This window comes from Cervus elaphus, chromosome 31 (assembly GCF_910594005.1).
Source record: "Cervus elaphus chromosome 31, mCerEla1.1, whole genome shotgun sequence".
NCBI classification, from domain to species: Eukaryota; Metazoa; Chordata; class Mammalia; order Artiodactyla; family Cervidae; genus Cervus; species Cervus elaphus.
The window spans coordinates 41,197,244-41,485,601 of record NC_057845.1 but is presented as its reverse complement, the minus strand read 5'-3'; the positions used below and the strand labels follow the sequence as shown (position 1 = coordinate 41,485,601).

General features: G+C 41.2%; 7 protein-coding genes, 1 long non-coding RNA gene and 1 pseudogene across 11 annotated transcripts in view; 2 read left to right on the top strand and 7 right to left on the bottom strand.

Annotated features, from left to right (window-relative positions):
• Window positions 1-6,568, bottom strand: part of LOC122687341 — a 7,020-nt gene extending 452 nt beyond the window's left edge. The window contains exons 1-2 of the long non-coding RNA XR_006339125.1: window positions 6,291-6,568; window positions 1,966-1,968 (exon numbers count right to left, since the gene is read on the bottom strand). This is a non-coding gene — a long non-coding RNA (uncharacterized LOC122687341). The remainder of the gene's footprint in view (window positions 1-1,965; window positions 1,969-6,290) is intronic.
• Window positions 6,569-9,838: 3,270 nt separating this feature from the next.
• Window positions 9,839-10,759, bottom strand: LOC122687518 (olfactory receptor 5AC1-like). Its single transcript, XM_043893048.1, has one exon. It carries the CDS (start codon window positions 10,757-10,759, stop codon window positions 9,839-9,841), a length of 921 nt encoding a protein of 306 aa, XP_043748983.1.
• Window positions 10,760-21,416: 10,657 nt separating this feature from the next.
• LOC122687420 (olfactory receptor 5AC1-like) lies at window positions 21,417-22,337 on the bottom strand. Its single transcript, XM_043892914.1, has one exon. It carries the CDS (start codon window positions 22,335-22,337, stop codon window positions 21,417-21,419), a length of 921 nt encoding a protein of 306 aa, XP_043748849.1.
• A 7,261-nt stretch (window positions 22,338-29,598) lies between these two features.
• Window positions 29,599-30,522, bottom strand: LOC122687308 (olfactory receptor 5AC1-like). Its single transcript, XM_043892660.1, has one exon. It carries the CDS (start codon window positions 30,520-30,522, stop codon window positions 29,599-29,601), a length of 924 nt encoding a protein of 307 aa, XP_043748595.1.
• Window positions 30,523-41,255: 10,733 nt separating this feature from the next.
• LOC122687516 (olfactory receptor 5AC1-like) lies at window positions 41,256-42,171 on the bottom strand. The gene is given in 2 exon segments (XM_043893047.1): window positions 41,256-41,991; window positions 41,993-42,171. Coding segments are annotated over 2 exon segments (915 nt in total).
• An 8,631-nt stretch (window positions 42,172-50,802) lies between these two features.
• On the bottom strand, window positions 50,803-51,718 carry LOC122687517 (annotated as a pseudogene).
• A 17,831-nt stretch (window positions 51,719-69,549) lies between these two features.
• GABRR3 (gamma-aminobutyric acid type A receptor subunit rho3) lies at window positions 69,550-116,196 on the top strand. Its single transcript, XM_043893050.1, has 9 exons — window positions 69,550-69,674; window positions 78,424-78,536; window positions 86,041-86,108; window positions 88,186-88,409; window positions 92,608-92,690; window positions 93,717-93,857; window positions 99,862-100,014; window positions 107,350-107,546; window positions 115,502-116,196. Exons 1-9 carry the CDS (start codon window positions 69,550-69,552, stop codon window positions 115,802-115,804), a joined length of 1,407 nt encoding a protein of 468 aa, XP_043748985.1. The 3' UTR covers window positions 115,805-116,196.
• Window positions 116,197-126,449: 10,253 nt separating this feature from the next.
• On the top strand, window positions 126,450-158,874 carry RIOX2 (ribosomal oxygenase 2). 4 transcript variants are annotated; one of them, XM_043892635.1, is made up of 10 exons: window positions 126,450-126,541; window positions 132,766-133,234; window positions 138,468-138,587; window positions 139,695-139,823; window positions 150,583-150,686; window positions 153,704-153,806; window positions 154,526-154,694; window positions 156,316-156,404; window positions 157,656-157,742; window positions 158,397-158,874. In XM_043892635.1, the coding sequence occupies exons 2-10, from the start codon at window positions 132,803-132,805 to the stop codon at window positions 158,553-158,555; spliced, it is 1,392 nt and encodes a 463-aa protein (XP_043748570.1). In that variant the 5' UTR covers window positions 126,450-126,541; window positions 132,766-132,802; the 3' UTR covers window positions 158,556-158,874. The 4 variants fall into 4 exon arrangements, with proteins under 4 accessions (XP_043748570.1, XP_043748569.1, XP_043748568.1 ...); XM_043892634.1 differs by having other exon boundaries at window positions 154,523-154,694; XM_043892633.1 differs by lacking the exon at window positions 126,450-126,541 and adding an exon at window positions 128,430-128,700.
• On the bottom strand, window positions 158,794-282,150 carry CRYBG3 (crystallin beta-gamma domain containing 3). The gene is made up of 22 exons (XM_043892631.1): window positions 281,798-282,150; window positions 264,315-264,381; window positions 238,107-238,528; window positions 225,093-231,123; window positions 223,702-223,746; window positions 223,343-223,458; window positions 222,303-222,450; window positions 217,406-217,542; window positions 216,038-216,152; window positions 214,854-214,889; window positions 212,356-212,489; window positions 208,778-208,904; window positions 201,333-201,475; window positions 201,106-201,232; window positions 200,141-200,173; window positions 194,454-194,566; window positions 189,611-189,737; window positions 171,563-171,702; window positions 168,554-168,677; window positions 163,275-163,433; window positions 161,266-161,425; window positions 158,794-160,491 (listed from the first exon to the last, which is right to left on the bottom strand). The coding sequence occupies exons 1-22, from the start codon at window positions 281,944-281,946 to the stop codon at window positions 160,403-160,405; spliced, it is 8,742 nt and encodes a 2,913-aa protein (XP_043748566.1). The 5' UTR covers window positions 281,947-282,150; the 3' UTR covers window positions 158,794-160,402.
• Window positions 282,151-288,358: the final 6,208 nt, after the last annotated feature.

The window sequence follows — 288,358 nt, the reverse complement described above, 5'->3', positions numbered from 1 at the left end:
GAAAAGGGAGACTGTGTATCTAGGAAGAGAAGAACATGGATTTGGTTATAGGCTGATTATTTCTTCAACTTTACTTCTTCTGATTATCATTAACCTTTTTTACCCTCCTTCTTGAGGCTCCCTCCATGGTTCAGCAAGTAAAGAATCTGCCTACAATGCAGGAGACGCAGGAAATGCAGGTTGGATCCCTGGCTCTGCAAGATCCCCGGAAGGAGGAAATGGCAACCCACTCCAGTCTTCTTGCCTGAAAAATCCCATGGGCGAAGGAGGCTGGTGGGCCACAGTCCATGGGGTCACAAATGTTGGACACAGCGGAGTGACTAAGACAATCACTGGGCAGCACCACATGGCACTCCTGAAGGGAGGTACCTAGTCCTGCGTATGGACTCCACGAGGTTAGACTAGTCTAGACCCTCCTTCTTATGTATAGAATACTCTTAGCCTTTCTTCAAGGCAGTCAAACCCAATTCTTATTTCGTCCCTAACTCAACAAAAAGCTAGGATTTCAAGGTGATACTTTGTTCTCTCCATCAAACTCAGCTATGGCACTTCCTTGCATTCAGTTCAGTTCAGTTGCTCAGTCCTGTCCAACACTTCACGATCCCATGGACCACAGCACGCCAGGCCTCCCTGTCCATCACCAATCCTATAGCTTACTCAAACTCATCTCCATTGAGTTGGTGATGCCATCCAACCATCTCATCCTCTGTCATCCCCTTCTCCTCCTGTCCTCAATCTTTCCCAGCATCAGGGTCTTTCCAAATGAGTCAACTCTTTGCATCAGGTGGCCAAAGTATTGGAGTTTCAGCTTCAGCATCAATCCTTCCAATGAACAGCCAGGACTGATCTCCTTTAGGATGGACTGGTTGGATCTCCTTGCAGTCCAAGGGACTCTCAAGAGTCTTCTCCAACACCACAGTTAAAAAGCATCAATTCTTCAGCACTCAGCTTTCTTTATAGTCCAACTCTCACATCCACACATGACTACTGGGAAAACAATAGCCTTGACAAGACAGACCTTTGTTGACCAAGTAATGTCTATGCTTTTTAATATGCTGTCTAGGTTGGTCATAACTTTCCTTCCAAGGAGCAAGAGTCTTTTAATTTCATGGCTGCAATCACCATCTGCAGTGATTTTGGAGCCCCCCTCCCAAATAAAGTCAGCCACTGTTTCCACTGTTTCCCCATCTATTTGCCATAAAGTGATGGGACCAGATGCCATGATGTTAGTTTTCTGAATGTTGAGCTTTAAGCCAACTTTTTCACTCTCTTCTTTCATTTTCATCAAGAGGCTCTTTAGTTCTTCTTCACTTTCTACCATAAGGGTGGTGTCGTCTGCATATCTGAGGTTATTGATATTTCTCCTGGCAACCTTGATTCCAGCTTGTGCTTCATCCAGCCCAGCGTTTATCCTGATGTACTCTGCATATAAGTTAAATAATCAGGGTGACAATATACAGCCTTGACGTACTCCTTTTCCTATTTGGAACCAGTCTGTTGTTCCATGTCCAGTTGTAACTGTTGCTTCCTGACCTGCATACAGGTTTCTCAAGAGGCAGATCAGGTGGTTTGGTATTCCCATCTCTTTCAGAATTTTCCACAGTTTATTGTGATCCACACAGTCAAAAGGCTTTGGCATAGTCAATAAAGCAGAAATAGATGTTTTTCTGGAACGCTCTTGCTTTTTTCATGATCCAGCAGATGTTGGCAATTTGATCTCTGGTTCCTCTGCCTTTTCTAAAACCAGCTTGAACATCTGGAAGTTCACAGTTCACATATTGCTGAAGCATGGCTTGGAGAATTTTGAGCATTACTTTACTAGCATGTGAGATGAGTACAATTGTGCAGTAATTTGAACACTCTTTGGCATTGCTTTTCTTAGAGATTGGAATGAAAACTGACCTTTTCTAGTCCTGTGGCCACTGCTGGCCAAATTTGCTGGCCTATTGAGCGCAGCACTTTCACAGCCTCATCTTTTAGGACTTGAAATAGCTCAACTGGAATTCCATTACCTCCACTAGCTTTGTTCATAGAGATGCTTCCTAAGGCCCACTTGACTTCACATTCCAGGATGTCTGGCTCTAGGTGAGTGATCACACCTTTGTGATTATTTGGGTCATGCAGATCTTTTTTGTACAGTTCTTCTGTGTATTATGGCCACCTCTTCTTAATATCTTCTGCTTCTGTTAGGTCTATACCATTTCTGTCCTTTATTGAGTCCATCTTTGCATGAAATTTTCCCTTGGTATCTCTAATTTTCTTGAAGAGATCTCTAGTCTTTCCCATTCTATTGTTTTCCTCTATTTCTTTGCACTGATCACTGAGGAAGGCTTTCTTATCTTCCTTGCTATTCTTTGGAACTCTGAATTCAAATGAGTGTATCTTTCCTTTTCTCCTTTGCCTTTCACTTCTCTTCACAGCTATTTGCTAAGGCCTCCTCCAGCTATTTTGCTTTTTTGCATTTCTTTTTCTTGCGGATGGTATTGATCCCTGTCTCCTGTACAGTAGTTTGTGTCAATTAATCTTATACTCCTACTCCTCCTCTACTTTCCCATATGGTAACCATAAATTTATTTTCTATGAGTCTGTTTCTGTTTTGTATATAGATTCATTTGTATTATGTTTTATATTCCACTTATAAGTGATATATTTGCCTTGTCTGTCCCTCTTTACTTAGTATAATATACTCTAGGTCCATTTGTTGCTGCAAATGGCAAGTTTTATTCTTTTTTATGGTTGAGTTATCTTCCTAAAATATGTTAAGTCAATCATTTATTGATGGGCACTGTGGCAGTTATTTCCATGTCTGGACTATTGTAAAGAGTGCTGCTATGAACACCTGACCTGCCTCCTGAGAAATCTGTATGCAGGTCAAGAAGCAACAGTTAAAATGGGACATGGAACAACAGACTGGTTCCAAATAGGAAAAGGAGTATGTCAAGGCTGTATATTGTCACCTTACTTATTTAAGTTATATTCAGAATACATCATGCAGAATGCCAGGCTGGATGAAGCACAAGCTGGAATCAATATTTGCCGGGAGAAATATCAATAACCTCAGATACACAGATGACACCACCATCATGGCAGAAAGTGAAGAAGAACTAAAGAGCCTCTTGATGAAAGTAAAAGAGGAGAGTGAAAAAGTCGGCTTAAAGCTCAACATTCAGAAAACTAAGATCATGGCATCTAGTCCTATCACTTCATGGAAATAGATGGGGAAACAGTGAAAACAGTGACAGACTGTCTTTTTGGACTCCAAAATCACTGCAGATGGTGACTGCAGCCATGATATTAGAAGACTCTTGCTCCTTGGAAGGAAAGTTATGACCAACCTAGACAGCATATTAAAAAGCAGAGAGATTACCTTGTCAATAAAGGTTCGTCTAGTCAAGGCTATGGTTTTTTCAGTGGTCATGTATGGATGTGAGAGTTGGACTATAAAGAAAGCTGAGTGCTGAAGAATTGATGCTTTTGAACTGTGGTGTTGAAGAAGACTCTTGAGAGTCCCTTAGACTGCAAGGAAATCCAACCAGTCAATCCTAAAGGAAATCAGTTCTGAATAGTCATTGGAAGGCTGATGCTGAAGCTGAAACTCCAATACTTTGGCCACCTGATGCGAAGAACTGACTCATATGTAAAGACCCTGATGCTGAGAAAGATTGTAGGCAGGAGGAGAAGGGGATGACAGAGGATGAGGTGGTTGGATGGCATCACCAACTCAATGGAGATGAGTTTGAGTAAGCTCCGGGAGTTGGTGGTGGACAGGGAGGCCTGGAGTGCTGCAGTCTATGGGGTCACAAAGAGTCAGACACAACCAAGTGACTGAACTGAACTGAACTGATGAACATTGGGATGCACGTATGTTTTTTAATTGGAGTTTTCATCTTAAGCAGATATATCCAGGAGTGGGATTGCTGGATCATATGGTACCTGTAGTTTTAGTTTTTTAAGGAAACTCCATACTCTTTTTCAGAGGTGCTGCACCAGTTTACATTCCCTTCAACAGTGTACACAGGATTCCTTTTCTGTACATCCTCTCCAGCATTTACTGTCTGTACACTTTTTGATGATAACCATTTTGACCAGTGTGAGGTAATATTGCATTATGGTTTTGATTTGCATTTCTCTAATAATTAGTAATATTGTGCATCTTTTTATGTGCCTGTTGACCATTCTCTTTGGAGAAGTGTCTATTCAAGAATTCTGTCCATTTTTTGATTGGGTTTTTTTTTTCAATATTGAATGTTTGAATTATTTGTATATTTTGGATAGTAACCCCTTGTTAGTCACATCATTTGCAAGTATTTTCTCCCATTCTGTAGATTGTCTTTTTATTTTGTTAATGGTTTCCTTGTTATTTAAAAGCTTTGAAGTTGAATTAGGTCCCATTTGCTTATTTTTGCTTTCATTTCTTTTGCCTTGCAGAAATGATCTAAGAAAATATTGCTATGATTTATGTCAGAGAAGGTTTTGCCTATGTTCTCTTCTAGATTTTTTGTGGCTTCATGTCTTTTTTAAAAAATTTTTGATGAAGTCCCATTTGGCTATGTTTTCTTTAATTTATTTATTTTGGCTATTGCATCTCTGTTGCTGTGCTAGCTTTTTCTCTAGTTGCGGGGATCACCGGCAACTCTCTAGTCATGGTGTGCAGGCCTCTCATTATGGTGACTTCTCTTGTTTCAGACCGTGGGCCCTGGAATGAAACTAATGGGCTTCATTAGTTTTGGCACGTGGGCTCCGTGGTTGCAGTTGCTGGGCTCTAGAGCAGAAGCTCAATAGTTGTGGTTCACTGGCTTCATTTCTTTGTGGTTTGTGGGATCCTCCCAGACCAGAGATAGAACCTGTGTCTCCTGCACTGGCAGGGGGATTCTTCACCACTAGGGAAGCTGGTTTCATGTCTCACTGTTAGGTCTTTAAACCATTTTGAGTTTATTTTTGTATATGGTGTGAGAGAGTGTTCTAATTTCATGATTCACATGTAGCTGTCCAACTTAACACTACTTCTTGAAGAGACTATCTTTTCTCTCTTGTATACTTTTGTCTCCTCTATCAAAGATTAATTGACTGTAGGTGAGTGATTCTGTACCATTTATCTTTATGTCTATTTTTGTGCCAATACTATGCTGATTTGTAGTATAGCGTGAAGACTGGAGAGTTATGTCTCTACCTTTTTTCTTTTCTCTCAGAGTTGCTTTGGCAGTTCTGGGTCTTTTGTGGTTCTATATAAACTTTAGGATTATTTGTTCTAATTCTGTGAAAATGTCATGAGTATTTTGATAGGGATCACATTAAATCTGTAGATTGCTTTCGGTGGTATGGTCATTTTGACAATATTCTTCCAACACAAGGGCATGGGATATCTTTCCATTTCTTTGAATATCTTCAATTTCCTTTATCAATGTTTTATGGTTTTCAGCATATGTGTCTTTCACCCCCTTGGTTAAGTTTATTCCTAAGGTGTTTTGCTGATGCTTTTTAATGGGATTTTTTCACTCTCTCTTTCTGATATATATATATATATATATTTTTTTTTTACTCTCTTTCTGATATTTCATTGTTAGTATAAAGAAATGCAAGCATATATGTGTTTTAATCTTGTATCCTGCTTCTTTGCTGAATTCATTATTAGTTCTAATATGTTTGTGTGGAGATGTTAGGGTTCTCTGCATAGCTTATCATCACCAAAAATGGTGACAATTTTGACTTTTCCCTTCCAATTTGGATACCTTTTATTTCTTTTTCTTATTTGATTACTGTAGCTAGGACCTCTAATATTTTGTTGAATAGAAGCAGAAAAGGAAGGATCAGAGCCAGAAATGATTCCTTTTCAGGCCCTAAACTGGAATTTAGGCATAAGTAGCTCTTTTCTAAAACTTTTTGGGATGAACAAAATAATGCCTCCACAAAGATGTGATCCTGCAAAAATGTTATGTTGCATAGCAAAAAGGGAGTTAGTGTTGCAGCAGACCTTAAAATAGGGAGATTATCTTTATTTATCTGGGTGGGTCCAGTGCAATCACAAGGGTGCTTAAAGTGGAAGAGGGAAACAGAAGGATCAGTGTCAAAAGAAAATGTAACTACAAAAGTCAGGCACAGAGAGATGCAACAGTGCTGGCTTTGATGGTAGAGGAAGAGGCCTCTGAGCCAAAGAATGTGGACAGTCTCTAGAAGCTGGAAAAGGAAAGGAAACAATTATTTCCCACAGAATACAGAAAGGGATTCAGCCCTACTGATACCTTGATTTTACTCCAGTGAGATCTATGTCAGATTTCTGCACTACATGCGACACTATTTACGATAGCTAGGTCATGGAAACAACCTAGATACCCATTGACAGATGAATGGGTAAAAAGCTGTGGTACATATATACAATGGAATATTACTCAGCCATATAAAGGGACACATTTGAATCAATTCCAATGAGATGGATGAACACAGAGCCTATTGTACAGAGGGAATTAAGTCAGAAAGAGAAAAATGCTGTATATAAACGCATATATATCGAATCTAGAAAGATAGTACCGATGAACCTGTTCGCAAGGCAGCAGTGGTGATGTGGACATAGAGAACAGACGTGTGGACACAGTGGGGGAAGGAGAGGGTGGGACGAGTTGAGAGAGTAGCATGGAAACACATACATTACCATATGTAAAATGGGTAGCCAGTGGGAATCTGCTGCATAACACAGGGAGCCCAAACCAATGGTCTGTGGCAACCTAGAGGGGTGGGATGGGGTGGGAGGTGAAGGGGCAGTTCAAAGGGAGGGGGCGGATGTGTACTTATGGCTGATTCATGTGGATGTATGGCAGAAACCAACACAATATTGTAAAGCAATTATCCTCCAATTTACAATAAATAAATTTTTTAAAAGACTTCTGCACTACAGAAAGGTAATATAATAAATTAGTATTGTTTTAAATCACTAAGCTTTCTGTGGCTAATTTTTTAAGCCACAGTGCTAATTTGTTAAAATGGCAATAGATAACACACTACTCATACCCATCTAATTTTCCTCTTTACTTTCCAAACCCCCAGCCTCTCCAGATGGGGGATTAAAACCTGCATGTCTGAGTCCTCCCCTACCATTGCATCTTCTGTTTTTCCCTCATCATCTCCTAGGGCCAAATGAGGTAGACTTTCCCCCCTATTATGAAATGTCTTCCTTTTAACAGACTACCAAGGTTAAATCCTCTAGTTATATACAGAAAAAACAAGAAAGGTAAATTCACCAAACCTGGCATATCAACATATACCAAAGAAGGAAATAAATGAATTTAGAAACTCTACCCTTTAGAACTGATGAAAAGCAATTGCTAGCTTTTTCCACCATGAAAAGAAACATGCTGAAAATGAGAAATTAAAATTTTATTGTTTAATTTACAAAAATATCATCCTATTGACTTCCCTGGTGGCTCAGACGAGCCTCTGCCTACAATGCAGGAGACCCAGGTTCGATCCCTGGGTTGGGAAGATCCTCTGGAGAAGGAAATGGCAACCCACTCCAGTACTCTTGCCTGGAAAATCCCATGGATGGAGGAGCGTGGTAGGCTACAGTCCATGGGGTCACAAAGAGTTGGACACGACTGAGCGACTTCACTTTCTTTATCCTGTTGACTTTGGAACTTCTTGTGACTGGTTTTCACCAGAAGGACTGTAAGATGGCAGTCTTGACATGTAGACGGGATGATGGCAGATCCTGACATGTATCATCATGTGCTGACGGAAGGGTTGAAAAGTAATCGTCTGCCTCTAGATTCTACCCCAAATTAGTATCAGTATTTCAGAAGTGATAAAGGTATAAGGTAACAGAGAAAGTGTATATATTAACATATAGCCACTGCATGCATATGGTGGTACTAGTGGTAAAGAACCTGTCTGCCAATGAAGCAGACATAAGAAACGCAGGTTCAATCCCTGGGTCAGGAAGAGCCCCAGGAGAAGGGCATGGCAACCCATTCCATTATTCTTGCCTGCGGAATCCCGTGGACAGAGGAGCCTGGCAGGCTACAGCCCTTAGGGTCGAAAAGAGTCGGACACGACTGAAGTGATTGAGCATGATATAGCTAAGACCAGTGTATAGCACATTAAAAAAAGAGGGAGAAAACTTTGCCACTGGCCTTTGTTGGTCCTTTAATGGACCGGAACCTGGTGGTCTGGAGTCGATGATAAGAAAGTAAGAGAGAGGAAGAGGCTGATGTCCCCTGGTTTAGGCGGAAAGCCAATAGAGTCCTGTTCCTAGGGCTCGCGCTGCTGCACGTGGGCACCAGGCGCCCTCTCGAGGGGGTGAAGGCACAGGGCGCCTTCTCGAGAGGGTCTTAGAAGCCCCGGCAAGAAAGTGAGCTCAGCCGGCCTCTGCGCTCCAAGGAGTTAGCCAGAAATACAGAGATAGAGAGAGAAAGAAAGACACGGGGACCCAAGCTCTGATGAAGCAAAGGTGTTTTAATCAACATGATGTGGACATATATACTGTCTTATAAGGTGGTTATTCTCAGCAAAGATAAAGATTAAAATTCCAGACTTACAAAACATAAGAGGATCCCTATCAAAGAGAGAGTTGCAAACAATCACCTTTTACCGTATGGTCCATAAAAAGAAAGAAGGTACTTATCACCATAATGAGAAATGCCTGGATTCCTCAGCCCCGGGAAAGGCATGCCTCTCCTCTTAATTATTAATAAGGGCCAGAGGGTTCCTGACAGATCCAAAACAGCACGCAGGAAGCCTCTTGTTAAATGCTTCCTGACAGCCTTGACTGCAGAGAGATGGGGATAGGAATTCCTAAGAAAATTAGCAAACAGAGAACAACTTGCTTAAAATGAGCCCGCACAGCAGAAGGCAGAGCTCAGATGCAGGGAGAGGAACCAGGGTCTAGGGAAAATGAAGGTCTGTGGACATCCTAAAGTCAGCCTTACCTACCTTGGGGCTTTTGTGTGGTATGATTCAACAGTTTATTTCTTTAAATAAAAACATAGACTAGGGGTGAGGAAAACGTGTCATATATATAGAAACATCTTTTCCTTTATTGTTCACTAGGATATTGACAAGGTCATATACAATAACGCCAGGGGAAGAAATTATGTAATTGTGAGTTGAACAAGAACTGTGCTATTTCAGGTTGTTGTCAATTCTAGGGTGGGGAACTGTATGCAGCTGGTGTATGTACACCCGGAACAAGGTACTCAATAAGATTACTTAATAAATTAAAAAAAAATTTTTTGAAGACTAAACATTTTATTATCTTGCAGGAAAATTCATTGTTTTAACTATTTGCTAATTTAATATCTTTCATTAAATGCAAGGGAAATCTCAGGTAATTTTCAAAACTTTTAAATCTAGAAATATTCAAGTTCCTCAAGAGGAATATATGTTGCCATATTTAGTCTAACAGTATTTGATGTGCATATAAGTTTTTGAAAAATTACTTGTTCAAGAATTATTTTGGAGAGCATGAGTACATTTTCAAAAGAGCATTTACACAGACCATCTTCCTCTAAAAGAATATAAGTTCGAGAGTTTTAAATATGTGTTTCTGGAAACACATGAGCTTTTTCATGTTACAAAGGCCTAATAATTTGGGGGATTCAGTGTCAGTTTCATCCTTAGAGATGAATTTAAAACAACAAGAAAAAGTCAGTGATGACTGTTCTTATTGTTCATTAATTATTTTTATGATTAACTTATAACTAAGACAAGTATAGCTAGTGTAAATATTATTATTAATGCATTTAACAACTGTTCATTCAATCCTTACTATGTGAAAATCCACAGCCAGTCATTATGCTTTATTTAAAAAGAGGAAAAAGTAAAGGATAATAAAAGATTTCCTAATAAATATTTATTTCTTCATCAGTTTTCTACATGCAAGTAAAACTTCTTTGTTTCTTAGGCTATAAATAAAGGGGTTTAGCAGGGGAATTATAATCGTGTAGAACAGTGAATACATTTTATCCTGATACTGATCAGGGCCAGACCCAGGACGCACATACATGAAGAAGAGAGTACCATAGAACAAGGAAACAGAAAGAAGGTGGGCGCTGCACGTGGAGAAGGCCTTGCTCCTGCCCTTTTCAGACTTCTTTCTCAGGATGGCAAAGAGGACACAGGCATAAGAGACCATGATGGTCATAAAAGTAGAAGCTTGTATAAAAGAGGCAGAAATAAAAAGCACCAAAGCATTAATAGATGGATCAGTGCAAGAAATTGTAAAAAGTGGCAAGATTTCACAGTAGAAATGATGTATTATGTTGGACCTGCAGAAAGTTAATCTAAATAATAATCCTACATGTATCATAGGATGCAGAAAACCAATCACATATGATGCACTTATCAGCCAAGTGCAGAGTCTGTCGGACATCACCACTGGGTAAAGCAAGGGGCTGCATATGGCTGCATAGCGGTCATAGGCCATCACCACCAGGAGGAAACTTTCTGTGGTGGCACTAAAAGCAAAAACATAGAATTGGGTGATGCATTCAATGAGGGATATATGATCCCTGGACAAAAAATTCATAAGCATCTTGGGAGTCACAGAAGATGAAGAGCAAGCATCTGCAAAGGCCAAGCTGCCCAGGAATGAGTACATGGGGGTGTGAAGATGGGGGTCCTTCCAGATGAGAAAAATCAGTCCAAGGTTGCCCGCCATGGTGGTGAGGTAGATGACCAGGAACACCAGGAACAGGGGGACCTGCAGCCCTGGGAGATCTGTGAGTCCTGTGAGAACAAACTCCGTCACCAGAGTCGTATTTTCTTTTTCCATATCTGACCAGCTAATCTCTAAAATGAAAGAATAAGTTAGGGAAAATTCACAGAGTCACAAAAACAGTGAATTTTTACATTACTGACATATGAGACGTGCTTCTCATTTAATTAGTGGCTCTTAATTTGTACCTTCACTTATCTGCTTTTATAAACATTCAAAATCATCTGTGATAAAATGTTTTAAAATTATATTCACCTAAATTGACAAGTAAATTTCATGCAAATCCTTTTCCATCTAACATGGGTAACTTACAGTTTTTAGAATCAAAATTCATATGGTAGAAGTAACTTCTCCTTCTGCCCAAGAAAAATATAAACATGGTCCAGAATACCTTAACAGATGTTGAACAATAATGTAGAGACGTAATAATCAAAACATTAAGATAGTGGCATAAGAAAAAGCCAGAGCATCAGGGCACAGAATACAGAGCTCAAAAGTAGGTTCCAATATACATGGGAATGTGTCATTAAACAAATATGATATTTCAGTTCAGTAGGAAAAGGACAATTGATTTAATGGGTTATGCTGACACTGTCTGCTATCTGTCTGGAAGGATTGGTAAATAAGGTTAGTCTCCTACCCTACACCATAGATATTGTCTAAGTAATTGAGAATGTAACATAGGGAACAGAGAAATTATTGTCCAAGAGAAGAAAGCCAGTAAAATAGATAGCTTGAATGCACAGCAAAACAATATCCAACAGAGTCAAAGCATATAGAATTAGTTTGGAAAGATATCTTGTATGTTTATGAAAGACATAGATTTATGTCCATAATATACAACAACTTAAGTATAGATAAAAACTGGAGAAGGGAATGGCAACCCACTCCAGTGTTCTTGCCTGGAGAATCCCATGGACAGGGGAGCCTGGTGGGCTATAGTCCATGGGGTTGCAAAGAGGTGACTAAGTACATAGCACATAGATTTAAAAAAAGGCAAAAATCTAATAGAAGTATGAATAAAGGTATGATATAAAAAAAGGCAAATAATCTAACAGAAGTATGAATAAAGGTATGATATAAAAAAGGCAAATAATCTAATAGAAGGATGAATAAAAGTATGATAAAAATAAGCAAGTTTACAGATGAATAAATCAAAATAACCAATAAATAAAATGCAAATATGCTCAAATTTCTATGTCACAAATACACACATGTGCACATGAACAGACACATACAAACAGGTGGATACCTCCTTTCTCATGTATCAGAATAGCGGGAATTAAAATGAATGAAAATACTCAATGTTGACTGAAGTGAGAAAAATGGTACTTTCATATGTTACTTGTGCAACTATGAATTATGACAGCCTTTTTGAAAAGCAATTTTATACGATCTCATGTAATTTTAAAATACATATATTCTTTCACCTATTACTCATATATATATATATTCTAGAAATAAAGGCAATGCTATGCAAAGATAAATAGGCAAAAAATAGTCCGTGCATTATTATTCAGAGTAGCAAAGACCATGCTGTTCATGGGGTTCTCAAAATTGGGAAAGGAGTATGTCAAGGCCGTATACTGTCATTCTGCTCATTTAACTTATATGCAAAGTATATCATGCAAAATACTGGGCTGGATGACTCACAGCTGGCATCAAGATTGCCAGAAGAAATATCAACAACTTCAAATATGCAGATGATACCATCCTAATGGCAGAAAATGAGAGGATCTAAAGATCCTCTTGATGAGGGTGAAAGAGGAAAGTGAAAAACAGCTGGCTTAAAACTCAGTGTTCAAAAAAGTAAGATCATGGCATCCGGTCCATCCCTTCATGGCAAATAGATGGGGAAAAGGTAGAAACAGTGACAGATTTTATTTTCCTGGGTTCCAAAATCACTGTAGATGGTGATTGCAGCCATGAGTTAAAAGACTCTTGCTCTTTGGAAGAAAAGCTGTGACAAACCTAGGCAGCGTATTAAAAAGCAAAGACATCACTTTGCCAACAAAGGTCCATCTAGTCAAAGCTATGGTTTTTCCAGTAGTCATGTATGGATGTGAGAGTTGAACCATAAAATAGACTGAACGCCAAAGATCTGATGCTTTCAAATCATGGTGCTGGAGAGGACTCTTGAGAGTCCTTTGGACATCAAGGAGATCAAACCAGTCAATCATAAAGGAAATCAACCCTTATTCATTGGAAGGACAGATACTGAAGCTGAAGCTCCAGTACTTTGGCCACCTGATGTGAAGAGCTGTCTCATTGGGAAAGACCCCGATGCTGGTAAAGATTGAGGGCAGGAGGAGAAGGAGGGCAACAGAGGGCAAGATGGTTGGATGGTATCACCGACTCAATGGACATGAGTTTGAGCAAACTCAGGGAGACAGTGAAGGTCAAGGAAGCCTGGTGTGCTGCAGTTGCCTGGGACTGCAAAGAGTCACACATGACTTAGCAACTGGACAACAACAAAGCCCAGACACATCAATAATGGAATGGTTAAATAGACCGAGTACATTCATATTAAGAAATGTAACTCAGTCATGAGAAAAGAGCTATGCTACATAATTTTAATTTTGGAATTTCCACAATATATAGTTATCTCTGAAGTGCAAGATCCAAAGAAGTATAAAATCTATGGTCTCATCATTGTAAAACAAGCAATGTGTTTTTTAAATCTCTCTTTTACATGGAGAAACATGTGAATAAAAGACACTAAGTTTATAGCAGTGGTTTTCCTGGAGAGAGAGCAGAGATAGTAAATATCGAAATAGAGGAGAGTGAAAGAATAACAGTTCCATGAGAAAAGCAGCATATATATATCAGAAATATTAATTGGAAATTAAGAAGCTTAAGAAAAATTTGCCCTGCATACATTGACCCAACTCCTTTTGGAACCTCAAATAACCAAGTCATTGCTATCTTTGCTTTAGTTCCTATAATGTATTAATATAATTTGGACAAAAAAAGTAACTTTTATGAAATTTTTTTCTCAAGAGTTAGATAGCACAAAGAGTCTTTTGATTTATCTTTAGTGACTTTAGCATACATACTCATGATTCCATGAAAGTAAAGAATTTTTGTTATATATAATAAACCTGAAGCCAGAATTCCCATTCTGAAAAATTACAAATAAGTTAACTTTGGGCTGCATAGCTTATCTCAATTTTTAAAACTTCGTATTATAAAATGCACTCTGATTTTTTCTTATCACTGCTATTTTTTCTATTTGTCATTCTTCTATTAATCAAAGTTTATTATTTAAAAATGCCTCAATGAATGTGTTATCTATATAGCAAAAATTCTAACAAATATTCATGTTTAAACAAACATTTACTTGCTTGCTCAGGTTTTGTTTGCTGACATGAAAAAAAGGAAAAGGCCTGTCTAGGATTTTACTATCTTATTTAGATATTTTTTTAATCATTAAGACAAATTACAAATCTATAATAGGGAAAATTATGAAAATATCTGCATCCTCACCCAGCTCCTGTAAAATATGGGAAACTGAAAATGTGCTGGTTTTCTCAAAGTAGCATAAAAGGTACAGAAATGAAGCACAATTATTTAAGCATTGCTTTTCCTTGGAAACGAAAAACTGGAAGGATATAACATTTCTGTGTCCTATTTGCAAACATATTCTTAAAAAGTTTTTAAATTCCCTTAATGCTTCCAGAATATTCCCAGTAGGTAGGATGAAGTCAAAGTTGTTCTACTGGGCATTGTAAGCTAATTATCAAATCATCATACACTTCTAGTTATAACAATTAAAACTACACATAATGTCCTCAAAGTTCACTACAGGGACATGTTTAAAAAATATCACTGAACAGAATTTAGAATAAGCTATTTTCCTTCCTCTTATTTTTTTCTAATGCTGCTGCTCCCCAGCTACCTACCTGCCTTGCTCACTTGAAACTCCCAAAGGTACCTTAGAATTAACACGTCCACATTGGAAAGTGTGGTCATCCTCTATTTCGCCCTCAAACCTGGTATTTTTCCACTGTTTCCTGTCACAGAAAATAGGATCACAAACCAAGAATTCATCTACCAAAGATGTCTTAAATCCAATATTTTTTTTTATGCAGTCAGTACTAAAATCTAAAATACATTCGTCTCTTGCCTGGCTTATTAAATAACCTCCTAACTATACTATCTACAAATCCTAACACAGTCATCCAGTCTATTTTCCACACTGACACCAGACTGATTTTTATAAAATGTATACTGCATGCTGCTATTCATGGGGTCGCAAAGAGTCGGACACAACTGAGCGACTGAACTGAACTGAACTGAACCACACCGTAACACGTTTGCCCCCATTTAAATGTTATTAATAATTTCTCATTGCACGTAAAATAATAACTGAAATTCTTTTTTAGCTTTTTATTTTATATTGGAGTATTGTTGATTAACAATGTTGTGTTAGTTTCAGGCGTACAGAAAAGTGGCTCAGTTATACATGTGTACACGTATCTATTCTTTTGCAAATTCTTTCCCCATTTAATTTGTTATACAGTACTGAGCAGAGTTTCCTGTGCTATATGGTAGGTCATTGCTGATTATCTGTTTAAAAAGTTTTTTTAAATTTATTTATATGACTGTGTCAGGTCTTAGGGTGGCACGCAGGATCCTCTTTGTGTCATGGGGGATCCTTTGTTGGGACACAAGGACTCTGCCGTTGTGATTCGGGGACTCTGTAGCTGTGATGCAGGGACTCTGTAGTGACGCAGGGACTCTGCAGTTGTGATTCGGGGACTCTGCAGTTGTGATGCGGGGACTCTGCAGTTGTGATGTGGCGACTCTGTAGTTGTGATGCAGGGACTCTGAAGGTTTGATGCACGGACTCTGTAGTGATGCAGGGACTCTGTAGCTGTGATGCATGGACTCTCTGCAGTTGTGATGCAGGGACTCTGTAGTGATGCAGGGACTCTGTAGTTGTGATGCAGGGACTCTGAAGGTGTGATGCGGGGACTCTGCAGTTGTGATGCGGGGACTCTGCGGTTGTGATGCAGGGACTCTGCAGTTGTGATGCAGGGACTCTATAGTTGTGATGCAGGGACTCTGAAGGTGTGATGCAGGGACTCTGCAGTTGTGATGCACAGGCTCAGTTGCTCCCCAGCATGTGGGTCCCCTGTTTCCTGACCTGGGATGAAACCCGTGTCCCCCACACCGCAAGGCGGACTCTCACCCACTGCACCACCAGGGAAGCTCCATCACCCATTTTAAATATAGCAGTGTGTACATATCAATCCCAGACTCCCTAACTATCCCTCCCTTCCGCCCTACCCACTGGTAACCATAAGTTCGCTAAGTCTGTACGTCCGTTTCTGTTAACAACTGAAATCCTTAAGCCTCATATACATGTCCCTGTACTGGGAAATACACCCAATAATTAACTGTATGCAGTTAAGGAATTTTATTGCATTGTATGTGTGTATCATTTACAGTAACATTAATTGAACTTATAGATAATTTTTAATATCTAAGTAACTTGACAAAATAGAAGTTAATTTCCCATTCATGGTGAATATAGCACATGTTCCTAACTGATAGACTCTTCTACCCACTGATGATGCAGAGTCCTAGGCTCCATCTTACCATTCAGGCATTTTCCACACATAGCATTCGGTATTGCTTCTGCTTTAAGCCTTAGCGTTTTGGCCACGAGGAGTGTGGGATACTAGCTCTCCAGCCAGAGATTGAACCTGCACCCCCTGCAGTGGAAGGTGAAGTCTTAACCACTAGACTGCCAGGGAAGTCCCCACACATAACTTTCTTCAGTGATTGTGTTTTCATCTGGATCAAGCTGGAAGGGGGAAATTCATGGGGGTTTCCAACTGTGAGGTGCTTATGAGCTAGTATTTCACTTGCAATCCTAACCTCAATCATAATACTGCAGTCAACTGAAAAGTGAGGCCATGTATCTAGGAGGAGAAGAAAATGGTTATCTGGATTTGGTTATCAGCTAATGATTTCTTCTTCTGTACTTCTGTTTTATGATTTACCTGTTTTATCCTCCTTTCCTCTTGTAGAACACTCTCAGCCTTTCCCAACCAGAGTCAAACTAATTTAAAATTAGTCAAACCCAAATCCCATCTAGTCCCTAGCTCAATAAAAAGCTATGATTTCAAAGTAATACTTTGTTCTTTCCAGCAAACCCAGCTGTGGCTCTTCTTTGTGTTGATACCAACAACTTTTAATACATATTATCTTGCCACAGGTTACAATTACCCACTCCCAAAATACAATTTTTAACTTATTTGTTTTTAATTGAAGGATAATTACAAAATTGTGTTGGTTTCTGCCATACATCAACATGGCTCAGCCATAGATATACATATGTCTTCTTCCGCCTGAGACTCCCTCCTGCCTCCTGCCCCATCCCACCCTGCTCGGTTGTCACAGAGTCCCATTTTGAGGTCCCTGAAACACACGGCAAATTCCCACTGGCTATCGGTTTAACATATGTTAGCGTATATATTTCCATGCTACTCTCTCCATTTGTCCCACCCTCTTCTTCTTACCCCACTGTGTCCATAAGGCTCTTCTCCAGGTCTGCATCTCCACCACCACCCTGCAAATAGATTTATCAGTGCCATCTTTCTAGATTCCATAAATATGCATAAACATATATTTGTTTTTCTGTTTCTGACTTACTTCATTCTGTATAATAGGCTCTAGGTTCATCCATCTCATTACTACTGACTCAAATGTGTTCCTTTTTATGGCTGAGTAATATTCCATTGTGTATAGGTACTGCAGCTTCTTTATCCATTCATCTGTTGATGGACATCTACATTGCTTCCATGTCCTAGCTGTTATAAATAGTGCTGCAGTGAGCATTGGCATACATGTGTCTTTCTTCAGTTATGATTTTCTCAGGATACATGCCCAGCATTGGGATTATTGGGTCATATGGTAGTTTTATTCCTAGTTTTTTAAGGAATCTCCATGCTGTCTTCCATACTGGCTGTATCAATTTATATTCCCACCAACAGTACAAGACAGTTCCCTTTTCTCCACCCAAAATGCAATTCTTATAGGGTTTTTCTGGCATCCTGTGGAAGACATGAACTTTACAAAGGTACCCACAGTACTTATCAGGATCATTATCATATTGTCATCAATATAATGAACCAATCTGCTGTTCAAAAAAAATTTCTGAAAATAAAATTTTCTTCATGTATCTCTGGGGCAAGACCTTCAGTTTATACTGTTACCCTTCCCAGATGAATATAAAATACTTCTAATCCTCATTCACGATTGGTATTGGCAGAATTCATTTTCCACACATCAGTAGCATTTATCTCATACCAGATATTGTATTGAAAGTTTCTACAGGGTTGTTTCTGGTTTCTACCATTATCAGCTATGCCCTATACAGTTTTTGCAAAGATTAGGATAGTAAAACAAATAAGGATTTATTGAGGATCATCACCATTGCTGCCTTTGAGTTTCTGAGAATCACACTAGTTACACCAAAAATGCCTGATACACTGCTCTGAGATGCAAACTTTTCCATTGAATGAAGCTGCAGACCCCACCATTTGCATGGGGAAGCCCCTAAAGGACTAGTTGAACTGCTTGTTCTGAGAAAGTCTGTTCTAAAGAAGGCCACAGGCAATTGCAAACCCTTTAAATGCTAGAGGACACCGTAGTCTAACACTGTGTTTATCTGAGGTGCTTTGAATACCTGCATGAATTGAATTATTTAAAACATGTTAAATCATAGAATCACCAGAAATAAATGTATATATTTATGCAACAACCCTCTCAAGTTGCTAAGATTTCCTCTGACAAACATTTAGGATGTGGAAATCTTGCATGAGGTGGCCTCAGGAAAGGGGAAACTGCCATTCTATCTAAATTATGGTTTATTCACGCCTTTTCACGCCAAAAGATGTTCCTGCCCGTTAGCATAGCAATAATTTGAAAATCACCTCCAAAGATACCACCTATGAGCGTGGAGGAAATTTTCTATAGTGTTAGATTTATTTTGTAATAGTGAAACCCAGGACTAGGATTTTTCTTTTATTGAAGTATATTTGATTTACATTATAGGTGTACAGCAGATTGACTCAATTATTTTTACTGATTATTTTCCATTATAAATTACTAGAAGATATTGAATACAGTTAGTTCCCAGTGCTACACAGTAAATCCTCTGTGTATCTGTGTATCTATTTAATGTGTAGTAGTTTGTATCTAGGCTTCCGTTGTGGTTCAGATGGCAAAGAATCTGCAGGCAATGCAAGAGACCTGGGCTTGATCCCTGGGTCTGGAAGATCCCCTGGAGAAGGGAATTCCATACCTCTAATTTTCCTCTTCCCCCTTTACTTTCTCTATCTGGTAACCATAAATAGATTTTTTATGTCCATGAATCTGTTTCTGTTTTGTACACAGATTCATTTGTACTGGGCTTCCATGGTGGCTCAGATGGTAAAGAATCTGCCTGCAGTACAGGAAACTCAGGTTCGATCCCTGGGTCGAGAAGATCCCCTGTAGGGAATGGCTACCTACTCCACTATTCTTGCCTGGAGGATTCCAAAGACAAAGGAGCCTGGTGGGCTACAGTCTATGTGGCAAAGAGTTGAACATGACTGAGCAAATAGGGCTTCCCTGGTGGCTCAGATGTTAAAGAATCTGCCTGCAATGTGGGAGACCTGGGTTCGATCCCTGGGTCGGAAAGATCCCCTGGAGAAGGGATTGGCAACTCACTCTAGTATTCTTGCCTGGAGAATTCCATGGATAAAGGAGCCTGGTGGGCTACAGTCCATAGAGTCGCAAAGAGTTGGACATAACCGAGCGACTAATGCATGCGTAAATATCATCTGTATTATGTTTTAGATTCCACATATAATTGATATGTAATATTTGTCCCTCTCTGTCTATAGTATAATGTTCTCTAGGTCCACTCATGTTGCTGCAAATGGAAATATTTCATTCTTTTTTATGACTAATTAATATCTACATATAAAGATTTTCTTAAGCCAATCATATACTGAAGGGCACTTGGGTTGTTGTTTCCATGTCTTGGCTATTGCAGATAATGCTGCTATAAACATTGGGATGCATCTGTCTTTTCTAGTTAGTTTTTATCTTTTGGACGTATATACCCAGGAGCAGGGTTGCTGGATGATAAAGTACCTCTACTTTAGTTCTATAAGGAAACCTCATACTGTTTTTCATAATGGTTGCGCAAATTTACATTCCCTAATTTACAGTATTCAAGGGATTTCTTTTCTCTGCATCCTGTCTAATATTTGCTATTTGTAGACTTTTTGATGATAGCTTCTGACCTGTGTGAGGTGATATCCCCTATGGTTTTCATTTACATTTCTCTTATGATTAGTGATATTGTGTATCTGTTCACGTGCCTGTTGGCCTGGGTGTTTTCTTTGGAGAAATGTCTATTCAGGAGTTTTGCCTATTTTTGATTGGATTATTGTTTTAATATTGAATTGCATGAGCTGTTTGTACATTTTTTATTTTAACCCCTTGTGTCATTCACAAATATTTTCTCCCATTCTGTAGATTGTCATTTCATTTTCTTGATGGTTTCTGTTGCAGTGCAAAAGCTTTAAAGTTTAATCAAGTCCTATTTGTGTATTTTTACTTTACTTTCTATTGCATTGGGAGACTGATTTATGTCAGAGAAGGTTTTGCCTATGTTCTCTTCTAGGAATCTTACAGTCTTGTGTCTTATATTTAGGTATTTAAATCATTTTTAGTTAATTTTTGTAAATGGTATGAGAGCCTGTTCTAATTTCATGATTTACATATAACTGTCCTGCTTTCTCAACACTGCTTCTTGAAGGGACTGTCCTTTCTCTGTTGTATACTTTCGCCTCCTTTGTCAAGATTAATTAACATAAAGCATACAAAGCTCTTGTAAGAAAAATTTAATTTAAGTTAAATAATTATGAGTTGAACAAAAGCACCTGCTATATCAGGTTGTTGTCAATTCTGGGGTGAGAAAATGTATTCAATTGTTATTTGCATGCTGGGAACAAGGTACTCAGTAAGACTACTTACTAAACTGAAAAGGAAAACATTTTAAAGACTCAACATTTTATTGTATTGCCAGAAAGTCCATTGTATTAACAACTATTTGCTAAATTAATCTTTCAATGAATGCAACACAGATATGTTGTTTCAAAATACTTTTAAATCTAGAAATATTCATTTCAAAGCCCTAAGAAGGAATGTATGTTGTTATATTTAGTATAACAATATTAATTTGATGGTCATGTTTGGCTCGTTTATAAGTAGCCACTAAAGATAAGGTTTTGAAAAGCTACTTGCCCAAGAATTATTTTGGAGGGCATGAGTACCTTTTCAACAGAGTATTACACAGACTGAATCTTCCTCTAAAAAAATATAAGTTCAGAAGAGCTTTAAATATGTGTATCTGGAAACACAAGAGTTCATATTGCAAAGATTTAGCAATTTGGGGATTCATTTTTCGTCTTCATCCTTGACAATTAAAACAACAAAAAAGTCAGTGATGATTGTTCTTACTCTATTCATTATTTTGATGATCACATTAACTTATAACTAAGACAAGCATATCTAGACTAAATATTATTATTCATTCATTAAACAGCTATTCATGAAGTCCCTACTATATGAAAACCCAGAGACAGTCATTACACTTTATTTAAAAGGAGTAAAATGTAAAGAAAATGAAAGATTTCCTGAAAAATATTTATTTCTTTATCAGTTTTCTACATGCAAGTAAAACTTCTTTGTTTCTTAGGCTATAAATAAAGGGGTTTAGCAGGGGAATTATAATCGTGTAGAACAGTGAATACATTTTATCCTGATACTGATCAGGGCCAGACCCAGGACGCACATACATGAAGAAGAGAGTACCATAGAACAAGGAAACAGAGAGAAGGTGGGCGCTGCACGTGGAGAAGGCTTTGCTCCTGCCCTTTTCAGACTTCTTTTTCAGGATGGCAAAGAGGACACAGGCATAAGAGACCATGATGCTCATAAAAGTAGAAGCTTGTATAAAAGAGGCAGAAATAAAAAGCACCAAAGCATTAATAGATGGATCAGTGCAAGAAATTGTAAAAAGTGGCAAGATTTCACAGTAGAAATGATGTATTATGTTGGACCTGCAGAAAGTTAATCTAAATAATAATCCTACATGTATCATAGGATGCAGAAAACCAATCGCATATGATGCACTTATCAACCAAGTGCAGAGTCTGTTGGACATCACCACTGGGTAAAGCAAGGGGCTGCATATGGCTGCATAGCGGTCATAGGCCATCACCACCAGGAGGAAACATTCTGTGGTGGCACTGAAAGCAAAAGTATAAAATTGGGTGATGCATTCAATGAGGGATATGTGATCCTTAGATAAAAAATTCATAAGCATCTTGGGAGTCACAGAAGATGAAGAGCAAGCATCTGCAAAGGCCAAGCTGCCCAGGAATGAGTACATGGGGGTGTGAAGATGGGGGTCCTTCCAGATGAGAAAAATCAGTCCAAGGTTGCCCACCATGGTGGTGAGGTAGATGATCAGGAACACTAGGAACAGGGGGACCTGCAGCCCTGGGAGATCTGTGAGTCCTGTGAGAACAAACCCCGTCACCAGAGTCTTGTTTGCCCCCATCATATTTACTCAGGCTGATCACTGCAATGGAGAATTGAAATGAAAAATAAGGGTCACGACAACATATTGGATGGTAATATCTTATTTATCTGTGTCAGATACCCTAACTGAAGGTACAGAGTCTCCCTTTTGTAAAGCACACTGAAGAGTATTATAGGTATATTATAAATATTATAAATGATTTTCAGAAGTCAGTGTATATATATGTATATATACATACATATATAATTACTTAAAGGGTTATGGAGGAGGTTCTAGATGTCTGCCAGTTAACTTAGTCCATATCTTGTCACTCATAAATACCTTAAAACTGAATGTATTGTATTAACTCTGAAAGTTTTTACAGAATTGAGTAAAAAATGCATACTGCATTTTATATTAAAATCTCTAAAAGTGAGACTCTGGTTCACTGTTTCATAGAAACTCTTTCATATATTTTCTATTGAACCAAGAAATAGACTATACCTTTATATTACTGATAAATAGTCTCTCTAAGACATGAGTAGAGTAAGAAGACAATAAGTTAAAATCCCGTTTCTGCTGATTTCTATCCGTTATCATTACGTTGTTTGATTATATACAACAACTTACCCCATATTCCTAATAGACTCTTGATTTTACATTCATGAAAAACACTCCAAATTTCAAATAGATTCTTGTTATTTAATAATTTTATCCAACAAACTCTCATTTATGATCATAATCATTCATTTTGTCATCAAACATTTTTTGTTTGATGTCCTATGATAGAACACTGTTAATCCTGGCTCAGTCAAATATAGAACCTCTAACTCAGGTGTTATAATGAGATGCTAAAATAACCCCTCTTTTAAGAAGAAAAATAACTGACACCAACCAGTTCATCTGCAGATTTGGGGAAGATCTAAGAGATGTTGTTAAACATGTCAAGTAACCAATTATCATTCAATTAACCAGGAATGTTTTAGATATATCAAAGGCACATAATACTAAAAAATTGTAGCATCTTTTTCCTACTATGTTTGAAATTAGAACTGGGACTTTCAAAATCAGAGTGGACTAAAATCTTGCAAAAGACACAGCAGTCAAAAAGATTAGCCACTGTTTTGGAGCTGTTTCAATTTAAATAGTAAAAATTAGTAAAAAATAGTTTTTTTAAAAAAATGGTTGTTTATATCCAAATCAAATAATGAAAAAGATGAACTACATTGATAGGAAATAACTAATATAAAGATATCTGTGGTGGGAATTAAATTGATACAGACACCAAGGAGAACAGTGTGGAGATTCCTTAAATATCTAGGAGTAAAACTACCATGTGATCTAGCAATCCCACTACTGGGCATACACCCTGAGAAAACCATAATTTAAAAAGACACATGTACCCCAATGTTCATTACAGCACTATTTACAATAGCCATGACATGGAAGCTATCTAGCTGTCCATTGACAGATGATGGTAAAGAAGATGTGGTACATGTACACAATGGAATATTACTCAGCCATAAAAAGGAACAAATCTGAGACAGTTGAACTGAGGTGGATGAACTTAGAACCTGTTATACAGAGTGTTACATATAGGCTGTTACACAGCCTGTACTTATAGAGTGAAATAAGTCAGAAAGAGGAAAACAAACCTATATTAATGCATATAATGGAATCTAGAAAAATGGTACTGATGAACTTAATGGCAGAGCAGAAAGACAGTCACAGACGTAGTGAGCAGCCTTGCAGACACAGTGGGGGAGAAGAAAGGGGGGGATGAATTGAGAGAGCAGCACTGAAATGTACACATTATCATGTGTAAAATGGATAGGCAGTGAGAAGTTGTTGTATAACATAGGGAGCTCAGCCTGGGGCTCTGAAAATCTAGAGGGATAGGACGGGGACAGGATGAGGGGGAAGCTCACGAGGGAGGTGATATATGTATGCTATAGCTGATTCATGCTGATATATGGCAGAAACCACTATAATATTGTAAAGCAAATATTCTCCAAATAAAAAAAAATTTTAAGATATCTGTGAAGCAAGTGATCCTGGGAAGCATGTAAGAAGGCTAGATCCTGTGGAAACCCAGGGGGTAAACCTAGGTCCACATCATCACAATGCATTTCATCAATGAAAAATTGTGCAGAATTCTAAACATAAAAGTTGTTTTGTATATCCAAGTCCCTGCCTGGTTTATAAAAAGGAGAGTATGGCCATTTAGAAACAGCTGATCTAAGAACATAACCCTGCAAGGGAGTACTCAGAATTGTTGGATTCACAGCTCCCTGCTTTCATGATATGTCCAGCTAAGTGAGAGTCATTCCAAAGCAGATTTTTATTTCTATAACCTAGTCACCAATCCTGTACAACGTTGTTGAAGATTTCACTGTCAAGTCTCTGCTGGCCTGAAATATTTTCTCCGAGTGCCTACTTTATAATTCAAAGAGAGGACACCATGTGGAAAATTTAAGGAATATAGAGTTTGTGAAAAATTCAGTTCTGACAAGATTAACCTCTGAAAAGTAAGTCTATAGAAGAATTGGAATATTTTCTACAAGAGACGCTATGTTGAGAAAAAGTTCTTCTGCATCTTCATATAGAATAGGAAGAGATGATTTGAGATTAATATTAGGCTTTTAAAAGTACAGAGAGTTGGTTAACTTGGCAGTGATTATTAAGTAAGCACACTGCTGTCAAATCCCTGAAAGGAGCACATTATCCTGTTTTACAATCTGCCTAGAATATAAGGTGTGACTCCGGGCAGATGTGGTCAACTCCATCTCTCTGCCTATTTCCAGAGAAGTACAAGGTAAACAAGAACCAGGATGAAGGCAAAGACAAACTGCCCTAACAGCTCCATAACCCTATGATTCTTCACTGTTGGAAAACCTTCCAGATTCTGTGAAAGCACAATAAAGGCCAGAATGAATTCCACTTTTACAGATAAAAATATTAAATAGATTAGCTCTATAACATATGTATTCTAGCAAAGAAAATTTTCACAAAAATGTAACCAATTTTCTGAAGCTAATTTTACCTCTAAATTATTAAGTGATTATACCTAAAACAATATATGGCCTCATTTTAAGATTCTTATCTGTAGTGCCCTGGATTTTCTAAGGAACATCTGCCTCCAGCCTGTGAGACTGAGTCCTCTTTGCTATTTAGTCAGTAGCATAGCATAGTGGTTAAGCACACAAACTCTGAATGTAACAGCATGAATTCAGGTCTTCATTCTCCAAGTATATATCTTTGTATCCATGAGATCAGAGAACACGTGTATGTGTGCTTAGTCGCTCAGTCATGTCTGACTCTTTGAGACCCCATGGATTGTAGCCCACCAGGCTTCTCTGTCCATGGGGATTCTCCAGGCAAGAATACTGGAGTGGTTGCCATGCCCTCCTCCAGGGAATCTTCCCAACCCAGGGTTCAAGCCCAGGTGTCCTGCATTGAAGGCGGATTCTTTACCGTCTGAGCCACCAAGCAAGCTGCACAGAAACCAGTATATATTTAACTATTCAGTTTAGGATTGCTTTCTGTTCTGTTTTGTAGATAAATGATCTGAAAAATAATTCAAATATTTTGACAGCTGATGAGAGATTCTAGGTACTAAAAGTAAATATATTCTGTCACTTTTTATGAAAAGAATAACGACAATAAAATAAATCATTGCATTCTCACCTAATTCCTATAAGCAGATGCAGAGATGCCATAAAATACAGACTTTCATGAAGAGCCCAGGGTATAAGAACAAAAATGTCAACAAAGATTCATCTCGAATTAATTTTCTTGGAAAATACACTCTGAAGAAAAAGGTATTATTTATATCGTCCCATCTTCAAGTCTATTTGTGCAGGTAATATTAAAATTCCCCCAATGCCATCAAAAGATTCCCTATAGAATAAAGTCAACCTTCTGGGCATTATACACTAATCAACAAATCATTTCAAACATATTGTTTTACAACTATTACTTTTATAGCCTGCTTCTTTCTTTTAAAAACAAAAGAATAAAAGTTTAATTGTATAAAAAAATGGAAAATGTAGGAACTACAAAGAAACAAATTCTTCTGATTTCACTAATCACTGATCATTGCAGCTAACTTTTGGGGTTTTATATATAATAATACACAGACATTATATAAGTATTTATATTCATATAATTTATATAAACATTTCTATATATAAATAATATTATGGTAGTGCTATACATAGTTTTTCAAGAATAACCTCAGTTGAATAATATATTACTCACATTTTCTTATGTTATTAGTTTGTAAAACCTTTTGAATTGTTTCCTTGGCTACATCATTATCATTAAAAGCTATAATTATGTATATGCACATAACCACATAATCATATTTATTTATATTAAACTTGAAAAGATATATGCCTGGCCTATATATATTTGGAAAAAATATAAAATTACTGAGAGCTATAAAAATTTGTACTGTAGCTGCATAGTATAAAGTCAGGAAGGTTGATTCCTCCAGCTCTTTTTCTTTCTCAAGACTGTTTTGGCTATTTGGGATCTTCTGTCTCCATACAAATTTTAAGATTTTTTGTTCTAGTTCTGTGAAAAATGCCATTGGTAGTTTGATGGAGATTGCACTGAATCTGTAGATTGCTTTGGGTAGTATATTCATTTTCACAATATTGATTATTCCAGTCCAAGAGCATGGTGTATCTCTCCTTTTATGTCATCTTTGATTACTTTCATCAGTGTCTTATAGTTTTCTGCATAAAGGTCTTCTGTCTCCTTAGGTAAGTTTATTCCTGGTACTTGATTCTTTTTGTTGCATGGTGAATGGCATTCTTTCTTTAATTTCTCTTTCCGAACTTCCATTGTTAGTGTGTAGGAATGCAAGTGAGTTCTGTGTATTGATTTTGTATACTGCAGATTTACTAAATTCATTGATTAGCTCTAGTTATTTTCTGGTTGCATCTTTAGGATTTCCAATGTATAATATCATCATAAGTGCATATTATTATACTCATTGCACACATGAAGAAATTAAGGCACTGTCTACTGAGTTAGCCTCAAACACTCATTCTTTCTTCTCTCTATGCACTAGCAGATTTAATGGAGTTTCTTGTGATCACTTTTAACCTCATCAGAGACCCAGGAAAAAAATAATAGGCCTTCTGATTTGACATCCTTTTTGTGAATTGCTAATCATCTATCTTCATGGAAAACTTGTTAAATTTCACAGTTGTTTCCAGTCATTGTCAACAGTGGCTGTACGTTAGAATCACTTGGAGAGGTTTATAAAACTACCAGTGCCTGATAACGCCTCCTACAGATTCTAATTTGCTTGGTTTGGGTTGATAACCAAGAGTGAGAACCACAATCTGTACTCTCTGGGTGAGGAAGAAGAAAATATTCAAGATCTGGTTGATGACATTTATTCATTTACTGGTTCTGTCACTTGTTATCAACAGGGTCTGACACATCAAAAGTTATTCCTTTTCATGATATGCTGTAAACTGGATTGACCATTACCTGAAAAGCCCCAGTTCTCATGGTACGTAGTTATTATGTGGATTTCAAGCCACCCAATAGATATGTCAGTGACTATCTATTGACACATAGCAATACACAATGGCCACGCCTAAACTATCTGTGTGGCACATAATAAAAAGAAAGCTTTGCCACTGTCTTTAACTGTGAGGATATGGAGACAGGAACTCCTACAGAACTTCTGCATCCACAGGGAGCAACCTGCTTAGAAAGGGTCCTCACAGCAGAGTCAGAGCTCAGATGCATCACAGGATTGAGGGTCTGAGGAAATAAATCCCAAACACACTGTGCTAAAGGCAATCTGCCCATCTGGGGCTTTGGAGTATCTGACCCACATATTGGTTATTTCCTCAAATCAATTAATAGGCTACAGGACAGGAGATGTATCATGTTCATGGGAATATCATTTCCTTTATTTTTCACTAGGGTATTCACAAGGCCAAATGTTATAAAGTCAGGAGGCAAGAGGCAAAAGGGCCAGATGAAAACTATGCATAGCTTTTGTAAGGAAAAAATCCATTTAAGTTATGTAATAATGATTTGATCAAGTACACCCCTCGATTCATGTAGCTGCCTATTCCTGATACACACACACTCACATACACACACACACACACACACATATATATATTCAATCAGTATGTGTGTGTCAGGAAAAGAGACTCAGTAAGATTACTTAATAAATTAAGAAGTTTTTGAAACTCAGAACTTTCAATTATATTACAAGAAAATTATTTTAAGTATTTGTTAATTTTCATACCTTCTTAGGAATGTGATACAAATCTAACTTAATTTGTAAAATTACTATTAAAACTCTTAGAAATTTTCATTTAACTGCCTCAAGTTTCATTATTTTTTAGTAATTTAGTCGCTAAGTCATGTCAGCCTCTTGCGACCCCACGGACTGTAGCCCGCCAGGCTCCTCTGTCCATGGGATTTCCCAGACAAGAATACTGGAGTGGGTTGCCATTTCCTTCTCCAAATATTAACAAAAGAGAGAGTTTTGAAAAATTATGTGCTCAGGAATTATTTTGCAGGGCATGAGTAGTTTTTAATAGAAATTTCACGTGGACTTGAATCTTTCTTAAAAAGAATATAAGTTCATAAAAATTTTAAAACGTGTATCTGGAAATAGAAGAGCTTATACATATTTCAAGCTTAGCAATTTGGGAACTGCAGTTTCATTTACAACAAGTAAGTGATATCTTGGGCTTCCCTGGTGGCTCAGACGGTAAAGCGTCTGCCCGCAGTGCGGGAGACCTGGGTTTGATTCCTGGGTTGGGAAGATCCCCTGGAGAAGGAAATGCCAACCCACTCCAGTACTCTTGCCTGGAAAATTCCATGGACTGAGGAGCCTGGTAGGCTACAGTCCATGGGGTCGCAAAGAGTCGGACACGACTGAGTGACTTCACTTTCACTTTTTTCAAGTGATATCTTACCCTATTCATCAGTTATTTTGAGGACCTAGGTTCACTTATAACTAAGGCAAGCATATCTAGTCTAAATATTATTATTAACTGAATTAAAAACTTCTGAGCTGAGGTGTGTGTGTGTGTGTGGTCGTTGCTCAGTCATGTCCAACTCTTTTCCGACCCCGTGGACTGCAGCCCTCCAGGCCCCTCTGTCCACGGAATTCTCCAGGCAAGATCACTGGAGTGGGTTGCCATTCCCCTCCCCATCTTAGCTGGTCCCTATGTGCAAACCCAGGTCCAGTTACTATACTTTATGTAAATTGAGAGTAAAAAGGAAAGGCTATGAATGCTTTCCTGATAAATATTTATATCTTTACTATTTTTCTAAGTGCACCTAAAACTTCTTTGTTTCTTAGGCTATAAATAAAGGGGTTTAGCAGGGGAATTATAATTGTATAGAACAGTGAATACATTTTATCCTGATATTGATCCTGACCAGACCCAGGACGCACATACATGAAGAAGAGAGTGCCATAGAACAAGGAAACAGAGAGAAGGTGGGCGCTGCACGTGGAGAAGGCTTTGCTCCTGCCCTTTTCAGACTTCTTTTTCAGGATGGCAAAGAGGACACAAGTATAGGAGACTATAATACCCATAAAAGTAAAAGCCTGTATAAAAGAGGCAAAAATGAAAACCACTAATGCATTAATTGATGGATCAGTGCAAGAAATTGTAAAAAGTGGCAAGATTTCACAGTAGAAATGATGTATTATGTTGGACCTACAGAAAGTTAATCTAAACAATAATCCTACATGTATCATAGGATGCAGAAAACCAATCGCATATGATGCACTTATCAGCCAAGTGCAGAGTCTGTCAGACATCACCACTGGGTAAAGTAAGGGGCTGCATATGGCTGCATAGCGGTCATAGGCCATCACCACCAGGAGGAAGCATTCTGTGGTGGCGCTAGAACCAAAAAAATAGTACTGGGCCATGCACTCAAAGAGAGACATCGTTTGACTCTTGTCTAAGGTGTTGACAAGCATCTTGGGAGTCACCGAAGATGAAGAGCAGGCATCTACAAAGGCTAAGCTGCCCAGGAATGAGTACATGGGGGTGTGAAGATGGGGGTCCTTCCAGATGAGAGAAATCAGTCCAAGGTTGCCCGCCATGGTGGTGAGGTAGATGGCCAGGAACACCAGGAACAGGGGGACCCGCAGCCCTGGGAGATCTGTGAGTCCTGTGAGAAGAAACCCCGTCACCAGAGTCATATTTTCTTCTGCCATATCTGACCAGCTAATCTCTAAAATAAAAGAGTAAGAGAGGGAACATTCACAAAAGAGTCATAAAAACAGTGAATTTTTACGTTACAGACTATAAGACATGCTTCTCATTTAGTTAGTAGTTCGTAATTTGTACCTTCACTTCTCTACTTTTATATACATTCAAAATTATCTGTAATAAAATATTTTAAAATTATATTCACCTAAATTGATAGGTAAATTTCATGCAAATCCTTTTCAATCTACCGTGGGTAACAACGTTTTTAGATTTGCATGAACTCATCTTAAAATTGATATGGAAGAAATAACTTCTCGTTCTGCCCAAGAAATATATAAACATTGAGTAATCAAGAATACCTTAACTGATGTTGAACAATAATGTAGAGACATAGTAATCAAAACATTAATATAGTGGCATAAGAAGAAGCCAGAGGATCAGTGCAACAGAATACAGAACTCAGAAGTAAGTTCCAATATACATGGGAATGTGGCATGAAATAAATATGACAGTTCAGTAGGAATATGACAATTGATTTAGTGGGTTATGCTGACAATGTTTGCTATCTGTCTGGAAATATTAGTAAGTACTGTTAATGCTTCTGCCCCACACCATAGATATTGCCTAAGTAACTGAGAAGGCAATAATGTAACATAATGAATAGAAAAATTATTATCCAAGAGAAGAAACCCAGTAAAATAGATAACTTGAATGCATAGCAAAATAATATCCAACAGAGTCAAAGAATATGTAATTAGTTTGGAAAGATATCTTGCATGTATATTAAAGACATAGATCTATGTCTATAATATAAAATAACTAAAGTATAGATTTTTTTAAGAGGCAAGGAATTTAATAGAAGAACATAAAGCATGAAAATAATCAAGTTTACAGATGAAGAAATCAAAATAACCAATAAATAAAATGAAAATATGCCCAAATTTCTATGTCACAAATACACACAGGTACATGAACAGACACACAAAAACAGGTGCATGCCTCCTTTCTCATGTATCAGAATAGCAGAAATAAAATGAATAAAAATACTGCTTGTTGACTGAAGTGAGAACAGCAGTACTTTCATATGTTATTTGTGGAACTATGAATTGCAACAGCCTTTTTGAAAAGCAATTTTATACAATCCCATTTAGCTTAAAATACATCTATCCTTTCATCTGTCATTTTATATATATATATATATACATACACACACACACACACACACACACCCTAGAGATCAAAGCACTGCTATACAAAGATAAATAAACAAAGAATAGTTAATGCATTATTGTTCAGAGTAGCAAAGACCATGGTGTTCATGGGGTTCTCAAAATTAGGAAAGGAGCATGTCAAGGCTGTATACTGTCATTGTGCTTATTTAACTTATATGCAGAGTAACATCATGTGAAATGCTGGACTGGATGACTCACACCTGGAATCAAGTTTGCCAAAGAAATATCAATAACCTCAATATGAAGATGATAACACCCTAATAGCAGAAAATGAAGATGAACTAAAGAGCCTCTTGATGAGGGTGACAAGGGAGAGTGAAAAAGCTGACTTAAAACTCAGCATTCAAAAAAATAAGATCATGGCATCTGGTCCATCACTTAATGGCAAATAGATGGGGAAAAAGAAGAAACGGTGACAGATTTTATTTTCTTAGGCTCCAAAATCACTGTAGACGGTCACTGCAGCCACGAAATTAAAAGACTCTTGCTCCTTGGAAGAAAAGCTGTGACAAACCTAGGCAGCTTATCAAAAAGCAAAGACATCGCTTTGCCAACAGAGGTCCATCTAGTCAAAGCTATGGTTTTTCCAGTAGTCATGTATGGATGTGAGAGTTCAACCATAAAGTAGACTGAACGCCAAACAATTGATGCTTTCAAATTGTGATGCTGGAAAAGATTCCTGAGAGTCCCTTGGACAGCAAGGAGATCAAACCAGTCGATTGTAAAGGAAATCAATCCTAATAGTCATTGGAAGGACAGATACTGAAGCTGAAGCTCCAATACTTTGGCCTCCTGATGTGAAGAGCTGTCTCATTGGAAAAGACCCTGATGCTGGGAAAGATTGAGGGCAAGAGGAGAAGGGGGGCAACAGAGGATGAGATGGTTGGATGACATCACCAACTCAACGGAGATGAGTTTGAGTAAACTCAGGGAGACAGTGAAGGATAAGAAAGCCTGGCATGCTGCAGTCCATGGGATCTCAGAGTCAGACACGACTTAGTAACTGAACAACAAGAACAGACCAGGTGTGTCAACAGTGAAATGGTTAAATAAACCAGAGTACATTTATGTTACAGAATATAATTCAGTCATGAAAAAAGAGCTATTCTACCTAATTTAAATTTGGAATTTCCATAATGTATAGTTATCTCAGAAGAGGAAGATCCAAAGAAGTATAAAATCTATGGTCTCATCATTGTAAAACAAGCAGTGTATTTTTTAAATCTCTCTTTTACATTGAGGACATGTGAATAATAGACACTAAGTTTATAGTACTGGCTTTTCTGGAGTGAGAGTGGAGATAATAACGAATAAAGTAGAGAAGTGAAAGAATAACAGTTCCATGAGTAAAGCAACATATATATATAGGTGTGTGTGTGTATATATATATGCATATATATATATCATATATGTGTATATATATATATCTCTCTCAGAAATATTAATTGGAAATTAAGAACCTTAAGAAATATTTACCCTGCATAAATTGGCCCAACTCCTTTTAGAACCTCAAATAACCAAATCATTGCTAACCTTACTTTTAGCTCCTGTAGAGTATTATTATAATTTTGACAAGAGTAACTTTTATGAATTTTTTTCTCAAGAGTTAGATAACATGAAGAGTCTTTTGAAGTTACCTTTAGTGACTTTAGTGTACATACTCATGATTACATGTAATTAAAGAATTTTAATTATGTATGATAAACCTAAAGCCAGAATTCCCATTCTGAAAACTTACAAATAAGTTAACTTTGGGCTGTAGAACTTATGTCTCAATTTTTAAAACTTCATATTATAAAATACACTCTGATTTTTTCTTATCGTTACTATTTTTTTCTATTTTTCATTCTTCTATTAATAAAAGTTTATTATTTAAAAATACCTCAACAAATGTGCTGTCTACACAGTAAAAATGCTAACTGAAATTAGAATATGCTTGTTCACACAAATATTTACTTGCTTGCTCAGATTTTGTTTGCTGACTTCAAAAAAGAAAAGGCCTGTATACAGTTTTAATATCTTATTTAGATATTTTCTTATAATAGAAATTACAATGCTATAATAAAAATTATGAAAATGTCTGCATCCTTACCCAGCTCCTGTAGAATATGGGAAAATGAAAATGTGCTGCTTTTCTCAAAGGAGCATAAAAGGTACAGAAATGAAGCACAACTATTTAAGCATTGCTTTTCCTTGGAAACGAAAAACTGGAAGGATATAACATTTCTTTCTCCTATTTGCAAACTCATTCTTAAAAAGTTTTTAAATTCCCTTAATGCTTCCAAAGTATTCCCAGTGGGTAGGATGAAGTCAAAGCTGTTCTACTGGGCATTGTAAGCTAATCATCAAATCATCCATACACTTTTAGTTATAACAATTAAAACTAAACATAATGTCCTCAAAGTTCACTGTCAGGGCATGTTTATAAAATGTCACTGAATAGAATTTAGCTATTTTCCTTCCTCTTATTTTTCTTAATGCTGCCACTCCCCAACTACCTACCTGACTTGCTCATTTGAAACTCCCAAAGATACCTTAGAATTAACACGTCCAGATCTGAAATTATGGTCATCATCTATTCCGCCCTCAAACCTGGTATTCTTCCAGGGTTTCCTGTGACAGGAAATAGGGTCACAAACCAAATGTTTATCTATTAAGTATGTCTTAAATCCAACTATTTCTTTTTATGCAGTCAGTACCAAAATATAAAATATATTCATCCCTTGCCTGGCTTATTGAATAACCTCCTAACTATACTATATGCATCTCCTAATACAGTCATCTGATCTATTTTCCACACCGACACCAGACTGATTCTTTTACTGTTTCAATACCACACTGTAGCACATGCCTGCTGCCATTTAAATGTTGTTAATAATTTCTCATTGAAAATAAAATAACAGCTGAAATTCCTTTTTAGTTTTTTATTTTATATTGGACTATACCTGATTAACAATGTTGTGTTAGTTTCAGGCGTACAGAAACGTGATTCAGCTATACATATCCATGTATCTGCTGTTTTTCAAATTCTGTTTCCATTTAGTTTGTTATATAATATTGAGCAGAGTTCCCTGTGCTACATAATAAATAGGTCATCGTTGATTATTTATTTTTTAAAAAAGAAATTATTTATTTATTTGGCTATTTCAGGTCTTAGTGGTGACACACAGGATCCTCCTTGGGTCATGTGGGATCTTTTGTTGTGATGCATGGACTCTATAGTTTTGGCCCACGACCTCCTTAGTTGTGGCGCACAGACTCTAGAGCTTGGGGTGTGGGCTCAATTGCTCCCCAGAATGTGGGACCCCTGTTCCCTGAGCAGAGATCAAACCCATGACCCCCCCACTGCAAGGCAGACTCTCAACCACTGGACCACCAGGGAAGTTCCGTTACCCGTTTTAAATATAGCAGTGTGTACATATCAATCCCAGACTCCCTATCTGTCCCTCTCCTCAACCCTAACCCCCTGGTAACCATAAGCTCGCTCTCTAAGTCTGTAGGTATGTTTCTGCTAACAGCTGAAATCCCTAAGCCTCATATACATGTTGCTATATTGAGAAATAGGCCCAACAATTAACTGTATGCAGTTAAGGAATTTTATTGCATTGTATGTGTGTATCATTTACAGTAACACTAGTTGAACTTATAGATAATTTTCAACATCTAAGTAAATTGAGAAAATAGAACATAACTTCTCATTCATGGTGAGTATAGATCACATGTTTCTAATTGTTAGATTATTCTACCCCACTGATGATGCAGAGTCCTAGGCTCCATCTTATCATTCAGCATTTCCCACACATAACATTCAGTATTGCTTTTCCTTTAAGCCTTGGCCTTTTGGCCACAAGGAGTGTGGGATCCTAGCTCTCCAACCAGGGATTGAACCTGCACCCCCTGCAGGGGAAGGTGAAGTCTTAACCACTAGACTGCCAGGGAAGTCCCCACACATGACTTTCTTCAGTCATTGTGTTCTCATCTGGATCAAGCTGGAAGGGGAAAATTCATGGGGGATTCCAACTGTGAGGTGCTTGTGAGCTAGTATATCACTTGCAATCCTAACCTCAATCATAATACTGCAGTCAATGGAAAAGTGAGGCCATGTATCTAGGAGGAGAAGAAAATGGTTATTTGGATTTGATTATCAGCTAATAATTTCTTCTTCTGTACTTCTTTTGTTTATGATTTACCTGTTTTATCCTCCTCTCCTCTTGTAGAACACTCTCAGCCTCTCCCAACCAGAGTCAAACTAATTGAAAAGTAGTCAAACCCAATTCCCGTCTAGTCCCTGTATCGTCGTCGCTCAGTCGTGTCCGACTCTTCGTGACCCCATGGACTGTAGCCTACAAGGCTCCTCTGTCCATGGGATTTTCCAGGCAAGAGTACTGGAGTGGGTTGCCATTTCCTTCTCCAGGGGATCTTCCTGACCCAGGGATTGAACCTGGGTCTCCTGCATTGCAGGCAGACGTTTTACCCTCTAAGCCGCCGGGGAAGTCCAGCTCAACAAAAAGCTATGCTTTCAAGGTAATACTTTGTTCTCTCCAGCAAACCAGCTATGTCTCTTCTTTGTGTAGATACCAACAATTGTTAATACATATCATCTTGCCACATGTTATAATTACACACTCCCAAAATGCAATTTTTTAACTTGTTATTAATTGCAAGATAGTTACTATATTGTGTTGGTTTCTGCTGAACGTCAGCATGGCTCAGCCATAAGTATACATATGTCTCCTCCCTCTTGAGGCTCCCTCCTAACTCCTGTGCGATCCCACCCTTCTAGGTGGTCACAGAGTACCACTTTGAGTTCCCTGAATCAACAGCAAATTCCCACTGGCTATCGGTTTTACAAATGTTCAGTTCAGTTCAGTTCAGTCGCTCAGTCGTGTCCTACTCTTTGCAACACCATGAATCGCAGCACACCAGGACTCCCTGTCCATCACCAACTCCCGGAGTTTACTCAAACTCATGTCCATCAAGTCAGTGATGCCATCCAGCCATCTCATCCTCTGTCGTCCCCTTCTCCTCCTGCCCCCAATCCTTCCCAGCATCAGGGTCTTTTCCAATGAGTCAACTCTTCACATGAGGTGGCCAAAGTATTGGAGTTTCAGCTTCAACATGTGTTAGTGTATGTATTTCCATGCCACTCTCTCCATTTGTCCCACCCTCTCCTTCTTACTCCCCATTGGGTCCATAAGTCTGTTCTCTATGTCTGCATCTCCATTGCTGCCCCACAAATAGATTTATCAGTACCATCTTTCTAGATTCCATAAATATGCATAAATACATGATATTTGTTTTTCTCTTTCTGACTTACTTCATTCTGTATAATAGGCTCTAGGTTCATCCATCTCATTACTACTGACTCAAATGTGTTCCTTTTTATGGCTGAGTAATATTCCATTGTATCTTGGTACCACAACTTCTTTATGCATTCATCTGTTGATGGACATCTACATTGTTTCCATGTCCTAGCTGTTATAAACAATGCTGCAATGAACACTGGGATACATTGTCTTTTTCAGTTATGATTTTCTCAGGGTATGTGCCCAGCATTGGGATTGTTGGGTCATATGATAGTTTTATTCCTAGTTTTTAAGGCGTCTCCATACTGTCTTCCATACTGGCTGTATCAATTTATATTCCCACCAACAGTACAAGACAGTTCCCTTTTCTCCACCCAAAATGCAATTCTTATAGGTTTTTCTGGCATCCTGTGGAGCACATGAACTTTATAAAGGTACCCATAGTACTCATCAGGTTCAATTAACATATTGTCATCAATATAATGAACCAAACTGCTGTTCAAAAAATTTTCTAAAATAAAGTTTTCTTCATATATCCCTAGGGCAAGACCTTCAGTTTATACTGTTACCCTTCCCAGATGAATATAAAATACTTCTAATCCTCATTCATGATTGGTATTGGCAGAATACATTTTGCATACATCAGTAGCATATATCTCATACCAGATATTGTGTTGAAAGTTTCTACAGGGTTGTTTCTGGTTTCTACCATTATCAGCTATGCCCTATACAGTTTTTGCAAAGATTAGGATAGTAAAACAAATAAGGATTTATTGAGGATCATCACCATTGCAGCCTTTGAGTTTCTGAGAATCACACTAGTTACACCAAAAATGCCTGATACACTGCTCTGAGATGCAAACTTTTCCATTGAATGAAGCTGCAGACCCCACCATTTGCATGGGGAAGCCCCTAAAGGACTAGTTGAACTGCTTGTTCTGAGAAAGTCTGTTCTAAAGAAGGCCACAGGCAATCGCAAAGCCTTTAAATGCTAGAGGAAACCATGGTCTAGCACTGTGTTTATCTGAGGTGTTTTGAATATCTGCAAGAATTGAATTATTTTAGAAATGTTAAATCACAGAATCACCAGAAATAAATTTATGTATTTATGCAACAACCCTCTCAAGTCGCTAAGATTTCCTCTGACAAACATTTAGAATGTGAAAATCTTGTATGAGGTGGCCTCAGGAAAGTGACAACTTTCCTTCTGTCTGAATTATTGTTTGTTCATGCCTTTTCAACCCAAAAGAGGTTCCTGCCCCTTAGCATAGCAATAACTTGAAAATCATCTTCAAAGATACAGTGTTACATTTTGTTTTGCATTATTGAAACCCAGGACTAGGGTTTTTCTTTTATTGAAGTATATTTGCTTTATATTATAGGTGTACAGCAGAGTGACTCAATTATTTTTACTGACTATCTTCCATTATAAGTTATTAGAAGATGTTGTATATAGTTAGTTCCCAGTGCTACACAGTAAATCCTTGTTGCTTATATCTATTTTATGTGTAGTAGTTTGTATCTAGGCTTCCCTGGTGGTTCAGATGGCAAAGAATCTGCAGGCAATGCAGGAGACCTGGGCTCTATCCCTCAGTCTGGAAGATCCCCTGGAGAAGGGAATTCCATACCTCTAATTTTCCTCTTCCCCCTTTACTTTCTCTATCTGGTAACCATAAATAGATTTTTAATGTCCATGAATCTGTTTCTGTTTTGTACACAGATTCATTTGTACTGGGCTTCCATGGTGGCTCAGACGGTAAAGAATCCGCCTGCAATGCAGGAGACTCAGGTTAGATCCCTGGATCGAGAAGATCCCCCCTGGAGAAGGGAATGGCTACCTACTCCAGTATTCTTGCCTGGAGAATTTCATGGATAAAGGAGTTTGGCGGGCTACAGTCCATGTGGCAAAGAGTTCAAAACGTCTGAGCAAATAGGGCTTCCCTGGTGGCTCAGATGTTAAAGAAATCTGCCTGCAATGTGGGAGGTCTGGGTCCAATACCTGGGTTGGGAAGATCTCCTGGAGAAGGGAATGGCAACCTACTCCAGTATTTTTGCCTGGAGAATTCCATGGATAAAGGAGTTTGGTGGGCTATAGTCAATGGGGTTGCAAAGAGTCGGACACGACTGAGCAACTATGCATACATATATTTGTATTATGTTTTAGATTCCACATGTAAGTGATGTGTAGTATTTGTCTCTCTCTGTCTATAGTATAATGTTCTCTAGGTCCACCCATGTTGCTGCAAATGGCAATATTTCATTTTTTATGACTGATTAATATCTACATAGAAAGATTTTGTTAAGCCAGTCACATGTTGAAGAGCACTTGGGTTGTTGTTTCCATGTCTTGGCTATTGCATATAGTGTCGCTATGAACATTGGGATGTATCTATCTTTTTTAGTTAGTTTTCATCTTTTGGAGATATATACCAGGAGCGAGGTTGCTGGATCGTACGGTACCCCATTTTAGTTCTATAAGGAAACCCCATACTGTTTTTCATAATGGCTGCACAAATTTACATTCCCTTCAACAGTACACAAGGGATTTATTTTCTCTGCATCCTCTAACATTTGCTATTTGTAGACTTTTTTTTTTTTTAATTTTTTTATTAGTTGGAGGCTAATTACTTCACAACATTTCAGTGGGTTTTGTCATACATTGATATGAATCAGCCATAGATTTACACTTATTCCCCATCCCGATCCCCCCTCCCATCTCCCTCTCCACCCGATTCCTCTGGGTCTTCCCAGTGCACCATATTTGTAGACTTTTTGATGATAGCCTTCTGACCAGTGTGAGGTGATATCCCATGTGGTTTTCATTTGCATTTCTCTAATAATTAGTGATATTATATATCTTTTCATGTGCCTGTTGGCCTGGGTGTTTTTTCTGGAAAAATGTCTTTTCAAAAGTTTTGCCCATTTCCAATTAGATTATTTTTTTTTTTTTAATATTGAGTTGCATGAGCTGTTTATACATTTTGGATTTTAACCCCTTCTGTCATTCACAAATACTTTCTGTAGATTGTCATTTCATTTTGTTCTGGTTTCCATTGCAGTGCAAAAGCTTTAAACTTTAATCAGGTGCTATTTGTTTGATTTTACTTTAACTTCTTTTGCATTGGGAGACAGATTTATGTCAGAGAAGGTTTTGCCTTTGTTCTCTTCTAGGAATCTTACGGTCTTGTGTCTTATAATTAGGTCTTTAAACCACTTTTAGTTTATTTTTGTGTATGGTATGAGAGACTGTTCTAATTTCATGATTTACATATAAGTGTCCTGCTTTCCCAACACTGCTTCTTGAAGAGACCGTTCTTTCTGTCATATGCTTTTGCCTCCTTTGTCAAAGATTAATTAACACAAAACATACAAAGCTCTTGTAAGAAAAATAAAATTTAAGTTACATAATTATGAGTTGAACAACTGCACCTGCTATATCAAGTTGTTGTCAATTCTGGGGTGGGAAAATGTATTCACTTGGTATGTGAATGCTCTGAACAAGGTACTCAGTAAGATTACTTAATAAACTGAAAAGGAAAACATTTTAAAGACTCAACATTTTATTGTATTGCCAGAAAGTTCATTGTATTAACAGCTATTTGCTAAATTAATATCTTTCAATGAATACAACACAGATATAATTAATTTTCAAAATACTTTTAAATCTAGAAATATTCATTTCAAAGCCCTCAAGAGGAATGTATGTTGTCATATTTAGTATAACAATATTAATTTGATGTTCATATATTTGGGATCATTATAAGTAGCCACTAAAGATAAAGTTTTGAAAAACTACTTGCCCAAGGATTATTTTGGAGAGCATGAGTACCTTTTCAACAGAGTATTTACACAGACTGAATCTTCCTCTAGAAGAATATAAGTTCAGAAGAGCTTTAGATACGTGTATCTGAAAACACAAGAGTTCATATTGCAAAGTTTTAGCAACTTGGGGATTCATTTTTCATTTTCATCCTTGAAAAGTAATTTAAAACAACAAAAAGTCAATGATTGTACTTACTGTATTCATTATTTTGATGATCACATTATCTTATAACTAAGACAAGCATATCTAGACTAAATATTCATTCATTTTACAACTATTCAGGCAGTCCCTACTATGTGAAAACCCAGAGAAAATCATTATACCTTATTTAAAAACAGTAAAAAGTAAAGAAAAATGAAAGATTTCCTGAAAAATATTTATTTCTTTATCAGTTTTCTAAATGCACCTAAAACTTCCTTATTTCTTAGGCTATAAATAAAGGGGTTTAGCATGGGAATTATAATTGTATAGAACAGTGAATACATTTTATCCTGATACTGGTCAGGGCCAGACCCAGGACGCACATACATGAAGAAGAGAGTGCCATAGAACAAGGAAACAGAAAGAAGGTGGGCGCTGCACGTGGAGAAGGCCTTGCTCCTGCCCTTTTCAGACTTCTTTTTCAGGATAGCAAAGAGGACGAAGGTGTAAGAGACCATGATGGTCATAAAAGTAAAAGCTTGTATAAAAGAGGCAAAAATAAAAAGCACTAATGCATTAATAGATGGATCAGTGCAAGAAATTGTAAAAAGTGGCAAGATTTCACAGTAGAAATGATGTATTATGTTGGACCTACAGAAAGATAGTCTAAACAATAATCCTACATGTATCATAGGATGCAGAAAACCAATCGCATATGATGCACTTATCAGCCAAGTGCAGAGTCTGTCGGACATCACCACTGGGTAAAGCAAGGGGCTGCATATGGCTGCATAGCGGTCATAGGCCATCACCACCAGGAGGAAGCATTCTGTGGTGGCGCTAGAACCAAAAAAATAGTACTGGGCCATGCACTCAAAGAGAGACATCGTTTGACTCTTGTCTAAGTTGTTGACAAGCATCTTGGGAGTCACAGAAGATGAAGAGCAGGCATCTGCAAAGGCTGTGGAATGAGTACATGGGGGTGTGAAGATGGGGGTCCTTCCAGATAAGAAGAATCAGTCCAAGGTTGCCCACCATGGTGGTGAGGTAGATAGCCAGGAACACCAGGAACAGGGGGACCTGCAGCCCTGGGAGATCTGTGAGTCCTGTGAGAACAAACTCCGTCACCAGGGTCTTGTTTGCCTCCATCATATCCACTCAGGCTGGTCACTGCAATGGAGAAGTGAAATAAAAAATAAGGGTCATGAAAATGTATATTGGATGGTAATGTCTTAGTTCTCTGTGTCAGATGCCCTATCTGAAGGTACAGTCTCTCCTTTTAAAACACATCAAAGGGTATTGTAGTTATATTATAAATATTATAACTTATTTTCAGAAGTCAATGTGTGTATATGCATATATATATATAATTACATAAAGGGTTATGAAGGATGCTGTAGTCATCTAACAGTTAACTTAGTCCATATCTTGTCATTCATAAATACCTTAAAACTGAATATATTGCATTAACTCTGAAATTTTTTTACAGAATTAAGAGTAAAAAGAAGATAATAAGTTAAAATCCCATTTCTGCTGATTTCTATCCATTGTCATTATGTTCTTTGATTATATATACAACTTACCCCATATCCCTAATAGACTCTTTTGATTATAAATTCATCAAAACCACTGCAAATTTCAAATAGATTCTTATTATTTAATAATTTTATCTAACAAACTCTCATATATGATCATAATGATTCATTCTGTTATCAAACCTTTTTAGTTTGCTGTCCTAAGCTAGAACACCATTGTCCCTGGCTCAGTCAAATACAGAACCTCTAACTCAGGTATTATACTGAGATGCTAAAATAACCCTCCTTTAAGAAGAAAAATAACTGACACTAACCAGTTCATCTACAGATTTGGGAAGGATCTAAGAGATGTTAAACATGCCAAGTAAACAGTTATCATTCAGTTAACCAGAAATGGTTTTTGACATGTCAAAGGCACATAATATTGAAAAATTATAACTTTTTTTTCCTGCTATGTTTGAAATTAGAACTGGGATTTTCAAAATCAGAGGGAATCAAAACATTACAAAAGATACCATGTCAAAAAGCCACTGTTTTGAAACTCTTTCAATTTAAGTAGTAAAAATTATAATTGTTGTTTCTATCCAAATCAGATAAGAATAAAGATGAATTGCATTGATAGAAAGTAACTAATAAAGACATCTGTAGTGGGAATGTAAACTAATAAAGCCATTAAGGAGAACAGTATGGAAATTCCTTAAAAATCTAGGTGTAAAACTGCCATGTGATTGGGCAATCCCACTATTGGGCATATACCCTGAGAAAACCATAATTAAAAAAAAAAAAATGTACCCCCATGTTCATTGCAGCACTATTTATAATAGCCAGGACACAGAAGTAACCTAGATGTCCATTGATAGATGAATGGATATAGTAACTGTGCTACATATACTCAATAGAATATTACTGGGCCATAAAAAAAAGAACAAATCTGAGTCAGTTGAACTGAGTGTATTATACACTCAGTATATATACACTCAGAACTGAACCAAGAGTGTATTATACAGAGTGAAGTAAGTCAGATAGAGGAAAACAAGTATCATATATTAATGCATATAATGGAATCTAGAAAAACGGTACTGATGAACCTAATCATAGGGCAGGATGTCACAGACGTAGGGAACAGACCTGTGGACACAGTGGGGGAAGGAGAGGGTGTGATGAATTGAGAGAGTATCATTGAAACATTTACATTGCCATATGTAAAACAGATAGCTAGTGAAAACTTTCTGCATGACACAGGGAGCGCAGACTGGTGCTCTCTGACAGTCTAGAGGGGTAGGAGGTGATATATGTCTGCTGTGGCTGATTCATGCTGATTTATGGCAGAAACCAATACAATATTGTAAAGCAATTATCCTCCAATTAAAAAAAAAAATTTTTAAGCTATCTGTGAAGCAAGTGATCCTGGGAAGCATGTAAGAAGGATAGATCCTGTAGAAACCCAGGAGGTAAACCTAAGTCCACATCATCACAATGCATCTCATCAGTGAAAAATCATGCAGAATTCTGAACATAAAATGTGCTTTGTGTACCCAAGTCCCTGCCTGGTTTATGTGAAACAGGGTATGGCCATTTAGAAGCAGCTGATCTAAGAACATAACCCTGCAAGGCAGTACTCAAAATTGTTGGATTCACAGCTCCCTGTTTTCATGACATGTCCAGCTGAGCGGGAGTCATTCCAACACAGATCTTTATTTCTTTAACCTAGTCACCAATTCTGTACAACGTTGTTGAAGACTTCACTGTCAAGTCTCTGCTGGCCTAAAACATTTTCTCCAAGTGCCTACTTTATAATTCAAAGAGAGGACACCATGTGGAAAATTTAAGGAATATAGAGTTTGTGAAAAATCCAGTTCTGACTAAGTTAACCTCTGAAGAGTATATATTCTATAAGAGAGGCTATGTTGAGAAAAAGTTCTTTTGCATCTACATAGAGAATAGGAAAAGAGATGTTTTGAGATTAATATTAGACTTTTAAAAGTATAGAGAGTTGGTAGTATTGGCAGTAATTATTAAGTAAGCACACTGCTGACAAATCCCGGAAAGGATCACATTTTCCTGTTTTACAATCTGCCTAGAATATAAGGCGTGACTCCGGGAAGATGTGATCAACTCCATCTTTCTGCCTATTTCCAGAGAAGTACAAAAAAAAAACAAGAACCAGGATAAAGGCAAAGACATAAACTGCCCTAACAGCTCCATAACCCTATGATTCTTCACTGTTGGAAAACCTTCTGGATTTTGTGAAAGTACAATAAAGGCCAGAATGAATTCCACTTTTACAGATAAGAATGTTAAATAGATTCATTCTATAAGTCATTCTTCTGGCAAAGAAAAATGTAACCAAATTTAACAAAAATGTAACCAATTTTCTGAAGCTAATTTTACCTCTAAATTATTAAATGATTATACCTAAAACACTTTATGGCTTCATTTTAAGATTATCTGTATTGCCCTGGATTTTCTAAGGAACATCTGCCTCCAGCCTTTGAAACTATGAGTCCTCTTTGCTATTTAGTAAGTAGCATAGCATAGTGGTTAAGCACACAGACTCTATGTAATAGCATGAATTCAAGTCTTCATTCTCCAAGTGTATAGCTTTATATCCATAACAGTTCAGAGAACATGTATGTGTATGCTTAGTAACTCAGTTGTGTCTGACTCTTTGAGGCCTTGTGGATGTAACCTGCCAGGCTCCTCTATCCAGGGGGCTTCTCCAGGCAAGAATACTGGAGTTGTTGCCACGTCCTCCTCCAGGGAGTCTTCCCAACCTTGGGATTGAAACCAGGTATCCCACATTGTAGGTGGATTCTTTACCAGGGAAGCCCCACAGATTATAACATATATTTAACTACTCAGTTTAGGATTGCTTTCTGTTTTATTTGGTAGACAAATCATCTGAAAAGATGATTTAAATATTTTGGCAGTTGATGAGAGACTCTAGGTACTAAAACTAAATATGTTCTATCACTTTTTATGGAAAGAATAATGACAATAAAATAAAGCATTGTGTTCTCACCTGAAATTCCCATAAGAAGATACAGAGATGCCATAAAATACAGACTTTCATGAAGAGTTCAGTGTAAAAGAACAAAAATGTCCAAACAAATGCTCATTTCTAATTAATATTCTTGGAAAATGCCCTGTGAAGAAAAAGATATTTATATCTTCTGTCTTCAAATCTGTTTGTGAAGATAATAATGAAATTCCCCGAAAGCCATCAAATATTCCCCATAGAATAAAGTCAACCTACTGGGCATTATACACTAATCAACAAATCATTTCAAACATTGTTTTGCAACTATTACTTTTATAGCTTGTTTTGCAACTCTTCTTTTATAAAAACAAAAGAATCACTGTTTATTTGTAGAAAAAAATTGAAAATGTACAAAACACAAGGGAAACAAATTCTTCTAATTTCACTAACCACTGATCATTACTGCTAACATTGGGGTTTTATGCATAATTATATACAGAAGTTATATAGATACTTATACATAATTTATATAAACATTTCTATATACACATAATATTAACATAGTGCTGCACATAATTTTTCAAAAATAAGTTCAGCTAAATAATATATTATTCATATTTTCTTGTTATTAGCTTGAGAAACTTTTGGGTTGTTTCCTTAGCTACATCATTATCATAAAAAGCTATAATTATGAATTCACACATAATCATATTTATTATATTAAGCTTGGCAAGGTACATGCCTGACCTATATGTATTTGGCAAACATGTAAAACTACCAAGAGGCATAAAAATTTGTTTATAGTATAAAGTCAGGAAGGTTGATTCCTCCAGCTCTGTTTTTCTTTCTCAAGATGGCTTTGACTATTTGGGATCTTCTGAGTTTCCATACAAATTTTAAGATTTTTTGTTTTAGTTCTGTGAAAAATGCCATTGGTGTTTTGATAGAGATTGCACTGAATCTGTAGATTGCTTTGGGTGGTATAGCCACTTTCATAATATTGATTCTTCCAATCCAGGAGCTTGTTGTATCTCTCCGTTGTGTCATCTTTGATTGCTTTCATCAGCGTCTTACAGGTTCCTGCATACAGGTCTTCTGTCTCCTCAGGTAGGCTTATTTCTGGTACTTTATTCTTTTTGTTGCAATGGTGAATGGGATTCTTTCATTAATTTCTTTTTCCAATCTTTCATTGTTGGTATATAGGAATCCTAGTGAGTTCTGTGTATTGATTTTGTATCCTGCAGCTTTACTAAATTCATTGATTAACTAGCAGTTTTCTGGTTGCTTCTTTAGGATTTCCTATGTATAGTATCATCACAAGTGTATATTATTATACTCATTGTACACATGAAGAAATTAAGGCACTGTCTACTGAGTTTGCAACAAACACTCATCCTTTCTTCTCTTTATGTGCTAGTAGATTTAACGGAGGTTCTTGTGATCACTTTTAACCTCACTTGAGCTTCAGAAAAAAAATAATAGGTCTTCTGATTTGACATCCTGTGCTTTTCCACTGCTCCAGGATGCCTGATTTGTAAATGGTGGAAATACCACCTCATTATCAATTAAGATGATTCAGATGATAACACTCTGAAAGACTTGAAGCAATAATTAAATATGAGGTAGTGTCTTAGTCCATTTATGTGAAAATAAAGTTGCTCAGTCATGTCCGACTCTTTGTGACCCCACGGACTGTAGCCTACCAGGCTCCTCTGTCCGTGGGATTTTACAGGCAAGAGTACTGGAGTGGGTTGCCATTTCCTTCTCCAGGGAGTCTTCCTGACCCAGGGATCAAACCCAGGTCTCCCACACTGTAGGCAGACGCTTTTACCATCTGCGCCACCAGGGAAGTCCGGGCTGCCATAAAAGCAGACTATCTAGACTGAATAGCTTATGAACAGCAGAAATTTATTTCTCATGTTACTGGAGGTGGGGAAGTCCAAATCAAGGTGCCAGAATGACAGAATTCTGGTGAAAGCCCTTTCCCTGATTATTAGCCTACTCATCCTCACTGTGTCCTCACATGGAGAATAAAGGTAGGGATCTCTCTGAAACCACTTTTATAAGATTCTCATCCCATTCATGTGGCTCCACCGCATGGATTAAGCAACTTCCAAAAACCCTACCGAATATTCATTGGAAGGACTGATGCTGGCGCTGAAACTCCAATACTTTGGCCACCTGATGTGAAGAACTGACTCATTTGAAAAGATCCTGATGCTGGGAAAGATTGAAGACGGAAGGAGAAGGGGATGACAGAGGATGAGATGGTTGGATGGCATCACCAACTCTATGGACTTGAGTTTGAGCAAACTCCAGGAGTTGGTGATGGACAGAGAGCCCTAGCATCCCTGTCCATGGGGTCGCAAAGAGTCAGACATGACTGAGCAACTGAACTGAAAAGCCCTACCTCTTAATACCATCATCTTTGGCAAGTGACTAGTGAAAGTCTCTCAGTTGTCTCTGATTCTTTGCAACCCCATGGCCAATAGCCTACCAGGCTCTTCTGTCCATAGAATTCTCCACTGGAGTGGGTAGTCATACCTTCTCCAGGTGATCTTCCTACCCAGGGATCAAACCCTGGTCTTCTGCACTACAGGCAGATTCTTTGCCATCTGAGCCATCAGGGAAGCCATCATCTTTGGGGCTTCGTATTTCAACATGTGTATGCTGAGGTGATGCACACATTCAGATCATAGGAGGTAGGCTTTCCTATTAGGAAGAAATCAATTCAGACTCCAACTTGGTGGCCATGGATGCTTGAGCAATATTAGTCATTTGACTTTCAAAATGTGGTCCAATGCCTGCAGATTCATCAGAATCACATGAGATGCTTCTGAATATGAAAAACTTCAGGCCCAGCCCAGAATGATCTGCTGAATGTAAAAGCTGTGAGCTCGTGGTCATCTAAGTTTGACAATGACAAACTCAAGTGAAAAAATCTCGATATTATTGTCTCCTCTTCTACTAAAGTGACCAAAGTAAATATTATATAGAGGCTGTACACTCCAACTATATAAATTAAATACCTAGTAGACATTTTATAATAGTTCAGCTGATATTCAGTGGATTGATTTTAGTACCCAATAATATGGACAGAAAATGGAGAACTGTGCAGCTAAAATTAAGTACCTGCCTAACTATGAGACTCTAATAGGCAAGAAAAGAATTTCTTAGGGAATAATTACAGGTAACTTTTTGTGAACTGATAATCATCTGTTTTCATAGAAGGCTTGTTAAATTTCCTAGAAGACTTGTTTCCAGTCATTATTAACACTGGCTGTACATTAGAATCACTTCAAGAGGTTTATAAAACTACCATTGCCTGAGAACCCCTCTACAAATTCTAATTTGTTTGGTTTGGGTTGATAACCAATAGTGAGAACCACAGTCTGTACTCTCTGGGTGAGGAAGAAGGAAATATTCAAGACCTGGTTGATGACATGTATTTATTTCCTGGTTCTGTCACTTATCAACAGGGTCTGATACGTCAAAAATTATTCCTTTTTATGATATGCTGTAAACTGGATTGAGGGCTACCTGAAATGCCCAGTTCTCATGGATTATTGCAGGTATTGTGTGGATTCCAGACCGTCTTTTACATGGAACAGAAAACCATGAAAGATAAGTTTCTGCAAAGAGTGCACAAGATCCTATGGAAAACCTAGCATAGTGACCTAAACTTTCACGAAAAAAGATGAAGTCAGGATGCACATCCTGAGGCTCGCTTCCACTCTCTTAGTCTGAGGACAAGTGTTACATGAAAAACGCAGCTGAGGATTTGGCCAGCCCCATCTCCTTCCCTGTGCCTCCTCAGCCATTAGCATCCTCAGTCTATTTTCCTATTTACTCTTATGCAAACACTTACTTGTCCTTATTCATACTTGGCTATCCTCTCCCATCTGGTATTTTCTTTCCTCTCATATAAGACATTACAGTAATATAAAAGAGTAGTGATTAAAAGCATGTACTCAAGCACCACATTGCCTGAAATTCTAAGGATTTAAAGGAGATGGAGAATGACTGTCTATTGACATACAGCAATTGCATAATGGCTAAACCTAAACCCTCTGTGTGGCCCTTAAGAAAAAAGAAAGCTTTGCCACAGGCTTTGACTGTGAAGAGATGGAAAAGGAACTCCTACAGAGCTTCTATATCCATGGGGAGCAAGCTGCTTAGAATGAGTCCTCACAGCAGAGGCAGAGCTCAGATGCATCACAGTGTCGAGGGTCTGAACAAACAAATCCCAAACACACTATACTGAAGGCCGTCTGCCCACTTGGGGCTTTGGGGTGTCTGACCCACAAATTGCTTGTTTCCTCAGATCAGTTAATAGGCTAGGGGTCAGGAGAATGTGTCATGTTCATGGAGATATATTTTCCTTTATTTCTCACTAAGATATTCACAAGGCAAAATGTTATAAAGTCAAGAGGCAAAGGGCAAAAGGGACAGTTGGAAACTATGCTTAGCTTTTGTAAAGAAAATTCCATTTAAGCTATGTAATTATGATTTGATCAACATACCTATTATTCATGTAGCTGCCAATTCCTGATATATACATATATATATATATATATGTATGTATACACATGTACAAATTCATTCATTCAGTATGTGTGTGTCAGGAAAAGGGACTCAATAAGATCACTTAATAAATTAAGAAGGAGAAGTTTTTTAAAAACTTTTAATTATATTATAGGAAAATTAACTATTTTTATTATCTCTTAATTTTTGTACCTTTTTATGAGTAATTACAAATCTAATTTAATTTGTAAAATTACTATTAAAACTCTTAGAAGTGTTCATTTAATTACCTCAAGTTTCATTATAAATATTAACTGAAGAGAAGGTTTTGAAAAATTATGTGCTCAGGAATTATTTTGGAGGGTGTGAGTACTTTATAAATAGAAATTTCACATGGACTTGAATCTTCCTTTAAAAGCATATAAGTTCGTAAAAATTTTAAAACATGTGTATATGGAAATAGAAGACCTTATACATATTTCAAGCTTAGCAATTTGGGAATTGCAGTTTCACTCATAAGAATTTTAAACCAACAAGTAAGTAATATCTTACCCTGTTCATCAGTTATTTTGAGGACCTAGGTTCACTTATAACTAAGGTGAGTATATCTAGTCTAAACATTATTATTAATTGATTTAACAAATACTTAACTGGTCCCTATGTGCAAAATCCAGGTCCAGTTATTATACTTTACGTAAATGGAGAGTAAAAAGGAAAGACTATGAAAGCTTTTTTGATAAATATTTATTTCTTTATTATTTTTCTAAGCACACCTAAAACTTCCTTGTTTCTTAGGCTATAAATAAAGGGGTTTAGCATGGGAATTATAATTGTGTAGAACAGTGAATACATTTTATCCTGATATTGATCCTGACCAGACCCAGGATGCACATACATGAAGAAGAGAGTACCATAGAACAAGGAAACAGAGAGAAGGTGGGCGCTGCACGTGGAGAAGGCTTTGCTCCTGCCCTTTTCAGACTTCTTTTTCAGGATGGCAAAGAGGACACAAGTATAGGAGACTATAATACCCATAAAAGTAAAAGCCTGTATAAAAGAGGCAAAAATAAAAAGCACTAATGCATTAATAGATGGATCAGTGCAAGAAATTGTAAAAAGTGGCAAGATTTCACAGTAGAAATGATGTATTGTATTAGACCTGCAGAAAGTTAATCTAAACAATAATCCTACATGTATCATAGGATGCAGAAAACCAATCGCATATGATGCACTTATCAATCAAGTGCAGAGTCTGTTGGACATCACCACTGGATAAAGCAAGGGGTTGCATATGGCTGCATAGCGGTCATAGGCCATCACCACCAGGAGGAAGCATTCTGTGGTGGCACTGGAACCAAAAACATAGTATTGGGCCATGCACTCAAAGAGAGACATCGTTTGACTCTTGTCTAAGTTGTTGACAAGCATCTTGGGAGTCACAGAAGATGAAGAGCAGGCATCTGCAAAGGCTGTGGAATGAGTACATGGGGGTGTGAAGATGGGGGTCCTTCCAGATAAGAAGAATCAGTCCAAGGTTGCCCACCATGGTGGTGAGGTAGATAGCCAGGAACACCAGGAACAGGGGGACCTGCAGCCCTGGGAGATCTGTGAGTCCTGTGAGAACAAATTCTATCACCAGGGTCTTGTTTGCCTCCATCATATCCACTCAGGCTGATCACTGCAATGGAGAAGTAAAATGAAAAAAATTAATCAAGGTTCATGAAAACTTACACTGGATTGCAATTTCATATTTCTACATTTCAGATGCCCTTTACTGAACAAATATGAAGGTATAGGGTCTTTCTTTTTAAAAACACCCTTTAGAGTGTTAGCGTTAGTTGCTCAGTCGTGTCCATGGACTGTAGCCCACCAGCTTCTTCTGTCCATGGAATTCTCCAGGCAAGAATACTGGGTTGGTAGCCATTCCCTTCTCCAGGGTACCTTCCTGACCCAGGGGTTGAATGCAGGTGTCCTACACTGCAGGCAGATTCTTTACTATCTGAGCTACCAGGGAAACCCCTAAGAGTATTAAGTATATTATAAAAAATTTTGAGGAGGAAGGAGTTTTTTAAAGGTTTTAAAAATATATACATTTACTTAAAGGTTTATGGAGAAAGTGGTTAACACCAATTGACTTAGTCCATAACTTCCACTCAGTAATACCTTAAAACTGAATGTATTCCCAGTGAAATGTACAAAATTAAGAATAAAAAGTATATAGCATGTTTTAGTTTATAATCTCCAAAAAGTGAGAACTGTTGAAGTTCAAGAGTGTTTTCACTGTTTCTTAAAATCTCAATTGTAACTTTTCTATTGAACCAAAAAATGAGCTATACCTTTGTACTACTGATATGTTTCATTATTTCCTACTAAGACATTAATGGGTGAAGTAGTAATACAGTAAGTTAAAATTTCATTTTTGCTGTGTCCTATCCATTACCATTATGTTGCTTGATTGTGTATTCATAAAAAATTACCCCAAATTCCTAATAGACTCTCTTGGTTATACATGCCTCAAAGTAAAACCAAATTTCAAATAGATTCTTTTTAATTTTACTGAATAAATTCTCATATGTGAGCATAATCATTCATTTAGTCATCAAACATTTATTTAGTTCTTCCTAGGCTAGAACACTGTTATTCCTAGCTTAGTCATTCACAGAAACTTTAACTCAGCATTTTACCAATAAAGCTAAAATAAGCCCTCTTTTAAGAAGAGAGAGGGAGAAAAGAAGAATCTAAGAGTTAGGGCAATACATGTCAATGTAGACAGTTATCATGCAGTTAATCAAGAATGTTTTTTAATATGTCAGAAGCCTATAATTCCAAAATTATAATAATTTTCCTTCCCTTCCTTTTTTGAAATTACAAGTGAAACTATCAAAATCAGGATAGAATGTAACATTAATAAAGACACCACAGTGGAAAGAATAGCCAGTGTTTTGAATATCTGGAGTCAAATAGTAAAAACCTAAATTTTGTTTAAATCCCAATCAAATGAAAAGAGAAAATGAAACACATTAATAGGCAGTGGGTAACATTAGTATAGGTAAGGCAGAAAAGTGCCCCAAATTACACATGTATTAATACCTGTTAACTGTATTGTCCTGGGAAGCAAATGCACAGGCTAGATCCTATGCAAATCCCAGGGTAAACCTAAGTCCGCATCATCACAATACATTTTATCAACGACAAAGAGTATTATACATTTCTGAACATAAAATGTAGTTGGTACACCCACATCCTTGCCTTAGTTAGCTGAAGAAGGGTCTAGCCTTCTAAAAACAGCCGATCTAAGTATATAACCATGCAAGGGAATACATGTAAGACTTGAATGCACAGTTCCCTGACTTTTATTACATATCCAGTCATTCCAGCACAAATTTTTATTTCTATAACCTAGTTTCCGATTCTTCAGAATGTAACTTCAGATTTCACTAGAAGTCTATGCTAGCCTGAAACACTTTCTGAAAGTGCCTACATCGCACTTCAAAAAAAGAAAACAATGTAGAAAATTTGAGGAAGATAGGGTTTGTGAATTCAGTTATAACAAGATAAATATTTGAACAGTAGATTTGGATAGAAGAATTGAGGTATTTTCTACAGGAAGGAACCTAGAGGTTTCTTTTTTCTCTTAAAAGGGGAGGCTGTGCTGAGGAAAACAGTTCTGCAACTTCATAAGGGATGGGGAAAAAAACTTGTTTGAGATTTATATTAGACTTTCAAAAGGGCTGGTAGTGGCAGGAGTCATTTATGAGTAAGCACACTGCTGCATATCACTGAAAAGGGCACATTATCTTCATTTTCCACTCTGCCTAGAATATGATAATGAGATGTGGCTTGGGGTAGATACAGTGAACTCCTTTCTGCCTGTCTCCAGAGAAATACGATCTCAACGAGGACCAGGTTGAAGACAAAGGCAGAGACTCCTCTTAAAAGCTCTCTGTGATTCATCATTGTTGGCAAAACTTCCAAATTTTGTGACTACACAGTAAAGGCTAGAATGAATTCCTTTTTTACAGACATTCATAAATAGATTGGTTTGATAACTCATCTTTTTGGCAAAAAAAAATGTTCACAAAAATGTCACAAAATTTCTGAAGCTTTGAGTCTCAATTCCACCTCTGAATTACTAAACGATTATACCTAAGCCACTTTATGACCTTATTCTAAGATTCTCATCTGTGGTGCACTGGATTCTCTAAGGAACATCTGTCCACAGTTTGAGTCTGTGACTCCTCTTCACTATTTAGTAAGTAGCAGAGAATATAAGTTAAGCACACAGCCTCGATGTGTAATAGCATGAATTCAAATCTTCATTCTACAGGTATATAGCTTGTATCCATAAGGGTTCAGAGGATTGAATATTTTAGTTTTTTAACTGTTTAGGATTTCTCTGTCTTCCATTTGCTAGATAAATGAAAATTTTTTTCAGATATTGTGACAACTCCTGAGAAACTCTTGGTACTAAAATGATATGCTCTATCACTTTTCATGGGAAGAATAATGACAATACAGCATTGCATTCTTACCCAGTCCCAATAAGAGGATGCAGAGATGCCATAAAATGTAGATTTTCATAAAAAACTCAAATTGCAAAAACAAAAAATGTCAAAAACAGTTATCGCATGTTAATCTTCGTTAAGAAATGCAGTTTAGAAGGAAAGGTATTTATATCCTCCCATCTTCAAATCTGTTTGTGAAGTTAATATTGAAACTCCCTCAATGCTCCCAAAAGATTCCCTGTAGAATAGTCAGTCTACTGGGCATTACAGATTAATCAACATATCATTTCGAACATACTCTTTGCAGTTATTATTTTTATATCTTCTTTCATTCTTCTAAAAGCAATTTCAGTTTAATACTAAAAAATGGCAACTTAATTGTTAAATTAACATGAAAATAAAATAGGCAGGAAAGCACAAAGGAAAAAAATTGCTATAATCTCACTAATCACTGAAAAATACAGTTAACTTTTGGGGTATTTTTTCTTCTACCTTTAACCAATCATGTAGCACTATTAGTATATTAACATATACATCTATTATACATACATTTACATATAATTTACTTTAAAAATTATATGATTATGATTCCACTATACATATTTTTAACAAATTATTTTAATTGAATAACACATCATTTCTATTTTCCTGTGCTCTTAGTTTGAAAAATTTGTGGGTTGTCTCTCTGGCTATATCAATTTTATAAAACTCTATAGTTATAAAGTTATAGAGATGAAGCTAATTTGTCCAAATATGTGTGTGATGTTAAGGATTTTCTTTCAACAAGTCTTCAATGGACATCTTGGGAAATTGTACCGATTTACCCTACAAATTTTGAAATTACCAATTTCCCAAGCTTTATATGACCACAGAGAAATTTATTATATAGTTGGCCCTTGAACAACACGGGTTTGAGTGCACTGGTCCACGTATACTCAGGTTTTTTCCAATGTAAATTCTATAGCACTACACAGTCTGCCGTTGGCCAAACCCATGGAGGCAGAATCAGGGTTACAAACGGACCATGTCTTCAGAGGGCCAACTAGATGTTAGACCAGATTTTCAAGAAAGCAGAGGGTCATCACTCCTAACCAGCATTATCCAGGGGTCAAGTGTCTATAAATATATAGTATACACATATTCATATATATGCACAAATACACACATTCACATAATTATGTTTATATAGTAATATATTTATATTATGATTAAACTTGGTAAGAAATATTCCTGACTTTATATATTTGTCAGAAATGTAAAACTCCTGAAAAACATAAACATTTGTTTAATTTATGAAATTTCATCATTTTACCTAAATTGGAAGAATTGAAATCTAGTAAAGGTGTTAACTTTGCCAAATTAATATTTAAGTTATATGCAATCTCAAAAAAAAAATTGGAAGATAGTTTGCTTAGTAAATGCTAATTCATCAGGAATCAAACTGATTTTTTACATGTCAAAAGAATTTTACAAAAAGAATAAAGACCGGAGATGTTCCCTGCTCAGTATTGCAAAAGATCACAAGGTTAACTAACAACTGAAACTATGTTTGATGTTATCAAAGTTCACTATGAGTATAAATTCACTAAAATATAATATTTTGCTTCTGCCATGGAAAGAAAGACTATCAAAGGTGATTGAAACCATAGATTTTGTAAAGACAGACTTGGGATCAAAACTGGCTTTGCCTCTTAACTGTGACTAATAACTTCTGTAAGCCCTGATTTTCTCATTTTGAAAGAAAGTTAATAATGTATAATTACAGGATTGTTGATTTGCACTTACAGTATTGTTCCAAGAATCAGATGAGAGGATAAACAAGTCTTAGTGTTGTACTTGACAGGTAGCAAAGACTCATTAAACATTAACTTTATTTGTGTTGGTTATTCTATTTATTCATAAATAAAACAGCTAAGCTCTTTTGTTACGGAAAGGTATTTTGGGTGAGCAGAATTGAGATACTGCTAACTGCTGACAATGATAGTTTAACTGTGTACATCAAACAACTTTTACATCTAGCTCATGCCATCTGCAACTTGGCACAGAAACCAGAAAAATCAAAACAGTGATTTTTGTGGAGTAAATGAGACATATCACTTGAATGAAAAAAAAAAAACCTATAGGATTTACATATTACACTTATTTATCTTACTGAAGTATAGTTGATTACAGTGTTAAATTAGTTCCAGGTATAAAATGGTGATTCTATATTTTTATAGATTATACTGCATTTAATTTATCATTAAATACTGGCTACATTAGACATAGTCTCTGTGCTGTACGGTGTCTCCTTGTAGCTTATTAATATTATGCATGGTAGTTTATACCTCTTGACCCCCTACCCCTCTATTGATCCACTGCCCTTCCCTCTCCTGCCACCCCCCAGGAACCACTAGTTTCTTCTCTACATCTGTGGGCCTACTTCTGTTTTGTTATAATTGTTAATTTGTCTTATTTATTAGGCTCCACATATAAGTGAAAGTATACAGTATTTGTCTTTCTCTGTCTGACTTATTTCACGAAGCATCATACCATCCAGGTCTATCCATGTTGTTTCAAAAGGCAGATCCTCATTTTTTATGACTGAGTGGTATTTGATAGTATATGTATGCCATATCTTCCTTATCGTCTGTTTATGGGCTCTAAGCTTTCTTCCATATCTCGGCTATTGTAAATAATGCTGCTATGAACATTGTCGTTATTCAGTCGCTCAGTTGTGTCGTACTCTTTGCCACCCAGTGGACTGCAGACACTAGGCTTCCCTGTCCTTCATCTCTCCCCAGCTTTGCTCAAACTCATGTCCATTGAGTTGATGATGCCATATAACCATCTCATCTTCTGTCGTCTCCTTCTCCTCCTGCCCTCAATCTTTCCCAGCATCAGGGTCTTTTCCAGTGAGTCAGCTCTTCACATCAGGTGGTCAAAGTATTGGAGCTTCAACTTCAGCTTCAGTCTTTCCAATGAATATTCAAGGTTTATTTCCTCTAGGATTGACTGGTTTGATCGCCTTTTTGTCCAAGCGACTCTCAAGCGTCATCTCCAGCACCACAGTTTGAAAGCATCAATTCTTTGACGCTCAGCCTTCATTATGGTCCAACTCTCATATCCATGGGCTTCCTTTGCGGCTCAGCTAGTAAAGAATACGCCTACAATGCGGGAGACCTGGGTTCGATCCCTGGGTTGGGAAGATCCCCTGGAGAAGGGAAAGGCTACCCACTCCAGTATTCTGGCCTAGTGAATTCCATGGACTGTATAGTCCATAGGGTCACAAAGAATCAGACACGACTGAGCAACTTTCACTTTCACTCATATCCATACATGACTACTGGAAAAATGATAGCTTTGACTCTATGGACCTCTGTCAGCAAAGTGATCTCTTTGCTTTTTAGAACACTGTCTAGGTTTTTCATAGCTTTTCTTCCAAGGAGCAAGCATCTTTTAATTTCATGGCTGCAGTCATCATCTGCAGTGATTTTGGAGTCCAAGAAAATAAAGTCTGTCACTGTATCTCTTTTTTCCTGATCTGTTTGCTGTGACATGATGAGACCAGATGTCATGATCTTAGTTTTTTTAATGTTAAATTTTAAGCCAGGTTTTTCACTCTTCTCTTTCACCCTAATCAAGAGGCTCTTTAGTTCCTCTTCACTTTCTGCCATTAGAGTGGTATCATCTGCATATCTGAGGCTGTTGATATTTCTCCGGGCAATCTTGACTCCAGCTTGTGCTTCATCCAGCCCAGCATTTTGCATGATATAATCTGCATAAAAGTTAAATAAGCAGTCAGTCAGTCAGTTCAGTCACTCAGTCGTGTCTGATTCTTTGCGACCCCATGGACTGCATCATATCTTTTTGCCTTTTCATGCTGTTCATGGGGTTCTCAAGACAACGATACTGAAGTGGTTTGCCATTCCCTTCTCCAGGGGACGATGTTTTGTCAGAACTCTCCACCATGACCTGTCTGCCTTGGGTGGCTCTACACAGCGTGGCTCACGGTTTCATTGAGTTAGGCAAGGCTGTGGTCCATGTGATCAGCTTGGTTAGTTTTCTGTGACTGTGGTTTTCATTCTATCTGCTCTCTGATGAATAATGATAAGAGGTTTATGGAAGCTTCCTGATAGAAGAGACTGACTAGGGGGGAACTGGGTCTTGCTCTGATGGGTGGGGCCATGCTCAGTAAATCCTTAATCCAATTTTCTGTTGATGGGTGGGACTGTGTTCCCTCCTTGTTGTTTGGCCTGAGGCCAAACTGTTGACACACGCCTCCAGCTGAGACTCCTGGAAATTCACAGGCAAGTCTGACTCAGTCTCTTGTGGGGACACTGCTCCTTGCTCCTGGCTTCTGGTGCATGCAGGTTTTGTTTGTGCCCTCCAAGAGTCTGTTTCCCCGGTCCTGTGGAAGTTCTGTAATCAAATCCCACTGGCCTCCAAAGTCAAATTCCCTGAGGGTTCTCAGTCCCTTTGCAGGACCCCCAGATTGGGAAATGTGTTCTGGGTCTTAGAACTTTCCTATCAGTGCGAGAATTTCTTTGGTAAAATTGTTCTGCAGTTTGTGGGCTGTCTGCTTGGTGACTCTATGGTGGGTAATGCTGCACGACCCAGGTCTCACTGTCCTTATCCAAGAGCCTTGCTTTGGAGACTGGAGTCCGCTGGCAGAGTTCTGGCCAGATGACCCTGGTCTTTCCAGGAGAGAGAAGGGTCCGTGTTCCTTAAATAAGCAGAGTTTACAATATACAGACTTGATGTACTCCTTTCCCAATTTTAAACCAGTCCATTGTTCCATGTCTGGTTCTAACTGTTGCTTCTTGAACTACATACAGGTTTCTTAAGAGACAGGTAAGGTGGTCTAGTATTCCTGTCTCTTTAAGAACTTTCCATTGTTTTTTGTGATCCACACAGTCAAAGGCTTTTGCATAGTCATTGAAGCAGAAGTAGATGTTTTTCTGGAATTCCTTTGCTTTTTCTATGATCCAACATATGCTGGCAATTTGATCTCTGGTTCCTCTGCCTTTTCTAAATCCAACTTGTACATCTGGAATTTCTCAGTTCGCATATTGCTGAAGCCTAGCATGTAGGATTTTGAGCATTACCTTGCTAGCATGTGAAATGAGCTCAATTGTATATTAGCTTGAACATTCTTTGGGATTGCCCTTCTTTGGGATTGGAATGAAAACTGACCTTTTCTAGTCCTGTGGCCACTGCTGAGTTTTCAATTTGGTGGCATATTGAGTGCAGCACTTTCACAGCATCATCTTTTAGGATTTGAAATAGCTCAACTGGAATTCCATCACCTCCATTAGCTTTGTTCGTAGAGATGCTTCCTAAGGCCCACTTGACTTCACATTCCAGGATGTCTGGCTCTAGGTGAGTGATCACACCATCATGATTATCTGGGTCATGAAGATCTTTTTTGTATAGTTCTTCTGTGTATTCTTGCCCCCTCTTCTTAATATCTTCTGCTTCTGTTAGGTCCATACCATTTCTGTCCTTTATTGTGCCTGTCTTTGCATGAAGTGTTCCCTTGGTATCTCTAATTTTCTTGAAGAGATCTCTAGTCTTTCCCATTCTATTATTTTCCTCTATTTCCCTCCATTGATCTCTTAAGAAGGCTTTCTTATCTCTCCTTGCTATTGTCTGAACTCTGCATTCTGTTGGGTATATCTTTCCCTTTCTCCTTTGCCTTTCACTTCTCTTCTTTTCTCAGCTATTTGCAAGGCATCCTCAGAAAACCACTTTGCCTTCTTGAATTTCTTTTTCTTGGGTATGGTTTTGGTCATCACCTCGTATACAATATTACAAATCTCCATCCATAGTTCTTCAGGCATTGTGTCTACCATATCTAATCCCTTGAATTTATTTGTCACCTCCACCATATAAATATAAGGGATTTGATTTAGGTCATACCTGAATAGTCTAATGGTTTCCTTACTTTCTTCAATTTAAGCCTGAATTTTGCAATAAGGAGTTCATGATCTAGCCACAGTCAGCTCCCAGTCTTTTGTTGCTGATTATGTAGAGTTTCTCCATCTTCGGTGGCAAAGAATATAATCAGTCTGATTTTGATTGATTTTAAAATGATGTCTATGCATAGAGTTCTCTCTTGTGTTGTTTACTATGACCAGTGTGTTCTGTTGCCAAAACTCTTAGCCTTTGGCCTGCTTCATTTTGTACGCCAAGGCCAAACTTGTCTGTTACCCCAGGTGTCCGTAACTCTGGTACCTCCAGACAATTGAATATTATTCAGTGCTAAAAGGAAATGAGTTGTCAAGCCATGGAAAGATGTGGAAGAACTTAAATGCACGTTACTAAGCAAAGGAAACCAAGCTGAAAAGGCTATATATACTCTCTGATTACAACTAGATGATGCCATGGAAAAGGCAAAACTATGGAGACAGTAAAAAGCTCAGAAGCTGCTAGTATTTGAGTGAAGAGGGATGACTAGGTGGAACACAGAGGATGTTTAGGGCAGTGAAAATATTCAGTGTGACACCTTAATGATAGATATATGTCATTATACTTTTGTCCAAACCGATAGAGTGTACAGCATAAAAAGTGAAAGCCCATGTAAACTGTGGGCTTTGAGTGGTTATGATGGATCAGTGTAGGTTCATCAGTTGTAACAAATGTACCACTTTGGTGTAGGATGTTGATAATGGTAGAGGGGCTATACATGAGTAGGGAAGAGGGTAAATGGAGGTTCTCTGTATCTTGTTCTCAGTTTTGCTCTGAACAATGACCTTCTCTTTGAAAATTGTCTTACTTAAAAACAAAAGGGGAAAAAGTTCTGTAGATAAATGGTATTGATGGTTGCACAATAATTTGAATATACTTAATACATACCTAACTGTTCCCTGAAAAATTATTGCAATGGTCAGTTTTAGGTTGTATGTTTTCCCACAGTTTGTTAATTGAGGAAAAAATTAATTCTGTCTGTATATACCAGTGATGTATAATTGGAAGGCAAAAATTTAAAAACCAATGCCATTTATAATAACTCCAAAAATATTAAATACTTAAGTATTAAATATAACAAAATATGTACAAAATGTAGATGCTGAAAACTGAACAAAGAAGTCATAAAAGACCTAAATAGAGGCAAACCATAACTGGAAGATTCAACAGAAGATATCTATTCTCACCAAACTGACCTACATACGTATTTAATGCAATGCCAATCAAAATCCTAGCAGAATTTTGTAGATGTAGAAAACTGACCCCAAGGTGTATAAAAAAAGCATGAATGAACTAGAATAACTAAAACAGCTTTGAATAAGAAAAATAAAGTTGGAGGATTTTAAGATTTATTTACTCTAAAGCCACTGATAAGACACCGTTTGCAAAGGTGTAGTAACATAGGCCAATGTAACATAATAGGTTTTCTCCTAGAGGCAATAGGAAGTCATTTTAACTGGAGAAAAGATGCTAGAAAAAGAAATATCACCAACAGAAATTTTGCAACTGCATATAGAAGAGAGGAAAGTAGAAAGGCTTGGGGCAAGGAGACTGATTCAAGTATTTATTTTTGTTAGAGGAAAACAGTCTAAGGGCACTGGAAAGACAAAGGAACTTTTCTTTTAAAGTTCTGAAGAAAAAAAATTCAATCTTGAAAAGATAGGGGTCAAACATGAGTTTAAAATTTCAACACTGGGAGAATGGTGGTAGTTTTGATCAAAGTCATGATGTTGGAAATGCAAAGACTACATTAATAGAGATGAATAAGATTGGCAGTTAACATTAATTATTTTATTGTGTTTTCAATCTGTCAGACCTTGTACTAAACACATGGTATTATCCCATCAGTTTTGACTGTAATCTTAAGAGATAGGTCCTAGTGATGTCATCCCTGATTGACATAGCAGCTGACTGACCAGACAAAAACACCAAACCATTGCCAGTGTTCACACATCTAGTAAGTGGAAGAATTACGATTTGCTTCTCGGAAATCTGTTGCCAAAGTTCACATTCTTAACCACTATATTTGATTGTCTCCTCAGGGATTTTAAAAAATCATCCAAATCCATCTGCATAATGAATATAGAAAAGGAAATAGAAGCCCAGAGAGGTTAAGAAGCTTTCTAAAAGTCACACAATAAGTGCCACATCCCATCCCAGAGCCAAATCTCCTGGTTCGTTATCTCGTGTGCCTTCAATGCATCACTAATGACAGCGCTTTATTTTGATGGAAAGCTTATTTTTTTATTGAAGTATAGTTGATTTTCAATGTTGTGTTATTTTCTGGTATACAGAAAAGTGATTCAGCCTATATATAGGCTCTCTTTTTTTCAGATTCTTTTCCATTATAATTTATTACAAGGTATTGAATATAGTCCCCTTTGCTAAATGGCAGGACCTTGCTGTCTATCTAGTTTATGGATAGTGGTTTATGTCTGCTAATTTCAAGCTCCTAATTTATACAACCCCTCCCCTTGCCATTCCCCTTTGGTGTAAGTTTGTTTTCTATGCCGGTGAGTCTGTTCCTGTTTTGTAAATAAGTTCACTTGTATCATCTTTTCAGGTTTCACATATAAGCGATGTCATATGATATTTTTCTTTCTCTGGAAACTTTCTTTTTCCAGTGTTCAACTCTATAGCCTACTCTTGGCAGAGATAAAAAGAAATGCTGTTTTTATATCTATAAAAAAATGCTCAACGTTCAATCTCCATACAAGGTAAATAATTGCATTTTACTCAATAACAGGAATTTTCTTTTTGTTTGAATCATTTGGCATTATATTATTCATCGTTTCATTTAATTTTATAGTATCTTAATTTCAGGAGGGACTGCTTAAACAATATTGTGTAGTCTATGCTGCCATCTCGTGGTTATATTGTATTATTACACTATGACTAAGGTCATTTTCCTCTCACCCACTTTCCACTAATGCGGAGTCCCCGCTCCCATCCTTCTTGATTCTGTAACTCAGGAATAAAGTGAGAGGGGATGAAAGAGGCAGTTGGACGGAAAGAAGCTCCATCCAGGCTCTGGTCATTTGGGGAAACGCAAGAGACGCCACTATTCCTGAGCGAGCAATTTTTTTTTTTAGGAATAAGTGCCACCTAGTGGCTGCTCTTGGCATAGCCATGTTATATTATAAAACATCAGTATTTCCAATGTTCCGAAGAAAAATAAAGCAAAAGCAAACACATGTAAATCCATGGCTGATTCATGTCGATGCATGGCAAAAACCACTACAATATTGCAAAGTAATTAGCTTCCAACTAATAAAAATAATTGAAAAAAATAAAAATGGCACAAAAACATTAAAAAAAAAAAAAGCAAAATTGTGTACTTAATCTCTGCAGCCTTAGTTTCCTCATATATAAAAAAGGGAAAGATTTGGATAAATGATCTCCAACAGCCTTTCCATATCATACTGTATAACTAGTTTCCTGCTCAAGATACTTTGCCTACCTGGCATCATGCAGACACAGTGGGGAATTTCTGGGGGTCTGGAATTTTTTATTGTTGTTGTCAGATGTTCTTGATTCAATATAAATAAGACTTCCGCTTTCCTTGTGTTTTCTATTTGTAAGCAAAATAGCTGCATACCCCGAGATGAATAACGATGACACAGCCACGCTATCCGAGTGTTCTCTTTGGCATCTTGCCAAAGGAATGGAAACTAGCTGGCATCATCAGAACGGACGCAGAGTGAACAGGAGGCGATACATGTGAGGGGAGCTTAAACCATTACCAACGTCTCTACTGACCTTGTGATTAATTTTGTTCCCTGGTAGTTACCTCTTTCTAATGTTGACAGATGTGGTTTTCTATTTTGTTGTTGTTGTTTTTTTTTTTTTTTCCTTAAGAGGCTTACTGGGTTGGCAAAGAAAGCACTAGAGGGATAAGGAGCAGATTCAACAACAACAGAGACAGATGTTTTGCTGTAATTGAATTGAAACCCTAAGACCTTCTGTAGGCCGACTCTTTGTAGCCTAGGCCATCGCCTCATTTTTATTTTTATGCAAACTCAAATTCAGACTGACAGCATTTGAACTGTTTTTATGTCTCCCTTAATGTTGATGTTGATACGCGGAGTTGTTTTAGCAAGGATGATTTAATAAAGAGGTCAGATGGATTTGCGTCATTTCTGCAGTGTGGAGGAGGGCCCGAGGCGCACCCTGATATGATTAAGTGGTGGTGAGGCGGTATGTGACCTGGCAGATATTTATGACAAACACGTGCCCCCCACAAGCTGCAGTCTGACCTGACAGGTGGGTGAGTTCTGCTTTAGCGCTTCATTTCTTTAAGACGAAGCACTGCTTTAAGAAATCCCGTTAGTGGCTCCCCAACGGCTCAGCAGGTAAAGAATCCACTTGCAGTGCAGGAGACACAGGAGACTGCAGTTCAATTCCTGGGTCGGGAAGATCCCCGGAGAAGGTATTGGCAACCCACTCTAGAATTCTTGCCCGAAAAATCCCACGGACAGAGGATTCTGGCGGGCGATAGTCCAGTGAGTCACGGAGTTGGATATAACTGAATGAGCACAAGCGCAGTGCCTTGCTTGCCCTTCATTGGCTACCAGTGTTTCATTATGAACTTAAAAGTTTAGCAGTCATCAAAAATAGGGACTTCACTGGTGGTGCAGTGGTTAAGAATTCTCCTGCCAGTGAACGGGACACAGGTTCGATCCCTGGTCCAGGAAGATCACACTTGCCAAGGAGCAGCTAAGCCCACGTCTGAGCGTCTACCGAGTTCCCATGCTGCAGCTGCTGAAACCCACTTGCCTCGAGACCCTGCCCCCCAAGAGAAGCCGCCACAAGGAGAAGCCGCGCTCACTGCAGCTAGGGAAAAGCCAGAGCAGCAATGAAGACCATCGCAGCCAAAAATAAACAAAATAAGCAAGCAAGTAAAATTGTACAAAAGGAGTCTCAAGATGCTGGGACCTCGACTTTTGATAAAGAGGGCATGTGAAGCACAGATAAAGCTAAATCAGGATTTCCCAGCTGAGTGCTCTGGAGGAGCACTTTTTTTTTTTTTTTTTTTTTTGAGGAATGTTAGGAGGTCTGGTGGATTTTTTTTTTTTTTTAAAGGAGATTTGAGGTCAACCAAGTTTGGGAAACTCTGAATTCAGCAGAACTAAACAGACTTTTTACTGATGCTTTTAATGCAGCAAATATTTATCAAGCACTGATTATATGCCAAAAATGGTTAGAAGTGCTTAGGATACCCCACAAAACAAAACAGACACGGGATGCTTCCTTGTAGAGCTTACATTCTAGCAGGATTAGACAAATAATGAACAGTAAATATAATAAGTCACTTGTGTAAGACATGTTAAGTGGGGTATATGGTAGACTGGTAACAAGTTTTCGAGAAAAGGGAGCATACTGTGTGTGTGTGTTTTTTTTTAATGGAGGTTAGGGTGTGCTTCATTGGATAAATGACATTTGACATTTGATTTAAATATGTTAAAGGAGTTGTCATATAGATTCTTGTGTGTAGAGTGGGTCAGGCAAGGATGACAACCCGTGCAAAGACCCTGCCGTGTGAGTGTGTCTGGGGTGTTGGAGGAACAGCAAAGAGACCAGAGTGTGTGGAACAGCCCGGGTGGGTGGAGCGGACGGTGGAGAAGCCGGAAGGCGGAAGGAATGGGGAGCTGTAGATTACCTAGCCTTCATAAAGACTTTAAAGCAGAAGAAAAGGCGCCATGGCAGAGTTTTGAAGAGAGGAGTAGCTCGATCTGACTTTTATTTTTAAAAGATCACTGGTTGCTGTGTTGAGAAGTAACTGAACCAAGGCAAGGAGACAGAGCACCACTGCAGACCTTCAGGCAAAGGATGAAGGTGGCTAACAGGCCAGGGCGCAGCTGAGCAGCAAGTGGGAAGTCCTCGGATGCTGGACGTGTTTTTAAGGTGGATTGGACAAGGAATGTCAGGGAGAGGAGTCAAGAAGGGACTGTGTTGTTATCCGCTGAGATAGAGAAGGCTGTAGGTGAGCTGGGGGCGGGGAGGGATATTAACAAGCCTACTTTTGGACGTGTTGAGCTTGAGATACTTATCAGAAGTCCAAGTACAACCATTCAGCAGGCAGTTGGTGGCTCAGATGGTAAAGAATCTGCCTGCTATGCGGGAGACCTGGGTTCGATCCCTGGGTCAGGAAGATCCCCTGGAGAAGGGAATGGCAACCCACTCCAATACTCTTGACTGGCGAAACCCGTGGACAGAGGACCCTGGCAGGCTACAGACCATGGGGTCACAAAGAGTCAGACACGATTGAGCCACACATGCGTACGCATAGTTCTCAAAACCTTGAGACTGGCTGAGATCACAAGAGGATAGGAAGGAGGACTAGAGTACTGAGCATAGGACCGCTCGAGTACTGTGAAATCTGATAGAGGGAGGGGGGTCAAATAATAGAACCGAGAAGGAATAACCGAGATGTAAGAAAAAACAGGCAAGCCCAGGAACCCAGAGGGCAGATGAAGAAAAGATTTCAAGTGGGAGCGAGAAATCGGGTGTGTCGCTGTTTCAAACAGATCTAGTGAGATAAGCAGAGACTAGACCATTGAAATCACATCCTCCTGGTTGCTGTAGGACCCGAGCACTGTGAACTGTGAATCCCCAGCCTAGACTTGGGGCTGGAAAATTACGCCCAGTGGGCTGTATTCATCCCGCCAAATGGTTTTTACAGTGTTTAATTGGGGGGTGGGGGAGGGACAGATTTCATGATAACATGAAAACACTATGAAATACAAATATCAGTGTCAACAAGCAAGTTTGACTGCTACACAGCCACACACACACACACACACACACACACAAATTATAGTGTTTCCCACATTCACTTAGCACAGAATGCTTTTTTCACAAAACATCTCCAGTGTAGCCAAGAACTGCTTTGGGAAATACTTATGTAGATAATGGTTCTTAACAAAGAGGAGAGGCTCAGGTAGTTGTGAGTGCTAGGGTCAAGAGCCAGGGTCCTGGATCTCATGAGATCACAAACTTTGACCATGATGGCATCCTTCAGCAGCCAAAGTGACAGCCGCTTCAGAGCAGGAGCTTCCACATCCTGGCCGTTGTAAATAGTGCTGCAATGAACACTGGGGTGCTTGGGGCTTTTTTAATTATAGTTTACTCAGGGCAATGCCCAGTATTTGTGTTGATGTACTGCAGAGACCACCACAGCACTGGAAAGCGATTATCCTCCAATAAAGAAAAAGAGAGAGAGAGAGAGAAAATACATACACTTTGAGGGAAAAAAACAAAAACAAAAAGACCAGCAACTTTTCTCACGTTTCTTCTATTGACTGGCTCTTTGCAGAAGAAGAAAGCTCACTGGCCCAGAGATACATGAAAAAAAATTGCTCAAACTTCTTTAGCCATTAGGGAAATTAAAATTAAACCTAAAAGATTGATTGGGTAACATTTAGAAACCTGATTACATTAAAGTCAAAAAAGATTTTAAGAAACGAGAGCTCTCATTCACTGTTAGCGAGGCTGTAAATTGGTGCAACCATTGTGAGCATTATGGTAGTCTCCTATAATTTGAAGATGTGAAAATTGTCCATCCTAGAGGTTTTACTCCTAGGTATTTATCCTAAAGAAACTGTTACGTATGAACACAAGAAAATATTGACCAACATTCACTACAGAATTGCTTACAATAGATTATTTATCTTAGGAAAATAAGAAATAATGTTCATCAGCAAAAGAATAAGTAAAATGTTAATTATCCACACATTGAAGTATTGTATGGCACTTAAAAATGAATTAACTAGGACGACATCTATCGACACAGTAAATCTAAGCATAATTTAGAGAAAAAAGTATGTTGCAGAGGTAAAGGTAGAATTTAACACCATTTTTATAAAGTTTTCTGAAATGTGCAAAAAAAAGTAGATTACTTATGAATATATATAAAAGCATAACTGTATACAGTGATAAACACTAAATAGGGGATGAACAGAAAGGTAAAGATTTATTACTTTATTCTATTTATTTGTAATATTTATAATATTTTATATTAAACACATATTTTAAAGAGGAAATACTTGCCCCAAAAAACATAGGAGGTGTTCATACATGGGCTAAGAGAAGAGGAAACACAAGTCAAAATAAACAGAATCAAGCAATAACACAGGCTATGCCAGTGTCAAGGAGACAAATTAATTTAAGGAAATTTAAGAATTTCCTTCACACTATATTCCTGGGAAGGAAATAGCGTTCCTCTTCAATCCTAGTAAACAGTCGGCTGTCACTGACTTGCTCACCTGTTATTTTCCAGGTGACGAAACTGAATTTCACTATCATACCCTTGCATTGGCACTTTGCATTATAGAGGGACTATTTCTTCTCAGTATGTGCAAAGTATCTTTAGCCTCCTATGTGGCCATCATTTAACATAATTCCTTACCCCCTGCCCAAGGCTAATTTCTTCTCTTATTTTAAACCTTAAATTGAGCCACTTGATTGATATCAATGGAATAAACCATCATCTTAAAATACAGTTATTTATTTGACAAATGAATCATTGAATTTTGTTTGTACTCTGACAATCTGTACATGTTTGGAGAGGGAAAGATTCCTTTCTGGATTAAACTAATCATCTTTGTTCTCATTAAGCATATTATTTTGCTGAGTCGCTAAATATATTCAAATGATACTGTGTTGGATTAAGGGGACTTAATGCCTAACCTCACTTCTTTGTCTGCCTACGATTGCCACTGAGAGTTTATTGAGTCCGGGATCAAGCATCCCACTAAGAACCTTCCCTGCAAAGAGGGACTGGAGGATGGAAACTGAAAATGAAAAAATCTGCTTTGTTTTTCTTGAATGGCTGGTGATCCGGACAGATGTTTGCCTCTAAATGATGTCAATCCACTTAACCTACTAAAACAAAGACACAGCCCTGAAAGCAATGTCTGTCTTTCTTCCTTGATACCTTTTTACCTGGCACTCTAATTACTTTTAAAAGGACACGTGAAGAAGCAGTATTGATAACAGCATTGGTTGTATCCGTCCACATTGCTTTCTTTTGGAAGAGATGATCCTGGCTTCCCAGTTGGTTTTCTTCACCTGCATCTGGATCACACTGATGCCAAATGCTTCTGTTGTTGCTGAAATCAAGACGCCCCACCCACGCTGCTCCTCTTCAATGGAACAGACTCGGTAAGACATCCATATTATAGTCCCAATTTCTCTCACCAGCTACCTCAGACCTATGGGAAATATATCTTTAATGGTAGCACACATGTGTGGCCGTGATTGTCTCTAGAGAGACTGCTCACTCATCAAAATATATCACCTCTGGTTATCATAGAAAGAACAGAATCTAGGGCCCATGCTGGCATTTACGTGCTTAATTTTATTCAAAATAGTTAAAGGGCTCTTGTATGAGTCTTCTCTCAGGGATTGTATTTCTCCAATGAGCAATGCATTTATTATTAATAATGACCTGAGTTTAACGTTCCATCAAAAATTTTGGAGTAGAGGTTAGTCTGAGTACCGATTTCTGATGTCAAGTACTTGCAGAGTGTATATGGTTCTGTATATTGATGAGACAGTACTGAAAGGCATCAAAGCTAGTTGTTGTTTTTCAAGTTTCGTTTTCCATTTGGAAAATCGCCTTTGAAATATCATCCTGAGCATCAGTACATTGTCATTATTATCCTATCATCAATAATCAGGGTATGTTTGAATCTGCTAGTGAAGGGGCATAGTGCTCTACTAGAATGACCAGCTCATCTGGTTTGCCTGGGGCTCCGTGGTCTTTCAGAGAAGGCACCCCACTCCAGTACTCTTGCCTGGAGAATCCCATGGACAGAAGAGCCTGGTGGGCTGCAGTCCATGGGGTTGCTCAGAGTCAGACACGACTGAGCGACTTCACTTTCACTTGTCACTTTCATACATTGGAGAAGGAAATGGCAACCCACTCCAGTGTTCTTGCCTGGAGAATCCCAGGGATGGGGGAGCCTGGTGGGCTACCGTCCATGGGGTTGCACAGAGTCGGGCATAACTGAAGCGACTTAGCAGTGGTGTTCTTTAGCGCTAGAAGTCCCAGGAACCCCTCAGTCTCAGACAAACTAGAACAACTAGTCACCGTAGTACACAGGTAATGCTTCCCTGGTGACTCAGGGGTAAAAAATCTGCCTGCACTGCAGGAGACTCGGGAGATAAGAGTTCGATCCATGGGTCTGGAGGATTCCCTGGAGAAGGAAATGGCAACCCACTCCAGTATTCTTGCCTGGGAAATCCCATAGACAGAGGAGCCAGGGGGCTGCAGTCCATGGGGTCGCAAAGAATCAGACACAAGTGAGCAGCTGAGCGTGCATGCAGCCCAGCGCAACGCCTAGTACGACCCAGGTAACTTTATTTATTTTTCATTTATTTTTATTAGTTGGAGGCTAATTACTTCACAACATTGCAGTGGGTTTTGTCATACATTGACATGAATCAGCCATGGAGTTACATGTATTCCCCATCCCGATCCCCCCTCCCACCTCCCTCTCCACCCTATTCCTCTGGGTCTTCCCAGTGCACCAGGCCCGAGCACTTGTCTCATGCATCCCACCTGGGCTGGTGATCTGTTTCACTATCCAGGTAACTTTAATAACCAATGAATGACCTCCTGTCCTAGGGGAAGTCTTTCCTTTTCACCAGGTGCAAGATTCCCAAAAAGACCCGGTAGAAGCCAACCTTGGTGACATATGTTTCAGCCAGACTGCCCTCACATTTTGGATATTTATGAAGCACTCCCTGTAAGATCAGGAAAGAGAACATAAAAATGTAATAAATCCTTCTGAAGCCTCAGGTTTAACGACCAAAAACAAAAGCACTGTGGAGGAGTGGAGAGGAGCGGTCACTAGAGTCCTGAATCCTGCTTTGCTCTGAGAAATCAAAAACCATCTCCCATACTTCCCTTCCAGACTTGGCTCCCACACTCAGATTATGAAGTCTTGTCCTGTTTAAACACTTTCTGTCTTCCCCGAGGCAATTAGGCAAGCAATATTTAGGAAATGTGAGGCTGTGTGTTTTTTCCAGGCTGCTTATAACATCTAGTATGTTTTAGTAGTATATTGTATCTAATTTTGAAACAAAATGGAGATTGCTTAAAATATCATCTGTGACTTAAACCGTAGGGGGTTTGCCCAGTTTGTTTGGCGGATGTGTAGATAAGAAGGGAGATAGTCACAGGGACTCACCAGTCTCACCAGCCCACTATTGGTGGGAGAATTGCTGGAGAAAAATCTGCCATGTGTATTTTTTAGGTGTCATTTAAGGGACAAGAAGAAAGCATCTTTCTCTGTGGTGGTGTGAGAATTTCTCTGTTATGTTAAGTGTCTCATTTTTAGACTCTGGTTAAATGAAGAAGGAACCCTGGGTTTTCTACTCCATGGGGCCAAGAGTGTTTGTTTTCACTTCTCTATATCTTAAGTCATAAGCCACAATAGGATTCATTAAAATTTATACCTACCTCTTTTGTTCTTCAAAGAAAAATCCTCTAGGACTCTAGGGATGGCGTAAAATATACACCCTGGTTCAGAAGCAGCCACTTAAGATGAAAGCCTTGCATTTCCCCAGTGAACAGAGTAACGCAGCCAGCCAGCTTCTGAGCAGTCACTCAGCACCCTCTCAGGCAGATTTTAGGGCTTTTTGACAAAAATACTGAAATTACTGTGTAAGATAGTTTATAGAGTAAGGAACCAGGATAATTTAGACCTTAGTATACCTCATGCGAAGAGTTGACTCATTGGAAAAGACTCTGATGCTGGGAGGGATTGGGGGCAGGAGGAGAAGGGGACGACAGAGGATGAGATGGCGGGATGGCATCACCAACTCGATAGACATGAGTTTGAGTAAACTCCGGGAGTTGGTGATGGACAGGGAGGCCTGGTGTGCTGCAATTCATGGGGTCGCAAAGAGTAGGACACGACTGAGCGACTGAACTGGACTGAATATGAATAAACACTGTAAGGTTCTTTACCCCATGCATGATCTGATAATCAATAATTAAATAAGTAATGAATTAATAATCCACTCTGTCATAAGTTCAGTTCAGTTCATTTCAGTCGATCAGTCATGTCTGACTCTTTGCAACCCCATGGACTGCAGCATGCCAGGCTTCCCTGTCCATCACCAATTCCCGGAGCTTGCTCAAACTCACGTCCATTGAGTCACTAGTGCCAACTCATAATGCAAGAGAACTAATAGAATGAACATGGAAAGAAGACTTGATCTTTCTTTGAAAATTGGGAAGTATACTTGTACACATTAGGTCACATTTACGTGCATTATTTTGAGCCACTTTTCCTACAGTCAGGCCCTTTATCCTTAAATAGGCTATTAACTATTTACATTCAGAATATCATTTTACTTTTTGCCCAAAGACTCCCTTTTTAATCCAAATACTTTAAAAATCTTTCATCCAAAGATTCATCCCTTTATTTCTTAAAAACCAAGTAGGGGAGAGGAGGAGTTGGTGAATAAATTAGATATGGCGCAGGAAAATGTTCCTGTTTGGCCTCGGGGAGAGACCTGGCTCCCCACTGATGCAAAGAGGTTTAGGCACCCAGACTTACTGAATATTTATTCATCCTCTCAGCAATTGTATTGAGTGCCTTCTGTGATGACCAGTTTTGGGCTGGGAGTTAAGAAGAACATATTGTCTCAGCCTTAAGAGTAATCAGCAGAATGCCCAGTTTCTGTACAAATCAGCTTGCAAGAGCCAGTTGTGAAATTTTAAGGCGGCTAAAAATAAACTCATTAAAAATTAACTTGTATAAACGTACAATTAAACAAATTATTTTAATGAAAATAATACATACTTAAAAGTTCACCACTTCCTAACTACTTTACTACATGTTACTATTGTGTTTTGTTCTCCACTATTTATATCTACTTATGTCTGGAAGAAATACTACACTATACTGTAATATATTATGCTATGTTGTCGTTCAGTCCAACTAAATGACAAAGAGTCAAGTCCAGCTCTTTGCAACCCCATGGACTGCAGCACACCGGGCTTCCCTGTCCTTCACTGTCTCCTGGAGTTTGCTCAAATTCATGTCCACTGAGTCGATGATGCCATCTAACCATCTCATCCTCTGTTATCCCCTCCTCCTCTTTCACTCAGGGTAGTATAGTACATGCTACATGGTATAGTGTAACTGTATATGGTATACTAGTACTATATATACTATATACTATACTATATACTAGTTTATAGTATACTGTGGTGCATACTATGTAGTTGTATACTATGTGGTATACAACTATATTTTATAGTATACCACTGTATAAGTAGTATTGTGTATTACACTAATATAGAATACTATATTATCGTATAAACTGTAGTATACTACCATACACAAAACTTATATTATATTGTATTGTACTATACTATGGGCTACACACTTCTCTGTCATATCCATAGCTTGAAATCAGCTAGGATGACAGTATGGAAATCAGCAAACACTACAAACAGGGCTTTTTTTCCTGGGGAGTCTCTTGTCAGACATTTACTAGCACATCGAGACCCTAATGTAGAAGCCAGGAGTGTCCTAGAGATTGCCAATTCAAACTGCTATGCAAGTTAAGACAGAAGTGACTGGCAGAAACTGAGGCAATGATAGGCTCAATGTTCCTCTGGGGGCAGAGGCTGGCCGGGTTAAGACTTTTTTCTTGGAAGAGAACTTCAGCCCGGTGTCGCTAGATTTCCTGAGTTTTCAAAAGAAGAATTCAGATTTTCATGCAAAATTTTCCAGTTGAATACAAAAGTTTTCTTTCAGTAACTACTAAAAGCAGAATCATTTTTTTTAGGAAAGGGAAGAAGGCAAAAGACAAAGGGGCTTCAAATGATTCTTATATGGAATCAGACCAGAAAGTTCTGAGCTAAATCTGGTTCTCTATCATAAATTAACCTCCCTTATTAAGCACATTTGCTTCTCTTGCCTTTGTCTGTTCTATTTGTCTTCATTTTATTAACCTTTCTACTTGTATGCTTTTTTTTTCAAGTCAGGGGTCTTCAAATAGAGCACTTACGCTCCTAGAGTATAATGCTCCCCTAAGGCTGCATGCAAGCTCTCAGAGGCACATGTGAGCATGAAAAGTTTTAAAATAATTGTTTCTGGATCTCTGACTTCCTCTGACCTCTTTCCTAAAATGGATCCTCCTGAAAACTTGCCTGCAGTCTTCTCTGCAGCCTCCCCTTAATGATTGCTCTGTCCCATTTGGCAAAATAAAAAGCACACACACCTCTTCCTTTTTCTGAACTTAACCATGTGTGTTACATGGGTGGACAAAACCCGCCTGAGTACAAAAAAATTCATTACAGATGTTGTTGTTAAGGTAGCTGATGACTTTAGTTTAAATAACACATTCTTTTCCAAACTGAGTGTTTTCCTTTTTTTCTGTTTTTCTTTTTTTTTTTTGCTTTCAACAATATTGAAGAAAGAACCCACTTAACTTGTTAGGTTATAAATCATTAGAAAGAATTCTTGATGATACGCCACAATGTGAATTTTGAAAAATAAGTAAGAAGGAATTGTTTAAGGTATAGTCCTGAAAGAAAATTTCTTCCAATTCCATGTCCATGAACAAAGTTTTTCTATATTTTCATCTATAAAAGTGAAAAATAGAATCAAGGAAATGTAAATTAAAACCTCACATCTATTAGAAGGGCTTTATCAAAAAAGACAAGAAATAACAAGTGCAATGAGTAATATCCATACACAGATACACAAAATAGGGAAAATGTACCATCACTTTATTAAGAAATACTTCTCTGATAAAATTTAATCATAATTTTAATAATTATTTATCAACATTTATATGAGTTATGTTTTGCTCCATTTTTAATAGTCATAGAGGCTACAAAAGAATTTATTTCAATGTGTATATACATGTCTTCTCGGAAAGAAGTATGATAGGTGATAAAATTCAATGAAGAAAATAAAATGGAAAGACAAGTTTCAAGAAAATGAGGAATGAGACAAATTCCTTTGAGAGAAATTTGTCTCAGAGAGACAAATTCTTTCTGGTTTTTAAAGAGGAGCTTATTCATGTATTTTAAAATGCATATTTTGAGTATTCCAGGTTCATTGGATACATTTAAAGGAGGAATATAAATTTTATTTTAAATTATCAATATTTAATTTTAAATTTTATGATGAAAAAATTGAAGATGACTGCTTAAATATGTGTGAGGTTTTCAAAATTATTTCAGAGGGTGTCTAAGCCACATAAACCTTTTTGAGAAATAGATGGTGTATAAAGTCAAAAGTAAGTAAACATAGGACATCTCACTACACATACGTAGAACCCTCAGGTAAGAAGAGGTGAGTGTGCTTTCAGGTACCGCCAGGAGTGCCTTGCATGCCCATTCAGTCATGTCCAACCCTGCGACCCCATGGACTGTAGCCCACCAGGCTCCTCTGTCCGGGGGATTTCCCAGTCAGGAATATTGGAGCGGGTTGCCATTTCCTACTCCAGGGGATCTTCCCCACCCAGGGATCGAACCCTGTCTCCTGCTTGGCAAGCAGATTCATAAGCACTCTGCCACCTGGGAAGCCTCTTGCCTTTCATAGCAGCAGGCTGCATGTTCATTGTTCTGGGGATTCTTTATTTATTTTTTTTTTTGAGGATTACGATTCTGGAAATTTATTAGGATTTTTTTCCTCCATTAGGGAAGCTACATGCAAAAGATACAACATACAGAATATCTTTAAATAACACAACTCCCAGACAAGGACAGGGTGATATTTGGGGGAGGGGCATTCTCTCTTTGCTTTTCTATGTTCTATTTTTTATTTTAAAATTTTTATGTTCCTCTGGATGGAATTTCTGAGATGGGTATTCTGGGGATTCTTAATTAAGATTCATCCCTTCCAATCTCTGGAGGGCTATGCTTTTGAAAAGAGTACTAGAGATTGCCGTTGTGTTATATTACTAAAGAAGTTCACAAATTTCCGTGAATTTCCACCCAAGGTAATATTCCAGTTTTTCTTAAAATAATAACAACCAGCTAGCTTTTATAAAACGTCTATTATTTTCCAGACCGGTAGTTCTCCTGAGAAATTGTTATAAATGCAAATTCTCATACCCTAAAACTATGGAATCAGAAACTCTGGGCATGGAGCCCAGCAAACCTGGTAATTGAGATTCATGCCAAAGAATATAGTACTTACAAAATATGTGGTGGGGGCCTGGAACCCAATAGGCATTTAATAAAACCTAGCTGCTATTACTTTTTCAATCAATGGATCATTCTAGCTCCTTGAAAGAGGTTTTCTAGTTAAGAGATCCTTGGAAGAAATAGTTCTCTGTGTCAATTATTCATAGGATAAAATGACTTGTGTTTAAAATCAAATGCATTTGTCTTCTACACAAAATCAGATTTGTTCCTCCAACTTCCCTATTTCTATCAATGGCAAAAATGCATACATAAATCTCTGAGGGTTTTAGCCAGAAACTTCTGTACTTAAAGATCATACTGGGTCCTCTCCAGTGCCCATAAACCTGGACATATTTCTTAAACCAGCTGCTTCAGGATGTGAAATTCTCACCATCAAAATATTGAGTTAAGAAATTGTGTCCACAAGTATTATATTAAAAATTGATGTGTATTTCCTGAAGGAGACATGACATGTATCAATGCAAAAGCCAATCAAGAAAGAGAACTAGAACTTGCCTAGTAGAGCACTCAGCATCTTGTGTTATTGCTGCTCCTTACGATGACAGTGATGGTGACAGGAATGTTCTTTTTAAAAAAATAATTTTATTTATGTATTTATGGCTGTGTGGGCTCTCTCTAACTGCAGCGAGCTGGGGTTACTCTCCAGCTGCAGGCTTCTCATTGTGGGGGCTCCTCTTGTTGCAGCTGCCACGCTCTAGAGCGCAGGTGCAATAGTTGTGATGCATGGGCTTCGCTGCTCCACGGCATGTGGGGCCGGGGATGGAACCTGTGTCTCCTGCATTGGCAGGTGGACTCTTTACCACTGAGACACCAGGGGACCCCAGAAGCGTCCTTCTGGAAGAGGGACGGAGCAAGGTCTCGGGCACCTGGGACAAGAAGTCAGCTGCATGTCACTTACAGAGGGGCTGTGCTGCCCCCCACACTTAGAACACGTCTGGGAAGTATGTGTCACAGCACAGAAACGAGTCAGGGAGACCCAGCAACTTGCCTGAGTTCAGAGCCCCAGGGAGCCACGGGCTTCGCTCCCAGATCAGGTCTCCACGCACACGGGAAAGGCCACCCACTTTGCCTTTGCCCGAGGAAGTGCGCCTGCTTCACCACTGGATCAATCTTAGGTCCAGTCAACGGTCAGATCATCCATTTTCCCCTGGGATTCCTCTCCAGGCCCATAGCCCTCCCTCAGTTCCAGAATCTACTACAGGGATTCTTCCTCAAATCCCAACCAGCACCTATACTTTTTGCACATGTTGTGAAACACTGTTTTCATCAGTTTACAATTTTCAGGTCTTTTGTTTTGCTTTTTCTTAACATTATCTTAGTGCAAGAGGTAGTTTAACTTCTGTGACTCCAAGAATCACTCAGGTACCACGTTGAATGCAGATTCCTAGGGCCTGTTCCTCTGGTTCTGGTTTGGTTGATCTGGGTCTGAATGTTGATCATCTCCACCCAGGTGCTAGTGGCCAGGTTTTCCTACTAAAAACCACATTGTCAGGACCACATCCACACTCAAGTATGTCATTCAAGGTACTTTACCTTACCTGCCCCACCCTTGTGAAAGCAAAAGTAAATGTTGGTTGATCTTTGTCTTTATGTAATGTGAACTGAGAAAATGAGCTTTATGTGTCTATTTTGGAGCATACCATGTTGAGCACAGAAAGCTAAACTAAATCAAAATATCCAGAAGCACATGTGTCTCAAAAGCATTTTTCTCCCTTGGAGGTACAGCAAACAAGAAACTAGAATGAGGAAAGAAGACAATACCAAGGTGTGGCCCCTGAAATACAAGCAAATCCTCCACATAGAGGACCATGACTTTGCAATGAGACCTGGATTTGGAGGTGAGCACTATCTTTACAAAACTCCTGTGTTATAATCCATTATGTTGTCAAAACTATGTTGAAAATTTGAAGCCATTGAGACCAAAACACAAGACCATCAGTTTAACGAAGAAAAAGAAACAAAAACCTTTTACAATGATCTTCTCTTGAATAAGAGCAATTGATAATTTATGCAGTTTAAATTAACCAAAATGACCCATTGTTTACTATATACATTATCATTAAAAGTGTGTAGATAAATAATATGTGTTCAAAAATAGTGAATGCATATATCTTGCCCATACAGCAGTATATTGTTTTAATTAAAATCCATTGAGTTATATCGGAGAAGGCAATGGCACCCCACTCCAGTACCCTTGCCTGGAAAATCCCATGGACGGAGAAGCCTGGTAGACTGCAGTCCATGGGGTCGCTAAGAGTCAGACACGACTGAGCGACTTCACTTTCACTTTTCACTTTTATGCATTGGAGAAGGAAATGGCAACCCACTCCAGTGTTCTTGCCTGGAGAATCCCAGGGACGGGGGAGCCTGGTGGGCTGCCGTCCACGGGGTCACACAGAGTCAGACACCACGGAAGCGACTTAGCAGCAGCAGCAGCGTTGAGTTATATGATGGTATTCATAAACTCTTGTGAAACATGCTTATGAGCTGGAATGCCTGACTTTTGTTGAAGAACTAGTCTGCCAAATGCCATGGCTCCCTGTGAACCACCTCTGCTGAGGTTTTTTCTTTTACTTGCACCTAGCAATGTAAATTGATTGAAGTGTTGGAGTGCCAGGCACTGTGCTAAGCCCTTTAATGCACTGTCTCATTCCACGCTTGCAGTGACCCTATGAAGTAGGTGTTACGACCCTAATATTACAATGTGGAAATTAGGGCTTAGAGAAATTAAGAAATGTTCTCAAGGCCATGAAAAAAGTAATGTGGTAGAACCAAGATGCAATGACTTGTAAGGAGAACAGGAGCAAACCACAGTAGGAGGATATATTACTTGGAAAAAAGCCTTTCCTCCTGTCAGATTGTTTCATGTGCATATAGTTGCATCCCTGAGGGTACCAAGCTTTTCAGAGATACAGAGGGTGTGGTAAAATCACCCCGGTAAGCTGTACTCTCCACTTTAATGCTAAATCCATCCTGACTCTCCTGCTCTTGACCTAAGGTCTCCCACACCCACAATTTCCTGAACTGATAACTTTTCATGCTAGAGACGTGGAGGTAAGAGAGGTGAGGGTGGGGGTGAGGAACCAGGATCCCCCAGCAGTAGAATAGGTACCACTTTTTGATAATTAACACTTCAAGTACTTGGCGTGGGTGGGAAGACCTCGATACTCATCATATTGTGGTTATGACAAAGGGAAGCACAACACACAGGTTACTAGTAAAATTTAAAAGCACATCAGGTAACTCTTACGTTAAGGATGGTTTGGGTTTTGTTCTTTAATTTTCTGGAGTCCATTGGGTTGCAATTCTAAGGGTCTGGTTTTGATTTTATTAGGTTGTGTGTGTGTGCTTAATTGCTCAGTCGTGTCTGACTCTTTTCGACCCCATGGTGGCCTGCCAGGCACCTCTGTCCATCCAGGGAAGGATACTCAAGTGGGTTGCCATGCCTTCCTCCAGGAGATCTACTCAACCCAGGGATCAAACCCAGGTCTCCCACATTGTAGGCAGATTCTTTACGGTCTAAGCCACCAGGTTGGTGATGCAAGTTTCAGCAGGCATCAGAGTCCCCTGGGGGCTTCTTGGCACCCAGATCACTGGGCCTCACCCACAGAGGTTTTGATTCAGTAGATTTGAGTGGGGTCACCAATTCTCATGTCTTATATATTTCTTGGTGATGTTGATTCTGCTGGTCTGAGAATCACATTTGATACCTACTGAGTTACATTATTAGCATCAGATTAATTCGTGGTGAGTATAATATTTTGTTTTTCAGGAGCATTTCTCAACATTTTTTTTACTACCTATCGATCTATTTTTTCATTTCATTTCTTTTTTTTTACATCACTACTCAGATTTGTAAATACTCTTAACTGCCATTCCCAATAGACCGTTTATTTCCCCCAACAAAATTTGCCCAAAGTTTGGATAATATACTCTGCAACTGATAGGCAGGTATTCTGGACCTTGGTCTCGACGATTCTAAGGAGTCTCTAAAATCTTTCCCCTCCCACAATTTACCTGGGAAAATTATTTTTTTTAATTTAAACTTGACCGGCTGTGGGTACTTGGAACCATTAGGGGGCTCCAGACACACAGGAATAGCTTGGAACTGGCCTCTGGAGTAGTGATTAGCAGTCCAAAATGATGTATTCCCTTCTATACGAATTCAAAAAGCTGCCCTAATTCCTGTTAGGTTAGGTTCGTCAATTAAATGAATTCCTATCCTAGAGGAAAGGGTTTTATGGGTTTATTTTAGACCACTGAAAGCCAGAGAGATTAAGAGAAAAATTGCTGCCCTTGAATGTGGACCTTGAAACAAGCAGTCTACACTTTGTAACTCAAAGTGCTCCAAGGACCAGGGGCAGAGTCACTGGGGAATTAGTTAGACATGCGGACGATCAGGCCCCACCCCAGGCTTTCTGAATAAAAATCTGCATTTTAACAAGATCCCCAGGTGATTCGACCACACTTTACAATTTGAGAAGCACCATCATAAATTACCCAGAGCTGACCCAAAGCTTTTATCTTAAAACATTTATGCCTTCTTTCTCCTTCCTCTGTATCACCCCCACCCCCCAGAAAAACATAATATTGATCTTAAATTTCCACTTCTCTTGATCTGTTAGGGATACGTGTTAAGAATTTTTAAAACAATTTTTTTTCCTGAGGCTACTTTGTGGGGGTCATTAAAAATGCAATAGAAATGTACTACTTAGTGGCAGGTGGCAAATCATCCCACGATTAAGAAATTTTTCTGACAATCATGGACTGGGGCTAAATGGTATCCAAGTGGCTTGTGTATTCAGTCAGTTCGGGCAGAAAAAAATCCATAAATTCAGTCAGAAGTGTCAGTCTGGTAGCTCTGTGAAATATAGTCCTTCACCTTCTCTTGTCTTGGTCAGAACAGCTTTTTATACCAGTGACCCATTCCCTGTTCTCTCAAGCCTGCTTTCCTGGGGAAATCAGGCTGCAGAATACAAAAGACAGGCTTAAATTTATCTTCTCTTTCTTTATACTTGTCCATAACACAACACACACACATTCTTCTTTCCTCTTGAGCTAAATGTAACTTCAGCACTTCTCTTGCCTTAATGTTTTCCTAATTAGCTTTAACATTAAAACCAGCTGCTACCACAGTGCTTTCTTACTTTTATAAAGCATTAGAAGATTAATTGACTCATTATGTGGAAACAGGAGGATATAAATTTAAGGGAGCCTTTTGTTTAACTTGGGTTATAAATTGCAGCTCATTTTCTTTATTTATGCTTTCCCTACCCTTTACATCTCCCATAACTAAGGGCTTTTTGTTGTTGTTGTTTTAGCTTTACGGATGATGATTTCTTTGTTTCTTTAAAGTGAAATCCATCCAGCATCTAGATGCTGGCTACTGAGTTAAAACAAAAGCTGAAGTTGTAAAAGCCACTTGTGTAGTCTTTGCTTGTCAAATAGGAGGGCCAGGTTGCCAGCCAGGGGGATCTGGCTGTATTCCTGCATTAACGAGCTCTAGCTTCCAGGCAAGTTCTTCAACTTTGCTAAGCATCAGTTCCCTCATATGTCAAATGGCGCTAAACTGGTTCTACCTAGCTAACTAACAACGTGGCTGTAATGATAACATGAGATAATATATCAAGTACTTTAAATGTACTACACAAATAAGATGAATAACTTTTATTTAGATCCCCTTATTCCAGCATGCATAAAAGTAAGATTAATGCTTTTTATATGTATAATATGATGTAGTATAATATATATGGCAGTATAAATGTCTGTGGTACTACCTAGTTAGAGATCCTGGGAAATCAACACCTAATTGTAATACCTAACAGTTATTCAATTTTTACTATATTCCAAATGCTTTATATAGAGGATTAATAAGAGCATTTATGAAACTGGTGTTATTCATGTTCTATGTATCAGACATTACTGTATACTGAATAAGTTGGTTAAGACATTTAATGTTAGGTTAGGCTAAGGACTTGATATGCATTTTTTTATTTAGTTTCACAGCAACCCCATTAGGCACAGACCATATATGTATGTCCCCTATTTTACAGATGAGCAAACTGAGGCTTAGAGGAGTTAAGGATTACAGAAGGTTAAACTCAGGTTTATATGGCTACAAATTTCATAGTTTTTAATCTGTTTGCTTTATTACCACCTTCTCTCTGGGACTCAGCGCTTATTTTGCAAAAAAGAATGATCTTTGGAGCTTTTAAGAAGCTCCCAAATTCTATGATTTTGCATCTTGCCTTTACTCGCCCTCACCCTGCACTCTGTCCTCAGGATGTCAGAGCAGAGTTTAAAGTCCTGGACCCAGAAGAAGATGCACTTGGGCATCAAATGCAGAGGAGACAAAAATGAGGTCAGATAGCATCTGAGGACAAACACTTTCCTTTGAGGTGAAAGAGCTCATCCTGACAAAAAATAGAATAAATGGGAGGGAGGAAAGAAGAAATCTAAGATGTATTTAGGAACCCATTCCTAATGGACAAGCCATGTCATTACCCTGCTGTCAGCCCAGCCTTCAAACAACCCTGAGGGCCCAGTGCTTGTCCAGTGGGGGCACGAATGTCCTTGTATGGTGGTGTTAGAAGACGGGCCTGGCTTGCAGAGATACTCATCAGTAACCGGGTCCTACTTACAAGGCATAAACATCCTGAATCCAAGTTGTGCTCACACTTTGTCATAAAATAAACACACTGTATGAGAAGCACTGGATCATTCTTTAGTGAAGAATGCACTGATTGTCTCAATGTTTGAATGTAAGACTGGGAACTGTGGTCTGTAGTCTGAGGAATAAATTCACATTTTTGCTGAATTCAGTTCAGTTCAGTCGCTCAGTCGTGTCCAACTCTTTGCAACCCCATGGACTGCAGCACACCAGGCTTCCCTGTCCATCACCAACTCCCAGAGCTTGCTCAAACTCATGTCCATCGAGTAGTGATGCCATCCAACCATGTCATCCTCTGTAAATCTGCTGAATTACAGTAACAATAACATATATTCTATGCTATTTATTGAGTATCCACTAAGTTTATCAACTGTATTATTTCTAGTCTTTAAATAAGCCTCCTTGGTGAGACTGCTACTGCATCTGATAGTTGAGGGCCCTAAGCTTAGAGATTTTACTGACCCTAGTTCTCATGTGAGTCGTGGAGCTGGATTCAAGCTCTGGTCAGGACTCATGCCAGAATTTTCTCCAGGATGTTCTGTTCCCTTTCCAAGGCCTCTCCCATCCCTTCAGTCCTTTGGAGTATTGGAGTTAGTGGGAGGAGTTACTCGTCCTGAAAGGCCAGACAGGGCCAGGGATGAGATCTTTGCATGAAGTGTATATTTTGATAGCTCTACCAGCTAAACAGGGCTTCCCCCGTGACTCAGCAGTAAAGAATTCATCTGCAACGAGGGAGATGTGGGTTCGATCCCTGGGTTGGGAAGATCCCCTGAAAGACGACATGGCAACCCACTCCAGTATTCCTGCCTGGAGAATTCCATGGACAGAGGAGCCTGGAGGGCTACAGTCCACAAGGATGCAAGGAGTTGGACATGACTGAAGCGACTGACTACGCACAGACTCGTCAATTAAAGAAAAAAGGCAAAACAAAACAAAAGCATCAGAGCTAAACCTGATAAAGGAATAATACTGAGCTGTTCCCAAGTTAATGCTTAATCATAATTATCACTAAACAATATTTTAATAGAATTGTCATTATTAATACTATTGGAAGTAATTGGTCCAATATGGCAGGAAGTAGTTAGCAGTTGAGATGCAAGTAAGGTATTTCTGAAACAGAAATATATTCTAGTGACAGGCCCAGTGCCTGGCTAGTTGAAATCCTTGTAAGTAAGGAATGATATCAAGGGTTTAGATTTATAAAAGAGCAAATCTGTGTAGATAAAGTGAAGCCAATTAATGTAGATAAATATCAGCCAATTAATGGCGGGGGGCAGGGGGCTAGGCATAGATGGTGCGCAGGGACTGGTGAAGCGTGTCTTGTTTTATAATGTATTATATTAGGGTTCCCTGGTGGCTCAGATGGTGAGAGAATCCATCTGCAATGCAGGAGACCCCAGTTCAATCCTTGGGTTGGGAAGATCCCCTGGAGAAGGGAGTGGCTACCCACTCCAGTATTCTTGTCTGGATAATCCCATGGACAGAGGAGCCTGGCAGGCTACAGTCCCATGGGTTCCCAAAGAGTCAGACATGACTGAGTGACTAAGCGTACACACACACAGTACATTTAAAACACAATAATTTGGTGCTTTATTAAATTATATGCACATATATGTCACATGTAGCATATCCAGACAATGAGGAATGAAGTCTTTCTGGCCTGTCCCTTCTAAATACCAAAATCTTGTCTGAAATAACCACTTAGGATCCATCTAGGCAAGATTTCTGGTTTTTTCCAACAATAGTTGAAAGCATTTTTTAATTAAGGGCTATAAAGTTTGAGAATTGGTCACCGTGGAAAGAAAACACATAAAGAGTCTATGTATAAATATACAAATTATTTGAACATCTATATACATCAGGGCTTTCCAGGTTGTGCTAGTGGTAAAGAATTCACTGCCAGTGCAGGAGACACAGGAGACATGAGATCAAACCCAGGGTTTGATCCCTGGGTCAGGAAGATCCACTGGAGGAGGAAATGGCAACCCACTCCAGTATTTCTGGCCTGGAAAATCCTATGGACAGAGGAGCCTGGCAGGCTACAGTCCATGAAGTTGCAAAGAGTTGGACATGACTGAGCACACACACATAAATACTCATACACAGTACTAAATAATGAAGTTATTAGCATCAGCATCCCCTCACACAGGAACAGAGGAAACCCTCTGTAGAGTGTAACAAGGAATCGTCTTGGTCTCAGATTGTTCTCCGGCCATGTGAGCCTGATTCTGTGAGACCCAACTGCACACAAATCTAGAACTTGCCTGTCTGAAGTTGCTCCCGTTCTGATTTCCAGAATACTCTCAGCATTCACATTTCTAAGGATGTTTGCTTCACCCCAAATGCAAGTTACGGCTTCTGTTTATCTGGGAGGGGACATTTCTGAATGTGCAGCCGTCCTGGGCAGCACCATTCTCAGTGTATACCTCTAGCCTGCCCACGTGGAAGAGACTGATTTTTCGGCAAGAGGGGAAAGGCTTCCACATTTGCCAAAATCATGAACTTTGTGCTAGTCTGCTCCCTGAATATGTAATAATATATCAATAGATAATTGAGAAATTTATCATTAAAACTTGGAAAATAATTCATTTGCAGCATTGATCTCTCTCCGCTTTAAATGATTCCAAAAATAAGCCTGATTCCTCACTATATTCTCATTCTTCTTTCTGAAGGGTCTCCAGTGCCAGTGGGTATAGATATCCAGGTTGAAAGTATTGACAGCATTTCAGAGGTTGACATGGTAAGTTTCTCCCTGAGATGCTTTTTTCTGAAAGGATAGATTTTCAGTAGTGTCAAAATCACTGACGTTTTAATAAATCATCTTAATTATGCATGTTATTTATTTCTCCTGCTCTGCTTAATAAAGCTGAAGTTGCTTTATTCTTTTCTAACTGTTGTCTCTGCCCCGGATTATAATTCTCATTCCTTTCTTTCTCGTCTCCTTTTCTTCCATTGGCTTTCCAGTGTCCCGAAGGACAGGATATACTTAGCCATGTGACTTGAACCTTGGTACTCCGTATCAGCAAAAAACTGATCTGCATTCTCCATGCCCAATCTGAAAAAAATGATCAAGTGATCCCCGGTGTTGGCTTCTTTTGTTCTCATTTGTCATTTTCCCACCCTCCCTTATTTCACCCTGAAGTCACTTTCAACCTCTTTCGCTTTGTCCTGCTCTCCCCCCAGCGGCGGTTCAGCCTGCTTCCCGTGATAGCGCCAAGCAGCCGTGATGCTGGTGTCTCACCGACATGTACCGGTGTCTGCCATTTGACTTCACAGGCTCAGCATTTGCCCGGCGCCCTTCAGATCAGACTGAGCATCTAAACACAAACAGATGCCTATTAAAGCAATCCATGCAGTAACCCACAGGATTCCCTGTGGAGCGGTGTTATGGTAATGAATGAACCATTGTATTTATTCACTCTTACCCTAATTCAAAATTACACGTGGCTTATGCTCCCAGATTAACCCAGAGCAATAATAACAATGCACCTCTATTCTGATCCTAAGAAAAACAAATGAGCTCATCATTACTTGATGACTTGTTTGTGGTTTGCTGAGATTTGTCCTTCACTCGCCTAATAAATGTTGAAGTTCTATTATACGTGTTATTTCAAGAAGAATTTGAGTGTTGTTGGCAAATAAATGATAGTAAGAAGTAAGCAGTTGGGAAAAGTGAAACAACACATTGTCATTGCCTACATCCTGTAACTTAGGTGAAGATAGGAGAATTTCTATTCAAACAAAATACTCATACCTGAGAGCCAAACAAGACTCAAATAATTGATTAAGCAAATTTTTTTCTGCTAAAATAATGTTAATCTAGCTTTCCCCCCTCATCCTTGCCTCCTTACAACTGGAATGCATATAAACAATTTAAAATCCTGAGTCATACTGGATCAGAATCTCTGAGAACTAGCTTCTGGGGGATGTGCCGTATTAACAAATGCACAAGTGATTTTTGGCACACTACAATTCCAGTGCCACCATTTCCTGGTATTTGTTCTGTGTCTCGAGCTGAAGATCACCAGCTCTTTCTCAGGACCTCTGTCAACATTGCAGTTGTTTAGTGGCGCAGTTGTGTCTGACTCTTTTGCAACCCCAGGGACTGTAGCCCACCAGGCTCCTCCGTCCATGGGATTCTCCAGGCACGAACACTGGAGTGGGGTACCATTCCCTTCTCCAGGGGATCTTATCAATCCAGGGATTGACCCACGTCTCCTGCATTGCAGGAGGATTTTTTATCACTGAGTCACCTGGGAAGCCCCTCTGACAACATGCTTTCCATTAAAATGCTTAAAAACTCCAATAAATGTTGTGTTCAGGTTCTTATAGGACTGTAGTTTATTCAACTTGGGGAGGACTGCTTTAACAAAAGCAATAGAAATATATGGGTATAAAATCAATCATAAAAGTGAATATTTATTTACAGTGAGAGAAAAAGCAAACTAAAATACCAGAAAAAAATCAAAATAAAATACCAGACCATAAAGTTTCAGGCCCCTCTCTTCTGAGATCATCTTAGGTGATTCACCAGAGTGCTCAGGTAGAAATGTGTCCCACTTATAACCTGTTTCCCCTCAGCAACTTGAATACTTGATGGTTTTCAGAAACGCAGCATTCACCAGAGTCCAGGTGGGGAGAGGCTCTGTGACGGAAGCTCAGTAGCTTCATTCTGAATCTACCTGAAGATATAATATAAGCCATTCAGGCACAGGTCGTTAACACCTACGGAAACCAGTGGAGACTGGTAGTACTGACTGGTCATCCTGAATCATATTTCTGCGGGCCTTGACTTGTCTCTTTTTCTCCCTGCCTAGGACTTTACAATGACTTTTTATCTCAGACATTACTGGAAAGATGAAAGGCTCGCCTTTCCCAGCAAGACCAACAAAAGTATGACTTTTGATCATAGATTAATCGAAAAGATTTGGGTGCCTGATATCTTCTTTGTCCATTCTAAGAGATCCTTCATCCATGACACGACTGTGGAGAACATCATGCTGCGTGTCCACCCCGATGGAAACGTCCTCTTCAGTGTCAGGTGAGGAGGGCTGTCTCCTGCCTAGGGCTCCCTTGCACCACCCCATCTACACCAGCACTCGGGGGACCCACTGCAGGCTGAACTCCCAGTATTGCCGTGTTTAGTGATGCTGGAGCTTCAGACACAAGCAGAAGATGTGACTTTTTCCCTGATTCTAACTCCCAGGTTTTGTTCCTTTAATGACTTTTAGTAATTAGCATTTTGTTTATTCTTTTAAAGATTTATTTATTTACCCGTTGGCTGCGGTGGGTCTTCGATACTGCATGCGGGCTTTCTCTAGTTGTGGAGAGCAGGACTACTTTTCAGCGTGGTATGCAGGCTTCTCATTGCGGCGGCTTCTCTTGCTGCAGAGCGCCGGCTGTGGGCACGTGGGGGTCAGAAGTTCCAGCGCGTGGGCTCAGTAGTTGTGGCACACAGGCTTAGTTGCTCCAAGACATGTGGACTCTTCCTGCACCAGGGATCGGCCAGTGTCCCTTGCATTGCAAGGCGGATGCTTAACCACTGGGGCACCACGGAAGCCCCTAACTTCGGGGTTTTAAAGAATGACTTCCTAATCTAACTGTACCCACTCTGAGCATATATTGAAGAATGATAGGAAATCAGGTTGGACAAAATGGAGCTGAATGATGGATATCCTTAAGAGTCTAACCCACAGTTTTTTATAAGTACCCATAACTGCTTTTCCTCCTCACCAATGCCACCCCACCCTGCACCCCACCAAGCAGCCTTGGAATCTTGGATTAACTAAATAATTTTGTTAAGTATGTCCTTCACTCTTCACATGAGGATATAGTCATCATGCACGTTACACCTAATTTCTTCATTTAAAAATTGTTGAAAATGAAAAACAAAATTTTAATGTAAAATATTTGATCTGTGCTAATGGACCTATCCAAATGATAAATAAGAGTTCTGTATTCTGTTGGATATCAAAAAAATAAATAAAATATTTGTTCAGACACTATGCTATAATCGGAGAAGGCAATGGCACCCCACTCCAGTACTCTTTCCTGGAAAATCCCATGGACAGAGGAGCCTGGTGGGCTGCAGTCCATGAGGTCGGGAAGAGGCAGACACAGGCAGACACGACTCAGCGACTTCACTTTCACTTTTCACTTTCATGCATTGGAGAAGGAAATGGCAACCCACTCCAGTGTTCTTGCCTGGAGAGTCCCAGGGACAGGGGAGCCTGGTGGGCTGCTGTCTATGGGGTCGCACAGAGTCAGACACGACTGAAGCGACTTAGCAGCAGCAGCAGTATGCTATAATATCCCTCTTTACTATAATATTTTTTTTTAGCCTAAGGAGTCCAGTGCTTACTGACTTACCATAGGTAACCTTAAAAATGTTTGGTAAATCCAAGAAATTCATTTTTTAAAATGTCTTAGAAATCCCAGAAAGATTCAGTAGTAAACTGAAAAAGAAGTTAGCTCTCCAGACAATATCCGTGTCCTAATCTCTGGAACCTAGGAAGGTTACTTTATTGGGGGGTGGGGGAAAACTACACAGACGTGATTAAATAAAAGGTCTTGAGACAAGGAAATCATTCTGGGTTATCTGGGTGGGACTAAATGCAATCATCAGTGTCCTTGTAAGAGAAAGGCAGAGGGAGGATTTGACGCATGTGGAAGAGCAGGAAGCAGTGTGATGGTGAAGACGGACTGGAGTGACGCAACCACCAGCCCAGGAATGCTGGCGACTTCCGGGAGCTGTGAGAAGCAAAGAATGAATCTCACCCTAGAAATTCAGGAGGAGGCAGGGTCCTTCTGACACCTTGGTTTCAGTCCAGTGATACTCATTTCAGACTTCAGGCCTCCAGAACTGTGAGCGAATAAATTTCTGTTGTTTCAAACCGCCAAGTTTATGGTAATTGTTTACAATGAAAATATGTTCTTTTTATTCATTAAAAACACCTTCCTCGCTCTAGTACAAAGATTCTGTTACCGGACATTTTATAAAAAGCTATCAGTGTTTTTTAAAAAATGAAATGAGAGGAAAGTACCACTTTTCATAAGAACTTTTACATCAGAGGTAACCTAGGACTCTAACAAGTACTGGAATCAAGCCTTAGTAGGAATCAGCAACTGAACAGCAGCATCTGGCCAAGAAATCAACTGTTTTAAATTAATTTTTTTGATGAGGGGATATCCACTGGAGAAGTGGCTCGGTGAATTGTCCTTACCCTGCACATTCCAAAGAAGGATTTGGCTCTTGCCTGGCTCCTGGGAAATAACCTACAAGCCCTTGTAATATCCTGCCTGATAAGTGTGTCTTTGTTTACCCAGAGACCTTGAGCCACGTGGTATCAACTTGACCTCTGGAGGGGCTACAGACCAAGCTCAGCCATGACTATGTGACCAACCCTCAGTTAATGCTTTGAACCCCTCGGCTCACGTAGCTTCCCTGATTGGCAATACTGCATGCATGTGGTCATATGTCATCGCTAGGAGAAGCAAGCACTGTCCACATAGCCCTGCCCACTAGAACAGGACAACTGGAAACTTGTTCCTGATTTTTCCTGGAACCCGCCCTGTGCATCTTAATTTCATTGCTGACTTTAACTGGTATCCTTTCATTGCAACAAATGATTAGCTGTTAGTATAACAGCTTTGATGAGTTCTATAAGTCCTTCTACGGAAACGTTGAACCTGAGGTTGGTCTGGAGATCTCTGAACACAGGACTCAGAATTGTTGTCTGCATAGCTACTCCAGCTGACAGCAGAGCCAGTCCAAGCCCAGAGCCAGGTCACCTGGTTTCAGGCTTGGTTCTGACACCATCTACCGACAGAGTCTCTCCTTGACCAAATTCTACTGTGTCCTCTGAACTGTCTTCTCACTTTGGCCCTGATTTTGAGCTTCCGTTTCTGTCTCTGCATAGTCAGTTTAGCCAGAGTCCCCCATCCTCAATATCTGATCACCCTCCATATCTGATAAGGTTCCTCATCCACCTCTCCAGCCCCTAGCTGACATCTGACCGCCCTGGCCTCCTTCAGCCAGAATTCTGTTAGGTCCATTTAGCCAGGTTCCCCCAACCCCTTATGCTGCCTCTTAGTAATTTTCCATCCACTGACTTGCACTCCCCTCCTCCTGGCCTCCTTTCTCCTTTGCTATAAATTCCCAGTTGTTGTGTTTGGAGTTGATCCCAATCTCTCCTCCCGATTAAAAAAAAAAATTATAGTAGCTCTCCTAAATAGAGTCTACCTTACCATTTTTTAAGCAAGTGTCATGAATAATTTTTTCCTTAACACTGTCTACCTAGTCTCCTTGGCTGTTAATTTATTTATGTGTACTCTGAAGGAAGGAGACTGAAAGACTTCAGAAGTCCTTTTCTAAAGTACCAGGAAGATGCCAAAATGAGTATGTTTTGTGTCGCAAGTTTATCCATTCCCCTCCCTGGCTTGGCATTTTCCTGCATGACTATTGACAGAAGAATTCAACGCACAGCAGATAAAATGATTTTCCCCCTCTGATTGACTGAGGGGTGCCATGGGTAGGAGCAGCTGTTGCCGTTGTTTTTTGCAGACCTGCTCAGGGGCCTTTTATGAACCTCTGATCTGCTTTTGTGGGTACCACAGTTCAGCAGCCTCTGCCTGAAGCCAGGAAAAGCTAGGAGGATATAAAATGTGAAGAACAGCCCTCATCAGTATGTAAGCCCTTTGACTTAATAGCACCTGAATTATGCATTGTGCACTTAGATCTATAACTGAAAATGCTGCAGGCTTTCCCCTCACTCCTGCAAAGATAATTTTCTCAGGTAAACTTGCTTTGTGAAGGAAACCTTTACTCATAGGTTTTTATTACCACCATTCCAGCTCTTTATTACTGGAAACTATTTAAGTGTGAATCTTCCAAAAAGCAGAAAATATTTAAGTCTATTTAAAGTCTTCTCGCTTTGAAGTGTGTTTTTCTGAAGACATCCAAGCCAGAAAATATAGAGGAAGCTGACCAGGAAATGGTGAGATCAGAAGCAATTCTTACAGCAGGAATTCACTCATTAACTCTGGGTCTTAAGCAATCACCCACCTTCCTGGGTTTGCTTCCTTATGGGTTACTTGGATAGAAGATGGTAACACCTGTTTGGCATTATTCTTCAAAGGTGCACAAAACAGGCAGAGTGTCAGATAGCTTTAAGCTACATTACTTATTTGACCATGTGGTGAAATGACCTGCAGTTTTCTTTTTCTTATTCTTCCTATAGGATAACTGTTTCAGCAATGTGCTTTATGGATTTCAGCAGGTTTCCTCTTGACACTCAAAATTGTTCCCTTGAACTGGAAAGCTGTAAGTGTAAACTCCCAAAGGAGTGAGTACCTGTGGTCTGAACACATCATCACATACTTGCAGTAAATAAACAGACTCTTAACATGTGAACATTTTGATATAAGTTAAATATGTTTATCAAAAATAGCTTATCAGTTGGTTGGTCTTTTTGGTAAGAATAATGATGGCAAATTGTCTCACAGATGAGAAGATAAAAGAGTCAAGAAAAAAAATGCTTTGGTAACTACATATTCTGCAGTTTCCACAATGATTTTAAAGGAACAGCTCCCTAAAAAGGTGTATTCTTGCTAATGTTATTAACATAGAGTGGCAAATTTAGAAAACTCTGCATTTATGCTCTCATATGAATCCCAACCTTCCATTAAACATACCTCTTTTCCCCAGAAAAACCCAGCTCTAGATATAGGTCACCCAGTCAAAGCCCTGTCAAAGGGTATTCAAGCCAGAGCCCTGTCAATTACTTAGATCCACACGCCCCGCCCCCAGCTATTTTTGACATGACTTATTAAAAACTGACTGCAATTTTTCATGATGCAGGTAAAGTGCTGGGAATCTCAGTGGATGTCTCCTACAGAGACAATTCTCCCCAAACCCATTGGAAACTCTCTATCACACTATTTGATCTTACAAGAAAATTTTCTACAAGCCCAGCTCACTTTGCAGTTTCATCCAAGAGGGTCACAAAACCAGTTTAAGGCCGAAAGCCTTGGCATCAGGCCTGTGAGTGAGAGGCGGTGCTGTGACATCACAATGCACACAGATAGGGGAGCAGCTGTTTGGAGAGTTTTTAAAGCATCATGTGGGCACGAGAAAACCCAACCACACTCTGTCAGTAATCAGGGCCTAATTTGGGGAGGTTTTTTTTTTATGATATGGGTATTATCAGTCTTTTGGCAAAGATATATTTCAGAACCATGACATTGGACCAGACCCTGGGGATACAGAACTTTATAAAACACCATCATGGACCTCGTGGAACTTACAGGAGCTCATTCTAATTGCAGGGATGTTATTTTCTTGTCTTAGATGCTTACAATGAGGAGGATCTAATGCTGTATTGGAAACATGGAAACAAGTCCCTAAACACCGATGAGCATATTTCCCTGTCTCAGTTTTTCATTGAGGAATTCAGTGCAACCAGTGGATTTGCTTTCTATAGCAGCACAGGTGCGGTATTCTGTGTAGACAAGTCATGAGCATTTATTGAGCATCTGCTGTCTGCAAAGCACATGAGGCTAGTCCTGAGTCCAAACAAGCCTCCCATTTGACCAATAACATCATCCTTCTTTTCCCAGCAGCCATTTCTATCTTTGCAATACAGGTCTTCTTCAGCTGACAATGGGGTACCTCCCAGTAAACCCATCATGAGTTGAAATACATTTAATTCACCTAACCTCCTGAACATCATAAAGTAGCGTCAGTTCAGTTCCGTTCAGTCGCTCAGTTGGGTCCAACTCTTTGTGACCCCATGAATCGCAGCATGCCAGGCCTCCCTGTCCATCACAAACTCCCGGAGTCTACCCAAACCCATGTCCATTGACTCAGTGATGCCATCCAGCCTTCTCATCCTCTGTCGTCCCCTTCTCCTCCTGCCCCCAATCCCTCCCAGCATCAGGGTCTTTTCCAATGAGTCAACTCTTCGCATGAGGTGGCCAAAGTACTGGAGTTTCAGCTTCAGCATCAGTCCTTCCAATGAACACCCAGGAGACTGATCTCCTTTAGGATAGACTGGCTGGATCTCCTTGCAGTCCAAGGGACTCTCAAGAGTCTTCTCCAACACCACACTTCAAAAGCATCAATTCTTCGGTGCTCAGCTTTCTTCACAGCCCAACTCTCACATCCATACATGACCACTGGAAAAACCATAGCCTTGACCAGACGGACCTTTGTTGGCAAAGTAATGTCTCTGCTTTTTAATATGCTTTCTAGGTTGGTCAAAGCTTTCCTTCCAAGGAGTAAGCATCTTTTAATTTCATGGCTGCAGTCACCATCTGCAGTGATTTTGGAGCCCCAAAAAATAAAGTCTGACACTGTTTCCACTGTCTCCCCATCTATTTCCCATGAGGTGATGGGACCAGATGCCATGACCTTAGTTTTCTGAATGTTAAGCTTTAAGCCAACTTTTTCACTCTCCTCTTTCACGTTCATCAAGAGGCTTTTTAGTTCCTCTTCACTTTCTGCCATAAAGGTGGTGTTATCTACATATCTGAGGTTACTGATATTTCTCCTGGCAATCTTGATTCCAGCTTGTGCTTCTTCCAGCCCAGCGTTTCTCATGATGTACTCTGCATATAAGTTAAATAAGCAGGGTGACAATATACAGCCTTGACGTACTCTTTTTCCTATTTGGAACCAGTCTGTTGTTCCATGTCCAGTTCTAACTGTTGCTTCCTGACCTGCATACAGGTTTCTCAAGAGGCAGGTCAGGTGATCTGGTATTCCCATCTCTTTCAGAATTTCCCACAGTTTATTGTGATCCACTAAAGTAGTGTAGCCAAACTTAAACAGGCTCAGAACACTTACATTAGCCTATGGTTGGGCAAATCATCTAATGCATATCCTATCTTAAAGTGTTGACTGTGTCCTGTAATGCAATTGGACACGGTACTGAAACTGAAGAAACAGAATGGTTGTCTGGGTACCGAATGATTGCTAGTATATTAGCTGTTTGCCCTCAAGATCTGACCTTGGGCTGACCAAGAGCTGGCTTGCTGCTGCTGCCCGGCATCATGGCAGAACATATGGCTAGCATGGGAAAAGATCACAATTCAAAACTGGAAGTACAGTTTCTACTGATTGTGCATCACTTTTGTACCATCATAAAGTCAAAATAAGTCAAAGCAGCCTAGGTCAGATACCATCTGTACACATTTCTGTCTTTATCATGTAAACACCTTTAACTCGATGTCTTACTTCCTCTAGGCCCCTGCAGTCTCCTCTTCATAGAGCAGAGTGTTCTTTTGAAAACGTAAAGAGCACAATTCTTTCCTGTTAAAACCCTGCGGTGTTTTTCCACCAAACTTAAGGCAGAATTTAAGCTTCTCATCATGGCCCACAGGCCCTCCATGATCTCTCTCTGCCTCAGGCTCTGACCTCACCAACCACCGCGACCTGGTCTCCCCACTTCTTGCTTGTCTTCAAACACACCCACCTCATTCCACCTGCAGGAGTTCTGCTTTCAGCTTTCTTTGCCTGGCATGTTCTCCCTGATTTTTTCATGACCAGATTCCTCATTTTGCTCAGAACTTTATTCAAATGTCATCTCCTCAAAGAGTGCTTTCCTAGCCATGCTATGCACAATAACCCGCCCTCCTCACCATTCCCCGTGTGTATTTGTCTTCACAGCACTAACCACCTCCTGAAACACATCTCTGTCTGACTGCTTTCTTGTCTGAATGCCTGACTAGAGAGAGTGCAGGGATCTATCTGTCTGCATTGTTCTCTGTCTGTCACCCAGCACCTCAAGCATGCCTGGGGCGTGATAGATGCTCAATAAATAGCAACTGAATGACTTGATCAGTTTCTTGCACTTTATATGCCTATGAGAAGTAAGTACAGATATTGGGGAATTTTTCAATTTTATTTCAATACTTCTATATTTTTTTGTTGTTACACAGACATCCTTTATAACGAGAAAGATTAAAGTGGGCCCCTGTATGTGTGTGCGCTCAGTCAGTAAGTCATATCTGACTCTTTTGTGACCCCATGGACTGTAGCCCGCCAGGCTCCTCTGTCCATAGGACTTTTCTGGCAAAATACTGGAGAGAGTTACCATTTTCTTCTCCAGGGGATCTTCCCAACTCAGGATCAAACCCAAGTCTCCTGCATTGTAGGCAGATTCTTCACCCCCAGCACCACCTGGGAGCCCAAAATGGGCCTCTAACATTATTTTTTTTTAAAAGAGAAGAAAAAAGCATTTTGAAAGTTGTATTCAAATATCAAGTCATTAATGATATCTGAGTTCATTCAAGCATTTCTTAGGTTTCAAAAAGATCAGCATTTAGAAGTTTATTTTAGTTCACAAGTAGGCAATAGTTCTTCCTCACATTATCCATGAATTACCAAACAAGGTCACCTGAGAGCCAAATTCAAGTGTTTTTCTCAACTTAAACATATTAGTTTCATAAAAAATATTTTATATTTTGTCTTCATTCCTATCATCAAAACAACCACCATAACTGCCACTCTTAAATCACCTATACAGAAAAAGACTACCATTCTGGCTCAGTTACAAGAGTCAGAAGTATAGTTACAATTATGAAACTTTAGCTTCCGTTTGAGAGTTGAGCCACCAGGTCCTCACTTATTCCCCTTGGCATTGCCTTCACCAATGCTTGTCAGTATTAACAAGTTGATGCGGACCTCTGTCCCCTCATGCCTCTCAGTGTCCCTCAGAATCATGCCCTGTTAATTTAGAAGGAAAAAGAAATGACTGCTGCCCTTGGGGGATGCAGTGAAGAGTTCATCTTTATTGCAGCGTAATGTAGGGGCTAGAAGTACATGCTCTAGAGAGAGACTGCATGAGTTCCAATCCTGGCTCTACCACTGATCAGAAATGTAATCTTAGACAAGTTGCTTGATCTCCCTCAGCCTCAGTTTCCTCATCCTTAAGTTGGCTTCATAATACTTTCTACCTTGCAGACTTGTGAGGATACATAACTTAACACTTAATAATTTAACTTAATACATAACACTTAACAATAACTTAGGATTCTGTCTTAAAAAATACTAGCTAGTAGCTATCATTTTCACCATTTTTATCAATGTCATCATCTTTAGCCTTTCAACACAGAATGAAGCCTTCGCATCAACAGGCCATTGAAGGTGGCAGTCTTTGGATATAAAAATCTTCTTGAACATTGTCTTGGACTAACTGCCCAGTTACTGCCTGCCTCTTCCATGTTTCTGCTGCCAGTTCTCCAGCCCTTCTCTCTCTTTCATAAACTTCCTTTTTTTTCTACCATGTGGCAACCAGCTGGAGGGGGGTGGACACTTCCACCCAAAATTTGGTTCAGATGTCAAAACTGGTGATGGCACACAGCTGCTGACAGGGTATAAAGAGATTTATTGCTCACATAATGAGGTTGTCTAGAGAGAGCAGGGAAGGCTTCAAAGCACATCTGAAAATGTCTTGAGAGAACAGGAAGGGGCCTCTGACTTGGGGTTCTTTGGTGCTTAGAAAGTGGGACTCAAGTGAGGGCTCCTTGCATGGGGCCATGTTTTCATGGTTTGATCTTCCCATCAGTACAGAGAGAACATCTGGCTCTCTTCCTAGCCTGCCCAGGTGTGGAGCAGAAGTGAAGCTAGAGAGCTATCAGTAGTCAAATATAAAAATAGAGTCCTACCCTTTTCCACTCCCGAAATGAGAGCTCCACCCCTTCCCAGAGCAGCACTACCTTTCCTGGTGGGTCAAGGGAGCTCTTCCCAGCTACAACTTCAGCAACAGAACTATCCCTCATCTCCCCTTCCCAGAAAAACTGCAGGGCAGAGCAACATGTCTCCTGCTTGGTTGCCAAAAAAAAAATTATTCAGAAAATTATGGGTTAAAAAAAGACCTCGTTACCTAAATACTTTTCAGAACATAAAAGCACATGCGTAAGTGTGTCTTTATGAAGTACTTTCCAGCTTTTCGTTATCCCTTATAATCTCACAATAATTATATGAAGCTATAACATCAGAGGTGCTATTATTCCACTCTATAGCCATAATCAAAGTTCTCAGTTGCAAACTATAATAAAGTGGGCTGTAACATGGGTAATACAAGACAATGAGTAGCTTAAAAAAGAGGCATATTTTGACTTTAGAGTACACTACATCATGTATCTTTTATTACCCTTGGTAATGAAATTGTTTAGTGTTCCTGAAGCATATCATCTGATAGTGAGAGAAACTAAAACAAGTAGGAAAAATACGGGTAACCAGCAACTAATTAAGAATAGAATACTAGGCATACAGTCTGCAAAGTCAGTGCAGATTGACTAGGTGTATGTTTTAGGCTAAGTGCCTAAATGTTTGCCCGATCTGTCTAGTAAGTTTGCCATCTTGGGTTAAGAAATTACTACTGAGGGAGTAGAAGAGTTCTCCAACTTTGCAACTTCTATAATTTAATTTTATTATTTTTAACCTATAGTCTCTATGACCTGAATAATTTGGATCACAGTAAACTGCATTTGTAATGGAAAAATTAATCTTACCACTTATTTATAAAAAGTATATTTTCATTTTTTTCATTATTCATTGCTTACTTTAGAAAAGATTTAATAAGATTGGCATCGGTTGTAAAATAAAGCAAGATGATATGAAAGAGAAATGTGAGAAAGAAAAATGTAAAATAAGCATAAGTTATCATATAGAATCTAACATGTAGCTATCAGGAAATGGCATCAGAGAAGTCCTATAGAGGGTCCAAAAGCATGCTCTTAACTTCTGAACAAGGAACCAAGGCTGGTTCCTTGCAGCCAATGTGAAATGGGAAACTAAACAACTACGCGTATTGACATGACCACAACTGGTGCTTTGATCAGTACAAACTAATACTGACATGAATTTATATAATTCCAACAAGAGGCAAAGAAACACCATTTGGCTACTTTTCAGCAGATTAGTATAGATAAATTAATGGTACCCTTGAAACTTTGAAATAATAAAAACAGTTTATGGATACTCCCTTCCCCCAGCCCCTCTTTGAATCCCTAGTTATCTGGATCCTAACTTGGAATCCAATGACAGAGGAGCTGCTGTGAATCTTTTCCTCCAGATGAAAAGTTTCATTTCATTTGTTATAGCTCATAAATGGTTTATTGGCTCTTGCATCAGTCATTAGTCATATATTGAAGACTTTTTCACCTGCAGAAACACTGCAAACACAATACATTTTGGAGAAAGGTCTTTAAAGGCCATCCCACAAAATATAATAACCATTCATCCCCGAACAGCAGATATGAAATTTAAAGGAGAATCTTTGAGTCAGATAATTAAACCTACTGCAGTTCAGTTAGTTCAACCAACATTGGAGGCCCAGGTCTTATCCCAGTACTGGGTAAACAAGGGTGGGTTAAGTTCCATGTTACCTAAGAGCTTGGAGTCTAAAGAAGCAGGTTGTTATCACTAAGTATGGCATTTCCACACAAAAAAAGCCTGTTCTGACGAAAACTTTGGCTTTTCCTCGTAGGTTGGTATAATAGGCTTTTCATCAACTTTGTGCTAAGGAGGCATATTTTCTTCTTTGTCCTGCAAACCTATTTCCCAGCCATGTTGATGGTAATGCTTTCCTGGGTTTCATTTTGGATCGACCGAAGAGCTGTCCCCGCAAGAGTTTCCTTGGGTGAGTCTTTCTGTACCTTTGTGAAATGTTAATGTGGGATAAACATTAACATTTAACATTAGCATTAACATTAACATTAGCATCCGCGAGGAGGGTGGGTGAGTTGGTGATACGTGGAGAGGCAAAGAGGGTGATGGGTTAGTAGGGATGGTTATGATGTGCACTCAGGATTTGACTTGACAACTATAGGGCAAATTGTAGCTGGACTCTTTCCTCGGAAACCAAGACATTCAGTATAAAGACTGCACCAACTTGACCCAAGGTGGAGGATAGGAAAGACAGAGAGTGAAGTGATGAAGCATAAACAGCCCCACTTCACAAATATCTCTGTTCTGCCTTTCAAGAAAACCGCCCCATCTCTTGCCCAAGTTCACTTCACTTTGCCTGACAAACCCTTACGTTGCAGAAGTTTTCAGTTCAAATGAATTCACACTCTACTATTGGTACCTTAATAAATTACCTCTTGGAGAGCCGAATGCTTGAATTTGGAAACATAAGCCTTAGTTTAAAGAAATTAGGGCATAGCCTGTTAATAAACACTAAAATCAGAATCAATAGCAGCAGGATTTTAGGTGTCGTGGCACTTCAGAGGTTTCAAATGGGGAAACATTGCCACCTCATTAACAGGTGTGATTGTCACTCTATCTAGAGACATCACAAGCCACTGTCACACACACAGATTTATGGAAACCACTTCAGACCCACTTAGTGGTTTTGATTGAGTCCTTACAGAGTGGAGGTCCCAAGCTAAGTACTGAGACAACATCTTACTTAATGAGAACCCAGGAGTCAATCCCACCTGCCTTCTTGGCTGGTTTGGGGGAGAACTCTCTCATTTGGGCTGATTTTGTTCTTTCACCCATAACGCTCTATTTAGGGAGAAGATTGTTATTAGTGGTTCACAGTCATCGTAATTATCACACAATTCATTCCAGAAGGAGTGATTTCTAAGTTAATGCTGACAAATTACATGCATACCTCTAAAGATATTTGAAAGACATAAATTGTCATTAACATTAATGACTTGTTCACCTCTTTCCCCTACTAAAAGTTTTAGTTCACAAGCATTTGAGTCTTGAATGTCTTTAAGGGGAAAAATACCATCTGAATGAGTAACTAAATTATTGTGGCTGTTCCTTCATATCAGACAAGCCTGGTCCTGACAGCAGCGGGGCAGTATAGACCCAAAGAGGAGACTAAAGGCCCATTTCCAGCCCTTGAGACAGAAGGAGAAAGGCATTCAGTCTCTAAAGGTTTATGGACAAGAGTTTCAATGGGATCCTGAAGCTGACTGCTTAGCTCTTATATCATGAAAATGACAGCAATAAAAGCTGGCAGGTTGGACTGAATGTGCAACACTGAAATTCTGTGCTTCTTGTGTCTCCAGAGTTAGGAAATTGCTAGGCAGATTTATATAAAATAATATACAAACCAGAAGTGTCCCTCCTTCATTTTAATAGAACAAACATTTCTAGAACATTACTCTGTTTTCAGGCTTTTGTTTCCTCCCACCCTCAGGTTCTTTGATAGATACTTCGCCCTCTGTTTTTTTTTTTTTTATTTAATTGTTTATTGAAGTATAGTTGATTTACAGTGTTGTGTTAGTTTTGGGGATACAGCAAAGTGATTTAGATTCCTTTCCATGATAGGATATTACAGGATATTAAATACAGTTCCCTGCACTATGCAGGAGGTCCTTGTTGTTATCTCTTTTATATATAGTGGTGTGTATCTGTTACTCCCAAACTCCTAACTTACAGGTGCACCTCGCGGGGTGCAGAGATCCAGCCCAAGCTCCTTGGCACGTCGTTTGGCGTGACATCCTCCAGAGGAAGGGATACCTCTTACTACTTTTTACAAAGATGGAGTTTGGGCTTGCAGAAGCCTTGTTATTGCTTAGCTCACCTCCTTTTTGTCTTGCCCAAGTTCAACCCTACCACCAGAGCGATACTTCTAAGACACAAATGTGATCATCATACTCTCAATCTCAAACGTGATTGGAGTTTAAATACACTCAACTCAGAATTCAAGGTGTCCCTTGAGGCTTGTCAGATAAAATACAGGACACTGGGTTAAATTTGTGTTTTATTTAGGCACCAAATAATGTTTTAGTATAGGAACATCTGAAATATTGCATGGAACACACTGATACTGAAACATTATTCATTGTTTATCTGAAATTCAAAGATAACTGAGTATTCTGTGTTTTCATTTGCCAAATTTTCAGCCACATCCCTGCCCCAAAATACTTGCCCTAATAGTGAAAGTAGCTTAGTTGTGTCTGACTCTTGGCAACCCCATGGACTGTAGCCCACCAGGCTCTTCTGTCCATAGAATTCGCCAGGCAAGAATACTGGAGTGAGTTGCCATTTGCTTCTCCAGGGGATATTCCCAACCTAGGGATCAAACCTGGGTCTCTGGCACTGAAGGCAGATTCTTTACTGCCTGAGCCCCAGACTTACCCTAATAAGCTTCAGTCAATTTGAATATGCAGTGTTCTCAAACAGGCCCTCATGCCTATCTTGCTTATCTCACTTCTGGACATTTGTTCTGACTCCCACTCTACCTGGAATGCCCTCCCTACCTGTCTTTCTCTGGCAAATTTAGCCATTTCTAAACAAGCCAAAAGCCTTTACTGCTGGTTTCAGGCAGTTATGACCTCTCTCATCTTTGAACCACAGAGCACTGTGTATCTATCCTAAGGAACCTGCTTCATCTATTTCACGTTCAGCTGTGGGGTGGCTTGGCAGCTCATCTTGTCTTCTCTATTAGAATATGAGTTCTTCAAGGATGGTGACTAGCACAGTGCCCTGCATGTATTTTGTGCTTAATATATAGTTGTCAGACTGCCACTGTTTCGCCCACCATGTGTTTAATAGCTGTTATTAACTGAAAACAATGATGATTCATTTCTCATTAAGACTCTTCTGCATTTGGGTTAATTTGCTGACTGAGGATGAATCATTTGCTGGTTAAAACCCTTCCACGTCTGTCACGTTTCAGATAAAGAACAACAGAGGCAGAACAGCACAGAGTATCAGTTGTGATTAGGCAAGTCTATTACTAGAGATAAAAGCAATCATAATTCAGAGTACGTATTGGGTTAAAATTCTAGTCTATGATTCCAGTCAATTTTACGTGGAGAAAGAGTGAAGAACTCTTACAGAATTGTTCAAGGATGTTTTTACTGTCATGAAGGGTTCTCTTCTCCCTTCTCTCATCTTCTTCCTTCCTCGCTTGCCTCCATCATTCCTGTTGGGACCCTCTGCATTCCTGTTGGGTATCCCCTTCACATACAATGTATGAAGTAATGGGGTCATTTATCAGGAAATAGATATTTCCTGGCAGAGGAAGGCAACTAAAACTTTCAGACATGTATTCATTCATAAAGAAAAATGCATAATGGAGGATATGCCACATACCTGGAAAATAATACTTAGAAGCTATTCATTTTACCATTATGGAAGTAACTAGAACATCTATGCAGTGGATTCCGGCACCACATCTGTGAGATAATGGTTGGTACTTTCTGTCCAAAGAGCAGTATTGGGGTATCCAGCCTACCTTCCTCTCCCTTACGTCACTTAATATTTTCTTTCTGCCTTGGCCCACAGGCAAAATGTTTTTACTCATTTCAAGATGAATGTAGACATCTTTCCTTTCAAACGAGCTCCCTACAACACAGCTACTGAGGGGGTGAACTGACCTAGTGGTTCTAAGTGTCATCTGTAGGCTTTCATGCCCTCACAAATGCCCGAAGCATTCAACCAAAGCTTCCTTCCTTTCTCTAGTTCCCCCTCTGACTCCTAATCCAATGGCCTTTGCATTGCATCCCATTTAATCCACTCAGAAGCTGAGATCATGCTGAAGTTCTTTCAGAGCTTTCTCTCTCACTGTCCGCCCACCCCCCAGAGGCACTTGAAGTCTGATCTGAGCTGTCTGTCAGTTACCACCTCTTTAGTCTTCTGCCAGTTCAGGAAATGCCATCCTTTCCTGGCATGGTGCCCCACACCCCTGACATGTGTGGCAAGACATAGCCAATGAGAAACAAAAATAGATAAACAATCCTTCCCTCACTGAAGGGCTCCTACGATCTCATATGTGATCTTAAGAATTAATAGAGGGGAGAAACTGCACAGCTCAGGGAAGTTGAGTCCCAGGGGCCAGGCTAACTATTGTCTCAATGCTTTACTCCCTATGCATAGCAATTTCAGTAGGTGGGAAGATAATTCTCTAATTCCAATACAGGCCCTTTCTTTGACTAAATACTCACTTCATATAATTCAAAACTCCTTTATTGCAGTGTTAACTTTAATGGGCTTAGAAGGAATACAATTTGTCAAGATTAATGTATTTCTAAGGGGCGGCTCAAGACATAATAAGTGTGTTTAATGTAGCTGTAATACTCCTCAATCTAAATTCTATTGCTTTAGGAATTTATACATCAGTTTTCTCATCCTTTACTCCCTTCTCCCCACTCCCCGCCTTCCCCATTTGCTTCTTTTAAACAGAAAAATCTAGAATGCTGGTTTAAAAATAAATAAACTTACCATTATTTAGTTGGACTAAGCACCCTTTTAAAGAAAATGACTGCTAGTTTATTGCTATCTGCAAATATAAATGATCCAATCCCCTTTTATTGACTCAACAGTCATCAATTCGAAATACATGACAAGAGCATGTATTTGTGTGTTTTTCTAAACCCTTATTGCATGTGCTAAGCCTCATGTTACTGTCACTGAAAAAAAAATCAAGTTCTATCTTCCATATCTTCAAAACCCAGTAAGAGGAAACATTTTAAAAATTTTGCACAAATAAAGTAAGCGACTAAACAGGAATGTTCATTTAGGATTTTCATAGTTTTACCAGTGAAATCCTGACAGAATAAGACTTCTGGCCTCTTGAAAAGCACAAAATACCTTCATGCTTCCTGACATAATTCTACACTCAGTGTTATAGCATCTTGTCTCAGAGATACTCCATATATAGAGACTGGTCTATAATCTTAAAAACAAAAGGAAGTTTCCTTTACAGGTTCAGAGTGAGAGGCCACAGGTTTGCATGAAAAAAAGCATGGGTTTCTATATTCAGAGAGAAGGTTTCAATTCTGCTCCTGACAAAATTCAGGCTAATCAGCTACTCTGCACTCTTATTTCTTTTCTGCCGTGTGTGGCTAATATTTACCTAGGTGTGTGGTGGGTAAACATTCAATAAAAGCAAACAAGTTGTACTTATTAACCTCAGCTTCAGCTATACGTACACCCGTACCTTAATAAAAATTTCATAGCTCCATGTTTATGTAGCAAGGAATGCTAACGGTATCCACCAACATGCACTGTTGACATGACCACTGCTGGGGAGACCTGAGACTCAGTGGGTCGGCGGCCTGCATGTAATGGTACCTGCTGGGGAAGCATTTAGGTTTCTTATTCTGGAGTTCCAATCCATGTGAAGGTGAGATTTCCGGTCCTCCCAGGGTGACTGTCAGATTGCCAAATTGCTTTGGTCTCCACCATCCACAGGAAAAAAACTTAATTTGAAATTGAATAGCTCTGTAGCACTGTCATTGTCTTTGATATGGGCCTCCCTCAGATGAAAACCTCACAGAAGGATAGAATTTGGTGAAAAGGTAGGAATGTGTGGGTGAGGGCTGTCCACCTGCAGGGTCTGAACCTTTTAGGAGTAAATCACCGTGTTCTTCCTGCTGTTTGGGACTCTGTCTGCTATTAAAATGTCCTCACAACTTACAAAAATCATTAAGGACTCCATTTGCACCTCCCTGGTGGGAAGTTAAGAAAGAAAACCACGCCAGCCAGCATACATTTTGCATACTTACAATACTAGGCTTTCTCTCCAGGCGGCACTCTTGCACCGTCCCTCTGAGAAATTAGTGTAGACACAGAAGATCTCCCCTAAAGTTGTCATTTTTATTAAGGAAATCTCAGTCGCTCCTTTCTCCCTTGTCCCCCAGAATCTTGATCTCATTGCCTCTGATGCCCATTGCAGGGATGAAAGAAGGGAAAGGAAGAGAAGAAAAGGAAATGAAAGGGAAAGTAGTGAGAAGAGAATAGTAGGGAAGAAGTGGGAACAATAGGAGACAGGGGAACGGGAGGGGCGGGGCAAAAAGTAACCGGTGTTTAGCAGCTGCTTAGTAAAGACTTATCGGAACCAAGCCTCCAGCACCACGCTTTCAAACTGAGTCTCAGCTGAGCTGTAGCTTCAGTAACAAGGGACCAGGCGATAGCAATGACCATGGGCTGTGAGTATTCTGTGTGAAAGAAAACCACAGGGACAGCAATCTTTAACGCCGCGGAAGAGCACTCCCTGGCCAACGAAAGATTTAAGATTGACATGAAGATACTTTTTTAACAGTAAAAGTTGTGACATGATGGGGAATAGGGGTGGAAATGGTTTTAGAATTAATTTCTTTTTCAGAAGAATTTTTTTTCTATGGCTGATTCATGTTGATGTTTGGCAGAAACCAACACAATTCTGTAAAGCAATTATCCTTCAATTTAAAACAATTTATTGGCGTATGGTTGCTTTCCAGTGTTCCATTAGTTTCTGCTATATAGCACAGTGAGTCAGTTATACTGACTCTTCTTTGGAATATCCCCTCTTCTTTGGATCTCCTTCGCATTTAGGTCCCCACAGAGCAGTTTCTCGTTAGTTATCTATCTTATTCATAGTATCAACAGTGTATATGTGTCTATCTCAACCTCCCAACTCATATTCCCCTCTTTCCCCCCTTGATATTCATGTTTGTTCTCTATGTCTGTGTCTCTATTTCTGCTTGCAACAATACAATAGAATATTACTCAGCCACATAAAGGAACAAAACTGGCTCATTTGCAGAGACATGGATGCACCTAGAGATGGTCATACAGAGTGAAGGAAGTCAGAAAGAGAAAAACAAATATCGTATATTAATGCATTTGTGCAGGATCTGAAAAAATTGGTATAGACAATCTCAGAAGAATTTTTAAAAATGGAATACTTTTTTACTTTTCTGGGATGGTTAAAAGAGTCCCAGCTAAGGTTGGGAGCCATGAATCCTTAGGGACACGTCTGACTCTGGAAACTTTAGCTGGAGGGAAGGGGAACATTATGGACAGAGGGGCTGAGGGTAAGAAAAAGACACAGGAAGAGAAACCCAAGGAGAGGTTCTGGCTTAGGCTCAAGCTGTACTTGGTTGACCTGCTGAGATTCCACGGCCCTCACACACCTGTGATCAGCAGATAGCGACCTGGAAATTGCCCCCCTGGTGTCCTCTGGCCCTGGACCCTGAAGCTGAATGGGGCTGTCACTGAGCTCATCACTGTTCTTGCATGGCAGGAATCACCACGGTGCTGACCATGTCCACGATCCTCTCTGGGGTGAGTGCCTCCATGCCCCAGGTGTCCTACGTCAAGGCTGTGGACGTGTACCTGTGGGTCAGCTCCCTCTTTGTCTTCCTGTCGGTCATTGAGTACGCAGCCGTGAACTACCTCACCACCGTGGAAGAGCGGAGACGATTCAAGAAGACCGGGAAGGTACTGCCTTGCTTTCACTGCCGGATCCTTTTCGGAATGTGAAGAAGGCTATCCTCATCCACTCCCTCTCCTGGCAGTATTGCAACCCTTGTATGAAGTTCATGTAACTTGGCAGAATGCAAGTTTGTGACGAATGATCTTGAACTTTACTCTTTCTGCTCTGTGCTGGCTGGTTTCCTTGGCATCCCAAAGGAAGGTTTTGCCGGGAGGTTTTCTGTATGAGGAATTTCTCACATTGTGCTCCCCTGCATGACTCTAACCCTCGAAAAGAAGGGGTTGGTGTACAAATCATATCCTTTCATGGAGATGATGATGATGATGGTGTATATGTGTGTGTAAGTCACTCAAACCTGTCCAACTCTCTGTGGCCCCATGAACTGCCAGGCTCCTCTATCCATGGAATTCTCCTGGCAGGAATACTGGAATGGGTAGCCTTTCCTTTCTCCAGGAGATCTTCCTGACCCAGGGATTAAACCAGGTCTCTGCACTGCAGGCAGATTCTTTACCATCTGAGCCACTAGGGAAGCCCAGTGATGATGATCTCTAACGTTTAATGAGTGTTTCTTATCTGTTGGCTTTGTGCTAACCACCCAACATATTTTATTACTTCATTCTCACTGTAACCCAAAGAGGTCAGTACTTTATCGCCTTCATTTCACAGAGGTGAAGTAGGAGCAGTTGGGGAGTAACTTGACCAAGGTCATGCAGCTTCAGAGGACTCAGGATATGCTTCTGGAGCTCTCCGACTCCAAAGGCTGTGCTCTCAACCAGTAAATGATAGATCTCCACCAAGAGCTAGGATTTATCTTTCTTTTCTTGTCACTCAGGTGAGTGGTAGAGCATAAAGGAAGGTTCTCCTCTTCACCATATACAGGGAACAAGGTGCCTTCTGGGTCCTAAGTGTTGGCACATACTTCTTGTGACATTGCTTTATCAATCTGGATTGATTGATCTCTACCTGCTTCCTTCACAAAGGGTTGGGGCACCAATTTCCTGTTGTTATGAGAACTGAAACATGCTATTTTACTTCAGAAACCTAGCGGATCAAATTAATATGTGTGTATTCATACATACATACACACAAATTAATCTGATACACATATATATGTGTGGTTGTTGTTCAGTTGCTAAGTCATATCCAACTCTTTGCAAGCCCATGGACTGCAGCACTCCAGACCTCCCTGTCCTCCATCATCTTCCCGAGTTTGCCGAAGTTCATGTCCATTGAGTCAATGATGCTATACAACCATCTCATCCTCTGTGTCCTCTTCTCCTTTTGCCTTCAATATTTTCCAGCACCAGGGTGTTTTCCAATGAGTTGGTTCTTCGCATTAGGTGGCCAAAGTATTTTATATGGCCAAAGTGTGTGTGTGTGTGTGTGTGTGTGTATAGTGTGTATATATATATATATATATTCATAGGATGTGTATATATAAATATGCAATAATTTTAATGTGATATATTCACACTGGTTTAAGAAGAAATTCTTAAATGAGTATTTATACACAGCAAAACATTATTTAATATTTTTTATACTTCTACTGAGATTATTTCATCCTTTTTAAAAAGAACATTTTTGTATCCTCTTCTTGAACTGAACCCTCATATTGGCTCCATGATGTGGGCCTTAGAGAGGTTATTATCTCTATTTTTAAACTGAAACAGAAGCGTTTTAGTGAAGTGAAGTAATTTGCTGAAAGATCCACAGCCAGCAGACCTGCAATCGCAATTCAGATCGCCTATAATGCTACTTCATTTTTAAAATTTCATATCCTTTGAGTCAAAATTGTAATGGAAGCTGATTTTGCTTCATCAGAGATTCTTTAGTTCCTTTTGTCGACAGCACGGAAGTAGGTGTCTCTGTCACATACACGCCCACAGTGATTGCTATGCAGGTGTGAGAAAATCAGGTTTTAGACAAGCATGCAGTGATCAGAACGCTCACCTCACCTGGGATTTAAGATTCTCGCTCAGTAGGTCTGGGTGGGAGCTAAGAGTCTGCATTTCTAAGATGGCCCAGATTCCATTGATCCACAGCCACGCTGTGAACAGCAATGATTAGGTAAGCTGTGAAGTGAAAGAGAAAACTGTGATGAGAAAAAGAATTTTGTCCTTTTTTTATTTTGTTTTGTTTTTGTGTGGGGAGTAGTTTCTTTCCTGAAGAAAGAGGCACTACAGTGATTTTGGCCACCTGTATCTAGTTCTTTGACTCCCAAATACCTACATCTTTGCCTTCTCACCTGTACCCCCAACCACCCCCACCAGAACATCTGTGCTCACATAACCTGAATTTTTTTCACTTGGTCAAGTTGTACACAAACTTCTGTGTACCACAGAAGAGATTCTTTTGAGTTAATAAGCATCATTCACTTTAAAAGATATTTTTTATTTTTAATTGTAGTAAAATGCACATAACATATAACTTGCCATCTGAATTGTTTGTAAGTGTACAGTTTGGTAGTATTAAGAATATTTACATTGTTGTATACAACCAATCTCCAGAAAGTGCTCACCTTGCAAAACAGAAACTCCGTACCCATTAAACAACTCCCCATTTCCCCTCCCCCCACCCAGCCTCTGGAAACCACCATTCTAAGCCTCCTTCAAAGGTGCAATTATCTCAAAAAAGAGTCCTACTTGCCCTTCACATGTTTGTGCGACAAAGGAAAGAGCACAGATTTGGAGTCAGAAGTGATGCCAAACTTAACAACTTAGCTCAGTATCCCAGACTGTCTCATTCTGTATTTGCAAAACGTGGAATTTCTTCTCTATTACCTTGTTGTAAAGATCAAATGTTATAATAAATGCACCTGAAATTTTTGCAAACTATGTCACACTACACAAATGTTACATTCTTATTGTGACTCATGCCCAGAGCATATGCCCTGAAGGAGTAGCAGTTTTGGGAACAGGTTGTTTGAGATCTTTAAAGGGCTGGGATGCTTTGGTGAGACACAAGGAAGAAAGATCTATCTGAAGGTTTGGGGGCTAATCGATGATACCTCTCCTCTCTGTAGCTCAGTTGGGAAAGCAGTTTGAGGGAGAGAGAGATGTAGCAGCCAGAAAGATGGATGTGATGATCTTACCTTTGTTACTGGTAAAGTAGTTTGGAGAAAGTGCCTTAGATCTGTGAGCCAGGGGGTCCCACTAATATTTCATCCCTGTATTCAATGTACTTACTCTCCCTGGTCATGGGAAAATTTTGATGATTCAGGATTTCTCTGTAGGGACAGTCTCCTTTACCTCATTTCAGAGAATAAACCTGGACAGCAATGCAGATCCAAAAGTAACTCCAAAGGGGCTAAGCCACACATGCTAGTTCCCTCCTCCAAACCCATCAGGTGGAGTGATTGAGGGATGATAAGAAAGACCAGGAATGTTAGGTAATAGAGCTCCTCCCTGTGAAACCATGAAAGAATCTGCCTGCAATGCAGGAGATGTGGGTTCGATCCCTGGTTCAGGAAGATCCCCTGGAGAAGGAAATGGCAACCCACTCCAGTATTCTTGCCTGGGAAATCTCATAGACAGAGGAGCCTGGTGGGCTACAGTCCTGGGGTTACAAGTTCAGACACAACTTAGTGACTAAACCACCCCTAGCACTAAGCAAAGCTCATTTCCTACCAACACCACCCATCACCAGCACCACACACCTGTCCCAACCACCCCCCAACACCACCCCATCACCACCATCACACACCTGTCCCAACCACCCCCCCAACACCACCCCATCACCACCACCACACACCTGTCCCAACCACCCCCCAACACCACCCCATCACTACCACCACACACCTGTCCCTACCAGCCCCCAACACCACCCCATCACCACCATCACACACCTGTCCCTACCAGCCCCCAACACCACCCCATCACCACCACCACACACCTGTCCCACCCCCCCCCCAACACCACCCCATCACCACCACCACACACCTGTCCCTACCAGCCCCCAACACCACCCAATCACCACCACCACACACCTGTCCCTACCAGCCCCCCAACACCACCCCATCACCACCACCACACACCTGTCCCAACCACCCCCCCAACACCACCCCATCACCAGCACCACACACCTGTCCCAACCACCCCCCCAACACCACCCCATCACCAGCACCACACACCTGTCCCAACCACCCCCCCAACACCACCCCATCACCAGCACCACATCCCTGTCCCTACCAGCCCCCAACACCACCCCATCACCACCATCACACACCTGTCCCAACCACCCCCCCAACACCACCCCATCACCAGCACCACACACCTGTCCCAACCACCCCCCCAACACCACCCCATCACCACCACCACACACGTGTCCCTACCAGCCCCCAACACCACCCCATCACCACCATCACACACCTGTCCCAACCACCCCCCCAACACCACCCCATCACTACCACCACACACCTGTCCCAACCACCCCCCAACACCACCCCATCACCACCACCACGCACCTGTCCCAACCACCCCCCAACACCACCCCATCACCAGCACCACACACCTGTCCCAACCAGCCCCCCAACACCACCCCATCACCACCACCACACACCTGTCCCTACCAGCCCCCAACACCACCCCATCACCACCACCACACACCTGTCCCAACCACCCCCCAACACCACCCCATCACCAGCACCACACACCTGTCCCAACCACCCCCCCAACACCACCCCATCACCACCACCACACACCTGTCCCAACCACCCCCCCAACACCACCCCATCACCACCACCACACACCTGTCCCAACCACCCCCCAACACCACCCCATCACCACCACCACACACCTGTCCCAACCACCCCCCAACACCACCCCATCACCAGCACCACACACCTGTCCCAACCACCCCCCCAACACCACCCCATCACCAGCACCACACACCTGTCCCAACCACCCCCCCAACACCACCCCATCACCACCACCACACACCTGTCCCAACCACCCCCCCAACACCACCCCATCACCACCACCACACACCTGTCCCAACCACCCCCCCAACACCACCCCATCACCAGCACCACACACCTGTCCCTACCAGCCCCCCAACACCACCCCATCACCAGCACCACACACCTGTCCCTACCAGCCCCCCAACACCACCCCATCACCACCACCACACACCTGTCCCAACCACCCCCCCAACACCACCCCATCACCACCATCACACACCTGTCCCAACCAGCCCCCAACACCACCCCAGCACCACCATCACACACCTGTCCCTACCACCCCCCCAACACCACCCCATCATCAGCATCACACACCTGTCCCAACCACCCCCCAACACCACCCCATCACCACCACCACACACCTGTCCCTACCAGCCCCCCAACACCACCCCATCACCACCACCACACACCTGTCCCAACCAGCCCCCCAACACCACCCCATCACCACCACCACACACCTGTCCCAACCACCCCCCCAACACCACCCCATCACCACCATCACACACCTGTCCCTACCAGCCCCCAACACCACCCCATCACCAGCACCACACACCTGTCCCAACCACCCCCCCAACACCACCCCATCACCAGCACCACACACCTGTCCCAACCACCCCCCCAACACCACCCCATCACCAGCACCACACACCTGTCCCAACCACCCCCCCCAACACCACCCCATCACCAGCACCACACACCTGTCCCAACCACCCCCCAAGACCACCCCATCACCACCACCACACACCTGTCCCAACCACCCCCCCAACACCAGCCCATCACCACCACCACACACCTGTCCCAACCACCCCCCCATCCCAGCCCCCAGACACCAAGAGCTGGGAGAACAGCCAGGGCCATGGAAAATCTGTCCCTAGTGTTGACCTTTGCCCAGAAAGGAGAAAGGAAGGTATTAATATTTTATTTCTTATTCCTTCACCGAAATGTTTTACTAATTCTAGGACTTAGAATTCAGTCTAAGACACTCAGATCTACACTTTAGCTATATTATGCCTTAGTTATGTGCTAATTTGTAAGCTGGAGAGAAAAAAATAAAGACCAGTTCAAAAGCTCTTTCTGTTGAAACAGCCAACTCACCTACTTGTGGAAATTAGCAGCCTGCTGGTAAATTGTGTACTTAATCAGTTTTAGAGATCTAAATTATCATAATGGAGAAAGAAAATGGTACCCTTGTTTTTCATAGAAGAGTCTATCTTTTCTTAACATGCTAATGACATTTTTGGGACTTTCCTGATGACTCAAACATTAAAGAAACCGTCTGCAATGCAGGAGACCCATGTTTGACCCCTGGGTTGGGAAGATCCCCTGGAGTAGGAAATGATAACCCACTCCAGTATTTTTGCCTGAAGAATTCAATGTACAGAGGAGCCTGGCGGCTACAGTCCACAGGGTCACAAAGAGTTAGACATAACTGTGCATAGCACCGCAGTGACATTTTTCTTAAGATAAAAGTGTGGATGCTCAGTGAGACGACTCAGCAGAGTTCTGGGTGGCTAGCAAAACCACCAAGGGGACTATACATAGTTATTCTATCCTCCGATCCAGAGTTGAATATATTATTAATGTTATTGTTGGCCATTGGTTAGTAATTCAATCCTGATGCTATTTCATGTTTATTTTACCCATTTTCATATTACTATGGAAAGTTTCCGGGACTAAAACAAAAAGGGACAACATAACTCGAATATGGTTCGCTGGTTAGTTTACTAATTTCACAATATCGTCCCTATGTGTCTTGAATTCAGTAAAATATTAGGCTTTTGAGTCAGTACAAATGAAATATACGTTTTGGCAGAATTTACTCTGCAGCCTCCGATTGGAATTCAGAGTACTTTCATCCAGCGGTAGCCTGTCCATATTTGTTCATTTTTAAACCTCCCTATAGATCAAAAAGAGATTTTGTTTTCTCAGAAAGCAATTAGTGATAGCTGCTTCTGGGACACAGCTCTGTACCAGAAAAGAAAAAGTGAAGTCGCTGTCCGACTCTTTGTGACCCCATGAACTGTAGCCTACAGGCTCCTCCATCCATGGGATTTTCCAGGCAAGAGTACTGGAGTGGGTTGCCATTTCCCTCTCCAGGGGATCTTCCTGACCCATGTATCGAACCCGGGTCTCCCGCATTGCAGGCAGACGCTTTACCATCTGAGCCACCAGGGAAGCATCTGTCCCAGGGAGAACCACTATCTCCCTCAGAATAAAACCTTCAAGAAATATAGTACTTACATTCAGTCAGGCAGTGGAGCCAGAAAGCAGTGATAATTCACTCCTTAAAAAAAAAAAAAAGCCAATTTCAACTTGTTTAATTGAGCTGTGTTAATAACATTTAAAGGTACTTTTCAACAAAAGTGGGAAGGCTTGACCAATTTTCATTTTAAAAGAGCAGGCAAAATCATTGGCTACCTCCATCCCACATTCAAGCATAAATGGATCACCAGATGCTATTATTCTGTTTTGGGACGGAAAAAAAAAAAAACAAAACACAGATTAAGCACACTGCTATGTTTTTTCTAAAAAGGAAAACTACATTGAAAAACAAGTCCATTTAGTTGATACATCATATTCCATTTCGATTCACAAACTTAGAGCAAACAATTCACACTACTCAGAAACAAAAAGAAACACCTGAAACAATGTTCCCTCTTGGGGAAACAAACATTGAGTGTTACAGTCTATCAGGCCAGGACTAAATCAGAAAACATTTTCAATTACAGTTGTAGTACATTTATTTGTATAATGCTCAAATATTTGTATAATGCTCGCTGCTTAAATCCATATTAAAAATGGATGTCTAAGATGATGTTTTCCATTTATGATGAAAATGACTTTTAATCAGACACCAGAAGCAAAACTAGAGTTTTACTCTTTAAGCAAAGCATTCTTTGTATTTATTAAAACTGTTTTAAAAATCTGATTGTTTTAGATTTTGACTGTAATTCCTTCTCCTAAAACCATATTCATGACTTACTAATAAAGTCTTTTTGTTAGATTTCTAGAATGTACAGTATTGAGGCAACTCAAGCCATGGCCTTCGATGGTTGTTACCGTGACAGTAAGATTGACATGGACCAGACTTCCTTTTCTCTACACTCAGAAGAGGACGCCTTGCAAGCAAGATGCATAAGCAACCGCAGTGCAGATTCACCTCGGATAAAGAGGAGAAAATCCTTAGGAGGGCAGGTTGGTAGAATCATTCTGGAGAACAACCATGTCATTGACACCTATTCAAGGATTTTATTTCCCACTGTGTACATTACGTTTAATTTGTTCTACTGGAGTATTTATGTTTGAAGAGGAAATCCCAATTGATAAAATGTGTTTGGAGTCAGATTATGTTAAAAACAACAACAACAACAAAAACCACCAACTCTTAACTATAAAGTTGGATGGTGCCAGATTAAACTGGAGTCAGCCAATCACCTGTCCTGTCCTAAAGAAAATGTGAAAGTTGACTGATTTACATCAAGGAAAGAGTTTAAGGTCTTAGGAGAATTTGGCTCTATCAGTAAGGGTCACAGGCATGCATAGGATGGAAAACCAATTTCCATAGGGAAGGGCTTTGTACCTACTTTATCTGGAGTCTCCTTGCTTTCTAAATGTAAATTATCTGCATTTGAGTGAAAAATTAAGCTGGACTATGCCCATGGTGGCTCAGATGGTAAAGCGTCTTCCTACAATGCGGGAGACCCACGTTCAATCCCTGGGTCAGGAAGATCCCCTGGAGAAGGAAATGGCAACTCTTGCTTGGAAAATCCCATGGATGGAGGAGCATGGTAAGCTATAGTCCATGGGGTCGCCAAGAGTCGGACACAACTGAGTTTTCACTTTCAGTAAAAACTTTTCAATGCCAATAATTCAGGGCAACTCTGTTCCTTAGTGCTAGCCAGCTGACAGATTCCCTGGCAGTACTGGATCTTTCTGAGGAAGAATGTTAGTATCAAGGTGGCACCACGGACTGTCACACAGCTGAGATCCTCATGAAGAGATTCCTTCTTCTGTCTCCAATCACGTCTTTTATCCTATTTTACTATTGTTTCATGCATTATTGACGCGAAGCAGGACACAAAATCTAAACGTCAGTCTTCCCATCCTAATATGAAGTTGATATTACACATTAATTTTCAATAATAGCATCTTGTAGTTATAGCTTTCATACCTTTTCGGAGGTATTTAATTAGTTTCCTTTGTTTACCAAATGTTTATTGACCTCCTACATGTGCTGGGTACTTTATTAGGTGTCATATATACTAAAAGAATGAATACAAAATGACATTCCTGCCATCGGTCAATGCACAGCAGAGTAGGAACAGTGAAATGGCAGCTATAGTAAATAATAAATGTAATGGATGTTAAAGTAGAGGTATATGTACTGTGCTACCGAGGTTCTGTGAAAGGGATGCCAAAAGAACATCCACAATGGGATGTGCACTCTTAATTTATAAACTATTAGAGATACTTCCAGACATGGGGTTGAGTGGAAAACACTGAATGAAATTTATGTATCCTGTAGCGATCTTTAGTAACTTTGGTTGAACTAAGTAAATAGGGTCAGGTGGGTATTAAATAAATGTTTGGTAAGTAGAAAAAACCTCCAATGATCAGCATTCACTTTGTAGATTGACAGTGTGCATGTTCTCATGTTGAGTTTTTGTGAAAAAGATTCCATTTAGAGATAAGCTCTTGATAGGAGGTATGAAATATTTCTCATCCTATTTTTATTTCTGGGATTGAATTAAGGGAAATAAACAGTGTATTACTTTCAAGTGTCTTGCCATTTATTTTTTAACCATAAATTGAACTAAAATTATTTGAATTATTTCATGCCAGGTGAAGAGACAAATAACGCCCTACTTGTTTACCAAAAACATTGGTTTTGGTTCTCTATTGTTAATGACATAATGTTCTAAAAACTTATTTTCCTCTTGGGTGCAAATTCTTTTTCTATTATGATTTCCCTCATGGGCAGGCTAATTTGGGGATATTTCATTCTGTTTTCTTAATAAAACTCTCCAATTCTTTCAAAACTTTCTAAGGATTATATTTTTCTAGGAAACTGTCCAGAGTTGTGCTAGGTTAATTTATTTTAAAACTTTCTCTATTTGATTGGAGATAGACAATAAATAAAATTTAAAAACCCGCTATTAAATAGTTTTTAAGCATGACTTAAAAGGGATAATATTTTCTAGGATTATATTTTCAAAATGTAAAGCAGATTAATATCCTAAGTGGATCTTTGAGAATTTGTAGCTATTATTTAAGCAAAATACTATAGTTGGATTAACATTTCTGCTTCTGATATACTCTGTATATAATTGATAACCCCCCGCAAAAAAAAGAGGGAGACAAATCTGCAAATGAACAAAGCAGATCTACACAGTTCCCTTCTGACTCTCTAGTTTTTCAGATATTGCCTCCTTTCTTCTATTTGAACTGTAACATTCAGGACATCTAATGCTTCCCTTGGGCATATTCATTTCACAATTTAAAATCAAATGCATCATTGAATACATTTGGCAATCTAGACTAGAAAAATGAGTCTCTATCACACTGCATTTACACTCGGCATTCCTCTCGAGGACCATTAATGCACAATTGTTGGCCAACCAAACGTAACTTTTGTTAATGTCTAGAAACAGAGACATTTTATTTTTCAGTAATAAATGCCTAAAATATATTTGCTGCTCAAGAGAATCATTGGAGCGTTCAGAGTAAGCTGCTAGGATTTTAGCTCGTTTTCTTTTCAGATCAGTGACTTCTTGATAATAGTGAGGACAGAGCTCTTTCTGTGAGTTTCATTTCTGCTGGGGAGCAACAGGGTTTCTGGGTTTGGTTCTTATTTCATGAAAAATGAAGTCACACTTACCTGGGAAATCTGTGAGTGACAGACAGCATATAATGGTTACCTCATTGTGATTTTCACTTCATTTACTGATTACAGTCTGGAGCAGACTGTGTGTGATTGTTTGCTGAGGGGATAAGCTTGGATAAAATAGGAGGATTTCAGAAAATAAGTTGCTTTCCAAGCTTAAGAAAAAGCCAGCCAGCTCTATAAACTGACTAAATTTAGAAACAGGCTATTTTATAAGGATTGTGCTAAAAAACCTATGAGCAGATATATTTTAACTTTATTGTTTTTTTTTCTGATTACAAAAGAAATACAATTTTATTATAAAAATTAAAAACACCAATCAGCAAACAAAATCCACCTAAAGTTTTCATTTTAATGAATATTCTTAGAGTTTTTCTATGCATAACATTATATATTTCTAACAAAATCATTTTGTATGCATTTTCATTTATTGATGTAAACCCTTATGTCATGGGCTTCCCTTGTGGCTCAGCTGGTAAAGAATACACCTGCAACTCAGGAGACCTGGGTTTGATCCCTGGGCTGGGAAGATCCCCTGGAGAAGAGAAAGGCTACCCACTCCAGTATTCTGGCCTGGAGAATTCCATGGACTGTATAGTCCATGGGGCTGCAAAGAGTTGGACACGACTGAGCGACTTTACTCACTTACCTCATACCAAACACTGTTGGGGATACAGTAACCGAAGAGGGATAACTCCCTGACTTATTCAACATACATTCTGTTTGAAAATGTGTCTAAACTGTGCTGTTTTTAGCCAGGTTTTCTTCCTTGGATTATAAGGAATATTTTTTTCAATTTGTTTGATTTTTTTCATTGACAGCTATGCCATTCTCCCCCCTCCCCCACCCCCCACCCCCGCCTCCAGCCAAACTAATCTTTATCCACACAGAACAACTCACTGAGTATACCACCGTTTACTTCACCCATCTCTTATGGGACATTTGCTTTATTTTCCACTGTATGCTATTATAATGGGTTGCAATTAGTAGCATAAAAAATATTGATAAGTGACATTGTTTTAGAAACAAATGAAGTTTCTAGCCATATCCAAGTTTCAGCATTTATTCTCTTTGTAGAATCCCTGTTTGCTATTAGAATCTGCCATGTCAGACTCACCTATCTATCTGGAAGCCCTTGGGTATAGATTACTGTTACTGAAGGAACTTTTTATTTTAAGTTCATTTTTTTCCCCCAAAGCCGAGCCCTCATGTATGAATATATATCCCCTGACATGCCCTGTGTATAGAAAAAGTTTCAGTATTGTATAAAATACTTACATTAAAGCAGTCCAATTTGTTGGAATCTGGCTTCCTTCCATGATTTTATTGCTGCCATAAACCATCTTTGTAAGTAGGAAAACAATGGAGATTACAAATAGTTGCCTATGAGTTGCTACAAAATCATAGTTTATGGTACATTGTCTTAATCCTTGCAAGCGGGTGAGTTTTCATGAATGAGATTTCTCGTTTTGTTCTGTGCCACTCATAAGCTTGTTCAAATCACACACATAAATGCACATGTACCTTTTTTACATGAATATTAATGAGGAAAATAATTATATCTACTTCTATTTTATGCTGAAGGTCAAAATTTCAATGAGATTAAGTAACATCCTCAAAGAAGCAAGAGAAGGAGGTAGTAAGGAAATTGCCATTTCAACTAAAATTCTATACCTGGTGTTCCTGTTATTTCCTGGCAGGAACTTAGGCAAAACAGTCAGTTACGTTCCCAATGACCTCACTTTGATGGAGCCACCCACTCTCTTCTTGTAAACATTGTTTTAAAACACTAGATCAAACTGTAAAGTCCTGCCTAACTTCCAAGTCCTGTCGTTGTTCACTTGGTAAACTGTGTCTGACTCTTTTGAACTGCAGCATGCCTGGCTTCCCTGTCCCATCTCCCTGAGTTTGCTCAAACTCATGCCCATTGAGTCGGTGATGCCATCCAACCGGCTCATCCTCTGTTGCCCCCTTCTCTCTTCTCTTGCCCTCCATCTTTCCCAGCATCAGGGTCTTTTCCAATGAGATGGCTCTTTGCATCAGGTGGCCAAAGTACTGGAGTTTCAGCTTCAGCATCAGTCCTTCCAATGAATATTTAGAGTTGATTTCCTTTAGAATTGATTGGTTTGATATCTTTGCTGTCCAAGGGATTCTCAAGTCTTCTCCAGCACCATAGTTCAAAAGCATCAATTCTTTGGCGCTTAGCCTTCTTTATGGTCCAACTTTCACATCTATACATGACTACTGGAAAAACCATACCTTTAACCACATGGACCTTTGTTGGCAAAGTGGTCTTTGCTTTTTAAAATGCTGTCTAGGTTTGTCATAGTTTTTCTTCAAAGTATCAAGTGTCTTTTAATTTCATGACTGCAACCACTGTCTGCAGTGATTTTGGAGCCCAAGAAAATGAAATCTGACACTGTTTCCACTTTTCCCCATCTATTTGCCATGAAGTGATGGGACCGGATGCCATGATCTTAGTTTTTTGAATGTTGAGTTTTAAGCCAGCTTTTTCACTTTCCTCTTTCACCTTCATCAAGAGGCTCTTTATTTCCTCTTCACTGAGATCTGCATACATATATATGAGGTTGTAGATATTTCTCCCAGCAATCTTGATTCCCTCTTGTGAGTCATCCAGCCCAGCATTTTGTATGATGTACTCTGCATATAAGTTAAACAAGCAGGGTGACAAGTCTTGTACTCCTTTCCCAGTTTGGAACCAGTCCATTGTTCCATGTCCAGTTCTAACTGTTGCTTCTTGTCCTGCATACAGGTTTCTCAGGAGGCAGGTACTATGGTCTGGTATTCCCGTCTCCTCAAAGTCCTATCACTTTCCAATTGCAGTTTGACTTCCCTGGATTTGATTAAAAAACTTGAATATTTTTTTCCTCTTGTAAAGAAGTTATAAGAGACAAAATGCATGGTATAATTAAGGAGATTTTTTTTTTTTTAAGGCTATTGCAATAGGAAGGATGCTCGTAATTAGGAACATCTCAAAGAAAAGGAAGGGGACTGAGAAATCCAAAGAGAGCTATAAACAAGAGAGAAACAAGAGAGTCATATCCACTGAGGAAAGGCAATGGTGGGGGTTAACTCAGAATGTATGAAAGCAAGGTGGCCAGTTCTCAGAAAATAAAATGGTGAGGGTGGGTTTCAACCTTTGCTATGCTTTGCAAGAACACAGGAGCTGCAGAAAATGTTCAGCATCATCAGGTGTTCTTCAATCCCCTGCTTAATCGTAATGCTTTTGGTCAACAATGGGGCCAAAGGTGATGACAGATTTCACAGTCACTGGGAAAAAATTACCAGTTTTCTTTTCAATATATCGCTACCTAATTTGTTTTAGGGAAAAAACTGGACTGTGTTTTATTATCAGGTCTTTTGAAGGATGAGCTATTACTTTTAAACCTAGGATTAATGTAGAAACTTATTTGTACAAGAGTGCTTCAAAGGCTTTCTACAAATTTGTGCTACTTAGCTGATCACTTTTTGCCTTAGGCAGTCAAAAGTAGATGAAGTTATAATGTCATTACCAACTATTTTTAAACCTAGGGTGAACTAATAAGGCTTTCTGAGGTTGATATGCAAGCCTGTGTCCTTTAAAAGTGACATATACATTCTAATAGCTCCAAGAAAACTAGCTGAACAAGGCATCTGAAGAAAGGAAGTTCTTGCATCCACATTGATTTCTTCTTTTCTTCAGAGAGCATTAATGCAGGTGTTTCAAGCATTTTGCACTTTAATAAAGAAGTGTTATTAACACCACTCATTAAATACATTTTTAGAGCTATCATACCACCCCAAAATAACTTAAAATATGTTTTGTTAATTAGATGTATCTTGAATGAGGTCATATTTAAATTAAATGGTGAATCAAGGTGAAAGGAGGCTCGCTTGGATCATGATAAACACCTTTTAAATAAATATGCAATTCAGGTAGACAGAAAAGAGAAGGCTTTGTGAACGCAAGCTCTAATAATTTAATATGACCGGTAAAGATAATATGAATTTGATGTAGGAGAGAAAAATAAAACAAAGGAAAGGCCAAGGTGGAAGCTGAAAATGTGACTGATCCATAAAACGAAGTCTTAAAAGTCCCATATATCTTGGGAAAAGATTTGGATTTGAATGTAGAGTTAATTATCTTTGATTATTTTGGATAATATCCTGGTCTAGATCGATGCAATCAGATAACTATTGCTCATTTGAACAAAAAATGATGTGTCTTTGGGTAATCAAAGCAATTAAATTACACGACGGTCACTAAGCAATCAATACAATATGCCATCTTGATGCAAATAACCCATTTCAAATTACTTTTATGACTTTATCATTTGCCCCTTTTATACAGTGATTTTACTGGTGGGAAATTTCCAGTGAGTTCCACTTGGTTACCATTTATCACATTGTTGAACCATAGTTTTATGCAAAACAATTGGAACTTGGAGGTACCAGCAGAAAATGGCTGTATTTTTCATCAGTCATTATCAAACACGCTTTATTGGTGATTCCTTCTCTTCCCCTTGCTGACTTCTCAGGTGAATTCCATTGCCTCTTGGATACTTTGAATTGTCAATCAATCCAGTCAGTCAGTCAACAAGCATACAATACACACACCAAACATTCACTTTGATAACAGCGATACTAACTTTAGCTGCTTAGTGATACTAATCAGCATAGACTGATTCAGGTCTGTTTTCCCTCCCGCCAGCTCAGGCCTGCACCCTGAATTGAGGAAACTGTCCAAGGAATAATGTAGAATCCGCTCTTTCATCCCTCCCTGCCTCCCACCCTCCTCCCATTCCACCAGGTTCAGGGGCCAGGAAGGGATGGGGAGGAACAGGGAAAGAACTGGCAAGTCTTTTACTGAAATGATATGTCTTTGAGCTGACTTTGTTGATGTCCTCTGGGTAGCAGGTAGGGCCTGCCTTGGGCAGACAACCAGCGCCCTCACACAGGGCCTCACCCTTGGAGTTTAACTCTGCAGTGGCTATCTTGAAATTGTGAATAACATAATCTCTGACTCTGTTTTTGAAGGGAAGTCTTTTGGAACAACTGGCATGTACCAGGCTTGGCACGTGCCCCTTTGCCTCCCACCTGTGAGATCGGTTCTGGACCTTGCTTTCTCAGACTCCCCACCCAACCCCCATCCCCATGGCAACCAATGTCCCTGGCTTCCCTCTGCCCCGGGAGAGGCAGGTACACAGACCCGGGGTGGGAGGGGGGGTTGGACCGTGTGCACATCCCACACCGTGTAACTGCCCTGGGCTGGCAGGGCCATGGCGTGTTTGGGGGGTGACTGGACTGGGGCAAGCCTCTAACCACCCCGTCCAGGTAAGGAGTGTGCCCCCGGTGGAAGGCTGAAGTCTTCAGCTGGTTTGCTGTGGGTTGGGGCTGTGACCAGTGCCCCAGGAATTGGTTTCCCCACGCCTGGCCAGGGCACAGCAGTATGGCACCAGTGTTTAACAGGTGGGAGAACTCGACAGCCTGTGAGGCGGGTGCTCCTGTGCATACGTGGCTCCAAGAAGCACTGAAGGGCCCTCCTGCGTGTCTGCACTCACCTTTCAGGTTTTCCTATGCTCCCAAGAACATGACATTAAATACCGCAACTTGAAAACAGCACCATTGTAAGAGAGAGAGAGGAGGCCAAAGAAAGGAACCATTTTAATTCTGAGTATCTTTAATGACACTTTACCCCTACCTTGGACTTCCCTGGTGGCTCAGACAATAAAGGATCTGCCTGCAATGCAGGAGACTCAAGTTCGATACCTGGGCCAGGAAGATTCCCTGGAGAAGGGAATGGCTACCCACTCCAGTATCCTTGCCTGGAGATTCCATGGAAAGAGGAGCCTGACAGACTACAGTGTATGGGTCACAAAGAGTCGGACACAACTGAGTGACTAACACTTTCACTTTACCCCTCCCTTTGGAAGAAGCAGCTCCATGCTTTCATTTCACACTGAGCTCCACCAATTATATAGTTGGCCCTGATACAGCTGTTCAGATGTTGAAGTTTTCAAGTGATGCAGACAAAGGTTCTTTTGGCGGTCTGCACATTGGGGTGCGTTGAAATTCACCCTGAGACCGCTGACTGACCTCCTGTGGCCCCATACCTCCTTTCCGGCCCATGCCAGTGGACCCCTCAGCCTCTTAATGCTTGGCCTTCATCACCTGCTACGTCACTCTCTTTGACAGGGTACCATCCAGATGTACCAAACCCAGGTACTTTGCACACCACCCACTCCACCGAGAAGATGCTCAATGGTCCTTGACTTGACAAAGGATGCTAGAGGTGCACTTGGGCCTCAGAGCGCTGCCCCCTCCTTCAGGATCCTCCAGGCAAGAAGCAGCCATCTGGGTTTCCGTTCACAAGGCATTCCCTCAACTCCACAGGCACGACTCAGGGATCCAAGACCTTTGTAAACACACTGGGACTCCTGTGATTGCAGACCAGCACAGCCCACCGCTCAGCAAACAGCCAGCTGCCTGCGGATGCCCCAGGTCTCTCTGTTGGCTCAGGAGTCCCTGCCAGTTGTCTTGGGGGAGGAAGGGAAATGCTACCGCAATCTCTGCTACGCTGATGCACAATCTGCCCTTCAGTTTCCAGTCTTCTCTTTATATACTCTGGCTGTGGGTGCTGCTCATGGAACCTGTTCAGGCCTTCTCAGTGAGTCCTGCAGGGCAGTATTGAGCACCTCCTCCTGAGAAGTGTGGCGTGTAACTGCACGACAGTATGAAGTTAAACGCTGGGTGGGGACTGCTACTAAGGTAGTGGTTCGCCACAGAGAAATTATGTAGGGTCTAGAGACATTTTTGGATGTCACAACTTGGTGTGGGTACCACTAGCATCTAAGGGGTAGAGGCCAGGGATGCTGCTACAATGCAGGTCATCTCCATACAAGAAAGAATTATCAGCCCCAAATGTCAGCAGTGCCCATGGTAAGAAAGCCTGCCTTTGGCTAATAACTTAGTCTCCTGGTACCTCCTTTTCCTCCCATGCAAAATGAGATAACTGTAGCATTCTTCTGGTAGATTTTTGTATGGATTAGTAAGTTTGAGTACACAGTTTTTAAAAGTGCCTGGGAAATGGTATGTGTTCAACAATGGTAGATGTCTCCTGTTTTAGGGCTTTCATTGAAATTTCAAGTAAGAATTTCATTAGGTATATGCCTATACAAGTTATTTCATCAGTTTATGCATTCATTTTTGGAAATATTTGGTATTGTTAGTTTTGGCAAGCATAAGATAAGGGTATACGTTGTTCCCATTGGCTTGTCACTTGACCATCAGAAACAGCTTCTGGTCTCAATCATCTTAACAGAATGAAATAAGGACTTCCTTTGTGTCCCGGCTGTCTGGAGAGCAAAGAATTGCACAGGCCAGAGCACAGGTGAGCAGTCGATCCTCTGCCCACTGGTTCCACGCCTCCCTGCCCAAAAGTCCTGATGAGTCAAAAGGAGTGTGTTAGGCCTTAGTTACTCAAATAATTCCTCTTTGTTCTTTGCTTTTACAGCCGGTCTCAAGAATTTCCAGTATCCTTTTTAAATCAGGATTCTCTCTCCGGGAGCAACATGATAGAAATTACAGTTGACTTAGTACAAAGCAACACAGCGTAGCAGAGCGCCCCAAAGAAAGAGATGGAGAACCTGGACCACTAACTAGCCCCTTAAACCTGGGCAGCTCACTTCCCTCTTCCCGGCCTCAGTTTCTCCATTCATTAAAGGAACAGGATTGTACTAGATCACGTCCCCCCAGATCCTGAGCCTCATCCTTCACCAATCAAGAAAATCCCTCATTTATTTCCTTTAATAGCAAAAAAAGAAATCTACGGGCATGAACTCCGAACACCCCTCCGCACCTAGACACTAGGAGTGGCCCCTATCGCCGTCGGTTGGCCAGCCGGGAGGCCCGCTCAGAGCAGGAGGGGCCTCCCCGAGCATGCGCGCACAGCGCCGCGCCGCCCCGCCCCCGGCCCGCGCCGCCCCGCCCCCGGTCCGCGCCGCCCCGCCCCCCCCCGCGCCGCCCCGCCCCCGCCCCGCCCCGGCCCGCGCCGCCCCGCCCCCGCCCCGCCCCGCCCCCGACCCGAGCCGCCCCGCCCCGCCCCCGGCCCGCGCCGCCGCCTGTTCCGCTGCAGGCCTCGCGCAGCTGGCTTGAATCCGGTGAGTGCATCCGTCCCGGCCTGGCGTCCGCCTCTAGGCTGTCTGGGATGGTGCTCATTCTCCCGACGCCCAAGCGCGAGTGTGGGTGGAGCAAAATCCGGGTTGGGGGAACCACACGACTCGGGCTGGGAGCGTTGGTGCACCCCGGCTCGGACCGGAAAGCGCTGGTGGTCGCCGGTCCCGGGACGCGCGCGCCGGCGCGCTCTCCGATCCCCGGCACGGCGCCGCTCAGATCCGGGGTTAGGGTCTGGAGGGGCCTAGGCACTGAGAGAAGCCACGTGCTCGGCCGGTGGTCACGAGACTGGACGAGCACACGAAAGTTCGCAGGTTTCGCAGCGAGCGTGATGCCCGCTTTCGCCCTCGTGGCCGGCGGTCTGGGAGCGCGGCCACCACGTGGGCTGTGCTCCCAGGCGGGCCTAAGAGCCCCGCGCTTTACCGCAGGGAAACCTGAAGTTCGGGCAGAGACAGCTGCCTTTTTCTCGCCCCACCCTGACTTTAAAATGACAGCTTACGCTCCCAGTCATTCTTTCGTCACTGAATATTTCTAGAACAGGTCCCCGACTGCTGTTGGGTCATCCATCGGGTTAATGAGATCAGGTTGGTGGTTCACTGTGTTTTCAGGAAGTGTTGGCTTGGGGATCACAGACTTCGCTATCTCCAGTGCGTGCCTGCGTGAGTGGTCAGTCATGTCCGACTCTTTGCGACCCCATAGGCTGTATCCGCCAGGCTCCTCTGCCCATGGTTTCTCCAGGCAAGAATACTGGAGTGGGTAGCCATTCCCTTCTCCAAGGGATCTTCCCAACCCAGGGATGGAACCTGGATCTCCTGCATTAGCAGGCAGATTCTTTACCGCTGCACCATCTGGGAAGCCTCCTGACTACTCCAAAAATCAGCTGTCAATTCAGTGCCAGGCCTTTGATTTCACTGGGCTCATCTTTAAGTGGAAAAACCTGATTTATCAAGCGTCCACCATTGCTTGGATAGTTTTGGTCCTCAGCCCCCATCCATTGTAACAAGTCATGATTACTAAAATATATTAATGAGGTTCAATCCATTATTTCTAAGATAGAACTGAAATGATAAGTGCCAATCACTGCTTTAGGTCAATAGGAGAACTGCTTTTTCCTGTCTGTTTTGGTAAACATCCCCCCAGAGAAATCTTTTAGATTGGCCTAGGCAGCCTTGTTACAGGTGATGATTTATCATTTCTGTCAGCTTATTTGAGTGTAATTAACTGAGCTTGAGTTTGCCTAGATCTTCCGCTATGTTCAGTTCAGTTCAGTTGCTCAGTCGTATCCGACTGTTTGCGACCCCATGAATCGCAGCACGCCAGGCCTCTCTGTCCATCACCAACTCCCAGAGCTTACTCAAACTCATGTCCATCGAGTCGGTGATGCCATCCAGCCATCTCATCCTCTGTCGTCCCCTTCTCCTCCTGCCCCCAATCCCTCCCAGCATCAGGGTCTTTTCCGGTGAGTCAACTCTTCGCATGAGGTGGCCAAAGTATTGGAGTTTCAGCTTCAGCATCAGTCCTTCCAATGAACACCCAGGAGACTGATCTCCTTTAGGATGGACTGGTTGGATCTCCTTGCAGTCCAAGGGACTCTCAAGAGTCTTCTCCCACACCACAGTTCAAAAGCATCAAGTTTTCCACGCTCAGTTTTCTTCACAGTCCAACTCTCACATCTATGTTAGTGGATCTAAAATTCCTGTGGATAACTTAAAAAAAAATTTTTTTTGTTTTGTTTTGACTGAATTACTGCAGGTTTCTGGGCCTTGGCTCCCAGAAATGCTAACTAAATAGACTTGATAAGGGGCCCAGAAATTTGCATACTAACAAGCTTTCTTGGTGATTTGACTACAGTCTGTAAGACAGGATGAGATGGCTGGATGGCATCACCGACTTGATGGACATGAGTTTGAGTAAACTCCGGGAGTTGGTGATGGACAAGGAGGCCTGGCGTGCTGCGATTCATGGGGTCGCAAAGAGTTGGACACGACTGAGTGACTGAACTGTAAAACTCAGCTCTGGAGATTAAAAGACACACCTCCGTCTCCTGGTTGGTGCTCTGAGAGGACTGGACTACCCAAGCTTGAGCTGCCATCATAAGAATAATCCCCACTGAACAAACCATCTGTTTTCCCCAACTCTGTTTTATGTAAGGCTTTTGAGATTCTTTCCCTCCAAAATTGTATCCAAAAGGTGAAAAAGGTGAAAAAAATATGCACTCAGCAAGGGTTTGAGGACCCTCCTATGTGCCCTGCTCTGTACTAGCTCTGGGAACGTGCAGATAGATGTCCTGCCTTAAGACTTCTGGTCAGTGACTATTACCATAGAAGAGAACGTTAGGGCACTTAAAAATATAAAGATTTTGTCTGTGTTTGCTGGCTGTAGAATGGGTATCAATATTGATTTTCTTGTGGAGTTTAATCCTTCTAATTGTTTAGATTAGTGGCTGTGTTTCATCTGTGGGCAGTTAGTAAAATACAAACCTTGAATCTTTTCTTTTGATTTAATATTTTTATACTTCAATGCTATGCTGCTGCTAAGTCACTTGAGTTGTATCCGACCCTTTGTGTTCCCATGAAGTGTAGCCCACCATGCTCCTCTGTCCACGGGATTCTCCAGGCGAGAATACTGGAATGGGTTGCCATGTCCCCCTCCAAGGGATCTTCACAAACCCAGGGATCGAACCTGCGTTGGCAGGTGGGTTCTTTACCACTAGCGCCACCTGGGAAGCCTCTAATGCTATAGTCAACTCAAATTGGAAACAGATGCTTTTTAAATGCTGGCTTTTTCTTCTCTTGTAGCTTTATAAAAATATTTACTCTTAACTTCTGTTTGGGTGGTCTGTGAGGTTTAGAGGCAGGCTTGTGTTGGCTGTATTTTTCCAAAGTATTCTCTTGTTTAGTTCCTATATTTCTTTCAAGACACACCTTTTTTTTTTTTTTTTAACTTTTTGTTTCTGAAATTGTGATAGAGCTTACTATTTATGTGTGTTTAATGTGGTGGAGTATGTCATCTGTTCTCCTCTCGACCTCCCACAAGCTGTTAAAAAGAATGGTTGTCTTACAATATGGGTAATGTGAGAATCAGAGAAATAGTAAGTTTCTATTAGTAAGCCTAGTAACCTCTAAGCTAGGTTCCAATTAACTGAGCCTCAAATCATTTCAATAATAACACAGAGAAACAATAAATGATGTAAGTTTTGGCAGTAAAAGTAGTGAAATTCATATTCTAACAAAAGCATTTGTTATGCACTGTTGGGATTTATTTTGTTACTGATTGTGGATGGGAAAAATGCTTCAAGTGATCTTATTTTTTGGCTGAAGTATTCTGCACACTTTGTTTCACCACACTTTCTAGTGAATATGCTTATACTGTGTTCGTATATTGTGCTTAAACAAAACAAACCTTTTGTTTACATCTTCTTGCTGCTTGCATTCCTTAAATAAATTTTAAGGTGACCAGTTGTGAGGGATAAGAAATGTGTGGCTGAATATGACATTGCTTTTTCATTACTGAGTACCTTTAATGACGCAGACCTTCTGAGGCAGCCTAACAGTTTTTAATAATTAAATGTGAACAATATGTCAGGGGTCCCTAAACCATCCCCTGGGCCAGTGGTTTGCTAGGACTCACAGCTAATTTATTACAGCAGGTGGAGACCAAGCGCTTCACGGCTGCAGCAGCTAGTCGTGACAGCACGTGTGAAATGCTGCCAGCCAGGGAGCTCATTAGACGTTCAGTGTCCGGGGCTTTTACTGGGGTCTCATCATGTAGATACCTCTGCCTGCCCTATAACGACATATCATCACACTGTTTGTCCAAAGAGCGTAGTCACAGTGAGTCCTCTTTTCAGTTAGTGGTGTTAGGAACACTTCTGAAATCGAGGTTCCCAGCCCAGACATCTGCACATGCTGACTTTCAGGGGATAGTGCACACGTGTGTTCAGTCGTGTCCAACTCTTCGGAACCCCATGGACTGCGGCCTGCCAGGCTCCTCTGTCCATGGAATTTTCCAAGCAAGAATACTGTAGTGGGTTGCCGTTCCCTCCTCCAGGGATCTTCCCAACCCAGGGATTGAACCTGGGTCTCCCACACTGCAGGCGGATTCTTTACCACCGAGGCACCAGGGAAGTCCTCAAGGGGTGGTAGGTAACTCAGTTTTGCAAAAGCAGTGCTCTTCACCCAGTCTGCTTTCATTTGTCCTTGTATTTCTACCTCACTTTTGGGCTCCAAGTAGTAGCAGTACTTTGTCTTATCAAAGTTTTGATTCTTCAGTTGAGAAAGCAAACTGATCTGTTTAACTTAAAAGGAATAGGAAGTCGCCCCCCCCCCCCCCCCCCCCCCCAGCCCAGGAAAAAAGCTTAAGCCCTTACTCTTCCATGCAAGCTTTTAGTATCAATTTGTATTGTAAACACTTGGTCCTGTGTTTCCTATCAAAACCACTTGATCTTTTGAAGGAACTGTTTGTGGGCACAAAATTTAGAAGCTAAAATGAGGCCACTAATGAGTTTTACACAGTAGTGCCTCCTTATCCATGGCTGATAATGTTTTAAGGTCCCCCAAAGATGCCTGAAACCATGGGTGGTGATGAAGTCTATATGAACTGTGCATTTTCCCTGTTCACAGATAGCTATAATAAACTTTAATTTATGAATTAGGCACGGTAAGGGAATATCCGAATTGCCAGCATCATTACTCGTGCACTTTGGGGCCATTATCAAGTAAAATGAGAGTCATGTGAGCACAAGCTTGATACTGAAGCAGTTGATCTGATCAGCAGGATGGCCACTAAGTGACTAGTGGGCTCATACACTAGACAAAGGGATTAACTCTAAGTTTATTTTCTAGATTTATCCTGAATTTATCAATTATAAATTTGTAGATTATTGTTGCAATGTGTAACGTGTTGTTCGGATATGTACTTCCCAGACCAGACCATTAATTCTTCTCAGTCCACAGTGTAGCTGAAATATGGCTTAGTTATCATGACAGAAGAGCAGAAAATTCTTGATAGCCCAACAACATAGGAAAGCATAACATTTATAAATAAATTACCAGTCTTTGGGAAAAAAAATTTTTTTTTAATAAGCACAATGCTTCTTAATCTTTTTGGGGGATGGGGGCTTTTTTAAGAATCTGGTAAAAACAGTGGACCCTCTCCCCTAGAAATAAATGTACTTAAAATAGAGTTTTGCTGTTTCAGGGAACTCCTATAGTTGAAGTATTATTCTTGAAATCCAGATGAAGGGCCCCTGCATGTAAAGGTGACCACAGCTGTGGCTTGGTCTTGCCGTTCTGAGAGACCTTCGGCAATACTAGGAAGGTCGATCCTCTTGCTACTCAAGTGTGGTCTGTGACCCAGCATCATTACCTGTGGGCTTGCTGAAGATGCAGAATCTCAGTCCCACTGAGACCTGTGCTCCCGGGGATGTGTGCACACCTGGAGGGTGGAGGGCTGCGTTGGACGTTGATGTTGCCATTTCAGTATGCCTCGTTTTAGTTAAAAAGTTACAGCTTTTTAAAAGCCGTGGGGTATGACTGTCTTTACCCTTCAATTTCAGTGTCTAATTTTTTGTTTTATTTTTAATGGGATGTTTCTGATGAAGTGGCAATTTTCAGGAGTAAGCTGAGGTTTGAAGTGAGGCAGTCCAGGTGCTTGAGGACTTGGGAGCGGGCAGTGCCTTGCTTTCGCCAGCAGGTGGCGCCACTGGCCCAGGTGGCCCCCGGGACAGCGGCCAAGGGCGGGGCGGTGGCTAGGAGGCCTGGCTGTGGGCGGCTCTTGATTGAGTCAAGTGTTTATGACTCGGTTGCATCTAATTAGATTTGGGACCTGGTGCTGATTAAAGCCAAGTTTTAAGATTTTGACTTTGCTTTGTCAATGGCCACAGGCCAAAACCGTGACTAGAAACTGCTGAGATAGTTGCATCATTTAACTTGGGCTAATTATGCCTCAATAAGTAATGAATTCCATGACTTAGTGCTTGGGTGCAAGGAAGCAGGCTTCCCTTTCTCTGTGCTCTGCGTGGTGTCTGAGGCCGAATCATACCCTGGAAGAAATGGTCTTGGCTTCACGTTGTATGCCGATCCTGGAGGAAGCGGCCTTGAGTTAGGAAGAGTGCACACGCAGGGCTTACGGTTCATGCTGGGCGCGTGTACGTGGTCCTCTGACACCGGCCCCGGGAAACCTAAACACATGGGTCTTGTTCTTCTGACAGGTTTGCATTTCCTCACTGCCTTGACTTGAAGACAGCGATGCCAAAGAAAGCAAGGCCTGCAGGGGACGGGGAGGAAGAAGGGCCTGTTCCTAAGCAGGCGAAGGTGGAGGCAGCCTGTGGCCCTTCTTCCCCTTTGGACTTCAACAGCCCCAGTGGCCTCTTTGAAAGTTTCATCGCGCCCATCAAGACAGAGACGTTTTTCAAGGAATTCTGGGAGCAGAAACCCCTCCTCATCCAGAGAGACGACCCTGCGTCGGCCACATACTACCAATCCCTGTTCAGGCTCTCTGATCTGAAGAGTCTGTGCCGCCGGGGGATGTACTACGGCAGAGACGTGAACGTCTGCCGCTGTGTCCACGGGAAGAAGAAGGTTTTAAATAAAGATGGCAGAGTGCACTTTCTCCAGCTGAGAAAAGATTTTGATCAGAAAAGGGCCACAATTCAGTTTCACCAACCTCAGAGATTTAAGGTAACAGACTCTCCCAGGGGCAGAGTCCTCGTGTGTATCAAAGTACTAACATTTGGCCACGGATCAGCTCAGGGGCAAATCCGTTTTGGTGATGATTAGTCTCCTGCCAGTTTCACAAGGGCCAACACCTGTTTGTTCTTCAAATGCATTCCAACTGCAGTGATTTTTTTTTTTATGTTCCCTTTTGGTTGAACGGTTAGAATCTGCAACAGCTCAGGGTGGACACGGTTCAGTGTCATTGAGCTACAAAAAGTAAATTACATTGCAGGTTTATAAAGTTTGTTAAAGTGACATCACACCTCCAGGAGTATTCCTATGGGCTGGGTTTTGTTTTGATCCATGGTGGACATTTCTTTTTGGATTGTTTCCTCACCATAACGTGAGGCATGATAGCATCAAGGTGATCATCTTATTCTTAAAGTTGCCTCCCTCTGCTGCCCACATCTCGTTAGCAGAGGCTTCCGAGCAGTGACCAGACCATGTACTAGATGCACATTTATGGAAGAGACTTCACCCCTGTTGACAGCCCCACCAGGCTGGCTCTGAGAGTAGGTCCTGGAACTCCTGAGGTGGGTGGGGGGCAGTCGTAGGTGGAGGGTAGCTTGGATTTCACGACTGACTAACCTTTTATTTATTCTATATCAGTGATTGACATTTGAGAAATAATCTGCTGCTTCTGTGCCCAGTCTCTGCGTTTATAAAACGTAGATTTAGGATGAGCTAATCTCTCGTAGTTGTTGTTCAGTTGCTAAGTTGTGTGTCTGACTCTTTGTCCTTGTGACCCCATGGACTATAGCACTCCAGGCTTCCCTGTCCTTCACTATGTCCTGGAGTTTGCTCAAACTCATGTCTGTTGAGTCGGTGATGCCATCCAATCATCTCATCCTCTGTTGCCCTCTCTCTTCCTCCCTTCAGTCTTTCTCAGCATCAGGGTCGTTTCTAATGAGTCGGCTCTTCCCATCAGGTGGCCCAAAGTATTGGAGCTTCAGCTTCAGCATCAGTCCTTCCAGTGAAGATTCAGGGTTGATTTCCTTTAGGATTGACTGGGTTGATCTCCTTGCAGTCTAAGGGACTCTCAACAGTCTTCTCCAGCACCATAATTTGAAAGCATCTCTTAGATGTTTGAGATTTTTACAGGACAGCTGTCCAACAATTGAAGGCCCTTTCTGAGTTTTAGAAAAAAAGTCTTATCCCCATCCAGAAATCCCCCTCTGTGACCCTTAGCTGAGTCAGATGCCAGCTTTGAGGAGGAGGAGAGCAGCATGTCCGGTCCCACACTGAGGTAGCTTCTGGCTGCGTGGCAGCTCCTCGGACTCTGTCATCAGAGCTCTAGTAATGCTTGTCATTATAGATCTTGAGGTGCCTTATTAGATCCATTAGGCCTCCCTCATCTGTGAATGCCTTTCCCTTGTCTGTAGGATTTTGTACTATTTGTGTTCTGGATAAAGTACAAGTACTCTTAGACTTTTCAGTACACGTCCTCATTCCAGATAGTCCATCTTGGGCAGTCATGAGCAGCTGAAATGTCCCTGGGATGCCACCCTTTTGGGCATCCTACCTGAAGGCAATTTATAAATCACTTGCAGACCAAGTCATGATTTGCATTCAGAAAATCTGTACATTGTGGTACTTCCCTCTGAGCTAGTCCTTGACTCTTTGCTTGGTTAGAAGTAGCACTTAAAGAAAAAAAAAAAGTAGTTTTTAGATACTGAAGAACTATGAATAGAAAAGATCAGTGATGCTGATTACATGTAATTTGTTCGCAGACCAGCAGAAAATTACTGTTTGGCATGTACGTGGCGTCCTCTGTGGCTGTCATTTTCTGCTTAAGTGCTGCACACTTCTCTTCCCCAGTTTCAAGTGGCCAGGACTGTTTCCTTTGCCCTGTTGACTCAGCTCTTTAAGTCATGTTTCTTAAAGCAGGAAGGATGAGCTCTCCCAGTTTCAACTCACACCCCCAGGCTAGGCTAGGAGGCATCCTGATTATTTGTGGGGTGTTTTTTTTTTAATTATTTATTTTACTTTTGGCTCTGCTGGTTCTGTGTGGCGATGCAGGCTTTTTGTCTCGTTGCAGTGAGTGGGCGGCTTCTCTTTCCTGCAGCGCGAGGGCGTCTCATTGTGATGGCTTCTCTTGTTGTAGAACATGGGTTCTAGGACACATAGGCTTCAGTAGCTGTGGCCCCAGGCCCCAGACCACAGGCTCAGTAGTTGTGATGCCCAAACGTAGTCGCTCTGCGGCACATGGGACCTCCCTGGATCAGGGATGGAACCCATGTCTCCTGCATCGGCAGGCAGAGTCTTCACTACTGAGCCACCAGGGAAGCCCCGTTTGTGGTTTTTTTTCCCCTCTGACCTTCCACCACCAGAACTTGAGAAATCTATAAACTGCTGGAGTTCACTCTCTACACAGGAAGCTGGGTTCTGAGTATTATAATGTGAGCAGATTCAGTGTTGCGTGTGTTTACTATTGGACATACTGATATCAGGATAGAGAAGTCTAGAGGCAGTTCCTCATTGTCCGGGTTGAAGGACTCGGAGTCAGCACTTTCTCGGTCACGCCACAGAATGGGCACAGCTTATGGGCCTAGTTCATCTGGAAATGAGTGAGGCGGTAACCAGAGAGGGGTAGGCTGGTCCCCACCTGCTTTGGGTAATCTGTGTATCAGGTGTCCAGATGAGTTAACCAAATATTTACACATATTCAGTTTTGAATCTTCCAACACACATTTGAAATAACTGAGGCCATCACTGTGGTCTCCACTTTACATGAAAGAAATGAGTTCACAGTTGTGACTTACACAACTACAAAGGAAGGATTTCTAACTTCAGAATTAAAACATGTTCCGAACCATGTGTCTAAAGATCCTCCCTGAAATGGAGTTGGGCTTTTGGCATGTTTGTTTTCACTTTTCTTTAGGTGTTAGTGTGGGCTTCTGGGCTTGACCATTGTATCCAGCTGATCCTGCAGGAAGGTCGGTGCAGAGGAGAGGGCCTCCCCCGCTCACCTTTCCGTTGTTCTGGGGTCCTCCTTAGCAGCTCCAGACACAGCTGGGGGACAGGGGTCAAAGGAGACAGGTTTCAGGAGCCTTGTTTGTGCCTAAGTCAGTGCTGCGAAGCTGTGACACTCGTACAGTGTTGTGCAGTTGAAACAGAATTTGAGATAGTTTTACGCTGTTTCTCACAGTCTTAGAGTGGGAGTCCTCCTTTCACAGATGAAGAAGATGAAGTCATCTAGCTTGTAGCTACAACCTGAGCTGAGACGGGTTGACTCCAGATCTCTTTCTAGTGGGCCACACTTGGCAGATTGAGAATCTAAAAGTGAAGTGAAAAACTTGTACAAATGATAGAGTTTTCTGTAACCTTTAAGAAGAAGGAGACATGTGCTTCTTAATTATAGACCCAGAAACTTCAGCTGGGAGCCATAAAGTCACCCATATGGGACTCAGGCCATCAGCGATAGATGCAGAGAGAGACAGTTACGTACAAATGTGATTACACATCCTGCTGGCCGCTCCCAGGTGAACATTAGATTGCTTGGGAGAGCTGTGAGCTCTTTGGAGCTCTTCAGGTGCCATTGAATTATTCTTCTTGTGTTAAACAGAAACCTTGAGCTCTATAGGTAGAGTAGCTCAATGGCTTATATGGAAATGTCTCCCAAAGCTTGTTTAATGCTGACCCAGTTCTTTCCCACTTGGTATTTTTAATTTTTTTTTTTTTCACTCCAGTGGGTAACGTTGACTTCTAAGCCATGGCCATCGTTCACTCAGCAGATCCTTTCAATATCTTCTGTGTGCCGGGCTCTGCATGTGTGGATGCTTAAAAGCTGGGCTTCTGCGGTGTTCTTTGCAGGCAATTTTTCTTTACAGTAGCGTCGTGGTTATGGGGGTGGGCTCCTCAGCCAGGCTGCATGAACGTGAACCCTGGATCCACCGTTGGCAGGCCTCCTTCCTCGTCGGTGTGGATGGGCACCCACAGGGTGGCGGTACCCACCCAGAGGGAGGGTTGCTGGGAGGGCCGTGTCGCTGAAGTAGGTGAAGCCTGGCGCACAGAAAGTGCAGGTCCCCACGCGGCCCGGCTCTGCCTTTCTTCCCCTCCCCTGCCTGGGACAGTCAGGTTTCCTTCCCGCAGGAGTATGTGGCTCCTGGCTGGGCCCCTCAGTCTGACGTGGGTCCTGGAGAGCTAGTTAGTGACCGGAGAGAGGGGAGTGTTCCCCGCCCCCCGCCCGCCGCCTGTCCCCCTTCCCAGTTGGTCATTTCTGCCCCCTTTGCTCTCAGGACCCTTTCGTTGGGCAGTTCCCCGACCCACACCCTTCATCTTGCCTGAACTTCAGACCTAGCCAGCCGGCACACGGGGGTCTTAGCAGCTCATATGTAGCATTTCTAATGTACAGCTTTACTTTTTCCCCCCGAAAACTCCATCTTTAGCAGATCTTTCCCACTTGAGTGGTGCTGGGAGCTAACTAACTGCCTTCGTCAGAACCCCCCGAGTATTTCCCTCTCAGCCTGCCCACTCCCAGGCCGCTGCCATCAGGGCGTGCTGCAGGGCTGCCTGCCAGGCCCATCCTGACTTTCACTCTTCTCCTCGCCGTCTCCCGCACTCCGATCATCCCCGCCTGCGCTGTTGCGTCTGTCGCTTCCCCACCTCTGCCCCTTGCTTTTTCCCACAGTCTGGTCTCCTCCACGCCATAGCCAGGCGCCCTTTCCTAAGTGTGAATGGGGTCGTGTCGTCGTCTGGCTGAAATCCTTTGTGGCTCCCTGTCACCTCCTCCTGTCCATGCTCGGGACAGAAGGTCCCTGAGGGCAGAGGTGCCAGCTCAGTCACCGCTGAAGTCCCAGCATCTGGGCTTCCAGGTGGCGCTAGCGGTAAAGAACCCACCTGCCAATGGCAGCCCACCCGAGTCCTCTTGCCTGGGAAATCCCACGGACGGAGGAGCCTGGGGGCTGCAGTCCATGGGGTCTCTAAGAGTCAGACACAACGGAGCGACTTCACTTTCACTTTTCACTTTCATGCATTGGAGAAGGAAGTGGCAACCCACTCCAGTGTTCTTGCCTGGAGAATCCCATGCACAGAGGAGCCTGGCGGGCTCGTCCATAGGGTTGCAAAGGGTCGGACACAACTGAAGTGACTTAGCACAGAGCATAATAGCTGTGCAATAAAACTAGCTGAGCGGATAAGAACAGATTCCTTACTTCTGATGTATTTTTCTCTCCTCCTCCCTCCTTGGTTTCTCAAGGACGAGCTCTGGAGGATCCAGGAGAAGTTGGAGTGCTTCTTCGGCTCCTTGGTTGGCTCCAACGTGTACATCACCCCAGCGGGAGCCCAGGGCCTGCCGCCCCACTACGATGACGTCGAGGTGAGGGGGGGATCTGCCCGGCCGCGGGACGAGGGAGTGGCCACCAGCCCAGGAAGGTGGGGTTGTCGGGGTTGAGCAGTCCATCAGGTCCGGGCCCACTCTTCCTGTGTGGGCTCCAGAGAGCTTGACCTCCCTCACCGGGATGTTGGACCAAAATTAACCCCACTGAACCGGTTTCCTGCTCCTTTGGAAAGGGGAGAGATGGTTTATTTACAAATATAAAGAGCTGCACATTCCTCCGAAACATGTATTGATTGAATTTTCTACAGAGAAGTGTGATTGAATTTTTTTTCTTTTAATTTCACAGTTTAATAAGGTGAGGTCACAAGTGTTCCATACATCTGCTTTTATTTTGTCCTTTTTCTGTAGCTGCCAAAAATATATGCTTTTTTCCATTTGTGAAAATCTTGGGGCTGCTTAAATGAAGGTCATGGTTTCGCTTAAGCACTGGCGCCTTGACGGATGTTGATTTCACTCTCGTGTTGCTGCCAAAAAAAGTTAACTCTTGGGCTTAGGTATGTCGTAGTTTTATTTTTGTACTGATACATTCTGTGAACACAGAGATAGTAGGAAATGAAAACCTCTTTTCCTCTTGAGAGCAATTTGATATCAATCCATTTTCCAAAAGTTTTTTTTTTTTTCCTTTAATATTTCTAACAGGAGTTTAAAACATCTTTGGTTGAATGAAGAATAAAAACTTGACATTTTCCTATGTGCCAGGGATTATCTTCAGGGTTTTGGACACTCAGTAATATCTGAAGCTTGGCTTTTCCCTCAGAGATTATGGGCTTCCCGCTGTCTGATGGAAGATTTAGAGGAATGAATAGCGGGATAGATCATGGGATATAAAGAACTCAGCGAGGCTTTTAGGGAAGTGAAAGGAAGGACCAGCCTTCCAGTGTCAGAGTTCACGGTCACCTGTTTTTAAAAAGTGAATGCCAGTGGTGGCAGCTTTTAAGAGTGGAGCGAGCTATATCTGTGACCCTTTACTTTTGTTTTTTTATGTCAGAGCTGTGATTTGTTTAAGCCCTGGGAGGGCCAGCGCCCAGGAGCCTCGTGAGCAGTGTGGGGGCTCTCTGACACCCCGGGGTCCTGTGTCCCCTGCAGGTGTTCATTCTGCAGCTGGAGGGAGAGAAGCACTGGCGTCTGTACCAGCCGACGGTGCCTCTGGCGCGGGAATACAGCCTGGAGGCCGAGGACAGGATCGGGAGGCCCACACACGAGTTCACACTCAAGGTACGGGCCTGCCAGTGTGCGCGCCAGGCTGGGTTTGAGGTTTGCGTTTGTGTAACGGTCCCCCAAGAACGTGTCCAGGAGTTTGGGGGCTCCCATTCCAGGTGGCCCCTGGGAGGGGGCTTGGAAGGAGACCTGGTGGTTTATGCTTTTGCAGATGTGAGCTGAGGAAACGTCTCCATATGCTGAGTCCAAAAGGAATGAATTATGAATATGGTAACCACTGAGTTTTCTGGAGTAAAAGTGGAAGGCATGGCCTTGGGCAGCTTCTCCAGGTCTAAGGCAGTGGTCACCGCTGGGTGGTAGGTTGCTTGAGGAGAGCATGGTCAGCGACCCCTCAGTTTTTCTTGCTGGTAAAATTCGGGCGCCCCCTTTTCCTCCTGACTGCAGTAGACCCTTTGCACCCCTTTCCTCCTGCATGTAGGGGTCAGAAGAGTCATCATGAAGGCTCTTTAGGGGACCTTCCCCAGAAAACCAGGCGGCCCGAGCATGTGCTGGTTCGCTGGCATCTTGCTGCTGAGAAAGTGTGTCCTGGAGCAGTTAGCTGGGTGGGATCACAGCCAGTCCCCGGCAGGTCAGGGTGTTGAGAGCAAAGTCTAGGATAAGAATAGCTGTGTAACTCAGTTTTACACCTTTTCCTACAAAACTTAATTTCAACAAAATTTAATTTCCTTCAGTGGTAATATGATAATAGTTAATTAATTTATTTATTTATTTTTGATAATAGTTAATTTAAATCATTCCAAAGATTTTAACCAAACTGATGGGCTTGCATATGGTTGTTTTTGTATTTCTTACATCTTGAAATTACAGTTGGTATCTAATTCGTTTTTTTTTCTTTTTAAATTACTTACTTTCGGCTGCACTGGGTCTTCATCACTTGGTGCTGGCTTTGTCTAGTTCCAGCGAGCAGGGGCTGTGCTCTCGTTGCAGTGCATGGGCTTCTCCTGCGGTGGCTTCTCTTGGTGCGGAGCTTGGGCTCCAGGTGCGTGGGCTTCAGTAGCTGGAGCACATGAGCTCAGTCATTGTGTGGTGCATGGGCTTAGTTGCCTTGCAGAATGTGGGACTGATTCCAGCTTGAGCTTCGTGCAGCCCGGCATTTTGCATGATGTACTCTGCATATGTGTTAAATAAGCAGAGTGACAATATATATAGCCTTGACACGGGGGTTGAAACCGTGTCCCCTGCCTTGGCAGGCAAATTCTTAACCATTTTGCCACCAGGGAAGCCCCTCTGATTCTTGCTCAGTGCCTTGTGGCTTCTTGATTTTAAAATCTCTGCCTGCCTGCCATAACTGGGAAAAACTCCCTGTTTATGATGATGTCGTTCAGTCGGTCAGTCTTGTCTGATTCTTTGTGACTCCATGAACTGCAGCATACCAGGCTTCCCTGACGCTCTCTTGAGTTTGATCAAACTGGGGTTCACTGAGTCGGTGTTTCCATCCAACCATCTCATCTTCTCCTGCTCTGTCATCCCCTTCTCCTCTGTCTTCTATCTTTCCCAGCATTAGGGTCTTTTCCAATGAGTCAGCTGTTCAGCTCAGGTGGCCAAAGTATTGGAGCTTCAGCATCAGTCTTTCTAGTCAATGTTCAGGGTTGATTTCTTTTAGGACTGACTGGTTGGGTCTCCTTGCAGTCCAAGTGACTCTGAAGAGTCTTCTCTAATACCACGGTTCAAAAGCATCAATTCTTTGGCACTCAGCTTTATGATCCAGCTCTCATATCCGTACAAGACTATTGGAAAAACCATAGCTCTGAATATATGAACCTTTGTTGGGAAAGTGATGTCTCTCCTTTTTCATATGCTGTGTAGGTTGGTCATAGCTTTTCTTCCAAGGAGCAGGCGTCTTGTAATTTCATGACTGCAGTCACCATCGCAGTGATTTTGAAACCCAAGAAAATAAACTCTGTCACTGTTTCCATTGTTTCCCCATCTATTTGCCATGAAGTGATAGTACCAGATGCCAAGATCTCACTTTTTTGAATGTTGAGTTTTATGCCAGCTTTTTCACTCTTCTCTTTGACCTTCATCAAGAGGCTGTTTAGTTCCTCTTCACTTTCTGCCATAAGGGCAATAACCTCTGCAGATCTGAGGTTATTGCTATTTCTCCTGGCAATCTTCGATTCCAGCTTGAACCTCATCCAGCCTGACATTTCGCATGATGTATTCTGCGTGTAAGTTAAATAAGCCGAGTGACAATATATAGCCTTGACATATTCCTTTCCCAATTTTGAACCAGTTCATTATTTCATGTCCACTTCTAACTGTGCTTCTTGACCTGCATACAAGTTTCTTAGGAGGCAGGTAATGTCTGGTATTCCCATCTCTAAGAATTTTCCACAGCTTGTTATGATCCACACAGCCAAAGGCTTTACTGTAGTGAATGAAGTAGAAGTAGATGTTTTTATGGAATTCCTTTGCTTTTTCTGTGATCCAGCGGATGTTGGCAACTTGATCTCTGGTTCCTCTGCCTTTTCTAAATCCGCCTTGTACATCTGGAAGTTCTCGGTTCCTGTACTGTTGAAGCCTAGTGTGAATGATTTTGACCATTACCTTGCTAGCTTGTGAGATGAGTACAATTGTGCAGTAGTTTGAATATTCTTTGGCATTGCCTTTCTTTGGGATTGAAATGTTTTCCAGTCCCATGGCCACTGCTGAGTTTTCCAAATTTGCGGGCATATTGAGTGCAGCTCTTTCACAGCATCATCTTTTAGGACTTGAAATAGCTCAACTGGAATTCCATCACCTCCACTAGCTTTGTTCATAGTCATGTTTCCTAAGGCCCACTTCACACTCCAGAATGTCTGGCTCTAGGTGAGTGATTATACCATCGTGGTTATCTGGGTCATTAAGACCTTTTTTGAACAGTTTTTTCATTCTTGCCACCTCTTCTTAATATCTTCTGCTTCTGTTAGGTCCGTACTGTTTCTGTGCTTTATTGTGCCCCTCTTGGCATGAAATGTTCCCTTGGTATCTCTAATTTTCTTGAAGAGATCTCTAATCTTTCCCTTTCTATTGTTTTCCTCTATTTCTGCATTGATCGCTGAGGAAGGCTTTCTTATCTTTCCTTGCTATTCTTTGGAACTCTGCATTCAGATGGGTATATCTTTCCCTTTCTCCTTTGCCTTTCGCTTCTCTTCTTTTCTCAGCTGTTTGTAAGGCCTCCTCAGACAACCATTTTGCCTTTTTGCATTTCTTTTTCTTGGGGATGGTTTTGATCACTGGCTCCTGTACAATATTACAAACTTTTGTCCATAGTTCTTCAGGCACTCTGTCCATTCAGGTATGACCTAAATCTAATCCCTTGAATCTATTTGTCAGTTGCACTGTATAATCGTAAGGAATTTTATTTAGGTCATAACTGAATGACCTAGTGGTTTTCCCTACTTTCTTCAATTTAAGTCTGAAGTTTGCAATAAGGAGTTCATGATCTGAGCCACAGTTAGCTCCAGGTCTTGTTTTTGCTGACTGTATAGAGCTTCTCCATCTTTGGTTGCAAAGAATATAATCAATCTGATATCAGTATTAACTACCTGGTGAAGTCCATGTGTTGACTCATCTCTTGTTTTGCTGGAAGAGGGTGTTTGCTATGACCAGTGCATTCTCTTGGCAAAACTCTGTCAGCCTTCGTCCTGCTTCATTTTGTACTCCAAGACCAAACTTGCCTGTTACTCCAGGTATATCTTGACTTTCTACTTTTGCATTCCAGTCCTCTTGACGAAAAGGACATCTTTTTTTGGTGTTAGTTCTAGGTCTTGTAGGTCTTCATAGAAACATTCAACTTCAGCTTCTTCAGCATTAGTGGTTGGGGCATGGACTTGGATTACTGTAACACTGAATGGTTTGCCTTGCAAACCATTTCTGTCGTTTTTGAGATTACACCAAAATACTGCATTTCAGACTCTTTTGTTGACTGTGACGGCTATTCCATTTCTTCTAAGTCATTCTTGCCCACAGTAGTAGATATAATGGTCATCTGAATTAAATTCACCCATTCCTGTCCATTTTATTTCACGGAGTCCTAAAATACCGATGTTCACTCTTGCTATATCCTGTTTAACCACATCCAATATCCCTTGATTCATGGACCTAACATTCCAGGTTCCTGTGTAATATTGTTCTTTACAGCCTCAGACTTTACTTTCACTGCCAGACACATCCCCTGCTGGGTATCCTTTCTGCTTTGGCTCAGTCTCATCATTCCTTCTGGAGCTATTTCTCCGCTCTTCTCCAGTAGCATATTGGGCACCTACCGACCTGGGGGATTCATCTTTCATTGTTGTATCTTTTTGCCTTTTCACACTGTTCACGGGGGTCTCAAGGCAAAAATACTGAAGTGGTTTGCCATTCCCTTCTCCAGACGATGTTTTGTCAGAACTCTCCACCATGATCTGTCCATCTTGCATGGCCCTACACAGCATGGCTCATAGTTTCATTGAGTTAGACAAGGCTGAGACCCATGTGATCAGTTTGGTTAGTGTTCTGTGACTGTGGTTTTCATTCTGTCTGCCTTCTGATGGATGAAGATTAGAGGCTTGTGGAAGCTTCCTGATGGGAGGGACTGGCTGTGGGAGAATCTGGGTCTTGCTCTGGTAGGTGGGGCCATCCTCAGTGAATCTTTAATCCAATTTTCTGTCAATGGGCAGGGCTGTGTTTCCTCCCTATAGTTTGGCCTGAGGCCAACCTGTGGTAGGGTAATGGCAGTAATGGCAACCTCCTCCAAAAGGATTTCCGTTTAGTTCAGTCACTCAGTTGTGTCCCACTCTCTGTGACCCCATGGACTGCAGCACGCCAGGCTTCCCTGTCCATCACCTTCTCCCGGAGCTTACTCAAACTCATGTCCATTGAGTGATGGACCTGTTGGTGATGCCATCCAATCATCTCATCCTCTTTCATCCCCTTCTCCTCCCGCCTTCAGTCTTTCCCAGAATCAGGATCTTTTCCAATGAGTCACTTCTTGGCATCAGGTGGCCAAAGTATTGTAGCTTCAGCATCAGTCCTTTCAATGAATATTCAGGACTGATTTCCTTTAGGATTGACTGGTTGGATCTCCTTGCAGTGCAAGGGACTCTCAAGAGTCTTCTCCAACACCACAGTTCAAAAGCATCAGTTCTTTGGTGTTCAGCTTTCTTTATAGTCCAACTCTCACCTCCATACATGACTACTGGAAAAACCATAGCCTTGACTAGATGGGCCTTTGTTGACAAAGTAATGTCTCTGCTTTTAAACATACTGTCTAGGTTGGTCATAGCTTTTTTCCCAAGGAGCAAGCATCTTTTAATTTTATGGCTACAGTCAAAATCTGCAGTGATCTTGGAGCCCAAGAAAATAAATTCTGTCACTGTTTCCATTGTTTCCCTATCTATTTGCCATGAAGTGATGGGACTGGATGCCATGATCTTAGTTTTCTGAATGTTGAACCTCAAACCAACTTTTTCACTCTGCTCTTTCACTTTCATCAAGAGAGTCTTAAGTTCTGCTTTGCTTTCTACCTTAAGGGTGGCGTCATCTGCATATCTGAGGTTATTGTATTTCTCCCAGCAATCTTGATTCCAGCTTGTGCTTCATCCAGCCCAGCATTTCTCATGATGTACTCTGCATATAAGTTAAATAAGCCGAGTGACAATATACAGCCTTGACGTACTCCCTTCCCTATTTGGACCCAGTCTGTTGTTCCATGTCCTGTTCTAACTGTTGGTTCTTCTTTGTATTCTTGCCACCTCTTCTTAAAATCTTCTGCTTCTGTTAGGTCCATACCATTTCTGTGCTTTATTGAGCCCATCTTTGCATGAAATGTTCCCTTGGTATCTCTAATTTTCTTGAAGAGATCTCTAGTCTTTCCCATTCTGTTGGTTTCCTGTTTCTCTGTGTTGATCGCTGTGGAAGGCCTTCTTATCTCTCCTTGCTGTTATTTTAGGCCACAGCAAATTTGCGCCTCACTGCTGTCAGCGCCTCAGCCCTCATGCAGGCCACTGTTGACCGGTGCGTCCACAGGAGACCCCCAGACCGTCACAGGCAGGTCTGGTTCCGTCTCTTGTGGGTTCGCTGCTCCTTTCCCTGGGTCCCGGTATGCACAAGGTTCTGTGGTGCCCTCCAAGAGTCTGTTTCCCCAGTCCTGTGGAAGTTCTGTAATCAGATCCTGCTGACCTTCAGAGTCAGATTCCCTGGGAATTCTCAGTCCCTTTGCTGTGTCACATGTTGGGAAATCTTTTGTGGAACCTAGAACTTTCTCAACAGTGTGAGAACTTCTTTGGTATAATTTTTCTCCAGTTTGTGGATTGCCCACCCGGCGGCTCTGTGGTGGGGCTAATGGCAACGTCATCCAAGAGGACTCAGGCCACACGCCGTGCCTCCCAGGTCTGCTGCAGCCAGAACCCCTGTTCCCGCGCAGGCCACCGCTGACCCATGCCTCTGCAGGAGACCCACAAACACTCAAAGGCGGGTCTGGTTCAGTCTCTTAAGGGGTCACTGCTCCTTTACCTGGGTCCTGGTGCACACAAGGTTTTATTTGTGCCCTCCAAGTGTCTCTGGCAGGTATGAAGTTTGATTTTAAACGTGATTACGCCTCTCCTGCCGTCTTACTGCAGCTTCTCCTTTGCCCTGGCACCTGGGACATCTTTTTCTAGTGGCTTCCAGCATCCTCCTGTTGACGCTTGTTCAGCAGCTAGTTGTGAGTTGGGTGTTCTCGCAGCGGAAGAGGAGCACACGTCCTTCTGCTCCGCCCTCTTGTTCCTGCTGTTATGTGATAGGCGACTTGAATAAATACAACAATAAAGGTATCTTTCTTCACTGTTTTGTGCTCTTGGTCAGCAGTTAGCAAAGTGTGGCCCACGGGCCAAAAATCGAGCCTGCTGCCTGCTTCTGTATGCAGAGTGTGTGGGAAGACAGCCACAGCCACGCTGTTAACTTCTGTGGCCGCGTTCCGATTACCCTGGCAGAGTCAGCCAGCTGCCACAGGGACCTGCGGCCCCCGAACCACAGATATTCACTCTCCGACTCTTCACAGAAAGAGTCTGTCAGCCCTGCGCTTGGCCAGTTATTTTTAAGCCAAGACTAAGCCATCCATGGTCTCTGAGGCCAGGGCTGAGTGACTCAGACCGCCGTCTGGCTACTTGCCCTGCTGAGAAGGTCGGGCTCCATGGTGGTCATCGAGGGCGTGGGACTTGAAGGTGGAGCCGTGCCCACTGTTCACACCCATCCGGATCACAGCTCACAGGGAGAAGCCCTGGGCCTTCTGAAAGGAGAAAGATAGCATTGTGTCCTGCAGAGATTCTCAGGTTGTATGTCGGTTGAGTTTTTAATCCATGGAACTAACTCTTCAAGTGGAATCTTGTGTAAATGCCCAGTATGTGAAATTGAAGAGCAGGGTCACCCTGGGAGTGGGTGGGCTTGGGGGGCTACCATGAGAGGCCTGGAGCCCTCCTCACCCCTCTTCCTTCCTACCCGAGTGGCAGTCTGAATGGTACTTCTGCCCAACCTGGGGTGTCTTGGGGTGAAGAACCCCCCATAATGGAAACACATCTCTGTGGCTTGGGGATCTGACAAACCTGGGTTTGAATTCAGCTGCCGTCACTTATGAGCTGCATGTCCTTGGGCAAGATCTTGGTCTCTGTGTCATTTTTTTAATTAAAATGGAGATCATTATGTTTACTTATAGGTTGTGAATATTTAAAAATACTACTTTGATGCTTCTTTTACAGTGAAATTGCTTGAAAGCAATGGCTATATGTCAATATATTGCTGCCTGTCAAATTAGCACAGACTCAGTGACTTGAAAGAACACCACAAACTTTATTATGGTTCTGTGGTTCAGAGGTCCCTGAGGGTTTTCAGTGGCTGAAATCAAGGTGTCAGCAGGACTGTGTTTTGGAGGCTCTAGGGAAGAATTCTGTCCTTGCCTTTCCAGCCTCTGGAGGTAGTTCATATTCCTCGGCTCATGGCCCCTTCCTCGACATGGCCCCTTCCATGCAACATGGAGCTTGGTCTTTCTCATACTGCCCTCTCTTCCAGTTCCCTCTTCCACTTGTGATTACATTGGGCCTGCCTGGCTAATTCAGAATAATTCCCCCCGTCAGCAGCCTTAATTAACCATGGCCATGTAACCTAAATCTTCAGAGATGCCAGAGGTTAGGGTGTATACATTCTTGGAGACCCAGCCACTGTGTCCTGTCTTTATTTCCTCTTCTCTCCCACTCTTGGGAACCCTTTCCAGCAGGCTTTCTTGGCCACTGTTCCCCTGGAACTACTCTAAAGGTCACCTCCGAATTGTCAGCTCCTGGTCCCCCCCCAGCCTGCGTGTCATCAGTACTGGCTCCGTGGTCACCGCCTCCTGCTCCACTGGCTTCCAGGATGTGATTGTCCCTTGGTTCTCTCTCCACCTGACTGTCTCGTTCATTCTCTTCTGCTGTTATGTCCTCAGTCTTCCTGCCTGTGTAAGCTGGGGTGCAGGGCTTGTTTCCTAGACTTCTTTGATCAATGAGCAGTCCCTCCCAAGGTTTCAAATACCTTCCACACTGATGTGTTTTCAATGCTGTATTAGCTCTCTAGCCCACGTCTAAACTCTAGACTCCTAATTCAGCTACCTACTTAATGTCTCCCTCTGGAAAGATAAAAGATACAGCAGATTCAGTTTTCCCGAAACCAAAGTCTCATGTCCTGCCGTGTTCCCAGGCTCCTCCCTCCACATGTGTCCCCATTCTGCTTGTTCGGGGCAAAATCCCTGGACACAGCTTTATACAAAAGCCTTCTATCTAGTGTTCCTTTTGCAGACTTTTCTGACATAACAGCCATGGTGATCCTTCTGGGATCCTGTGAACCCTTTGCCCAGACCTCCAGTGACTTTGTTAAACCCAGAAAAAAAGCCGAAGTCCTTGAACTGGTCCCGAGGGCCCTGTAATCCGACCCCTCTGCTGCCTGCCCGCCTCACCTTCCATCACCCCCACCTTCACGCCCTGCCTTCCTGCCACACCGGCGCCGCTCAGCCTGCCAGGCACATCCCGGCTGCAGGACCTTTGCACCTGCTCTTGCCTTCCCGGGAAGCCTTCCTCCCCCGGACGCCCACGGCTGTGCTGTGCTAGTCAGTCAGCCGTGTCCGACTCTTTGCCTGCCAGGCTCCTGTGTCCACGGGCATTCTTCAGGTGAGGTTTCTGGAGTGGGTTGTCATGCCCACCTCCAGGGGATCTTCCCAACCCAGGGACTGAACCCAGGTCTCTCGCATTGCAGGCGGATTCTTCACCATCTGGCTTGCTCATTTCCTGAAGTCTCTAGAAGCGTGACTTTAGCAGAGTGGCTAAAATAGCACCTCTTACCCCAGACACACCCACCCTGACTTACGTCAGCATCATTCGCCTGTCTTCTTTGCATTCACCACCACTCCGACATTGTCTATTTGCAGCTTTCTTTATTTTACTCCTCTTGCCCCCAATCAAATATCTTCACTGCTGGTGTCTCTTCTGCCTTCTCAAATGCCTGTCGGTTTCTCTGGAGCATGTTCCATCAGGGCAGGGCTTTCTTTGGTTCAGTGCTCTCTCCCTGGCGCCTAGCCTGGTGTCTGGCGTGGGCGGGGTGAGTGGGGAGGGGTTGGTCAGGTGTTCGTGGGATGCATAAACAAACAGATGGATGAGCTATATGTGTGAGGGCCTCCGTCACAGGGCAGGCACTCAGACTCACAGATGAGAGCTGTAATTATGAGCGATGCATTGATTGACTTGAAGGACTAGTTCCCTGTCAGGCTGGTGTTATTCAGGGCAAGATAGCTCCTATGAATACATCATAATTGTATATTGTTTATTGCTTTAAGGCAAACCTTAGTGTTAAAATAAAAAATCTCTCTCATGCTTCTTGAGCTCTTCCTCCAGGGCCCATGGTCATAGCCAGGAAGGCAGGCTACTTCCTGGGTTGCAGAGAGGAGACAGGTGACTCCCAGGACCCCCTCTCTTCTCCTTTCTGCTGTATGGAATGTTCTCTGTCTGGGTGGGATCAGGCAGGAGGTGGTGGCTCCAGCAGGAGTGATTTGGGGGAAATACTTCTCTTGACCGGCTTGAAATCTGACAGGGTAGGGGAGGCTCGCCTGCCCGAGGCAGTGACTGGTCTGTAGTTACGTCTAGTGTTCCTTCTCAGACGCAGGGCCACAGGGTTTTCGTCCCTTCTTCCAAACATCCGTTGAGCCCGTGTGTGCCAGAAGCTTGGGTGGGTTAGGCCCTGGGATACAGGATGGATGTGGGCCCTGCTTGGGAGACCGCACAGACTGTATGGGTCAGCGGGTATCAGCCACGCGCCCAGCCTTGCTCCAAGAGCTGTGGCTGTGTCGTCTCCTTAGTACTCCAGTAGTCCTGTGAGATGTGGGGCACTTGCTTCCCTTTTACACATAAAGGAACTGAGGCCTCGGGGGGTTAAGTAACATGCTGGGGTCCCCAGCCAGCGAGCCCCAGAGCTGTCCCTCCTCACCATGCCCTTTGAAGGGTGTGGAGGGCGGGTACAGGCTCTCACCTTGATCCCGGGCTAGTTTTAGGGGTGTCTGTCCTCAGGTTACAAACAAAGAAAGTGGCTTCAAGCACCGGGAGCCTCTGCAGGATTGGGTTCATGGGGACAGGCTCACAGACGCAGCAGAGCTTGACCAGTGGACCCCACAGAGCCCAGCATGCAGACCACTGCCTGCTCGCCACTCAGAGGTTTCTAGAACACAGAACTGAAACTCACAGCCTCTACAGAGGACGAAGAACACATGCTCCCCACTGACCCCTTCCCCCTTGTCCTCGTGTAGCCAGGAGACTTGCTATACTTTCCCAGAGGGACCATCCATCAGGCGGCCACTCCCGAGGGGCTGGCCCACTCCACGCACGTGACCGTCAGCACCTACCAGAGCAGGTAAGCCCTCGCCTCTGACCTCGCGTCCCCTTCCCCGCTGGCTTCCTAGTCCTGCCGTGTCCTCCTGGGCCCCCTCCCGGGCCGTCGTGACCCCATCTCACCCAGAACACTGGGCCTTGCCCACATCCAGGCTGCCGGGATCGGGAAGACAGGCCCGGCTGGGGTGTGGCGGTGTGTCTGGGACTCCAGGCTCCCACCCCCACCCACTCACTGTCTCCATTAAAAAAGGTTTTTTATTGTGGCAGAAAAATTCACAGACTATTTTAACCATCTTTAAGTGTCCAGCTCAATGACGCTAATTACATTCACACTGTTGTGCAGCCATCCCCACTGTCCGTTTCTGAAACATTGTCATCCCCCTGAACAGAAACTCAGCATCACAGAAACCTCTGGGTCTCCGTAAGGTTTTTACAGTTCATTAAAGTCAGAAAGGATGTCTGGAACAGTGAGTCCTAGGAGCACATGTGCTGAAAACAGTTCCAATTAAAACCACCTTCCAGTTCAGCGAGCGCCTTGTCAGTGCCAGGAGCCGGGCAGCGGCCCTGCCCGGGGTTTCCCGATGGCAGCGGCCTGGCTAGTCCAGGTCCCGTTAAAAGCGCCCATCACTGGTTTATCCATCAGGAGCCCTGGGCTTTTTCGTGGTTGCAGGGATGGTAGGAGCAGGGCCGAATGGGCTTTGGGATACTCCGGTCACGGTGGGAGGAGGAGAGATGGGTGCATTCCCAGGCAGTGTGGCATGTCCCATCAGAGCTTTGCGGAGGAGTCCCTGGGAGCAGAGGGGTGCGGTTAGCTAGGCTGGGGCATCCCGGAGGCTTCAGCAAGGACTTGACCCCCAAACTGAGGGAGCCGAGGGGATGAGTCAGTGGCGGTGGGTCCGAAGGTCAGAGTGGGCCCGGACATTCCAGGCCTGAGGAACGGGGTCCTCCTAGCCTCGGAGCTGTATCTTGCATAGCAAGAGAGCAAGCATTCTTCTGCCTCCTCTTCTGGCTTTGCAGCCAGAAGTGAACCGCAGTGTTTAAGGGACAGGAGGAAATAAGCGGGGGTCTGGCTGGAAGGCAGAGCCTGTTTTACGGTTCTCTTGTGTAAAACACCTTATCACCACGGTTGGGCCCCTTGCAGAGCGAGAAGGTTTCCAAGGGCGACTGGGGGAGCCAGCAGCGGGAGCCGGGCCGCGGGGAGGCTGCAGCAGAAGCCCGTTCCGGACCGCAGCAGCTCTGGGCCCTGGGAGCGTCTGTCCTCTGGTGTCCTGTCGTCGGTCACTCAGCTGCTGCGTCTTTCCCTAGTTCTTCCTCTTTCGTTTTTCTGCAGCCATCAGCTGGTTTTCTGGCTCCCTTGGTTTTCACACCCCCGTCTTCCTTCCTCAGTTCCTGGTTTACTCACAACGCTGGCATGTCACGAGGCGTTGTCAGTTACTTCTCTGACTCCCTCCATCTCCTTGACCCTGTGAGCTTTTGCTACCACCAAGTGACTATCTCCCCGTCCCAGGGGTGAAGAACTGGTAGCTTCCCCTGGTCCCACCCACCCCTCCTGCAGTCGGCAGGGCTGGAAGAGCTGCCTGAGTTAGAGGGGATGCCTGCCGGCGGACGGTGGGCACGGTGATGCCGACTCGTGCCCGTCGGCGGGGCCGCTGCCAGAACAGGACAGTGTGACGCGAGGATGTCCTGTGCTTTGGCCCTGGGGCTCCTTAAGGCGTATGGCAGGGTGAAGATTCGGCCTTTCCCTAAGCCTTCTCAAGGGTGGCATTTAGGGCCTGCTCTCCCAGATAGTGGCATGTCGATCTGACCGATTTGTGAAGGTGAACCCCTCCGGAGGTGTTGTTTCTAAACTGCAGCCCAAGATCCAGTCTCCTAGAAGAGCGCGGAGCTCAATGTCATAGCTGCACTTTAACTCCGGGAGCTACTGCTGTGGGACTTGTACCTGGGACCCCTTGAAGGACGATACTATTTCACGCTGCTGTGAGGTCTGCGTGTGTCCTCCGGGTCTGCGTTCAAAGGTGTGAGGTTGGGTGTAGCATTTTGTCAGAAACCAGTGAGGCCACCAGGTGGGAGTGGATGCCTGGGGGAAGTGTCTGTCACGTGGCTCTTGTCCTCCTCTGCCACTTCCAGGAGGTAAGCACAAAAGTGTTAATTTTGCTTACAGAGTGAGAGGCAAAAGTCATACTGTGAATTTTCATTTTGCATGTAGCCGGCAATTTGAAATCTGCTGGTGACACAGAGGGAAGTTTTGAGCAGCTCAGAAATGTTTATAGAGGGAGCATCCCCACAGCATGTGCGTCTTACACTGACACACATTTAGGAGTGAGCGATTCTGAACACCCCAGAGAAAAAGCAGAGGAAGCTGAACACTGACGCTTGTCCTGAATGGCATTTTTGGCGTCTGGCTTCTCTCTTCTACCCCAATAAAACCATCATTAGAGTTTAACAAGTTGCAGAGTAAATTGTTTTGAAATTGTTGCTGTTGGATACTTTACTGAGAACAGTGCCCCTGTTTTTCTTTTTTAAGAAACAAAGGAAAATGTCATGTTTAACTGTTGAGATAATTGCACAGTCCAGGATCTTGCTGTTTCCCTACATATACTGCTTTTTGGATTTTTTGCACATACACATTTTTTTAGGTCCTCTAATGATTGAGAGTTCCTTTTCTGCAAAACTCTCAAGGCAGTTATGTAGTTGAAAACGTTTAAAAAAAAAAATTGTTCCTTTGAACTTCCTACTTTATGTCAGTCTGTAATTAATTCTGATATCTTTACATTTAAGATAAATCATGAATAGAGCCTAGCTTCCCACCTTTAACTTTGCACGTGAGTGTCTGAGGTGGGGAGAAAGGGAAGCCTGTGATGGATGATGCTCTTAAGTTTTTATGCTGAGTGATGTGAAATTATTGGAACTCAAGATGTCAGGGCAGGGGGATTGGTGTGGTAGTTTGTAGCTTGAGGCTTTTATAATCAGTGTTTCACTCACATTTATGTTTTCATTGTTTTGTTTTTTCTCTTTTTTTTAACTTGGCATGTGTTCCAGTTCGTGGGGAGATTTCCTTTTGGACACCATCTCGGGGCTCGTGTTTGACACTGCCAAGGCAGACGTGGCACTCCGGGCTGGCATCCCCCGGCAGCTGCTCCTGGTAAGGAGCGAGGGCAGGTGGGGAGGGAGGGGCAGCTGTGGCTCCCGCCCAGGACCCCAGAACCCTTCTCCCCACATGAGCCAAGCTTGTCTCCTGCTGGGCTGGTGGTTTGCAGACTAACGGGGTGCTGCACATTACTTGGACCAGCGGGGTATGCAGATGGCCCACTTCCTGTGTTTCAGGGCGGCAGCAGCAGGCCCTGGGAGCGCTGAGTGGATAGGTGGCTGAGTAACTCATGTGGCTCAGAAACTATAGCCTCAGCACATGTGCGGTCCCAGGTTAGGAGAGACCAACGGGAGCCTGGCCTCCGTGTGTTCCCTGGCTTTCCTGTCCATCCTGATTTTACCCTGTTGGCAGGTTTTGAGATGATGGGTGCATTAGGGCTGAGTTGAGCAAAGGTGCCTTCATGGTCTGAAGCGGTCACTTCAGACAGTGATTTTTTTCTTCAAAAGGCAAGGCCAAGACTGCACCATATTCCCAGGGAGCCCTCTTTCTAGGCAAAATGCTAAAAATTGATCTTTTTTTTTTTTTTTGCAAACGGTAGGCAGCTACAGAGGAACAGTGGTTAAGAGGACATAAAGGGATGCTGTCCTTAAGGGAGTGGCGTGGATCCGTGTCTGTCCTGGGTTGGTGGTGCCCACTGCACCCCTCTGGAGACGGGGCCTGGGCAGGAAGGTGGCTGGAGTCTGGGCCAGGACTCACTTTTGTGTTTCCAGCAGGTGGAAACCACAGCTGTTGCAACAAGAAGATTAAGTGGCTTTCTGAGGATGCTTGCAGACCGGCTGGAGGGCACCAAAGAACTGCCTTCAGCAGACATGAAGAAGGATTTTGCCGTGAACAGACTCCCACCTTACTGTACGGGGGACGGAGCAGAGCTTGTGACACCAGGTGGCGCTTGCCGTCTCTTCTAGGGGGTCAGGGGCTAATGTGGGGTATTTTGATGCTTTTCTAGGTGTGCACTTCTTTGAGTTGGCGGGACGTATGAAGCATTTCAGGGTGAACGTGAGCCTGTCCTTAAGTGTGTTAAGGTTGGACAGAACACGCTGCTTGATGGGGAATGAGAACCGTGTGGTTTGGGGTGAGGAGTATGTATTTATGGCCGCTCTGCAATTCATCATCTGCAGGAAGTTTCAAGAACTTGAACACTGCAATAATCTTGTTGGAAATTAGCTCAGGGATGGGTAAAACGTTGCCATCAGCAGGTGAACTATAAGAATTCACAGGCTCATCACAGACCTTCCTCAAGTCCCAGGTGACTACTTGTGACAGGTTTAAGTTACAGATGATGTGGATAGACTTCTGGGCGGATGGTGATACCAGTGTTCTGGGGCACAGACTGCACCATGCTCCTGTAGTCGATCAGAGCTGGGTTTATTGACTTGTAACAGGGGAGAGAGCACGCCGCTGGGGACTGCAGACATCTCAGTAAAAGGAGAGCAGGAAAGGATTTCTAGGATTTGGGTTTGAGTTAGGTGATTTCAGGAGGGTTCAGGAAGTCGGGCTTTGCTCTGGGTTGGATGCTGTTGGGAAACAGAGATTCTCGGATTGGGTCTCCTGTAAATCCTAGTTGTGGTTGGTCGCAGGAGGAGTGAAGTGAGGATGGAGTGACCACTGGTAAAGCAGCAGCAGGCCCTCAGGCCAGCCAGGAGAGGGGCACGTGTGGTCACTCAAGTTTTCTAAAAGCCTTATCCATCGCCAGTGGAGGACCAGCGAGACACACAATCTACAAGGTCCCTTCTAACATTCATTCTATGTACATTTTTATTGTAGTCTGAGGCGGGGAGGAGTTTAGAATGTTTTTGATGCATCTGCTCAAAACAGCAATTTTCCCAGCACATAGTTTAATCTTTAGCAGAACAGTTCAGTTCTGAGTATCAGCTTATGTCCCAGGATATTTCATCTGAAGTTTCCCTTGTCTTAGCCCTTATTGCCAATATTAAGTTCCCTCAACTCTGTCTCCAACCAGATCACCCTGTCAGGCTGGTCTGTCTGTAGTGGCTGCTTTTTCACTAAGTTAAATCCAATCTAGGAAAGAGAGTTGTTTCTGTGCACGTTATTAGGTGGCTTTTTTTTTTTTAATGACACAGCGCTTGACCTCCCTAGACTGAATAATTCGCCGTGGTCACTGGAGGGCTGGTGCACTTGGAGCTCAGGAAGTCCTTTCAGAGTCCACATGTGGAGGCGGCCAGGGATAGAAACTGGAGCCGTGAGAGCGCTCCGTGCAGAAGGCGGGGTGGCCCAGTCTGTGCTGTGATAGTGTGCGCTCCCCAGGTACCGGTGATGGCCCTTTGATGAACTTACAAACGTCTGTTGTTACTTATCTGATTGACATCTGTCTTCAGTGTAAGAATGTGGTCCACTGGGATGTAAGCGGTATTTTTAACATCACTGTGAACGTCTGAGTTGGAGCAGATGCCCCATGTTTGGATTCACCTGCACATTAACTAATTTCCCCAAACAGTTGCTCCTGCAAACAAGTTTGAGCCTGCTTTCTCTCTGGGTTTCCTAGGTGGACAGTTCCCGGGGTTGGACAGCACAGTGAGGCTGCAGTTTAGAGACCACGTGGTCCTCACCGTAGGACCCGATCAGGACCCGTCCGTGAGTATCCAGAAGGGAAGAGGGTTCCACTCAAGGCGTTTCCGTCGCAGGCCTCAGGTTATCAGGCTGACAGGTGGCCCTGCCCGCCTCCTCTGGGAATCTTCCTCCTCACAGTTGGGTCCCATCGCTCTAGATCAGATTATACCCAGATCTCACTGCTCTGGTTCCCAAGTTTCCTGCCTGTTGGGCATTTGAGGGTTTGTCCTTAGCCCCACAGAACTGTGCTTCTTCCCCTAGTGATTAATGTCTGGTCTCTGCCTCCTAATTAGGGCTAGGTTGCCTTTGCCAAATTCTCAGTATAGGTTTCTGGTCTTGCTCTGGGGTGGGACTTCTGCCTTTATGAAAGTGCCCCTCACAGCCCTAAAGCCCTTGGGAGTTCTCCCACGCCTGCTGGCTTCACCCTGGTCCTCCTGCTCAGCTTTCTTGGGAGGGGCCCGTGAATGACTGGTGAGGTTGGGAGTCAGGGGCACCTAGATGTCTCCATAACCAGACTGTTCTAGCCATCAGGGCCAAACCCTGTGAAAACTTAATATATAACATATATGGAAACCTTGAGATTATATATTCCCACAGCCTCATTTAAAAGGAAAAAAAAAAAAAGCTAGTTATTTTGATAATCAGTTAGTTTGAGGCATTTATTCTATATTTTAGGTCAGTGTTTGATCCTCATCTAAGAAGTGATAAGGAATGACCCAAGGTGCTGGAAGAGACAGTAAACTTCTCTGTAGGGCGGATACAGAGGGAGGGGAAGCCTACGATAAGTGGAAGGAAGGTTTTTGTAGATCACATGGCTGATATTTAGAATTAATATTTACTCTGTGGTGTTCATAAATTGAAAATTTATGTATACCTAGGAATATTAAATTTTTTCTGATGCACAAAGAGTGCAGGTATGGTTAAATGAAGAAACTTGAATGTTTCATTGGTAAGTTGAAATAGAAATGGTTTTTTCATTAAAGTTTCTGAAGGAGCTGTTATCTTTTGAAAAAATGACTTACAAGTGCTTATTTGCTACATACAGATAGTAATCTATGAGAACTATAAAAAAAACTCATTATACATTGTATTTATGTATCTACATGTTTACATCTCAACTTTTTGCCAGGAAGATTCTTTAGTATTCAATAAATTTCACTTAAGCACTGAGGCATTGAGATTTTTCTTGGTATTGCCCTATATTACTGGAAAAGCCTCCTAGCATCCCAGTGGGCAGTATTTTGTTGTTGACAGCTTTTTTTTGTTTTCTTGAAGGATGAAACTCGAGAGAAGATGGTTTATGTCTATCATTCCTTAAAGAACAGGAGAGAGACACACATGATGGGAAATGAGGAAACAGAGGTTTGTTCCAGCCCAAAATGCACGTCTTTGCTGTGGTTGGTGCTTGGTGGGAGGACTCTGTTACCTCTGATGTATGGGTAATGGGCTTTTCTGTGACTGCAGTGTGGACTTAACATTTCACAAATTGACAGCCCTTCACAGGGATAGTTAAGGCAGACATTTCTGTAATATATAAACACCTACCCACTTTAAAAGACACTCGCATGGGACCTGTGGCCTTGCAGGGGAGGTGTAAAGTAACAAATAAGCAGCATTTCAAATGACTAATATTTCTTTTAAGACTTTTTATTCTAATGTATTTTGATTTGGCGAGTAGGGGCTGTTTCTCTGCAACTTTGTAAAAAAAATTTGGGCCACACCCGACGGCTTATAGTATCTTAGTTCCCTGACCAAGGATCCAACCTGTGGCCCCTGCATTAGAAGGTGGAGTCTTAACCACTGGGCTGCCAGGGAGGCCCCAAGTGACTAACAGGCCTTTCATGAAGTCTGAGTTTTCACAAGGGAGTCATTGCCTTTTATAAGTTATCTAATTATAGTTTGTAGTTTTTGTAAATAGCTTACCTGTAACAAGTTTCATTCTTATGAAGGGTCTCAGTAATGACGCATTGAGAAGTACGGAAACGGCACTTAAATGACTGGCTCGTCTTTTTTCAGCCTCATGGACTTCGCTTTCCTCTATCACATGTGGATGCACTAAAGCAGCTTTGGAACAGTCCAGCTATTTCTGTCAAGGACCTGAAGCTGACTACAGATGAGGAAAAGCAAAACCTGGTCTTATCCCTCTGGACAGAATGTTTAATCCAAGTAGTCTAGCCTTTGCTGCTTTAATAGTGACATGTGTGTGTAAAACACTAGACACTTGATTCTGCAGAGATTTGTGTGCTGGGACTCCTGTCGCTTTGAGCCAAGGACACGATGACTGTACCTTTCCTTACCTGTGTGGTTAATAAAATGAGATCTACCTCTTACAGGTCATCAGTTGGCCATATGTGCTAACAGATGTACATGGAAGAAGAGAAAACTACTCAATGTCCCAGAAAGTGACAAAAGCCATATTTCGACAAGTTTATTTAATCCAGTGTGGTAGAAAAGGCACAGCTCCAATAAAGGTATCATTTAAATTTAACTGTCATTACCTGGTGTTCTTTGGAAGAAATAACTTCTTTAAAGAGCCTCACTGGCTCTAGAAAAATTTTAAACAATTAACATGAAGAAAATTTTTTAACTTGGTTTTTTACAGTGAAAATATACATACCATACCTCTGTGTATACACAAGCCCCCCCCACCCCCGCCATTAAAATAAAGTTACCCTAAAACAAATTTCATTAAATAATACTGCCACATTTAATAAGAGGCACTCACATCTATGGGCAAGGGAGTTTTACAGGTGTTGTTTGAAAGATTATGAAAGAGCCTGAGATTGAAGGAAGAAAAATCCCCAATAATATTTACATGGAAAGACCAAGTCTCTATATAAAATAGTCAAAATAGTGGGTCTTTGAGTTTAAACAGCTCGCTGTTACTTTACATTCTAAAGTGCATATAGATTGATATTTTTAAAAATATCACTGGAAAATTTAATCTTTCTATAGAAAAATAGAGCAGACATTTTTTTCAGCTTTACTGGCAAAAGTTGGGGATGAAGAAAACAGTTATCTCAGTGTAAATTTAAAACCAACTTAGGAGGGAAAAATGCTTGAGAATTCTATAGTGATGGTGGTAATGCTTACTTGAGACTTAAGTCCAAGACAACATCCTACCTGATTTTGCTTGAATGAAAGCTATTTAAAATGGAAGTAAAAAACTGAATTTCTTGTCACATTTTGTAAAGGAAAATGGTAGTCAAGGCTGAAATACTACTTGGTTTTAACTTAAAATTTCCCTTTACTTTAGGCAAAGGGAAATTTATTATACGTAGGTGAGAGTCCTTCCTTATAAACACTTGAGGGTAGATCAGGTGAGGTCAGCACCAGGATAGGAGTGACCCCTGGTTAGTGTTGTCATCCGAGAGAGAAAGGGCAGCCACAGGCTATTTGTGCATTTTTAGTTTAAAGGATCAGGCAACAGTAAACACTCCGGTACCTGCTGAGGTCCCTTCCTGGGGTGAGTTACAAGTGTGAATACTTATGGTACTTCATATAAAAGCTTCAAGAGAGAACTTTTAATGTGTATCTAATACAGTAGCTTAATAGTAAGGTTTATTAAATATGTTTTCAGATATTGCGAAAAAAGTATTCATCTTCTTACAAGCATGACTTGACCTGTAGGACTTCGCTTCCCTGTGCCTGGCACTCAGCCACACACTTAGCTGTTAATAACTAATACAGGGTGATAGCGTCAGCAGTGTCCTGTGACTATCGGGAATAGGATTTGTGTTTGGTAGAAAGGAGAGAAAACAGACTTCAAAAAACCTGCTCACCGAAGCTGGAGATCAAGCGGGAGTAGAACCTTCCACAGAGATCATAACGCGTTCTTCACAGGAACGCTGAATAGCTGGCAAGATGATTTTGAGCTCTTCATGGTGAAGAGCAACCGTCTTCACGGTTGGGGGAGAAGTCCGCTCCGCCCGGCGGCCCCAGAGCCTGGGACGGGCAGGCCCTCTCCACGGGGCCTGAGGGCCCTCCTGCCTCCATGCGCTCCAGGGACCCTGCGGACTCTCTCACAATATTTCAATGTCCCATTTCTGTGTTTCTTCTCCCTCCAGGGGCTGGTTTACAATTACGTGAGTTTTGTCATAATAATTTCCTCCTAAAATAGCAATTCCAAAAGGAAAGATTAATTTGTTCACACAGGTGCTTAACAATTTCACAACTGTCAGAAGACTTTTGTTCAGCCCACGTGCTGGTGGGGTAAATTCATGTGTCTTTATAAAAGCGATGGTCTGAAGTGGGAAACTGAGGTTAAACAGGTGTAGCCGTTCACCTCAAACCGGACCTCACAGGAGTGACTGAAAAGCTAAGCAGTATAACATAGAGATGTATGAGTGATGTGCCCAGCAATGGGATTCTTAGGCACACAGTGCTCTGAGCACTGTCCTCCTCTGTCACACTGCATGTTCGTTTCTACACCAAGAGTGGCGATGACTAACCAGCGCTGAATAATATTGGCCCTGACCTTGTTGAGTTCAAAAGTGAGTTTAAATGATACCCACTATAAATTTTAAGAACCACACAATTCAGAACAGAAAGTCAGAGATGTTTCTTTAGGGACCGGATGACATGTTACGGTTGGTGATGCTTCAAATTTCGAAATGTTCTCAAAGATCACGTAGCAAATGAAAATTTTGCCACTGTGCTGATAAACACCATCACAGGCTTGGTCCTTAGGCTTTTGATCCACCTATAGCTAATTGTTTTGCTTGTTGTTTGTTAAAATGGCATATCAGCTTTTTCAAGTATAATTAAAAATGACTTAATATTTCCCTTATACATAAGGACTTCTTTCACCCAGGAGGAGGTGGAGGTTTGGAATTCAAAGTGAATATCCAAGGACACAACACACTGGCTTTGGTCATAGGCCTACCTTTAACATCAAGGACCAGCTGATCACTGAGGTAGGAGCTGATGGTCCCGTTTCTGTTCAGTCTCCACTTCTGCCTGAACTGCCCGTGTTCCGTCCAGAGGGCGACTTTAGCTCCAGGTGTGTCTCGACCACCGATGACGTCCAGACACGTGTCACTGGCCTGAAAGGTCAAGAAATACATCGGCAGTACTGCATGTGCTCAAAGCAGCTGGACAGAGTCCTTTTTCTTTCATGTGAGTAAATCAGACAAGCCCGTCTAAAAAGAAAACAAGATCTAAAACCAAATCTAAAATTATAATCTCAGTCCACTTTTTCAGTTGTTATGGCTGAGGGGAGGCAATAGTATGGAAATGAACCTACTGAACTAGAGGTACTTTTTTTTTTTTCCTGGGATCCCTTGAATCTCAAACTGCTGTGGATGAAAGGAATCATAATTTTCCATGGTACAGATGAGTGTCAGAAAAGCACATATCATTTTAGAAATCATGTAAGTCTCGGTATGGTGGTGGTTCAGTCACTAAGTCGTGTCCAACTCTTGTGATCCCACCTGTCTGTAGCCCACTAGGATCCTCTGTCCATGGGATTTCCCAGCCAAGAATACTGGAATGGGTTGCCATTTTCTCCAGGGGATCTTCCTGACCCAGGAATCAAACCAGGGTCTTCTGCATTGCTTCCCTCATAGCTCAGTTGGTAAAGAATCGGCCTGCAATGCAGGAGACCCTGGTTCGATTCCTGGGGTGGGAGATCCCCTGGAGAAGGGATAGGCTACCCACTGCAGCATTCTTGGGCTTTCCTCGTGGCTCAGCTGGTGAAGAATCTACCTGCAATGATGGAGACCCAGGTTTGATTCCTGGGTTGGGAAGATCCCCTGGAGAAGGGAAAGGCTACCCACTCCAGTATTCTGGCCTGGAGAATTCCCTGGCCTCTATATGCATAGTCCATGGGGTTGCAAAGAGTTGGATACGACTGAGCGACTTTCACTTTCACTTTTGCATTGCAGGTGGACTGGATGGAGCCACCAGGGACGCCTGAGGTATTTGTTTTTAAAAGAACATCCAGATCTGACAACAGATGGTTAAATAAAGATTTGCTGAATTAGAATTAAACTCCAGGCAAGAGTCTGTGTTAGCTTAAATATATAAGGTCGAGCTTGTTTTTCTTATAGAAACATTGGGTGATGTGCTGGATACCCAGACAATAATTACATTTAAGTGCTTTTCATCTCTGTTGAAGCATAAGAAAGAAGTCGCTAGCCCACTGGTGATATAATAAAACTGGTGTCTTATTCCCCATACCATTAAACATAATAGAACGGGTACAGAAAAACAAAGAAACCTGAATTCTATTTTCTAAACTTCCTCCAAAAGCAGCAGCTTTCTTCTACCTTCATTGTCTGTTTCGAAGATGTGCTTAATTGCTCAGTCATGTCCAGCTCTTTGTAACCCATGGACTGTAGCCCGCCAGGCTCCTCTGTCCATGGGGATTCTCCAGGCAAGAACACTGGAGTGGGTTGCCATGCCCTCCTCCCGGGGATTTTCCCAACCCAAGGATCGAACCTACGTCTCCTGCACTGCAGGCAGATTCTTTACCAGCTGGGCTACCAGGGGAGCCCGCTTTGAAGATGAGAAAGGTTCAATTCAACGTGTTTGGAATCACAAAGACAGCTCATTTGATCTGGGCCACAGAGCATAAGAAACGTCGCAGAAAAGCACACCATCCATTTGGCTGCGATGACTTTTATCACTAGTTTTAAAAAAACCATTTAGTATGTATTAGTCTTTTTACTTTAAAACAGAATTTTTTGCTAGAGAAAGTTTAGTTTATAAGTCCATTTCACCTCAGTGCTTCAGTAATATATGTCAATGTTTTTATAGTCATGCAGCAAACTATTCATAGGAAGTTGCATTAATTGCATCATGCCATTTGATTTGGGAAGATCCTGTTTTCTAAAAGACCAAAGATCAACAAGCAGGCTATACGATGGATGATGGATCGGTGGGGCTGGTTACCTTGGATTTAAAGAGCCCTCGGCAGTAGTGCCAGATCTGAGTATTCTTCCCGCTGTAGGGAGAGATGCACACAGAGGTCGCCCTGGTGTCGGCCACGTTTCCGGTGACTGTTAGGTACCCATTCTGGGCTCGGTTCCTTATTCTGATGTACACTGCGGGCTGTGGCAGGAGGGGCAGAGCCAGTTAGAAAAATACCTTTTGAATCTGGAAATCAGCCCTTTCCAAGGGAAACTTGAAGGAAACATGTAGAAACAGAATTTAGCTTATTTATATCCGTTTCAAATTTTCCACTAAAAAGTCCTTACACCACTGAGCACATACCTTAAATCGTACAGTCTCTATTGTCTTTTCTGAAATACACTCTTGGGAAGGTGAAAGGTAATAGTTTCATTCACTCACATTCCGCTATGACAAGGGCGGGGTGCAGAATTAGGGACTTAATGAGGTTCATGCAGTAACTACTATGTCCTTGCGGGTCTGGGGAAGGCTGGGGGAGTAAGAATAAGGGCAAGGTACTGCCTCCATGGGTTGAATAACAATCGAGCAGGCAAGGTACAATAATAAGACACATTGGCTTGTGCTATGATTAAGTGCCAAATGACTGCTGTGGGAGGTTGTGAAAAACCCAGGTGGCTGAGGGCCCTCTGGTAATTTTTTTGTTTCTATTTATACTTTGTTGAAATTGACCTTGATATTTCAAGGAAAGAGGCCTTGCATATAGGTGGTCGCTGTGTAGCTACTCAAAAATTGGGTAACAAAGAATTTCATCTCTTGGGCCTGGAATATACAGGAAGTTTTCAAATAAGATACTAAGTCTAGGACTTGCCTCTAAGGATCACAGTTACTGTTTATTGAGACTTAGTCCTAAATGCTTATCAGAATCAATGACCAGAACAACCCTTTAAGAGAATACAAGAGACTTCCCTGGTGGTCCAGTGGTTAAGACTCCACAGTTCCACTGCAGGGGGCACGGGTTTGATCCCTGGTTGGGGAACTAAGATCCTGCATGTTGCAGGGTATGGCCAAAAATTAAAACCACAGGGAAACACCACAGGGAAAACAGAAAAGAAAGTATAATTCTGACCTGCTTTCTTACAAATAAGGGTAACACAGATATGGAAAAACCAGGTTTGCCTGTACCAAAACCCTCCCTATTCACCCTGATGCTCTAAGGCCTGTGCAGAGATACACTCATTACTCTGAGACATGGGGAATAAGAGACCAAGTCCAAAGTTGGCAGGGGAATAGGAGGATAAAAGAATGAAGCACGTGACTGAAGCACCCCAGAAACTATTCTCTCAGCCCCAGGACTTAGGCCTCCAGTCTTAATGTGATACAGGACACTCAATATCCCTGCCTTGGATCAGATGTTGGCATCCCACTTAGAACCTCGTCAGATACCAGTAACACATAATCTGTTACTGAATAAAGAAGTACTTTTCAAGCTGAGAAAGAAAGAAAGAGCTAGGGAAGTGCGACAGGGCATTATGGTAAGCCCACCAATGAATATTCTATTTTGACGTTTAAGATCGATCAATGTGAGGCCAGCTGAGGTTTGGTAAATTGGTGTTATGTTTAGCCTTCCTATGGATATAAACATTCTGGGCACTTCAGTTCAGTTCAATTGCTCAGTCGTGTCCGACTCTTTGCGACCCCATGAATCGCAGCACGCCAGGCCTCCCTGTCCATCACCAACTCCTGGAGTTTACTCAAACTCTTGCCCATTGAGTCAGTGATGCCATCCAGCCATCTCATCCTCTGTCGTCCCCTTCTCCTCCTGCCCCCCAATCCCTCCCAGCATTAGGGTCTTTTCCAATGAGTCAACTCTTCACATGAGGTGGCCAAAGTACTGGAGTTTCAGTTTCAACATCAGTCCTTCCAATGAACACCCAGGAATGATCTCCTTTAGGATGGACTGGTTGGATCTCCTTGCAGTCCAAGGGACTCTCAAGAGTCTTCTCCAACACCACAGTTCAAAAGCATCAATTCTTCGGCACTCAGCTTTCTTCACAGTCCAACTCTCACATCCACACATGACCACTGGAGAAACCATAGCCTTGACAGACCTTTGTTGGCAAAGTAATGTCTCTGCTTTTTAATATGCTGTCTAGATTGGTCATAACTTTCCTTCCAAGGAGTAAGCATCTTTTAATCTCATGGCTGCAATCACCATCTGCAGTGATTTTGAAGCCCCCAAAAATAAAGTCTGACACTGTTTCCACTGTCTCCCCATCTATTTCCCATGAAGTGCTGGGACCAGATGCCATGATCTTAGTTTTCTGGGCACTTAAATAAGCAAATAAAAGGACAGTTTTCTAAATCTGGTAATGTAAAGCAGATGAAAAAGATCTCTTACTTGGTAGACTGTTTTAACTGTTTCAAACCACTCTTTCCATATTCACAGTGCAACAGTAAGGTGTTTAAATTCCTGTAATTCGTAAGTCTATGAATCATAGTTCTATAAGTCTCCCACAGTTATTAATTCTGGAGGCTTCACTACATCTTTACAACAGTTTCCTTACCTTGTACATGTAAGAAAACAGGTATGATCTTCACAAAGGACAGTTCCACTTATGTTAGGACCAAACATCACAGTTTTTAATCAATTAGCTCAAGTAAGGTAATAATCACCCTTATTATGCACTTGTAGTCTGACTTCTCTATGATTATACGTTAAAGCACCGATATGCATTGTAAGTGCCTTACTGAAGTCCTAATTTCCAACCTCAGAGGATCACATTTTGATGATTCCTGAATTTCTAAACAACAATATGAGCCAAAGCAGTGCCAAGAGGCTTACCAAAAAAAGGAACTATGACCCATATACATCCATCTATGGCCAAACCACCCTGAACGCGCCTGATCTTGTCTGACCATGTCAGCTAAGCAGGGTCGGGCTTGGTGAGTGAGTGGACGGAAAACTCATAATACTGTTATAGGTACCTAGAGTTCCTCTGCTGGTTTTCAAAGCTGTGGCCTAAATAAACAAAGGGAAAATATTAAAGTATTATTTTGAAATTAAATGTTTAACTAGGAATAATTTCCTAATGCATAATTCAAGGAGAGTAACAATGTTAATATTAAAAAAAAAAAAACTTCTATGTAGAATCAGAGGCTACTGTTCTAGCTATCTTGAATAACAGCCAGGGATGACCCTTCCTGGCAAGGGACCCCCTTTCAAAAGTGAGGGAAATATTCTCAGCATCCAACTTGGCTTCCAGAGTTGGGATTAAGTGTTACTACAAATATATAAGCTAAACTGAAATCCCACTTCTGCCGTGCTTTTTCCCCACGGCTTTTCAGGGCGGTTCCCCATCATCTTGTGTGACAGGACTGAGGAATAACCAAGATGTGATGCAGGGAGATCCGTACCACACACTGCCAGGGAAGTGCACTGATGCTTAGCAGCCCTCAGCCGGGCATCTCTGGTCCTCTCCAAGGACATGGGGAATGAAAACCTTTCAAAATAAAGGTCTCACCGCAGCAACATGAGCCAGATGTTGCGTCAGTTCTCACGATGATTTAATCCTCACGATGATACTGAGGGGTAAGCAATGGGATCACTGTTTCACCAGTGACAAATCTGAGATGCCAAGAAGTGCAGCGATTCACTCAAAGTCACACTGCTTCTGAGTAGCAGAGCTAGGATTTGAACCAACAGAACTACAGTGGTGGGAATGAGCGTGGCATGCACATATGTGCAAGCTCGTGTGTACACACACACGTGTGTGTCTTTATCCATTCATATGTTCGTCAAAAAAAAAAACATTTCTCTTTTGCATTCTTTTTGATAAACAGCATTCTGACAGGTGGGAGGTGATATCCCATAATGGTTTTAATTTGTATTTCTCTGATGACTAGTGACGCTGAGCACATTTTTATGTGCCTGTTGGCCATCTGCATTTCCTTTTTGGAAAAATGTCTCTTCAGTTCTTCTGCCCAAACGCTATGGGGGATCCTCTTCCCAGTGCAGCGCCCCCAGGCTAGGGTGCCCAATGCGGGGCTCAGACTCTCTCCCCTTTGGGAGAACTATTCTCCAATTGTTGGGTCACCCACCCAGGAGATGTGATCTGATTATATTGCAAATCTGTCCCTCCTCCTCCTAGTGCCTCCTTTTTTTATATCTTTAGTGGTAGAGGATCTTTTCTGGTGGGTCCCTCTTTTTCATTCATGGTTGTTCTGCAGACAGTTGTGACTTAGGTGTGCCTGTGAGAGGAGGTGGGCTCAGGGTCTTTCTAGTCCGCTACCTTGGTCCCTTCTCCATTTTGCATTTTATATGACTGCTTTGAGTTGGGCGTGTTTTACCCAACGAAAATGTAAGCTCCGGTAAGGCCTAAATCATGTCTACCCTTATATATCTTCTGTAATTATTTTTTGCATACTATCAAACATTCAACTTACCCATTTATACATTCATTCCTTCACTGAAAAAATAGTCCCTGAGTGCCTAGAATGCTCCAGACACTGTGCCAGGCAGAAGTGCAGAGTGAGAAGCCCTTCATGGGGCTTGTTGTAGAGCTAGAAAGTGTCCACTCTAACAAACACATCATTATACACCTCAGGCAGCGTCTTGTAGAAACAGAACCAGGTCTTTAAGGATGTAATTTAGATTCAGAGAGACCTCCTGGAGGGCCTGACACTTCAGATGAACTTAAAGGAGGACAAAGAACTAGCCAGGCAAGGAATGAAGGGAGAAACTTCTAGACAGAGGCCGTAAGTGTGGGAAGGCACTCTGTGCTGGTGCGTGGCACGGAGCCTGTGTGTGAGGGGGAGACAGACAAGGCTGGAGAAGCCAGGGGGAGCCGGATCACACAGGCCGTGCTGAAGAGATGAGATTGAACCCAGAGAACACTGGGAAGTTTCTGCATAAAAGGCTGACAAGCAGTAGGTGTACAATAAACACTATGTTCATTAAATCGCCAGGATCCATCCTGAGTATTACATAAGCGGGGCTGGGGGGAGCCAAATACTTAGGAGGTGAAACTAGTGCACATCAGAGTTCATTTTTGTTTTCATTGTTTGCTACGGAGCTTAGGATACTTATGTCCCCATGAAAAGACAACAAGGTCATCAGACTTTAAGACTCAAAGCTAAAACCCAACACTGACCTTAGGTACAATTTTATGATTTAGTTTTATGATCCCCATCCTAATGGGATCCTCTTGTAACATAAATGGCAAACTAAATTAAATGGTCCACCGTTCAGATGCTGTGGTTTATGACATTTCTACTAGGAAATTGAGCTATATTATTAGATCATACAGTTCTTTTCTCTGTACCTGCTTCACAGGACGGAGGGAACCAATGGTTTTCCATCCACTGAATGCTCTCCAATTTGGGATCTCATTAGGCTCGAGTAGGATTTGTCTTCCTAAGAAATTGGGTCCTTCATAAGCTATCCACCTATATGAGAACAGGAAAGAAACAAATGGGATGCTTAAAACAAAGCAATCTCTTATCAAAAATGCCTCTTACTATATACCACATAGGGTTCATTCGTTACAACTTCTAGGTTTGTAGACTATTATTCAGAGAAAAAATGTTGTGTATTTTCATGTTTATTTCCATTTACTGATTTTATTTGGCAGCGCCCGGTCTTAGTTGCGGCATGCGGGATCTTTAGTTGGGGCACGCGACGCTCAGTTGCAGCCGTGGGATGCAGTTCCCTGAGCAGGGACTGGACCCGGACCCCCTGCATTGGGAGTGCGGAGTCCTGGCCACTGGACCGCCAGGGGAGTTCCAGAAATACACATAAAAACACATAAAATGTGTATTTGAGTGGAAAAACCAAGGAGGATGAGGAGAAAGCGCACTGGACTGTGGCTCAGAAGATCAGCAGGAACCTGGTTGTCTTCCTTTCAAACAAAGGTTCCCTCCAGCTCCAGAATTCTGTGTGATTTGGATAATACCAGGTTTTCCCCCCTAACATTCTAAGTTTCAGACATAGACGATAATCCCTCCCTCATTACCCAGTTAAAAAATACCGGCTTCCTCTCCCGCTCTTGGGCTTGCTGTCCCACGTCCTTCAGAGCCTCTCTGCGCGGCTCTAGCAACCTCTGCAGACACACCTCCTCCCGCAACGCCTCCCGTGACTACTTAAAATTGTCCACAGAAATCCCGTCTGAACTCTTCAGAGTGGCTCCTTTTGCAAATACTTCTCAGGACCCCAGGGCCTTCCAACTGGGCAGTGTCCAGGGCTTTGCAGAGTCCGTCTGGAGCCTGGAGACCTACTCCACCGCACACGGTCACGCCCATTCCTTTCCGCACTGGCCTCGGCGGCTTCTGCACCATGGCGTTAGGTGATAGGGGCAGGCCGGCCAACAAACGGAGAAGACCACCTGGCCCCCTACTGTAGAGGTTTGCCGAGCCCGGCCTGAGGTGGTTATCCAGCTGGACACAGTTATGGAAAATAAGCTGGGACCGCCAAGAGAAACTGCAATTCTCAGCAGGACCCCAGGTCAGGGCACACGGTGCTTTCAGAAAGGCCATGTGAAGATGAGGTGGCTTGTTCAGACAAAGCCACAGCTCTCCACAACCGAGATCAGGCTTGGCCAAATTATGCATGGACGAGCGTGACAGACGATCTTCCCTGCACCCCTTCCTGCTAACACAGCCTACACCACCAGACTGGTGCACCGTGAGGACGGTATGGCCATGCGGAGGCTGGGCTGCCTCTCCAGGTCTGCAGACTCTTTAGACAGGCAGGGAAGGCTCAATTATAAAACCGAGATAAGGTTCTAGTCAACTCGACCTCCTTATATATTAATCTAATGAATTTCACGACTGAAAAGCATTGAAGCTTGCCCCCATTACCACCACAGATCAGAGATGTGGGATAATATGAGGATTAAATAGGACAAAACAAAACCTCTCACTGAGGGCAGCTGGTTGTGTATGAAGTAGTATTCTGGGAGCCATTTGTAGCCTAGGAAAACCTTCAGACAGCCTTCCCTCTTCCCATCCCATGTACTGATTCTCTCACAAAGAATCCAGAACCATAAGGGGAAGTACATAATAAACTGAAGAGAAGAAATAAGAATGTTAAAGTAAAATGGCACCAGTTTTCTACAAAAGAGTGAAAAATGTTCATGAGGAATTTCTAGCCGTGAGCAAGTAATGAGAAGTTCCACTTAGAAATGTAAAGAAAAGAAATGTATAAAAATGCGGTGCAAGTCCTACATGACAGGGATGTAGAATTCAGCTCAGAGTTCCAGTCAGTAACGTACTGGAATACAATAGGGATTTTTATGCTTAAAGAGAATAATAAACCAATTTATGTTTAATAAACACCAAACTGTGTGAAATACCTTGCAGAAGAAAATTTAAACTGCTGTACACGTGAATGATACAGAAACTAATTATAACTGTTAAACTTCGTTTTCAAATCAGTTTATAGTCTCGGCTTTCTCTTTCATTATCCTCAGTTTAACAAGGAGAGTTGATTGTCACACAATTTCAAAGTCATAAGACACACAAACGGCATCCTTATATTAATTATGGAGAGCAATGTGTGTTCTGTTGGATGACTTTTGGTACCAAAACACCAAAGATGTGGGGAGGGGCAGGCTAGGCTGACAGCCACTCTCAGAAATGGCCTGAGATGAAGATTTTTTAGGAAGCGTGAGAGCTTCAAGGCCCCTCACTTTCAGGCCACTTACCATTTCTGTCCTGAATAAATATGCAAGCTCATGCCTAATTTATGTACCCATCGTTTTTCATTTCTTTTCTTAGAGTCATCTTGCCAGACTGTATAAGTGCCGGCTCCACATGACCTGCCCCCACCCTGCCCAGCATCCTGCATAAGCAGCGACACTGGTAGGCGGGCTGGGTCAGCCAGGACACCGAGCGTGAAAATAAGTGCCCGAGAACAAAACAGCTCTAGCATAAACAAGACATCAAATCAAAACACTAAAAAGCCCTATTAGTTTTAGTCGGTTGTCTTAAGCAGGTAATGGTCTCTCACCTAGTCAAGGTCACTGATTTAATTAGGTTCCTTCTAAAAGGAAAGAGGGCTCAAATTGTGACAGTCGTCTGGTCCACCCACTCTAGGACCCATGCTCTGAACGCATGGCAGTCCTTCCCCAAGACCACTGCCTGCTACTACATACTGGACACAGTCCACAGTCTTATTTGAGAGAAACTACTGTTATTACATGGAGACAGAAAAGAAGTGAGCGTGCCATCACACCAAGTAAGAGAGGCAGTGGGGAATAGAAAGATAGAAAGCCCCTGAGCAGCGCTGACCTGCCCCATGACTGAAGCGGGCCAGGCCCTAGCCCCATACTCACAGTCCACTTTTCACCCACACGGACTGGGTGTAGAAATGCAGGTCCTTGTTCAGAACAGAGTTCACAGCCTCTTCTAGGTGTAACTCTCTCCCCTCACAGTGTTCCAGAGCAAAAAGGCTAAGGAAGGGTTCTTCAAAAACCTAAAAGCAGAGAAAAGAGAAAGCATCACCAGAGGGTGGCCAGACCTCGGTGACATCCCGGTCACAATGCAGGGTGTCCTGGATGCCCTACTTCTCAAATGCACATAGGTGATGGCTGCACCTGCTAATGATGTCATTGCCAAAGCTGCAGTGGTGAGACTAGATTCCATTAATAATGCTTATTCAATTCTTTTGTAAATTGAAATTTTAGAAAAAGCAGTCAATCTCACAATAAAAAGAGAGACCTTTTCCAGTCACATATTAAGGTCTGATTGTGGTATAAAACAGACCATGTTTTTGGTCCTGCCAGTACTTTTAGCTGATCACAGAATAAACACAGAACGGAACAGCACCCCCACTTCCCAGGAGGTCACAGGAGTAATCACTGAGGATGTACGACTTCATGGCTCCAGGCTCTTAAAAGTATTCCTAGGAGGGAGGAGAAGGTATTTTTAATTTAACAATAATAACACCAAAAAGCCATAGTGCACAGGGGTGGGAGTGATTTCGACATAAAAAGTACTTATTCCCCCAACCCCTCATGTCAGACGAGAACAGAATCAGTTTTTGCTCTTTTTCATTCATTTGTCTATACAAGATAACCATGCTAGGAGACTTTTGTGGGATGAGAAATCAAAACAAGTCAACATCCCTATATCTGAGGCATTACTAACTAGTAGCGACACCAGGAGAACTGCACAGACATCGTAAAGTAATCCAGGGAAGGAAAAGATACGCCCTATGAAAATACCCAGTGGAAGCCCAAATTCTAAAAAGCAGAAGGTTGTAGGAATCAGGGAGGCTTCACAAACATGGTGGTGAGTGAGTTCAGTCTCAAAAGATGCCAGTGACGTGCAGAGACCTAAGGAGAACAGAGGGAAGATGCTCTGTACAAAGGGAACAGAAATGCATGAGCTATGGTAGCGACACAGCAAGGAAACCGATGTAGCCAAAAGACAGAGTCCGGCAGGAAACAGCGCCAAGTGCATCCGCTGTCTGCCACTGTGTATTAGCTGCCTGCTTCTCCTGGACCCTGACGGAGCCGGCTGATTTACCGCCAGCTGGGAGTCCTGGAAGACGTGTGGGCAGAGGAGGAGGAATGGGCTGAGCCAACTGTAAGCTGGTACATGAGAAGTAATACAATAGGCAGGAACGGGCTGTTCGGACAACAGTAAATGAACAGTCCAGCAACAGACTCTCACTGTACCTGCATAAGACCGAAATGGCTTACGAAAGTGTTATTCCTGGCAGCCACGTTAGGAATAGCAAAGATGGAGAATGACTTAAAAGCCCATCATGAGGGCATGGGTTATGTCTGCTGCATTCATGAAGGAATTCTATCCAACTGTACAAAAGAGTGAGGAGATTGTTACTAAAGATCTCTGAGATACGTTCATGAGCAGCAAATACAAAGTGAAGAGTAATGCAGAAGAGCAGACTTTTTATGCTACAGTTTGTGTGCAGAAGGGAAAATTTACGTACACAGATGTATAATACGTGCTTTACAGACATGAAAATTTTTCTTAAAAATATCAAGTATAAAGCACCTCCACGGCTAATGTGTCAAGAAACTAGGGTCTAAGAAGATAAATGGAGGAGTGGGAGTAAAGTTCTTCACTGCAGGCCTTTGGTCCTTTTCGATTTTTGAACTACAGAAATATTTATTTGAAATTTAAATTGGTAATTACTATGCATATGCTTGCACAGAAATGTAGTTTACGTGTATTTTTCTTTAAATTGATTTCAGGAAACTTATCTGGCAACAAAATGAGTGAAGAAAATAGAGTGTAAGTATCAGGACATAGGAAGAATCTTCTAGAACAAAGAAAAAGAGGCTGACCTATAAGCAGGAGGGAGGTGTGGAAGGTCAGGATTGGTGAAGAAGGGGTGGCCAGAAAAACTACCACAGTGATAAAAGGGTAAGAGAAACAGATGAATGAGAGAGAGAGAAACGTGAGAGCGTGGCTGGGGGCATGCTCAACCCTTGAACCACGAGGGTTGGAACTGCATGGGTCCACTTATACGAGAGTTTTTTGCAATAAATATGTACTACACGACCTGAGGTTGTCTGAATCTTTGGATGTGGAAACATAGAGATGGAGGGGCCAACAGTGAAGTCATATGCCACTTTTAACTGTGTGGAGAGTCAGCACCCTTAACCCCTGTATTGTTCAGGAGTCAACTCCTGGACTTCCCCAGTGGCACAGTGGATAAGAACCTGCCTGCCAGTGTAGGGGACACAGGTTCAATCCCTGGTCCAGGAAGATCCCACTTGCTGTGGAGTAACCAAGCCTTTTTGCCACAACAACCGAGTCTGCACTCTAGAATCTGAACTCTGCAACAAGAGAAGCCGCCGCAACGAGAATCCTGGGCACCACCACCAGAGAAAGCCTGTGCGCAGCAGTGAAGCCCCCGGTGCAACCAAAATAAGTAACATTTTTTAAAAGGTCAACTGCAATTTGTCACATATGAGAAACTCTGGAGGGCAAACACGCCCAGCAGCTAAGAAGTCTTCCTGAGAACCAGAGGTTTTACTGTTGAGACAGAGGCAGGGTAAGCCCACAGTGCCCAGTAAACACGTGCCCTCTGACCTGGAGGTCAGGGAGAGCATCGGATGCAGGCATGATCATCTGGGAGCTCCCAGACCTGAGTGATAGCTGGAGTCAGCTACAGGAAAGAGCATGGAGACAGAGGGGAACAGAGCCGCGCTGACACACGACGCCCGCGGAGCTGACGAGAGGCGGGCCTGGGCGGTGGCAGGGTAAAGAACCCGGAGAGGAGCCAGAAGAGCACGTGTCGCAGAAGTCAAGGGGAAGGAAAATCAGAAGGAGGGGCTGGCCTCGGTATCAAACCCTTCCCTGATGCGCAGGAAGAGGGTGACTGTGACGAGGCAGCCTGGGTTCAGCAATCGGGGCAGATGATAACCAACGTGGGAGCTTAGCGAGCCATCCGCCAGAGGTGAGGGGTGGGATCCAGGCTGTCAGGGCCCAGGAATAAGTAGGGGAGACCGGAGATGAGGCATACGGGCTACATTTAGAAAGAGAAGGAGGGACCGGGGCCGTGGCCTCTGTGGCAACTGCAGGTATGGGGGAAGGCGGCAGCATCAACAGGAAGAATCTGGATAAGGCAAGGCTACAGGGGTGGGTTCCAGGGGAGGAGGTGAGGTCCAACCCCCCCGTTCAGAACCTCGGACTGGAATCACCCTATGAGGGAAAGGATCACTTTGAAAAGGATGAACTAGGCTGCCTCTGAAATATAAGGAAAGATGAAGGATGCTGAGAAATTTCCAGCTTTTTAAAATTGGTCAAGACTGAATGACTAAACACAAGCACAAAGATGTAAATAATTTTTTCTGTATGTCACGTGGCAAAGGGTGCCCGAGCATCACGGAAGGTGTGCCGCGTCGTCCAGCAGAGCTTTCTGCAGTGACAGTTACGCGGCATACCGACCTCCTCCGTGTGGCAGCTTCCAGCCACCTGTGGCCACTGCGCATCGGAAACGTGGCTCCTGTGACCAAAGGACTGAATCTGTTTTATTTAACTAAGAAACTACATGTGGTTACTACTATGGTATTGGACAGTACAGGGTTTGAATATGCTTTGAAAAGAAGGCAAGCATCACCGTGTGCAGTGAGACAGTAAGCTAAGTGTGAAAAAGCTGCCCAGGAAGCACTGATTTTTCCCTTCAGTGAACAACATAAACTGGGTCAGGAATGGATATTCATCTCCAGTCACTGAGTTTCTCAGTGACTGCACACGTGATCAGGCTTCTCCTCTGCTATCTGCAAAATAGACATTGGAAGCATCTCAACAATTTATAGAAGAAATGTCCTTACAGGAGAGTCCAGAATAGCAGGTTAGAAATGCAGCCAATAGCGGGCGCTAAGTTAGTCACTAAAACTGGTGACCGAAATCAAATGGACAATCAAAATCCACAGATAAGACCCTGACTTCATTGCTGCTTCATTCCCAACGTCTTCGCCCTCAAGCTCATAAAAAAGCATTTCCACTTCCCTCTACTTGTTGAGTTACTAATCAGTAAGGAAGGGCAGACAGGCAAGGAGCTTGGTGGACTCAACACTCTCCTTAAGTAAAGAGTTTGCTGTGGCGAGAGCAACAGACCCTTACATTAGAAGCATCGCTTATGTGAGGATATAATTTAAATGCTAAAAGTGATATTTTAAGAAAATAGGTCCTGCATATTTACATTTGTTGTCTTCCTTTTAGGGAATGTCCACAAAAACGTTTTTAAAAGGCTGTCATTATCATTCAAACAGCATCAAATTCACTCTCCAGTTCAAAGGCAATCCAGGAATTCTATACCTAGAAATTTGCCTTAAGATAACAGTGCAATGATGCCAAGAGCAGACTTACTGGAAAAGACCCTGATGCTGGGAAAGATTGAAGGCAAAAGGAGAAGGGGGCAACAGAGGATGAGATGGTTAGATAGCATCACTGACTCTGGAGATGAATCTGAGCAAACTCGGGGAGATAGTGAAGGACAGGGGACCCTGGCATGCATGCATCCATGAGGTTGCAGAGAGTCAGACACAACTTAGCAACTGAACAACAACGAACAGTGGAAAATTTGATGGAGGGGATCTCAAAAATTGTTTTAAGAATGATGAAGCAGGGAGATTGGGAAAATAATTGCAGAAAATGACAGAGGAGGGTATATGTATCAGTTTACTTAACTCAGTAAGGATCCTCTAAGAGACCCAATACATAAATGGGTGAAGAACACAAACCAACAGCATGAGCCAAGCATGAAACATGACTAACCAACATGGACAAACGTCCCTCTTTTCCATAACAACAACAGGATATCATCATGTGGTCCTATTTGTCAAACTTTTCCTCTGAGAACATCTATTGTTTCTAAGTTTAAAGTCATGCCCTCTTTAGAGGTCTGATATATATTTACTCTCTCTGTGTTAAGTCACTTCAGTTGTGTCCGACTCTTTGCGACCCTACGGACTGTAACCCACAAGGCTCCTCTGTCCATGGAATTCTCCACACAAGAATACTGGAGTGGGGTTGCCATTTCCTCCTCCAGCGGATCTTCCCAACCCAGGGATCGAACCCGCGTCACTTACGTCTCCTGCATTGCCAGGGGGGTTCTTTTTCACTAGTGCCACCTTGGGAAGCCCAAGTCCAACTCGCCCTTTAAACTATTTTTATTTATACTCGTTTTAATTTATACATGTACACAGTTGATCTTTGAACAATACACATTTGAATCATGCAGATTCACTTGTATGTGGATTTTTTTTTCAGTAACTATTTTCATTTTACAGTTCTTTAAATTACTCAAGTGTGGGGGAAAGTTTGTGTTCATTAGAGGTCACAATGTATGGAATTGGAAGAAGTGGGTTTGAGTCCTGATTCTACCCAAAATTGTTTCATCTTCCTGCCCTTGGATGAAACATTTATCAAGTCCTTTGTTTTGAGGCAGAAATAGTCAAACGCAGATTTTCCACCGCTTACAGGGGGTGGGGTGGGGGAGGTGGGCATCTCTAACCCCCTGGATTGTTCAAGGGTAAACTGTACTTAAATTTATAAATGTACTTAAAGGTTAAGGAGATAAGGAAGGCAATTATTCAGAAGTAGAAAACACTGAAAAGAAACAGAAAGAACTATTTTAAAATCTTATTTTCCTGATACATTTTCCAAACATGAAAATAGGAAGAATATATATATATATACACACACACACACAGACACACTACTAATAGTCTTTAAAACTGATGATGACAGAGCAATCTGACCTTTCCAAGGAAACCACCAGAATTTAACTACAATTTGATCTCTACAAATGTCTTGGCTTCAGTCCATGCTAACTTAGAAGACAGCCAACCACTTGGGGCCAAACACTCTTCTTAGGTGTCAGCAGGAACAGAACAGGCCATTCCTGCCGGGTCAAGTCTAAGTCATGCAATGAGGATACAGTTTCTAAAAGTAGGAATGTGGATAAGAAAGAAAAAGAGTATTTAAACTGCATTAAAAAAAAACAACTCATCAGTCTATCAACCAGATATTTTAAATAACAATAGTAATAACATGTGACAGTATGTGCTGGGCATCATAACACACATATAGACACACACACACACATGAACTACAGGTAAATGTTTGTAAATGATGGATGGAGAGGTGTATATATATATTTTCTAAGTTTTTTTTTTTTAACCTAATTTATTTGGCAACAAAATCTGACCTGAATGAGCAGGAGACTATTTATAATATTTATCCAATTTGTGGAGCTATGATTGTATTTTGCTACAGAAATAGAAATGTGTTTAATTATGGGGTACTGCCCAGAGTATTTGTGGGGATACATGCTGTCTATGAACCAATGAATCATATTATTGTTTAAAATGTGAAAAATTCCAAATCCCAAAATACATTCATGTTAGGAACTGCAAAACCATATTCACTCCTTTAATCCATGCAACTTTCCTTTGACATGGATACCATTATTATCCGTGCTTTGCAGATGAAGAATTAAGGCACAGGTCACACACAGGAAGTAAAAGAACTAGAAACCAGACAGAATGGCTTCAGAGGTTGTGTTCTTAACCCCTTCACTACAGTTCTAAAATGTTCTAAGTAATTTCATCATGTAGATTATTTTTGATTAGCAGGTGTGATACTATCTGAAGCAGATGACTTCATCTTGCTCGGCTGGGCAATGTCTATGACCCCCATTCTTACCTATCTCAGCAATTTAACAGGTGTGTCCTCCACTTGGGACTTCCCTGATGGTCCAGTGGTTAAGAATCTACCTGACAAACCAGGGGATGCGGGTTCAATCCCTGGTCAGGGCATTAAGATCCCACACTCTGGGGAGCAACTAAGCTTGCACACCCCATCTACTGAGCCCTTGAGCTCCAGAGCTCGTGCGCCACCACTAGGGAGCCTGTGTTCCACAACTACTGCGGCCTGTGAGCTCTGGAACCAACGCACCTCGACCACTGAGCCCACGTCACAACTAGAGAGTCCACACGCCACAACGAAGATCCCGCGTGATGCAAGGAAGGGCTCATGTGCCATGACCCATGGCAGCCAAATACATACATAAATAGTAAATAAGTAAATGTGAGGCTTGGAGGCCCTGTGTACAAGTACTCTGCTGGAAGGATTACACTTACATTAGCACAACTTATATATATATTGGATAAAATGTTTAAATCTAACTACTAAGCTTTGATATTTTTCAAAACTACACAGAGTTAAATATGAGGTCAAACAAACAATGGGGATAAATTAATCTCCCTAGTCATCAACTGCACAAGTTTTCAAGATGGCAAAGAAAACATATGTACTTTATTTTTTTTTTCATTCACTTTTTATCCATAAAGAAAGTCTTTGAGGTAGAATGAAGTCTGTCAAATGGTCTTTTCCTAACTTTAAAGACAAAGCAAATTTAAATCGTATTGGTTAGCTCAGTGTCAATATGGAGCCAAGGCTGTAATCTTTCACTCCAGAGAGTATAGAAACTGTAACTTGAAAGCACATAATTAAAAGATTTTTTGAAATAAGCATATGTGGGGGTTAGAAGCGTGGTTTGTGTAATTACACAGAATATCTCTAGTTAGAGCCTGTGTAAGACTATGGGGGGAGCAGAGGGGAGAAGGGGCAGAGAGAGAGAGAGAGAGATCTCTGACAAAAACATAACAAATGGGAATGTCCTGTTCAAAGATCACATTTACTGGACAAAGAGGTCATCCCGGGAATGAGAACGTGGGACTTTGTCTATTTTGTTCACCATTCCCATTTTTTATTAGGGGCTGGTACATGGCAGCTACTCAAAAAATATCTTGTGATAAAGCCTGACTTAGTGTCTTAAAGACGAAATAAAGGTGCCTTATTCCAAGTTAAAAAAAAAAAAAGAAAAGAAAATTAGTTGGACAGTTTATGGACTTGTTAATACTAAAAACAAAGCACCTGATAAAATCTTGTCTTATTTCTCATTGTTTAGAAGGAAGAAAGACATTATTCAATTTAGCAAACATTTCTGAACTCCGGTTGCATGCCAGATAACTTGCCAAGTGCCTGGGATACTTCAACAAGTTCAGTTTCTGAGCTGGAAGGAAGCTCCTGAGCTCTAATCTCCAGCAGGAAGTATCCAGAACTTCCTTTCATGGGCTAAAAAGCCCTTCACATTCTCATCTCCAGAGGTCTCTGCAGCCTCGTCTGCCAGAATCACAGTTAGCATCATCTCTACTGCGTTTTGGCATCTCACATCTTATCTGCCTTCACCAGATCTTCACTCTTACAGGTATCTTCAGTTGCCAAGTCCAGGGAAATCCTTCTGTCCCATCACCTGTCTCTCCCTATCGATTATCTTCCCCTCTCTGACATTTTCGCCTTCCACTTTATCCTGGCTGTTTTCCTTTGGACGATAAACATGCTCACTTATTTACATACCAAAAAAATAACCCCAAAACAAAAATCCCATTCAGACTTGTACACTGGTACTGTAGAGCTGAGTTTCAAATCACTGCCTGTATGGGAGAGATGCTGGTATTACCTCAGGATTATGTTAATTAAATATAACATGCTGTTTTATTTTAAAAATATCTACCCGACAATATCGCTTCACCCTAATCTTTGCCAAATGAACCATGTCTAAAAAACTAAGAACAACGGGACTGAATTCAAGGACAGTGTGCTGTGTGCGCTGTGTATGACCATACATATAATGTACGCCTCAAATATCATTCCAATCCAGAGAAATACCAGTGTGCTGGCAAAAAGGCATTTTTCATCATCTGCAGTGATGAAAATTTAATAGAAGGCTCCTAAGTCTCTAATTAGCCTCTAATCCAAAACCTTCTAAGTTTGGTCTGTGTAAAACAAAATCATATAAATACCTCAGTCTATCAAATTTTGATGCTGCACAACAAATATTAATTCTTGTCTGTGAGCTATTATATTATAGTACTATTGAGTGCTTTCATGTGCTAAAGGCTTCACATGCACTAGCTCCTTTAATCCTCATTTTATCAGACAAGAAAGTTGAGGCTCAGGGTGGTCAGAAACATGCCCAGGGTCACTCAGCTAACAAGCAATGGTCTGTCAGACTCCCAAACCAAACTCTTCTCCAGTGGACCATAATCCACCTCATCAAAGCCTCTTTCATTTGGCTTAGAAAATCAGTTTCATCACAAGCCTACCTTTCTAACTGGTCTTCCCCTTAAAAAAAAAAAATACTACATTTCAAAAAGAATAAATAATATTTAGATGACCATGTATCTAGCACCCAGAAATAATATATTTTATTATATTCATATCAAACTGTATAAACAAGAAAAACACTCCCTAGAGGTAACCACTGTGCTGAAGTTGTCAATCTTTCTAGCTCTTATATATCCTTTGTTTTTCAATTTTATATACATGCATCTTACTGTAACATCCATTGTAACACATGAACCTCACCTACTGTACTAGATTTCCTTATATACTTTTGCCTTAGTTTGTTTCATCCATCAATGCTGCAACACACATCCTTATTTTTCCCTCATCCCAATCGATTCTTCTTCCAGTAGTCTTGTGTACATAATCCCACTTCTCTGCCACTGACTAACCTCTGCTGTTGTCAGATCTTCCAATATTTGTATCTGAAGTAAGGTAATAAGTGCTACCTAATTACTATTTTAATTTGCATTTACTTGCTCACTAGTGAGGTTTAATATGCTTTTTATGTCCTAAGCCATGTTTCTCATATCTATGAACTGCCTACTCATATTCTGTGCTGATTTTTTAAAGTTTACTTTTTTTTCTCATTATTTTGAAAGACTCCTTTTTATATCCTATACATTAAACCTTTGCAGCTTATAATATATTCTCCTAGCCTGTGGCTTGCTGTGGTAGTCTTAAGAATTGTCCTCCACTGCCCGCTAAGTCACTTCAGTCATCTCTGACTGTGCGACCCCATGGACTGTAGCTTGCCAGGCTCCTCTGTCCATGGGGTTCTCCAGGCAAGAGTACTGGAGCGGATTACCATTCCCTTATCCAGGGGATCTTCCTGACCCAGGGATAGAACCGGCATGTCTTACATCTAACCTGCATTGGCAGGTGGGTTCTTTACCATCAGCGCCACCTGGGAAGCCCAAATTGTGCCCCCACCTCCGTGCAAAAAAACGTCTACACCCTAATCCCTGGGACCAATGAATATGTTATCTGATGCAGCAAAAAGGGACTTTGCAGGTGGGATGAAGAGTTATGGATCCAGAGGTGGGGATATGTGTCTGGATTATCCAGATAGGCCTCATATAATCACACCAGTCGTTAGAAGAGGAAGGCAGGAGGGTCAGAGACAGGATAGACAGCAGAGGGTGAAGTAATGCACTCTGAAGATGAAAGAGGGCCAAGGATGAAATAGTATCTACCTTAGAGTCTCCAGAAGGAATGCAATCCTACTGACCCCTAGTTTTACCCCCAGAAAGGCCCATGTTAGATTGCTGACCTCCAAAACTGTTAGGCCATCTCTGCTGCTTTAAGCCACTAAATCTGTGGGAACTTGTTACAAGAGCAACAGGAGACTGATACACTCGCCTTTTACCCCTCCTATTACTGACTTGTACGTTTTGCATTTAAATCTATCTTGCTCCGATACCGTCAGCATCGTCTCCTGTATTTTCTAATTTTTTCTTCTTCCAATGTTATTGAGCTGTAACTGACACATAGCACTGTATTGCTTCCCTGGTGCTCAGACTGTAAAGAGTCCGCCTGCGATGTGGGAGGCCTGGGTTCGTTCCCTGGGGTGGGAAGATCCCTGGAGGAGGGGATGGCAACCAACCCACTCCAGTATTCTGGCCTGGAGAATCCCCATGGACAGAGGAGCCTGGCAGGCTACAGTCCACGGGGTCGCAAAGAGTTGGACATGACTGACCACAGCACGCACTGTAGAGTTTTAGGGTGTGCAGCAAAACGATCCGACCTACATACACTGTGAAACCATTACCACAGTGAGTTTAGAGAATACTCATCATCTCATACAGATACAGAACAGGAAAAAAATGTCCTTCCTCGTGATGAGAACTGTTAGCATTTACTTCCTTAACAACTTTCATGTATAACATAGAGCACTGTTTATTATATTTATCATATTATGCATTACTTTGTTAGTATGTATCTATCTTAGAACTAGAAGCTTGCATCTTTCGGCTCAGTTCGGTTCAGTCGCTCAGTCACGTCCAACTCATTTGAGATGCCATGGACACCAGGCCTCTCTGTCCATCACCAGTTCCCAGAGCCCACCCAAACTCATGTCCATTGAGTTGGTGATGCCATCCAGCCATCTCATCTTCTGTCGTCCCCTTCTCCTCTCGCCTTCGATCTTTCCCAGCATCAGGGTCTTTACAAATTAGTCAGCTCTTCACATCAGGTGGACAAAGTATTGGAGTTTCAGCTTCAACATCAGTCCTTCCAATGAACACCCAGGATTGATTTCCTTTAGGATGGACTGGCTGGATCTCCTTGCAGTCCAAGGGACTCTCAAGAGTCTTCTCCAACACCACAGTTCAAAAGCATCAATTCTTCTGCACTCAGCTTTCTTTATAGTCCAAATCTCACATTCATATATGACTGCTGGAAAAACCATAGCCTTGAGTAGACGGACCTTTGTTGACAAAGTAATGTCTCTGCTTTTGAATATGCTGTCTAGGTTGGTCATAACTTTCCTTCCAAGGAGTGTCTTTTAATTTCATGGTTGCGATCACCACCTGCAGTGATTTTGGAGCCCCCCAAAATAAAGTCAGCCATGGTTTCTACTGTTTCCCCATCTATTTGCCACGAAGTGATGGGACCGGATGCCATGATCTTAGTTTTCTGACTGTTGAGTTTTAAGCCAACTTTTTCACTCTCCTCTTTCACTTTCATCAAGAGGCTCTTTAGCTCTTCTTCACTTTCTGCCATAAGGGTGGTGTCATCTGCATATCTGAGGTTATTGATATTTCTCCCGGCAATCCTGATTCCAGCTTGTGCCTCTTCCCTCCATCCAATTACTCCTCCCCTTTCCCCTGGTAGGGGCTTCTGAAGTGGCTTAGTAGCAAAAAAATCCTCCTGCGAATGCAGGGGACACAGGAGACCTGGGTTCAATCCCTGGATCAGGAAGATCCCTGGAGGAGGAAATGGCAACCCACTCCAGTACTCTTCCCTGGAAAATCCCATGGACGGAGGAGCCTGGCAGGCTGCAGCCCACAGAGTCACAGAGAGCTGGACATGACTGAGCAACTGAGCGCGCACACACAGTCCTCTGGTGACCACAAATCTGATCTCTGTTTCTACGAGCTTGTTTGTTTGTTTTGAAGTGTAATTGATTTACAACACCCTGCTAGTTCCTGGCACACGATACAGTGACTCAATATTTCTATACATTTCAAGACTATCACCATACGGTCAAGTTGTCAACTGTCACCATACAAAGATACTACCTAACTGCTGACTATATTCCCTGCACTGTACATTTCATTCAGGTTTGTATTCACATTTGGGTTGCCATTAATCCATCTGGAACTTATTTTTAGTGTTTGGAATACAGCAAGATTCAAACTGTATTTTTTTCCATATAAAGGGCCAACTGTCTTTCATAATAGCCCCATTGAAATGCATTTCTGTCACCTACCAAATTCCATTATTCATGCAAGTCAGTTTCTATGCTTTCCTATTTCACTTTTTAATTGGCCTCTCCTTGCACCTATGCTATCTTAACTATTACTGATGAACAATGCAATATATATATATATATTTGGTAGGACAAATAAATGATCCTGCCTATTGTTCTTAAAATTAATCTTAGCTATTTTGAACCCCTATCTTTTCCAAATTAATTTTAGAATGAGTCCATCACATTTTACCTTCACCCTTCTCCTTGCAAAAGACCAAAGATTCTATAAGCATTTTGCCCCAAATTTTACTAATTTGGGGAAAACCAAAATATTTACAATATTGAGTATTTTCATCTAAAAAAATCTCTCTCCATCTTTTATGTCCTTCAAGAAAGTTTTTACCATTTTCCTCATAAAGGGTTTACTTGCATTATGTTAGATTTATTCCCAAGTATCCTATATTTTAATTGCTATTTATCTCATATCCAGCTACTTTTAAAGGAATTCATATTAACCCTAATAGCTTATCTGTGGATAGTCTTAACAATTTTGTTTCTTCCTTTATATCTTTTTTGGTTTTAATCTTATTAAAGTGTCTAAGATTGCAAAATGGTATTGAATCAAAGTGGTGATAGCACAGACCATTGTTTTCCTCCTGAATTTAAAAGGAAGTGCTTCAGGTATCTCACGTGGAAGTATAATGTTTACTGTAGGCTTCTGTTGGCCTTCATTTTCAAAATGCACACAGTTGTTACTGCCATTAACTACATATGAGTTCATCTGAAAATTTTACAGTAACCAGACTCTTTTACACTTTACAAAGTCATTGCTTCCTTTAATCTGTGGCTGGATTTACAGTCGTCTTCTATTTATAGCTGTACCCCTTATTCATTACTCTCACACAGCATGAATGACTGCCTTGCCAATTCTGATTCTACCTTTTAAGATCGTTTATGTCATCACAGTCATAAATTTCATTTAAACTTTTTCTACAACCTCATGTTGCAATGTTTCTTTTGCTTTGCCTGCGTATAGCTGCCAGGATTGGATTATACTTCAAAGGAGGCCAACTTCCATGCCAGGCCACCATGGAGACACTAAAGAAGAAGCAGTAATGAGAAGACTGCTGCTTCCATGGAAACAAAACAAGGGTAGGTTACCTCACACCTACTAGACCGATAATTAAAACAGTCTACCTAAGCTCCCCATCCACCTCTTAGCTCCTCGGGACTGTTACATGGCATCATTTTTGCTACTGTATATCCTCAGTCATGTCCGACTCTTTGTGACCCCATGGACTGTAGCCTGCCAGGCTTCCCTGTCCATGCAATTTTCCAGGCAAGAATACTGGAGTGGGTTGCCATTTCACACTGCAGCGCATCTTCCCAACCCAGTTATATGGCATAGCCTTACTGAAAACTAACATCCCATCTTATTCCCTCAGACCATGTGAATCCTAAGGCTGGACACAATGTTTTTTCATGTCCAGTTAGAAATATGCCCTGGATATTTATTCTGTTGAACTGGAGGCTGTCAAAGATTTAAAAAATACCTGTTCTAACAGTTTCTTTACAGGTGAGTTAACTGAGGTCAAAATAAGTGATTTGTACAAGGTCACACTAGTGAAAAGCAGAACTCTGTGCTCGCAGCTTCTTTCACTGTAAAATGACTGAAAATTATGCATTCATGGGCCTCTAGAAGGTAACATATGTCTGCACAGATAGAATTCAGCCTGGAGCAAACTGTCATTTGCAAGACATACTGATCTTATATGAAGTATTAGGATTCTTCAATATCATACTATTATGACACTTGAGCACTAAGCCACAGCATGTCTGGGAATGCCAACTACAAGCAACACCCTCATAAAACTCTGCAGTTTTAAAACTAATAAAAGCAAAATCAAAACATGAGCTCATCTATATGTATTGGACTGCAAGGAGATCAAATCAGTCAATCCGAAAGTCAACTCAACTGGATGTAACATTTCCCCAAATGAATCCAGAGTCACACTGATTGTGGCATAGGCAGCAATACTAACTAATCTATATGAAAAGGCACATCAATACCTAAGTAGGAACATAGCAGGGGGAGAGGGGCTGTGAAAGTAATCAGAAAAGCAGGATAGATAAAGTGCATCTAAAATTTTCCAAGGGAAGGATACACAGAGCCTGGAGAATGCAAACAACTAGGAGAGGAGTCTCTTCTGTGGGTCATGTTAGCTAGCTCAGGTAAACTACTCTCAAAGGCATTTACCTCATTTTACCCAAATCTTAAATCTTCTGCTGATTAATTCCAAAAAAGCAGAAAAATGCTCAGGACAGAATTCCCAAGTATTTCAGTCATTAGAATCTACCTAAAGCTATGACTAACCTAGATAGCATATTAAAAAGCAGAGACATTGCTTTGCTGACAAAGGTCCATCAAGTCAAAGCTATGGTTTTTCCAGTAGTCTATGGATGTTAGAGTTGGACTATAAAGAAAGCTGAGTGCTAAATAATTGATGGTTTGGGGAGGTGGGAGGGGGGATCGGGATGGGGAATACGTGTAAATCTATGGCTGATTCATATCAATGTATGACAAAAATAATAAAAAAAAAATGAATGAAAAAAAAAAATAATTGATGGTTTGAACTGTGGTGCTGGAGATTCTTGGGAGTCCCTTTGACAGCAAGGAGATCAAATCAGTCAATCCTAAAGGAAATCAGTCCTGAATATTCATTGGAAGGACTGATGCTGAAGTTGAAGCTCTAGTACACTTTAGCCACCTGATGCAGAGAGTCAACTCGTTAGAAAAGACCCTAATGCTAGGAAAGACTGAAGGCAGGAGGAGAAGGGGACAACAGAGGATGAGATGATTGGACTGCATCACTGATTCAATGGACATGAGTTTGAGCAAGCTCTGGGGGATGGTGAAAGACAGGGAAGACTGACGTGCTGCAGTCCATGGGGTCGCAAAGAGTTGGACACAACTGAGTGACTGAACAACAGCTGCCAATCACCAGGCCGGCCTTCTGGTTTACCTGTCAGTCTCCTGGGTCTGATCAACTTAGGGTTTCAGGGCTACCAGGGTGAAGCATGGTTGACATCACCAAGGAAATGTTACCTGTTCAGGCTGACTCCTGGTCAATTTGCAGGTCTTTGCTGGAATGCCCAACCTCACTTCATACTCCTTCTATTTCAGCACTAAACCTATTGCCTAAATATGTCTCAAACAAAGCCCTTTCAGAACTTCCCTGGTAGTCCAGTGGTTAGAAACGTGCCCACCAATGCAGGAGACAAGGGTTTGATCCCTGTCTGGGAAGATTCCATAGATCGAGGGGCAGCTAAGCTCATCGACCACAACTATTGAGCCAGCGCTCTAGAGCCCACATGAGCCACAACTACAGAAACCTGCGTGCCCTAGAACCTGTGCTCCACAACAAGAAAGCTGCTGCAATAAGAAGCCTGAGCACCGCAACTAGAGACTAGCCCCTGCTTATCGCAACTAGAGAAAGCTGCACAGCAATGAAGACCCCAAATGCCAAAAACTAATTAGTTAAAAAATATAGTACACACAATGATTCAAAAATGCAGACCAAAAAAAAAAAAGAAAAGACTTTTCAAAGATTCAAAACATATCTGGTAAAGGCATTAAGAAAGCTTAGTGCTCTCTTTACATGAACTGAATATACTCTTTAATCAGTTCTTGGAGTGAAACAGCTATAGCTCACAAGTCCTCTCCAAGGGGCATCTTCAGCAACACTGCCTGTATCCCACAGGACCAAACCAGGGACATGCAACGGCACATTTCAATTTACACAGAGACATTCTCTATGTTTTCGCTCCTAATTTTTTCATTTTTGACTTTATGAATGTGGAAATGAGAAATAAGAAATGTAACCCCTCAAAGAAAAATAGTAATTCCATTCATTTGTAATTCCATTCTAAGCATCTGTCTGCTAGTTTGATAACTAAAACATGCTAATAAAGTTCCTTTCCCAGTAAATGCAGACTACTTTCCAAAGCTTTTTTCAGGCTTATCAATACTTAGACTCACCAAAATATATTCTTTTTTTAAAAAAAAAAAAAAAAAAACAGTTCTCCTGCAATAAACAAGAAGCATCAGTAGCTACTTAGTCTTTCTGAGTTGGTGTCTAAGGGCCACTGAGAGAGATCGGGATTCTATTTTTATTCCTGTACCTCTGCCAAGACTCTATTCTTAGCCTGATACCACAAATATTCTCTCCAGGAATGCCCTGTGAAAGAAGATGATGCTGTTGAGGCTGGGATCAGGATCCTGAGCAGGATCATCATTCCCGGAGTTAGCTCTGATTAAAGGGTCTGAGTCACCGCCATCACCATGGAGGGCTTCTAGTCATCACTGCATGAATCTCAGCTTTGACCAAATGCTCTCAGGGACTCATCCTAGCTGGGCACCTTGAAAACATTCCAGATCCTTACCACTTCCTCTGCAGAGACACCACTAACCAGGAACACAGAAAGAATGTCCCACAGTAGTCATCCTGCTTTTCTCACACTTAAAATCTGAGTAAATATGACAGAAAGGAGAAACCACTTACTCTATAAATGTAGCCCTCCACGGTGGCCCACGTAATTCTGCACACACTAGGCAGGAACGCCCTAGTTCCCCAAAACAAGGTTTGAAATCAATACCAATGGAGGTCCATGCCTTAAAAGCAACACTGTAAACCGAAGTGGCCGACAAGCTGTCATGTGACTTATCTAACAGAATGATGAAATGATCAGGTTATTAGCTTTAAAAGGTATAACCATGATACTAAGAGCTAACACCTATTGAGTGCTTACCAAGTGGTAGGCATTTTACAAGCACCATCACATTTAATATCCCAGCGGCCGTATAAAGTATTGGGTTGGCCAAAAAGTTCCTTAGGGTTTTTCCCATCACATCTTTCAGAAAAACTCAAACAAACATTTTGGCCAACTTCATACTATTATCTTTTATAGATAGGAAATGAAGTAACTTTGTCAATGTCACCCAAAGTGGTTACAGTATTCATTTAAGGTCAAGGCCATATTACTCAGCTTTCCAAGTTTTGCATTCTACTCAAAAAAAAAAAAAAAAAACCAGAAAAACAGGATAAGGAAGAAAAGTATCAAACTTACAGTAGTTGGATTTCATGAGTAAATCTCAATCTTATAATCTCTACAAGCAAGTTACTTAAATTTTTGTATTTTCCTTTGTAGCATGTCTTCCAACGTCACATTCTCATTCATGGTAATTAAACAGGACAAGGAAACATCTTATAAATATGCATTTCAGCAAAGTACTTACGTAGTCAATGGGCTTCAGGGATTTGACTCTAGATGTTGGGCAGCCGCAGGAAGCAAGGTCGGCATAGAGGCCTTCTTCTAACACACACTGGTTAGTGGAGACACCCTCTTGGTAATACAGGAGCCAGCTGAAAAAACAAGCAGGGAAACTTTGAAACTGCATTCGTTGGCTGTTGGACTCATTATCATGCAGGGGGAAACAGGCTAGGAGGAGGATATAAAAGTCCTGGTGCTGATCAGCAGCAAATATTCTGAGTCGATTCAAAAAAAAAAAAAAAGCCACCACTATCACTTATTGGCCGCTTACCATGTGCTACACTGAACATTCCACATGCGTTCTCTTACTGTGCACTCATTAATCTATGAGGGAGAAACATGTCCTTACTCTTATAGACAACACAGCTAAGGATTGAAAAAGTTAGGGGATTTGCCCAAGATTCTCCTAACTATTAAATGACAGCTGAGATTTGAAGGAAGATACGTGCTGTAAGCTAAACACATTAACTTGATTTGCTGCTTTCAAGTATAAAAATCTGGGATCAAATTAGTCATTAAGTGCTTCAACAGATCAGAAGTTCTTTTTGAGAGAATAAAAATTTTTACCCTTATTTAATAATGAGCCCGATTTCAGTCTCGGCTGAGTTAGAAGCTAGACTCCTAAAATCACACACAAATATTTTAAAACCTGTCATCGACACAGCTGATAGCTAGCAGAGATTCTTAAAAGGAAATGAATCCTGTAGAATCTTCCACAGCAAATTCTCTTCAGTAGGGCACTCATCAAAATTTTCGTTCAAACATGCCATTTGGGCAAGAAGGAGCCCAAGGGAGAAATTATATTGGCTGTTACTAATTTACCTTTGGTGAGTTTAACTTCTAGCCCTATATTTAAAGATCACCAGAACTGTACTATAGCTACTAAACAAGGTGAACATCAGGTAACCACAGAGATGCTCTGTAACCCAATTACTGCCATGTCTCCTATGTGATAAGCATTTTATTTTTTAAGATTTTTTTTTATGTGGTCCACTTTTTAAAATTATTGACTTTGGTACAATATTGCTTCTGCTTCACATTTTGGTTTTCTGGCAATGAGACATGTGGGATCTTAGCTTCCTGACCAGGGATCAAACCCACACCCCTCTATTAGAAGGTGAAGACTTAAGCACTGGAATGCAAGGGAGGTCTCTGTAATTAGCATTTTATAGCCAATATAGCCAATAAATATAGCCAATAATATAGCCATATAGCCAATATAGCCATTTTATAGCCAATATAGCCATAAATATAGCCAATATTTATGAAAAAATTTCAGTGTGCTGGGCATGCAGCTAAGCCCTTACATGCTTTATTTAGTTCTTATAAACAGAATCTTTTGAGGTCAGTACTGTTATTATCCCAGTTACAGAGGAGGATTCTATGGACAGAGGAGCTTGGTGGGCTACAATCCATGGGGTAACAAAGAGTTGGACACCACTGAGTAAGTAACACACAGAGGAGGAAACTGAGGTTCAGAGAAATGATCCCATTTGTTTAAGATTACATAGCTAGGAAGTGGTGAAATGGGCTCAAATCCAGATCTCTAAAGCATTTGAAATCATAAGCAATCACCATGGTTCCTGTATCCTCTTATTAAAACTATTGTTTAATAAATCACACATAAATATAAATAAAATATAAGTAAAATGTACATTTTGCATGTAGATAGCCCTCTGTATCTATTGGTTTCCTACCTACAGATACAAAGACCCAACTATATTAAGCTACTTTACATAAGACACTTGAGCATCCATGGATTTTGGTATTTGTGGGGGTTTCTGAAACAAATTCCTCACAGATACCAAGGGACAACTGTATACGTAAATTATATATAGACACACACACTATATATTTGTTTGTAAGTAAATAACATATTTCCAACATGAAGCAATACACATGACCAATCTGTCCTAGACTTCAGTGTCAGGAAAATATATTTGCCTCAAAGGGGGGAAAAAAAATCCAAAACTTCAATGCTTTATCACAAAATTAAAACTTACCTTGCAAAATACTTTCATCTATCTTAGAAACTCAGAATCAAATACTAGGAACAAAATTATTTCAGACTATCGATTTCTCACTAAAGAGCTGCAGCTAATCTATTCAACTGTGTCCTACTTCATGTGTTTTCATATTGTAAAAACTTTTAGATCCTTCTTGGAAGTAAACACGGTAACATCCAAAGAGGTTCAAAGCAGTGAGAATCACTGGAAATCAGAATGGGAAAAGACAGTCTAACTTAGGGTTAGTCGAGATGGTTAACAGAGGGAATGAAGATGGACTGAACCTTAAAAACATATATGCAGATTAATACTAAGCAAGGTTCACGAACTTACACATCTGCAGGAGGCCAGGTAGGTAAATATAAATGAGCAGTGTACCAGGTGAAAAAAAAAACTGGCAATATATCCTATATATTGCCAGGGAGCACACACGCCTCTACTCGATGCCAGCTATTAATAATTATCAACAAAGGTGAATGTTCCCTCATTTTCCAAATCTTCTGATTTTTTAACAGAAGGTGAAAAACAGTTGCTTCTGGAAAATATCCTAAATGTTAGTAATGATGCGAAAAAACTTTTTAAACACAGCATGTAGGCCAACCAAGTAACATCCACTGACAAGATCCACTTGAAACCTATACACTTTTGTTAGGTAGGAAGTTAGGTATGAGCAAAGAGGGGTGGGCCTAGCCAAACCCATCTCTAAACAGCATCCCAGACACATTCAGGAGAGTTCACAGATATGCTACAAAACAACCAGAGGGATTTTTCCAACTCTTGCACTTGTGTCCAGGGCACACAGTGGACACAAACTAACCACAGGGGCTTCCCCAAGTATCCTCAGTGGGGCAGGAGCCCATTAAGGGTTCATAAATATTCTACACATACATACAACTGACTATAACGGACTGAATTATGGGAAGACATACACAACAGAGCCTGCTGTTACATAAGTTGCAACTGTCAACTGGCCTTGAGTGTTTGCTCACTTGCATTCCCTTTCATTGACTGGTGGTGGGTACAAGCCCTCTTTTGCACAGGGCACTTACCAAGAGGAGAAGATGGAAGTATACAAAGGGGGAAGCCAAGAGGAATCAGGAGGACGACTCCTTTGGGGTCGGCCTGCTTACACGTCTTGCGAATGTCTGCCTAATAAAAGATCTGTCTGCTTGAGCTGGACTGAGCTGCAATTTGTCTACTGTTTTAACCCCTTTAGTCCCTTGTTCCAAATTTTTGTTGCAGCCAGACAAGAACCAAGGGAGACAGAGAAACTGACTTGACCCTTTGATGCAGAGCTGTAAACTACAGCATGTGGGCCAGATCCACTCCCACTGCCAGTTTTCCAACAGCTCACAAGCTTAGACTGGTTTTTGCATTTTTAAGTGGTTTTTTTTAAAAAGAAAATTTAAATATCTTGTGACATGTGAATATTACGTACAATTCAAAGCTCAACATCCATGAACAGAGTTTCACTGGAACACAGCCTATTCATGTATTGCAGGTGCCTGCTTCTGTGCCACAGCGCTGGGGAGCTGGGACAGGCCTCTATGGCCCATAAGGCTGAAAATATCTACTGCCTAGTCCTTTGCAGAAGAAGCTTGCTGACCCCTGGTACAGAGGCATGAGGAGGAAATCACATAGCTGAGTAAATGCCCAGAGACGGGAGGAAAGGGGGCTGGTATGTGAATAGAATGGAGCTTGGATATGGAAAGTGACATTTTTTTTTTTTTTTGATAGTAAATCCTGGAAAGGTTCAGATCAATCCTGATCTCAATCTGACTGGTATCAGAGAACGACTGTGGGATTTAAAGAAGAGCAGTAAAAATATTAAGCTGGATTTTGGGACAAATGATTGGGCTTTGATTGGTTTGTGGTAAACACTGGAAATAAGAGGACCCTGGAGTGTGGCTCATTAGGAGACGGAAATTCCCCAAATGGGAACCAGGACTCTTGTCTCTACTGGTTCAAGAGAAAAGGAGGAGGACTGATGAGTCCAAGATATCTTGAAGGAAGAAGAGACTTTGATGAGCTATTAGGTAGATGTCTGATAGAGATGCTACTGTAAAGATATATACACTTCAAAATGGCTAAAATGGTAAATTTCATGTTATATATAGTGTACCACAATAAAAAATGATACATAGAGAATATATGGTTAGAATATAAATTGAGAATCACATATAGTCTCATATACATGTAAGAAAGGCCCTGTATGCTACCACAGTTGGAAGGACATAGAATTAAAACAACAACAAAAACACAGCCAAAGCAATCCTTGACATGTGATGTGTGACCTTGGGAAACTAACTCTGAATCAGGGATTTTCAACTGTGAAATGGGGACAACGGATACTTTAAATACAAAGTTTTTTTTTTTTTTTAATTTAGGAGTAATATGTCTTATCTGGACAAAAATGCTATTTTTTTAATAGCTTTCCATTATACTATTCAGTAAACACACAATATAAACATGCAAAATAGGGAATAATCTAAGATAACAATGAGGAAAAAGAATTAAGCAAAATGGTCTCAGAGTTGGCTGCTTAGCATTCTCTTTCACAATGGCTCATAACACAAGTTGGGCAAAGTTCGCATAGGCTAATTAGCAACTGACTTATAAAAATTCAGCAAAATATTAGATTCATGTTTTATTTATTAACAAGGAATCCATGGGAAGGAAGATTAAAATGATTAAAATTTTTTCTTTCACTGAGTACTCAAAAGAGAAAGTCAAATTTGTATAAATTTAAAGGAAATTCACTTATTTAAACAACCGCAGAGATCAGCTGATAGGCATACTTACCAACCCCGAAGAACTTTAAAAGAACATGGCATGAATGATGAAGTCAAGTCTGAAACTTCTTTTGTGAAATCGATACATTCACCTTGGAACCCTGGTTTACTGAATGCTTTGAGCTACAAGAGCAACACAATAAACAGAGAACAGCTGTTTGATATCATCACAGAAGCAAACGAAAACATTTTAGTCTCATGTACTTATAAAAAGTCAGCAAAATACTAGACTCATGTTTTATTTATTAACAAGGAATCCATGTGAAGGAAGACATTCTCTTTAAACTCATTTTTTTTTTTCCTTATGTGTTTGTCAGAAATGTCACAATTTATTTATCATTTCAAACCACCAGGTTCTGGGCACGGAGGCCCAAAAAACAATTCTACCTGTAGAAGTAAATCAGAATCCCTCCTCTGCTAAATCTGGTCCCTGTCCATTGCATCAAGTGATCATTATCCCCTGTGATGAGAAAACATGTGTAAAAAAAAAAAAAGAAGCAATTTAGTGCTAAACACGAAGGCAGTTTGGGTTGGTATGAGGGGTGGCTACGGCTTGTCTCTCCCTAAGCCTTCTTGATTCACAGTTAATAAAAGGGAGAAGGAGAAAGCATGAGCGCGTGCCCATAAATGAGCATGAGGATGCCTGTGAGGCCACAGGAGCAGATGGCAGAGAAGATGATAATGATGGGATTAGTGCAAGATTTATAGTGAAGAAAGAAAGATGGTTGGGCCATGTATTTCAGCTTACAGGCTTCAGTCTACTGATAGAATACCTTAAATGCACAGCTTACGGCCTTATATAACGATTAACTACATTTCTGCTTTAGTTCTTTATGTCAAGGAAAATTCATGAAATCTCAACTATAATTCCCTTTAGACCAGATATATAATAATCTGCAAAGCCAGTGGCCTTGGATCTCTAATAGGTAAGAAAAAATTAATGAGGCCTATAAATATTTTATAATACACTGGAGCCTTGAAATAACACGGCCCACAGATCCACCCGGCACTGACAGGCCTGCGCTGTAGCTGAGAATGCATCGTAATAAGCAGCTGCAGCACCACCCTCTTTGCTGCCACTGCTTCATCCAGAACGAGGCTTCATTGAGCAGCGGATGTCCGCCTCCTTCATCTTCCCAAGGGTCCTCTTAGAGACGGATGGTCTCTGAACCCTGAGGAACTGTTTCTTGGCTATCTCATTCTGCTCTGACCTTGCTTGGTCTGATATCAAAACCAAGTGCAAGCCAGAAAGCTGAGAACCCACTCCCCCTTACACAGTATGATTTCCTAACGTGAAACGAGGCTGTTATTTGGAGTGTTAAAACACCAAGGGACTCCCAGCCTTAAAGAGGCATGATCTGTCAAGTTCCTACCACGGGCCTTTGGTAGGAAAAGGCAAAAGCAAGTCCAAGACAATACAAATCTCTGGAACGCTTCCCTGTATATGCACAGTTCTACGTGTCCGGGCAAACTGCCTCGGATTCCTTGATAAGGATTTCAGTTGGTGGTTTTTCAGACGATGCTTTTTAACTTAAAGGTTTGTAGAATGTGAAGCTAAAAAGTCAGTCACGTTTAACTCCTCAAAATGTGGAGTGATTTCTCCTACAGGCAAATATTATCTTTATTCACAATAACAATCAGAAAAGGCACATGAGAACAGAGATCACGACTGTCTGATTCACTGCATGTATTCCCAGTTTGTTGAATTAATTATATTCATATTGCTGAGTTTAAGATTTATACTTCAATATTTTACCATGAAGCCATGAAATGTCAAATCCTGGGCAACTGATGCTGCACGTTAATCCTATTTCAGAGAGTATATGTTATAACTGCTTCTGCTTTTTAGTTTTAGTCTTCACACCCAGAAGCATTAAAAGTTTCTCTGTCTCTCTCACACACACAGTCTGTCATAAAGTATTATTTTGATTCAAATAGTTAAAATACTCTTAATGCAAACCAAAAAAAAAAAAAAAAAGGACTTAATACTGATTTGAAATTATTTTTATCCCCTAAATGAGATATGTTTCACTTAAGATGTGTCCAACCCCAGAAAAGTAACAGCTCATTTTAACTACCTTACAAATGCCTCAGAATAGAATAATTCTCATCGTAATAATGTTCTGAGGATGGACGCACAGCAACCAACTCAGTGCCTTCTAGTTAGAATAATTAATCTGTGGTTTTTATACTGGGTTGGAGAAGGAAATGGCAACCCACTCCAGTATTCTTGCCTGGCGAATCCCAGGGACAGAGGAGCCTGGTGGGCTGCTGTTCATGGGCCTGCAGAGAGTCGGACACGACTGAGTGACTGAGCACATACTGGGTGAAATCAAGTGGCCGTGTCCTGGTGAAAAATACGTCCTGTGAAGAGCGAGCTGGATGAGTCACTATTCTGGTTTCCTTTTCAGGTTAATGGAGAATAAATAAACAAAACAACTCGGATACGTGGCATAGAACACAGATGAATGTCAGATGAACAAGAAATGAGTTGCTTCTAACTACACCCATCCTTCCATGCCATGTAAGCATGGTTCCAAGCCCCACATGGAAGTGTATGCGGAAAATAGCAGCAGTGCATCAGTGGTTTCCAAGGCGCCTTTTCACATATACTGTCTTGTGTCTTCTTTAGAACCTCGCTTTGAAGCAGGTATTATCACCCCTTTATGATGAAAATTTTGTAGAAATCCTTTCTCTTTTACTATGTATTTTTCATTAATAATACAAATAAATGTAATCGTTCTTCAATATGACAAACTAAAACCTCAAGAACTTAATTACTGAACAAAGGAAGGTGTGCTTTCTTAATTTATTTCATAATATCAGAGTAATTCTTGAATGTAGTTTTATTTATTCCAATGCTAAAATAATTCAACTGAAAAGTTTGTTTCCACTCTTCCATTACATCACATTGTCTCATATTGCAGTGCTATGTACTTATATCAACTGCATAGTCTATAGTGACTTTACTTCCCGGTTTACTCAGAGAAGCTTTCTTTACTGAGATAAGTACTATTTCCTGAGTATTTCTGGCCTCTGGAGTCTATAGAAAGGATCTGGTCATGTTCTTATTGTTTTTCTTCAGTCACCAGTCATGTCTGACTCTCTGCCACACCATGGACCGCAGAAAGTCTCATTTAGACAAGACAGAGTATTCTCAGAGAAATTATTTTAGCATTGGAATAAATAAAACTATCTGGTCTTAGTACCCCCGCCCCCAAATGTTTTCCTACAGTGCTCTTGAACCTTACTAATCTTTGACTTGACTAGAATTGTTGTTTTCTTATCTTCCATACATGGTAACAGTAAGCACCACTGTTAAAGGTCCTGTGATCTCTTGAGAATTCAATCTGGCTGAATTATCCAATACAAGAAAATACTCAAGTTGCTTTTTCTGAGCTAGAATCACATATAAAATGGAACAGAGGCTCAATATTTAAAGAAATTCAAACTTATAACTCTACTGCAAATGGACTTGAAAAAGATGCCAGGAAAGAAAGGTCCTTAGTTGAGTCATAGGGGAGAAAACAGAATTTCTGGAGAGTGGAGGCCTGGAATACAATCTCACTGGAAACAAAATTCACTTTTATGCGAGTTCTAGTGAGAATGCAGATATTCAGGACTTGTGAAAAGACAGAGACGAGGACATCATGGACATATTCACGTTCTATTTTTGTTTGGTCTGGGAAAAATAAAAATGAAATACCATTTGCTAACTATGAAGAAACTATAATAATCCTGTTCTTGTATCATATATTGTGAGCTGGCAATCAGACCTGGTGAATTGACCTTCAGTCATAGGTAAAAAACAATCTTCTCAATAATAGGAGGTATTCTGTGTCTCAAATAAGATATATATCATCATCATATACTTTCACATCGGCAACAGTATTTTTACTAGAGTAAATCTCTACACATGTACTTTTTGGCTTTTCCCTTCTCAGGTGACTTGAGGTTTACTTTCAAATCACCAGCATGTTAAGAATTCCCTCTGTTACTTGAACTGAAGATGTAACTTCCTTCTTATTCCTCAGACAGAGAAAAATAACTACCCCATATAAACACAGCCTCTACACTGTCAACCTATCACAACTACTTGTGACGGAGAAAATAATTTTATAGTTGCTGAGAGGAACCAGACTATCAGCCAAGATCCGCTTGTTTTCATTTGGGTAACTGAAAACAAGCTAAACGTTCTGAAAATCTGGTCCAACGGAAATAATAAGAGCTTTGATTCTGGGTAAATAAGGCGGCTTTGTCTGCTTGTTACCAAATGTCCAGCTGTCATACACTTGTCAGGACCTTTATTTCACAAGGCAGTGGTTGAACCATATTCAGAAAATAAACGGGGCCAATTTCGCTGGGTGTTTGCGGCTGCTTCCTTTTTCTTCAAGTTGGACTGGAAATACTATAAAGAAAATCCTCTGAGCAATCTGTCCCAAACAAGGAAGTTCATTACAAAAAAAATTAAAAAGGAATGGAGGAAGGGGAGAAACAGAGGTTAAAAGAATGTGATTTTTTTATCTGTACTTAAAACTCAGAGAATGTGCAGCTTGGAATTATCCCAGTTTTATCTCTTTTATCTACTCATGTTACATTGATTCATGTGGGGAAAAAAAGTGCTTTGAAAGTCTATGGTTGGAGTTTTCTAAGATTCAAAATAAAGATCTGGCAGGAAGTGTCTCCAGAAACTGAGTTATATTCAGAGAGGAAATGTTCCCAAGAGGCCTGAGCTAATCAGAAAATAATAAAACCTGAAAACATTGTGGACAGAAACACGGTTTAAACTAAGCTGATTTGAGATATATAAACACTGGCAGAACGTGCAAAATGTACACAGAGAAAAAGATTCAACATGATGTAAAACTAGCAAATGTCAAATACTTAGAACCAATCATTCTTTTTGGCTTTTTGAAGAAAATTTTTCTAAATTTGTTATGTTAAATGAGACAGAGGAAGCTCTGTATTTTACCCCCTTTCTTATATGGTTGTACTGCTTGTACCACGATATGTCTTTCTTTGATGTCAAATCTTGGAATTAGATACAAAAAATGCCTCTTTTGTGACCTTGAGCTGTGTGAAATGATGCTCACTTGAATTCTAAATCTTGGTTTTTCTCATGAATAAATGAGATAAATCCTGACCTCAAAGAGTTATTAGAAGCACTAAGTAAGCACAATTTCTAGCTCTCAATGGATAATAAACAAACATTAGGCTCCAGAGTATTACCCAATCCTTGAAACCATTAACATACTAGAAATAAAGAAGCGGGGTTGCAGTTTTACCAGTGCTTTTAAGAAATTTGTGACTTAGGTTTTAGAAATACATTTACATAATAAGCATGCCATCCCTCCAGGGTAAGTTTGCTCCTCCACAGGACTGTGTAACATACTATGCTGATTAAGAATGTGATGTTGAAGAATGGATGGGCAACAGGAAAGAAAGGGTGGCAGAGGTTTGAGACGAACCCAAAGTGGTCAGTACTGAAGCTCTAGTGGGAGAAAAACAAAGGACCATGACAAACCCAGGCCAATGTGGTCAGTAACAAGGATGAGGCCACAGGTTCCTAGTACAATATAAACTGCCCTGCCATGCAGACACATAAAGGTTATCTGAGGGAAAGAGACAGACTTGAGAGAAAGGGCATAGATATTTAGTAAGCAATTTTTAATAAGTTAAGAATATTTTTAAACATACCAAATGTGGAGGCTCATTTATCCCAAGTGGTTCCTGAAACATATATAAAAATATTTTAAGAATTATAATCATATATTCTTAGTTGACTTTGAAAAGTGCTGAAAATATCCTTTGGAAAACAAAAAAAAGTATATGATCTGACCAATTTACTAGATTCTTTGAACTTGGTAAGGACCCTCAAATAATCTACTAAATTAGTTTATAATAACCTTAATATTTATTACTAATTCATGTTGAGTAATATTCACTTTGAGCTAAAAGAAAAATGTGCCCCAGTGTCCATTAGAAAGACAGACCCTGAACTTCCCACCACTTTTCACCCATCACTATCTCATGGGTACCCTTACTGTTCTGCCGCGCTTGTTACTATCCACACTGGCCACACTTTCATAACTGTGTAACTCTGCACATGTGGAGATGATTCCTTCTTTGTGAACTGCCTTTAATGCCCCACTTCCTTTTCTGGAAAACTTGCTTTTATCCTCTAAGACATCACTCAGTGCGTCTCTTGAAGTCTGGCATGGTCCCCAAAGCCCCAGGCTCTCCGTGCTCCCATCCCCGGGCCCTCAGCACTGCTTACACCTGCCCACACACTTCATTTTCTCACTAGTCATACTGTAAGTAATAGTGCATAATTGTCTGTCTCCTCTAAGAGACACACAGACCCATCGGGGCAGGCTTATTCATCTTTTATCTCCAGGGATCAGTCCTGTCTGATATGTCAAAGGCACTAAATACATGCTACTGGATGAAAGAACTGATCAAATGACAGAGTTCCTAATCATGGGTGCTCATACTACCTACTCGCTTTCTATGGAGTCTATAGAAATTCACAGGCTGTTTCATTTTCTCTATAGATAACATACAACATAATCCAACAGTCCCACTTTTTTAAAGCTTCTTCCAAAAGAAGACTGTACGCCATTACAAGCCAGTGGCACTGGCTATATTCATATTTAACTCACCAGCTGGATGGGTCGTATTGACATGATTGTATTACTTGATCCTCCCCAGTCAAAAAAGCACTTGTATTTCCCTTTCTCTAAAATGTACTGTTCTCCACAGAAGAACTTCTGCTGGTAGGCAACCCATCTAAGTAGGATAAAAAAGGAAAAGAACAGAGGTGACACAGAATTGAGCAACCAACAATTTAAACACCAGAGGAGCTCATGATCCTTACGAGACAACTTACACGCCGCTTTTAACGTGAATGGACCTTGTTTCACTGCCAAAGCCAATTTCTTCTAAGTCAGAAATTTCCTGATTTGTGATGTCAATAAACTTCCCACTTTCTAGATCAGACTCAAACAGTGTGATTGAAGATTCTATGAAATTCTAAAAAGAAGAAGAGGAGAGTTTAGGGAACACAGGCATTTTGTTTTATGGCTTGCTGTATCTTAGCAATTTTCACATGCTTTTGGGGATAATTTTCACACAACTTCAGGAAGAATTTTAAATGGTACTGAAGACAATTTTAATAGGCATTACTCCTAAACAGTTTAAAGAAAACATAAGTCTGAATTTACTTTAGGCAGGGAAATACAATTTTATGAAACTAGAAATTAGTTCACAGTCAGTAAATTGCTGGGACTTACAGACTATCATATATAACAGTTAATTATAAGGAAACTCAAGTCTAACTTGTGTCTAGAGAGCAAAAGCCACATGAAACAGAAAGTAAACATAAAATGTACTGTGGGCATCGTGGGGGAGGATTTTATGAGCTTAAATATAACAGAATAAATGAAATTTGCTTGAAAAAAATTGTTTTATAAAAATTAAAATCAGAGGACAACATCTCCATGTAGTCAGACAGAATACTTAAAAATAACAGGAAAATTATAAGACCCAACTTGACACTTAATTCACAAAATAAACATTATTGACAAAAAAGATTAATGTTAAAAACAAATGTCTAATTTCACTACAAGAATAGAGAAATCCAAATTAAAACAGATACAGTTTCACTTTTTAAGTCAAGAAATACCTAAAAACCCAGTTTTACCAGGGAACATCCCTGGTGGAAATATACGTTCTGCAGCTACTTTAGAAGACAATTTAGACATATATTTATGAAATTGTTTATTCTTTGACTGTGATATTCTTCTTTTCTTAAGTTTCCTAAAACTAAATGACAGTCAATTTATATGCAAAGATGAATTATTTATCATAGTGAAAAGCTATAAATAGTATAAATGTCCAAAAGATTTACAAACACAAACCTCTAAGCATCTACTGCTTGATGGAATAAATACAACTAAGGAGAGTTTTTAACAAGTTAACAGTTAAAAATATATCATATACTCACTTCTGCCAAGAGCTTTACATGCCTTATTTCTGATGTGATTATTTTACTATCACTCCTATTTTACAGCTGAAAAATGAGTCAATCCCCTGATATATCACAGCAATTGAGGGGCAGAGATTGAATTTGAGTGTAAATCTGTTTGTCTACTCTAAACTCTTAATCACTGTCAGATATAAATGTAAGGATAAAAGAGTAGGACAAAAACTAAAACTTAAAAGCTTGGTAAGGTTATAAGTTCTCACAAAATCCTCAACTTTTCATTTAAAAAAGAATAGAAGAAAAAAAATAGAAAAACCAAGAGTGGTTACCTTTGGGCCCAGAAGTTGAAAAATTTTACCCTATATCTTTTCAAATTTTCAAATAGGTGTATGTATTTTTAACTGGAAAATACAGAATGCATTAAAAAAAAATAAAAACTCTTTATTTCTGCCTATTATTTCATTGTTTGTAGCTCAAGTTTTAGACCTACAGAAAAATGTTATCAGCTTCTATACATCTCAAACACTATCAAATTTCTCATTATGATTATTATTACTACAATCTAAGATTTCCAGGACAAACATTCATTTTACATGGACAAGCAAAATAGTATCCAATAAAAACAAAGCATCTATGAGGAGAAAGAAAATACATTTGAAAAAAAAATTCTCTTGCACTTACAACTTACATGTCAACTTTCAAGGATTTTAAAAACTGCTGATATAGCTGGGTCAAATTTCATTTGAAACTTCAGGAAAAAAGATAAAGGCTTTTTACCAGAAATTTTTATTATATTTTCTAAGCTACATTTGGGTTTTCAATTCCTCCTTGAGAGTAAACATGTGGAACCTGAGAACACCTGTCACCTTCATTACTGAGGTGGATTTAGTCTTCATGACCCCCGCTATCTATCCCTCGTCTTATTAATAGAATACTTTTCAAACACGTGCACTTGTTATCTTTTTGAGCTTCCTTAAATCCTGATTTTACATATATATGTGTATATATGTATGCATGTATATACACACATATACACATATTGATATTTCTGTATCTCATTATAGACATAGATCTGGCATTTTCCAAATATAAATCTAGAATATACATATATTAAATCAAGGCTCCAACACCCTATTGGAGATTTCTTGGGTTCCTTGGTGGCTCAGTGGTAGAGAATCCACCTGCCAATGCAGAAGACATGGGCTTGATCCCTGGGTTGGGAAGATCCCCGGGAGAAGGAAACGGCAACCCACTCCAGTATTCTTGCCTGGGAAATCCCATGCGCAGAGGAGCCTGGTGGGCTGCAGTCTATGAGGTCACAAAGATTTGCACACAACTTCGCGACTAAACAACAACAACAGAGATTCGCTTGCCCAGGACAAGCCTCCCCAGTGAAATTTTACAGCCTGGGTGCCATATCAACAAACTTGCTTCTATGGACAAAATAAGCTTCCGTCACCCGAGGGACAGGATTGCCTGTTTCTTACCACCTGAAAGCACGCCCCTGGCTCCAGGGGGCTGTGAGGACACACGCGGTGAGGACAGCTGCAGGCGGCAGTCCGGGCCCTGGGCAGGAAGTGCTGTCAACGGCTGCCAGCCAAGTCGGGCCGACACCACGGGCAGGCCTTCAGGCTCACACACACCTCTCCTCCCCTGCTCTCGTGACTCTGCGGTGACCCACCCCAGCTTTTATCTCGTCTGCCCCTGCCACTGCTCTCGACTCCCTGTGAGGGTTCCAGGGGAGCGGAGACAAGCTGACGGATTCTACGGGCCACTGCATCACGCTGGAATAGAACGGGAACATGTGCTGGGACTGTGCCTTTTCACTGAGAAATCACTTGCGCTATGGGGTGATGTTTACTTGAGCACTGATTTGATGAATCCGACGGCATGCGTTGTGGGAGACTGGAGGCCGGGAGGAGGGTGAGCTGGGAAGCAGGCGGGAGGCACAGGCCGTCGGGCCACGGTGCAGCCTGGGGCTGAGCAGAGAGGGCGGGGTTTACGGTCACAGGACCCGGGGCCAAGTACAAGTGCCGGCAGGCCACGGGTTCACAAACGAATATTCTCACATGGCTGGAGTCTCTGGCCTTCCTGCTCTGGCTCCCATGCCCAGAGATGAGGCCAAGGGCACAGAGGTCTCCTAACAGAGACACTGTTCTCTTATTTAACCTCCTGCTTTTGTTTATTCATAGCTTTTCTTGCCGCGTAGCTTCTGCCTTCCATCTTTTTCTAAAAATGTTCCTGAGTCTGTCTCCTGGCTTTGACCCTCTCTGCTCGTTACACCCAAACCTACCAAATACACAGTATCTGATCCAGTTGACTAGCTGCCATCAATATGGTATTCCTGCTGCGGGGAGCTCTAAGTCTAAGCCAAACCCAATCATCTGGGGCTAAATCTCCAGGGTCACATGTCCAAAGTAAACTAAATAAAACATGCAAGAAAACACAAAAACAGAAAACCAAACCTTCTAACTGCCTTGTTCATGAGGTGACTGTAATAGGACACAAGTCCTGTGAGGTTACCAGGTTACCATCATTCCAACTGTAAGCACAATTAAATAACTTAAACTTATTAAATAACTTCCAAAGTCACATGGATTTAAGTGGAGCTCTTTTGCTCTAGAAAGATGAATGATGAATAATGATGGAACCTCAAATCTGCACTCCATTTTAAAGCACTTAAACAGAATGAAAAATCTGGAGTCTAACACAGTCTCAGGCACAGTATTCCCCACTGTTAGAATGAACTAATGAGCAGTTGCTTCAGGGCCAAAAATAAGTCTTAAGGATCAATAATTTGATTATTTTTAAATTCCATAAAATCCCTCAGCTCATCAGGTTCTGGAACTCCTATACGACAACCCCCCTGGGTGGGCAGCGTCAAACAAGACACCAAGACACCAGGGGAGATCGGATGTGTCCATTAATTGAGGGGACACAACGGTGTCTGCTGCATATCACCTGGTTTTACAGATCTGAAAAGAGGCCCCGAGTCTGAAAATCAGAAAGCAAATCCAAAAGCAAATCCAAAACTTAGGCGAGTATGAAATTTAGGGAAAACAAGCATACCAAGAAACTTATAGAGAGAGCCAAGAATAAAAATTCCTTCTTTAATCCCTGGAGTCTAAATTACTGCTATATTCCTTCCTCCTGGTCCTTTTCTCTCTATAAAATAATCAACTCCAAGTCACTTTATCTGCCTGACTCATCTGGAATTAGAAACACATTTGTGGTCATCCTCTCCAAAGCACTCCGTGACACAGACCACATTATTCCTAAGGGACATGTCCAAGATCTGACCTTTGTAGATCCAGAGTGTTCCATATACTAGAGCCAGGACATTAGAAGACTGCGTTATGTTATGCAACTTTTCTACCTTTCATCTGTTTACTTGATATTATTTCAACTTAGATCTCAAAAGCAGTGCTTTATTCTTTCCCAGGTTAGAGACCTTTGAGAGACTATATGTCTCACATCAGCTCTGCCTGTTAATCCCACTGTCTATGACAACCCCAAGAGCTGTTCACCCTATGTCTAATAAGAGGGTAATCTTACATTGTGTCTTATCACTAAAAAGTCAATAATTATAAAGAGGGCATGAGGAAACTCAGAGGAGACAAGTATGTCCAGGGCCTTGATGGTCTGATGGGTATATACTTATTCCCAAATGCCTCAGTTGTATACAATAAATACGTACAGCTTTCTACATGTCAATCATACTTCAATAAAGTGGTTTTTAAAAAGAGAACCTCTACCCAATTCCATGCTACGGCTGAAGAAAATATTTCATCTGAAAACATTTGTGTGAACACAGTTTTCAGACTGTTTAAATTTATGTAAATAAATCTTTACTATACACGTGTATTAGTCTGCAGAGTAACTATATATTTACGGCTACAAATGAAATGTTAATAAGCTGTTGGCTGAATGAGATTCCAGGTTTCCACTCCTGAAGTGTTTTTTAGTCTAATCATTCTGTGACAAGGAAAATGGGAAACGTGACATGGGGGCCAAAGTAAGACAGAGTCACCCAGCAAATTACAGCTCTGCGCCTGGGCACAGTACCTAAGCTCCAAGATTCTCAGCTTCCGTATCTGTAATGTGGGAGTCATAAAAGTCTCTATCTCATCATTTTTGTGAAGATTAAGTACAAGTATGCATGTAAAGCCATTAGTAAGCCCCTGAAGATGTTAGGAATATCATAATGAGGATGATGATAATACCTTTACAAGCTAGTCTTAATTTTTTTTTAAACCTCATTTAAAGAGAATAGATTTTCTTTGAAGGAAATTATGTGTACTAAAAACTATGTGTTATCATTTTCATAAATACCCAAAACTTCTATTTGCAGCAGTAGTTTAACATGCAAATTTCTGCCAATTTTTCCAATGTATTTTCTCATAGACTGTCTATATCAAGTATCTCCTGACTTTTTAGCTATAGTGTTTTTTTTCTTTCCACATTTTCTACTATTTGAAGAATTCAACTAGTGAAATCTTGGAGTTTTGCCTGTTTTAGTCACAGTCACCTTGGAAGATACCATCACATTCTCTGCTGAACATTTCTAGGAGCAAACTTCGGCTCTACTTTTTTTTTTTTTAAATCAGGAGGGAAATTCTTAAAAATCATTCAATACTAGGTGGGAGATGCTCTGAATCATGATGCTTAACTTCCTCAACGCATGTGGTTACCATGAACTAAAAGATAAAAAGACGCAGGCTTTATCGTGTTTTGTCTGGTGTGCCTTTTAGTGCTCAAGGAAGACGTGGCTAGAGAAAACCCGTGGCCCTTGTACATTAGAATTGTGGACTAAATACCTCAAAAGCTCCCTGTCCACTGCTCAGACAACTCAGTACCCAATCTTCAGTTAGCTCTGCTACACTTCTTTAGGTAGAACTGGTTTTCAACTCACTTTTTTACTAACAAGGATCACTGTGGACAAAAAAAAAAGGCGCTCCTTTATTCCCTGTGATTCTTCTCTCCCATTCTGGCTCCTGCCGCCCGACCAAGCGAGGGGTTGCCACAGTGGTGCTTGTGACCCTGACAGGTGGAAACTTAGGCACCAGAGCACAGAGCCCACCCGGACCCAATAATCACCCTTCACTGCATCATCAATTCTTTCAAAAGGTTGCTTCGGAGGCCATGCCAGATAGTTTAGAGTTTATATGGGTAAAGATTATTTTGGAAATATACTGCAGTGGTATAACTCCTTAATTATGAGAAAACATGGCCCTCTGAACACACTTCAGAAGTCTCCAGAGCTGGTCAGAAAAGTGAGCAACATCTGATAAGCAAGCTCTTATATCCTGCAGAACTCTCTAGCGTCCTTCTATCTCTTCTTCCCTGTGTCTTCCAGTCCTGGAACATTCTAGACCTCCTGCCTCCAGGCTTACCTCCTTCACCCTCATGCTATTTCTTGATACATTCACCAAAAAAATTAAAAACCTTTCTAAAATGCTAATCTAATCATGCTTGCTAGGCCTAAAATTCATTCTTTCTGGTCAAATCAAGAAAAAAAAAGTGTGAACTCCTCAACATGGCATATAAGGCCCTTCATCTTCTGGCCCTGGATTCATCTTACTGAGCTCTAACATCCTGATTGTACTGCATTTCCAAAACATATCAGTTTCACTTATATGAGGGTTTCTCAACTTCAGCACCAGTAACATTTTAGGCTGATGATTCCTTGCACAGCCTCCCTGGCCTCTACCCACTAGACGTCTCTAGCCTGACAACCCCCCACCCTCCCAAAGTCATAACAATCCAAAATGTCTCTAGACACTACCAGACGCCCCCTGCGTGAGCTCATCCCCAACACTGGTTCCCATCCTTGCTTTTTAAAATGTTAACCTCTTGCTAAAACATCCATCTTTCTTCCTCATCCTGTTCCCAAATTTCACTTAGCTAACTCTCGAACTTGAAATTTCGACTCAGCTGCCGCCCTCTTTTCCTGTCTACTTCAAAAGGGAAGTATTGGACTTTTCTCTGGGTATCCTGAATACTTTAGTGTTGAATCCAATCACAGTCAAACAATATCAAACATTTACATAGGTACTATCAACCCTACCACATAGGGAGTGAGTGTCTAGCCATTATATCTCTAGCACCTAACACAATCTACCTAACAGCAGGTGTTCAAAAATGATTATAGAATCAACAGATGAAAAATACACACAAATATTCTGTAATAATCATGGCAGTCAAGAAAGGCAAGCCATATAAGTCACTCAGTTTAATGGTCTCAGGTAGTAGAAACATTTTATCATTTTATATTCTACCAGAGGTCATGTCCAATTTTCATGGAAAGCCAAAAAAAAAAAAGAAAATTAAGAATAAAGAAGTTAACTCACAGCTTGTAAGTACCGGAAAGACAAGATGGAACCACTTAATGCCCCAAAGGCATTACTGTCTTCAAAATCTCCTTCTTCAAGTAAGAACTGCTGGCCTTTAAAATGTTCTTTTTCATAGGCAACCCATCTACAAATAGAGGACATACAACTGAGTTATTAATAAAACTGCAGTCAAGAAAGAGAGAAAATCATGATAAAGCACCCAGGTGCATATCACCATCTCTTAAAAAAGCAATACACTTATTTTGCTAGCATTTACAGAGACAAACAAATGGTGTAAACTTCATGGATCAATAATTTTAATAGTTTGGAGGCTTTTCCCAGCAAAAGGTTAGCTGTCATAGGACTGCAACCCAGGAACACATTAAATGTCTGTGGCCTGACCCTATACCACCATCAGAGCGTGGTCGGAGAATAGCTTGCCAAGGAAAAAATAATGGAAAGCGCAAACAGACACTGAGAAATACTGCAAATCCGCAATGAGATTCAAAGACAATCAGTCTTGTTTTTCTGATTAAGCCCTGCTGGAATCACAGAATGATCACTATATTAAACATGCATTTAGGGTTTAACTTGAAGGAGCCTGTCACCAGCTTTGGATCTGAAACACATTGCAGGAGGGTTTAGCAAGGAGAAACTGGGTAATGCGACTGGGATGGTATTAGCCCTGGTGGTCTAAATACATACAAAGACTTCTGTAAATATTTACAGGTAGGAAATGTCACTCCCACCATTTTATCAGTGGTGAGAATGGAAACAGGAAGCCCCATGGCAGACTTTCCAAGGACAGAGGTTTCTTGACTTCTAATTTAAAATTATCAGTACCGAACACTGATAAACACCGTTACTCATTAGTTCTTTAGGAAACTTACCTTAATCTGCAGTAACCCACAGTAGCTAATGCAGTGTGGGCATAGACAAAACATGCTGCCCTGCTTAAATCTGCCCTTAGCTGGCACTGTGTAACTAGAGTGGGGCCCGCTCCAACGGGGCAGATTCCAAGAGTGACTACTCTGGGCTCCTGGGTTGGGGACTTCTGAATTCTAGAGCTTGTCAAACTGAAGCCGGGTAGGGCTAACCACATTCTTTTGGGAAGATACACAAAGTATTCCTAAGAACTGTTTTCCTAGGGTACAAAGTAACAGTAGCCCCTCAGTACTCCTGAACTCATATCTAATTTCTGTAGGTGTGCATATGGTAGGGAAAGGGGTAAGGGTCCATGTGAGTTAGAATAAACATTTTATATATATGAGCATATTTGTAATATGTAAAGAAACGACTATTATTGTATTCTTAAACTACTATGTGAAAATAAATTTTACAAGAGAACTTTCAAATTCTAAGTTTATATAAATGGGACTATTCAAAACATGCTTTTAATATACCTGAATGGGAAAAATAAGATATAGAAGACCTAGTATCAGGGGAGAAATCAGTAAAGTATGACAGTTCAAAAATCTGCACAGCCTTTCTCAGTAGATTAAGTTTTAATTAAGATTCAACTTACATCTATCTGGGATATTTAAAAATAGATGTTATCTGAGAAAAATGAAGACACATCAACCTCATTTTCTCTAGATTCCTTAAGACAGGACAGAGGTGAGGAAGAGTTCCTATTATTTACAGATAAAGTTCATGAGTTAAAAGTGAAAAATAATGAAATAGTGAAGTAGAAAAAAAAAAAGTAGAATTAGTGAAAAAATAAAAGTCACCTGTTCATCTTTATATTGGACATCACATTTTTCTCCTGCAGGTATCATATAAAAAATGAAAGTGTGCATAACGTTTTACTAGCCACAATATTTTGAGATTTTATAAAATAATCACAAATACACTTAGAAAATAATGCAAACCAAAATCTAGTTCATGATAAAAATCACTCAGATCTTAAAGGAAAGAAAAGAAAAATATTTTATCGCAGGACTAACAAGAAGCACACGTGTCCACGGATCAGAGAACATTACGACTACATAAAAACACAATAAAAATTTATCCAAAACAGATTTGTTTTTCAAGCCTCTGATAAATTTTTTAAATTCAAAGGCGAGGAACTGGATAATAACTAATACGCCCGACTGAGACAGGCTGGGGCCTGGGACCCTTTGCTGCAGTGCTGCAATGCTTATACGAGAATAAACCTCTCCTGGAGGGACAAAGGACAAAGAAACTATGGGACTACAAATCACTGTGTTCACGTATAGTTGGGGCAAATTCTGGACAAAAGACACACCAAAAAAAAACAAAAAAAAGAAAGAAAAAGCAGGGGGTCAGGAGCAAAAGCAGAGAACTGCGCATGCCCTCTGCAGGTGATACCACCTAAGGGGTGGGCAAACCACTAAGCCGTCAATTCCTGGACAACCCCTACCCTCACTCCATGTAAGGAACAAGCTCGCCTCTACCTCAGGGCACAAGCAAGGGAATCCTGTTGTTTGTTCTTGATCCCCTCTGCTGCAACAGGAGCCCTAATAAAGCCTTGCCTGAATTTCCAGTCTGGTCTCTGATCAACTCCTATTGATTAAGGAGGTCAAGAACCTTGTGGTCAGTAACAAGACCAGTTACAGACATGACCTACACATCCAATGCATTGCATAGTATATTTCCATTTTGGTTAGTGTATCCACTACTTGATCTAGTGTCAGAAACTGCAAAGACTAAGTCTCTAAATATAGACCCTTGAGTAATCTTAAGTCATTTAACTTCTTTGGATGAAATATTTGAACAGCATCTTTTGCTAGAATACAATGAACAAGTTATATGATGTACTGCAAATAAGAGACATGGCTGATTCATGTCAATGTATGACAAAACCCACTACAATACTGTAAAGTAATTAGCCTCCAACTAATAAAAATAAATGAAAAAAAAGAGATTGATGCTTAAATTAAAATAAACCAACATTTCAAATATTAATAATTCAACCTATCAACAGAGAGATTAACACGTCTGAAGGAATTCTAGCCCTGAGCTGACCATGGCAATTAAGTTATGAGGAAAGCTTCTTTTCTATGGTTTTACCTGTGAAGATACAAATACAAAGTTTCACCCTAGTCCAGTAACTGCTGAGAGTGGGGTAGAGGTGCTGTTGGTTACACTTGGATTCCTTCTTAGGGAGCTTTCTTAAAAACAGTGCAGGGCCAGAAGGTAACCAATGTCAAGAACCCTTGATTTTGTAAACACACAACCCAGGCTACCTCTTTAATGAGGGAGGACTCACTGCCAAGACCCTTAGCACCAAAAGTCAACAGAGGTAGAACAGAGTGAAAATCGGGACTCTCAGGCATGTGCATAATCTGTCGAGAAATAATCTTGTCTTGCAATTCTTATCTTCTATATCGTGCATACAAATACTAAGTGCTTAAGTTTGAGAAACTGTTCCCTTCATTTAATCTATCTCAAAATCTCTAATACTAACAAGAGTTCACAGAAAGCTGTCAGTAATAGGTTCTATTTGCCACATTTCAGAAGGGATGTATATTTTTAGATTAAGGTAGGTTGTTTTTGCTCTGCTCAGCACATTTTTTGTGCTGATCTTCAAAACTAGACAAGGGAATCACGTATGGGAAATAAATAATACTCACACTCCACCGATGACACGGATTGATCCAATTCCATGAAAGTCTACATCATTTTTTAAAAAATTAGGGACAGAATCTATGTGTTCACTAAACTCTTTGGCCTGTCCATGGAAGTGAGGTTTTTCATAAATAATAACCTGAAAAATATGAAAAAAATCACTTGGCATGCTCTTATTTTAGAATAGATACATTCTGATTTATATGACACTGAAGGCCACAACCTGAATGAAGGACCACTGTTCATTTTCTTCCTTTATACTCAAAATACAGAATACTGTCTGACATTCACAAAGAATATGTGAGTCTTTATCCATGATAAAGATAAAATATCTTGATAATATGTTTCTCTTATATCAACATACTCAAATATAATTACATGTTCTATTTACCCAAATCCTAGGACCATTGCAAAGAGTAAACTGTCTTGAACTATCTATGTTTTTCTCTCTGTTCAATATTTGATACAGATCCGCCTTATATTTACTGAATTTCCTCTATTAAGAAACCAAAACTCTCCTGAGTTTAAGAAAACTTGCCATTTCTTGCGACATTGCTTATATGGTCATTACTAATCACTGAGAATTACACATGCAAATTCTTGAATTTAAATAAAAAAGTTCCTAAAAGTTATAAATGATTGAAAAATGTTTGGTATTCTTATTGGATATTTGGTTCAAATGGAGGAGAGAATGCAGTAGGACACAGATTTCTAGCATTTCGTTTACTTCAGACTTGGATTGGTACAAGTACTTCCCTTCTATTTTTTTAATTTTATTTACCAAGCCTAAGCTGCCCTTGGGGTTCAGGGAAGCAATGACAGTAATAGCACTCATCTACCCACACTTAATCACCTGGTCCTATTTATGGCTGATGGCATAATTTGTATACAATTGGTGAATAAAATCCCATGCTTAGACACACTGAACCAGCAAGTTATAGCTTCTTTATTTAAAAAGAAAAACAACAGCAACACTGAGAATATTACACAGACTGAAAAAAAAAATATTTAGTACTGATCCTGCTGTATTCTACATATTAAATTTTCAGAGTGCTGTATTGGAAGTGATGAAGTATTATTTGGGTTTAATACACGCTACATACGTTGAACACATTCAAACTAAGAAGCAATAATTCTTTGATGAGTAAGTCACAAGCCAACGTCTAACAACTTAAAAACTGTGACTGTCTAGGACAACCATTCCATTCACATGCCTCAGACTGCAACTGTCCCCAGAAGAGTCAGCCCAGAGCTCCGATGCCGCAGACAGAAAGGCTGAGACAACTCACTTCGGGAGCGTCACAGCCAATTCTGCACTCATGAGGTCACTAGTTCAAAACCCTGGCTGCATGTCAGGAGTTACCCAGGGAGCGCTGAAAAATTTAAACCACACCCCAGGCCAAAGAAGTATCTTTTCCAATGGAACCCAGGCAGAAGCATTTTTTTTAGAACTCACATATGAATGACTCCAACATACAGCCAAATTGTATTAGATTCATTCAGATACTAAGTTTAAAAAAAAAACTCCATCTATGTGATTGGGAGAACGGTAGTCAATTCCACAAATTAGGAAGCCCCGAAATGGGAAAACTGGGGGAACTGTGCCTTGGTTTGGAGAGGAGGATGGATGAATCCCTGTGCCCCTGCCCGCCTCTGAAAGTGCTGCAGTCTAATTACACAGAGGTCTGTTTGCATCTTTCATCACTACGCTGGTTTTCTTCCTATCTCCCTGTACAGGCATCCTACGATTCCGTTTCTTCTTCTTTCCCAAAACGGACTTAATTCTGGCATCACTACCACCCATTTCGGCGCCTCTACTGTTCCCTTCAGACACTCCTGCTTTCAAACTGACATCACCTGACAGAAGCCGCTTGCATCTCCTCCTGATCATCCTTCATCTCCATCCCGAGCACCACTCCCAAATGCCTGCCGGGTATTTCCACGTGAATGTCTAGCTATCACCTCAACCCCTTGCCCCCGATAAAACAAATATCAAACCTATCATCTTTCCAGCCCAGTAGGTGCTTACGGGGTCTGACTGGGTTGTCAGAACAGACCTCCACCTTTCTGTACTAAGCCCTCTCGTCATTTGAGCGTGGGCCCTCAGCAACCCGTCTGCAGTCACTGCCCACCAACCCAAGATACATCACCTAGCTATTGCCAGCATACATTCAGGTAATCACATTTTTACTGTAATAGTCCCAAATGGTTAAGGGGCTTCCCAGGTGGTGCTAGTGATAAAGAACCCGCCTGCCAATGCAGGAGATACAAGAGATGTGGGTTCAATCCCTGGGTCAGGCAGATCCCCTGGAGAAGAAAATGGCAACCCACTCCAGTAATCTTGCCTGGGAAATCCTGTGGACAGAGGAGCCTCATGGGCTACAGTCCATGGGGTTGCAAAGAGATGGACATGACTGAAGTGACTTAACACACATACACAAATAGTTAAAAGATTTAATTCTCACACTTTTTAGCCTGCTACCAAAGTCTGTTCAAGACTCACCTTTAAGTTCATAGGCATTTCCACTTTCAGGCCACCCTTAAGATGACAAAAAATTTTAAATATTAGATATATTCTTATTTAAAATGTCTGCAAGTAACTAAGTAATATATGCAGGTTATATAAAAACTTGATTGGTGAAGATTACATACCAAATTTAAGTTGTGGTATTTAAAATTTTTAAGTATAGAACTCTACAGTAGTCAAAATCAAGTCAGACGATTCTATATCAATGTAAATGGGGTAAGAAATCTTGGAAAGATACTTTCCAGAGTACAACCACTACAAGGAAGGAAACCAAGCTTTAGTTCTTGAGTACATGTGACCAATTAAAGATTTAATCCCACAGCAGAGTGTCTCAAAAAGAAGAGTGGAGTTGTTAGTAGACTGAAAACTTTGATTTGGCAGGGTAGATTTCTAAACCACTTAATACTCAGTTTCTTCTATACAAAGGCTTGGGCGTTCTGTGTTAGAGCATTTCATCTTCCAAGTCCTATCACACTTGCTGTCTTTGTGACCACATGGAGATAGAGCATAAAAGGTAACCCATGCCTCACAAAAGCTCTTGTGTATAATTTGTTTCCAGTGCTACTCCACATTGATACTCCTTAAAGTTTCTGTTTTTGCTGGGTTTTAGTATTTTTTTAAGGCACAGCACAAAAACGGTTTGTCACATAGCCACTATTTAATTGAACAGTTTGCCCCTCAAATAAAAATATTTGCAACAAAATTAATCATTAATACACGTATTACTTTTAAGTAACCATTCACAGACCTACCCATTTATTATTAATGTTGAACTGATCATGCATTATTGCAATGGAAGAGTATAATATACAACAAGCAATTTTCTAATAAGCATCAAAAAAACAAATTTAGAATTTTTTAAAGTATGCAAAATGTTCACAGAGTATTACCTTATAAGGAAACATCATGAATTGTGATACATATAGTACAAAGTAAATTCAGACATCTAGAAAAACATTAAAATGGAAATGTTTCTAGAAAACATTAAAATATTTTCACAAATACTGAAAGAAACAAAACAACAATGTATGAATACTTTGCCCATTTTGTAGCAGACATAATACATGTCTCAAGACAGAGATGCATGACCAATCATCAGAGCTATCTTATTTTTGAATTCATGGATATTTGGGAAAATGTTTCATTTTATATTTTCTTACCATTTGAAGTGGATGCAATGATTTCATTTCTGCTGCAGAAATCTCAAAGAGTCCATGGTCCTCCTCCAAAACTATAGCTTGCCCCTTGAAATTAATATCCGGGTAAGCAAGCCAACTAAATAAGAAATGAATGGTTGGTTAAAGTATAACAGGAATACTTTAATCTGGTTCTGTAAGAGTTAAAAGCTAAAAAAAAAAAGCTACAAAAAGAAGAAATCTCTGTCACAGAATTACATTAGTAAAACACATTCAAAGTGACAGCACTAGACAACATATAACAATGAATTAACATGTTATTAATTACTTACATTCAGACACTATTCTAAGTTTATTATGTTTTTCAAGCATTGGCATCACTTTCCTATTATATGTTTTCCAATATTTAAAAGTTATGAAACCTTTAATGCAATTAGGATATAACTGAAAAATAAAAATCATTCCGCTGTATTTCTGTTTTAAACTTGGGCAATCAGAGGTAGGGATTCCACTATGCATTTTACACCTTTGATCCATAGTTTCAGAATCAGTATCAGTTCTTGGTTTCCCTCAGGAAGAGTATTTGAAATAAGATTCCTAAAAGAACCATCCAGAAACCAGCTAAACTGGATAATTACAGACAGTTCTCAGGACTGTGTTAATTACTGGGTCTGCCCAACAGTTCTAACATGTGGGAGAGATGAAGGGAGATGTCCAAAGTGACCCCTAAATTCAACACCAGTCATCATCAGAGCAGATGAAAATGGAGGAAGAGGGAAGAAGGATACACACTGAACCAGAAACCACAAAACTTGTGACTCAAGTCAATCTGGGACTGAATTAACACTGAACTCAGACCCACAGTCCTGAAGATACCTTTGAAATCAGAAAGGCCTAGGACCAAAGCCATGCTTACCAGCTGGCAGCTTAGCACAAGCCACGTAATTGTTTCATTTGTGACGGGAGAGTAGCTCTACCTATCTTCCAGGAACAGAAGAGAAATAAACACTGGTACTGTAAAGGCCCTCAGTTACTACCAGCATGAGACAGACACTCTGCAAGTAGCTCAGGCTCTAGAGTTTTAGGTCAGGGATATGCATTTATTTCTCAGTCCCACAATCTGGTGGGTGAAAAGACAATGGATTGATTCATCTGTCAAAAATGGTGTCTGGGAACCTGTATCTGCTTCTGTGAGTCATCTATCAAAAACTTAACTGGATCTGAAAAGAAGACAGAATCTGTTTTAAAATATGAAAAAGTCTTTCTTAGGTATCCAGAAGTATACACAGCAAAATTAACACTTCAGAAATGTGTAGGTCACCAACTGAAATATGAGACAAAGTTAACTTTGGTGGCCATCAATCACTGTAGTGATGAGAAGCAGATACGTACACGCCTGACTTCACGGTGAAGGACACAGATTTGGGAATATTCAGCTCTTCCAAATTGGGGACCGCTCGCTGGATGTAGATAGGACAACATGCCAGGTCAGACTGTGGGCAAAGCTCTATCTCTGGAATACTGCAGTCCTGGAAAGGAAAAAAAAAAAAGTTGACTTTGAACTATCTAGAGACACACACTGCAGTATCCTAACACCCTGGATATGCAGTTACAATTATTTTCACCGTTCAGCGGAATTTTTAACCAATAACAGCATAAAGGAAAGAGTGTTTCTTCTTACCAGTCTGTTAAAGTAAATTTTTCTAAGAAGTTACATTGACAATGTGAGAATTATATAAATATTATTGATTGAAAAATATTACCCTGATTCTTCCTGCTTTGTTTTCAAAAGTCCTGCTCCATTAAGCAATGTGCAAAGTTACCAACATATGAGTGCCAAGAGTTTGTCAGCCTTCCTTCTCAGAAGCACAACAAAGCCATAGGGAGGAAGGGAGTTAAATAAAAGCTGATCTCATGGGGACCATAAAAAATAAATAACAGAGAGGCACTACTCTCTCAGCGGGTTATCTCAATTACCTTGACAAAAGAAGTAGGAATTAGAGGTGAGGGTAGAGGAAATCTGTTTTCTTACTTGTGGCATTTATTTTCTGTAGTATGAGTTGGCTTGAAGAAGAAAGACATTATGAAATTTGATCCTATCCTTCATCACACATCCACTGTCACCATGTCCTGTCAAACTTTTCTTTAAAATTGCCCCTGTCAAGGTCTTTCGTCAAGGCCAAACTTTGATTACGGGCCTAGACCACCGATCCAGAAAGCTTACTCTTTATATAGCTGGGCATGTGGGAACACCACATCCCTCATCATACTCCTTGACTTGAGACCCAAGCAATTCATATTCATATTTTGATTTTCCTTTTAAAATATGGCAACGACCCACAACTAACTCACTCACAATAACCCACGACGACACTACCTACCTTCAACTCTTCAGTCATACTGGTATCCATGCTATCTCTGCACCTGGCCTCTCTAAGCTTTGCAAACATTTCCCTTATTCTAACTGAAGACATGCTTTTCTGTATTCTTACTTTTGAAAATCTTTTTTAAAAAAATGCTATTGGAATATAACTGATTTACAGTCTTATGTTAGTTTTAGGTACATAGCATACCAATTCAGTTATATGTATATTTATTCTTTTTCAGATTCCTTTCCCATGCAGATCATTACAGAACATTAAGAAGAGTTCCCTGTGCAATCCAGTAGGTCCTTGTTGATTATCTATTTTATATTTAGTAGTGTGTATATGTTAATCCCAAGCTCCAGTTTATCCCTTCCTGACATGTTTCCCCTTTGGTAATCACTAAGTTTGCTTTCAATAATTAGTTCTAACTCAAAAAAGACCATATCTTTTCTTTCTTTTTTTTTAGACCATATCTTTTCTTAAGGAATCAAAACCACAATTATCTTCCCCTTCTCTGAAACTACAGTCAAGCTGTCTAATCTATCTCAGTAATCCTGAGTGTTTCATTATATGACTCATGGTTCAGTAGCATAATTCTCATCTAGGACACTGTGGAATTCAAATGCCTCTGCTTTAATGAAATAGGTAAATGCAATCAACTATTAGAGGTGACATTTATTAGACTGAACAATTATATTTATTATTGTAATGTTTTGCAATTTCAAAATGGTATCTAATTTTTTAATCTTTTTTCCAAACCGAGTTCTATTATTAATCATTATTAATCATTCTGATTAGTATGTAAAAGCAAGCAAACTGATACATCTTGTTTTCAGAAAGTTCTAAAATGCAATACAGTAAGAAGGTATAACCTAAAATATCCTTTAAAGTATAAAAAGTTTATTTCCGTCTAAGTTTCATTTAAAAAAAATGGTCAGAAATGTCCAGAAGAGTCACCTGTCAGTCTTCAAGTCTCTTTGTTTGCTATTAAAAATAGAGTTCTAGTAACATAATTTAAAATGTTCCCCCAGGGATCTGAGGTACAGTAACAGAATACATAACTAAGTGTCTCACACAAATAAGTTTCCTCTGCATTGTGTTATACAAACAATGTTTGGGTGGTGTATTTTAAAAGGGAAAAAGCTAAGAGGCTTTTGAGTCTACATCACACAGAAGGAAACAGCATAATGGAAAAGAGGTAATGATGGCTAAAAAATTGAAAACATAAGCAACATCGCTTACATTCTCAACTGTCGTACTAGAGGACTGATTTTTTTTCTCTAGTTGGCTGAAAAAGATTTTACTAATAAGTTCTATTTTCTCCATGGTGGCTATTCACAGAAGTAATGTCTTTTGCAAGATTTGTGTAATTCTTGATGAACAAAGGGAGTAAACAACTAGCCTTACAGGAACCTAGCAACAATAAACAGTTTGTACTCTTAGTAAAGAAATGTTTATACGGTTTCCTCCCAGACCTTTCTAGTCATGATATACTTTCTAAATACATCTTGGTGAAATCTATAAGCTCAGACTATTAAAGCAACCAGTAAGAATGGAGACAAACCTATGTGAGGGAAACAGGGTAAGAATGAACTATATAAATAGTAAAAAACAAAACAAAACAAACCTCCAAAAACCCAAGGAACTACTTGCCTCTGCCTTACATGAAATACCTTCAGTCCCTGATCTAGCAACGGCTCTCTTGCTCCTCAGCTCACTAATGAGGGCAAACCTAATTAACTCCTGAAAGAAGGCAATGTCACTCCTTTAAAAAAAAAAAAGAAATATATATATATAAAATGCATAGTAAACAGAGAAATGTTCAGGATTCACTTTTTCTATTTGAGGAAAAAAAGCACCTGACTCAAGGCTCACTGCACTGTTACCCCACCTCCAATTACTCCCACGAGGGGCAAAGATGACCCCTGAGCAGAATCTACAGCTGCAGATGACTGGCAGTATTTTCTGTTACTTGCTCCATTTACAGCAAAGTGAAGATATCATGCAAGTATTATCTTCAAAGGACAGTCTTTAAAGCTTTGACTACTTAAGATGAGAGCCACTAGAAGATGGTGAAACATGATAAAGCTGGCATGGGCCTAGGTGAATTTGGAATGGCCACCATGAAAATGAAGCTATCAACAGGCCGAAATGTGACAAGTTTACAAAAAGGAAGCATTTTGATGCCTGATTCTTACTTTGTAAAAATATTTAGAACAATGCTAATGCCTTTTCCATTCAACGCTCAATAGTTTTATTTTCCTTCCTCACTTCAAGTTGCTAGCAAGTCCAAGTCAAGTGGGCACTAACACTGCAATTAAAAAAAAAAGACTCTATGAACAAACAATGGAAGAAGGAAAAAATGTAAGCATGACTTAGTCTCTTTTATAATGCATCTGAAGCAAATGGCGGATGTGCAAACACCCATTTAAATACCCATGCTCAACAGATTGAATTTTTTGTTTGATTTTATTGTTTGATTTGGGATGAGGGTGTGAAGTTTGCTGCTTACAATACCTTATTCATTTTTTTTTTCCTCTTCACTAGGCCTGGCATGGTGCCTGACATTCACAAGGAAGACACAAAACCACATGCTATTAAATTTTAGAAGATTCCAACTACAAAGTGATTACCTGCTTCAAGGAGTTTCTTATGAGTGAGTTAGCTATGAACTGAGCACTCAAATGCTGCTTGATGAGCTGAAATGCTTGTGATTAAATTTTTCGATGAAAACGCACACTGCCCTCTATCCTATGGCCATCAATCTCCCTGCACTACCAGCAAGCCACCAACGTCCACCTCAGGACACCAGCGGCTCTGCTGGGGCCTCCCTCACACTGCCCGTGGGGCCTAACTCCTGTCTGCTCTCTCAAGACGCCATCAGGCGCTGCCTGCTCCAGAGAGGGGCGTCTTCTCCGTGACCATGTGAGGCCCTGCACTGCGCGTCTGACATCATACAGGCATGTGACTCAGCTGTCCCTGTCCTGGACTCTGAGCAGTCTGCAGGAAGACAGCATATGGGACTTGTGTTTCTATTCCCAGTGCTTCCGACAGCATCCGGTCCAAGAGCAGACACAAATATTTGTCAGACACAGGCTTAACAGTTTTGCAGAAAGTATTAATTCATGCAGACACCCCTTTAAGATAATGAGTTTTTCTGTATGCTGTCTGCAATTATCAAAGGTTTTAACAGCAGTGATCCAAATCATCATGATAGGGTCCACTTCAAAGTAGACATTGTTAGTATATAAGTAGAATTTCCGTAATTTGAAAAATATGTATGTCCATGACTGTCGCAGGAGTAACAGCACTAAATCATGTAACTACATTACTGCTGAAGGAACCCTTAAAACACATGGGCCGATTCTGTCCTTATCGCTAACTCACTCCTCTAAACCATCAAGGCACCTCCCACAGTATGTTTTATTATATGAGGAAGGCAAGCTCTTCCTCATCTTAGTATTAATAAACAGAAATTAAAAAGCAACATTTTCCCCTTCCTTTCCCCAACCTAGCTTCTATAAGTTTCTTCTAATGCTCATCTATCTCCCCTTCTCTTATAAACACCACACACACCCACATATAAACATCCACAGACCTCCACTAGAAAAACATATTTGGAAATATCCCAAAGGTGTCTGGATGGTATACTCCAACTACTATTAAAAATACATATATATTACAACATGTAATATTTCATGTGCCACATTACATGTAACATTTAAAATTTTCATTCAACTTAATACTTTACACATATCTAGTCAAAAAATTATCAATATGATCATGAAGATTAATAAAATTACCACAATTATGATTAATAGCAACTATTTCTAAGCAGTGCTGGGCCAAAGAACAGCTTTACTACCTGACAAATGACACAAAATTTAAAAAACAGGGAAAATAAAAATCAGCTGTTTTGTTACCTTTAAGACACGTTTGATAGAGCCCAACACAAAGTTTCTTTGTGGGTGCTTTCTGTTCTGAAGAAGCCAGTCACGGTTTAACACCTTTTCTCCTTCTTCCAGAACACATTTCTGACCTTGGAAATGTGGTTTCTCATATAAAATCCAGCTGAACAAATATAAAAAGCATGATCAGTTGTAATTAACCTTCTAAGAAATGAGGCATAAAACAAATATGAGAGTTATAAGTCACGGACTACACTGTCTATTCAAATTTAAAAATCTGGGCTATTTTCTACTACTGGCGTATAAACCTATTTTGAAACAATGATGTACACTGAACAGAGAGTCTCAGAAAGAATATAAGTGCACACAACTTAGAATGCTTCCTAAACACAGCGCCACAATCTATGCTTATGCCTATATTTACGTATACATACATTTTATAGATGTTATATACACATTTACATTAAAAACAATAGCTTAACAATTCCATATTCCACTTCTACCCTAATTTTCCTCTTGCTGGATAATAAAGAACATGTGTCGTATTTTATTATTTGAAGACACACTACATCACACTGTTTATAACATGAATACTGACCAGTGGGTAACCCAAACACCAGACAAAGAAATTCTGGTCCCCGCATGTCCATGAGGCATGGTCCATAATAACAAATGAGAATTTCCAGTATTTTTATGCCATACAAAGAATCCTTCACTTGTTGCTTATGTCAGTGATACAAATGACTTTAAGCATGTGGCCTTCACATTTCCTTAGCATCCCACAAATTTTGAACTCATTTTCAAAGCTATGGTTCATTCAACTTATCAAATCTATCCTGCTAATCATGCAGTGACGAAATGGCACTATTTTACTGCAGGCTGAAAATACTAAAAACAATCTATATTTTCTAATTAAGTTATGAAACTCTAATGATGTTTCAAAAAATTATTCTGGAGAGAAACAGATGCAACCATAATACAAGAAAAACATACCGCATAAGCAGCAAGAAAACAACTTGGGGGAAAATATTATAAAATTTTAAGAGATCTCTTACCAGCCCCTTACAACTTTTATCAGTACCCCATTTGGATAAGACCAAGATGTAGCATCAGGAATATTACAGTAGATCTCTTGTTTGTATTTTCTTCCATGGAGATCATAGATAACCATCTGCAACATATAGTAAGCAGACATAATAACTAATTTTAAGAATGTATTTAAAATTCTAAAATGTCCTAGAATGCAGAAAATATAATATCCTAAATACATAAAAGTAAATACCACTTTAGATGCTAAATTCCTGAATGAAATAACCATTTACTAAGTCAGTTAAAAGTTTCTACCTTAAACTCCCCAAACCTAAACACAATCTCACTTCTTTTATTCTAGCCTATCTAAGAAACTCATGCTTACCTTCCCAGGCCTTGGGTTCCATTTCAGAGTTTGTCTGTCAACATTCTGAAATAATAAAAGTGGAAGAAGTGAGCCATGAGAAACATAAACAGAAAGATAGCTCACTTTCTTAGCAGTCACAAACCCCGTTTATTGCTTATTTGTTTAGTGACCATCACAAGGTGAACTGCTGGGTATTACAAGGGATAAAAAAGTGAGTACAAAGTGTCTCCGTCCTTAAGAAGCTTACAGTTTGGGAAGGAGAAAAGATGATCACATTTCCGTGACTCTTCTGCGGAGAGATGAGGTTAAACCCTCAGGTACAAAACAATCAGAATGTCAAGTTAAGGAAGTCAAGAGGAAAGGCACCAGCGTGGAGGTGAGGGGATGGCAGACAGAGGTTCCCAGGAGGCTTGTGGGAGGAAGTGGTATGGAGAAGACCTTGAAAAACAGGATTTCAGTAAGTGAAAAAATGTGGCAGGCTGGTGCAGGAGTAGTAAAGAAAGAAAAGAAGAGAACATCTTGAGACAAAGTACAGACATCTTAGAGGGTGTGTAACCCGAGCACAGAGACACCAGGCTGAACAAACAAAACTCGGGGACCTTGCAACACACAGTGAAGAGGTTGCACTTGACTTAACAGGCAGCAAGGAATCATTAAAGAAACATTTCTGCAAAGCCCAGCCTTTCTTTTAAAAGGACCCTGCCTTACAAGCAACTGGCTGGTATTCAAGTATTAGCACTTCCTACTAAGGGTATTCAAAGTAAAGATACAGCCCTTGGGAATCCTAAAGGAAGTTCCATGATCTTGGGACTGTCAGAAAGAAATGTCCCAGGTTCAGTAAACATTCAAATATTTCTAAGTTGAATAAAAGTGTAACTGAATTTCAAGACATTTTCCAGCTATAATGTTTTCATCTCCTTTTTCTCAAATTAGTCTGCTCGTTGCCCTGCTAAGTATGAACAAAAACAAGACCAAGTACAGTGAGACTGTTGTCAGGCAAACACTTAAAATACTTTAAATATTTAAAATATTTTTAAATATTGCAAAACCTTTTCATGAGACACAAGTTCAACGGAAAGTGACAATCTTTCTACATTCAATACCTTGAGAAATTCAAAATGTTTTCACGATTTAGTTTGAAGACTAGAAGTCAGCAAAGAACTGAGATTGTAACTTGCTTCTCTCTTATGCCTTTTAAATTCTGATGAAGCAATTTTGTTTTCTCAAGTGTAGCAGTCCAATTAAAATACATGCAGTATGATACACTTCAACTAAAGAACAAAGTAACCTCTGGTATTTTTTTTAAACAATCTTTACACAATCTCAAAACACTGATTTTCCTAATAAGCTTTTAGGTCATTTCATGACCCAAAGCACTATTTCACTAATTAATAATCATAATAACTTACCTCTGTGAATGGACTTAATCGGCCAGGGGTGTCTTGAGTGTGGAAATACTTTGACACTGGTTCCTGAAAAATTCCACCGAATCTGGCTCCTTTTTCTGAGGAATGGGTTTTAGAGGTCTGCAAATACTGATGATAAGCACTCTTTAGAGAAGAATGTAGTTTGGAAGTAAGGTCAGATTTTTGCAGAAATGAGGCCTTTTCTGGCCACAGACCAATCTGCAGATTAGAGGTAGTAGGCTCATTTGACATCACATAGGAATTCTTAGAGACTCCAGTGCTTTCCTGGTCATCATCAGAGCAAAATGTAAGGGAAGAATCTGGCCGCTTGAAGGTAACAGCTTCCTGCCTTTGAGCTCTCAGACGTCCTTTATGCAGTGGCTCTTCCTCCTCTTCCTCCTCTTCCTCTTCTCCGCCCTCCTGTCTGTCACCTTCATCAAAATTCATCTTTAAACGCTCTGATACTGACTGGAGAAGCGATAATACAGAAGAGGGCTGGTTTGCATTCTCCCTTGATTTCGAGGCACCGTGACGACCAGGGGAGACCTCGCTGGACAGAATGTCCTCCTGAGAGCTGTCGTCCTCATAAATGGGAGACAAAGCCAAGGGATAGATCTTGTACCTTTTGGCCTCTACCGATAAGAAGGTTTCTGAACTGTCACTATCGAATGCCTCACCTAATCTGGCTTCCTTTTCAAAATGATGGACGAGGTCAGTTCTACTCTCAGACCTCTCACAGGTGACGACAGGCATGCTGTCGGGAGCGGTGCGAGGTATCAGGAGGGAATGTGTTCGTCTTACCTCGGCGGTCGTGTACTTGTCCTCATCTTGGAGGGGCTCCTCATACAAGATAGTAAAGGAAGAATTCTCTTGCTCCTCCTGAGAAACGAAGGCTAAGTTAAGTTCTTCCTTTTCGTCTCCATACTCTAGGTCTCTTGCTTTCTTATGAACTGCAGTAACAGATGTTTTCCTGTCCAGCCTTCCCATGGTACCCTCGGGTTGAAAGTCCGGCACTGCTAGGGCTGGGTAGCCTTCATAATCCTTGCTTAAGGTAGGCGATTCATAACCCCTGAAGTACGAGGCGAGTCTAATGTCACGCGCTATCAAGCCTGTCTTCGTTTCAGTAGGCTCTTTCTCCACTTCTCTGCCACTCCTGTCAGCATCCTCTTGGTATGCTTTTTCAGCCTCAGATATGGGAGATGTGGCCTCCACCTGTACAACGGGCATCTCCAGACCTGTTCCGTGTATTTTCTCAGAGCTGACTGCTGTGGGGAACACTCTGTGTTTCCTGATGGTCCCATCAGAATCTTCTGGGAATGTGCTTTCCATTTCTCTCTTAGAGGGTGTGGACAAAGTTTCCCCACTTGTCCCCTTCACATCCCCCTTACATATATCAGAAGAGACAGGTACTGCCTTCTGGGGTGCTTCTTTCATTTCTAACACAAAAGGAGGCATCATTTCAGTTTTCCGAATAACCCCTTCAGCATCATTTTGGTAACTGCTTTCCAAGTCTAATAAAGGTCCTTCAGTCTTTGCAGTGATCCCCTCACCATCTTTTCGGTAGACATTTACCACTTCTAATGTAAGGGACATCATCCCAGTTTTGTCCACCTTTCCTTCAGCATCTTTCTGGTAAATACTTTCCATTTCTAGTGTGGCAGGTATTGACTCAGGCTTTTCAGCAGTCCCCTCAATATCTTTTTGGTAGATACTGTCCATTTCTGACACAACCGATGTCATTCCTGTCTTACCAACATCCCCCTCAGCATGCTTTTGGTAAATACTTTCCATTTCTAATGTAACAGGTGTCACCTCAGTCTTTGCAATATCCCCTTCAGCATCCTTTTGGCAAATATTTTCCATTTCTAAAGTGGCAGGCAATCCCTCAGTTTTTTCAATATACCTCTCAGCATCCATTTGGTATGCTTCTCGCATTTTAGGAATTTCAGCTGTTGGCTCAGTTTCTGAGGTACTCAATTTGGCATCCTTTTTATGTGCTCTTCCCATTTCTGACACTGGGGGGACTGCCTCATATTTCATAATATTCAACTCGGCATCCTTCTTATTTGGTTTTCCCATTTCTAACATGGAAGGTATAAGCTCAATTTTTCCAATATTTACTTCAATGTCCTTGTGTATTTTCCCTACTTCTGACATTGCAAGGGGTGTGCTTTTGTTACCGTGTCCTGGCAAGCTTTTTTCAGATAAACATACAGAAGTATCAGACAAGCTGCTTTTAGATGTCCCAGGTACATGAATGTCATCATTTACAAATGGAGGCCATTTGAAATTTAAAACAAGAGTTCTTGTATCCTCTGTCTCAGGTTTGTGATTATCAACACACTCTGTCCCCATTTTCTCTTTAGAGTCCTCCTTGAGAAACGAGTGTGTTTTTGCCTTATCACCTAACCCTGTAAGGGGTATGTTTTCAGCTAGTAAAACAGTATCTGATTCCTGCAAATTTATACTATCAGACTGCCCATCTCTAGTTCCTGAAAAGGGGGATTTTTGGTAGAGAACAATTTCTCTTCCTCTTATTGACTCTCTGTCACTACCTAAGTTACTTACAGCAAAGAATCTACCTAATACTTTCTCACTGATTTCACATGTGCTTTGATTTATTGCCTGTTCTGACACCAAGAACTCTCTTACCATATCACACGGCTTAACACTATCACTATTCAGAATTTTTGAAGTATTAGCCTGAAGTTCAGAATCTGAGGAACCCTGAGCATCATTTGCTACAGTTTCTTGGGCTGAATAAATAATCTGATTGACTAACTCCCTAGCTCGGTCCTCTAACAACCAACATACATTCATTTTATCAGAATCAAAAAGGAGACTGTTCTCACCAACCACAGGTGAAACACAGGCCTTTTCTTCCCCTTGGACTTCAGGTATGTTTTCCACAGCCTGCTCTTCCAAATGCTCTGTGGGCTGGATCTCTGTCAGTGTTACTTCTGATGGGTTTTCCTCAGGGATATCTTCTTCCAGGGTACCTGGATTCATTATGCCGTCTATGGCTCTATCTTCCTGGCAGGTACCGACTGAGTGTTTGGATTTTAGCTCTTCCCTGACAGAATTAAAGGCCTCCCCAATCAATGTAGCAGCCTTTTTACAGAAATCACTCTCGAGGTCCAAAAGTTGGGCATGTGCTCTCCTCCTTGCTTCTACATGCTCAGCAGAGGCCTCAGAACACTGCTGGCTTGAGCTGTTAACTGACGCCGGGGTCCTAGCAACTGCTCCAGTTGCTGCTTCCAAGGGATTGTCAAATTGGGCAGCAGTTGGGAAATCAAGAGATACCATCCCAGTATGATCCCCCAAATGGCCCTGAAGTGGGGTGACTTCTGCCCCTGTGAGGACAGATGTTTCTGATTCCAAATAAGAGCTGTTAGGGTCCAGCAGGTTAGTTAAGGAGGCACCTTCATGTGGGACATCTATGGGAACTTTTACAGAACTAAAATTATTTGTGGGGTTATGTGAACTTCTAACCATGCTAACTTCAGGGTTACTGGAGGAGGAAGGCAGGCTGTGAGTACCACCTCTTAGGGAATGAGCATCCTCTTTCTTTCTGGGAGATGAGGTTCTCTTTTCTGATCTCAGCACAGAAGGATTAGGAAGGAAACTTGAATCCTCAGATGCAAAAGCCTCTTTTCCCAAACTGATACCAGAACCCAGAAAAGGTGACTTGGCTTTTGTGCTGTCGGTTTCTTGGGATTTGGGAGAAGTATTAGCTAAGCAGAGTTCTGAAAAATCAGAAATCTGTCTGCTCCCACAAGGAACTGAAGGTGGATGGATCACAGACGCCCTGGCTGCACAATTCTGTGCTATCTGCCTCGTAACTTTCTCATCATGAGCAGGAGGTGAAGTCTCAGGTCTGTTACTCTGGAGATGAGCAGGGAGAGAACCGAAGGCTCCCACCTCAGCTCCTTGTACACCCTGATATTCAGAGGCAGAAGGTGAAACCTCAGTTTGGCAACTCTCTTTAAGGCTGGCATCTAAATATTTCTCTTTCATCTCCTCATGATCCACTAACTGAAAAATTTTGTCCTGTTCAACTTCTAGGGAAGTCAATTCTGATAAAGCAGGATTTGCTGGCACCCCTGTGATTTCAAGTGGAGAAGAAATTTCATCCTGAGAAATGTCTCTGGGCTCTGTTTGGGAAACAGGGATCTCGGAGAGACTTAGAGTTTTTCCTCTGCCAGAATGTGACTCAACAGGAACATTGCTCTGACCACCAATGTCAGCTTCTGGTGACATTTCTGCAATGCTATCAGCTTTGGTTTCCAAGGAGAAAGAAGAATCAAGCTTGTCTGCAGTGTTCTCACTTGCTGCGGTGCTAGGTAGCACTGACTCTGCTTTCTCAGGGTCTTGAGATGAAGTGGAACTGTGTCCCCTGGAGAGGCTTGCGGGCTCAGAGCTCAAGTCCGCTGCAGGTATGTTGGTGTCACTGGCTTCGAGATCCAGTGGAAACTGGCAACTCTCCCTATCAGGAAGAACTTCCTTGGACTCAAGAGTTGCAGGTGCATGCTCAGAGTGGAGGCACGCAGGGAGACTCTTCTCGTCTGTGGCCTCCACGTGATTTGCCATATGTTCTGGTTGACACTGACAAGGCTGACTAGAGATGTCAACGTTGTTGACATCTCCAGTTTCAGCGAGCACAGAAGAACCTTCATTCTTTAAAATAGGGATGTCCTCCTGGCTCAGCATGCCGACTCTGGAAACACAGGTAGGGTGTGAAGCGCTGAAATCTGACTTTTTATGCCCAAGGCTGGGAGATGTCCTGGCATCGGGTGACGCTTTGGCTTGTTGAGGACTCTCAGAGTCAAGAAGGGATTCTGAAATGTGATTTCTGTTCAGTTCAAGATTCAGTTCAGGGGCTGTTTTATTTTCTAAGCGTGTTACAACGACTGATTCACTGGTGTGTTTTACAGAGGCAGCTTCCTTTTGATTCACCCTAAAGGGAGGCACTTTGCCGTGTGGCCTAACAAGGTTTGTGGCTTCTGTTAGTGACAGTGGGTCAGTATCTTTGTGTAATGACTCGATTCGATCTTCTGGAGCTTTTACCTGACTTGAAGTAGTGGGTTCCTCGACTGATGTGTTTCCTGTTTCTTGCTTGATCTCTGCAGAAGCCACATATTTCTGTGTGTCTTGGGCAGATGATCTGTTTCCAGCATTTACAAGTTCTGTGTCTGTTACAGCTTGTTTCTGGAAAGCCATGGGGCCGGTGTGATGGGCAGCCTGCTTTGATGAGTTCTCTACCGCTTGCTTGTCAGAACACTTACTCTCTGGCAACTGCGGAGCTTCATGCCTAATTGATTTATTTGGACTTGGCAAATCTGCACTTCCATGTGTGGTAGGGCCACTCCCATCAGATTTACTACAAGAGCAGTCAGAAATGGCAGGGTTCTCGGCCTGCCCTGGTGTCCCATCACTCATCACGGGGCTGGTTTGTTTCACCATAGTTCCTGGCATTGCTGTCCTCTGCAAGTCCGGACTGTGAAGAATTTTGCTGCTGTTACTTTCTGTAAACAATGCGGAACATCCCAAATTTCTGTCCATCTGAGAACCTGGTGCACAACTCAAATGGTGCTGTGAGTCAGAGTCTCCAGCAGCGGAGCTGGAGCTAGTCACAGAACAGGATGATCTACTTGTCTCGGGTCCCCCAGGAGAGGCTTTATTTAAAACACCCCCGGAAGAAGCCATGTTGGTCAACCCTTGGTTGTTTGTTGAATGGCTTTCTGTGCTGAGAGCTCTGTGGTTACAATCAGAGTCTTCTAACTGGCCTTCAGGCACTTGTCCTTTCACAGGTATGCCTGTGCTAGCTGACGACAGTAACAACACCATCCCAGCCTCCATCTCACTTCCGGGGCCACGACGTGTGCTTGTACTAGAGTCAGAACTTGCATTTTCTCTGTCTAAGGGATTCACGGTTTCCAACACTGTCTGCTGCTTCGAATACTTCTGAATTTGTCTGGGGCCTCGGTAGGTTGCATATGTTACTAGAGGCCTCTCTGATTTACCATCCATTTGTCTGCAAAAAGAACAGCATCAGAGTATCAGGAAAGGTAATTATGACACTTCATCACAGCAATTCCAGAAATCATGGCGAAGTGTATCTTTCAAATGCTCCTATTCTTAATATGTCTAAACTTGGGAAGGAAATTCTGGAATGTTTTAGTTCAGGCTGTCTGCATTAAGCATAATACAGATTTGACCAGCAGCACAGGAATGTCAAGCCAGCCTGAATGTGTGAGCTCCTCAGAACTGTCCCTTTCACTTGATTATGTCTGTCTCTCCCACAATGATTAATGGAGAGAACATGGGCTGACAAACCTAAGGTTTAGGCTCTAATAATAGTTTTGATCTCCAGTGAGTGCTTGACTAGAAGGAACCACATCACCTTCGTGCCTCATATTGGTATCTCATGGCTACATCACTGATTTCTGCACCACATCAGAGTATCATAGCAAGTTTCTCTCTTTACTTAGATGTGAATTTGGAACAGTTGCTTTTGGCACAGAGGCAGAGAAGTTGTAAAGAAAACACCTGGCAAGATGTCTAGCCTGCAGTAAGCATTCAGCATATATTTATGTCAATAAATGGCAAAACTGCCTTAAAAATCCTCTCCTGTTAAGCTCTTCAGAGATTCAATTAGCGTGTGTTGTGTTTAGTCACTCAGCTGTGTCTGATTCTTTGCAACCCCATGCACTGTAGCCTGCCAGGATCCTCTGTCCATATTCTCCAGGCAAGAATGCTGGAGTGGGTTGCCATGCTCCTTCAAGGGATCTTCCCAACCCAGGTTTCTTGCATTGCAGGCAGAGTCTTTACCATCTGAGCCACTAGGTCAGCATGAGTATTAAACCAGCTGGGCAAATGCAGAAATCAAAAAAGATTTCTAGCACCAATTCCTAACTTTTTCTCAGCCCTAGACTACAGTTCCTGATGTTCTCAGCAACCATTCTTCCGGAGAATCTGTCTCTGGGAGCTCTGATGCTATGCTATGCTCCGTTATGGTCTCTCATACACACCATTCTTTCCCCTTCTTCAATGCCAGCCCCAGACAGAAACTCATATCCTCCGAGACTCAGCTCCCAAGTTATTTCTAATGCAAACCCACCCCGGGACCTGTTTACTGTTACTAGAATGGGCAGTTAGCCTCTGATCTGTGGGTACAAATGGCCCTGAGCACAGACTTGCCATAAAAAGATCTATGCACCAATTTATTTCCCCACTGACCTAGTGACTGTTTGAAGACAGACACTATATCTTCATCATCTTTGTGTTTTTAAGTGCCCTACAAAAGACCTGACAAATGGTGTATGCTTAATAGCTTTGTGTGAATTAATGAATGGCTTAAGTAAAGCAATGATACTAAATGCTAAGCGATTTGTTTTCGACTTTCTTAATCGGACCCAAAAAAAGCTGATACAAAAGTGTTTTCAATTCTGCATACTAGTTACATTTTAGTGTCTCAACTACAAAAATGTATGGTAGAAAAACCTGATGTATATTCTAACATTTTCAGGTTAAACATATAATTAACAAAACATTATAGAACTCATATGAATAACTAGGAAATCCAGTTATTCCAATAACTAAAAATGATGTTTTTTTCTCCCCAACTTTAAAGCAACACCATGAGGAATGATAGATTTGTCTGCATGATAACATACAAAGTAAACTTCTGAGATGTAAAATCTTCATCACCTGGCCCCTTACAAATTCTTTAATTTTAGCTGAAACGGTTTATTTCAACCTATATAACTGCTGGCCTCTAAAATCCTACCACACCACTATTGTACAAAATTTGTATTGGTTACATTCATTTATTTTTACTGTCCATTTTAAAACAGGTATAGGAGATGTGCAGAGAAAAGCTTTGCCTTGGAGAAGTGATTTCAGCTGCTGCAGGAGTCTCAGGCTAGACCAAAGACAGTTATGAAACAAACTTAAAATGCAGGATAAGGGGACCTGTCTAAGAGAAAAAGACATATAGGTAAATTTATGTCATTGGTAAAATCCTATTTCAAAATGCATAAATTATTCAGAAAGTGCAAGAGCTTTTCAAAACAATGTATCGAGATCCAAGTATGAAAAATGACAAGTTTTGTTTGATTTTTCTTTAAAAGTTTTTACATTTTATAATCAAAAATCTACGTTCAAGACTGTAATGTTTCCCCTCCACCCCAAAGATCTCCAAAAAGTACATGACGTCCAAAGAAACAGGCCACGAGAGAGAAGGATCCGAAGTTTACTCTTCATGTGTAGTAAAACTTAGGTTTTCTTACTACCAACACCATCCTAACCATTTTACTCTATATCAATCCAATCATGCAACTCTTGATCTAAAATAACTTCTATTAAAATAAACTACAGAGAAAAATCCACGCCAGGAAAATTTCAGTTCACTGTAAGAATGCCTCTTGGTAGTTTTGGAGTCCTTTGTAGGGGGGCGTTGGGGGAATAATTGTTTTCCATTTGGGGAGTTTTCTGGATAATTTCAATGGAAATGATTAAATTGATTTATATGAACTAGTTTAAATTTCCGACGAGATACTCTCCGGCAGCACCCTGTATGGAAATGTTACATGCTTGTAACTAAAATATGCACTCTTTATACTAAACAACTATACTGCCACTTCTAAAGCACTGAACATCAAAGTCGAAAGCTTAGCTTCACGTATTATAATTAGTCCCTGCAGGTACTGATGAGCCACGCTCACACTCTCAGGGGTTAGTCATGCCAACATAGTCTATTTTCTACTGTGTTCTTTCACAGGTTGTAGCTGAGTCTTCACAATTGAATAGTATTAAGAATGTAAAACTGTCCTTTGTTAAGTTTTTCCCTAATTAAGAAATAGGAACAAAACGGAAATGTCAAAAGTATATAACTTTACAAATAAGCTAAATACGGAAAATTAAAAAGGTTTTCACAAAATAAAGACTGTATTGTCATGTGTTATGTAATTGTGCATGGGATGTGTAGCTTTTCCTATAAAAGTAGAAGTATGTGATGCAAATAATACTAATAGAAAAGTGAAATATCTAAAAAATTCAAATATTTAAGGGAATAGACGTACAGATTGAAAATGTGAAAAGGTTTTTATGCATTTCAGCCCAAACATACCTACCTATCATGTGAAGGCTTACTAAGCCTCCGGGCACTACAAATGGTTGGGCTCTATCCTGGATAAATCCGATACATCTGATACTACAAAGGTTGACCAAAGACATGCATCATTCTTCAAAGAAAATTCTGTAAAAGCTGCCTGAAAATAATAGCGTTAGAACAAACATCTACCTAATTCACTTTTAGCAAGTATGATTAAGCTACTTTTTTAGCATTAAGATTTATTTTCTTTCAAATTATATAGTTAAGAATATCTTCTCTCACAATAGGGAAGATTTTTAACTTTTCTATGTAAAGAAAAGCTGTAAAACCAGCAATTTTTATAAAAAATCACAATAAAGTTTTGACAGAAGAGTTTCTCATGATGATAGGAATCTGCTGAAAATGGAAGAATTATAGAACATTTTCAAGAATTTCAACCCAATAACAAAGTAGCTTCCTATACAAATTACACCAGAAAGCTGAGTTAAAGTGTGGAAAGCAATCTAAAAAAATGTTATCAAACAGGTTTACTTAAAGGCTTTAAGGATATTAACAATGCGTCTATATAGCCAACTATAGATAAAAACAATTACAACGCTGTTTATTATTTTTAATTAAGTGAAGATGAAATCATTTACAATGCTTTTTTTTTTTAATTTTTTTTTTTTCATTTACAATGCTTTTTGATGAGGATTTTTTACAAACACACTTCAAATTATAGCTAATAACTTGTCTAAAACTTGAAAATTGTGTTAATAGTGATTAAAGTGATGTGATGTGAAAGTCATTCAGCCGTGTCTGACCCTTTGTGATCCCATGGATTATCCAGTCCATGGAAGTCACCAGGCCAGGTCACTGGAGTGGGTAGCCTTTCTCTTCTCCAGGGGATCTTCCCAACCCAGGGATCTCTAGTAATTTCAAAAGTATAGATTCAGTTTTAAATAAAGTTTTATATTTGAAACATGCTCATAAATGACTCAATGAACATAAATTTGAGCAAACTCTAGGAGATAGTGGAGGACAGAGAAGACTGGTGTGCTACAGTCTGCAGGGTTGCAAAGAGTTGGACAAGGTTGCAAAGAGCTAGACACAATTTAGCAACTGAACAACAATATGCTCTCAATAAAAATGAAATGTCCATGCTTTTAGCAAATTCATATCACAGAAATAAAACTTTAACCTTTAAAATGCAGATTCTCAAAATTATTAGTAAATATCTTCTCCAGATATATTATTGAAATAATGTCTAAAATCAGGTATAAGCAGACTGTAATTATACTGTCAAAATGCACTATTAACCAAAACAGTATTTGACTTTTATATAATAATTCCTAAACAAATTGACAGTTTTTAACAGACCATTACTAACACTATAAATAATTCTAAGCCTGATAACCTGTAGGATTTCTGAAGCTGAGCTGGAGAAAGCCTGTGTCTCAGTCAAAATGGGGGCCCACTGGTCTTTCTCTTTCCTCTAAGAATCACTGTTCTTTGCTGAGGTGGTTCTGGTGAACTGCCTTAAGCAATTACTCTATCATCAAGGAGGGCTTTACTAAAAAGAAGAGGCACAGTATCCTCTTCCATTTTCTGTTGTCTAATGTCAAAGGAAATAAACCTGACCTACTAATCAAAGCCAAAGGAAAAAAAAAGAAAAACCACAAACCTTTGATTCTACCCAATTCCCATGTAACCTCAAAATATGCACCATTTTAAACTGCTTTAGAGACAAAAAGTCGCTCGGAGAGATTGTTAGATGGTTGGCGGGCCCCACTCCTAGAGACTCTGATTCAGTGGGTCTGAGTCAGATAACTTGCATTTCTAACGCTTCCCAGGTGATGCTGATCTAAGGACTGAACTTTGAACAGCACTGCTTTGGACAATCCTTTATTATGATGTACCCAAATGTAACCATTTGTCTGCTATTGGACATTTGTTACCAATGACGTGTTCCTACATATGTTTCAATAAACACCTTTGTATATCATTAGTAATAACAACAAGCTTCTTAAGGTTCCTGATACATGCAGCCCTCCACTCACAGCACTGTATATGAGCATTAGCAAGTCAACTCCAACTCCTATAGAGTATTATCACTTATTACTGTTATCAGTTTAGTAGGAGAAAAGTTCTCACTTTAGTTTGTATTTCCTTGATTGCTAATGAAAATAAATCTCTTCCTCACTTATCTGAATGACTTGTTTTTATTGTTTGCCCATTTTATTCTATTGGTGAGCTAACTAAAATGCTTGTCAGTTAAAGCATTCTCATTTGCCAATTTACTGTATTGCTTATGGTTTTGGACATAAGAGAGTTTGAAAATTGGAAGCAATTTTGTCTACTAACGTTCTCTTTCCAGATACTTTCCATTGCTATCATGCTTAGAAAACTGCTTCTCAGCAAAATAATCCACTCTTAGATGCTTTTAGCTTTGTATGTCTCTTAATCATTTTTATTCTAATTTTAATATAAAATGACATGAGTATCTAGTTTTTATTTTTTTCTCCCAATTGCTACCCAATTTCCTCAAGTTTTCCTTTCTACATGAATACATAATGCTGTCACATTTGAAGGCTCAAATCTCAAAATATACAAGGGTCTAGACTGTCTATTCTGTTCCATTTAAGCATCTAGCAAATATTACACCAGTATTATGACATCATTTCAATTAATGCGGTTTGATGGGCACATTTTAAGATCTGGCAGGGCAAGCCCCACCTCAGCATTCCTGATGGGCAAACCTGAATCCACGTGGGGTCTCAGTTCTCACAACCAGAAGATGGGTCTGTGCCTACACCTACCTTAAAAGCTTACTATGCGGAACTTGCTGAAAGCATACGCCTGCGGACACTTTGAAACTACAAAGTATCACACAGTTCTAAGTTGTCATCTATATCTGCCTACGGCATTGGTGAGATCTTTAAATAATAAAAATAATTCTCAAGTAGAGGTTAAATTAAAATCAATGAACCAGATCCTTACTAGCTATGAATGAATACTTACATGTTACACAAAATGTCTAATGCACTCTACATTGTTATAAACATTTTCTGGATAAAAAACATTTCTTCTAGCTCATTTGAATAAAAGAATAACAAGTTAGTGCCCATTTATTAATCAAAGAAAGAAAAAAGGGGTGGTGAAATGCTCCTTAAATTTGTGCAAGATTTGTTTCTGGGAGCTGTGAGAAAGGTTCAAAAGGCTACTTTTATAAATACAGTCAAACTTCTTCTCTTAATCCCTTTAATTGGATTCCACAAAGAAACAATATTGATAGAATGTGAACACCAATCACAGGACTATTTTTGTTCCCCAAACGCAGATGCTGAACACACTGCCGGTCTGACTACGGAAGAATTCAGACACCGGGAAACACTCCCATTTAAAGACGTCTTAAATCAGAAATAAATCTTGGGGGCTTCCTTGGTGTCTCAGTGGTAAAGAACCCGCCCGCCAATGCAGGAGACACTGGTTCGATCCCTGGTCCAGGAGGGAACACGTGCCGCGTGGCAGCTGAGCCCACGCGCCCAACTCCCGAGCCCGTGCTCTCAGCCCACGCTCCGCAACGAGAGGAGACACCGCAAGGAGAGGTCCGTGCGCTGCAGCCAGAGAAAGCCTGCGTGCAGCTACACCACCCAGCGCAGGCAAAAATTGCTAAGTAAATAAAATTATTTTTAAAAAAGGAAGTACATCTTGTACTGTGACAAAGTGAGCACCCAAAAGATATTAGTACCACCCACTCAAAATAGCTCAAAAGACCCTGGATATGGTACACAGAATCATGTAATTTTTCACCTAGTAGCAGGGGCATAACAATATTTTTTCAAATCCCCATAATGAGTAGCAGCAGAACTAAGGCTAGGTCCAAAAGCTCAATTTTTCGGCTCAGTAAATTTTAAACTTACCTCAGCGAGTCACCGGTTTCCTGTTCACTGTCTTGTGTTGTATCCAAAGAAAAGGCATCTGAGAGTTCAGCTGAGCTGGACTCCTGCTCCTCTGCTGGAAGCGCCTGGGTTCTCAGGGAGCCATCAACACTTTCCCTTTGGCCCCCTTCCTCATGACAACTGGGATTTCGTAAGTCTTTCTCAGGTTTGTCATGTTCATCTTTGAAAGAAGACTGCTTGGCTTCACCAAGAGAAGATTTTCCTGAGATATTGAATAAGTTACCTAGAAACTGGAAGAAGCTTTCTTTTGGCTGTTTATCGCTTTCTCCTGTTTTGGCCTCTGAAGTGGAACTGGAAAGGTCACTGGGCTTTTTGGAATCTTCCTGTGTTGGAAGAGTGATTAGCTGCTGGGCCTGGGTCCTTTTGTCCTCACTTTGTGGAATCTTGGAAAACAAAACAGAGAATATTAAGCATCATCATTTTAAAAACTGACACGGGCTGACTGCTAACCTCTTATGTGCCACTCTCTGTGCTAAGGGCCAGGGATATTTCTGTGAATGAGATGGATGGCTGCCACTCCTTAGGAGTTTACAACCTACTAAAGGGCACCGTCAGCACGGCGCTAACAGCATGATATGGTAAACGTCACAAAGGGAGAAGTACAGGCCACGTGGGAGCCCAGGGGTCACTAGTCCAGGTCTGGGGGCAGTCAGAGTGCAGGAGGTACCCTGGGGGGCGGGACGTGCCCTCGGAAGGAGACGCAGACAGGGCCAGAGGGATGCCTGTACATCCCCCTCTCTCTGCTTCCCCCACACCCCACTACCTTCCCCAGCCCACACATCCATCCTCTCTCCATGTCCAACGAGGAGTCAGCTTCTAATGTAAAATGACTGGAGGTAAGATCGTGAAATAAGAGTGAAAGGTAAGTTTGGAGGGATACGTAAAGGGGCACGTCATGGCAAACTGTCTGTGTATCCAAAGTTAGCCTTTATTATCACAGAACTCATAGACCGTATGCTCATGCGCTCCATACAGACAACACCTGAACAGACTTCATCATCTCTGCATTGTGTTATCCCCTGAAGCTACCACATGGTAGAAAACTTTCTCAAGAAGATGAGGACAGACAGCAGCACGGTCTATCACCCGAGATGGAAAGGCCACTATAAACTCCCGTGGTGTGCACGGGAGGCTATTTATGTCAAACCCACTCTCCCAGCTCACAGCACCCCGCCTCTCCCCTCCCTGCGAACGCGTCTCTGTTCCTGCCCTGGGAACCTGCTGCCCAGCTCGGGCAGCGAGGCTGGATGCTCTGTGATGGCCTAGATGGATGGGACGGGGCGGGGGAGGAAGGACGAGAGGGAGGGGACATAGGCATGTTAACACTTGGAGCTGATTCACTCCGTTGTACAGCAGAAACATGAGCTTATAAAGCAATTATACTCCAAATTAAAAAAAAAAAAACTTCATGGTAAAAGACAAAGCCCTGATATGTGCGTTAACGCAGAGGGTGGGCAGCACCAGGAATTCTTGCAGACGCTGACACTTTTAGGAGTGAGTTTTACCTGCTCATAATTAACCTACTAGTGAAGCACTGGAGAAGGAAATGGCAGCCCACTCCAGTGTTCTTGCCTAGAGGATCCCGTGGACAGAGGAGCCTGCTGGGCTGCTGTCCATTGGGTCGCACAGAGTCGGACATGACTGAAGCGACTCAGCATGCATGCATGTATTGGAGGAGAAAATGGCAACCCACTCCAGTGTTCTTGCCTGGAGAATCCCAGGGACAGAGCAGCCTGGTGGGCTCCCCGTCCACGGGGTCACACAGAGTCGGACACGACTGAAGGGACTCAGCAGCAGCGGAGCGCACTCCCGCTCACCTGTACACCTGCGGCCGCGCTCTCTCCTGCCCAAAGCGCCCCAGCTTCAGGCAGAGGGGCCAAGTCAGCCTGCCTTCCCAACATGCTCACTCACCTACTTGTACGAGGAATGCCGTCTGATAGTATCTGTCAGATGTCACACTCGCTGGTCCTCACAAAAGGAAAGTTCGAGTGTGAGTCAGAAAAATATCAGCGTGCCCAGGTGAAACCGCCTCAGGCCACGGCAGGTTCACAGGAAGAAGTTTTGTAAGAGGCTGATCTTCAAGAAGGCAAGAACATCCGAATGTCATTTGTTCACCTCCTTCCTTGTTTTAATCCAAATTCAAAACAGCTTAAAGGAGTGTTCCACTAACCACTAATAATACTTGGCATATGAATGGTTGTGGAATGTTTAGAACCCATTAGCCTAGGAAATTAATTTCAAGTGAACCATATTTCAAGGTCTGTTCCAACTTTAGGAGTCAGGACTATTTCTGAATAAACACATTAGCATTTTTCTATGTGTTAGGTCCTTAATATAACTTGTGAGTCTTTTACATTTAGAATACCACCAGCCTTCTAGAGTCAAAGTCTCACCTTTTACTGGTTTCAACTGCAACTCAATCCCACGTATCTCCACCTCATCCACCCAGCCTTCTGCTCTTTATGGGAGCCTGCTCTATAAATGAACTGCGCACTCTCCTCGTGTCAACAGCTACATAGTCTCTCAATATGACAGCAGAAAATATGCTAGATGACATTTTGAAAGTGATCATGTGTTATTTTTTTTTTGTCCTTTACTCCATTTACTCTGTTGTAATGGCCAGCCACAATGCTTAAGTGAACTGTAGGCTACTCACTAAAATAACACCAATATTTTTAAAATGCATACAGATTCACAAGAGGGTTTTATAAAATTGGGGCAGCGTTGTTTTTTTTTTTTTTTTTTTTAAGGAAAACAATATAATGATTACGTTTTTGACATCAACAAAACCAAGACAAAAAACTATAAAATCAAAAATACTATTTATCTCACTGCCTCAATTATTTTTACTTACTTGACAATTCCTTTCAAAATATAATGGACTGCTTCCAACAGTATGGTACTGGCACAAAAACGGAAGTACAGACCAATGGAACAAGACAGAAAGCCCAAAGATAATCCACACACATATGGGCACCTCATCTTTCACAAAGGAGGCAAGAATACACAGTGGGAAAAGATAATCTCTCTTCAATAAGTGGTGCTGGAAGAACTGGACAGCTACATGTAAAAGAAGGAAATCAGAACACTCCCTAACACCATACACAAAGATAAACTCAAAATGGATTAAAGACATAAATGTAAGACCAGAAACTATAAAACTTGTAGAAGAAAACATAGGCAGAACACTGTATGACATAAATCATAGCAATATCCTTTACGACCCACCTCCTGGAATAAGGGGAAAAAAAAATAAAAACAAAAATAAATAAGTGGGACCTAATTAAACTTAAAAGCTTTTGCACAGCAAAGTAAACTATAAACAAGGTGAAAAGACACCGTCAGAAGGGAGAAATTAATACCAAATGAAATAACTAACAAAGGATTAATTTCCAAAATGTATAAGCAGCTCATACAACTCAATACCAGAAAAACAAGCAACCCGATCAAAAAGTGGGCAAAAGACCTAAACAGACAATTCTCCAAAGAAGACATACGAGGGCTAATAAACACACAAAGAGATGAGATACCTCATCAGTATCATCCTTCTAGATTCCATATATATGTGTTAATATACAACACAGACATAGAGAACAGACTTATGGACAAGGGACGGGGAGAAGAGGGAGATGGTGAGATGAATGGAGAGAGCAGCATGGATGCATATACACTAACATATGTAAATAGACAGCCAGTGGGGATCTGCTGTTTGTGACTCAGGGGACTCAGACTGGGGCTCTGTAATAACTAGAGGGGTGGGGATGGGCAGGAGGTGGGAGGGAGATTTAAGAGGGAGGGGACTAATGTACATCTACAGTTAACTCATGTTGATGTATGACAGAAATCAAACCAATATTGTAAAACAATCATCAATCGATTTAAAAAATTAAAAAAATATATAATGGACTGTTTCCTAAGCAAGGAAAATATATTTTGCTAAACTAGTGAATGCCTTCACATTTAACCTTTTTAGAGTGATATATATAAATTTTTTTAAAAAATCACTTAATTCTCCTTCCTTTCAATAATCACTTCTTTGTTATCCCAGAATCCCTGTATCTTAAATGTAATAAGAGCATTTTCTCAGTTTCCTAGAATTTATTCATTGCTTAATTTTTGCCTAATAATCCTATGAGAAATTTGTGTCAGTAATTAAAATACCTTCAACATACAACAACAAGAAAAGTATTTAGAGACCAAAATTAGCAGGAAAGGGCACTGTTATTAACATGACAAACCGTGTATTTATATAACTACATACGAAAAGTCTGGTATAAAATAACTGCTCTTAAGCCCTCAGCCTAGACAGCAATGGAGTTCAGCCTGCCACAAGCTAATGCCAATGTCACCTGCCAACTGGACGGTCTGCCACTGATCCAACAAGTGAGAATCAGAATGAAAACACTCAGGATTCAAGCAAACACTAATAAAACATTGATTCCAGTTGTCCTCAAAGATGGTGGTACTCTGCATGTAACATACAAAGGCTACTTATGAAGGCATATGTATTTTGGGGAATTTAATTTTTTTCCCCTACATACTCAATATTAATACAGTGTGCTTAGGTCCAAATTCATCTGTCTGTCTGTCTATCCTCTTTGCTATGTGCCCCAAACAGGGACACACAGGAAAGCATCAGGTACAGTGATTAATAAGACTTAGTTGTGGATTCAAGGAGCTGACACTCTAGCAAGATACTCATCATTACATCACTATGTGGAGCACAGGAGAGCTATGTACACAATGGGTTGGTCAGTCAGGTCCGACTCTTTGCGACCCCAAGGACTGAAGCACGCCAAGCTTCCCTGTCCATCACCAACTCTTGGAGCTTCCTCAAACTCAAGTCCGTCGAGTATATGATGCCATCCTCTCTCATCCCCTTCTCCACCTATCTTCAATCTTTCCTAGCATCAGGGTCTTTTCCAATGAGTCAGTTCTTTACATCAGGTGAACAAACTATTGGAGTTTCAGCTTCAACATCGGTCCTTCCAAAGTATATTCAGGACTGATTTCCTTTAGGATTGACTGGTTGGATCTCCTTGCAGTCCAAGGGACTCTCAAGAGCTTCTCCAACACCACAGTTCAGAAGCATCAATTCTTTGATGCTCAGCTTTCTTTATAGTCCAACTCTCACATCCATACATGACTACTGGAAAAACCATAGCTTTTACTAGACAGACTTTTGTTGGCAAAGTGATGTCTCTGCTTTTTAATGTGATGTCTAGGTTGGTCATAGCTTTTCTTCCAAGGAGCAAGCATCTTTTAATTTCATGGCTGCAGTCACCACTTGCAGTGATTTGGAGCCAAAAAATACAAAGGCTCTCATTGTTTTCACTGTCTCCCCATCTATTTGCCATGAAGTGAGGGGACCAGATGACACGATCTTAATTTTCTGAACATTGAGTTTTAAGCCAACTGTTTTGCTCTTGTCTTTAACTTTCATCAAGAGGCTCTTTAATTCTTCTTCGCTTTCTGCCGTAAGGGTGGTGTCATCTGCATATCTGAGGTTATTGACATTTCTCCCAGCAATCTTGATTCCAGCTTGTGCTTCATCCATCCCAGCATTTCGCATGATATACTCTGCATATAAGTCATACAACCTTGATGTACTCCTTTCCCTATTTGGAACCAGTCTGTTGTTCCATGTCCAATTCTAACTGTTGCTTCTTCACCTGCATACAGATTTCTCAGGAGGCAGGTAAGGTGGTCTGGTATTCCCATCTCTTTCGGAATTTTCCAGAGTTTGTTGTGATCCACACAGTCAAAGGCTTTGGCATAGTCATTAAAGCAGAAATAGATGTTTTTCAAGAACTCTCTTGCCTTTTCAGTGATCCAACGGATATTGGTGCTTAAGATCCCTTGGAGAAGGGAATGGCTACCCATGCCAGTATTCCTGCCTGGAGAATTCCATGGACAGAGGAACCTGGTAGGCTATAGTCCATGGGGTTCCAAAGAGTTGGACATACGGGAGGATCCACTACAGAGAGGAGCTAACATTTGTGCTTGCTCCTGAAGGGCGAGAAGAGTTTTTGAGACAAGGCGGAGCATGCGTCGAGCACACGGAGTGTGAAGTAAGTTTATTTTGGCAAGGGTGTCGCTGAAGAACACTCAGGCACAGAGAAGGGGGAATGAGGTCGATAAGATGACCAACTAGAAGTGGAGGATGAGGGATAACAAAGCCATAGATAACTAAGTTTTCTAAATGGGGAGACTAAGTAGTTAAGCCAAAAATGGACAAGGAAAACAGAAGGCAAGAGCCTTTGTGGGGGTTGGGGGAGGTGAGGCAACAAAGTAAATGTCAGACATATTGAATCTGTGGTCCCCGGTGAAGCAGTCAGAGCCCAGTTAAGAATGTGATTTGGTGATACACAGCATGTTCAGGGGAAAGAAGGACTCACAAAAAAGCATTGGGGGAAAAAAAGGATTAAAAGGCAGGCACAAAGAAGGAAAACAATCAGTGAAAGAGATGGGGAAGGCCAAAACCGGAACAGTCATCCCAGCAGACATTTCCAAAAGCAAAGGGGAGCAAATGGCAAATGGCACTGGGAGGTCAAGGAAGATGAGGACGGTGCTTCTCACTGTTCTTCAGAAACATGAGGCCCACTCATACCTCAGGAACTGTGCATTCACTCTTCTCTCTGCTAGCATTTTCTTCCCCCACAGAGCTATCGACTCACACCCCCTCACCGCCCTCAGACCTTTACTTAACTGTCATCCCTTCATTGTAAGTTTCCCCAGTCACTCAGTCTAAAACAGTCAACTTCTGCACTCTGAAACTGCCTGCATCTCTTCTCTGCCTTATTTTTCTCCTATGTATTTGCTAGTATCAAGTACACATTTCACACACACACATTATTTGATATGTTTCTTCCTCTAGAAAGTAAAAGCCACAAGGACAGGTTTATTTGTCTGTTTTATTCATTGCTGTTATGTTTAGCATCTTGAAATGTGCCTGACAATAAGAGGTGCTTAAATACTTGCTGGATTAATAAACAAAGGAACTGAAGACCATAGGGAATCCCTAGGAATGCAGGAGAAATAGTCAAAACAGCTCAGGAATTCTTGAGTACAGCCCTAAACTCAAGGTGTTAAACAGTGGACACATAGCAAGGAAACAGGAACACTTGGTAAATAGAGAGCAACACTTCTGAGAGATTTTTTTTAACTAGAAAAAGCAGGGGGAAAGGTGGCAGTTTAAGGTCCAAGACAGAAGAAATGGCTTTTTGTTCCTGATTTATGGAGCAGCTGTATACCTGATGGGGAGGGAGTAACTGCTGAACAAGATAAGGATGACAGGTTCAAGAAAGAAAAGCAGAAGGTGATGAGATGAAGAGTACAGTCCCTAATATGTCTAAAAAAAGGGGAAGCATAAGCCTCAGAGCATAGTAGGAATACTTCCTCTTACAACCACAGTGATAAGGAAGCAGCTAAAGCCTGAGCAATTCTGTAAGGGGGAGAAGATGATGAGCAAGGTCGAATACGTGGCTCTGACCTCAGAAGTGAGAGGAGAGACGCTTAGCTGAAGGAGGGATGCAGAGGTGGAGCTGGGATCTGAGCTCCCCAGATAGAGACGACTTGGAAGAGCGTTTGGGGGAATGCAGCCAGGGGCTGTGACCAGGTGTACCAAGGAGCAGTCAGGGCCAATGTCAATGTCAAGGTATTCATTCTTCTCTAAGTGATGAACGGCAAGATACTGCCCTGTGCTTTGATGCAACTGTGAAAAGCAAAACAAAACAAAACAAAACAAAACCCAACAGTCCTGCTGTCATAGAGTGTACATTCCAGTGATGTCAGAACTTGTTTTCAGGTCTAATGGGCATGAGTATGTCACCTCCTTTGGTAGTCTCTAACAAGTGGCAGGTATTGTCCCCACATGATGAATGGCACAGCAAACAAGGTCAAGATGGTCAAGGGATAGGGAGTGTCAGCCAAGCGCCTGTTGAGTGAGGAACAGTGAAGAGCCACATGACTCCTCCTTCAGAGTCTCCGGCACATGGGTTGGTCATCCCTTCTCCCTTCTCCCTCAGGCTCTGCCTTCATCGTGCATAGCAGGTGTGATTCTTACGACACCTTGAGCCCCGGTTCCTTAGCACCCTCAACTCCGATGACCTCCACTTCTGCTGGGCCTTACTGTTTGGCTAACCCTGACCCTTGTCTTTACCCATACGCACCCAGCCTGTGGATCTTGATCTCCGGCATTCCCGAAGTGTTCACACCCGCTCATCTTTTCAGCTCTCTTACCCCACTGTGCCAGGTGCATCAGTCCTTCTGCGTCATCACAGCTTCTGGCCTCTCTTGTTCTGTCTCAGTTCCCAGAAATTTTCATATCTTTTCTATCCAGTGATCAAATATGGCTAACACACTCAAAGCTTCTTTTGTTTGTTCTTTGGTCATCCCCACCACCCAAAATTCTGGTTTTATCTTTTCCACAAGTAACTATGTCTTGCTTTAAAAATCCATGGGGATACACACAGCTAAGTGGATGTGGTCGGCCAACAATTCACTATTTACAGTTTCTGCTGGAAATCAGTCTGCAACCTCCCCATTTCCCATGGAAGCTATTTCAAACCTTTACCACATCCCTTAAGTCATGCCCCCTCCACCATCTCATCCCTTGCTGAGCAGAGGACCCTACCTTCCACTTCACAGAGATGCTCTCTCATAGTCCTGCCCCCAGCCCTCCTCTATCTGCATCACAGCGGCAGCATCAGTCCCGCCTCCTTCATTCGCCCTCGCAATGCAGGGAGGACAACTCCTCCTCCAAGGATCCACCAGGGCACCACTTCACAGTGCTTGACGTCTTCTAAACAGCCCCCTCACTTCCTCATCTGCCCCTGTCCATAAGCCCACCATTCAAAGTTTAAGTCCAGGGAAAGACTTCTCCTTTCTTCACTACCAACCTCATTGACAGAAGTCACCAGCTGTCATCATCTTCTTTCCATTTCCTCTCAGTGACTCTTTAGCCCCAGCAATCTGGCTTCAGAGACACTTTCACACTTGTTAATTCAATGTACTTTTTCTGCTCTGATCTGATGTGGTATGTCTACAGGAGGTGAGACTGGATCTGATCCTGAAAACCAATCTCCCTTTGGCTCCCGTGACATCACCCTGAGGTTTCCCTTCTTCTCTCAACATTCTTTCTGCCTCCTTCTAGTTCACATCCTTCTAAGCCATCCTTTCTTTACATAGCACGTTTTTCCAGCTTCCAGCCCAGGGCTGCTTTACCTTCATGATCTTCTTAAGAGTTCTCATTTCTTACCGATCGATCTGATGATTCCCAGAAGTGTATTCTCAACTCAGACTGAATATCCAATCATCAGCTAGCCACCTGAACACTTCACTGGAACTTCCAACTCAGCACATCCAAACTGAACTTGACCATGCTGTGTCTGCATTCTTGCCCATCTTCTGTAAACTGTAACATTCCCAAGTGTTAAACAGTCAATGAAACGCCAGGACACCGTGACCTCGCCCCGAGAACGCTGCTGGCGATGAGTGACTTAACCTGTGTCCCTGCTTCCATTCCTAAAGTTCCCCAGTCTGCTCTCCACACAAAAGCCACGGCAATGCTTCAGATTTCAAATCTGATCATCCCTAAAGGGCTCGCATGCCTGGGCACCCTTGTCAGGATAAAATCCAGACCTCCAAGCGTGGCAGTCAGGGTTCTCATGGACCGAGCTTCCATGTGCCTCCTTGATCCCATCTCTTGTCACTTGTAACGCCTACAGGGCCTGATGTCACCGTGTGTGTTCTCAGAGAGTCTTGAGACCTATTTTCTCCTCTTCTCCCCTCTTGCTTGCTCTCACCATGGGTACGTCTTTGCACAACACGATTATCACTGCTGACGCCATTGACCCCTTGCCCGCTTTGCCTGGGAAATTACAACAACTCAAGGTTCTCAGAATGGAGACTGCCCACACACAACATATACATGTGCATGTGTGTGCATGTGTGTGTTCTTCCAATAAACAAAATCACCACAAGGGGAAGGCAAACAACGTCATGCTTTCATCACGAGGAGGACTATTACCTGGGTTACTAATGGTTACCCAAATTGGGCATTTATAAACTAAAACCAGCTGCCTACTAGAGAATTCTAGTTAGTTTTCTCCTAAGATATCTGGCCACAACACACTGCTTGGCAGAATCGTTCTCTGATGTCAAGGCTGAGTAATTGGTGGCACCTTTTGGCAGGACTTTTGGTTCCCTGGTGGCTCAGACGGTAAAGAATCTGCCTGCAATACGGGAGACCTGGGTTGGATCCCTGGGTTGGGACGATCCCCTGGAGGAGGGGAACGGCTATCCACTCCAGTATTCTGGCCTGGAGAAATCCACGGACAGAGGTGCCTGGCAGGCCACGGTCCATGAGGTCGCAGAGTCGACATGACTTTCACTTTTTTTGGCAGGACAGGGAATATGGGAACAGAAGGAAATTAGGATAAAATACACTGAATTCAACTTTGAGTCAAATCTCATACCCAGTGACATTCGTAGGAAAGGCCCATCAAGGAACCAGCTCCATCGCCCTGAAGCTCAGAACGACATACTGGGCTGGAAGGAAAGCTTTGCTGTAGGCTACAATGCAGGTAAAAGTGAAATCAACAAGGCAGGTGTGTAAGGTAAGAAAAGAAGTTGACGCTGTAACAGGAGAAAAGCCATTTCCTCCTGTTATGGTACAAAGACGTCTCCAGTGAAAACACTGGGCCACAATAACAAATGTTTTTAATTCTAGGAGAGCTTTCTTGAGCTCCTTCCTATGTTCTCAAATCAGTATCTGCCACCTCTGGAGGCGTATTTACTCACAAAAATCGAAAGTAGGTACATGACCCTTCATCCCCAGTTTCCACTTTGACGAGGTACTCCATCCCAGCACAGAGCAGGACTAAGCGAGGTCTACGAGAGGTTGGAATGGTAGCAAATCACACCAGACACCGGGCAACACATTCAACACTCAAGAAGGCTGGGACATCCAGGCCCCAGGCCAGCGCCAGCTGCACGGACGGGCTCAGCTGTCACACACTGTCACCTCCACTTCAGGCACCTTGGGGGACCTCAGTCTTTACAGAAGCAATCAAGGGGTGAGACGCTTCGACTTCTGGCTAAAATTCAGTGTGTGTACATGTGTTCATGAGTGCCTTCAAGTGTGACAGAAAAATCAATGCTTCTAATAGTTGATTTCCATACTATTCACACAGAAAAAGTCAGCACCATTCTTAAACAAAGAGTTAGATTCTAAGCTGGAGTCAGACTTCACGGGACAAGAGGGCGGCTCTTTTCCTGAAGACTTCCTCTGTGTCAGCTATTGCACAGTGCAGCACGTGTTATCTCAATTCATTCTAAAACATTTCTGTAAAATAAGAGTAAGACACCCCCTTCCCCTCACCCCGCCTGCCCTGACTAAAGAGAACAAGCAAAGTTCAGAGAGGCTGAACAAATTTTCCAAGGTTAGAAAGCTACCACATGGAGACCTAGGATTTAAGCCCAGATACATCTGATTCCAAAGACTGTTCTTTCCATCACTGCTTGTAATTTAAAAACTTGTTCCAAGGAGGTGCCATGGCTGGCAGAGGCAGGGTGTTAGTGGCTGACTCTGAGGCTCCAGGCTACTCATTCCCATCACCAACAGGGGAGCTTTGCTTTAACCTGTTTATATGTGGGGTTCCAAGTCCAATTATAGCTAAAATTTTTAAAAAGAGTTCTTGTGCTTGAAAAAGAAATGCTTTTGATATTAAATTGCTGTCATATGGCTATTTGCATTGCTGAGAATACAGGTAGCAAGCACGTATTAAGGCCATAATTTATTCCAAAAATTAATTCAGTAATTAAATTTCTCCTAACTATGAAAACATCCAGTATGTTTAAATTTGCCTACCATTTCCCCTCTGGCCAAAAAAGTGTTGAAAAAGACCAATAAGGAAAGAAGCACTACAGAAATCAAAATATGAACAAATGCATAATTTAACATATTCATCTTACTAAACAGTACTGTACCCTCAATACAGGTATTGACATTAAAAATAATTTCTGACTACTTTTCTTCAGTGAGTTATTCTTGAGTCACACTTCTACTTTTATATATCAGTAAACAGCGGCAATAATTTAAAAAGCATAGTTTTTTTCAGTGATTTACTTATGATGACATTAAAAATAAGGGCTATGAATTATTAACAACTAACAGTAATAGGCACAATATTGATACTCCATGGTTACCCCTAGAAACGTCACAGGCATACATCAATCACTGACTTTTAAAAGATGCCAGGGCCTTCACCTACGTTGTATGATTGATTATGAGCAACAATTCTAAAATAAGGTAAGAGTCAAGCTTTACATAAAGCATATGCTAAGCTACTGAGAACAATCCTAGAAGTCTTCAATTTATTTAGGCCTGGTTTGGAGATTCTATAACCTATGATCTATATTTAATTCATTTTATTTAGCTCATGACTCAGTCTAAAAACAGACTTATTGCCATAGCTCCTTTACTTTTTAAAGGGATTTCTTTTCAGTAAATTAAGCCTGTTATAAATTAAGTTCACAAATGGGAAGCATTATGGTGTAGAACTGCATCTGAATTCTTCTGCCTCCTCTCTATAACAGTGTGTGTTTGTTGAGTGATAATCTCTCCACATTTTCGACTACTAAGAGATAAAATTCTGATTAACACTGGAGACAGACCACAAACACTGATTTCTTCTCTTGTGCAAAACACTCTGAAATGACACTAAGGGTTTTTTTTTTTTTTTTTTTTTAAGTTATAAGTACAAAGAGAGGAAGAGCATAGATATTAGCAGGTAAGAGATTTCAGAAAAGGCTTAGATGGCAAAAGCAGATGAAAGCATGGTAACTGACCAGAGAAAGCTTCCACCCAAGTGTCAGCAACAGGGAACTTTGACCACGGGGGGGAATAATCTATAAACACACAGTCAACAGACCACCTGAACAGCTCAGGATCTGAAGACCCTTGGTACCACTCAGGACAATATGAGACATGGGATCAAAAGAAGAGTTTGGTTGAATATCTCCAAATAGAGTACTTGTAGCTCCAGGTTCTTCTCCCATCCCAGGCAGCTACATGATGCTCTCTACCTCCTCCCAAACAAAAATATCAATATATATATATAGAGAGAACACCTCTGAAAACACTGAGGCTTTGGCGTAGACTGAATTTGCAGTATGTAGAAATGTTTGGAACTCTGACAATCAAGTCTAGAGCTCAAGAGGGATGGTAGGGTAGAGATGTGAGAGCCGAAAGATGAAGTGAAGTAATGAGACTGGAAGACACCACTTTGAAAGACCAATGCTGAGGGTTGAGGACTTTGAGAAACATCCACACAAAAAGAAATTTATCTGGAAAAGAATCAGTGAAGGAAGGAGAACAAGATGGCAGAGGAATAGGCGGATGCGAAGTACAACTCTGCACAGATACACCAGGAATACCTCTTCAGGCCCAGAAGTGCTTGCAGAACACCAGCTGAGAGCGGACAGGAGTACCTCACCAGAGGAAAAGAATATATAGAACCATGCAAAAGGAGATATCAAGCCCTGAGCCTCTGGAGTGGAAGAACTGACTCCAAGACCCTAGCCTACCAGAGAACTAAGCCTAGGGGTACCAAATAGTGAGAACTCACACAAAGGAAACCACTGTAACACAAGACCGGGGATGACCCAACCACCCTGTAGCACCCTGTGCAGGATGCCTCATCTAAACAACAAACAAAACAAAAATACAAACCCAGTCATCAGCAGACAGGATTACCACCTCACTCAGCCTTGCCCATCAGAGGAAAAACAAACATACAAAAACTCAGCACAGATCTCACCCTATACTAAGCTTACACAAACCACAGGACCAAACTTAGGAGGGCAGAAACCAAAAGGAAAAAAGAATTCAACCTTGAAGCCTGGGAAAAGGAGACCTCAAACACAATAAGTTAAAAAAAAAAAAGGCAGAGAAATACTACACAAATGAATGAACAAACTAGAAACATATTAGTCCAAATAAATGATGAGGAAATAGGCAAATTACCTGTCAAAGAATTGAGAATGATAGTAAAGATGATCAAAAACCTTGAAAACAAAATGGAGAAAATGCAAGAATCAGTTAACAAAGTCCTAGAAGAATTAAAGAATAAACATACAGAGTCAAAAAATACAATTACTGAAATTAAAAGTACTCTAGAAGGAATCAACAACAGAATATGTGAAGCAGAAGAACCTATCAGTGAGCTTGAAGATAAAATGGTGGAAATAACCTCTGAAGAGCAGAATAAAATAAAAAGAATGAAAAGAACTGAGGATAGTCTCAGAGACCTCTGGGACAGTATTAAACACACCAACATTGGAAATATGGGGGGTCCCAGAAAAAGAGAAAAAGAAAAGGTATGAGAAAATTTTTAAAGAGATTATAGTTGAAAATTTCCCCAACATGGAAAGTCCAAGGGGCACAAAGAGTTTCACAGAGGATAAACCCAAGCAGAAACACACCAAGACACATACTTATCAAACTAACAAAAACTAAACACAAAGAAAGAAGATTAAAAGCATCAAGGGAGAAGCAACAAGTAACATACAAGGGAAACCCCATATGCTTAGCAGCTGATCTTTCAGCAGAAACTCTGCAGGCCAGAAGGGAATGGCAGGATATATTTAAAGTATTGAAAGGGAAAAGTATACAACCAAGATTACTATATCCAGCAAAGATCTCATTCAAAATTGATGGAGAAATAAAAAGCTTTTCAGACAAGCAAAAGTTAAGAGAATTCGGTACCACCAAATCAGCTTTACAACAAATGTTAAAGGGATGTATATAGTCAACAAATACAAGAGAAGAAAAAAGATATATAAAATCAACCCGAAACAATTAAGAAAATGGCAATAGGAACATATTGTAAATGGGTTAAATGCTCCAACCAAAAGACACAGACTGGCTGAATGGATACAAAAACAAAACCCATATATAGGCTGTCTACAAGAAACCCACTTCAAACCCAAAGACACATATAGACTGAAAGTGAGAGGATGGAAAAATAAATCCCATGTAAATGGGAAGCAAAAGAAAGCTGGAGTAGCAATCCTCATATCAGACAAAATAGACTTTAAAATAAAGAAGATTACAAGAGATAAGGAAGGACACTCCACAATGATCAAGGGATCAATCCAAGAGGAAGACAAAACAATTCTAAATATCCATGTGCCCATCATAGGAGCACCTCAATACATAAGACAAGCACTAACAGACATAAAAGGAGAAATTGAGAGTAACACAATAATAGCAGGAGACTTTAACACCCCACTCACACCAATGGACAGATCATCAAAACAGAAAATTAGTAAGGAAACACAAGTCCTAAATGAACGTTAGATGAGATGGATCTCATTGATATTTTCAGGACATTCCATCCAAATGCAGAAGTGTACATCTCCTTCTCAAGTCACACTGAACATTGTCCAGGATAGATAACACTGTGGGTCACAAATCAAACTTCAGTATATTTAAGAAAATTGAAATCAAGTATCTTGTCTGACCACAATGCTATGAGAATAGATATCAATTACCAAAAAAAAAAAAAAAAAAATGCTGAGACTAGATATTAATTACAAAAAAAAAAAAACCTGTAAGAAACACAAACACATGGAGATTAAACAACACATTTCTAAATACCCAACAAGTTACTGAAGAAGTCAAAAGGGAAATAAAAAAATTTCTGGAAACAAATGACAATGAACATATGACAACTAAAAACCTATGGGATGCAGCAAAAGCAGTTCTAAGAGGGAAGTTTATAGCGATACAATCCTAGCTAAAGGAACAAGAAAAACATCAAATAGACAACCTAACATTACACCTAAAAAAAACTTCTTTTCCAAAGAACAAAAAAAAACAAAAATTAGTAGAAGGAAAGAAATAATAAAGATCCAAGTAGAAATAAATGAAAAATAAATGAAAGAAACAATAGCAAATATTAATAAAACTAAAATCTGGCTCATTGAGAAGATAAACAAAACTGACAAGCCCTTAGCCAGACTCATCAAGAAAAAGAGAAGAATCAAATCAACAAAATTAGAAATGAAAAAGGAGACATTACAACAGACAATACAGAAATAAAAAAGGATTATAAGGGACTATTATGAACAACTATATCGCTACAAAATGGATAACCTGGACAGATTCTTTAGTTCAGTTCAGTTGTTCAGTCATGTTCTACTCTTTGCGATCCCATGGACTGCAGCACGCCAGGCCTCCCTGTCCATTACCAAACTCCCGTGGTTTACTCAAACTCATGTCCATTGAGTTGGTGATGCCATCCAACCATCTATCCTCTGTGGTCCCCTTCTCCTCCCACCTTCAATCTTTCCCAGAATCAGGGTCATTTCAAATGAGTCAGTTCTTCGCATCAGGTGGCCAAAGTATCGGAGTTTCAGCTTTAGCATCAGTCCTTCCAATGAACACTCAAGACTGATCTCCTTTAGGATGGACTGGTTGGATCTCCTTGCAGTCCAAGGGACTCTCAAGAGTCTTCTCCAACACCACAGTTCAAAAGCACCAATTCTTCAGCACTCAGCTTTCTTTACAGTCCAACTCTCACATCCATACATGACTACTGGAAAAATCATAGGGCTTTGACTAGATGGACCTTTGTAGGCAAAGTAATGTCTCTGCTTTTTAATGTGCTATCTAGGTTGGTTGTAACTTTCCTTCCAAAGAGCAAGAGTCTTTTAATTTCACAACTGCAGTCACCATCTGCAGTGATTTTGGAGTCCCCCAAAATAAAGTCTGCCACTGTTTCCATTGTTTCCCCATCTATTTGCCATGAAGTGATGGGACCGGATGCCAGGATCTTAGTTTTCTGAATGTTGAGCTTTAAGCCAACTTCTTCACTCTCCTCTTTCACTTTCATCAAGAGGCTCTTTAGTTCTTCTTCACTTTCTGCCATAAGGGTGGTGTTATCTACATATCTGAGGTTATTGATATTTCTCCCAGCAATCTTGATCCCAGATTGTGCTTCATCCAGCCCAGCATGTCTCATGATGTACCCTGCACAGAAGCTGAATAACTTCTGTGTAACAGAATAACAGGTAACAGGGTAACAATATACAGCCCTGATATACTCCTTTCCTGATTTGGAACCAGTCTGTTGTTCCAGGTCCACTTCTAACTGTTGTTTCCTGACCTGCATACAAATTTCTCAGGAGGCAGGTAAGGTGTTTTGGTATTCCCATCTCTTGAAGAATTTTTCAGAGTTTGTTGTGATCCACACAGTCAAAGGCTTTGGCATAGTCCATAATGCAGAAATAGATATTTTCCTAGAACTCTCTTGCTTTTTCAACGATCCAGTGGATGCTGGCAATTTGATCTCTGATCCCTCTGCCTTTTCTAAATCCAGCTTGAACATCTGGAAGTTCACGGTTCACATATTGCTGAAACTTGACTTGGAGAATTCTGAGCATTACTTTACTAGCGTGTGAGATGAGTGCAATTGTGCGATAGAGTGAACATTCTTTGGCATTGCCTTTCTTTGGGACTGGAATGAAAACTGACCTTTTCCAGTCCTGTGGCCACTGCTGAGTTTTCCAAATTTGCTGGCAAATTGAGTGCAGCACTTTCACTGCATTCTTAGAAAAGTTCAATCTTCCAAGACTGAACCAGGAAGAAACAGAAATTATGAACAACCCAATTACAAGCACTGAAATTGAAGCTGTGATTAAAGAAAAAAACCCAAAAAACAAAAGCCCAGGACCAGATGGCTTCACAGGAGAATGCTATCAAATATTTAGAGAAGAGCTAATATCTATCCTTCTAAAAATCTTTCAAAAAATTGCAGAGGAAGGAACACTTCCAAACTCATTCTACGAGGTCACCATCATCCCAATACCAAAACCAGACAAAGACAACACAGAAAAAGAAAACTATAGGCCAATATCACTGATGAACATAGATGCAAAAGTCCTCAACAAAATTTTAGCAAACAGAATTCAGCAACACACCAAAAAGCTCATACACCATGATCAAGTTGGATTTATTCCAGGAATGCAAGGATTCTTCAATATACAAAAATCAATGTGATACATTACATTAACAAATTGAAACATAAAAACCATATGATCATCTCAATAGATGCAGAAAAAGCCTCTGACAAAACTCAGCAGCCATTTATGATTAAAACTCTTCAAAAAATGGGCATAGAAGGAACCTACCTCAACACAGTAAAGTCCATATATGATAAGTCTACAGGGAAGATTATTCTCAAAGGTGAAAAACTGAAAGCATTCCCCCTAAGATCAGGAACAAGACAAGGGTGTCCTTTCACCACTATTATTCAACATAGTTCTGGAAGTCCTCGCTATAGCAATCAGAGAAGAAAAAGAAATAAAAGGAATTCAGATCAGAAAAGAAGAAATAAAGCTCTCACTGTTTGCAGACATGATACTATGCACAGAAAACCCTAAAGATAGTATCAGAAAATTACTAGAGCTAATCAGTGAATTTAGCAAAGTGGCAGGATATAAAATCAATATACAGAAATCACTTGCATTTCTATATACTAACAATGAGAGATTAGAAAGAGAAATTAAGGAATCAATTCCATTCACCATTGCAACAAAAAGAATTAAATATCTAAGAATAAACTTACCTAAGGAGACAAAAGAACTGTACACAGAAAATTAAAAGACACTAATGAAAGAAATCAAAGACGACATGGAGATGTCGTCTGATGGAGAGTTTATGTCGTCTTTGATTTCTTTCATTAGTGTCTTTTAATTTTCTGCGTACAAATCAACACTGTGAAAATAACTAACTACCAAATGCAATCTACAGATTTAATGCAATCCCTATCAAATTAACAATGACATTTCTCACAGAACTAGAACAAAAAATTTCACAATTCATATGGAAACACAAAAGACCATGAAAAGCCAAAGCAGTCTTGAGAAAGAAAAATGGAGCTGGAGGAATCAACCTTCCTGACTTCAGATTATACTACAAAGCTACAGTCATCAAGACAGTATGGCACTGGTACAAAAAACAGAAATATAGGCAAATGGAACAAGATAGAATGCTCAGAAATAAACCCATGCACCTAGGGGTATCTTATTTTTGACAAAGGAGGCAAGAATATACAATGGGGCAAAGACAGCCTCTTCAATAAATGGTGCTGGGAAAACTGGACAGCTACATGTAAAAGAATGAAATTAGAACACTTCCTAACACCATACACAAAGATAAACTCAAAATGGATTAAAGACCTAAATGTGAGACCAGAAACTATAAAACTCTTAGAGGAAAACAGAGACAGAACACCATGACATAAATCAAAGCAAGACCCTCTATGACCCACCTCCTAGAGTAACGGAAATAAAAACAAAAGTAAACAAGTGGGACCTGATGAAACTTAAAAGCTTCAGCAGAGCAAAGGAAACTGTAAGCAAGATGAAAAGGCAACCCTCAAAAAGGGAGAAAATAATAGCAAATGATACAACTCACAAAGGATTAATTTCCAAAATATACAAGCAGTTCATACAGCTCAATATCAGAAAAACAAATAGCCCAATCAAAAAGTGGGAAAAAGACCTAAACAGACATTTCTCCAAAGAAGACATAGAGATGGCTAACAAACACATGAAAAGATGCTCAACATCGCTCAGTATCAGAGAAATACAAATCAAAACTACAATGAGATATCACCTCACACCAGTCAGAATGGCCATTACCAAAAAGTCTACAAACAATAAATGCAGGAGAGGATGTGGAGAAAGGGGAATCCTGTTGCACTATAGGTGGGAATGTAAACTAATATAGCCACTATGGAAGACAGTATGGAGATTCATTAAAAAACTATGAATAAAACCACCATATGACCCAGCAATCCCACTCCTAGGCATAGACCCTGAGGAAACCCAAACTGAAAAAGACACATGTATCCCATTGTTCACTGCAGCACCATTTACAGAAGCTAGAGCATGGAAGCAGCCTAGATGTCCATTGACAGATGAATGGATAAAGAAGTTGTGGTACATATACGCAATGGAATATTACTCAACCATAAGAAGGAATGTATTTGAGTCAGTTCTGATGAGGTGGATGAACCTAGAACCTATTATACAGAGTGAAGTGAGTCAGAAAGAGAAATATCATATTCTAACGCATATATATGGAATCTAGAAAAATGGTACTGAAGAATTTATTTACAGGGCAGCAGTGGAGAAAGACATAGAGAATAGACTTCTGGACATGGGGTGAGAGGAGGAGAGGGTGAGCTGCATGGAAAGAGTAACATGGAGACTTACATTACCATGAGTGAAATAGACACCAATGGGAATTGGCTATATGCCTCAGGGAACTCAAACAGGGGCTCTGCGTCAATCTAGAGGGGCAGGAGATGGGAGGGAGGTTTAAAAGGGAGGGGATATATGTATACTTATGGCTATTTCATGCTGGGGTTTGACAGAAAACAACAAAATTCTGTAAAGCGATTATCCTTCAATTAAAAAAAATAAAGGAAACAATAGAACAGCCTTGGGGCAGGGTCCTGGTACCCCTCCTAAATGAATATATATAACAATATATTTGAGCTATTTTGCAGATACTGAAACTCTTACCTAAAGAAGTTAACCGTGTGCCTCCCACAAGCATCTAGACTCCAGATTGGTTCAACCTGGAGACTGATGATGCTGACTCCCAATTACCTCACCACCAACCAATCAAAGAATGGCTATGAGCCGATCACACCCTCCCCTGTGAACCATTACTGTAAATCTCATTACCTCCTCTTATGCCAACAGAGTTTTGAGGGCATTAGTCTGCTGTGGCTCCCTCTGCCAGGCGAAGCAATAAAGCTCTTCTTTTCTGTTTCACTCCCCCCCAAAAAAGAATCAGTGAAGGAAACTCAAGGGAATGGCAAGAGGCAGGAACAGAAACTAGAATGTACAAGGTCGTAAGAGCAAATATAAAAATAAACAACTTCTGGAAAGAAGACAACTTGGAAAATCAAGTGTCTCAACTGGTTATATACAGTAAGAACTGAGAACAAGCTACTGATGGGATGGGTTTCATGGAATTACTCTCATTTAACAACTATGAAAAAGAAATGCAAAAAGGCAGAATGGTTATCTGAGGATGCCTTACAAATAGCTGAGAAAAGAAGAGAAGCTAAAGGCAAAGGAGAAAGGAAAGATATACTCATTTGAATGCAGAGTTCAAAGAATAGCAAGGAGAGATAAGAAAGCCTTCCTCAGTGATCAGTGCAAAGAAATAGAGGAAAACAATAGAATGGGAAAGACTAGACATCTCTTCAAGAAAATTAGAGATACCAAGGGAGTATTTCATGCAAAGATGGGCTCAATAAAGGACAAAAATGGCAACAGAAGATATTAAGAAGAGGTGGCAAGAATACACAGAAGAACTATATAAAAAAGATCTTCATGACCCAGATAACCACGCTGGTGTGATCGCTCACCGAGAGCCAGACATCCTGGAATGCTAAGTCAAGAGCGCCTTAGGAAGCGTCACTACGAACAAAGCTAATGGAGGTGATGGAATTCCACTTGAGCTATTTCAAATCCTAACAGATTGAGTGTGAAAGTACTGCACTCAATATGCCAGCAAATTTGGAAAACTCAGCAGCGGCCACAGGACTGGAAAAGGTCAGTTTTCATTCCAATCCCAAAGAAAGGAAATGCCAAAGAATGCTCAAACTACCGCACAATTGCACTCATCTCACATGCTAGCAAAGTAATGCTCAAAATTCTCCAAGCCAGGCTTCAAAAGTATGTGAACCGTGAACTTCCAGACGTTCAAGCTGGTTTTAGAAAAGGCAGAGGAACCAGAGGTCAAATTGCCAACATCCGCTGGATCATCGAAAAAGTAAGAGAATTCCAGAAAATCATTTATTTCTGCTTTACTGATTATGCCAAAGCCTTTGACATTGTGGATCACAGCAAACTCTGAAAAAATTTTTCAAGAGATGGGAAAACAAGACCACCTGACTTGCCTCCTGAGAAATCTGTATGCAGATCAAGAACCAACTGTTAGACCTGGACATGGAACAAAAGACTGGTTCCAAATCAGGAAAGGAGTACATCAAGGCTGTCTATTGTCACCCTGCTTGTTTAACTTATATACAGAGTACATATTATGAAATGCCAGGCTGGATGAAGCACAAGCTGGAATCAAGATTTCTGGGAGAAATAGCAATAACATCAGATATGCATACGACACCACCTTTGCGACAGAAAGCAAAGAACTAAAGAGCCTCCTGCTGCAAGTGAAAGAGGAGAGTGAAAAAGCTGGCTTGAGGCTCAACATTCAGAAAACTAAGATCATGGTATCTGGTCCCATCACTTTTGGCAAATAGGTGGGGAAACAATGGAAACAGTGACAGATTTTATTTTTGGGGGGCTCCAAAATCACTGCAGATGGTGACTGCAGCCATGAAATTAAAAGACGCTTGCTCCTTGGAGGAAAAGCTATGATCAACCCAGACAGCATATTATAATGCAGAGACATTACTTTGCCAACAAAGGTCTGTCTAGTCAAAGCTATGATTTTTCCAGTAGTCACGTATGGATATGAGAGTTGGACTATAAAGAAAGCTGATCGTCAAAGAATTGATGCTTTTGGACTGTGGTGTGAAGACTCTTGGACTGTAAGGAGATCCAGTCAGTCCATCCAAAAGGAAATCAATCCCGAATATTCTTTGGAAGCACTGATGCTGAAGCTGAAACTCCAATATTTGGCCATCTGATGTGAAGAACTGACTCATTGAAAAAGACCCTGATGGTGGGCAAGATTGAAGGTGGGAGGAGAAGGGGACATCAGAGGATGAGATTATTGGATGGCATCACTGACTCAATGGAAATGAGTTTGAGTAAGCTCCGAGAGTTGGTGATGGACAGGGAAGCCTGGCGTGCTGCAGTACATGGGGTTGTAAAGAGTCGGACACGACTGAGCTATTGACCTGAACACTATGAGACGTGTGTCAGGCCCAATACTAGTTTTCCCATGTCTAAGCAAATCAGGAAGGCGGACCAGAGGCAGATGAGAAAGCATTAAGAATTAAACAGTGATTAGGACAGACTTCCATAAGGAATCTTTGGGTAGAAGGTAGCAATAAAATGAAATGATAGACAAAGGAAACCAGACCAATGAAAGGAAAAAAAATTATTTTACATATTGAGAGTGAAATATGAGAAGAATCCAGTGAAGATGGAGAAATGAACACAGTGCCAAGCGAGGTCCAGGAGAAGGCAAGAAATTAGAGACCAATACCGCCCATGGGGTCATTTAGGGGGTGAGTCATGGAAAGTGGATGAACAGTTCTCTGAAGTAGGCAGGAGGGAGCAGGGTGTTATAACACGCGTTCCCTCTCTTTAATATAATAGACGTGAACGCAGCAAGAGTCTAAGGCTATGAGACAAGAATACACATTTCCTATAGAAAAACTGAACAGAGTACAGACCAAATATCTGGAAGTTTTACCAGGAATATATAAACACTGATTAATACAGAAGAAATATATATTTCAGTGGAATGGTAGATGCACATGTGAGAAATAGATTTCAATGTTAGCAAAACAGTGAAATTTGTATAGCATATATATTTTAAGAACCAAGAATCTAATTATGTCCAAAAATAATACAAAGCTTCTATAGTCTCTAGTTGTTTAAAAAAATACAAATTTTTTTTTGTTGCTTAAATTTATAACAAAACAATCTTCAACACCTTGATTTGGTATCTCAAGGTCAAATACAAAAAGAAATGTATAAAAACATTTATTGTACATAAATCTGTTACATTTTACACTGGAGAGGAAAAATGGTGCACATTTTTCCTTATCATGGAAGGCATTATCATAAAATTCAGGTTATGAAGATGGAAGTGTGGCAAGAAATGTCACATTACAATGGAGCGCTATGTTTCAGAAAACCATTTGTTAGAAAGAACACAAATGAATGTTTTATGCTACTTGCCAAGTGAGAAAACTTTAAATGAGACTATTTAAAATAACAGGACCATAAATATCGTTGCTAACCTTTTTAGTCCCCCAAAGTGTGGGCCTAACTATTGATAATACCAAAATATGTACTTTTTTTCTTTTCTTTAATTGAAGCAACAGGGATTCACCGTATAACACAGGGAATAATACCCAATATCATGGAATAACTTACAGTGGAATATAATCTGCAAAATACATATTCTTGATGCCTGGCAATAGTAGGTCCCACCACAGCTGGGTCTGTGCAGCCAAGATGAGCAAGCCTACCAGTAGTTTCCAGAAAGCATAGCAAACCAACAAGCTTACATGGCCCAAAATGCTTCCACTACACCACTGAGAGGCCCACGGTGCCTGCTCTATTCCAGGCTGACCAGACTGCCCATGTATTGATATAAGTAATCCTACAGGCCTCAAACCATAAGAGAAAAACTTTCATGACTATAAGCCCTATTCACTTGGGGGCCCAAATCCCAAACTGAAAGTATCCGGAACATTCAAACCAATATATTAAAAGTGGGTAGAGAAGATGGTAACCATGGAGGCCCAGCCACTATAGTGCCCACCCTATAGACTTATTGAGGCCAGAATAATTTCTGGAATAAATCTCTGCAGATAGAAAGCAGTCCTACTGGAAACTACAGTCTCAGGGCCAAGTTTGAAAACCAACATTTTTTTCAGTGAGGCTAACAGCTGAAGTGATACCTATTAGTTCCAGGTTGAGCAGGCAGACAAGTAGCGACCAGGAGAAGAGAATAGAGCAGGGAAAGCATGAAGGTTTGCTGAAGCTCAAAGTTGGGCTCAGAGGCAATGAAGGACTAAGACAGGGAATGACACCTGGTTGACAGAGAAACCTCTTAGTTGGAGATTTCAGAAGTAACACACATGCTTCCTGTGAGCCAACTCAAGAGCAAAGCTGCACATAAAATGAGAAGTAGAAATCTTGAAGCTGGGCAACTCAGGACATGTAAAAACTGAACAAGACAGAGAAAGCTACAGAGTCCATGCGGAGGTAAACCAGTGAGCTGACTAATGACCGGCTGCGAAAGAACAGGCAGGAAGTGCTATAAAACCCGGGGGGGCAGGAGTTAGTAGCCACACTCACAAAGGAAGAAGAAAGGAAAGGGAAGCAAGGTGATTCTGATATTTTTCTTCCAATAAAGTTTAAAAATAAAAATGAAAATCAGATTCTGATTTTTTTTTTCTTTCAAAAATATTTATATTGTTAACTATGGTGGACAAAGTGGGAATAAAAATTGAAAACAGCTTTACCTTTACCATCTTTAAGGCCTCTGGACCTCATGTAATGTTTAAGAGTAATGAAGAATTATCAGTAATGAAGGATTCAGTTGACTTTCTGGTCCTTCCACTGACCAGGCTAATGTACCTGGGAATCCCTGACAAGCTTTTTCCTTGACTCTCTATCACAAGTCATTTAAAAAGAAAGTAACTGGGCCCAAACTCCATGAATGTGGAACAGCTATCAGAACTTGATCCTAGCCTCACACTCCCAACCAACACAAACATCCAATTTCTAGAAAATCACTTATGATGGAAAAGAAGTATTATAAGGTTTAGCAGTTTTCAGAGATTTTTAACCACACTTATCAATAACCATCTGCGTAGAAGTGTAGCATATATGATTTCATGGTTATTCTGTAGACGCAGAGAAAGCCAGTTCACCTATGAGCTAAACAAACATATCACATACTAATGACATGTACAAATAGGTCATTAACTTCTATGCCCTCAGAAGCACTCTTAATTGTCAGGAGCATTTGAATAAACACAACATAACTTGAAGAACTTCCTAGGGGAAAGCAACAGTGGAGGTTAGATGACCCAATTTACAGATTAGAAAACCAAGGCACAGAGAAGTTAAACATCTCAGCAGAAGACCTCACAGCTGGTTAGTGGCTGAGCTGGGGTAAGAGCACCACTGTCTCAAGCCTTTCTTCAATGATCTACCCCTAACCCCACTGCAAGATGCAAATATCCAGCAGAACTGGGCTAGAGTTTCCAATAAGGAATAAGACTTTATGCTCTTTTGGAAATGTGAAGTGAGATGACAATCAGAAAGAAGAAGAGCGAGCAGAAATTAAGAAAAAATTATTTGCTTGATATAAAATAATATTAATTTTTTAAAAAATAAAATAAGATTAATTTAAAACTATACCTTTACTGCTTCTGATGAAAGTACATTTTCCTTTTTCTGACGTGTGCTCATGGGCTCATTTTCAACACTGGAAAAAAAAAACAGAACAGTTTTTTTTGAAATTAAAAGAGGATCACTAAAATCATACAGTTTCTGTGTTTAATGCAAAAACTGAAAGGTTCTTTTTATCTGTAATGCCCAAAAGATTCACATACAAAGTGTTACACTAAGAAGCTATTGATCTGAGTGTCTACACTTGAAACACACATTCAAAAATGCTCATCAGGCTCCATACATTTTGGTGAGTCCATTCTGTGTTCTGACCAGCATCACACCGATGATGCACTTCTGAACAAAAGCGCACCAGTGTACAACTATCATAATCTTGGAAAGTATTGGCACTCTTTGACTCTATTTACATTAAGCTTCTCCACAGTCTTTTTTAAATCCTATGCTAAGAGTTATTTGAAATATATTTCTACTCAACAAATTTTTATAAACATACAGGGTCATCTAGAGATTTCTGGGAATACTTAAAAGAGATGCAAAAAAAAAAAAAAGAGAGAGAGAAAGAGAGAGAGATGTAGGTTTATCTAATCCCAAGTATGTTCTTGAGCTTCCCTCGTGGCTCAGACAGTAAAGAATCTGCCTGCAACATGGGAGACCTGGGTTCAATCCCTGGGTAGGGAAGATCCCCTGGGGGAGGGCAGGGCAACCCACTCCAGTATTCTTGTCTGGAGAACCCTCATGGACAAAGGAGCCTGGCAGGCTGCATAATCCATGGAGTCGAAAAGAGTCAGACACGACGGACACAAGTGTGTCCCAGATGGTGTCTTAAAAATCTGATTTTCCAGATGGTCACTTTTAACTGTCTTGTCTGGTATACCTTCACAGATGTCTTATAAGATGTCATAATAACCTATTTTGCCTATTAGGTTCATATACATTTTAGATCTAAATAATTAACTCTTTACATCGACACGTTCTTTTGTTTTCATACTTTCATAATCTGAGACAAATTGAGTGGCTCCACTCTAAAGATTATTGAGGCACCATACATACACTGGGAATCGTGCATGGCCTTGAGGATTTAAGAACAAGTAGGTCAGGATCTTCGTAAAACAAGGTCTAGCAGGGGAGACTGGTAAACAAACTACAGTCTGGTAGAAGGTATAACTGCTGAATGAATGAAGTGCCACGGAGCACAGAGGAAGCAAGAGGGAGAGACTCTGCCCGCTCAGTCAAGTGCCCATGTAGGAGCTACAAAGAGAGGGGCTGATAATGATACAGTATCTGGGGGGTGGCTCAGTCGATACAGAATCTGCCTGCAGTGCAGGAGACCTGGGTTCAATTCCTGTATTGGGAAGGTCCTCTGAGGAAGGAAATGGCAACCCACTCCAGTATTCTCGCCTGGAGAATCCCATGGACAGAGGAGCCTGGCGGGCTACAGTCCATGGGGTCGCAAGAGTCGGACATGACTTAGCAACTAAACCATCACCACCACCAAGTTCTGTGTGTTTGTTTTTAAGATAAGACCGAAGCACAGGATCTTGTGACAGGCAGAGATAATCCTGCTAGAGATGAGAATGAGAACAGAGGTTAGTGGATGCCTGACCAAGAAGAACCCGTCTGACCCATCACAGAAGGTGACCTTTGTTCTGCTAGCACTGGGAAGCCTGCAGGCAGGAGAATGACCGGGTGGGAAAAAACACAGGGATGGAATCGTGGTGACTGGCAGGGCAGGGAATGGAAAGGGGGGTTCCACAGCTCCCATTGGGATACCAAGCAAGGACACCATCTGTGCTACTTCAGATTTTATACCCATACAATCCAGTACAATTGAGCAGACTATCCAGGCAACAAATGACAATGATTTAAAAAAAAAAACAGAGGGAAAAAATAGATCATGAACACCTGGAAAATACAGTGGATTCAAATTTCATTCAGTCTCAGACTCTATGCAGGAAAACAAGGACGGAAAAGATACAGCCAAGCTCAAATGCCAGTAAGAAAAATTAAGCATGTAAATAAATACATAAGCTATGTGTTTAACATATAAAAACTCCATAGGGAAAAAATTGGGACTAAAGTAGAAAAAAAAATGTACAAGTCAGAATTGTAACCTATATACATGGACATGTCTATAAAATAATGTCTCAAATGGTTAACATTTTAAATGTGAGTGGGTTATCTTTGTTTTTTCCTGTTTTACTGGGCTTATCTTTTGCCACAAGGTTATTTATAATTCAGTTTTTTTTTTAAACTAAATGTCAATACTTGTCTATCTAAGCTCAAATCAAAAAGAGACCAGCAAAATACACATAAAAAGAGCATGATATAAACATTTGGGGTATAATCATGAATACTACTGACCTTGGTGATTTGATAAGTGTATTTTCTAACTACAATCTATTTTGAATCTAGTTAATTTCTAAATATAATCTATCTAAATATACAATAGACAATTTAGTATCCTAGTTCAAGATTTCCGAAAGTATACTTATTTAGAGTATTCTCAGGGTATTCTATAAGCTTGGAGAATGAAATGGCAACTCACTTCAGTATTCATGCCTGGAGAATTCCATGGACAGAGGAGCCTGGCAAGCTTCAGTTCATGGGGTCACAGAGAGTCGGACATGACTGAACGACTAACACTATAAGCTTACTGCCTTACTGAAATTGTGTATGAAAACAGTAAAAAGTGTCTTTCCCAATATAAAAGCTCTGCAGAAAATGCAATTCAGGGTCCACGGGATTTAAGGCAGAAGTTAGGATTTTCAAGTAGCTATAATTATTTCCACACTGTAAACACACACAAAATGCCAAAAAAAAAAAAAAAAAAAGTTTTAAGTCAGAACATAAGTATTCTGCATTGCGCAAACAACTGAAGAATTTAAAGCTGAAATCACCAAGAGCAGTTAATACTTGACACTTTGTAGAACTTGTTGAAATTTATATCCTAAGGTTTACCTTTCACGAATCTTATCACTAAACCAAAATTTTTAAATGGTCAAGTTTTAAAACAAACAACATTTTAAAATTCTGGATTAAGTAGAAAAATCACTGCTTCTGTTAAAGCTTTCCCCACGTCCTTCCTGGATGTCTGGAGTCCCTTCTCCATCTGTCTCTGACATCCTCCGGATGGCTCTGGTTCAATCCATTCTTCTTAGACACAGTGGTCATTAATCTGATCATGATACTCTCCTGCTCAAAAACTCCTTCAGTGGTTCTCCATTAGCTGATGAATGAAATGAAGAGTCCTTAGTGTAACTATAGAAAGTTCTTCATGATCTGGTTGCAGACACACCTGTCACCTAGAACCCATTCTCAGAACACACCAAATTCACACACCAGCAAACTACTTTCTCCTCCTACCTGCAACACCCTTCTCCACCCTGTCCAACTCCTAATCCTTCCCAATTGATTTCTATGTTAACCTGTAATTTTTGTGTCGCCACTGCACAGAGTGATACCCCTCATGCATTCCTGCTAGTAATTTCCATAAAGGCTGGTTGGTTGTCCATTTGTCTAACCAGATTTGAGCTCATATAACCCAGGGACCGTATCATTCATGGCTGTATCCTAAAGCCTGGCATCGCGCTTGGCACTGTGAAGGCACTCAAGTATTGTTTGTCAGATGGACTGTAAAAACAACTGCTATCAAATGTTCTGTTTGTGTGTGCCTAATCAGAAAACACTGTGCCATTAAGAACAATATAATAATACACAGTAGTCCTTTTTCCTTAATGGCATACTACTATGTAAGTCTCTTGAAAGAATGTACCATCCACTCTCATCCAGCAACAACTTTCTCAAAAGATATAAAAGAGAGAAGTCGGGCTGGGAGAAGATTACTCAAGAGGAACAAGGGTATTTTCAACTGACTTACAAACAAACCACACAAAAATCAGGACAGGATTCATAAAGATACTTGAAACACTGAATATTGAGATGTCAGCCTAGATTAAAAAAAGAAAGAAAGAAAGAAAAGGAAAAGAAGAAATATTAACAGAAAAGTCTCAAAAGGCTTGGACTGGTACTCTCAGACTCAAAAATAAAATACAAGAGAAAGAAAAACTTTTCAAATTCAGATGATCTCAAACCTTAAGAAAGACGACAAGCCTTTCCCATTGTTCTCTCACAATTTAATCCCCTTTGGGACCTGGGAGAATTTCAATAGCAGTATTTTTAGAAGGCACACATTCTGCTCAAGGCAGGGGGTGAGGGGGCAGGCATCATAATCACACGTGCACACAAATAAGACTACCTTGAATTTTAACATCCTCGTCTAACTTAGCCAACACAACTCGGGAAATTAAATCAAGGTAAGCGTCAAGGTCAGAGCGACACAGAAGCTCCTCATTTTTGATGCAGCCTTATTTAGACCATAGCTGAAAACCAGGGATCCAAGGTACAGCCATTAAGAATCCACTTACTTTATGCCAGACATAAAATAAAACAAGCCTCCTGGGCCATAAAAAAAAGGAGGCATATTTACATTCTAAAGCTCAAATAATTTACACACAGAGTCCCTATCCTGTCACTTAAAATATCTTACACTATTACTTTTAATCGAATTCTAACAAGATTCCCCAACTCACAGCAAGTGAGGAGGAGAAAACCAGGCCCAAGAACTCAGTCACCAGACATGTCCTTGCACTTCCCAGGTGCCAGACGCTGTTCTCGGTACACACTAGGAAATGAGCCGAACACACCAGACGATACCCTGGCCCAGTTTCCCCAAGAATCCCTCTCTAGAGGCACCGTCATCACTGCACAGTTGTTTATTAAACAGATGTGGGGGCCTGACAATCGAGGATTCCAGCTGGAGTGGGGCCCGGGAATCCACACTTTCCACAACCGGCGCCCCCTTCCCTGGGTTGTTCAGATGCAGGCCGTCCTCTGATCACGTTCTTGATAAACAACAGTCTGAGAGCCTCTTTACTGAGCTGAAGCCGGCAACTGAGAGCTGCACAGAGAAGAGAATGGTCTGGTTGGAGGGAAATCCATTAACATTATTTAAATGTGTTCTATGGTGATAATTAAAGGATAGGTATCAATTCTTTCGAAAGCTCACTCCTGTGAAATAGCACCCATTTTCCAACACTGATGTTCAGCAGAGATGGTCCCAGTGAAGAGCTGAAGGAGCGTGCAGGGTATGCGAAGTCCAGCGGGACCAACGAGGGAAAAAAATCCCCTCTCTGAGTGTTTACCACAGACTGAAACCTAGCGGATGCTGCTCGGCCTCTTCCAGAGTCAGTCCCTAAAGTGGTAAGAAAGCCACTTCCTAGACGGTCACTGGGTAGTCCTGCGGGGGCGGACGTGGGTGGAGGCAGGGGGAGGAAGGCAAAGCTCTTCACTCCTCCCCTCCTGCAACGAGGCAGACTCCTTCTGGGTCCCACCTCTTCCTCTGACATTTCTCTCACACACCGTTATGGTGGCTGCATCAGAAAAATCTGGAAATACTGAAGAACTGAAGACAGCTTCCATAACTGTCTTCCAAAGGCCAGCCCACTTTTCAGTGGATTCCCGAGTCTGTGATTTCTTGCTATTTCCAGAAAGGAGGCAATCTCTGGTACTGGTAACATCATGGCTGTAATTCTGAGCATTCTCCGACTCAAGGTGACTTCACAGAAGGTGGTGTCTTGTTTGGGGCTTCCGCAGTGTCTCAGCAGGTAAAGAATCCTCCTGCAATGCAGGAGATGCAGGTTTGATCCCTGGGTAAGGATGATTTCCCTGGAGAAGGAACCGGCAGTCCGCTCCAACATTCTTGCCTGAGAAATCCCAAGGACAGAGGGGCCTGGTGGGCTACAGTCCATGTGCCTGCAGAGAGGTGGACACGACTGAGCGATGGAGCGCCCGTGCCTGCTTTGGGCATGGCCTTATCTCTAAGCAGGACCCCCAGCCCACTGGCCCAGGAACTTGCCACCATTCCTAGGGGCCTGTGCTGAGGATGTCTCTTCTCTGCCTCCTCTCTTTTTCACTCTAGGTTTTCACTTCCATCCTAGAAGGGACGGTCTACAGTACCAGCAATACAGCTGAGGACAGGGAATGAGAATACAGGTAAATCTGTTTCTCTCTTCCCCCACTAACATAAAACTCTGCTAGTTCTGGAGGCCTGGCCCACACCACTTCAGTAAAGCTTTGGAGGACTAAATGTAAAAGACTATGGACCAAGGAGGGGATCTCTTCCCCACCCACTCCCTTTCTTGCCGTTAACAGAAGTGAAAAGCTCTGCAAAAAACTCGAAATGGACAGAGGTCTGTTTCAGGGACGGCATCTTATGGACAAAAGGCTCTTCAGTCAAAATGCCCCTTTCTGGATCTTCTTTTTTCAAATATGTACATTGAAAGGATCAGACCAGCCCTCTGCCAGATCTAAAATCACATATGACCCTCCAATAAGCAGAGTGAGTAGAAAGAGGAAAAGGCAGATGAATCTTGAGACTTTTGTGGTAAAGAAAGAGAAAGACTGTGATCAAGAAGCCAGTTCAGTTAAAATATTACGGCGTGACATCAAGGAGACAGAGCTTCTACTGTCCCTGACTTCAAAGTGACCGAGGCCACCACGGGGCCTATCCTCTATTCCCTTGGATTTCTCCCTCTCATTGCCACTCGAGTGCTGAAATATAGTATGAACTTTACCCCCATACCCTGCAAAGGGCCTGCTCGTGCCATGGGGCACCCACACTACCCTGGGGATCTTTTCTTAGAAACACACCTTCACTAGACACGCTCTAGAGTTCTCTTTGCTCACTGTAGCATTGAAGGTACTGTGTGGTTGTGGTTAGTCGCTCAGTCGTGTCCGACTCTTTGCGACCCCACAGATTATAGCCCGCCAGGCTCCTCTGTCCATGGGGATTCTCCGGGCAAGAATACTGGAGTGGGTTGCCATGCCCTCCTCCAGGGGATTTTCCCAACCTCGGGATTGAATCCAGATCTCCCGCCCTGCAGGCGGCTTCTTCACTCTGAGCCACGAGGGAAGCCCAACTGAAGGTACAGTGCATTACAGATTAAACCGACTTTTATCTACTGGCCTGGAGCCCCACCCAGCATCTCCAGCCCTGCTTCTGCAGGGATAAAAACAGAGTTCCACACTGACAATTTCCAAAGAACCATCTGGAAAACTGTCCATTCATCAACAGTGACTGCCAGAAGTAGAGTAGTACTTGTATTTTTTTAAACGACCATTAGCAGAATATAAACCAGGTGGTTATGGCTATTTCTGGGTTTCAAATTAAAAGGTAAGTAAAAGCTGCAATTTTAAGGCAGTCCAACAGCATGCATTTTAGCCCAAACATCTGGTGTCTCGATGTCAGACCTCTTTGGAGATAAACTAGGAGCAGGGAGGAGAGTAATAGATATGATCATGAAGCTCCATGGCTTTGTAGTCTTAGAGCTTCTGACAGCTCTTGCCCCATAATGTCAACCCTCTCTGATAAATTTTCTATCTACCTGGGAGCTGATTTACTTCCTGTTCCTAGCACATGCTCCCAAAATGAGATCCATAATTACAGTTTAATCACAGGCTACAGAGTGAGAATCTCAGGCGGTTTGCCTTGACCTGAGCTGTCCATGTACACGTGACATCAGCAACTGCTGTATTCTCCCAAAGTCCTCTTCCTCAAACCCCTCAGATTCTGAACATTTGTGACCAACCTCACAAGGATCCATACCCTGATCTTTTGCTGTGACATGAACTCAAAGCAGTACTCTAGCTGCCGTCTAGAATGGGACACTCATCCGTGTACCACTTGATAACCGTCTGAGAGAGGAGCTCTGGAGGCCCCAGGACAGGTGAGCCTGGACCTTCCCAGCGGCTGACCAAGGCTGACCTCACCTCCAACTCAGACCCTTCCTCCTCTGTCAAGTCTTCCGAGACCATCAAGCTGATCAACTATTTAAGAGGATACAAATATATACGCACAGACAAACCCATGCTCCAGTGATAGTTTTCTTAAAAAGTAATCTTATCATCTCAACTCCTGACCAAGGCTGACCTCATCTGGCCCCTGGCTCCTTTCCATTCTGTTGTCTCTGCCGAGTCTGACACCTGTGCCAACCTGAGCCTGCCCCGGGATCCTGAAACAGGCTTTTCCCTCTGCCTAGAAAGTCCTTTCCTCTGATTTGCTCATTTCCTGATCCCTGGGTCAAGAAGATTTCCTGGAGGAGGGAATGGCACCCCACTCCAATATTCTTGCCTGGGAAATCCCATGGACAGAAGAGCCTGGTGGGCTACAGTCCATGGGGTCACATAAAGTTGGACGTCACTGAACGAGTAACATTCATTCACATTAATTCAAGTATCACGCAGGTCTCGGGTCAGGTGTCACCCAGCAGACAGGCCTCACGAGCATCCTCTGTATACCTTACTCCACACTCACTGCTTCTGTCACGTCCTCCTCCCTCATCTGACTTTATTTTACTACAAAGCACGTTATATATAAATCTACATAACTTTCCCATCAGAATACAACCCCTCTGTAAACAGAGATACATTTAGACATTCACACTAGATTCTGTAAAGTGATGACCCATCTAAGATCTTTCAAAAGATTAAATTATTTTGATCATTTCTAAGAGTATATGTACTATTGTATAAAATGATAAAGCACCAATGTTAAGTGGGGAAAAAAAAAATCAAGTTTCAAAATCCTGAAGAAGACTTTTACTTTTTCTAAAAATATGTATACATGTAGACACGCATATCAGAAGCGATCTAGCAGAATAGCACTTGTCTCTGGGTGGATAGAGTTATGTATGAGTTTGGCTTGTTTTTCTTTTTGATTTTTCTTTAATTTCATACCTTTTTTAGAAGAGAGTATATTACTATTCAAAGGCAAGCATAACAAACAAAAAAATCCCAAAGTATTGTAGTTGATTCTAAAAAGCAAATAAAAACAAGTCAGTGAAAAAAATGCAAGCAATGAACCTAGAGAAGACAAACAGCTAAATACTAATAGTACAAATACTACATAATAGCAATTTCTTTGTATCATAATAAATATAACATTGCCAAATAAGATCTTATCTGCCTACCTATAATAGAACAATGGAACACTTAAATTGATTACCATACACATTTTAAGCTTTAATATAGCACAATGCCACCTGTCCAGCCAGGGTATGCTCTTTAACTTTGACAGCAAAGACAATAAAAGGCTAAGAGTTTACATCTCACGCTACCTGTTTCCAGTTATCAAAATATAAAATTCAAAGAATTTCATTCCTTATTATTATAAGCACAGCAATTACAGAAAAAAAAATTATGACCTGCAAAGGTAATATCCATATTTTGTATAAATTTTAATATAAAGAGTAAAGCAGAAATTTATAACATATCATGTAGCTATCACATAAAATTAGTACTCATGAGCATATTCAAATACCATTCAAAAGCATGTTGTGCTATTCTAAACAGAGCTGTATTTTATATACATGGAAAAGCTGACTTTTGATTTAATCCCCAAATTAAAACAATTTTGGCTGAATGAATAAACAGAAGTGGAAAGAGATAGCTCAATCCTCATCTACCATCACCAGAAACCAGTATAGATTGTCTAAAGTTTACAAATCAAGAATAGTAAATAGACACGTGTACAGAAAGATCAGAAGAAACAGATTGAAGGAGATTAAAACAGTTTCCTCTAAGAGTGGGCCCACCCCTGTCAAATACTCCACAGCCCGTGAGACACCGTGAGACACGCTGGTACTTATTTTAAGAAGGGAAGGAAGATTTGTGCTATGTCTCCCTTCCCCACAAAAACTGCAGGAGTGTTCTGAACCAATGCCACGGTGCACTGGATTCCCAGAGGTTAGCACAGCGCCTGGCACGAGTGGTACTAAAAGGATTCTTATTAAAAACACTGGTGAGCTTTTCAAATCAAACGATGAAAATGTTAGGAACACACAGAGGAGATACCCAAAGCATTTTCATCTGAGATCTTTCCAGTAAAACAAGTCTTCCTAACCTATATTGCATACACCTGTTACCCTACGGAGTTTTGGCTGGCATTCTAAAGCTGGAAGAGACCTTAGCTATGAGGGCCATCTCCTTTCCTTTATAATCAAAGACTGAGAGAACAAATATTTCAGCTCAGAGTCACATGGCTACTCAAAGTGGGTGATTTAGGTGATCTCACAAAAATGAGTTGGTATTTCTGAGGCTCTGTTAACTCTACCCAGTTTCACGTTGCAGATTAAAAATACATACACCTCCCTCATACCTGCAGAAAGTATCTAAATATCCAATTATTCTGCATTATAAATATTCCATTTATTTGTAGCCTCAATCATAACTTTTCTCACTTGAACAAGTGAATGGAGTTCATTCTTCCTTTGGAGAATTTTTGCCAACACAGGATCATAAATTCTTTTATCCTCTTTTATACAAAGATATTCACTAGGTCATAACCAGTTTTCTGAAATAGGTAATTCACATAATTTTTTAAGTATAAAAAGGTCTAAAAAGAAGAAGTCTTCCTCCTGTTCCTCACTCCTCCACCCAGTCTCTCCTCCTTCCCAAACAGTTAACACAACACTAGTAACAGACTTTTCATACTCCCCTATTTTCAAATGCAAATGGGAGTACACTATACACAATGGTTTGTATCTTGCTTGAAAATTTTTTTTTTACTGAATGTATTTTTCTTATCAGTATACAAAAAGCTTTATCATTCTTTTTGACAGCCACATAATACTCCACTACACGGATACACCGTGATCTACCAATTAGTCCACTATTGGTAAGACTTCATTTTAATCTTCACCCCTTGCTAATTAAAACAACACTGCAATGACTAAACTTGTAGCGCCAACTTTGGGCTTGTTTTGCAAGCTGTATACATCCAATGGAATTTCTAAAAGGGAACTGTGAAATCAGGGTATGCGAATGTATGATGCTGACAGAGCTCGTCAAACTTCCCTCCAAAATGATGTCTCAATTTACACTCCCGCTAGTAGTGTGCAAGAGTTCCTGTCTACCTACATTGAACTCAAGTTTTGATTATCAGACAGGTGCAATATGGTACCTTGCTACAGGCTTAATTTGTATCTCTTTAGGAGACTAACTCTTTTTATGTGTTTAAATATAAATTTGTAAAGCATATATAATTTCCTCTCTCAACTGCCAGGAGCATCGATTCTTTATTGTACTGAGCACTGACCCAGGCCATCTGGGCAGACACCCAGCTGCAGGCCATGGTCTCATTTGCACTCAAAACACTTCCTAAGGCCTGCCTTCTGCTTGGGTCTTCTCCCCAAGTTCAGCAGAAGCAGCAGGCACAGAATGCTGTAGGTTTTGAATTCAGGAAGGAGGATGACTTCTCACTCTGCCACAAGATCTGTGAGACTTTTGATTAGCTACTGGACCCCTCCAAGCCTTAAATTAAGTGTCTGTAAAATGGAGTAAATATTCCTGTCTCATAAGGTTGCTCCGAGAATTAAATGATTGTATATGCTGAAAGCCCCAAGCACAGATGTTGGATCTTACTAGGGCCTCAATTAAGGGTGGTTTAGTTTTGTCATCACTAATCTGTCCGGCACAAAGGAACATCTGACTAAGCAAACTTGAGTTGTTTCACGGCTTTGGGATATTTCCAGTTAAATACCCCCAGGGGTTAAACATTGAGGGGTAACCCTGCCGGAGCTGTACTAGGACCTGGCCTTCATGACCGCCACACAACGAGTTATTTCTAGTCACAAAACCAATCTGTTTCTCTGTCAACATCCAACCGTTCTGTATGAGGATGTCCACTTACTTGGAATGCTGATTTTTTGCAAGAATGTGCTGCTCTGCCTCCATCTGAGACTTGCTGGGTCAAGGAGCAGCAGGAGGTACCGAGGGAAATCACGTCCGCTCACTCTGCTGGGACAGCTCCCACCCCCTCTGCCCACGAGTCTGCCTCGGCCAGGGATGCTCGTCAAACCACGCTCAGAGAGGAGAGAGTGGGAAGGTACCTTGAAAGCCCTGTGAGAGTCCTCATACAATGTGTGACACTATGAAATGGTCAGTGTCTTCTGAACCACGCAAGTCACACCCACCAAACGCACGTCTGGCTTATAACGAGTTCATCTGGAAAACAGACACGTGCAGGCTTATCTCCTCCACTAATTTAAGAACTATTTGAGGGCCCTTTCGGTCTTTTATTCATCTTTGTATCCCACGCCTTAGCAATATACTCAACACGAAGCAGTCAAATTTCTGCAATGGACAGACTCAAGATAAACATGACTCCCTGATCTTTTATTTCACACTGATCCTCTCTTTTCAGTAGACAGTCTGGATTACCTTCCTGAGTTTGAATGTATGTCAATCTGTTTTCTAGTCGTCATAGCTGCACTGGCATTTTTGGTATATCTGCACACGAGCGTACTTCATCAGAACTCCGGTGACACTTTGAGGGAAAATTGTTTTCTTCTTTAGAAAATTCACCTTTAGCCTTTTTTACATATTCTCCACTGAGATGAAATGTTTGCTTCAATAAAGTTAGAAGTTGTGATTAAATTTATTGCAGGTCAATTTGAGGTACACTTGCAACTCAGCACACGTTTAGAGTGTACAATTGAGTTAGTTTTCAAGGAAATGTCCTCAGCAAGAAAGAGAATCCTCAAGTTAGACATCTGGCAGACACCCTGTTAAACCCAAAAGACAGATTCTCACTTGAAAAAAAGTATGGTTTCAATACCCGAAAACAATCTATATTTCTACTTTACTGCCAAGAGTAGATTCTGTGTTTTCCATTAACCTGGAAGCTCAAGATTCTCACAAAATACACACAGCTGAGGACTTCTGGAGTTTTCCAGTCATCTTTATTGCTGCAGGCATGAGCCTCAGATGTTGCCCTTCAATACCACCTAGGTATCTTATTCCACCAAACTATTACTGATTATTTTATACAGGGCTTTCAAATCACTATTTGAAATGTAATCACCATGAAAATTCAGAGCACAAAACTCCTTTTTCCTACATAACTTATGCTGTGGTCAACACTTAACAGCTGGTATCAGAGGCACTATTAACATTTGATGAAATTACCCCCTACACTTCAGCTAATTAGTATCCTGGCTCCACCCATTTATCAACCACATTCAGCCATGGTGAAAAGCAAATATTCTCTGAACTTTAAATCAAGAGCCAAACATTCTCTAGAGAACTTTATGGTACCCACCCCCTACCATGTCTCAAAAATGCCCACTTTAAGGGCAGGAGTATATTATCCCGAGTCAAAAGCCACTAATAAGCATTTTAATGATCTATCAACAGAGATTCACTCCCTCACCTGAGCTAGGTACAGAGGACAAGATAAACGAGACACAGCCCCTGCTCCTTGGGTCTAGTGATCCTGTCTTACCTTCTATCAATGGCACTATATTGGGACACTCAAAGGAACAGTCAAAAAGAGTATATGTGAAATAGGCCACACTGTTACCCATTCTGGAACAAAGGAAAGGTCTAACTGAATTACATATTCAGATGTATTTTGAAGGAGCACAGTTCAGAAGGGTGGTGGGCAAGATGGTGCGGAAAAAGAATCCGAGTTTCTGAGTCAGAGAGACTCAATCTCAAATCTCACCCCTGAAACTTACCCCAGTTACGATTTGGGATAAATTGTTCTCCCCTGGGAGTGCTCTCCCGCCCGCCCACCTTGGGGGAGGTGTTCTGGGTTCTCCCAGCGCCTGGAGGACGCCAGTGGGCAGGGCCACAGACGCCAAATGTCCTGCCAAGGACAGGAGAGTCCAGTTCAGCAAAGAACTGTTCCTTCCAAGATGCCGACAGTGTCCACCTCTGGGAATTCTCCTCCCTTCAGATGCCTCAGTTGTCGGAATAGTGATAAGCATACCAACATTCCAGACTGAGGGTGACTTTTAAAAAGACGATACAAGTAAAAGTACCCAGCCCAAAGGGATGCACAGTCGGCTTTTGATAAACGCTGTTCTTGCCTCACTATCACGTGTGATACAGCAAAGAAACAAAATTGAGCAATCATTTTCTCAAAGCAAGGAAAATTAGAAGGCAGGTATCCTCTGAATTTCACAGTTTAGCAGTATCTGTTGAACGGGGCTTCACAAAAATTCTCTAAATTGAGACCACACACTCTTTATGACCCAGTGCTAAATCTAATTTTCTTAACACCTCTTTCACTCTGCCTGCACTGATGTATACGGCCCTCAAGAGATCATAACCCCAGGCCTTTGCTCAGCCTAGAAGACCCATCCCCTACTTCCATCTTCCTAAGTTCTCTACAGGTGGAAAACACCACCAGTGCCCTGAAGGCCCAGATAAAATCACCTCCCCCAGGAAGCCCTCCTGGCTCTCCCCTATCACTTTTGCTGAGCCCAGTCATTGCACACTCATAAACCAGGCTAAACATTACAGCCGTGAATTGAATTCAACTGCAGTTTTCATTTCTATATAATTTAAAACAAATTAATTTAAGCACTTTCTGGATGTGGTCAACCACCAAAGATAGAGAGTATGAACAAGTAATTCAACTGCCAACATCTGAATTCACATATGTAACAGTGTTGATGCAAAAAGACTTTTAACTGCTGCAGGTTAATGAGAGTAGCAGCGAACACAGAATATAAATGACGTGTTCACAGCAAATGATGTCCAAACATCTTACAGCACACCGTAAAAGTTGTCCTGTGATTCACGTGGGGAAATATTGGAAAACCTGAATCATGGCATGGTACACAGTGGTACAGTCATGGCAACTCCTCAAAAACTTTGTTTTTTTTTCTAGTTGGTACCATATGCATTTTGTGAGTAGCCCAAAAAACAGCTGTCAGGATAATGCTGTAAATTTTACTTTTATTGGTCTTGTGGTTACGTCTGTGTTTAATTTTCAATTCTGTTCTTAAGGAATTGTTAAGGAATTCTATTCTTAAGGAATTTATGTCCCATTTGTATTTGTACCTACACAAGTTACGTCACGCAACTCATGTAAGTCAACACTGGGAGTGCAAAAAACGAGACTGTACAACTTAAGTTTGAGAGAATGCGCTTCGAGTAGAAGAAAAAGTCAGGATGCAGACATTCATCCTTAATAAATGCTAAGTGGCCACTGAGTTGCAGGCACTGCACAAGACTTAAAACTTGTTCATTAACTGAAAAGTAGCTATATGACTCCAGGCATGTCTCTTTAGCTGTTTTTTATAGTAAAACTAGAATACTAATCGTACAGGTCTGTCCAACCTCAGGTGTAGTATTTTTAAAAGTATTCTGTTAATTGTAATGTGCCAGACACACCATGGTAACCCACTCCAGTATTCCTGCCTGGGAAATCCCATGGACAGAGGAACCTGGCAGGCTACGCAGGGTTGCAAGGGGTTGGACACGACTTGCCAACTAAACAAGATACGTCATAGGTACTAGGATGGCTGTTTTCAAGTGGTCTCGTCAGCTTCTCCCAATTCCTTGAACCGGCCCTTTTCTCAGTCATCTTTACATTCCTATCACACCCAGCCCCATGTCTGAACAGACTTCCCTCCAACTAAAATCACCAGTACAAAAGGTAAACCAGGCTCCAACTAAAACCAGGAGTTTTTACTGCCTCTAAAAGAAACAGCCAAAATACTCTTACATTTTGAAATAAGATCACAGTGACAAATCACAATTCTGTTTCCAATCTTGTTAACACCAGGGTGTTGTGTTACCAGGACATTCGGTACTACTAAGCATTTCCATTTGTCTCATTAAACTTTCAGTAAAGGCTTTGTGTTTATGTCCTTGCAAATAAAAGATTGAAGCTCATTTAAAAAGTAAAACACCCACACAGAGGATTATCCGCTATCCCCTTAACATCTGGCAAGTTCTAAAAGGAATGAAGGACAAAACTAGGGTTCATCTAAGCACAATTAAAATTATGATTGTCAAAAAGCAGAAGTCTGTGCCTCTCTGGAGATAAGGAGAATGGAGAAGTGGTAAGCAGACAAGAGGCAAGTTGCGGGAGTGGCTAGCACCAGAGAGAAAAAGAGATTAGATTTGAGAAGTGGCCAAAAAGCCAAAATAGGGCAGGGAGGGGGGCAAGCTTTCAGGACAATTCTGACAGGAACCTGAAATTGGCCTGCCTGCTGCCTTCTAATCCTGACTCAAGGCTAGTTCCGAGTCTACTTCGGGTTTTTCTTCAATACGGCTTCCATATTATCATCCAAGATTGTCAGTGTTGTTACAGTGAAGGCAGGCACCAAGGGCTGCCTGCCTACACCAGCGTTCTGACATTCTGGTTGAGCCCTGTCAGGCTTCAAAACTATTTTTAACTACTATGTAAGTCTGAATTTTAAATTCTCTCTTAACAGGGCGATAATTGCTGAAGCCTCACAGAAGAAGTCTTCCAGTTGTAGTAGGAACCTTCTTGGAAAGATGTGGCAGTTTTGTTAAGAGGGTCATAATGCAAATGCTTCACAAGCAGGGAAACTGAGGAACACATAAACGACCAGGATCCAATCACAAGTCAGGAATGAATACCGATGGAAGCAACTCAGTCAGTTACAGTTCTGTTTCCTATCCAGTTTTCTTTGAAGCTCTCCAGGAAGCCTTTAACGACTGAAGTAAACAAAGCTTTCAGGAGAGCGTCCTTCCAATCAGGAGTGATCTTCTGGTGCAATGTGGAGGAAGAGGCAGCAGTAAGCCTCTCTAGCCATCAAAAGTTTTAAACAGCGAGTTGTATATCACTTAACCCCTCTTCCTCCCTCAGGACAGATGAAAAGACTCCGGAACAAGTATTTTTATTAGTCATGAATTTTTGAAAAAGCTCGATTTTACAGCAGCAGGTGGAGGAAGGAGAAAAGACTGCAAAAAAGGGGGGCACGTTTTTATTATTATAGAAACCAAGACAGCTCGAGTCCAGGTTTCTGGAATCCGTTTGGGATCTTGAGGCAGATGTTTTTCCCGAGATTTGGGGAAAGAAGGGTGGCATCATTTAAATGTCAGGCAATGGTAAATAAGCCTAGCGACGGTTTGATATTTTGATGGGATCTTGGGAACTCAGCATCATCATTCTTTAAAATATATATATATATATGTATATATAAAATCTACAATTAAGACGGCAAAATCCCAGCCGCGCGGGTGGCGCGCCAAAGCGTTACCTTCCCGTCGGAGTGGTTTTCGGATCGCGCCCTCCTCGCCCTGGCGGACGGCTGGGCTCACTACTCTTTCGCATTACCGCCGGCTGGACGCCGGGGGACTCGCTTCTACCGGAGAACTCAGAGCAGGGGCGAGTGTGGGACGGGAACCGAACCCCGTCCGGGGACGGAAATGGGGGGCTTCAGCGCCCCGGGGGCTGGCCCGGCCGCTGGCCACGGGCTTCACCCGGTTTTGCAGACCAAGTGATGCGGCGCGGGAACCGAGAGAGAAGGAAAAAACTTGAGCAATGGAGGAAGGAGAACAGAAAGTGGGGAGCGCAGCCTGGCCGACAGCGGCCGGCTGCGGGCACCGGGGCCAGGAACCCCCCGTCCCGTGAGTCGGGGCGGGCCCCCGACGACCCCCGCGGCTCCCACCTGGCAGCGTCCCGGCCCGGCGCGGGCGGCTGGCTTGTCCCCGGCCTCTCCTCCTCTTCCTCTTCCTTGTCCCGGGAAGGGCTTCGGGGAGCAAAGAATCGGGAAAAGCTGTGCCAGGGGGCGCCGCCCCTCCTCCGGCCGCCGGACATCTCCCCGGCGCGGCAGCCGGTCCGAGGCCGTCCGCTGGGAACGCGTGAGGCGGTGTCCGGAGCCCGGCCCGGGGCCGTGGGACCCAGCGACGGCAGGAGCGACTCGGCGCGGGCGGCCGGCGCGGCTCAGTCCATCCCAGGCGGCAGAAGCGCGGGCGCGACGGGCTGCCCGCACGACTCCTTCTCGTGCTCTCAGGCGGCTCCTCCCTCCACCCCCGGGCCGCCCGCCCCCAGGAGGAGCCAGAGGCCGCGGCTCCGCCCCGAGCCCGGGCCGGGCCGCCGCCGCGGGCCGGTCCCGGTTCTCGGCGCGGGCGTGAGATCCGGCGGGGACGCGCCACCCCGCAGCGCCGGGCTCCGGGCTTCCCGCCCCAAAGAGCTCAGCCTGCCAGCCCATTTGTCTTTTCGCTCATTTTTTTCTATTACTGATTTGTTTTTCTGTCGTCCAGTCAGTGCACGGGACGGTTTTCAGACTTTTGAAACAAGTTCGTGAATTAAAGTTTGAAAGAAGCTCATGAACTAAACTGCGGTACTAGAGTGCCCTGGGCTGCCTTTCAGCTAACGAACAGTAATTCCTTAAACAGTTTCCCGGGGCTGAAAAAGTTGGGGCTACCTCGTGGCCCAGTCTCAGAAGTGGAGGGCGCCATAGGTGCCTGTTAGGTCTGTCCACAGGTCCTTTCTGGTTCGGCTGGCTTGCTCTCTGTGGGGTAACTCACCTTAACCCAGATGTGCTTTGGTATTTGTCATACTCCGTGTTATTAATACATACTGCTTCCCGGCGAGCCCTCTTGCAAAAACGACGCTGATCAAAAACAAGTGTAATTCAAACTATGCTGAAACAAATATTTTGTAGTCATTACACAGACGTCACGGAAATCTGGAAACCAAAAGGTCCTTACGATTTACTTTGAATTATGTCTAAATACAGTCGTTTGACTTTTCTTAGTTTTATTTTTTTATACATACAAAAAGCTGTAATAATGAGACTAAAGATAAATATACACCACGAAACTGTCAGCACAGTCTATGCTAGAAAACCATCCATGACTTCCAGACCTTTCCTCCCACTCTCTTATTATTATAAACAATTATGACATAAGATCTGCCCTCTTAGCAAAGTTTTAAGTATATAATACAGTACCGTGAACTACAGGCACTGTGCTGTAAGTAGAACTCAAAGATTTACTCATCTTGCATAACTTCAACTTTCCCTTTGAGTAATACCCTGTTTATTAATAATGCCCTGTTTCCCCTGCCCCAACCCCTGGCAACTCCCTTTCCACACTGCTTCTGTGGATTTGACTGTTTTAGATTCATCAGTATAAGTGAATCCAAATACAGTGAGTATTTGTCCTTCTGTTTCTGTCTTATTTCACTAATATAGTAGCATAGATGCTTTTTGTTTTTTTAGTTTTGTATATCCTGGTGGCTAGTAGGGAAAACATCAAGGGGCCCATTCACCCCAGGCGGCTTGTTTTAAAGTCAAGCTGCCCCTGAGAGGGTGTAGAAGTGATAAAAGGGATTATCTTACACCTGTTTGCTAAAAATTCTATACAAGTAAATGAGATAAAATGAAATGTCCAAGGCAGTTCTGACTTGGGGGAGGGGAAAGGAGGTACCCTGAGGTTGGCCTGCTCTGACTGGAGTCTTGGAGGAGGAGAAGGTTGCTTATGAGTAGATAGGATGTCCATAAGCCCCATTTCAGTATCAGCTGAGGGCTGTTGAACTTTCCTGCCACAAGGCAGCTGCCTCCTGGAAGCACTCTAACTCCTACCAACTGCAGCAGAGACCAAGGCTCACCTTAATTTGTTCTGGTTCAGTTTAACCTACCAAAGTTAAATCAGTACAGATTCTTTCTGCTGGGTTCACCCCAAACTATCCCTCAAGATTGACCAGCGCTTTCTCTTTTGAAAACCTCCTGTGAGGAAAAAGCTAGAACAATAAGCTAGAATAAGACAAGTCAAGTTCCCAATTGAGTCTTACTGTTTTGGGGAGGAATCTCCATTAAAAGCCTGCTTGCCAGAAAGCCCAGAGAATATGAAAGCAAAGAGAGTAGGAAGCCAGTTGTTCCCTCCAGCTAGAAGGCCTGGAGAATTAATCTCCCCAAAGGAATGCTAGATGGCTACCAGATGTGTCCACCCTTGTACTATGACCAAAGCAGGCCCTACACCCTACTACCTACCAAGAGGGTGGACTTTTCAGGATGTTTCTCTGGGGATAAAATCTTATTGGGGCCAGTACAGTTTATCACTGACTTATGGGTTTATCTAATAATGCTATTTCTTTGAGAAAATAATTTATCTAAAAAAATAGTTCTCAAGGGGAAAGCTGGGCTAGTCATATTTTTTTCAATAATCACTATCCTCAGTGGGAGAAGGCATCAGAATCATGTCAGGTAAAGTCCTTCATTTATCTAGAAACTATTTATTTATAGTATTGGTGGTGATAGTTGAGGTAGTAGAATGTTCATCCAGCTAGAATCCCTCTATTAATAAACAGCTTGCAAAGGTATAAGATAATATAAATGTTATTAGAGACCCCTAAAATAAACAGTTGGGCTAATACAAACTCATTATATATAGTCATATGAAAAAAAAAAGTGTTAGTCACTCAGTTGGGTCAGACTCTTTGTGACCCTATGGACTATAGCCCACCAGGCTCCTCTGTCCATGGAATTCTCTAGACAAGAATACTGGAGTGGGTAGCCATTCCCTTCTCCAGGGGATCTTCCCAACCCAAGGGTCAAACCTGGGTCTCCTGCACTGCAGGCAGACTCCTTACCATCTAAGCCATTAGGGAAGCCCCATATACCAAGTGATCACATTTCTGAATTAACACTGGAAATGACTATGGCAATGAGGTGCCTTGAAACTTTGGCTTCATCAGCTTCACAATAAATATGCTTCTATCATAGATTCTCTTTAAATGTCTTCAAGAAAAACTGAATGAACAAATGAAGCTGACTGTGCTAAATTAGAATCTCTAAGATCCTTACAACTCTAAAATTCAACCTTTTTACAGACTTCCTAATGCACTCTTAGAACTCAGTATTCAGAAATTCATTATAATGAGTTCGGAACGTAAGAGCAGATGACATCTAGGAATGGATCAGTACTTGAAATGTAAATAAATGAAAATTCAGGGGTCACTGATTTATGGCTTTAAGCTAATTTTTCATAGGCAAAGTTTGCCTTAATGGAGGCAGGGCACCAGGTACACTTGCATTCATTCAAATGCTTTGCAAACTCTATGAAAAATTAGCTTAAAGTCATAAATCAATGACTCCTGAATTTTCATTTATTTACTTTTCAAGAAATGATCAGTCCCTCATTTAATGAGTATGTTACAAGTATATTTAATGTAAGGCTGATGAAGCCGAAGCTTCAAGTCATCTCATTGGCACGGTCTCCTCCAAGGTGAGTTCAGGAATGTGATCACTTGGTGGTATTTACGAAATTTACAAAAGCAAATGTTTAAACTGCACAATTAAGACCACAATCTCTTTCCACTTGGATCTTCCCTCCATCACCTTATTCCTAGAGTCAGTTGGTATTGGAGTTACTGGAGGCCCTTTAGGACATGCCGGGAAATGTGTGGTGTGGATTTTAGTTTGGATTTAGTGGGATGTATTTATGTGGTTGTCAGTTTCTCCAAAGAATAGATGTAACTGCTTTAATTTCAGTTTGTTCATTGGGCAACTCACCAAGCATTACACCTAAGATACGGGACCAGAGGCACTATCGTGACATAAACATATCCTAAGTCCTCTAATACTGAAAATGTGTGGGTAGTAGAGGTGAAGCAAGATTCAAACTGAACAATAGCAAAAGGTGATTTGTGGAAAACTATTTTAGGCAACAGAAGACAAAACTTAAAATAATCACTTCTAATTGATGTAATTTCTCTCAAAACAGTTATATGTTAAATAATGTAGTGCATACAATTTTTATAATTGTAAATGCAGCAAACTTTTAAATGAAATTCATGTAAAATAGAACTTAGGATAATATTTGTTTGTAGGGCACAAACTTACAGCGATACCACAATGAGTGTGTATGTGGGTATATAATGTTGTATGCTTACCTAGCCTTTCTATCAATAAGTATGCTCATCCAAATTTAAGGAAAGACTTTATTATCTTTCCACTATATGTATAGAAAATATTAGAAAATGTCATACAAAAGAATACACTAACAAAAATATAAGAAAAATATTATAGAAGTATAATAGGCAGATAATGGAAAAAATGCTGTTTTTCTAGACTCTGTGACATTTGTAATATTAATCAATCATTTAAAATTGGTCATTTGTATGATTTATTTTTTCATTCACTTATATATATAATTTTTATTTTTAATTTTAAATATTTTTCTTTAAAGAGAAATTGCAAAAATCTTCAGGTTTTTAAGGTACCTTAAAGGTACCAGGTACCTTAAAACTTGGATTTGTCCTTGAGTGCTGACTATGGATCAGAAACATACTCATTCTTAGAGATACAGTGATAAGACCAAGAGATTTCCCTCAAGACACAAGTCTGATGGGGTGAACAGATGAGCAGAGCAGATAGGAAAAGAGAAAGGCTTTCTATGAGCATACATAGGATGGACCCCAACTTAGTCTTCAATGCAGGAGACATATGAGACATGGGTTCGATCCCTGGGTTGGGAAGATCTCCTGGAGGAGGAAATGGCAACCCATACCAGTATTCTTGCCTGGGGAATTCCATGGACAGTGGAGCCTGGTGGGCTACAGTCAGGGGTTCTCATAGAGTTGGACATGACTGAGGCAACTTAGCATGCACACATGCCAACTTGGTCTAGAATTTCCATGAAGGCTCACTAGAAGGGATAACTGTCAGTTTGTTATCTTCCTCTGCTTCCTGTGACCACCATGACTTCCACAAAAAGAGTGCAATTCAATAGCTTATTTGATAGGTGAGAAAAGCTCCAGTTCATCACACTGAACTACACTGAACTACCATTCCCAAAGCAGAAGCACATTACTCCTCAAAAGTATGAGAATAAAGTGCTGACTCTGAAGCCTTTCAACAAGGATGCAAGCATGGGTTAGAAATGCTTTTTGTTCTAAAAAGTCCACCAGAGGGATACATTTCTGTGTGTGTGTTACAGCACAGTAGTTACTATGTGGCAGGTGGCCCAGGAATATTAAGACAGCTGTCAACATCAAGGAAAGCACCAGCCCATGAAAAGCAAGCAGATGGATTGGGGCACTTCACTAGCTGCCTCCTGGAATAATAGCTGTGTGAGGCCAAATGAGGCAATGTCATGCTGCCCAGGGCAGCAAAAAGCTATTACTGGATATAAGCACTCAATTAGGAGATGGGGCAGGGGACATCCTCCCCTTTTCTTTGTATAGCCCAGGTTTTCATTAAGAACCACAACAGTAAATAAGAAAGGGTGTGTGTGGGGGGGTGGGGGGGAATCCTGTTAGTGTTTCTCATTCTGTTACATTCTGATCATCATGGTTTGTAACACCAGAAAACGCCTCACTCTTGCTGCTTCAGTAAGAGCAGATGGTGAAATTTTAAGTGATTGGTTAGTCAGACTTCTATGGGATGCATGAAGTTCTATTGTATTGTTTATCTGGTTTTTATTTCCAGAACATGTGGAGACTGACATCTTTCAAACACACATCTTTTAATGCTTAAGATGTGTTGGTCTGACCTAAATTACATACCCTCTTTTCTTCCCTTGATATGATGATGATACTTATAAACAAAATGAATGCTTTACTAAATTATGACATTAACAATCAAATATTTCCTTCAAAAACAGTGCAAAATTTGCTGATACCAAACCATTGATTATAAAACGTATTCAAAAATAGTTATTCATACTAATTCAGTTTGATGTGTCTTGTGTTTGAGTCAAATGCTACCTATAATTTAGTCATATGTAGTAGTCAATATGACTGCTTTTAGTAATGCAGTTTCATAAGCATGACACAGATAATATCTCAGAAGAATAATGTACCATTATATGAAAAACTCAGTTCCTATATTCTGTTTTTCCAAAATAAGTGATGAGTACAGAAGTTATGTACTGTATTGCACATATCTGATACACAATATTAAATGCTTTTGAATTGTGCTGGAGAACACTCTTGAGAGCCCCTTGGACAGCAAGGACATCAAACCAATCAATCTTAAAGGAAATCAACCCTGGATATTCATTGGAAGGACTGCTGCCAAAGAAGCTCCAATACTTGGGCCACCTGATGTGAAGAACTGACCCTGATGCTGGGAAAGATTGAAAGCAAAAGGAAAAGGGGGCATCAGAGGATGAGATGGTTAGATAGCATCACCAACTCAATGGACATGAATTTGAGCAAACTCAGGGTGAAGGACAGAGGAGCCTGGGGTGCTGCAGTCCATGGGGTTGCAAAGAATTGAATA

Coding starts and splice junctions, on each gene's coding strand:
- LOC122687518 (XM_043893048.1), bottom strand. CDS start 10,759: ATGGAAAAAGAAAATACGACTCTGGTGACGGAGTTTGTTCTCACAGGA.
- LOC122687420 (XM_043892914.1), bottom strand. CDS start 22,337: ATGATGGGGGCAAACAAGACTCTGGTGACGGGGTTTGTTCTCACAGGA.
- LOC122687308 (XM_043892660.1), bottom strand. CDS start 30,522: ATGGCAGAAGAAAATATGACTCTGGTGACGGGGTTTCTTCTCACAGGA.
- GABRR3 (XM_043893050.1), top strand. CDS start 69,550: ATGATCCTGGCTTCCCAGTTGGTTTTCTTCACCTGCATCTGGATCACA. Junction 78,537..86,040: donor AATGAGACCTGGATTTGGAG/GTGAGCACTATC, acceptor TTCTTTCTGAAG/GGTCTCCAGTGCCAGTGGGT. Junction 93,858..99,861: donor TGCTTTCTATAGCAGCACAG/GTGCGGTATTCT, acceptor TTTTCCTCGTAG/GTTGGTATAATAGGCTTTTC.
- RIOX2 (XM_043892632.1), top strand. Junction 133,235..138,467: donor ACCAACCTCAGAGATTTAAG/GTAACAGACTCT, acceptor TGGTTTCTCAAG/GACGAGCTCTGGAGGATCCA. Junction 156,405..157,655: donor GACCCGATCAGGACCCGTCC/GTGAGTATCCAG, acceptor GTTTTCTTGAAG/GATGAAACTCGAGAGAAGAT.
- CRYBG3 (XM_043892631.1), bottom strand. CDS start 281,946: ATGTCCGGCGGCCGGAGGAGGGGCGGCGCCCCCTGGCACAGCTTTTCC. Junction 200,174..201,105: donor CAATACGACCCATCCAGCTG/GTGAGTTAAATA, acceptor TATATGTTTCAG/GAACCACTTGGGATAAATGA. Junction 189,738..194,453: donor TTTAAAGTTCTTCGGGGTTG/GTAAGTATGCCT, acceptor TTGTTTTTTCAG/CTGGCTCCTGTATTACCAAG.